General features: G+C 42.6%; 1 protein-coding gene and 1 non-coding gene across 5 annotated transcripts; both read left to right on the top strand.

The window, feature by feature from the left end:
* The first annotated feature begins 4,206 nt into the window (after nt 1–4,206).
* Nucleotides 4,207–226,372, top strand: FOXN3 (forkhead box N3). Of its 4 annotated transcripts, XM_064512203.1 has the most exons (8): nt 83,555–83,853; nt 86,562–87,118; nt 115,828–115,964; nt 148,754–148,818; nt 195,525–195,590; nt 207,585–207,693; nt 216,228–216,251; nt 218,908–226,372. In XM_064512203.1, exons 2-8 carry the CDS (start codon nt 86,576–86,578, stop codon nt 219,455–219,457), a joined length of 1,494 nt encoding a protein of 497 aa, XP_064368273.1. In that variant the 5' UTR covers nt 83,555–83,853; nt 86,562–86,575; the 3' UTR covers nt 219,458–226,372. The 4 variants fall into 4 exon arrangements, with proteins under 4 accessions (XP_064368274.1, XP_064368275.1, XP_064368276.1 ...); XM_064512204.1 differs by lacking the exons at nt 83,555–83,853; nt 216,228–216,251 and adding an exon at nt 4,207–4,285; XM_064512205.1 differs by lacking the exons at nt 83,555–83,853; nt 216,228–216,251 and adding an exon at nt 4,207–4,285 and having other exon boundaries at nt 195,525–195,587.
* A 40,556-nt stretch (nt 226,373–266,928) lies between these two features.
* On the top strand, nt 266,929–267,001 carry TRNAT-UGU (transfer RNA threonine (anticodon UGU)). The gene has a single exon. It is a non-coding gene; the product is annotated as a tRNA-Thr (tRNA).
* The last annotated feature ends 21,357 nt before the right edge of the window (nt 267,002–288,358 follow it).

Consider the following 288,358-nt stretch of genomic DNA (forward strand, 5'->3'; position numbering starts at 1 on the left):
ATGAGTGGGAGGAAGGAGGAAGAAATGAAAGAATAATGAAGCTTGCATCACTGGGAGCAAAAAACAGAAGAAGGGAAATGCACATATTTGCGGCTAAATTTTGCAGGAACTTAGGCTGAGGTTTGAAACTGCTGTGGTTAGCATAGCTATATGCACAGCGTAATTCAGATGACCTGATCAAAGGACAAAGAAATGCTACTACTGATTTCCTTAGGAATATTAGCTGGCTTAGAGTTAATGGGTACCTACAGGAAAACGCCTGCTTTATCACATCAGTATGAAGCGACCTGCAAAGAGTAATCAGCACCCGCAGAGGCTACGATGATTATGTGATTCAGGGATTCCCTGAACGGGGCCAGGGCTCTGCCCTTCACTGAGACCCAAGACCTTGCAGACATACAGCTGTATGCTTTAAAAGAAATTTATAGATGTTGTAACTGTATAGATGTTAGTGAAATGGTGCCTGGGGTCCCCAGCTCTAGCTGCAGTGATAGCTGAGCCCAAATGCTCGCCTTCTCTTGGAGTGGTTCCACCAAAGCTGAATCAGGTGTTTCTACTTCAAGAGTATTTCCAGTGGCCACCAGAGCGGTGGCTGCCTATCTGGGCTGAGAAATAAGCCTGAAAAAGGATGTCAGGGCTGGGCCTCTTTGAGGCCTGTCTGGTTTTGCCCATGCTCTGCCGGAATGGCACCGTTAGGCACCGTTAGGCATTTGATAAGCAGTGCTGATTTCGCATGCTGTAGTCTTGGGCGTATTGCAGAAAAATCGGTAATGAATTTTCAGTGGACCTCAAGGAAGGATCTGTGCCTCTCACACACGAATCCTGTGGGAAGCAAGTGCCTCTGTCTTCGTGTCACCAGAACCACCTATAAAAGGAGAGTTTTCAACTTTGCTCGGGAAACTCCAGGGTTTTATATTCACTTGGAAATAAACCGAGCCTGCGCATCCCTCGGAGAGGTGAGAGTCGGGGAATCAACAGGAGGTCACGGCCATCTGCGCAGAAGCTCAGTGCCCAGGGATATAGCTAGGACAACTGTGGGGGCTGGGAGAAACAAGTTTCATGCCAACAATTTTTACGTATGAAGGGACCAAGCTGCTCCTTGGAGCCAAGCTGGCTTTTCAAAATCCAGCCTTAGAGAGCAAGAAAAAATGGACAGAGGAACAATGTTTCCATTCCCCTCTACCAGTAAAGCTGTATTTGATATAAACATAGAAAAATATTCCTTTTTTTCAAACCTTTTCATCAAAAGTCAGACTTGCTGCTTTTCATAAATTTTTGACCTCTGAAGGCTGCAATATGCTGGTAGAGAATCTGGATTTCTTTGTGCCACTGTTGCACCAAAGCATGTTGGGTCTGGGGTTGGTAGCACCATACAGCAGAATAGTGGAGTTTCGGTAGGCAGGAAAAAAGGAAGGCAGGACCCAGTCCTCGTCCTGCCTGTTGTCCAGACTGTGTTGAGAAAAAGATGCACCCTTTGGGGAAAAAAATAGTCTCATCCTATCCCAAACCAGGCATTCTCACACTGTGGCAAAATAAAGCCACAGGAATAAAACCAGGCATTTTTCTATATTCATTACAGCAATCACACGTCCCTGGAGTTGTCACTCTATAGGGTTGGCTGAAGAAAGGTAAATTTACAATGAATAATTAAATGCCCGTTACAGGCTTGACACTTCCTTGGGTGTCTGGTAGTGCCGACACCTCCAGCATCCTCCGAGCTCTTGCCTGCCTTTGCACGCACAGCCGGGATCGCAGCGCAGCCCGACACTTGCTCTCGCCCGCTTTGCTGCAAGCTGCCAAACACGGTTTCTCACTAAAAAGCAATAAATTCTTCTTGGGAACAAAGGCTGAATTCTGGATTTCTCTTGAATTCAGGTGTGGGCAGCATGAGGACCTTTTCGAAGCTGACATTTTTCTAGCTGTCTTGGACAGGCAACTGTTCCCAAAACAGCTACTGCAGGTAACGGCAAGCCTGAGGTTTGGGCCTTGCTGCACTAGGAGACACGTGGGTATGGCGAGGGGACCACAGAAATAAGCACAGCAGGGCAACAGCCACTTTTACTGAAAGGAGCAGGTAGCGAGCCAGGGCTGGGATTTACTTGGGCAGACGCCTGACAGAGAGATGGGCGAAGGAACCGGGGAATGCAGAGGCGCAGAGCCAGGGGCTGGGGCAGCGCAGGGATGGGAGGGACGAGGGGCTGGGGCAGGGCAAAGCCGCAGGTGCTGGCGGCAGCGGTCGGGCAGGCGAGCGGCGTGGAGACGAGGCACGAGGGGAATCGGGAAGGACGGGCAAGTGGACGAACGGGTCCAGGGCACGGGGTCAAGAGGGAAGGTACAGCGGAGAGGCGAAGAGGCTGGACGGAAATTACAGCTGTGGAAAATATTGCTTTATACAATTTCAGTAGCGTGCAAAATCTAATTTTTTGCTCCTTTGAAGAGTGTTTTTACACATTAACAGGCAGGTCCTAGATAAGCAGGGCCTAAGCAAAGGCGTTTGGGGGTTATTTGCAGGACAGAGCTACCGCTGGAGCTGAGCGGGCGTCGTTCTGCACTACCGGCTGACACATGTACGACTGCGAGCTTGTTTGCTGCCCTCTGCGACCGGGGACCTTCCCTGCGTCCACAAACTCACGACCATGGGCCTACGGGAGCTTCACGCAGGCCCTGCTCCATCTTTTCCCCTTAGGTTTCAGGGAATTACTAAGCACCATCTGAAGCCGTACACCCAACGCACATCGCTCACCATCACCTCCTGCTGGTAACGAGCTCTGGCTTCTGATTATGGAAAATCCTGTGTTTTTGGGATGGAAAATCGTAACGGCTTAAGCAGAGCCAGGCTTCGAGAGCGCGAGCGTGCCGCGGTGGGGGAGCGTGGGGCGGGCACGAGGACGGCTCCCGGGCCTGCCGCTGACTCGCTGTGCGGCTGCCGGCGGCGCACTTACCCGCTGCGCGTCCCATGCCCTCTTTCTGCGGCAACCAGCCTTGCCGTTCTTTTGTAGTCCAGGGATGAAAAATGCCACAAAGGGGCTGCTTTCCGTAAATACCACTCGAATGGCTTGCGCGGCTTTGCAGCGCAGGGCGGTTGGGAGAGCGGTCGTGGAGAATGACGCCTCTCTGCTTCGCCGCAGCTCATTTCTTCCCCGGCCCCACTTCGTTTCCCTGCTCTCTGCGTGTCCCGTCCCCTGCTCTCTGCGTGTCCCGTCCCACGTGCCTCCTGGCCTGCACGTCCCACCGGTGAGCCGGGCCGGTGCCAGAGGGAGGTGAGGGGAGGAAGCAGGGATGGAGGGGAAGGGGTGGCTGGGGCACCGCAGCGATGGGGCGAGAAGGCCGGGATCCGGGGACTGAGCTTCACTGATGCAGAGGACGCTCCTCGTGGCAACGTGATGGTCAAGGAGGGCACCAAGGGCACGTAGAGAAGGCAGGCTTCAGGAGCTAGCGTGCGCTGGCTGAGACAGCAGTGCAAAAGGAACTGGGAATTAAGAAAAAAAAGAGGTGGGAAATTAAAACACCAAAGGCCATTTTGTGTAAGAAGCTCAGGGAGCTCGGAGCGGGCCCCTTCCCGAGATCCGGACTGGCACCGCTGGAGCTCGCTCTGCACCGGCCAGGGGAGACCGCAGCGTCCGCACGAGACCCGCTGAGCCCCACGGGGGTCTGTGAGGCACGCTGTATCTCTTTCACCCATTTGCCAACCATCAAAACTCAAGCGCAAGGTGTTGTAACCCTCCTCGGTGGTGGGAAGGGCGCCCGTCCGCTCGGAGGCCCGGCTGCTCCCACGGCTCTCCAGCCCGGCGGCCTCGGGGGCAGAGCTGCCGCTCCTGCTGGGGCACCCTTATTGCTGCTACCTTCCTCCCGGTCCCAGAAACATTCCTATTTCCCAAAACATAGCTGCTGCCACGGAAGACCTCCCGCTGCCCCCCGATCCTCCGAGCACCACCCTGACTGCTCCTTTGTCTGCTCTCCCGGGAAGGGACGGTGCCCTCAGCCCGCTCCGGGAGCCCCGTGCGCGGCGCGGTGCGCGGCTGGCGCAAAGCCTGCGGGGCTGGGCGGCGGCGGGGCCGGGCCGGGGGCAGCGACAGCCCCCGCCGCAGCCGCCCGCGCCCGCTCGGCCCCTTCTCGCTCGGCCCCGCAGCCCGGCGACACCGCGGCGCCCCGGCAGCGCGGGCGGGCGGCGCTAGGGCCCGGCGGGGCGGCGCGGGCTGCGGCGGCGGCGGGCGCGGGCTGCACCGCCCCCGCGGGGGCGGCGGCGGCGCCGGAGGCAGCGGGAGCAAACGGCGGCGGCGAGAAGGTAACGGCGGCGCGTCCGGCCGGAGGCTGCGGCGGCGCCTTTCGCGGTGTCATCGCGGGCGGCCGCGGCGCGCGTGTGCGAGGGACAGAGAGTGTGTGCGTGTGCATGAGTGTGAGAGTGTGCGTGTGCATGTGAGTGTGCGTGTGCGTGTGCGTGAGTGCGCATGTGAGAGTGTGCATGAGTGTGAGAGTGTGCGTGTGCATGAGTGTGCGTGTGCGTGAGTGCGCATGTGAGAGTGTGCATGAGTGTGAGAGTGTGCGTGTGCGTGTGCGTGAGTGCGTGTGAATGTGTGCGTGAACGTGCAAGAGTGTGCGTGCATGCGCGTGTGTTTGTGTGTGTGCGTGCATGTGCGTGCGCGTCTGTGAGTGTGTGTGCCTGTGCGTGTGTTCGTGTGTGCGTGTGCCTGTGCGTGTGTTCGTGTGTGCGTGTGCCTGTGCGTGCCGGTGTGTGTGTGTGCTCGTGCGTGTGTGCGTGCGGGGCACGGCCGTCCCGGGTGCCCGCCTGCCCCCGGCGGGCGCGGGCAGGGCAGAGCGGGGCAGGCCGGACCCGCGGGGCGCGGGGCCGGTGCCCGCCCGTCCTGCGCCGCGTCGGGGGCAGCCGCGCCGCTCCGTGCCGTGCCGGGGGTCCGGGCGCCGGTGGTGCGCGCAGAGGGAGTCCGGGACGGGCGGCAGAAGCGTCCGAGGGCCTCGCGGTGCTGCTCGGTCCTCGCTGGGTCTGGCAGCGGGTTGCGCCGCCCTCCGCGGGTCGCCGCCGCCGCTGGATTTCAGACGGTGCCCGCAGCTGCGGAGCCGCGCTGGCTCGGCTGCCGCCTCTCGCTTTCTGCCTTTCCGAGTTGGGGAGGAAAGCGGCCGTCTGCGGGGCGAGCAGCCTGGCCGCAGGCGGCCGCAACTGCCCCCGCTTTTTTCCCGCGGCGCAGAAGGGCGGCTTTATTTATTTATTTTTTTTTTTGGGGGGGGGGTGTTTCCCCCCGGCGGCCGCGGGGCGCTGCTCGGGGCGCGGCGCGGGCGGATCCCCGCGGAGCGCAGCGCGGGGGCTCGGCCGGGGCTCGGTGGCCCCGCGGCGCCTCTGGCTGCGGCGAGTCGCTGGTTCGCGGCCCGGGAAGGAGCCGCGTCCGCCCCGCAGGGCCGCGCACGGCCCCCCCCCCCCGCTTAAAGAGCATCGCCCGCTGCCTTGGGGCTGGTCTGTGAGAGCTGCCGAGGGAGGTATTTTCCGGTTTTCCCTTAGTTCCCTTGCGCCTGCTTTTCTTTAGTGTTGACTTTCAACTTATTTGGACTCGAGTTGATCTCTCCAAAACACACGTATGTATCGCTGCACCCTGGAAAAGAATTCTTCCTCATTAATCTGCTGGTTAGGCTGTGGTCAGTTATTATTTATACAGCCAAAATATGTCTGTAAAAACCTGTTTGTACAGCTACGGCACGGTTGCTCCTATAAGCCGGTTTACCGAAACTTTAATTGCAGCCGCCGGCGTTTGACGGCAGCGCCGGCGCTGGGGCCGGGTGAGGCCGTGCCTTCCCCGGGGGCTCCCGGGGGTCCCTCGGGGGCGGCACGAGCGAGCCCGCACTGGGGTGGGTTTGCGCGGTGCCGAGGGACCCGCGCAGCTGCCGCGGGCGGCCGGAGCCCCGTGCGCGGCGGCGCGCCCCGTCCAGCAGCCGGTAAACAGCGTGCAGCGGGGTCGGGCTGCGGCTGAAAGCACAGGGCCTCCGCCGCCCGCCGAGGCGTTACGTGTCGGTAAAGTAGCTCTTGTAAAACAGGGACTGTCCCAGGAGCTGTAAAATCTATAAACACTTTTCTGATTGGTTTAAAAATTTAGACACAGGAAGCGGATGGTATCTAATAACAGACAAGTGGAGACATTGTTGTCATGGAAACTGAGAAGACTTCCCCCCCCTTCCCATTTATTTAAAAAAAAAAAAAAAGAAAGTCTGCATATCATCAGAAATGCCTGCAGAACATGCTGGCTTCTGTTGCCTTTCCCACAGCATCTGTTGAAACCCGAGAATATGCCTGTCAAATCAAGGTCATTTTACAATAAAAACTGCACCGCCTCCCTCATTTCACGTGTGTATTTTGTTTCATACTTTCCACTGAGCGAAGAGTTAACACGGAGCGAGCAACCTGCTTGCCTGGCGGGGACCGGGTGCCCCCGCTTTGCTGGGAGCCCGGCCTCGGCGAGGCCTGCAGCAAGAGGCCGGGGCTGCTGCCGCCGCGGGGATTCAGGCCCATACGGGGAGGAAAGGCTGCAAATGGAAAAAGGGGGGGGGGGGGGGAGTCTTGGGGTGACTGTTATATTAATCAGGTGACCAGGCCAAATTTCCTTTAGTGTAAATCCAGGGACTTGAGATAAAGCTGGGATTCATTTTGCCTCCTTTCGTTACTCCTCATTAGAAAAATATATTAAAATGTAATTATTTGAACATTAAGGCCATTTCACAGCTCTGCTTCACCTGCAAAAACACAGGAGACAAGTGTCTACTGGGAAATCCCATGTGTTTGTTTTTATTGAAATTGCTGTTTGGTTATAGAATGCTATCTGAGGACAGAAACAGATATGAGAATAAAATATACTTCATTACTGATGAATGTAGCATGAGAAGATTGAAATTTTACTTTGCTGGGCTATTGAAAGTTTACTGTGTGTGAAGGGGGAGAGCTGTTTTGCTTTTAGAGCAGAAGAGAAGTATTTCACAGCAAAATCACAAGAAAGGTTTTAATGTTTGTGCTTGTTTTCTTGGGTAGCAGCTGTTGATTTCAGATGTGTTTGATGGAGAGATGTCTCTGAGTATTCACTGCATTTTCCCCGAAACATTTCATTTTGGTGCTCCCTTTAATCTTCATTTTGCAGTAACCAAACTGAGTAGAGTACTTGAGTGCTTCACCCACTGTATAAATCATCAGTTGGAAACCTTATTAATGACGAGTTTGACCTTTGTTCTCTCTTTGCTTGCATATTTTGCTCCTTGCATTGCTATTTTTTAAGCGGACCGGTGGGTGGTGGTCTTCGAGCTGGAGAGCTCGCTGCTGCGGGGTGCTGAGGCGGAGGAGCTCAGCACCTCGGAGCAGACCCTCTCCTCCGGCACGCTGGACTCTCGGCATCTAACCCCCCCAGGCCTGCTTTGGAAATCTGGTTGTGGGCAGAACAGTTGGAAAGAATCTTAAAATCAGCGGGCCGGAGGAGCCTCGGAGCGCGGGGCGCTACCCGGGCCGCGCGGCCCCGTGGCTGCTGCCCGCGTTGGGCTCCGTGGGACGGTGGGGCTGAGCCCGCTGGCTTCCAGCAGCGACGCTTCCTGTGGCCGGGAGCACCCTTATCTGCAGGAAGGTTCGGGGCAGGAAGTGTGTCGGTTACTTGTTTTTACAAAGTGAAGGAAATGAACTGGATTTAGGTGCTTTCTGGATTTACCCTTCGTGGTCCTCGGTGTCCGGATTGCTGTATTCATCTCCAGTTGTTCTAGTTTGCAAAAAGCTTTATTACGTCAGTCATTCCCAAGTGAAATGCAATATGCCTCAAGAAGTAAAATGCGTGTGTTGTCCAGCCGTTTTTTTGCCGTTAAAAAAAAAAAACCTTCTCTGGGCCACATTTTCAAAACTCTGCAATTTGCAGTTTATACCTTCTGAGCCTAATTAATGGTTTAAATATTCAGAGTGGATACTGAAATAGTTTTTTTTCCCTTAGAAAGATCAAAAATGCACCAGTTATTTTACTAATAGGAACACTCCTTACACTTCTAAACTGTCTTTCATCATGGATCATAAATCAGTTTACAGAAATTCATTTTTTAATATCCACAAAATTTGTACGAGCACAGGAAACTGAAACATAACATTTGACACGGAGTGCCCGAAGTTACAAGGCAAATTAGGAGCAAAGTTGGGAGTCAAATTAATTGCTCCTTAACTGCCAATTGCTAATGAATTAAAGCCTTGAAAATGCATTTCCCTTTCATCAGTGTTTTAACACTGATGTACCAGTACAGTACATATGTATTTGGGGGATGGGGATGGAGGGGTGAAAAAATAGACAGTGGGTCCAGAAAACACAAGTCATTTGCTGGTCTTCATCCAAGCCTGGCGTTATGGGATGCCAGGTTAGAGGCCAGTGAGCTTAGACACGGCTTTGGAGGAAGGTCCAGTCTAGCAGCTAGGGCTGTGGTCAGGCACAGCATTTGGTTTAAGTCATTATTTTCTAATAAGCAGACATATTCAGGGAAATATACATTATTTCTCAAATGTCAGCTCACAAAGGAGTATTTACGGCATTAAGCTGAACTTTTGTAGAGGGTTTCGGGGCGGGGGGGAGGAAGATGGAACAGTTACATAAACTTGTAAGAAATGATCTGGCATGCCAAGCAACTTCAAGTAGTGATTTTTGGCATGGAAAATGTCTTGGTATTAGGAGTCATTCCTGGCAGAGGAGATGGCCAAAGCTGAGGGCTACCGAGAAGCTAAACTCTGAGCAGAAGGGGACTGTCCTGGGCTGGACTGGAATTTACCAGTTCATGACTTCAGACATAATACAGCGCAGCACAGCTTTGGCCACAGTTTTGAAATATTTCTGATGAAACCACATTTGGCTTGTTACCTTCTTTCACGGCTGAGCCAAACCAAAGCAAAGCTGTAATAAGAATAATAATAATAAAAAAAAAAGGAATCCAACAAAATAGCATTCAATCTAAATGTAAAAATTATGAGCACATTTTTTTCAGAAGTGATCAGCTGATTCTGGGAAACCAGCATGAGGCTCTGGAAGGAAAGACAGTTTTCAGAAAGTGATGAGGCTTTGAAAATCATACTCCATTTAAGGTGTCTGAAGTTCAGATGTCAAAAATCAGGGCAACTCAAATCCTCCTTATCTTCATTGCAGCGCTTCAGAAGCCTCCATCAGCTTTGTGGCTTTTACTTTATCTTAATTAAAGTTATCTTTCTAGCCTGAGGTTTACATCTAGGTTTGTTTTATAGTTGGTGGCAAAATGAGGCTGTCCCTGTAGCCTGGTTATCCACCTCTCAGATGCGGATCGGGCAGTGGGACAGCCCTGCTCTGGAGGTGGCCCTGGCCATGAGGGGTGTGAGGAATGGAGGACTCTCTCCCAGGCTGGACGCACAACTTGAATGTGATTACAGTTGTGTTGGCTCATGTCTCGCACGTGCCCAGCCACTGACCGCCGCTCGCTTAGTGGGCTTTCCCTTCATGCTCCCGGCTCTCCCTCCCCTGCCGTGACCAGGACACTGCTGCGTGCGGGGACAGCCTGGACACGGCTTGCTGCCATCTCCTCTCTACCCTTCTTTCGGAGCACAAGGCCCACTTCTGCGAGAGGTTGGTGCCACAGAGCTGTGAGCAATCCCCTTGGCTGCGGTGGGGCTGTTCGCACCTCTGGTGCTGTGTAAATAAGAAACAATAACAGCTTTTTTGGGTTTTTTTCCAAGTTATCTCACGAAGCGTGTGATGTGCGTGGCCCTGGGATTCCCATGGCAGGAACAGGCACGCAGCATGGCTGGGGACAGCCACCTCATCCTCCGCCTTTGGACGTGGGTGGCACCAGGAAGGGCTACAGGGATGGAAAGTACATCCATAGCACTTTGGGTCTGCTGGTGAAAAGTGGTACATACAAGCTGCGTCTGTATATTACTTACTAATGTGGTACTTTGGTTTCTCTCAGGAAGGAACCCAAGTAATGAAGCTTGTCAGCTCTCAGCATCTCACAACAGCAATGTCCTTCTGTCCGACCTTGACGAATGCAGCCTTGCACCATTTGGTGTGCTGTGGAGAAGATCACTGCCCTAGCGTCTTCCCTGCTCCTCTCGTGTCTAGCAGCCCTCCAAAGCTTGCTGTCATTTCCTGTCAAATTGTATACAGCCACTACGGATTAGACCCAGTCTCCAAACTTTCCTTTGAGATTTTCACACAATCAGAATGTCTTTTATTCTGTCCTTCATCCTTCAGAGGAGTTCCTAGAAGATATGGGGAAAAAAATAATGTGTTACATATGCTCTTGCAAAACCCTGCCTAAAACTCACTGCCATTTCTGTAGTGTCTGCAAAAGCGGGACAGACTAAGTCTGCTGGAGACACAACTCCTGCCTGTTATGCTGAACGGTGGCTTGTCGCTCTTCCCTTTCGCTTCTCTGTCGCTGGTCTAATACTGTAACCTCTGCTAGGGACCGTCTCTCCATGCGTTGCAGGGCCTTCAGACAGCAGGGCTGTGGCCTGTGATTTGGGTTCCTGGGTGCCACCGAATGGAAAGATCCATCTAGCTGCTTGATACCGTTGTTTTTTCCAGCATTAGCAGGAATTAGTTGATAGAGTGAACTTTCCAGGCCTGGATGTTTTTACTCTGTACTGAAAATAGGACCTGTGTTATCCAAGGCCGGTGATGGTTTTGGCCCAGGCCCGTTTGCCCACCACCGCGGTGTGAACGCGGTGTGTCGGGGCCGAGCGCTGGTGTCCCGTGTTGGAGCCTGGTTGCACGGTGCTCCCCTGCCGCGTGCGTGCTGGTACGGCTCACCGCAGCCTCTGGGCACACTTATTTTCCTTGCAAGGAGAATATAGCAGACTTCCTAACGCGGGGGCTTTGCGTACGGGGCAGTCCAAGCTGGATTCGGGAAAGCGCCTCGCCGAGTGGCAGCGCTGTGGGAAACTGCTTCCGATACCGCCCGGGGTGGGTGGTTGCTCTTTGCAGCTCCGTTCCCGGGCGGACATGGGCCTGCCCCGCCACAGCCGCTGCCCCCGCCTGCCGCGCGGGGCTCGCCGCGCTCCCCCCGGCACTGTCACGCCCCGGTGCCGACCTGCGCGTCGGTTTTGCTCGCCGGCTTCGCGGAGAGGCCGACCTTTCCTCGGCTTCCGACCCAGCAGACTTCGCGGGCTGCCCCGGCCTCGCAGAGCCTCGCTCCGCGCTCCTCCCCGCAGTCCCATCTCCTCGCTGGGAATTTGGCCGCTGGCCGGGCTCGCCGTGGGAAGGCAGAGGTGCTACAGAGGTTGTGAGAGGTTATCAAAGACGGGAGCTAGCCGAGATTCTGACCCAGGGCTGGATTAAATCTCATTTTACCCCAAAGTCCGAGTTGTTTTGATCTGGGTTTCACAGTAGATCGTTTGTAGAAGCTACCCAATTAATATGTTAATTTTAACACTGAATTTTGTAAGGCTTTTCTGTTGGAGGTGGAGAAGGGATCCACATGTTTTGATCCTATTTTTATCATTATCGTGACTGGGTTTTTCTCACTCTGTGCTTTGCAGAGAGGAACAAAATTTTAATAATTCACTAATATACTTTCACTTCATTAACATTTAATCATTCTGGCATTGTGCATATGGCAAACTCTTCCCTGCATTCATTCAGGACCTGATCTTGCCCCTATACTCTCACATCTGTCCAGATATGGAAAGCCCTGAATGCTGGCAATATTCTGCTTTTTCGAAATAGCTTTTCTCTTTATCTAGTAGATATTACATTAAACAAAAGATGCAGGTTTTTTTTACAAAACGGAAACATATATACAAAGATAGCCATATTGGTTAGGCTGGAGCCATGAAGTGTCAAGCCTCTGGTCATTACAAACCTTAATGGTGTGGTCTAGGGACATGAAGACACAGGGCATTACTGTGATACCATTTGCATTATTTTACACTGCTGAGGCCTGTTTGGCTTAAGCAGAGGTTCGTACTGCTGTTAAAATGCTCATAAAACTTTCAAGCACCTTCAGGAGGGCAGCATCATACTTGATATTAATTAGGATTGTGCAAATAGCTCTTTACACTTCACATAATCTGGAAAATGAAGTACATATTTTGGTGCATGCCCGTATTGTGTTAAACAGGTTCTTTCTAGTTGTGTCCCAATCTGAAGTCAGGTGTTGAACTTCCATGGTGATTATCCTTCCTTTTTTTTGGTGTAAGGTAAATCTCTGAATTAGTGCATGATTTATTATTGCTAATTAAATGCTGTTAGTGCACCAAGTTGTGGCAGGTATATTCAGAACACACAAGAAGCCAAACCGCTGGAAAATGGGCAGTGGCTAGGTACAAGAGGCTGCAGAGTTGAATGGAAACTTCTGAGTTGTGGGCAATGGAGAACTAAAGGTCAAGGAAGAATTTCGAGAGGTTGTATGTATACTGAAAAGAGTGTGGCTGTTGGAAGACCAGAGAATAGGAGATCACAGTAATAAATACAGAAGATGTTGAGGGATCTGGCTGAGAGTTTTTGCTTGTCAGATAGAATATATTTGCTTTTAGAAGCATCAGAGCAGAACCTCATCTTTTATAAATTTGTATAATCCTATTGCAGTTAGTGGAGTTACACTGATTTACAGCAGCTGAAGGTCTGTCCAGAGGTATCATAAAAACAGTAAAGATGAGAAGGGTGGAGGAAACGAAAGAGGTTATAGGCTGGAGCAGCAGGGAGGGTGGCAGTTTGTTCAGAAGGGGTAGAGATTGGGAAAGTGAAGAGGTTTGGTAGGAAAGATCAGACGGTTCACTGCAGCTATATCGAGTTGGATTTGATGACAAAATGGCAGGCAAAGAGATGTCAGCAAGGCAGGCTGAGAGATGGGTTGGGTTTGGCTGGAGAGGGAGAGTCAGGGATAGAAAAGTACGTTTCTTGTTGGCACGTTAACTGTTGGTGTGTGAGGGAAGATGATCATCCATGGGATGAGGAGAGGAAAAAGAGACAGTCAAGGCCGCAGCTGGAACTGGGGGGGGAGGACATGGAGATACAGAGGAAGAGCTAGACCAGGACAAGGAGGGCTAGAAGATAGTGTCTTACAAAGCCACGGCAGGGGAAAATATCAAACTTACCTAATATTATTTAAAGTTTATAAGAGAAAGGGAATGACATTGACTTGTTTAGAGGCATCAGCCATGAATAATCTCTACTACAATTAGTAAATTTCGAAAAGCTGAGCTATAAATAAACTGCAGCTTAACTGTTCTGTATAATTTTTTTTCTGTCTTCTGTTGTTGTAAAGTAGTCTAATGTAATAGCGCAGCAGACTTCAATGTCCTGGGGATGGTTACAGCAGCATCACTAATTTATGCTGTGTGATGCTGCTGTGACTGTTCCTGTGCAGAGCGCTCTGCATGTCATTTTTCCATGGAAGTGAAGTGGTGGCTTCAGAGTGCTCTTGAGGTCTAGATGTGCCTTGGGACTCCCCTGTATTATCAAGATTAGATTGATTTATTTGTAGTATTTTTGTAACTGAAAATGCTTTCACTGTGTCTCTATTTTGTCCGTCTTCAATTTGCTTTCAAATCTGAACTTTCTTTTGTTTAATTCATTACTCTGGAAATTAGTTCATTCTTTGCAGAAAGCTTTCTGGCTATCTGCACAGGGCCAATACATCTTTTATGTAATTTCAGCATGTGAGTTCAAAACTCGAAGATGGCTTTTTTGGGCCTAATTCTGATCGCACTTTCCCAAATTAAATTCCTTTGGCCTCGGTGGCCTTAGCCCTGATTTACAGTGGTGAAATTCAGTTCCACCTTGTGCCCGTTGCACTTGGGATCCTGGGGGAGGCATTACGGTAACATATTGTGGTGCAGTTTGCCCGTTTCTCTCTGCTGAGTACGAGAACCTGCCAGATGCCTTAGGAGTGACGCTGGTGCTGATGGGGGCACCTGTTTGTCTGCCTTTTTAGCTGTCAGCTGTGTGACTGGAAATGGCCAGCGCTGGGTTAGAAGAATTTGAACTCAGATTATTGCTGAGGAAACTCAAACAGGTGCAGGGAAGTCAGAGGGTTTTTATTAAATGTGCCAATGTTATATGTGACTTAATGGGATACAGAGCCTTTTGGCTGTGACTTTCCAGCCAACCTGGCTTGCTGTTGGGTGCAGCTCATTATTGTCAGATAGTCATTTGAAGGCTTACTCCAAAATTAGTGTAGTGGATCTCAGTCCACTTTCCATCATCCGCCTTGCTACTGACTGGTGCTAAGCAGGAGCCTTGTTTGCATGCTAAGCAGAGGGTCTGCTTAGGAAGCATGGAGACAAATCCTGCCTCTCCGCGTCAGCACTGGGGAGCACTAGTTCTGGAAAGGAATTGGTGTCACAGCGGATGAGCAGTCTAACAGGCTCCCAGGGCAGCGCTGTGAAGAGCAGAGCTTCAGCTCAGATCTTTGTATACAAGAAGAGAAGATAGAAATGCAGTGTCTGCCTATGGTGGTAGGGAGATCAATCCTGGATTGTATAGGCTATTTATAAAAGGATGATGAAATTTTGGAAAGGATGAGGAAAAAATCATGACCGCTATTAAAGGGCTGGAGAAAATGCCTGGTAGTGAGAGTCTCAGAGAGCTTAATTTCTGTAACTCCGCAGAAAGAAGAAGGGGAGATGACTTGGTTACAGCATACTGGTATCTTCACAGGGACAGGGTACTTCCACTAATGGGAATCTTTCAGGGAAAGGCATAATGAGAGCACATGGCTGGAAACTGAAGCTGAGCAGATGACTTCAAATAGGAAATCAGGCACAGTTTAACAGCGGGAGTGGTTTGCTGGAATAAACTACGACGTCAGATGGGGAATTTGCCATACCCAAGTTGTTATGCCCTGTGCAGGATGAACAGGGTGATATTTGACCACTTGTAAACTCTAGGGGGGCAGAGTAGATGACTCATTCCTTTTTGGTTTGTGAACCTTTGACTTGAGCAGGGTCAAGGATTTTAGTGAGGAAGGTCTGGGAAAGACTACGCAGCTTGAGTTTTCTTTGTGACTGAACAGGAGTTCTGACCGTATTTTATCATGAAGTAACTTTCTTTGAGGAGGAAGAAAAAGCAGACTGAAAAAAATGAGTAATAAGTAGCAACTAAATGTGTGTCAGAGTGGTTGTCCTTGTTCACACATAGACCTTTTTAATGGAGCAACTGCAACCCATTTACAGTATTGAGCCACTGTACAAAGACCTGAAATAGCCTGACTAGAAATGTTACTGACTTAATGGTACCAAGATAAGAAAAATAAATAAATAAACGGCATCAGAAGTGAAAAGTAAAGTGCATTTTAAAAATCCTTTCAGTTTTCATAATCCAGGGTGCCATTACTGATGCGTGGTGACATTCCTGTTTTCAGTTCATGCCTCTGGTGGTCTTCCTGTTCAGTACCTCAGAAATAGCCTAGATTAGAAAGCCAATGTTTTTTAGAAACAGAAAATACTTGGCTTTCCTAGTGGAATGGTAGCAGTTGCTTGCTTGCTTGTTTCTGTCAAAATCATGTTTTGTTGTCATCACATTTTCTGACTCTAAAAATTTTCTAAATCCAGCAGACTGAGGTTGCCTACTAAAACGGGAAGGATAACCCTGGTGGCTGGTTGGGTGCTTTCCTGGCTTGTGCCACTGTCAGTTGTAGCAGCGACTGTAAAGCCGTATCTGAGGTACCCTGTTCTCCTGGTGCTGCTCTTCCTGCACAGATCACCAGGACTTTGGGAACTGCTCCATGGGTCTCTGCAGCAGTAACACGTCTTCCACGGGAGCTCCTCTCCCTCTGGGCACTTAGGAGCATTGAAGGACTGTCAGGGCTTGAGCGATTTAGCTGTGTCCTCGCTGCAAAGTGGATAGGTTAGTAGCTTGAATGAAGGCAGAACCACATTCAGTCTATGCACTATATGACTTTGGTGAAAGTATTATATGTATGGATGGAAGGTGAATTAGAGGCAGAGCTAAGCATGGGCTTGATTTAACTCAGCAATGAAGGCACTCTACTGACCGCTTCTTTCTCGAGGCTCCTGAACGCTGCCAGCGTTGTGGAATGAATTGTTCCTTGCAGGAGAGACAGAGAGCCCGCTTTGTACAACAGACCCTTCAAACCTCTTAAGCCACGTAGGGCAAGCACAACTGGCAGCTACAGTGCTAAATTGTGACACTTATCTCTTCTTGGGCTCTCTCAGTGTTTTGAATCTTTTAATTAGGCAGAGAAAATCCTTTATATATAGGCAGTCAGAAGATAACACTTGCTGGAGTATCTGGAGACTTCTAACAAAACAGATTTTGAGAGAAAAGCTGAGTATTTTGAAGCTAAAATAGTTTAAAGATCACTCCTGGGGAAAGCAAAGTGAGATCTGGATGGCTCTGAGGCACGCTAATGGGATGTAAAGCCTTTCACTTATAGGTCACTCATGTGGATTAGTTCCAGAAAGTAGTAGTTACCATCTGTCAATAGTTGTCAACAAACAGTTGCAGAGCTGCAAGGCTCACGTCTGCTTGTGGTCCTGTGCAGCCCTGTTACTGCACCAGGATGTTAAGGGTCTGCGAGAGCTAGGTAAGTGGACTTGCTCTCGTTCCTAATGGGCTGATAACGAGACCACTCAAAAATCACCAACATTAATTAAAGACTGTAACTGTAGGATCAGACTTCTTAGCAGTTTTGTGTCCACAAGTTGGAGAGAGTTGTTCAAAAGTGTTAAAGAGATGTTATGAATGAGAAAAGGGCCAGACACAATTTTATAAGCCCCTTCCTCAAGGGGATAATTCCATGGTGCTCCTAGGAAAGGCTTTCTTACTGGTGTTATCTTTCATCAAGGGGCTGTAGGTATAGCCATTACTATAGTGATGATAATAATAATATCAGTCTTGCCCAGTTGCTTTTTTTCCATTAGCCTGTAATAATCCAAGCCAGTGAACTCTGCCTGCTCACTGTGCTGTTTGCGCTTGGTTTATTCAAACCAGACTTCCTTCTTCTTTCTCTTTTGTGTAATTCACTTCCCACCCAAATGAGGATGCCTGTTCATGGTGTGACATGGGCAGTTTAGGAATCGTTTTGAAATATGGAACAGTTTTTTTTCCTCCCGGTAATTTTCATTCTGAATTTGAGTCTGGTCTTGCTAGGTTAGTAGTTACTACTAATTGTATGGGGGTGAGACCTGGGACCACAGAACAGCCAGGATCCCAAGCACCCCCGCATATAGGCATAGGCATGATGTGGAAAAAAAAGATTTTCTTTCTGACCCTAAAAACCTAGAGCTTAAATACAGCATTTGGAGCAAAAATCACTCCTGTATGTAAGTCTCTACGCCAAGATGATTATTAGTCGTGCTTCCGTATTTCACACTCTTTATATATAATGTTCCTGTAGCCTGCTAATAACATGTGAACACTGGGGAAATTCAGAGGGTCCACACAAAACTGTTGGCATTACTCGAGCAGCTGCTTCTGGACTGCTTATGTTCAGCAGATTTCTTCCTGTCAAAAATACTTTCAGCACCTGAATGAATGGTTAGGAAACCACATGCGTGTTGATTTATATAGACAGCTACTGCCTTCCCACCTTATGCTCAAACACAACAACAACAGCAACAAAGGCAGTAGGATTCAGCCCATGTGCTGTCAGGAAGGGCTTGTTTTATTTTATTTTTAAACATTATTTTGATGGAGACTCTTAGGTGCTAGAGCTGGTGAATTAAGCTGTTGTTTCCAAACTCACGGGACAGGATTTTCAGCAAGGGCTGCCAAAGGGTAGCCTGCTACCTCTGGAAATGGCTTGACTTGTAGAAGTGTTAAAGCAAGCAGTGTGGCACTCTGAGAAATCTAGCCAGCCATTTCTTCTGGTGCCAGCGCGGGCACATAGGTGGGACATGAAATGTTGGCAAAATGTGAAGCTTGTCCCTTGTCATGCCAAAATCTTCTGACTCTGCTTGTCTTAACTGGTTTCACTGAAAATTTTGCCTGAGCGAATAGCTTAGTATTGGTTCATGGTAGATGGTTCGTGTTTAAGTAAGTCCACCTTCATGTATTCATGTGAAACTCCCACGGGATGCAGTGACAGTTACATCCGATTTTATGAATCTCTTGCTGTCACTGATACAGTAGTAGTGATAATAATTATTATTCTTTTGTATTATAGGGGCAGGTAAATGGCATTAATATTTTGCTCCTCCCCATACGTTCCTGCTCTCTCAAGTGCCTTCTTCGTTGATATGCAGGGTGATTTGAGTGAGTAGTTCCCACTGTGCCGGTGGGAATGATGCACGTAAGGCTGTTTGGAGCCAGCCAGTGAAAAGAGCTCTTTGTATAAACATATACGCTGCAACATAGATTTATTTTGCTGTAACTGTGAAATCTATATCTTGTTGTGAACAGCCTTCAATCCATTACTTGTCTGGGCAAAATTCAACAATTCAGCCAACCACTCAAACTAGGAATGGAGAACAAAATTCAGACCTCTGTACTCAGGTACTGGCCTTTATTGACTTGTAGACCCTTAAGCCCATAGACTGATCTTGCGGTGTGTGACTACTGGAGGTCATGGAGCAGGGTTGTCTACGCCTTTCTGTGGTGATTAACATTTGTGGTGATTAACTCCTGCGTCTAATAACTGTGAACTCAGGTAGCAGCGTTTCCCCTAGTTAGCATATTAATCAGGTCTCTCTCTTGGCCACCTTGCTTTACAGAATTTGCAAGAACCTAGTTGTCTTTAAATTTAAATTTAATTGGCAAAAGTTATTAAGGAGGAGACAGACAGACAGATGTGGACAGCAGAATGGTTGATGCCTGTTTTAACAGATAATAAAGCTAACCCTCTGCCTCTAAAATGCCTAAATAGCAGCCTGAAGAACTGCTTTGTCTGTGAGCTGTAGAAGAAGGAAACATGGTTAGATTACAGAAGTGCATGTAATGAGTTTATTACAATGCATTAATTACCCCGCAAAGAGTTATCCTTCATTATTAAAGCAACTTTCTTCAAGATAAAATAATGAAACATACATTTTCATTTATCTTTGTCAGTCAGAAGCCTCAAATGAGATTCCTATGCCACTTTTATCTTGTGGTATAAAGTGATGTAACTCCACTGAAGTCAGAGTTGGACAGCTGGGGAGAAGACAGCTTCCTTTTTTACTAGAAAGCTTTAATGCAACATTGTTTTATTTCTGCACATTAAAGTTAATAACACAGCAAGCGAATTTTGAAGTTAAGTATTTCTAGGATCTCTGTATGTTAAATAACTGAGAACAAACTTTATAGTCACTCTATAGGAGCTCATGATATATCATTTTGAGCTACCTTCTATCTATTATGTTTTATCGGCCTGCAAAATCCATTTCTAATTCTGGCCATATCTACTTTGCGATCACTTGCCAGAAATCTATTCCCAGGTTTCTCCTTATTTTAGTGAAATATCTCTGCTTCAGCACCTTTCCCAAGGTGGCTGATCTAATCATGGCACTATCAGTTATCACTTCTCATTTCCTTTGCTAGCTCTGTCGAATGCAATGCACAGCCTAACAAAATGACATTCAAATACTCCCAGTGACCAAAGCTATTTCCCTCTCTTTTACTCTGGAAAACTGGAATTATATGTGGCTTCTTAAACATATGCCCTTCACTCCACGTTACAGCCAGGAACGTGACTTGTAAAGAAGTATGTAAAGTGCACTATGAGAAAAGTTAATATTAAGCAGATAAAATAATTATTTGCTTATCTGCCACACTTAGGTTCTATTTATATTGACCATCTGGTTATTAAACCCCACATCCACCATCTCTTTTGCATGTACAGGGAAGCAATGCTTCTTTATAGCCAACTGGCAAGATAGTACTACGCCGCCAACAGAGAAATAAAATTTGCCACCTCGCTGTTCCTAACCCCCATTCTTCTGTGTCTGCCCGTGTTTTTCTTTTAAATGAAAAGAGTATCACTGTGTGCAGAGTGTACAACCAGGGTACTTGTATTTCTCAAGGAAGGAGTCATCTGCATAGCGGATCCTCTGCTAAAGTGCTTTCTATGGACACAGGTCCAGCATGCAACAGCAAAAGATGCAACAGCATCTTTTTTCTTCTACTTGTGTTTCTTTGGGTGACACACCTCTTAGTGCTATCTTAGATTGCTATCGCAGACTAATACTTGTTTTAATAAGCATGTGGCTGATGGTGCTCCCTGCACTCTAGAAGATAAAGTTATCCACTTGCAGCCTCGCAGCCCATCCCGCGCTGCGTAACTCAAGCTGTCGGGAGCGCTGGGCCGTGTTGGTCCCCTTCAGCCGTCAGCCGAGGTCTGCCGGTGCCACGTCAGAGCAATTGCTTTTTGGGAGGGCTGAACAGGGCCTTTCCCCTCCACCCTAAATCTTCCTTTTCCTAAGAAACCCGGGAGCAGACTACCGCTAGGCTTGTGGACATGAACCCTTCATGCCCGCAGCCTGGCTCTAGCACACGGGAAATGGGGCATTCACCCGGTGCTGTGAGTTTACCGTGAGCAACAGACCAGCACGTGGACTTCTTCTAAAAGCCTGGCTTCGAATTTTTTTTCCCCGCTGTGTGAATAAAATAAACCTGTCTTGCAGTCTGCAGCAGATCAACACACACATTTTCCCCATGGGCTGTTACAGGTTGCAAAATGAGTTTATTTGATTCAGATGGGGGGTGGGGAGGGAATTATCAAACCAGGTTTTAAACTGATAAAAAGAACCAATCTAATTTGTTGCTGATGGCCCAGGGTAGAGCAAAACCCAGGTGCTCCCCATTTTGCTCTTTTGGCCCATATTGCAGTGAGCTGTGTCACAGCCTGGCCAGCTGCTGGGGAAAGGTGTTTGTAGTCCCTCCTGGCTCTGCCTCTGACACTGTCCTGCTGGCAGAGGTGGCTGCAGAGGTGTAAACTTGGGAGCATCTGCCCTAGCAGGGGATTGCAGCATGAGGCATTATGCGTCCTAAAATGGTAACTTCCAGTACAGCTAAATAATGAGGATGCTGTTGAATAGCTTAAGAAACTGTTCATTGCTGCAGTTTTTTCTAGCTATTTCTTCACTGTAGGAAGGTAAAGAAATCTGTGATAAAATAATAATTAAATGCTGACAGTACTAAATTTCCACCCAGCGTGAGTTGGCAGCAGTTGCAAACCAAAACATTAGGTCATTTAAAAAAAAAAAGACCTGATTAAATGCCTCTGTATGCTTTTCTGATTAGCTGTTCTTAAAAAGAGCACGTGGCAGTAATAGATGGGTGTGCTTGACAGCAGCGGTTGCCTTTTTGGGGAAAGGTAAAATACTCAAGTTTTAATGTGTATATATGTATGTTTGAAAGAATTTCTTGCTGATCTTAGCTATGGGGATCTATATATTACTAATCATCCAATTTTAAAAGCCCCCAAGACATCTCCTGTCCAGGAAATATGTGAAATGCCCTGAATATTATGTTTCTGGAAAGAACAGTTAACAATGACTAATGCGCTCAGGGTTTTGTTTTGGTCTCCCTTTCCTTTTTTCTGGCTAGACGGAGCTGCTCTCGCACTGGAGAGTTGCACGGCTGCGTTTGGGGGGCGTGGGGCAGCTTGGAGCAGTTTTGGGAGCAGGGACTGCGGTTGCTGTGTACCTGCTCGGAGGTCAGTTGTTCGTGGGGGGGCAGCGGGTGTTTCGCTGGCAGCGTCTCCCTTTTGGACAGTGTGCTCTGTCTTGGCTGTACTTTATTTAAGCCTTGTTGACTGAGGAGGCTACAAAGCAAAAACGGTTGGATTTTGTCGGTTACCTGATCGCTCTCACAGCTGCCCTTTCACCATCTATGTCTCCCTTTGATCCGCGGTATCATACTTTTGCTCCAGTTTGCTCCGTAGCAATGTTTTAGGGGGCTGATACCTACAGCACACATCTGTCCAAGGCTCCTTCCACGTCTGGAGCGGTTTGGGGTGAGAAAGGCCGAGGGATTCATAGGGGGATCAGGATCACGTGGCTGCCAATGTACTTAGCACTTTTATTAAATCTTCTAAGGACAACGGGGATATTTATCTTTCCCCTAGGAGCTGGACAAGTTACATACATTTTTCTCTTCACTATGCATTCCAAAAAGCAATTTCTCAGAAAGAGTGGTTCCAGTTTAATCTCTAGATTATCTGGATTTTTTTTTTCCTCCAGGATAAAGCAGCTAAATAATCAGCTAACCCTAAATCAGGCAGAGCTGAGGACTATGTATGAGCATATGTGTAGGAATCCAGATTTGAAGAGTACTGCTTAAGGCTGCAGCGTTTCAGCCTCATAGCTTCAGCTGGAGACTGTTAGTTATTTGGAGGTGAGTGCACATGCTCCTGTGAGACTGGCCGCTGAGCAGTAATCAGATCCCTGGCCCCCCAGAAACATCCCTGATTTGGAAAGCTGAGAGAAGGCTTTGTTTCTGCAATTGTTAAACTGTGAACTCTTTCAGTTTAAATGCGGCAACCGAGAGCAAGAGAAAATGCTGGCCCACATTTACTTCTCTATGGTACTGAGGTGTGCCCAGCACAGAGCAGATGGAGGATTAGTTAGGAGGTTGGCAGCAGCCGCCCGCTCTCCGGATGCCACCGTCCAGGTCCTGGCGTAAGTCAGAGTTACCTATGGGCTGCTCTCACATATATTTGCTGGTTTGAGCCCCCTGAAGCTCCTGCTCAGTCTCAGTCCTGCAGAGCGGCATGTGCAACCTACCCCAGCCGGGATGTCCCGTGGGGCAGGGCAGGCGGTGGAGCTCTGCCGGAGCTGCAGGTGCGTCTGTGCGTGGCCCATCCAAATGGGCATCCGGGGCCAGAAGTGGCCACTGCTGAAACCTTAGGGATGTAAAGTGACTCTGAGAGCCTGTCCTCTTATATCCAGGCTCATTGGATCCTTGTAGTATCTGCACTGGATTAAAACAAACTATTTCTCTACTGACGTTAGTGTACTTGAACCTGTATAGTACAAAGTAACGAAGCAGTTACAGGCCATTAATCTCCAAATGCACTTGTCCAGTATTATATTAGTTAGTCCAGGGCCAAACAGTGGTGTTGCTGTCAGTGTAGACCATGGTGAGACACTTCAGCTCCTCGTTAGTGCTCAGTTAGTATCTAGTTAGTGCTGTTTACAGCTGCATAGACAGATGCTCTCGAATTTCACCAGACATCTCACCAAAGGTGGGAGCAGTATTGGTTCATCCACTAAATGCACTTCCAGAAGCACACCCTGTGCGCTGTGGGCTGGTTCGGTGAAAGCTGGCCACTACTCACATAGCCTTTAACGGAGCCTGCCTGCTGCGCAAAGGTCTTCTACTTAGTGCATCAAATAACCAGGGATACCTTGGAGGCTGCTCTCAACTAGAAGGGCTGCTTTTTTATGCTGTCAGCTGTTATGGCACAGTTGGGATAAGGTAGGCTGTGTGACTTTGGTACGTGTTTGTATGCTGATTTTATTGCCTCATTTTTTTAGAAGAGGAATGCTGCAGGCATCCCATGGCAGAAATTCCACTTACCCTTGGGCACTGCCCAAGAGTTACTCATTAGAATAATAATTGATAATAAATAGTGGTGCTTAGCACCCAGGCTTACAGAGTGCTTGGATATGTCAGACTATAACTATCGTGCAGAGAGGGACCTCCTTCTGTAGCTTAAATTGCTATAAAAGGCTTCAATAGCCTTTCTTTGGCAAACTGCTCCTACCCATAGGCAGGAGTTCAAGAGAGTTCTGCAAGTTCAGTTCCACAGTACATATATTGATCTGTTCTTGCTCCTGAGGTGAAAGCTATTTGTATTTTAATACATTAAGTTCTGCTTCCACCATTCTGTATGGAAGTCTTGTTTTGAAAGTGTAAGAAAAACAGGAATGAAGAATGTTGAGATGTTTTAACACAGCAAAAAGCATTTTCTTCCTACACAGTGCCATTTCAGAAAGAGAACAGCTTCTCCTCCAGTTCTGTTTTGGTCTAGCTCTCTCCCTTCTGAGATTTAAGCATATGCTTATATCAGCTCCTCAGCTGGTGTATATCCGTAGACATAGTATATCCACGGACATAATGAGCTTTGCTCATTTACACCTGATGAATTTTGTTGCTGTTGTTGTTTTCATGAGCAAAACATTGACATAATTACCTGTAGGATAGGAAGAAGGTTAGGAAAACGTTTGTTTTCCTGACCTCTATAAGATTTCTTACTGATGATGAAGCGATTGCCTGTATTCGGCAGAAGCAGAACTGAAGCTCCAAGTGGCTGAATTTCAGCTAGCAGTCTGTGGCACATCTGGAGCAAAATCCAGATGTTCTGTGTGTCTGTGGAGTGTTATCTCTGCAAGATTCACCCTTCCTTGTGAAAACTGCCGCAAGCTGGAGGCATGTACATGCTGGTGAGGCAGGCGGCATGCTCTGGGTTGGGCTTCAGTGGTTCTTCAGATCCAGGGTAAGGGATGAGATTTCCAGAAGTGTGTAGGTCATGCAGGAGCATAAGTCTTTGAAAATCTGTGTATGTCCAGGCAAGATGCTGAGATCAGTCACAAACTGTCATTCTCCTCAGCAGAAGCAGAAGTGAGCATGTTTGTTAACTGTTGGGGTTGCTTGGAAACCTAAACCTGCTGTCATCCTAAAACTGTTCAGGAACGAGTGTCCTGGTGTCACTCTTTGCAGTGCTGTGCCTGTCAGTGGGAGGCTTTGCTTTCAGATTTGCCCTGGTGAAGTACTTTATTTGTTTGTGTAATTTTGCCCTAGCTGAAATAGCATTTGAGGAGATAGAGTAGCAACTGCTGCTTCAAGTCAGGCCGTCTGCAGAAAAGATGTTAATTATCGGAGACTGGGATAAAATCCTGAAAGGGTCTCAATGACTTTTGAGGTATTGAGATTATCTGCAGTAGGTTGTCCTAATCGTCTGCACGAGGTGTTCTGAAGGACACCCTGGCAGGCCACAGGAATGCAGTTCTCTAATTTTTGTTCTCTCAGTTGCTCCTGGTTTTGTTTTTTGTTTTTCCCCAGATCGAGACATTATTTTGTTCTCATTCTATGTCCCACGCATGCATTCTTCTGCTAATGAAGGAAGGGAGATGGTCACACTCAGATTTCAGTCTTTAAAAAACAAGAACATCTTGATTTTGTTACATTTTTGGACAGGCTACAAGGGATAAAGTAGAACTTGTCTGATGATAAATCGATATTATCATACTGAGAGTTTACTGACTGTGAAGTGATTTGGAAATAAGCTGATTTTTCCTAAGAAAATTAAAGACATGATGTGGCATTTGGGATTTTTTTTTCCCCCGAGTTCTTTAGTTCTATGTATGCTACAGAAGAGCCAATTTTTGAACCTATGTTAAATGGAAAATAAGGAGTGTCATAATCGTGTAGTCTGGGTATAAGACTGCAAGCTAGTTCAGCTGTTACTGCTAAAGTCTTTTAGAGTCATGTAGGTAACTTGTCAAGAATACCATGCAGTTTCTATTTGATGTGGTTTGATTTAATTATGAAATTAACACTCATTTCCATCTACCCTACTATGATTTCCTTGTGTATTACTTAAAGGAACATCCATTACTGTCTTTTGCAGGTTGATATGATACAACTAATCAGCTTGGTGCTCAAGACTTGTCTTCATGTTACAATCATTCCCATTGTTAGGGTAAGGTAATCACCAAAGATTTGGGTAATCCCAAAGATTCCCGTCCTCAGGGAGTGTAATTCTCTGGACTGCAATGAAACAGGGTGATTTCACCTAGCTGGGTCCATTGGTGTATGTTGACTTAGGGTACAATATTGGGGACTGTGTAACCTGCAGTGGTGGTGAAGAGAGTAAGAGCTGCAGGTACAGTGTCAAATCTGGATAATAAATTATCTGCTGCTGTCTTTCTGATTACAGATTTGTTGTAAGCCATAGCTAGAAGTTTCACCTTCCCCAGAGACACAGCTTCTTTTTATTTTCTAGGCAAGCTGAGCAGAAATTGTTGGAGCCTGTTCCTATTTGTGGCTCGCATGTAGCATCGCCCTGTAGACAGACATCCTCTTCTCTTCCAAAATATGGAAGACTTCCAGTTAATTGTCTGGAAATAGGGGGTGATTTTTTCCTATGGACTTTTGTTACTCTCTTGTGTACAATGACTCATTCTTTTGCATTAACTGCTCATACTTAAGCATTTGCAAGAAGGGGATTGATGCTGTGAGCTCTTAAAGAACAAGAGTAGACAAGGTGGATCTGGCTTTGATTGCCACTGTGGTCTAGGATGCTGTGCTCTTTTCACCGCAATGCGGACAAAAGCAGAGACTAATCTTGAAGACCATGCTTATTCCTGAAGTAAGTAATAATCTGATGCTCACCTGAGTTTAGCCATTTACTTGGAGGAAAAAAGTTTCCTTAGAAAAGAGAACGCTATTCAAAAATCTGTTTGGGGCATTTTAATTGCAGTATGTGATGGGTGCTTTGAAGTTTCATTACCTATTATATACTTGATTCAAATTTTGCCTTTTGCAATAGCTCAAGGTTTTTTTTTTATTTGCCTCAGAATATTAACATTTCTGTTTCAAGCTTTGAAAGAGCAAACTTTCTGAGCATGATTATGACCATTAGGTTAATGCATAATCTCCACACAGAGGTTCTCCTAGATTTCCATGCACTTGTTTAGAGGCTGTTCAAAGGTGCTTAGCTTTAATTGCCATTATGTGAGCACAGAAATAAGGACCCAAGAGTCTTATCAATTATTCTGTTCACAAATTCATTTTTAGATCGTCTCAGAGCCATTCTAAGTTGAATTTACATTGAGGTTACTGGGAAATGTAAAGGTTTTCCTCTAAATGGGAAGAAGATGCTATTGTCTCCATATTTAAATGCTCTATGATTATACATTTTTTTGGTCTTAATATGGCTGCTGGGGATTTATTTATCTTTTGTGGCACTATTTTTGCAAGCATTTTTACCTGCCTTGCATGTGCAGCTTTCTAGCTGCCCACATAGAAATAAAAATACATGTCTGTTTAGAAGTGGCATGAATGACTGAACTTCTGTGGCTTTCAATGAGCTTTAAGATCTTACATGCTTGAGTTGGAATGGAAAAAGGACCTTGGCTTTTAATAGCTTTTGAAAATTTTACTTGAATAGCTAGAACTGAGGCAACAGAAGTGGGGTAAGAAATTCTGATTTTATCATGTGGAACCATAACTGGAAACTGACTAGACCTGCATGTTCCACCATCCTAGAGAAGCCTTTGTATAGTCCAAATTGCCATTTCAGCATCTTATCTAAAGATCTATGAAGTCCATCAGGAAATCTAGAATGAGTCATTGTACAGTAAGAAGCTGCAGGAATGGGTTTCTAGCATGCAGCAAAGGATTGGTATATGGGGAAGAGTTGTGCAGCATATCCTGGACAATACCAGAAGGTCATAATAAGACTAAGAGAAATAGAAGTTCAACCCTTTTGCACATTAAAATAGAACCATTTAAAAATGTATTTTATATTCAGTTTTTCAGTGTAAAGTCAAGAATTGGCCTCTTGAGGTCATATAGAAATACCCTGTACTTCAGGCTACGTGTTACCCAAGTTATGAATGGCTTTCTGACACTGAAGATACTAAAACCGGTATCAATAAAAATAGAATGCAATGGGCTAAAATTTGTTGCAGTAGGAAAAATTCAAACAATCTCTTACCTCGCTTGTCACACCTCTGTGCCTCAGCTGTGCATGGGTAGTCCAGAAGTCGGGCTCCCCGCGTTTGTGGTCTGTTAGTGAACAGGAGCAAATAGTGCTCTTATCTGTATATTGCAATGAATAATGTGTGATAGCTGGTACCAAAGCACTATTTTGAGTCCTGCCATGACCATCGTCGTGTGAGGAGCACCAGAAGCACCCAGGGGCTTGGCTGGATGGCCCATGGCTGCTGCTGCATCCACCCCCCGCCCCGGCAGGATGCTCCTCCACCTGGGACCGCTCACACTGCACCTGGTGCTAGTCTTGGAGAAATAAAAAATACAGCCACACTGCTGTTATCCCCATCAGCCTCCTGTGCCTGTCTTGCAAATTTGAGTTTCTCGTTGTTGAAAATTAGTAGGTTCTGCAGAGCGCCTTGCTCGTACCTGTCCAAGGTCTCGTTTTGTCGCTATATCCTCGATGTGCGGCTCACCCTGCTAGCACAGGCTGTTGCCTTATCGTTCTCCATTTCCCGTCCAGCTCCGGTCATTTTCCATTTTGCCATTTTCATCAGGGTCTTTTTCAAACTTTCTTAAAGCTAACTAAAACATTTTCCCTGAAATACTTTTGGTTCAGTTGAAACTCTCCCCTTTTCTGACAAAATGGAGTGTGTGTGTGTGTGTGTGTGTGCACGTGCACGTGCACGTGCAAATGATGAGGGAAGGATGGTCAGTTTTTCAGTAAAACTTTTCAGTTAGGATGAAAAATTTGGTTTGCAAAAAAAGCCTGAAGTTATGGGTTTTAGGTCACAAGCCCCATAAAAATTCCCAGGGAATTATGAAAAATGATCAACATCAGATTTACAAAATTCTCCAGGAAAAGCAAGCGAAATTTTTAACAAATCCATATTCATTTGTTCCACATCCCATAAATGTTATCTCCTACCAGTACAAATGCTGTCATTACACTGATGTCATTAACCACCTGCTTAGCATGTAAAACTCCTCGGGGCAGGGATCATGTCTTTGTTTTGTACTGTATGAGACAGAGTCTGTAGCTGACACTTAAGAAACAATTAATGATAATGCAACTCAATAGGGTATTCAGATACCAAGCTAATAAGAGTGATATAAATGCCTAGCTAGATTGGATTAGTGAGAACTACTGTGTCCCAGTAGTGCATCTCCAGCAGGTGAAGGGAAATAGTCTTAAACATCATCTGATAAGAAGCACTGAAAACCGAAATAGTGTTTCTGAAGGATGCAAAGGAGTCAAGGATACAGGCGAGTCACAGTTAGGGTGTATATTTGTGTTTTCCTCTCTTTATTATTATTATTATTATTATTGTTATTATTATTATGAGATTTTGCTAACTAAATATTTTTCTCTACAGTAGAATAAGGGATCATTTCAGAGCATTAATCCCATTAGTGCCTGCTTTTTCCTTTGCATGCTCTTCTGCACGCATTATAAGTCTACGCTTTGTCGTATTTTCTTTTGTATCTTAATGATCCCTGTGTGTCGGGGGGAGAGAGAGAGAGAGAAGCACAGTAGATTTTCATCTTATGTTAATCCATCAAAATCAAGTTAGTTGCAAGTGATGGAGGATCTAAGCGTGTGCTCGGAAACGTCAGCTCGGAGCCGAAAGCTTGCCAGTTGCCCAGCAACCTTCCCGCAGGAAGATAGATGCCCTGCCATAGGCTCCGTTTTTAGCTGAGGCACAATATCTTCGCGTTGCCGCTCCTCGGCGCACAAAGGGGACAGACGCGTGAGCGCAGCTCACGGGGGCTGTTAAGTTTCTCAATAGTTGGCTCTTGTGGCAGGGCTAGACAAAATGTGTTTTATTCTGCCCTCGTTAAAACTGTTAATTTAGTTGACTTCATCGTGTCAATTTGCTAACAATGAGGGGGAGCTCATTGGTATTGCTTGCATCGCTCCTACCCCTCCCTCCGGCAAGGCACGGCTCTTAAAGGCACATTGTCTGCCTCGTTTCTCTCTCCTTTTCAATAGGTCCGTATCTGTAATAACAAATAAAACCACGGCTTATAAAATCTCAGCATATGCAGTACTTGGCATTGACCTCTCACTCTTTGGTAGTTTCCTTAGTTCCTGGCTTGCTCTCAGCCGGGGCAGTGCTAGTTCTGACCTCCTGTTCTGCTTTAGTGCACTTTCTTTTTTTTCTTTTTGGTTTTCCTGGGTTAGGACCCCCAGCTGCACATGCAGTGGGGCAGACACTGTAGGGATGCGTTTTGAAAACCCTGTGGAGAAATAAAAGAGATGGTTTTGTTGGACAATGTTGTGTAATACCTAAGTTTTGGAGCAAGATAGGACCTGACAGTGTCTCTTTAATTTTATGGAATATGTAATTATTATATGATGCATTTATTCACTACTTGCATTTCTTCAGAAGATGTGCCAATCTTGTGCTCCAGGGTGAATTTAAAATTCTTGCACATTTACAGTGACTTGAGCTAAATAGTTCTGAAAAGCTCACACAAAATCCTACCTGTGTAATCACAAATACCTTTCGTGCTCTGACTCTGACACCTTTATTTATGTCGACAAGCTCTTTACTTAGGATTTCATTCAGGAAAGCAGTTACAAATGTACTTAACTTTAAATCTTTTAATAGTCCCATTGAAGCTAATGACCCTCTTGACAGGTTTAAACTTGACCATGTGCCTTGCAGGATCTGAGGCTGTGAGAACAAGGTCACTGAAGCCAGCAGGATCTCGGAGCCCAGGGACGGCAGTAGGGGCTACGTAGGCTCCGGTGCAGTTAGATCAGGCTGTCTCACCAGTATGCATTAGGCTATGAGCACGTGAATGGGATATCCAGGAAAGCGCCAGCTGTCTCAAGGAAAAAAAGAGTTGCAGCCGCATGATGCAGTCCCTTGACCTGAGATGAATCTGCCTGGACCCAAGAAATATTATTCCAGGTTCACCTGTGTTCCTCCCACCGTCACCCCACCAAGGGCAGCGGTTTGTGTGCTTACAGCTGGCCTGAGGCTTTTCCGTGGTCGCTGGCCTGAGGCCGCCCCATCCGTGTGCTCGTGGCCGTGGGGGAGCAGAATCAGCCCCTTGGAGATGACATTTGGACTGCGGGAGAAGACGTGCAGCTGCAGGGAGCCGCGTGTGCAGCAGTTCAGTATGACTCTTGCTTACTCTGTGCTTATATATGTGGCAATTATGTGCCATTTTGAATGCACTTTCTGTTGGCAAGCTATTTATCAACTGACTATTGAACTTGTTATTTCCTAAAGCATATGGCATGTTGCTCCTGAGTGAAAAGCTGCTGTTCTGTCTCCTTATCGTTCCGTCTTATGCAGATTCTTTTCTGTTTGTTTGTTAAAATCCTTCAGCTCTAGCTTGATAACTTCCACCAACTGGATAGTGGAGCTTTGTTCAATGACAATGCTATTCTTTTTGTCTGTGTTATTTCTAAAATGGCTGTACACAGTGAGGCAGAAAGAAGTACCTGGAAGCAAAACATCAGATGCCTGAAGTTCAAAAGAAGAAATGTTTTCAGAGCACTTGTGTACTTTGTTGGGAAACGGATAAGGACTATGGTGAACAAACAGTGGTTCCCAGATGGTAGACTGCAATGAGAGCAGACGCTACATATTCAGGTTTTACCTGAATGAGCGATGAGTCGTTGCTCAGAAGCATTTTTTACAGTAGAAGGTGAGATCAGAGGACAAGAAGCCCTGCTCCTGTTCCAGTCCATAGCAAACCTCTTTCCTACTCCACTTTAGGACAGATTGGTGCCTGGTCCTCTCTTCAGCTGACTCCGGTGGGCATGGGTCCCTCTCCTTTTGACAGAGATAGTTGTTTACTATTCGTTGGTTCCTGTTTTCTTGGGTGCGTTCAGGATGTTTCTGGGAGTTCTCTTGGGCAATGTCTGGATTTTTTTTTCTCCGTCTGAGCAGCACCAGGAAACAAGGCTCTTTTCCCTTGTTTGGGATCTGCAGGTATCAGAGCAATGCCGTTAATGAAAGTTCTTGTTTCGGTGAAAGGTGACAAGAGATTTTTCTGCTCGCTCTTACCACTGCTGGCAATAACGAGTATGTCATTAATTCCTGAGCAGCCTGGTTCTGACCTGTGCTCCTACCATACTCAGTGCTGTGTCAGCACAAACCAAAAAAGACCATTTCCCACCTTGGTGGGTTTACAGCATAAGAAAATACCCTGTAATACATGCAGGTTGATTTTTAGATTGCAGCCTTTGCTACAGAATGAGGAAGCATTTAAGTCCTTGCTTTTGTGAGATTCATCTGGCAACTGCCCTCAGAGTGGTGTGGGTGTCCGTGGCCGAGCTAGGGCCCTTCGTAGTCAGAGGAGTGATGAGCATGCCTAGGGCACGATTCCTCCTCATCCAAGGGGTGCTTCTCCACCGGGCCGTGTGATCTCCTCCCTCAACACAGCGCGCTCTCTTTTGCAGCCCTGACAGCTAGTGCAGCTGTACACAGAGATCAATACTTTAGGCATCTAAGGTTATGTGAGACAGATTGCAGATGTATTGCCAAAACAGGCCCACAGCGTAGTTTTTTACCTGGGATATGTCCAGAGCTTGTTGTTGGGTGCTCCCGCTTTCCCTTAGGATCAGGAGGAATTGAGGTCACCCAGTACCATCGAGGAGTGGTAGTGCCAGAGAAGCACGGTGGAAGGGCAGAGAAGCCAGGTAGCAGATCACAAAGAGCTACTAAAGCAGCAACAAGAATATCTTCCCTTATTTGAGACCATTTAATCTTTTTGAATGAGTAATATAATATTTATAATATTATAGTAGCTGTAATAACTTGCTTAAAAATTAAAAATAGTTAATCGGTGAAGTGGAATAAGCATGTTCAGTGCTTCTCACTGAAATGCTGCTGTACCTTCTGCTACAAGGGTTTTATTTAAATATATAATTTTCTTCCATTTTAACAATATCGAGTGGAGCAATCATACTGGCTCCATGTTCCCTTTTGGATGCACTTCAGGCTGGTGCTGTTTAGAAAGTCTGCTATGTGTCCTGGCTATCTGGAGTACCACTGCCTACGGTCAGACCCAATGGGATGTGAGAGCAAATTATCCCTAGGCAGAGCAGGATGTTTTCAGTGGAATGCATTGATCTGGCTGCCCTGGGCCCCTTTTGGGGATGTAGTACTGTATCTTTTGTGGTAGGTGAATTTTGTGTTTTATTAGATAAGATTCCATCTTTTATGGATTGTCGCCTTTATATATTGATTTGCACCATGTGATGCTCTGAAAACATTTTTTTTGCATAAATAACTATATAAGTTAGGGGAAAAAAGCCTGATTCTCTTCTAGGTCTTCTCTTCTACTTCTCTTCTGGCTCTGGGCTCCCCGCAGCACAGGGACAGTCTTGACACATGCAGTACTCAGTTCTGTTCTGTCATGGTATCCATATTGCCCCTATACCTAAGCATTCCCCAGTAAGCAGTGTGACTAGCCTTTGCCCCAATCCTGAGTGAGAAACATGTGCAATAGAGCATCTTGTGTGGCTAGGTTTGTTTTCCACTTTTCCCCATTTTCTTTTTCAAATGTAAGTACATGTGTTTTATCTTAGGAGACACAAGATCAAAAACATGCACACTGCATTTTGCATGTAAAATCTAAGGCTTATGATGGTTCTTAATTCCTTGGAAATTTGCCCTCTACTCAGCCTGGCTCCCAGGAAAGTGCTGTTTCTTGCACTGTTTTTCCCCTGTGGTAGAAAGCCCTGTTGTGCTTGAGGACCTAAACTGTTCATCACAATGCTCATTCTGGCACTGTAGGAGGTTGTCTAGCTATCTTGGACCCATGCTGTGGGGGACTTGGTGGATGGGAACAAGACACTGGATTTGATTTGATATGGATGGGTGGTATAAAGCATATAGGACAAGTATGTCCTGTGTTGCTGAAGAGACGCACAGAGGCATTTTGCGCAAGTAGCAAGAGTCTGCACAGTACTGAAGGTTTTGTGCCTGGGTAGACTGCATGGCTTTTGCTAGAGGTGGTAAAAATATGAGTAACTGCAGCAAGGTCATTGTCTTCTGGAATTGGGTGGGTGTTCCTACCCAAAGTTGATAGAAAGTGTTATTCCACTCAAAACCGTTGCTATGGGATAGTTTAGTATCAGTGTGAAATGTAAGCCTGACTGCAGGCTGAGTTTATTGATTGGGATGGGGTGGGGAACAGAGGAGGGTGTACCTTAAAATAAAGGGACTTGCACAGTGTGTGCAGGCTCCTCAGAGTCTTTCCTTGACCACCAAACTGATGTTCGCCTTGCTCAGATCTTGGCCAGTTGTCAGTGGACTGATCCCATCCTGTGTTTGTTGCGTGTTTTCATGTGGTGAGGGCCATGGGTTGCATTGACGGTGTCGATAGTTCAATCGGTGTGGTCTGGACACTGTGGCTATCTGTGGACATTAAGAAGAAGAAAGACCGAGATCTTTGCAGTAGTAGGATAGAGGCGCATAGCCATCAGCGTCTCTCCACTGTGAGTGGGGTAGAAGGAGCAGCTGCTGTGACTTACTTGTATCCAAGATAGATAAAATGAAGCCATTTACAGCATATATATGTGTGTGTACAGACCTATACATACATATATACATTTATAAAGCATTTGGTCTTTCAAGGTGCTAATTTTTCAAAGATGGGGGGAAGTTGGAGAACATTACTTGGAAAAATTTCGACAGAAGTATGAATGAAATGGATAATTTTGTAAGAATGGTATATGGCTCAAAAACCATAATTCCACATTCAGGGAAGAGGACCTCTTTAAATAAAAATATATGGCGAAGTGAAGGTAGTGGTTAAGCATTTTTTAATGACTGGGCAGACAACTTGTAGTCAAAATCCTAAAAGGAGTTGATGCAGAACATCTTTGGCCTGCTTCTATTAACTTCTTATACTTCTTGGAAATTCACAATGAGCAATAACATTTTGCCTATATTGAACATAAGCAACAGCAAGATTCAGGGTAAATGCAGGCAGGTTAGCCTGACGTCAATCCTGGGCAAAAGAATAGAAGAACTGATAGAGGATTTGGAGAATTAAAGGTAAGGAATATAATTAATGCCAGTCAACATTCTTTTTTGGAGAATATGTCTTGTCAAACAAACCTGATTTATCTGATGAGATTACAAGTTTGGGGGATAAGATAACTGTGTAGATATAATAAACTTCTGTAAGGCGTTTGATTTTATTCCACATGACATTATGATTAAAATATTAGTACTATATCCTTTCACTGAAGCACATGTTAAATGTATTAAGAACTGGGTAACTGACAGATCTCAAAAAGTAGATGTCAATAGGGAATCATCACTGGATGGGAACATTTTTAATGTAGCTCTGCAGAGATCAGTCAGAGCCCCCGTGCTATTCATCACTTTTGGCAATGATCTGAAAGTAAATATAAAGTTATTTCTGATGAAACTTTGGGTGGCACAAAGATTAATGAAGTGAGAACAAGGGCAGTAGGATATAGTGCTCTCGGTCACTTGGTTAATCGTCCCTATTCAAATGAAACTGCAAAATTCTTTTCAACCCAATTAAAAAAGAAAGGTTTATACATCTGGAGAGGAGGAATGCAGTTCACAATTGTCACCGTAGCCTGCAAGAGAGAAGGTTTATGAGTTTCCCTTCTGTTCTACTGACCTCTTTGCAGAAATGTGGCAGCAATAAGAGGCTGCTTGTATGCAAAATCCCACTGCTTCTGCCTGACACCAGTGATGGTCAGTGGCTCTCAGATGAGATCAGCAGCGTTGCTGATTGAAGAGTCTCCCAAAGAAGGAGGCTAATGAAAAGCAGTTCTTCATTCAGAGTGCTGTGAGGGCCTAAGAAAAGTTTGGGGCTGGGACAGGTTGGATTCCCATGTTTGGCTGTAAATCTTTGAGATCTTGAGTATGTTTTCTCACTGATTTTTGTCTGTTGGAGGCTTCTGAAGATGCCTCTCTGTCTGTATCACAGAAACATAGGGACCAGACTTTGCTGCAGAGTTCAGCCTGAATGTGGGGCAGGATCAGTCCTGGTGTCACTGGCTTGTAATTCTGGGTTAGCGCCTCCAAACTTGAGCTAGACTACAGCAGCAAAGGGCATATAGCAGCGAAATGATCGCACAGTGGTACCTCACTACCCAATCCTACATTAAGGCTCTGTTTACGTTAGTGGCTTAGTGTGTAACACTAGTTCTTTTTAAGTGCTAAACCTCCTTGCATGTATGCGTAATTGCACACCTCTTGGTGCACGTATATGCTCTCTACAGCATACCAAGGCTTTTCTGCCTAGGGAGACCCAGTGAGAAGTTGTATGCCCAGGTGCCATGTAGTGCATGCCATTGGAAAGGGGGGCACAAGGTACCGTGTAGTGAAGTGGGCTGTACCAGTGCTAAGGTTCTTCAGCAGTGTCTAGAGATAAATGCACAAGAATAAGATTCTGGAAACATCTACAGGTTTGTTATGACAAGAGATTTTTGAAAAGACCAGTAACATATCAGCTCTTTCCACTACTGCTTTTAGCTTTGACTGAGATACATCTCCTTGTGCATCTAGTGCCAGGACCCTTTATTTTCAAAACTTGAACATCTCATAGCATCACGGAATTACAGAGTCATAATATAGGCTAGAAGGGACTTCTGGAGCTTGTTGGGTCCTACCCCTGCTCCAAGCAGGGCCAACAAGAGCAGTTTGCTCCAGGATGGAGATTCCACAGCCTTTTCAGTCTGCTCAAATATTTAACTACTCTTGTTGTAACTTTTTTCCACGGTCTAGGTGGAATTTCCTATGTTGCAACTTGTGCCTATTACCTCTTGCCCGATTCCTGTGCACTTCCAAGAGGAATCTGGCTCCATCTTTCCTACGCCCTTCCATTAGGTAGTTGTAGACAGCAATAAGGTCTCATCAGAGACTTTTCTTCCGCAGGCTAAACAAGCTGAGCTCCCTCAGGCTCTCTGCGTTTGTCCCGTCCTCCACACCCCGACCATCTTGGTGGTCTTCCACCAGACCTGCTCCAGTATGTCCACGTCTTTCTTGTGCTGGGAAATGCAAGCCTGGACATAGCGCTCGGAGGCTGTTGCTCAGGCACTGAGCAGAGGGGAACAGTCATTTCTCTCAACCTGCTGTTATACACTAACTATTAAGAAGGCAGAAATAAAGTAAAATCTGGCTTCATCACCATAAAGCTTAAGATTTCCTAAGAGGCTCTCAGCACATGGCTGTTTTAAAGCAGGTAAAGGCAAAGGGGGCCTCAGTCAGACGAGAACAAGGTGAGCCTTGGGCAGATGAACTAGCAGTGAGGTGCCGCCTGGGGAGGCCCACTGCAGAGCCAGCCAGTCGCTCATCCAGGTCTCTGGGGTCTCAAGCAGGACCTTGCCCAGGCTGTACAGTGAAGGCGCAAATACCAGTGATGATACCAACAGGAACTTCAGGTCCTCACACCAAAGCGTATGAGGCCACGATCCTTCCTTCCCTGCACTGCACCACTGCCTGATATTTGATGCACCCTCACAGTTTCTCCGTCTCCATTTGAAGGACCAGGGACTGTTCATAAAGGGACTGAATTTCAGTGTAACTTTCCAGCTGCACATTTCCTTAAGCTAAAAGAAAACAGTGTATCTTACTAAATAAATGATTAGACATCAATGATTTTCTGCCTTCTAGAGCAGAATTATTTGGAAGCATGAAGGGAAATTGCTACAACAATATAAAACCACTGCCCTTTGCACTTGCATTTTTCCCACAGAGTAATCCTTCACTCATTGTTTACTTAATGAGAAGAGAAAGAGGTTAATTTATAAAACCAAATAAAAAACAGACAGAAGACTTTATTTGTGGAACAACAAGCTGAATTAAATGAGTACCCTATCCATTAATGCTGTTAATTGTGCCATGTTTGACTGAGGGAAATGCAAAGGTCTGTTTGTATCTTACCCATGCTGGTGGAACTCCCCTACATTTAGAATCCAAGCCAGCAACCTGTGGCAAGAGTTTCTTAAAACCTTTTTCTTGCCTGGTGAACCGATTTCAGCTCCCAGTCTGTGGCAGACTCAGCCTCTCATGGGTTTCTTTAATGTAGTAAATGGGCATAGAAATACCTGGGAGAGCTGATCTTGCTGATGGATGTTGCCTGAATCATTTGGAAATTCTCATGAGCATCCATGGAGAACTGCTAGAAGGAAGAGAATGAAGGACTCCTTAATTCATTTTCTTTGCTCTAGAAAACTCTGTCACATCCACTTTATAATTTAGGTGTTTATAGGCTATTTCTGTTGACTAAAGGATGTTGCAGAGGCTGGAATGAAATCAAGGTGAGGGATAAGTTTTGCATTTCACCTGACTCTCCTGTGGTAGCCACCCAGCTTTACTAGTCAGCTAAGTCTGAAATCTCCACCATCCTGATCAGGCTGAGAAAGTTAATGGGAAGCTGTGCTATGATCTAGATGAGGGATGATTATATCTGCATTAATGATGGTTCCCTGATGCTGAGGCCGACTGCAGGCTAAAGCTTTTGTATCCTCTCTTCCTTGAGTTAAATCTGCACAGGAGCAAGGTGGCAGAATGGACCTTGGCAAGTGCACATATTCTGCAGCTGAGGTCTATTTTGAGCATGCTCGTTTTAGGAAACTGATTTTTGCAGAAGTACAGAAGTTAGAGTGCCTTTAGATTTGTTCTGGGCTACATGAAGTGGAAATGTTAATAAACTGTCTTCATCAAGTGGTATTACTCTGGTATAAGTATACCCAAGGGGTGACTTTTCCCAGCTTTCCATGCAGTAAAATGCCACCTGTCTCTTGCTTCCAAAAGCCTGGGTGGGATGAGGCTGACCAGGAAATACATCTGCAATGATTGGAAAGGGCGATCAGTTCATGAAGACATCTATGAATAGTTCATAAAGACCTCTAGGAATAACATTTGACTCTCTTTGGGAAGCCGAGGATTGCTGTGAAGGGTAGATGAGGAAAAACACGTTTGGGGGAAAAAACAGTGAAAGTTGTCTTCTTGGAATCCTCTCTGATAGTTTAGAAGATTTTGGGTTGGAAAAGGCAATTTCTTCTGGGCTATGACTGAGACTAAAGAATGTACATAAAGATTTGTCTAGTGACCAAAATTTATCAGCTGCTCCCTAATTATTGAGACCTCATGATCTGTCTTTACCGAATGCAGCATGAAGGCTTGTACATTCAGATGTAATCGCAGCCACCAACCTTGGAAAAGAGATTGGGAGATTTTGTTTCCCACTAACGTCTCATCACCTTTGTCAGGCAGTCCTAAGCCTTGATTTTCAGATTATGGTAGTGAGGGCGAAATTCTAAATTAGTAAATATTTAAGCCAAACCCATACTTTAGAGTATGTGCAGATTTTGATGCAAAAGGAAAACCTGGAACAGTAATACTAGAGACTGTTTTTTCCATCCCTGTTTCAGGAGTATTCATCACTCCTGGATTTAATGTGTAATTTGTTTTCTTTCTGATATGATAAAACTCAATTTCTTAACTTTAAACATTTTTTTTCTGTATATATGTTTTTTATACATATATATGAAAAAGTATGCAGTTGTTGCACTGACATAGCTTACTGATGCACAAAATTATATACAGTCTTTGGAAAGTGGATTTTTTTTAAAGTGGGCTTTTCTATATTAAGCATTCAGCAAACATTGTAATTATTGTTGTGCGTATCCTTTAAATGCTCAGTGGAAAAAGTTGCAAACATTTTTGTTAGAACATATATTTGTCTGTAACCTGCTCAATATATCATTTATTTGCCAACTGGCTTCCTTTCAAAAATGTACTGTCAAGTAGATTTTTTTATCGTTGTGATATATTTTTTATGTTGTTGTCATACCTTAAGGGAGATCCTATAATGAAAAAAAAACCCCTTCCTTATTATCTTCTGAAAATATTTGGGAAACATAAGACTGTGCTTTTTCTATCCTAAGTATATTGGCAAAATTTTTCTTGGCTTCAGTTTGGGCATGAAAATGATTTTTTTCTCCCAAATCAAAGTAACAGTTTTGCTTGCCAATGATTACATCAACACGGTATTGTTCATTTTGCCTAGGACATACATAAACTGTAATATCTTCATGTCTGAAATTGTGCCTTTGAAATGATTTTGGATCCTCAGGATGGATTGTTAGATGGGTGGAGTTTGAGGCAAAACCAATTCATGCAAGGATAAGAATAAGCACCCGGTCGAACAGACATCTAGAAGCGTGCTGTTTACTTGCTGGCTTCCTTCTGTTTTGCCACGATGCGACCTGTGACTGTGCTTCGTCGTCTGATGATGCTGCAGACCGCTTCCACTTTGGTTGAGGTTTTGAACCTTTAAGGACACGTGTCATTGTAGATGTCCATATTTAAACACAGGACTGTGATTTGGGAGGAAAGAATGACTTGTGTACGTAAACATCCTTTAAAACGAAGTTGAGGGTTGTGTTGGTAAAGCTGAACTCGTCTCCTGGTCAGAGCCAGCCTTAGCTCTGATGTGCTGCCCTGCTGCCTGTGCCGCCGTTCGTGCTGGGGGGTACTGGGGGCTGGCGGAGGGGCTCTTCTGGGGAAACCCAGACCAAACTTAGGGTTTGTCAGAAATTTTCCCTGGTTCTCCAGCTCTGGAAATCAGCTGCTTTGGCCACTTGCCCTGGTGAACACTTAGTTTTGGCTTTTAGCTTTTCAGGTTCCTTTCTGAGAGGAGGAGCTGTGTATTTTTTACTGGAAGCCAAGTTTCCCCACTGTGTTGTCCCTCCTGCAGCAGCTCTCCAGGGCAAGGGGCTGTTCAGAGCCACAGGTGGTTAGACTGGGCGTTTTTCCCCTTTTTCTGGTTTTCTGCTTTCGCTTAAAAGGTGTAGCTGGCATCTTTTGGAAGACGTATTCTCCATTTTAAAGGGACACCGTTGTGTATGCATCATTTTATGCTTTGTGGTTCTTCAGTGCCTTCCCAGAGCACCCTCTGCAAGGGGGTGAGGGACCCACAGCAGGGAGGACAGGGCCTTCCAGCTTCTCACCCTCTTCCTGAAACAGTGTGGTGGTCTCGAGAGGGAGGCCATGGTGTTTTACAGATGCATTTAAAAATGCTTCATTTTTATCGGATATTCCCCTTAAACCGGGGAGAAAATGCAGTAGGTCAAGATAGCTAAGACTGTCTTTCTGTTGTTATGCTGGTGGGGCCTATGGGCAGGATGTCCTCGGACCCCGTGGGGACGGGCTGCGTCATGCTTTCACAGCAAGCAGCACCAGTGAGGAGGGCGTTCAGCTGCAGGTGGCAGAGAAATTCAAGGTACACAGCTCATACATAGCCAACGGGAGGAGTTTGGCAAGGACAGAGCAGTGGCTTCCTCTGTGCCCAAGGGTACAGCCATATGCCGGGGTGATTCAGGTTATTGCAGCAGGGTCGGCAAACGTGGATTTTGACCCTCCGTGGCTGCTGGGCTGGCAGGAGCACTGGCTGCTCCTCCTTGGGGACGGGGAGAGCTGCCGCCGCGGGAGTACCGGGAAGGGCAGGGAGACCAGGAGCGCAGTCCTTCCTCCGGCTGCTCCACCCCGAGCCCCCAGTGACGGCAGCAGCCGGTCGGCTCCTCGCGGCAGGCGGCGGGCGCCGTGTGCCACGCAGCTCGCTGGGGCTGAGCGCGGCGGTCAGGCCAGGCAGCCTCCTGCAGACCGGCCCCTGCAACGCGCTTGCGGGCACGGAGCGAGCGCCGGCTCCGAGGGAAGGGCGCTCCGTCCTGGGCGAGAGCCGGGGGGATCACTGCGGTCCCCATGTTGCACGTGCTTCCCTGAGTGGCTTGGCTGCTCTTGCCCTCCTTGGGGTTTTCAGCTCTGATGGGATCATGGCACGAGGTGGAATAGCTGCAGGCAAATCACTGTTATGACAGATATATTACTGCAATAAAATTATAAATTTATTGCAGTCAAGGATCTAGGCATGTGCCCATAACTTTTACTCACTCTGTGTATTGTCCCAGTTAGGTGGTATATAAACTAAAATGAGCCATAGAAGAAATGGATTATATTGCATTTACTACACCCTCCTGCTTAAAGCTTTCCATCCTGTCTCTCTCCTGCTTCCGCTGGCATTGCGAGAGGTTACTGTAACACCAAAAAACAATGGTGGCTTTTGTGTGGATTTTGACAGTAGCAAAAGCTGTCAGACATTATAGCACCTAGTCTGAAAGACATTATTTATCAGCCCCATGGCAAACCTCAGGCTCACGTTGCTCCACAGCCACATGTGTTCTAGCCCCACGTTACTGCTGCAAAAGGGAAGGTGTGTGAGCAGTGGGAAGCCCTTCTCTGGTTTTGCCGTCCGGGAGGGGAGGAGGTTTTTGGGAGGGTGGAGATGTCAGAGGCAGAAATTCATGCGCAGTTTCTAACTCCAGTCTTTTGTATGTCAGCCCTTTTCTCTCTACACACCCCTGTCTACTGAGATTAATGCTTTATTAACCTCTGCAGAGTCACCATGGAATTTATTTATTTGAACATTTTAAAAGTTTCTTCTTAACTTTGGGGTGATTGACATGGGCAGCGAGAACGTCCAGACACCTCTAGTTGAGGGAGTGTCCCGAGCTCTTGGAAAAGGAGGAATATGTGGGAGATGCTGGTTTGTCCTGTGTTTTTCTTGACTTCCTTTCCAAGCCACAGCTCCCAGAGCTTATTTATTCGCAATAGCACATGGGTAAGAGACAGGACTGAGGCCGCTGTGATATAACTCAAAGCAGAGATTGTGTCACCTGTTGCGTGTTTGAATGCAGTGTGCATGCGCTTGGCCTCGTGGTCATCACCTTGGCGTGAGGACTGTGTCTCCCGTCCCCAGTGAGGTACTGAGGCCCTGTGGCACCCTCTGAGACGTGGTCCTCACAGCCCACAGGTCCGGCAGGGGAGGAACAGTGTGTCGCACTGCGAACCAGGGGAGAGGTACAGTTTTTGAGAAAAGCTGTGTCTGGGACCCCAGCAGAGTTGGGCCTCGAATGTTGTGATATAGTTCTGTCTCTGCCCATGACCTGGGGCCTCCTGATGGATCGAACTCCCAGCCTTGCTGCTCCTCTTTGCAGCCCTTCCCCTCCTGCTTCTTTCTCTCTAGAGCTTAAACACACACTATCCTGGAGCTATGATCTTCTGATTTACATTTTTATTTTTTTTTCCTTCAGAGGTAACCAGGGCCTGAGACTCTCACATAGCGGTACTGCTTTGACAGAAGAAAAATTAGGAGTATAACAAAAATAATAACAGTTCCTGCATTTCTCTTTATCCACTTTACTCTGTAATCTGGAGTGTTTTTTGGGTTGGGCTCCTGGTTGTGTGGATCCTGCCTGCATCCTTCTGCAGCATGTCACTGCCACACTAAAACATGGGATGCTCTTTCCAGGGTTTGTGGCTTTGACTATGATCAGTGAAACCTCTTCCCTTCTACTGCCCATGCATTCTGCTTGCCTTCTTCTCTTTACCATCCATGAATCTTTTTGAAAAAGTTGTCCTCAACATCTTCAGGCCTCTGGCTTTGTCTGTGTTGCTGCCAAAAGAGTGGCCACAGCTTGTGGGGCTGCTTTAAGCCACCTTGCTCTGGTGGCAATAACAAGGTAAGCCTGGCTCACCGCACGCACCACAGTGCCTGAGAAGGTGGGTGGAGGCTGTTATGGTTAGTCTGTTCTACTGCAGCTTCATAATATCCTAAATAACATGTTTAAGACAACCCATCTGATGAGCTCCAGTCATATCTCTGAGTCAGCATCACTATGCATTTTGTTCTACTACTAGTAATCACGTTTTCAAAACCTCCAAGCGCTCTTAGCTGATTATACCAAAGTGCTTCACCCTAAATATGTGATGGCAATGTTCCCACAAGCCACCACAGTCTTTTGCCTCATGAGGTCTTGACTCAGCCGGGCCAGCCCGTGGCGGATTCCATATTTATCTAGAGACTGGCGCGTTCATTAGCCAGCAGTTTTCACAGTAACGACTTCGTAATAACTTCACAATATCAACCAGGGTTCATGCAGACAGATTCCTCGGCTTATCCCACCAGTTCATCTGCTCTGGCACCCTGTGCATATCTGTTCAGGCTGCCAGGGGTCTGACTTCATACCATCAATTCGCATACCTGGAGATTGTGCTTTCTTTCCAATTTGTCCGCATGGAATATGTCCTTTTTATTTTGCATTCTAGAGCTGTTAATTACTCTCAACAAGTCCCTTTCACACTTTGAAAATGCTGTGGCAATTTCAATTTGAATCGCCTTCTCTGAGGCTTCTGTTTAGATGAGTGCACCTGCTCTAGAGTCCCAGTGGTAATTGGGCTGTAGTAGTTAGGATCCTTTAAATGCACTTAAGGTACCACGAGCTTTAAGAATTGATAATGACACAATCTGGCATCTCGGTACCAGTTTTGTGCTGTCTCAGAGCTGAGCATTTTAATTGCATTGTTTTGCCATTCATGAAGATTACAAATATTAGCACATTGTAGAACTTGGACATTTTATTAAATGCTTCCCTCTGATCACATTACCTTTTTTGCAGGTCTGGGTCCTGCACTGTTTGCTAAGTTCCTACTCTGCCAAACCCCTGTTGAGTTCAGTGGGAGTTTTGCCAGAACAAGGCCCTAAAAAGGAAGTGTGGCTCATTTGAGCGGCTGTGCTCATTTGTGTACCAACCCAGGCTCATGTTTAAAAGATATTAAACAAAAATACTAAAGAACCTTGTCTTGTCCTTGCCCAGGGCAAACCTTTAATCTGAAACTGGTCCACCAAGTTAAAGATGGCATTTCCTCTGGTTCATATGTTATGTGGTGTTTCATATTTTTGATATGATGAATAGATCATGGCCAGTTTAAGCTTAAAAAGTTCTCCGTGGCACTAGTTCCCCTCTAGGGATAGAGAGAGAAAAAAAGGAGAAAACTCCTAGGCATCTCTTGTAATACAGTAGTGAGAGGTATACAGCCTGTAGCCTACTGCTGCACTCAGAATGTAAAATTTCCAAAACTACGAGTTGTAAGTGTGATAATGAACTGAAGTAAATACGGTTCAATTTGGTATGAATCATTCTTTGGGGGTTTAGTTGGACTCAGATGAACTGGCGTTGTTGCTGCATGAGAATAAAGTTGTTGCAGAATTAGAAAGACGCTGTTGCTCTGTAAATCAGAGCTACAGCATCCGAGTGGCTCCAGGGAAACCCCGGGGTGATGGAGGGTTCCCAAGGACGGATCCTGGGAGGCGAAGGAGTCAAGAACTCCCACAAGGCCCCCGAGTCCAGGAATTCACCTGCACATACTGGACTCCATCGCCACTATTTGAATCACTATAAAATGAACTCTGTGAGACTAAAATTATCACAGTGAGATGGAAGGCCTGATTTTCCTTCACCCTAAACTCTCTCCAGGTTTTTCAGGCAGTGTAAAAGGGGCATGAGATAATGGTAATGGGAACAGGTATATTGGGACATTATAGCAAATGGAAACAAGCATTTTATGCTCTTCCTTCTAACAGGAATTTGTGATCCCGAAACAGAACCACCAATGGCTCAGGCAACTCACTGTGTCCAGTCGAGGACAGTACTTTCCTGAAGAAAGTGAGGACTTTCTGGCTTCATGTGAGATGAAGAGTTAGAGTGATATTCTAACTTGGTGTTTTTAATAGCATAGCACTGAGTGCTGTACAAAGAACTTCAAAATACAGACTGTACTATAATGGAAAGAAGAGAAATTGCATATCACCCTTTTTAAAGCTAAGATCGTGATTATGGAATGAGGTTCTTATCCTGATGCAAGCAGATTTATGTAAGTGATTCTTATTGATGCCAGTGGGAATTACTCAGAGAGATACAAGTGCATCACAATAAGAAATGTGTCTTGGCAGTTCACTATTAATATTTGAAGATAGTACAAGCAGAGTTTCCTTTGCGATGAGTCAAGAAGGCAAAAACCAGTTCGGAAAGAAGAATTGGTGTTATTTTGGTCTTCTCATCGGTTATAGGAAGGTGAACCATTCGTACTTACAGGCCCTCAAAAATAAGTAGTTTTCGTACATGTAGGGTATCTTAACTGTTCCCATGATCATATCTGCAGATGCTTAACTACTGTCTGCTGGTTATTGATAGGCAACAGCCTCTGTTTTTAGGTGCTGCTGATAATCTCTGCTGACCCGTTCAGTCCCAGGGCTTTGTTCCTGTCATTCACCAAGGGACAGGAAAGGTTGGTCCCATTCTGCTAGCAGTTACATCCACTAATAAAATGGGACAGGGAGACTGCAGGCAGAAAGAAGAGGCATAAGCAAAATCAGAATTTGTGATTTTAGTCTAGTGAAATATCTCAAAGAGCTTGCTTCTTTTGAAGTGGCCATTGAAGTGGGTAGAAAGCACCGTGTATGTATGTGAGATATAAAAGCAGGCAGACATTGACCTCTACTTGATGTTTCCGAGTTAGTCGTTACTCCTGTGTTCACTTTGTATCAGTAACAAACTTTCAAGTTGGTTTCTTCAGATTTTGGCTTTTCCGTGCTGTTTTTTTTGTTTGTTTTTTGGGTTTTTTTTGGCTAAAGTTTGTGCAAAGTGGGAATCTTAAAATCTGCATTCTAGCAGTATGCATTATTTAGCTATAGGTCCTGTCCTGTATGGTCCCAAATATTGCCATGCAGCCTTCCATTCACCCTCCTCCTCTGGGCAGCAGGGTTCACACAGTGTGTCTCGTCTCTGGTCTCAGCAAGTTACTGCATCACTTGCCCCATTCTTGTAATGCCTGTGACTAATTGCTGCCATGCTGCTTTAACTAACTAACTTTATTATTATTAAGACTTTATTATTCTTAAGACTATTACCTAAATAATTTCTTAGGAAAACCCATTTCACTTAAATGAGAGGAAGTAGAATTTACCTCTCCTAACAGCTTTGGAGCGAAGAGGACATGGTGATGTGGTGTCCCAGCAATCCCAGTGGCTTAGAAGAAGGTTCACCAAAACAGATGAATCTCACCTCCCATGCAGCAGATGATAAATGCCAGAGCTAACTTTGATAGACGGATAATCCCTGGTGACAGCCCATCCCAAAATCAAAAGTTCCCCACTGAGAAAGTCTTTGCCTGTAGCTGGGCAAGTTAAATTTTATTAGTTTTCATGTTTCTAGCCAATACGCTGGTAGAGTAGAAGTCAGTCCCATAGATAGCAGGGTGCAAACCTGTGATCTCTGTAATCCAACAGAAATAAAAGAACACTTAAATAAATGGCCTCTTTGATGGCTAGTATTCTGAGCAGATAAGGATTTCATCCTGCAATGTCTGTAGGCAGATACCAGAGTTCATAATTCACTGTTTAAGGATTGATCCTTTGTTTCACTTTTTTTTGCATTCCGACTTGGTGAAGTATTTTAACTGCATAAAAATTATATGGGAAAACGAAGAACTTAGTCACTTAATGGTTACACAGATTCAGGTCAGCAAATAATTAGGTGTTGAAAACCATGGGCCTAGGAATGTCCAGTTGCTTGCTTAATAAAAACATTTTATTGGGCAATAAAAAAAAAAGAAATTCTTGAATGTTCACTGCTTTTCTGTTGTGAAAGTACAACCAGATGAACATGGGAATCAAGTAAAGGTACACATACGTCTTCCCTACCCTGCTACCTGGCAACAGTTGCACTATATTTCACAAAAACGTAAAAGGCTTCTTACCACTGCCATCATCTCTGCTGCTTAACAACTGTTAGTACCAAAGTACCTACTGGGCTCAGCTAAGTACACCAGGCTCCTAAGGCCAGAGCAGCTTTTATACTACTCTGCTAGTTAAACTGGCTGAAATCAGATCTAATTATGGAATTGGTATGGCTGCAGGACTTGCTGAGGCTCGGTTCCCTCCAGAACGCAGACGCAGATCGGTTGGGCTGGCAGCAATAGCTGGGGGACACAGCTGATGAGCGCCAGAGAGAGAACCCAGGCAGAGGAGCTGGGTTGTTTAAAAGGGAAAAAGATATTTTTATTCCAACAGCTAAAACCCTTTTGTATTTTGGTTTCTGTTAACAGCTATTTATCCAAAACATTTGGGAGAAAAGCTGTCTCTTTATTAAATATTTAACAACCTTGCCTTCAGCTGTGGGCTGAGAAAGCTCCCAATCCACATGTGAGTCACCAAGAACTCCTCCAACAAAAATAGGGGAAGTCAAGACTTGAGATTGCTACAGGAAGGAAAAATGTTTGCTGATTTGGAAAAAGCCCAGAATGTTTCACATCTCGTGTATATCATAAAATGAGCACAACAGTCGTTCTGTCACATATGTACTCCTAGAGTCCCAGGTTCTAGGTGGAGAAGACCTCAATATGCAAGGTGGCATGACATCCCATGCAATGCAGACAAGTAACGCACCCAGTAACTGGTCTTTTAAAAGGTGCTTGGATTTGTATCCTGATGTGACAGAGATCACAAGATGTAGGTTCACTGCTTCCTTTGGTTGTTTGTTCCACTGGTAAATTATTGTTAGTTTTAATCGTAATAAATCATTGTTAGTGTCAATTGTAATCAGCTTTAAGTTATCACTTCCAGCCATCAGTTTATATGCATTTCTCTGCAAAGCAATGAAATCTATGTTTTGAAGGTACCCTGCTGTCACAAGAGGACAGCCTGGGACTAGACCTCAGAAAGCAGGATCGTGAACATGTACTTTCTGAAATCAGTGTCAATTCCTAGAGTGGCTACAATAGTGTGAGGTAAGACACTTGTGGACAAGCATGGCTGTTTTCATCTGTCTGAATGTCGAATTAATTCTCTGGTTAATTTGCCTTCCACCAAACTTGGTTTTTGGTTACTGTGATTCTCTGGTTAATATGATGAAAGTCTAAGCACTGATCAGTTCTGTTAGTTCCAGTACATTTTCTGTCCTTCTTGATCTACTCCTTTAAACAAATAGTAATTATTGGTCCTTCTGTTGCTGACAATTCAGTATTGCCATTTGATTAATAAAGGAGGCCAAGACCCTGAGTGTGATTAAAAAAAAAAAAAGATTGTGTGATAACAGATCATTTGATAACAGTGATTTATGATAAAACAGATCATGCAATAACAAAAAAGGGTGAGAGGTAAAGTCTAAGCTAATGACATTCCTATTGGTGAGCACTGTTATGTACTGCGCATACAGTACATATGCATGGTGGTTGTAATCAGATCAGCTATTCCCTTTGGCCAGATTATTCTTTCAAAATCCAAATTAATTTATCTGCTGCAAAGATAGATGGCAATCTCCTCCCCACAACCATTTACAAAGACATCTCCAGCAGTGGTTTTATGCCTCTTACCACTGTGGACTGCTTCAAAAATTTTGGTGGCAATGCGGATTGCTTTTACAGTACATGTAAACCTACTGACAATGGGTTTACTTTCCCTCATTACCCTTTACAGATACCTAAAAAGTAGTTCACAGAATGTAACAGTAGTTTCATTGGTTGAAAACCGTTAGTCTGTGATACAGGTAGTTTTTGTGCACTCTGAAATCGCTTGTATAGGATAGACAAGGATATAAAACCCATTTTTATGATATATGCTCTGAGTACTCTTTAACAACTTCTTGTAGTTCATGGGCCTGATTGTGGTTTCAAAGTAGTTTTTATATACTGGTTTGTGATGAGCTTATTCCTGATTTAAGACTATGAAAGTAAGATACACTTTTTTTAGCTGTTGAGATTAGAAATATAAACCTTACAGTCTCCACCATATGCTGTTTATTTGAAGGTACAGAGGTAACTCTAGTAATGTCTGTCGATAACAGGTCACTGATTAGGAACACTAATTGACCAACACATTCTGGGGCAAATCACTTGGCTCCTTTGCTCCTTTGCTCCTTTGACCTACACCCTCTTCAGCAGATGGGACCTTGATGACTACCTCATTGCTTGATGCTCAATAGCTAAAGTTAATGGATGTGACTCCACAGTTTGCCTGTACTGTGCTCCCTTTTCTGGGCAGAGTGAATGAGATGATTGCTTAAAGTCAGTGAGGTTTTGAACATGAAAGTATTAAAGACAGAGAGCAGTCAGATACCACATTGATGGCATCCTACAAATACGCAGAGATAAGACGGGTAGAAGACAGTTTGTACCAGCATGATGGAGAACATAAGTCCCTTTAAAAAACTGTTTACCTGGCTGTGCCACGTTGTTTACATGGATAGACACATGTGTGAGGACTTCTCATTGGGAAGAGCTGGTATGGGCATTCGCCTCTGAGCTGACTGGTAAAGCTGCCAACCTCACTCCCTGTCTGTTGGTCAAATTGCCTAGTACAGCAATTGTCAGCTTCTTTGATGAAAGGCTGGTTCATGTATCAGGTTGCGGAGCATTACGGGTAAGGGATTGGATTTGCAGTGTAATCTTCCAGTAACATTCCTCCTGATCCAGAGACCGTGCCTTATAGAAGGGCTCTTTTCTCCCTGACACTGTGGTGTCCTGGTAAGAGATGACTGTCTTCCACCTCCATTTGGTGATAGTTAGGCTGCTTCTGACCCGATGTTCATGAAGGTCGCAGCTGCACTGGGCAAAATTAGTTCTGTGCAGGACAGTTAAGTAAATTGGATTTTCTCAGTTGTAGCTGATTCGATTTCATCTGGGCTCTTCTTGCAAGGACATTTAAAGTCCATTCCCCTCTACCCCCCACCGCCATTCTATGGGAGAAGACTAAAAGAGAGATCTTCCTGCCTGGGCTCTGATTCTGCTTTGTGCCCTATCCCCACATCTTTCCAAGGGAAAGTTTCCCATCAGAGGCTGGGGCAGGCTCGGAAGTTGCTCTGCAGCCCCAGACTGTGTTTCGTTCCACCACAAAGGTTGGAGGGCTGGCAAGGATGGTCCTCGGCAACTCTTCCCACTCGCCAATTGACTGTGGCTTTGCACTGTTTGCTTTGGATCCAAGACCTTGTGGGGAGCCATCTGCTGATTCCTGGTAATGTTGCTGGAGATGCATCTTTTCAGTCCAGCTTTTTCTTGTTGTGGCTGACTGTCACTGCAGATTTTAGAGGCCTGATGGAGCCAGTTCATTTGGGTCAAAAGGCAGGCAAAGCCCATGACTTCTAATCAGGCAAAACTTCTGCTGAAGGCAGTGAAAGCTTCCCATGAGTAACAGATTTGGTCTAGTAAGTCCAGCAACTAGAAAATGTGTTAGATATCCATCTGTCCTGGCAAAACATGACATATTATTCTGATTGAGAAGCACGTTCATTGTGAGCATGATAATAGTTAAGAGGGAGAGTGACTTCCATCCAGACACATTTTACTTAAATGACTTCACCAGCAGCATGTAATTACAGTTGAGGTCTGTCTGCTGGTGTGTTATTCTGCATGCAGAAAGCAATCACTGATGGAAAAAGTCTCTCTTTTTCAGGCATCTTCCTTGTTGAGCTCCCTTTTGTTCTCCCTTTAGTGGTGGAACCTGTAGTGTGCAGCAGTCGCTACCTGGTGCCTTTGGGAAGTGATACTGGAGTTGGTGGCAAACAATAAAAGGAGGGAGGGCCATGTGATACCAGTTAGGGCCTCTGTGGTTCCAGTTCAGCTCTGCAGCACAAATTGGGAAAGTTCACAGGGAGATTTGTCAGAGGGCCTGGGCCAGGGAGTGCAGCGTGTAAAGGTGATACTTCCTTCTTCACAAAGTCACCTTCAGCCTGTATCAAAAATCCATGCCATTTGGGGCTATATGGAAAAAGGGATATGACTATAATTAAAGTGATAGAGAGCTACTGTAGAGTATGTTCCCTCCTCCCCAAAACTGTGACTGATGCAGAGTTAAAAGTAGATGGGACTTAATTGCTCCCAGAGCTCCCCATCTCTCCTCTAGATTGCACAGCTGAGCACGCACACCACTGGCACACCGCCGGCTCCCGCGGAGCTGTGCTTGCTTGGGGAGTCCGAAAGATGGCAGAGAGCAGGTATGCTCCCTGCACTGGCATGCCTCATCACTGGGCTCCCCATTTCTGCAGTCCTCCAGCCTTTCACGTCATTTGCCAAACTGAGGTTGTGCAATTTTTCCTTATGAACTTGCTGAAGTTTGTTTGGACCAAAGTTCAGTTTGCACACATGATCTCCTTGTAATCTGTGGAGATTTCTGTCTGTAGCAAGGCAAAATGGTAACAGGGATTTCCCAGACTTCTCAAACGTCTCTGCCTAAGTCTGAGTCTCTTTGCAATCAGAAACAGCTTGAAAATCTGTAGCTCCATCCAAGGGTCTCAGCACACTTTGCAAAATGACTGTTACTTTCTACTAGGGTGGAGGGCGACACTGGTGCAGTTCCGGTCAGTGCTGTTTTATGGACACCTAGGCAAGCAAGGGGAGGACACCTGAGAGCCTCCGAGCAGCTGGAGCCGGGTAGGACCGTTGCGGCGGTCGCTGTAGCACCTCCTGGGAAGAGCGGAAGGACCCTTGTGCATCTGTCTGGCACGAGGCCAGTCTTCAGCCTGCTGGGGACAGCACTGTCCTCTTACTGGTTGCACCTGGATGTGAGGGGAGCGCAGGAGCTGGCACTTCGGATACCACCTGGAGAGGCCGTTGTGGGGTCCGGCGCTCTCTGGAGCAGCCGATGAGCCCTGCAGGGGCCGCCGGGCTGTTTGCGGGAGACGTGCCCCGCGTCTCCTCCGCCACCCTCACAGAGCTGAGGGGGGCCGGGGTGGTGGCCTGCCATTTTGGGGGGTATCTGACAGGTTTCGCTAGAGCAGCGGTCTCGCCATGCTTTAACGAGGGGTAGGTTCAGGTGTTGCTGTATGCGTTCAGGGCGTCATTTGATAACCTGGGGAGGGGGGAAGAAATAAAAGCGGGAGACGAGGATGGGCAGAGGAGCACCGGGCCCCGGCCGGCTGGTGTGGCAGGGACCTGCGGCCCCCAGCGTGCCCGTCCCCACGGCGCGAAGGCGGAGGAAGGCGGTCGCTTGGATTTCGTTGATTCGGTCAAGGCGATCGAATGCAGGAGAATTTGCCTGAATGGGGAGGGAGGAAGCACCCTTCCAGGCACGTCTTCACAGCACGCTGGGCCACCCGGAGCGTTGGGCTTCCTAGCATAGAGACTGCACAGAGCTGTCCTAGCACAAGAGCTTGTCGCCTGGTGAATCTTCACGTACTTCAGACCGTACAGCAACTAATGCTTTAATGTCTTAACATGGAAACAGTTGCAAAAGAGAAGTATCAGGTCAACAGATCATAAATGCCGTCAAACCACAGTTTTGCATTCCCTTTTCTTTTCTAAAAGTTTTTGAAAATATCTTTTTTCTGTACCGCACCAAAAACGTGCAATGACCCTGGTTTGTCTTGGACGCTTTCTATTACTTTTTATTGGCACCTGTCTTTATGCTATGACAGTATGTCGTGTACTTGAATATAGATATAATTATTCCTTCAGGGTTTGGGTTTTTTAGATGAAGTGTATTTGGGAAAGATGTTAGTGACTGAAGAAAAGTTAATGTATAGCATGTAAATATATAGTTATTGGAAACATTGGTGTCTTTTGCATCTGAATTATAGAATATGGCTCAGGTGTGCACATTTTAGCTTTTCCGGTTGGACAATATTCTGTTAGGGATATGAAGTACTGACAGTTCTTTTCTATGTACTCTTTTAATGTCAAAAATGTGTCACATGTGGTATTAATTGGTGGAAAATTGTGCCTCTAATTTACCAATCTGATTGTCTAGGAAAATGGAAAAGAGTGTAATGTAATGAATGAATGCCTATTAATCTTTTAAATTTGTCTGTTTACCACCAGCTACTATCCACTGAAATGGATTGTTAAGTGCTGCATCCTAAATAGCCTTTCTGAAATCCATGTGCTGTTATTTGGGGAGAGGAATTATCATCCGCGAGGGCTGCAGCCGATCTATTATGGACTTGCTAATGAGGAGGTCTGGGCGCATTAGAGACATCCTGGGAGAGTGGCCACACCACCGCCAGGAGAAGTCCTGGGGCCCGGCGGCCGTGGGGCCGGGCTCGTGCGGTGCTGTTACCTCCCGGGGACGCGGCGGCGCAGCCTCCCCGCTCGCGGGTGCATGCGGGTCCTGTCCTCCGCTGTCTTCCCGCGGGGAGAGGTGGAAGCCCCAGGCCCCCATCTCACGGCCGTCCCCCCGCTGGGGCTGTGTGCGCAGTGACTGCTCCGCGGGGGTTTCCTTGGCCAGGGCATAGGCTGCCACTTTGCTGATTGCAGAGGTGAACACGTGTGCTTGTCCTCTGTAACCATCTTAATTCTGATTAATTAAAATTCCCTATTTCCAGTGACATGGGTGAGCGGTTGGTTGTTGTCATTGCTGTAAGTAGAGTCAGGCACTAGACCTGTAGGAAGAGATTTGTGTCTTCTGCCTCGTGTCCCTGTTCCCTAGAAACCTTGGGCACCTTCAAGCAATCCCAGGGACTCCCTGGCCATCCGGAGAAGGCTGCATCTTAATGGTGTTTCTTCCAACATTTTGCTTTCACCATGTGTAAGCTTAAAATGCATGTTTTCTTGCCACAGATTTGGAAGTAAAATAGACCAGCATCTGCTTAAACACATAAATTTTTCAGACTTGCAGGAAGAGGAACATAGGTAAAAGAATAGGTTGTTCTTTCTAATTTTGCAAATGAAAAATTTTATGTCGCAGGTAACTTGTGGATCAAATTCAAACTGCCATTGCACTTTAGCAACACACTGTCGCTTCTCGATTCTATGAATCTCGTTTTTACTAAGAAGTGTAGCTAGTGTGTTTTCAGCCAAAACATAGGTGGAGCAAAGGAAGGGAGCTGAAATATTGTTATTTGGCTTTAGTACATGTATGGTGACAAGCCCAGTAGCTTTGCTATCAAAAGACTCCACTATATTTGTGAAAATAAGTTTTGCAAGGATCAACTACAAGGTGCTTATTTTAGTAGCAAAAAGCCCCTGAAATATGCCAACTCTTGAATAAGCTGATTCTGAAAACTGACATATTCAGTATGATTATTCTAGTATAAACCATCTGTCAGTAGTGTATCCAAATATTTATGTATTTTTATTATTGTAACTGTTATGAGGATACTGAAGTTCATAAATCATTTCATAGGCAGCAATCATTTTATTACTCTTTCATGTTTTAATATAACACTTTGCATGTACGCGTTCAGGCTATACAGAGGGAGCAGCGTCACAGAGTGGTTATGCAACTGCCGTGCTTCATAAAAAAAGTCTGTGGCAAAGAGCTGTCTAGAGCCCCCGTCCCTTCAGTGGGTTGTGCTAGCGCCCGTGTGTTTAATCTCATTGAGTTTCAGACCATGTTGCACTTTTGTTCAGCTCCGTCCTGCCTTGTGAAGTGACTATACTTGTACTGGCAAATGGAATAATATGACTAATTATGTTTAATACAGATAATGTTGTCTTATAATCAAAATGAAGAGTGGATTTCAAACAGATCCTTAAAGGGCACCAGGCATAAAATCGACACTGTGTTTATTACCAGTAGCATCACTGAAGTGGTAACAGCTGTTCAGCTCCCTCAAGTACTGCCCCTTTGCAGGGAAACGACGAGTTTTCCAGAAGGAGGACTAAGCTCATCGGAAGTGCATTATTGCTGATAATAGTAATTAGTTCAGATGATCAGTAGAGCTCAAAATGTTTTATAAAACATTATTATCCTGATTTTACAAATCTGAAAACCGGGGCACAGAGAGGTGAAACAACGGAGCGGACACTCTGAGGAGTCACTGCCAGACCCGGGGATGACGTGGGGCCGGGCTCTGCCCCCTCCTTGGACCATGCTGCTCTCTCCAGCTGACTCCGAAAGTACATTGATGTCCCCTCCATGCCTCGGCCTTCATTTGCACAAATGTTGGCAAAGACACTTCAATAGATGGTGAGATGCACTGATGTGAAAGCCGATTTTGGAGTTACATTTCTGAAAAGCCATTTTTAAGTTTAAAAAAACCCCAAAAGCGCAAGCCATAAAGGTTTACAGGGCTCCTCTGTGAGAGACTCTTATTTTGCTGTGTACATTTGTTTTCTCTTGCTTATTAAAGGGATAAAGTGCAGTCTAGGTTTCAGAGAGGGATGGCTGATTAATCTGTCTGCCAGGTACATATGGAAATAAATTAGCAAATGGTGCATCTGGGATTAAACTACTGCAGAGATGATAAATTATTGCCATCTTCCATGGCTGTATTACTGAAGCTTCAGTAGGTTCCCAGTATTTAGTTACTTACTATTCACATGGTATCACCGTGGTTATGGAATGGAAAGTCTCTACATTTGAAGCAATTTTCTATGATATGCTAGCTTGAGAGCAGATCTGGCCAGACCTATAAGTATATACGGTATACTTATATTAAGTGTAAGTGAGGAGATTGACTTGCACATTCAGTCTTCCCGCTCTAAATGAAATCCTGCTGGTTTCCGAGGGGCCGGGCTGTGTGTTTCCGCGGGCAGCCAGGCACACAGAGAGAGGACACGTGAGTGCTGGCCGACGCGTTGCGCATCTCCAGGCCGGATCGGTCATGGGGATATCATGCCATGAGTGTCGCAGACTTCTCTGGGAACCCCTTGCAGGGGTCTCGTCCCTCCTCCGGGCAGAGTGCACCTGTTGTGCCCTCATTCCCTGCATGGGTGCTTGCTCAGGGCTGGAAGTCCGCAGGGATGGAGGTGCAGGGGTCCAGCTGTGTGCGCTGGCTGCGGTGGTGTGTCCCACAAGCACAGCTGTGCTGCTTTCCAGACCAGCCTGGTTCCACCAGCACACTCTGACAGTTTCGTTATGACCTGGAACCCATGATATTAAACCTCCCTGGAGCCAGGTGAAGCCAGCGGGCACAGACTGTGTGATGCCTTTCCCATTCCCAGATTGGGAGAAGGTGAGAGCACTATGCGGGGACTGTTCTGCAAGAGGTTTTCCTTTATCTGCCCGGCCCACCCCATTATCCTAAATAATGGTGAATTGTCTGTGCTAGCGTGAAGTCGTCAGAGCTTGGAGGTGAACTCCTCTGGACTGAGGCTGTCCTCATGGCTAGACCCAGGTGTGGGTCTGGATTGCACAACTCCAGCTTTTCTCCGTGGTCAAAACAGATGAAACACCATTGGGGGCAGCTGGGTTTACACTGAACCTTGATCAGGACATCTCAGCTTTAATGCTTGTGTCACTGCTTCTACTGCCTTTTACATGCCACTTTAAACTGATCTCCGACTGATCAGTTGACAGCTGAGGGACACCAGAGATGGCCAGAATGGGAAACACATGAGGAGTAAGTGTGAAATCACACACGTGGTGCTCCTGGGGGTCTAGAGGAAAAAGCATAGTGTAAGCATTGTCATCAAATTTTCTGCATTATAATATTTAGCAAGATTCTGGCTGTGTCCACAGTGCTCATTAGGAATTAGCTCTCTGTTGGTCATCTAGACTGTAATGTCTTCCCTGTCCACATACTTGGGTTTCATTTCAGGAGAAACCTGGACATATGTGGAGACAGTACATATCCATGTCTCACCTGCTATGCAGTCAGAATATGACGAGAGGCTTTCTCAGAGACTAGGACTGTAGGTCCCATCACAGGTTGAATGTGCCGCATGAGTTTTACTTAGTGCCTCTCTCTTAATTGGGGCTGCCATATTTCATGTTCTTTTTCTAGTGTCATCTTGCAGGGTGAACATGTTTCCTGTGGTTAAAATACAGATTTAAGACTGATCTAAGATTTTATTTCATTATGTTGCTAGTCATGAGCTTTACAAGTGGGTTGAAGTTATCTTTTTATAAAGATGTAATATACAGCAATTTTAATCTTACGAGGTGAAATCTTATGTCTTACAACCTGTTTAAAGTACATGACAGTTTTTGTGAGATACTTGGTGTTTATAAGGAAAAAATTGGTAGCTGTGCTTGCTAGGCCAAGAGATGTTTCTTACCTAGACAAATATGATTTATGGTAGCAATGCAGCTTAACAAAAGTTCTTGTTCCGATTTCTTTATTTTCTGCGGTCTTTACTTGGGCTCTAAACACTTGCTCTGGGTTCACATTTTCCTAGGATGGGAGTTGAGGGAATAAAGCAACTCTACAACTGGTCACAAAGAAATGGAGGAGAGGGCAAGTGGGAGCAGTGATAAAAACAGTTAAATTTGAGTGGCGAATGCCTGGGGTGGGAAGAAGAATCGAGTTTTACCTGACATGCCTTCTGTTTAAAAGCTTGTCTCTTAATTTGAGAGCACGCTGGAGGAGTAGCTCAGCTCTCCTCGGGCAGGTTGGCAGCACGCAGCAGATGCGGCACGGGGGGTCGGAGCCTGTGGAGCCCAGCGAGCCACAGGAGCTGAGGGGCCGGCAAAGCTTCAGCCAGGCTGGCTGTCCCACCATGAGCCAGGCTGGCCACCCCACACACACGTGGGCCAAGTCCACCATATTTTCAGGCTTGGGAAGGTGCAGGAGTTTGGCTGGAGTGATAGTTACTGGGTGACTGCAACCTCTGGTTTTATTCTTGATGTTGGTCACTGTGGTGCACGAGTCAAGCATGATTAGGATGTATGCATTGATAACTGAATAATATAAACAATAATGCATTTCATCATGAGATACATTGGTGGGTGCAGATCTGTAAATCTGAACTAGTGAGGACTAGCTCTGTTCAATTAATCTAAACACAGAAATATTTACTAGAAATAGATACATCTTCCAATGACTGTTTGCAAATTTTGGTTAACAACAACAGTTTGCTTATAATATAATAATGTCAAGCAGCGAGTGGGACTTACTGTCGTTCTTGGCCTTTCGCAGTGAGCGCTTAGAACATAATGCCGAGTGAGTCAAAGGAAACGCCAACTGATGGATGAACAGATTGCGGCATAGTCATCTATTCTATTGCGCGCTTCAAGGGAAACCCCTACAAATTAGACATGTGGTTTCTAAATGTACAGAGAAAACTAAAGAAATTACATTATGAATGAAAAATTAGATGGAAATGTCTAATCCTGTCTCATAAACAGTTCAGGAATAACTCTCTCTAAAATATTCTCCTTTGAGCATGCATTTAATTTGTGCTCTGGGAGCAAAATAAAGTTGCAAAGATAAAACATTCTAATAATGATTTATGTAAATTTATTTGAACAAAGTAATGCTGTAGTTGCCTATAGCAAATTGTTTGGAATATGAAATGGTACTTATGAGCTGCTTCTCTCTATATGAATACAATATGTGATATGAGATGCTACATAAAGAAAACATAATTGTACATTCAAAATGGAGTCTGATGCCATGTTTAGTAAGCAGGGAAGTCGGCTGAACAGATTGCTGAGTGTCCGATAAAATAATCTCCAGCTTGATTCTTTACAGACTATTTATAGCATGTGCTTAGTTTAAAATTTAGATATGTGCCACAGATGACCATAACAGTCATATCAGGGCCATATATGATAATACTAACTGTTTGCCTTACGTCTCACATACACAAAAATTTCAAGTTGTTTTGAAAGCAGAAAATCAGGCCCTGTATCCTCAAATATGGATGATAAGAGGAAACCAATTGTAGTCCCCAGCTGCTATTGGCATATGGGACCAAATTTGTCCCGTCTGTTGAAGGTTATGGAGTTATGCCAGGGATGACTTTGATCCCGTATGTCTAGTAAAGGGGGACCAATATGTCAATAGAAGACATCCTGCTACTTCTGGTGTTCTACTGGTAAAACAACATCCTATGCTTGCTCTAAATTGGCTGATGCCAATCAACATCATTCAAAGCGGCTTGAATTTCCCAGGGCCCAAGTCACAAATGTGATCAAGGGGGACATTTCAAAAATGTTCTGTTCCTTGCTGCATTCATGTTAAAGCAGTGAACAACAAACTGGCTTTTTCATCAATGAGGGTTTAAGGCTAAGGGTTATTCCTGTAAGTGAGCATGCATCAGCCCTCAGCATAGAGGACTAAGGGCAGTTTGAAGCATTTTAACAAAACGTTGCTAGACAGAGAGCTGTTTCTGCATCCAGAGAGCGCAAAGCAAGTTTCACTGAAAAGCTTTTTCAAATCAGGAATGAGAATGACATGTAGAAATAATAGGGTTATTTGCTTGGGCATACTAAGGTGCCTCTAGATACCTGGTGACAGGTTGAGCTGCAGAGTTTGCATACAGCTGCAGCCATTTATGAGTTGAAGAAACATTTGAATCTTTTGCGTTGAATAGGGCTGATTTCCTACTCCCCAGCAGGTACTTTCTTGGGGCAATAAGGCAATCTTAAGGTAAATTCAGGTGAGCACAGCATGAAGATATGCACATCTGGCTATTGTATGAGAACTGACAAATCTGCGTGTGCAAAGTTGTGCTTATTGCAATCTTGGAGGGATTAAAATAAAGGGGTGCGCTTGTGCGCTGACTAGATTTCAGACACCATTTTTGCAGAGTTGAGTTCCTCCTCGTTTATTTTGGACTGATACTAACTGCCTAGCGTGGGAAAGCTACAGTTGCTGCTCAGGATTTTATTGGTGAAGACAGAATGGTTTGTTCAGGACCACACTGGCGTGTTAAAGACAATAATGAAAAGAAACTAACTCTCTTTGATCTCATGCTTAGAAGCTGTTTTTTGTGGGCCCTTCATGAGTATCTGCATTATGTTAGGAAAAATATATAAATGCAGGCAGGATGAATCTAAAAGTGAGAATCTCTGACCAAGCTGACGTTTTTCCAGTGACGTTGCGTTAGACTGTGTGAAAGGTACATCTTGGTAAACGCTGTTCCTTAATGTAGCTGACAAGGTTTTATGTAAAATGATCCTGGGAGATGATCGTAGAATTTAAAATTTAACCGCAGACATTTATAATCAAATTACTTTGCACCCATTCATACATAGTGCCTTATGAATAGATTTTCAAAGTGCTATGGACAGAGCCATCCTGCAGTCTCTCTTCATAGAGCATCTAGGTGCTGTTAGCTCGGAGTGAGGAGGTGTAAAGGTACAGCAGACTAACTACACAAGCAACAACTGGAAAATCATCTATTTTGCTCTATTTATTCCTTTGTGGCCACTCTCTTTTTGCCTGAGGCTTTCTCGTCTGCACAGTCTGCATTACTCATGGACTGCCAGGCCAGATCCCTGCAGACATCTGAGAAAGTATGACAGGTTCACTTTTGAATGCTGATCAATGTTGCTGTGCCCTCCAAATCAGTTAGAATTAGCTGTACAAATAGTAGCCCCTGGAAATTGGGCTGAAGCCATATGTAACTCTCAGTTTGCTCCCTGGTATCTTTGGGAAGTCGTTCCCTTACCACAACAGATCAAACGCAGGAAGATCACTAAGCCATCTACTGGGATTGCACATCTTCCACCAGAAATGTACAGGACTAATTTATTTTAACAGCTTAGCTATTTAATGTGCTAGTGTACAGATATTATGTATAATAAACTAAACTGGAACATTTCTGTCACTTGATGGTACTACAACTGCAAGGAGAGCTTCAGAAGAAGCTCTTCATCTGTCAGTGGCGATTGTAGCTCAGACATCTTTAGCAGAGATAAAAGCTTTGTTGGCTTAACAGGATCGAATTTTCCTCAAAGAAATAACTGAAACAATAGTAGAATAACCCAAACTTGTACTGAGCATTAGTGCAGATGAGCTGTTTTGAAATCGATCCTTTTGGAAAGAAAATAATGTGCAGATTGGTCAAGGTAATGGTGGTATTGGATGATAAAGGAGAAGCAGGGGTGGAGAAAGCTTGTGAGGGATATAGTGTCACCTAAAAGCTTTACAGAAGTGCTTTTATTACTCTGAATCAGCTTGGCTTTGCACTGACACTTAGCTGTTTGCAAAAGAATTATACCTGCTTTTGAGATAAATACATTTGACAGTGAACTCTTAACCCCTCTTTCACAGGCTTGTTGTTCTGGGTAGTGGCAGGGAAGATCTAGATGCCTTCAATTTTTCTGAATACAGTATTAGGCAAAATGGGGTGCTAAACTACGGTACATAATTTTCTAGTGAGCAGAATGCTTCAGGAAAATTACAGTCATTATTGAATGTAATGAAACCTGACAAATTAGAGTTTCATAGGCCCTCCTTGAGATTAGTGTGATCCATTAAACATGCTCTCTGACTGCTAAATGGCATTGTCCCATTTCACCATAAGAACTTCAGAAATCCTGAGGTAACTCTGACTAACAGCTGATTGAAAGCACCCAATCAAGAGCTCCTTAAAGTAAGAGGAGAAATTATCCTGATTAACATTATTTCCAAGAAGATACTCTCTGAGTAGGCTGCAAATTGTGTTAGAAGCATTTGGGTATTGCAGGGAAGGCCAGATTTGACACTGAAGTGGCCACAGAGTAATGTACAGACTGGAGTGATCAAGAGAAGAACATTTTTGTTGATTGTGGTGGGAAAATTGAATTACTCTGAGCTGCATAGTTGTTCAGAATATGTAAGTTAAAGTGAATGATACTCAGTTTAAAAGGAGAGCAAGCAAATATGAAGAACTGGAAAAGCTCCTTCCTAGATATAATCCTTTTTGCCTCATGATGTACGTCTTCAGAATATTTTTGCAGGGAGTAGGGTAACACAGTGGTCATGAATATCTCATCCATTATGGTAAGACGTTCCAGTGATGCAAACTAAATCAATATAATAGTATCCCTTAAAATGATTGCTTTTTCCTTGACTGATTGTGCATTAAAAGCAACCTTTAAATGATGGCCATTAGCACCTGGGACCTGGTCACTGGTGCTGACTGAGCTGACATCAGATAAATTGCAAAGGATCTGTGTAATAGTTAGAATTGGTATAATCCTTCTGAATTTTATAATGGAGCTTTCAAACAAAAAGTCAATGAGAACATATGTAAATCTGCAGCACGTGGTAGAGGGGACTGTACCCTCTATGCCATGGAAGAGATGGGACATGGATATACTACTGTTTCTGATCCTTCATAACACTAAGACCAGCTTAAACTTGTGTGCTTTTGGCAGCAGAGGCATAAGCAAAAGAGCGAGCACTGTAGCTGTAGGTGAGCATAGCTGCATTCCAGCAACAGATGAGCCTCTCAATCAGGAAGCAGTCTAAGAAGCCCTGTTCCACATCTAAAAACAATAAAAAGCTTACGTACACAGGAGTGATGCAACTGTAATTTCACATTGCTGTGTTGTGTCTTTTGGTCTCCCCGTTGCCTGTCCCAGTCCGAGGAGCTGCACCCTGCTAGGCAGGACCTGCAACACCACCTTTCGGATGCTGCCAGTGCGATGATGCATGCTGGTGCTGAAAATCTGACCACTGAAATGAAATGCAATAACTAAAATCTAGAATAATGGCTAGCATTAGTAGGTATTTGTGTAGTTCTGAGGTGGAGATTTAAATGAAATTTCAAACTTCAAATTAAGAGAGCCACATGACTAAAGTTTAATGCTGGAAGCTGTCTGTTCTGGTAATGTCATCTCATTTCATGACAGCCTCAATGACTGAAAGTGATCCAGAAGATTAATTTGTGATTTTTTCCAAGATCACTTATTAAAAATGGCTGAGTTAGTGGTGCTTTGGATGGTGTTTCAGCTAGAATAATGCACATTGGTTTAACAGGAGAATGCCTGGATGGCATATAAAGAAGAGTTGAAGCAAGAAGCATTGAAAATGTTGGAAAAGGAAACCAGCGCTTGATGTATAAATAAGTTTCCTATAGTCTTACCTCTCTGCCTAGAAGAAGCGTGGCTGATGTGGTACAGTGCTGAACATGATGTCGGAGAGATTTGGAACACAGTCCCCCCAAAGTTGTTTATTTCCCCCTAATCTAACTATTTATCTGCTCCAGGTTAAGTGTTTATGGTGTCCATTCCTGTAACATGAGCTGTTTTTGACATTGTTGTTCAGAGATGTCAGCTCATGTCTCCTGTCAAGAGCAGATCTTTGAGTAAGATCTCTGTTTACTATAATGTAGCTTATACATAAAAACATTTACGGTAGCTGCTTACATCTATCCTCTTTCCAAAGATAAAGCACTTCAGGGCACACTGCATGTCTGCTACCTTCTCGTGTCCCTGACATTCATTATAAATTGAGAAGCCAAGATTTTTTCAAAAGCTATTTAGATGTTTTCTGCTGTAACTTTCCCTAATAGATATATTCCTATTGATTGCAATGAAACACACAGAGTAGAACAGAAAAGATCAATTGAAAAGTAAAGTTAAGACAGCAAGTACACTTCTTTTCCACTTACCTTAATGGAAACAGTTACGGCTGGATCTATCCCAGGTGTAATGCTGCTGAAGTCAATGGAGTTGTACCAGTGATGAATTTGGCTCCCAGTGTTTTGTTTTGACCTTTTCAGAAGGTTGCTCTGCAGGAGCGAAACTATTAAACACAGTCAGTGATATCTTGAGTCGAAATACAGAAAAGGCAAAACTGGAGTGAACATCACCACCTTCGTTAAGGAAGAGGCCTGACTTTTACAGAGGGCAAAAGAATTGATTCCGGATAAGTACTAAACTTAGTTGCAGGTTTCCCTAGTGAATAGCCATCCCAGGTTGGCGTGACACTCGGACATCACTGCATTCGTGCACAGCCGCCTGGCAGGGTTTGCATAGCCTTTCTGTATGTCTGTGTGTCAGGACAGTTTTGAGTTGGACATCAGTTCCTACAGATTTGCTGTTCATTTGTTTATCAAAAATCCATGTAAACTGACTTAACATGCTAACAGTTCAAATGTCCAGAAGTTGCCAGGTAGTCCTCAGTGTGAGGAGCTTTATTAGCAGGTATTTTGGGATGTTGGTAGACAACACAGATTCTTTACACACTGCAGCTGCCTCAGGTAGGCAACAAATAGAGATATGACATCGGAGTATTTTCAGCTTCAGACCATTATATTTTACACCCTTGGATGCACTAATCCAGACTAAGAGATTGCATCCTATTTTATGAACATTGACAGGCAGCAGTACAACTGAGAACTGGCCCTTGGTCTTGGCACTAGCACAGTCCTCCTTCTGCTGAAGTCGCCTCTCATTCTCCACTGAAGTTTCCAATGATCTCTGAAGGCAATGCCAATAAACAACATGTACAGAGGGAAAAGGCTTTGATAACAGAGAGAGAGACAAACAGCCAAAAAAAGCCGTTTCCTTCTAAAATAGCTGGATTTGGAAGGAAGGCAGATAGGTTTATTGGTGTTGCAGCAACAGGTATAATCTTCCATCCTCCTATGCTAGTGCTTCCTTGCCAGGTTTCAGCTGCAGAAAGGCTGTCAGTATTTTTAGATCTACGTAGCCAAGTGACTAGAAGCAGCAGTTTTGTAGCTGTAGGTTAATGGAAAGAAACCGTTTATTAACGGTTATTGCAAGGAGGTGAGATAGAGCAGTTGGCTTATTGAAGGGAAAACTAGGAAGAAATGTTAAGATTATTAGCTTAATGGTATGACTCATCTCTTTTATCATGTGAACTAATCTGTGTTCTCTTCTAATGAGTCTTTTTGCTTGAGACTAAGAGCTGAGCTAAATTCAGCGAGGGTCTCCCCTTGCCTGAGTTGTGCCCCGTGAAATCCCATGGCTTCAGGGGAGCCGGGTGGCAGCAGCAGACCCCAGCACTGCTGCGGGGCTGAGTAGAGACACACAGGACTGTCACACTGCTGCAGCACAGATCAAGGTGGGACGGGCTCCCCTGGGGGGAAATAGCTTCTGCCCCTCTTCCCATATTTTCTTCCCTTGTGCTTTTCCCATGCCCAGATCTCCTCATCCCTCTCCTTTTATGGGCCCCTTTCCTTCTTCTGTCTTCCCTAAGAAGGCTCCTCCCCAGCAGCACATAAGAAGCTGTCGGCACTGACTGGACTTGTGCCAGCTGTCAGTCTGCTCATGCTGGATACTGCTTTCCTCCACCCTAGCTGAGCTGTGGGCTTTTTGGGGGGCAATGACTCTGATCCCACATTGGTTTGTGCCTGACTCAAAGGGTCCAAGGCCTCAGTTCCTCTTCAGTACTTGTATAGTAGATCCATGATTTGGAACCACTCCTGATTTTCTGGGTGTAAGAGGGAGGACAAGTAGGTCTGGAGATTCCTAGAGTTACTCATCCCTACTTACCACTCTGTATATGTAGGTGAAGTGATATGATGTCAGCAGTGACAACTCAGGATAAGATATAAGACTACTCACATTAGTGGAAAGTTTGGGCTGTTTTGTTTATAATCTTGCTGTTTTCCTTGCTAAATTTTTTTGAAGTCAAATGCAATGACGAATTGCTAATTTGCCCTAATCCATACACCTCATAATTCATTTACTAAGTGAGGTTTGAGTCCTCTTCTCAGCAGAGATTTAAGAGCAGAAAGCCATAGAGCAGTCTCACACAGCAAACATTTTATTACTTTTGTAGACTATACTGCACTATGTTTACCAGTTTCTTCTGAAGTGTTATCATAAATAATTAAAGCTAAACTGTGCTTGTTAAGTAAATGAGCAATGCACATGTTCGGATGCATTATCTATGGTTTAATTGCACTCATTTGTTTAGGCCCTTATCCTGTAAGGAGTGAAGAGTCTTCTGTCTCAGCTGAGGACTGTGGAAGTTGCATGATTTTAGTTGAAGATCTAGGTCCTTATTCATCTGCCCAAGTCAGGCATTTGCAATTGCTTCTCCAGATAGAAATTATAAAACCCTGTTTTTAACATAGTGGTAAATGTCATCCTGTGTGGTCAGATGAATATCCTGGAAGAAGGTGCTGTCCTTTCACCAGATGCTTTAAAAATGTGGAGAAACTCTTGGCACTTGATGGAATGAGGTCTTCACAAAACAATTTTTTTGCACCCAGGCTACCTATTTGGTACATGCAGGATAAGCAGATGAAGTTCAATGTCTCTCGCTTTCACAGACATGTAGGTTCTTGCTTAGGTCATAGCGGTTCCCACGGCCCTCATGTGCCCCACTAGCCCTACCTGTGCTGAGCTCGGGGTTCCCCACTTTGTTTCCTGTACTGTTTCCCACAGTGTGCAGAAGCATATGGGTCTCTTGGTATTCTTCTTTCTCCTACAATCTTTTAATATGCTTTTAGTCGTTTTGCACTTATATAACATCTACATGTCAAGACACATACTGCGTATGACCTAATCAGATCTAAGTAAATTACTGATGCACGGCTGTTAGGCACACAGGGCCTCTTGGTTCATCAAGGCCTGACTCTTATTATCACTGATCACCAGGCTGTAGCATCCCTTTCATAAACTGATCCAACTTCATCTTAAAACTGGTTTTAAAACTAATTGCTGCACTGAGTATTACTGCCATCCTGATTAGTGATTTAAAACTTCTGGACTCAGTAAGTCCATCTTCATTAGGACGATCTGTTTTTATAATAATTGTCTCTAAAGAGGGCCTTGGGTATTATTAAGAGATGGCATTCATTATCAGCAAAAATGCCATGAAGAAGTTTCCTAGACATATGTTGATGTCCTAGACGATGTTAAATTTTTTCCACAAGGAAACAGAGTTTTATTTAAAAGGCATAATTATCTTAATAATTATTTCAAAAGCCAAATTGGATTTTAAGCCTTAGAATGGTCTGTGATTTCTAGGTGGCTGACACCTGCAGCGCTTAGCAGCTGGGAAAGGATAAGGTGGTCGTTTGAAAGAAAGAATAAAAGGGGGAGGAGGAAGAGAAGTAGTAGTGTCATTGGCAAGGAGAGGCTGTGGTAGGCTCTGATGTCTAGGAAGGTGATGGAATTGGAGAGAAGTCAGGCAGCAGGAAACTGTCTTTGGAGCAGTAGTGGTGAATGCTGGGAGAATATGGCAGAGAAAAAAACAGAGGGTTTTTTATTTTTTTTAACCTGGGAGGGGTACAAGAGTGGCTGGTAGCTAGAAGACTTGCTGGAGGGTCGTCCGGTGGCTTAGCGCCTGGTGAGCGGGCTTGTGGCGGGCAGGTGGGAAGGCTGGCTGGGGCTGCACGAGGGACGTGTTGGGGTGGTGTGCTGTGCTGGCCGTGGGGGGGGATGCGCCAGGTCGAGTGGCAGTGCCCTGCGGCTGCTGCACCCTTTTGTCACCGTTGAGGACGCAGTTCTAAAGAAAGAGGGAATAAATTGATTTACGTTTTGGGTTTTTTTTTTTCCCTGGGGCTCAACTTTGTCTTCTTGTTGTTTAGTTTGGTTATTGTGGGTTCTGAGGCTTTCTAAATCAGTGTGTGTTTCTTAAAGAGTGTGCCTGTGGAATAGTGCAGAATGTCATGTCCAGGACTGCTGAAAATAATGCCTGAGTAACAGGGAGTGGGAAAGTGAATTTTCTGCTAGGAGATCACTTTCTGAATAATTGTTTGTATCTGCCTCTAGAAGAACAGAAATGTTTATTTTTTATGGAAGCTGAGAGATGGTCATGAGGAAAAGGAAGCCATTATTAATTAATGATCAATTATTATTTTAATATTTATGTGGCACTGTAAGTGTGGCTGGTGCCCCACAGGAAAGGAGGATCATCTTCTGCTTGAGGAGTCTACAGCTGAAATCTAACTGTGGCAAGGACCGCTCATGGCAGATGATGCATTTTCATCATTCTCTGCTCTGCTTCAGCTTTTCAGCTGAATCCCACTTTAATTCCCCATCCCACAACTCTTCTTCTGCCCACTACCAGAGGGGAGCCTGCCTGGAGTAGGAATGGTGAGATCAGAGTCTAAAAGAGCCCAATCAATGCGGTAAACAGGCAGGATCAGAGGTCTGGTCTCAGAGCTATATCTTGCAATCCTTCCCCAGAATTGCAGTAACGTAAACAAAACCATTCCAAGAATAAAGAGCATGGGATTTGGTGCCAATTTGGAAAGACCTGTACTTCGGGGGCCCTCCTGCTGGCATCCCAAGTAAGGTCATTCTTGCAAAGCCTTTAAACTGACGCCCTTGGCAGCGAGACCTGGCCTGCGTGGGGCTGGTTGTTAGCAATCCTGTGAGGCTTTTCTGGAGGATGTTTGCCCTGGCCTTACTTCTTGCTGAAATCCCCTTCCTATTTGTACGCTCTGATGCAATTGTTTCTGGATTTGCTGTCTCTGTACATGATACTCTGAAACTACCCTCAGCTCACTGCAGTCACCAGGGTAATGAGCTCTCACAGATAAATTCTGACAAAAAACATGTATTTAGTAATTAGTTGATATATCACAAGGTTTGTACTGTTAAGTAGTTAGTTCTGCAAAGTGTCAAACTAAACTCTTTGATTTAAAAATACATATATATGGCAGCCCACTTGAAATAGAGTGCATTTGAAAGGACAGCTGAAAAGGCGTAATACCAAGAGAAACCAACATTTATGTAATGTACCTCTCCTTGTCAGTGGAGCACAGTGCAGTGGCTAGAACAGCGCACGGGAGTCAAACAGTCTACGCTCTATTTCTGGCTCCAGCATATCTGCACTGAAGTCAAATTAATTGGAGCTAAATACAGAAATCTCTCCTTATATAGGATTTTTGATCCACTTTCAGAACTCTCTAATAGGGATATGCTGCTCTGTTATTCTAGAGGATGATCTAAAAAACGTGGAGGGAAGTTATTGTATTTTGTATTCATTTACACAAGATTTTTCCGAAGGCATCAGATATGAATTCTGTGCTGGGAGAGATGAATCCATGGAAATCTGCAGCTATTTCCAGATGCTCATCTTGATCAGAAATCTGTTGGCTCCACTGAAATTTTACATACGTATTTTTCCCTGTCAGGTCTATTTAAATAGGAGAAATCTGTATAATATCCTTATAGAAGTTTCTGGGCAGAGAATGCCTCTTCTACAGGGCAGAAGCCCTGGAGTGTGGCGCTGTGTGAAGGCGTCCCAGGGAACTCCAAACAAGCTGTCTGGAAGTAGTGCGGCCATGTGGTATGTGAGTTTGAGTAAATCTTTGTGCAAGCCTGGTTAAATTGCTTATAGGACCTGTCATCGTTTGGCTGTCCCTACTCCGTGTGGTGTAGTAGATACATCCTTAGAGATTAGCACACTTGAAAGGAAATTGTGATTCCTCTTTGTTTCAGCTAGCTTCCAAATATTGATGACTTTTGTATGAGAGACCCAAGTGTGGAGGCTTGTTAATACTTACAAAGAAGAGACAATATAAGCATGAAAGAAATGGACTTTGCAAAGAAATTATTTGGCAGTTGTTTAATCCTCTGGACTGGCTGGGTCCTCCCTTGGGCTGAGCCTGCTGCCCCAGACAGCACAGAGCTGTGCGTATCCCTTTTGGTGACGAATACGTTCCAGGAGTGGGACCTAAACCGATCCTTACCATGCACAGTCCTGAAATAATTCACAGAAGAAACTGTAACAGAATGTGTTACCATCTTGTCACTGTACGTTAGAAATTAAAGCTAAAATTGTCAGGGCAGAGGGAGACAATTTGGGGAGAGCGCGGTTAAGCCCGGTACCGCACTGTTCCTGCACTCCATAGCCGGATGCCTGGATGGGGAAAGGGAAACTTCCAGGGGTTACGCTGGGATATTGCTTGTGGGAAGCAACACGGCTTCTTTCCTCTTTCCACAGCTTTTTTTCTTTCAAGCCACAGCCAGAGCCGCTCCTGCTTCACGCCAGAGAGCCGTGGCAGGATGCACCCCCCATCTGGGGTGAAGTCCCATTCCCGTGGAAGCTGGTGCCCTGTTCCCCGGGGTAGCTGCTGCCCCGGCCACCCTCCCCCGGGATCACGCTCGTTCCGGTGCAGAGCTTCGCGCTGGGTGGTCGCTAACCGTTAGCGGGGGGGCAGCGGTTTCCAAGCCCATGGTTTGGCAGCTGCAGAGCCCCTGAGTAGGTTGTTGGAGCGGCGGCCTCTCGCATGGCGCAGGAACCCCTCTTCATGGTGAGGTTCCTGTTTCTCAGCGTGGGTAGATAGAAAGCTGCCCTCTCCACCATTCCCTGCGACTAGTGCAATATCCTGAAGTTTTAGTGGTTTTCATTACTTTGTAGGCGAAACAGTGCACAGAGAGCGCTCTGCGAGCCTGTCTGCAGTGACCCTTTGCTTTGCAGCACAGCCACCCACCTGCTAAAGTTGGACTCTCGGCCCACAGATGAGGGTATTAGATGAACTGCAGCAAGGGGCTCGTGGGCTGCCCTCTCCCTGCGCGACCAGGGAAAGATGGGCTTCGAAGGCTAAAGCCGTGTCCTGGTGAAATGGGGGCAGGGGCAAACTTCCATCAAGAGCTTTTCAAGAAGAGCATCTTGCTAGTAACTGCCTTCCCTTTTCACGCGTGCGCTGTGTCTGTCGGGCTTTAAGAAGACACTTCTGGAAGTACCTGAAGGCCTTAGCAGTACTAACTTCACTGAAAGTCAATTAAAAGTCAGTGAGACTTGGGCTCTTAAATCTTTACAGCCCTTTTCTTATAAGTTAGCATCAGTGCCTGAAGAATCTAATCTACTGGCTGTGCCTCCGTGCACCATCCATCTAAGGATCGCTAATCAAGAGAGATTGTAAATATCTATAAATCTGTAATACCTTATGAATTCTCTATATTGACTTGAGTTTTGGGATGTTTACTGTATGAGTGTATTGATTTAGGTTAATAGGAAAAATAACCAAGTCAGTAATAACAGCTCCAGGTAAGTCGCTTTGCCACAAACACCTTTAGGGCTGAGGACAGACAGCGCTAGGGCAGGAGGCTCCTGGGCAGGAAAGGTCAGCAAATCGGCGTGAGCGGTTTGCATGGAGAAACCCTCTCTGCTTGTGGCTGGGGGGGTCGGGTGGGAGAGCTGCTGAGGGAAACCGGGGTCGCCTGGAGCTGCTGAATGAGTCCGGCACGGCCGCGTTGCAGCTGGGCGACACGCGATACACGTGTCTGTTCTTTTTATCTAGCTGTTAAATAACACGTTGGTTTAAGGGGGCTGTTTTTATCGGTGTCACAGGCCTCTGACAGACCGGAGCCCGGCAGCGTCCTCCCAGGCTGTTAGATAAGCAGGGTTCACGCGGAGGATGCGGCGTCGCGGGGTGGCCTCTGGCAGCGCGAGCGGCTGCGGCGGGGCACTCCGGGAGGCTGCAAGCATGAGCCCTGGCACCTGAGGAAGGTGCAGTCAGAGCAGCAGAGGTATGACTGACTGCAGACCGAGGAAAAACTCCATAGGTTATCCCATCCGGCAGCTGAAATGGATCTGTACCATATTTGTCCGAAGCCCCTCTGGAGACTATGGGGAAAAATATTAGTGATCCGTAGCAAAAAGCCAGACTGACTGACATGGATGTAACTTCAGGCTTAGCCACAAGACTGAGAGCTGCAGAATTTGTAATCGGAGCACATTTTTTTCTAGTCAAACTCCTTGGGATATTAGCTCACGTTGTTCTAACTCAATCCCTTGTCCTTGTGGCTCATAAAGCAAAAGAGCTTTTTTGCCTTGTTAATTTGCTGAAGTGCAGTGTATTGCTTTCGTGTTTTAAATAAAGCTCCTGCTCTATTTTTGAATAGCATAATGAGTGAAAAATGACTTTATCCATCCTGGTGGCAGAACAGCAATTTGTTGCGCTGCCAAGTGGAGGACCTGGATGAGAAAAAAAATTTGGGTTCCCAGGCTCTGCGCCAGAAGAGCTGAGACATATTTTTGAGGTGATGTACTTGGGCTCTAGAGGGAGATTGTTGACTGAACTGAGCTGCTTTTGAAAGCGTCCTGCCAGCTGATCCACAAAATGCCACCGATCTGTGCCTCCAAACGGGCAGCTCTTCCACACCGCGCTGCACTGCCCGGGGCCCTCCAAAGCCGCTGTAAGCGCAGGCAAGGAATTCACGATACTTTAGGCAAAACTTAAGGAGACATTCCTGCATCGATGTTCACCCTTATTTATCAACTATTATTATGATATTCAGGCAAATACAAGGAGGTTGTGTGTGGTGATGAGTAGGGGGTTGCTGGAGAGGAGGTTTCCCTTTTCACAGGGGTCAGGGCTTTGGTGTGGGGCAGCCCCTTGCAGCTCCATTCTCTCCATGCATGGTATCGGCTGGAGCGGGCTGCTTCCCTATTTTATTGGGCCATATTAAGTGCTTGGAAAAGCTTCAGGCACTTAGAGTGAGACTATACAGCAAAGTGTGAAAATGAGGAGAAGCATGTTCCTAGGACTGTTAACACTGTTTTCTCTCATTTGGGTAGACACAATATTGGCGACTACGATTCTATGAGTAGCTCATTGACAGGTATGTTTGTTTATGTATTTTATTATTTATGTATAACTTCAGTTACTTCAGAGAATGAAATGTGGAATCAAGTGTATTAGGAGTGTTGTCTGAACAGTAAAAAGGGAATTATAAAATCAAAAGAAGTCTATGTGAATATGAGACTGTTCTAGATATTCACGCAAAAATTATTTACTATTTTAATAATGTAAGATGTAGAAGGCTTCAAGTAAAGTTACCGGGGAGCAGTTTTAGTGCTCTTTCTGCACAGTCCATCATTAAAATGTGGAATTCCTTGCTACAGGCTCTCGTGGATGCTGAAGCTTGCCTGAAGCTTTTTTTAGACAAATTAATAGAAGAAAAAGTATCGTTGGGCTTAAAGCATAACACAGGATCTGATTGCATCTTTAGCTGTAAAAGTTCTTAAGCAGCAGTTCTCTGGAAGTAAGGGAATATGCTGCAGCGTGTCACTGTGCACTTGCCCTGCTCTTCCTCAGGACATGGCTAGAGGAGCTTTGGTCCAGCCAGCTACTGCAGTTCTTACCTAACTCCATTTAGTCTTTTATTAGTATACTGTAACAGTGACATAAAGGGAGAAATAAAGGTAGAGGGTTGGATGCTGTTTCTGTTAGCGCTGGCATAAATCCAAGGATGCAATCAAATAGCGCGCAGGAGAGCCACAATGCGCTGGGGTACGGGAGCAGCTCAGCCGACCTCCCTGAGGAGTCTGCAGGCACCGGTATTGCACTTCCCACTCAATAAGGCAAACGCAGGCATAAATATGAGGATCTTATTCCATCTGTCTGACTTACGAAGGGAGAAACGCTACTCAGGTGGAACCTGTTAACTTCAGTAATGACCCGCTTTAGCTATTTGACAACTAAAATCCCAATCTTGAAGAGACTCAAGCTCATACTTGCTATGAAATGTGCACACATATACGGACTTCCCGGCCCACATCCCTGCATGCACATGCTTCCTCACTCACGGCGGTCAGCCCCGTGATGTCCACCAGAGCGTCGCTATGGCCAGTTCTGCAAGCCCGGTGGGGGGGTTGTAGACTCCAAGCCAGACTTTGGTACAAGTACATTAGCAAATTCCAATGAATGTATAGTCCTTCGCCAAACACAATGATGTGCATCAAAGTGGCCAAATTTGCCCCTGTTGTCTCTTGGACTTGGATAATAATTTTGCATTTTGACACAGGGACGGTTGTTCTTTCTTTGCTTTTCCAGCACCTCGCACCACAGGATCATGGTCTGTAGCTAGATGTGATGTGCCAGAAGCACTTCCCCATAGCAGATCATGTGCCAGAGACTCCTCCCCAGGCTGGATTTGCAAGGGAGTCTTCATCCGGGGAGTGTCCTTAGACCCAACCACTGTCCCACACTTCTCTCCTTAGTGCAGCATGTCCCCAGCTCCATAAATCTGCTGGGTGTGTTTGAGAGTCCAGCATCAGCTGTGGTTATGTACTGGGAGTGTGTTTGCTCCCAGTGCTGAGGCAGAAGACTAAGTTACTGAGGACAGTGCGAATTCCAGCCCATTTATTTTCCTTTCTGCACTGTTGCAGGAGTTGCTACAATAAATAGCAATAAGTGAAAGTAAGAATAATATAAGTATTCGCTGACCTTAACTGGCCAATGCTTAGGGACTTCCCCAGTCTGCAGAGTTGTGCTCTCCCGCTGCCTGTACTTACCAAAGTGTACAAATGTTAATCTGCTTTTGGATTGGGACCTGCACGTGGTAGTGGATGAGGCGAGAGGACAGCATCATACACAGAGAGGTGGGCGTCATGCAATTCCCAGGGTCCACGGCTTTTCCTCTGAGTGGAATACATGACTTGTTTGCTCTGTGAACATCTTAAATTGTTGATGAGTGACATGGACCAGTCAAGGGATTCATTTTCAGTCGTAGCTAAGCACTGGCTTTGTTACATGAAGCTAAGAGGTTGTACTGTCAGTTTGTTTGCTTTTCCTCCCCCAGACTTGGTATTCTTCTGATTTTGCAGCCAACTGTGGGTTGTTGTTATTTGGACCAGACCATGTCTTGGAGCAAGACTGACATCACGGCTGGGCGTCGTTAGGGAAATGACGAGCAGGGCGTGGGGCGGTGGGTGCAGGAGGCGCCTCCGCTCCCCGCCAGGGATGGGGGAGCTGAACTGCGCTTGCCAGACAGGTTGGTGGGGTCCGGCATGTGACACTGTTTCCAAGCAGCCCGTTGCCAACACCCTTCAGCTATGAGCAGCTCAGGAATCTCGTCAGGTGGACAGCTTTTGATAAGTTGAGACTTGCATGCTATGCGGTGTAGATTGCTCTGTTGCTGTCCCGGTGCTTGCTGGGGGGGGGGAGGTGGGGTTTTTTTTCATCTTTTCATCATTTTACGAAGCAGTACTAACAGGGCAACAGGGATTCGATGTGTCTGCCTGGTAAATTCGGAATCCTGGATGTAAACAAATGAAGACTAATCATACCGTTGTCGGTAGGTGGTAAAGTCCTTTCCTTTAAGCAGGACAAACAAAAGTTCGTATACTGCTTAGCTATAACATTTCGAGTTTGGAAGAGAAAGAATGCTTAGTTAAAACTGCAATTATTATTTCCTCTGGGGTAGAGAAAAAGCCAGAAAGAATTTATGAAATTTCTGTGCTAACTCCTTTTTTCCCCCCTCATATTTAGATATCAATATTATGTTCGTTTATGTCTCCCGTACTTTACAGACTACCTCGTCTTATATCTTAAATTAGTTGGTATAGTGATTGCACTTTAACTATGTAATTCCTAGCTTTCACTTTTATCTAGTTGTTTTTGACCTTTGGAATTGGGTTGTGTAACTGCAGGTGTGAGTAATTTTTTTTCCACTAAAGATGAGACATGTGTCATACAAGACAGTAAATGTCTTTAATGCCACTTTGTAATTGCTAGTTCAGTGTGTCACAAGTTACTAAACTGTAACTTCTAAATTTTGTGAGCGATTTACCTGGCAAAGCAGAGTACTATTTGAAGAGAGCCAGTGCCTATTCCAGACACTTCAGCAGCAAACAGCACTGCTTACGCTGGGAATGCTGAACTGTATAGCCTGTCTCTTTATTTCATGCTAAACAGGATAACAAAAGTATTCATAGAAAAGGGATATTTCTAAACATAGCAAAAACTTTTTCATTCCAGCACCTAGAATATAAAAATATTTTTAACATCCTCTGTTTTCATTTTGGCACAAATCATAAATGTTCATAGAAATATCAATAAACAGACTCTGGAGATGGGTTACTCCTCATTAAAAATGCATGTGCAGTTGTGTTCTTATTTCTTTAGACCTGGGCTTCATTTTGAGGTCAGACTTTAACTTCTGAAGAATATAATTTAAAGCTATTTATAGCACTTCGTGATTACCTGTAACTACTAATGACAAAAAACGGGCAACAGAGAAATAAATATGTAACAGCTGCAGCTGCTTTGACTATATTAAGGGTAGTAAAAAAATAGATCTGAGCATCAGAGGGAGTTTGACGATGGGGCAGAACCAAGTAAAGTGTCTGTCTGATTGTGGGGAGTTTTACAGGCAGAGTGTGGACGACGCAGGAGGCTCCAGATCCCTGTATTTAAAGTTTACTTTGCTGTTTGTCTTGAGTGGGGTCAGTGTTGTAGTGAATAATTTATAGGCAGCATGAATGAGCTCATTAGTCACCTTTTCAGAGCTTAAATGAGTTTTGTGGTTGTCATTACATGGGCCTTCTGTTCAACGGCACAGCAAAATGACAGTTTGGCAGTTGGCTGGCTTGTAGCAGGACAGCCCGTCTCCTTTCACGCCTGGATTTGCTTTTGTGCTCTATTGAAACTCCCATTCTATTGCCCAGTGCTGGTCCAGTAACTTCCAGGAGTTTCTCCAGTGATAGCTTTTTTATTATTTTTATTTTTGGTTATATGTGAGGTTTGGTTTCATACTGTGATGTTTTCACGTTGTATTTCTTTTATTGCATTATGGAAAATGCTGAAAATGAATAAATAAAGCCATATGCATGCATGAAAACAATAAACATTACTTTTTTCCTCTAACATGCTTCAAAATTTTGTCATATCCATAGCAATTTTTGTCTCTGATCATTCAGATGCTTATGGGAGTGCTGGACAGTAATGGGACTAACTGGACCTTAGAAGTAAACATGACCATAAATGTTTACAGGACATGGGGTTTAAAGGAGAGAAAAAATAAAAAACCAACATTTTTTTGTACTACTTTGGCTCTCAAGGCCCAGTTTATCTTTGTGGCTGTGAGAAACCTGTTGGATGAGAAAGTTGGCAAAAATCAATGAGGTGTCAGATGCCCTGTATCTACCAGATCACTTCAGCTGTTAGCTGAGGTTACTTGTTGCCAAAAAGACTGGAGTAGTGCCAAGAGACCCAGCGTAAATGAATGCTCCAGTAGGTAAGTCAGCCTGTAATCAGAAGGATTTTCTGTTGCAGTGGAGAGGCCAGAAGCTACTCACATGGAAACCCACCTAACAGAGCATTATTTCAACAGCCAGGGGCTAATTCTCTTGCCATAGCCGGCAACAGCAGTTTCTGCTGGGATGTGGGTAAATTCAGCTGTTTTTTCTGTGCCAGCTCCCCCACTTCCTTCCCAAATCTTGCTTATCTGCTGTGCCTGGCAGCTGCTCTCCTGTTCAGCCTTGCAGCCCGCTTGCCCTGTAGCTGTGCAGAGGAGCACAGGCTGTCGCAGGGACTTTCTGCAGATGCTACTGTCTTTTCTGCCTTCTCCTGTCGCTCCTTCCTCTGCAGCTTTGCATTGGTTTCCATTCCACTCACTGGTGCATTTGGTAGGCTGGTACATAGTACTAAAAACACATCAAAGATAAAAGCCTGCTTAATCTTTTTCTGACACTCACAACTTGCTTGTTTACCAACCCGGCAGCCTCACAGCATCTCTCTCGGACACAGCTGTAAGTGGGCCTTGCTTGTGCTTCGCCGCTGCATCACGTCGTAGAGGCTCTCCTCACCGTGTCCGCGTTGGGACATGCTGGGAAAATCTGGACCTGCGTCTCGCAGGGTTTCCTCTGGGAACAGTGTTCGGGAAACGCACAGGAAGAGTAATGCTGGGTGACAAGCAGAGGAGAGCACCCGGGAATATCCTGTTGTACAAAGAGCTGGCAATCAAGCTGGGAATCAATACAGTCACGGCTAGGAAAGCCACATGGTGCAAGCAAATGGTCAGAGGAGAATAATCACCTACCGGCTTACAGCACTAGTGATGGCAAGTCATGTTTAGTGTCAGTGTCTGAGATCCTCTCCTTTACCAGATCTGAACACAAACCTCGCTACCTCTGAGGTCCTGTTGGGAGTTAATTTTGCATGTATAGATACACAGAGAAAGGACAAAATCATGAAGCCCTTGGTGAAAGGACCAGTTTGTATTCAGGAAAACTGAGGCGGGATTTGAGCTGTTGTCCAGAAAGAGTTTTGCCTTCGTTTTAGAGACTCTATTTGGCAAAACCACTTAGGAACTTTATAACAGAACTTAGTGTCCTCATTACGGTGTTCCCCAAAGCTTGTGATCTTTATTTCTGTGCAGTGGTGGCTGTTGCTTTTCATCCACCCTCCTTAGAAGAATAAAAATTCCGTTGATTTCTGGTTCTGCTGATTACACGGCATATTTCACTTCAGCTGCCAAATGGTGAATATGAACGTTAAGATAACTCCAGGCCAACTTTTGCTGCCTTACACCTGTACAACAGACAGCAGAGTCCAGGCACCGAACTCCAGAAAATAGAAGTCTTTCTGATAGTGGTTTCTACAATCATTTGCAGTCATTTACCAGCTATGTTAGGTTAAGTGTGATTTTTAGACCAATATAGCCAAGCTAGCAGAAAACTCCAGTATGTTTATTCCAGCAACATTTTGCTTCCTGCTGGCTGGGCTGCTAAAATAAGCCCCACTGGCAGAAGCTTCCCTTTACCAGTATAAGCTAAGTTTCTGCTTGGGATGCTAGTATGTTGGTATAGTTACAATGGTAAAGCATCTCTCATACAGATCTGGTTTAATAAATGTATGTAGGACAAACTAGCATGCATGATATTCTCCTCCCACCACACTCATGTACAGAAACAGGCTTGCTGGTAGTTTGTCAGCTGTATATAATTTTAGTGCTAAGTTACACTCATTTTCTTAGAAGCTGCAAGCAGGTGTTACTACAATAACATCGTAAATGTGCATGCATTATTTTATAAAGGAACTGTTTCATGAAAACTCTGGATTTTATTATAAGAAATTCATTATATTTTAGTCTGTGAAACAGAAATGCTGTAGATATTTTTTGTTTCCTCTCACCTCTGGCAAAGCTTCATATTGCTCTTCTCTGTGATTCAGTTCTATTTCTGTTGCGTTTCCCCAGTTGGGGCAAATGAGAACTTGAGGGATAACTAAATGAAAGGTTGGGAAAATATTCTCTACCTTCAATTCCATGTGTTTCAGGTGAATAAACCAAAGACAGGCCTCCTATGAGTAAGTTGGAGTAAGCTTGGTCTTCGTTGCATGTACAGCTTTTATTTGTAGCTAGTGCTTGAAGGTGGGAAAAAAAAAGGGAAGGATGTGCTTGTGAAAGACACGGGGCGCAAAGGCAGGGTGCACCTGCAGCTGGAGCAGCTGTGAGCAGGGCTGCTGCTCTCGCAGGAGCAAGGCACCACTCATGGGCCGGTTCGTGGTGTTACCTCTGCAAGAAGCAGAGACTCCAGCTGAATTCCTGTGGGAATTCACATGCAGCTGTTTTTCTGCCCCAAAATTGGGTATGGTGCAAACAACAAAAACAGGTTGGCCTGTTGTGGTTAAAAATAAAGAAGTGGTGATATTGCAGGCTCTGTATGAGGCCATTTATAGATATTATATCGGTGAGAGTTTTGACTATCTGCTTCTGGGATGAGAAGAGTCAGTTGTAGATGGGGGAGATTGAGAGGTTCACATGTATTTAAATGACTTGTGGTGAAGAAAAAGAGGAAATGCCAAGCATTAGTCGTGGCCTGAAGGAAGAGACAAAGTCTGCAGAGTAGTAACTGGAGAGGAATGCTGGTAACAGGAATTGTGAAAGAGGAAACAAGAGCAAACGCATAGTGTATTCATTTTTAAATTTTATTTATTTATTTTTAATAGTGCTCCAAGGTGTTCAAGGTGCTTCCACTCCATACAAGACTAGATCCATTGCCCCGGAGAAAACAGAAATTGAGAGATGGCAAGACTGTTAGGGGAAGCCAGTCGTTCCGCATGCAGGGAGAGTGGAAACAAAGTGGGATGGGCAGTGTACAGTGTTATGAGCCTGGGGTGTCTCCTGCTGTGAGACATTGATCAGACAGATCACAAGGAGTTCAGGCAGCAGCCCTGTCCACCTCTGTCTGTGGAAGGTACCTTGCACAACAGGACATTTTTCAGAATTGGAAGCTTTTTGGGTACAGCTGCATGTCAAATTCTGTATCATAATGAGCAAGCTTAGTTAGCAAGCTTCCAGCAGACCTTGGGGAGGAGAGTTGTCTCTCATGTGGAAAGGATAAACATTGACAAGGATGGCAGTCAATGCGGACACTATATCTAGAGATCAGGTTAGGAATGGGGATAAGATGAGGATAAGCAGTGTGAGTCTGTTGAATGGTGAAAATGGAGGGGTCAAAGGGCAGAAAGTAGAAATATTTAGCAAGGTCATGTGACATGTCCATAATCCTAGGAAAGGAAGATGTTGTCAGCAGAGATGAAGGTGGAGGGGGTAGATGAGCTTTGGAGAGATGGTAGAGAGCCTGTGACCCTTGCCGTGCTCATTTTGTAACAGGGGCATGTAGGAGGCTATCAGAGATTCCAATCTAGAGGAGGATAAGAGATAAAGGAATATAGAGAGATGGCTGGAAATCCTCATTAAATAAGATACTGAAACATCTGCAGTTGGTATTCTGAAATCTGAGTGGAAAGATTAGACTGTTGTATATTAGCCCACAAGGCTAAAGTGCAGCTCTGCACTGTTGGTACTTCTAATCGGTCTTCAGTACTATGTATACCTTGGTCTCAAGGTACAAACAGTTTTCATCTGTCAGTGCTGCAAATCTCTTGCCAAGTGAGTTGGTATTAGTCCTGTCTTCGAAATGGGGAAGTCAACACCCTGGTGAATTTGATGGCTTGCCTAAGATTATAGTGAGCTACTGATGGCCGTACATTGGATGTTCGGATGCTGCTTTAATCTCTAAACCAGCACGTAATGATTTTTCAGTGGTACTGTGTGAGACTCTTTTCTTTCTTAAATTAGTTAAGTATTCCAGTAAAGACTCAGAAGCAGCTAGGGGACACTGTCTTCCCAAGAGGTAAGATGCTAGAGTTCCCCTCACCGGTGGTGTTTTGCTGCTGTGCAAGTCAGCGGCTCCAGTTTACCGCTGAGCTCAGAAGTCAGCGGGAGCCAGCGTGGCGCTGCCTTGCGCTGCTGCCTCTCGCAGGATGCCCCAGCTCTCAGCCCTGTGCCAGCTGCCCGACATGGCACGCAGGATCTCTCCACCTGCTCACCAAGGCAGCTGTGTCACCAGCTGTTGACCCCTGCACTCGATCATACTGGCTTTTCTGTGCGCACTTCAGATGTCTCAGACTGGTCCTTCATTATAGTCCTTACGGCTTGCTCTGGGGAAGGATTTTGACCTGGCACAGAAAAGGTACAAAATTCTGATCTTCTTCTCACCAGTGCCAACGGGGAATTTTGCCACTAATTTTGAACAGAACTGAGCTGTGTATCTGAATAGGATACATACATAATGAGATATTGTTCAAGATGTAATATCCTTTGTATACTGCTGCTGCAGCTCATGAGGCTTCTCCTTTCTCGCTTCAGAAATACTCGTTAGCGGAATTCTTCTTGGAATACTAAGGTACTTGACTTTTACAAGTGATGATAAATGTGATAAACCTCCTTGCTTGCTGATAAAGAGACATGTGGCTTCACTAAGAAAAAAAACATCTGAAGCATTTGAAGTAAATTCAGGTGGGTGGAGTTAGGACTTGGTAATTTAGTTTGGGTTTAAAACAAAATGGCTATGAGATAAGAACTGTGTAAACTAATGGTCTGCTGACTATTTTAGTGCTAGTACGGTTGCAGGGCATGTTACCAGTGGGTGACAATGGTCTTCCCCCCTCTGATAGGTGTTCTTTTCATTCTTAAATCCAGCTGCTGGCAAGTCTGTTTGAAAGTATGCAAGAATGTGAAATAGCAGTTCACTGGGTAGGGGAGGGAAAGCTATCGGCAGAAGAAGGCCTTAGTGAGTTATGACAGGAATTTGTAGTTTGAGAGAATAAATGAAACACTTTTCATCCCTCTGCTTTGGGAACTAAATAGTTGCCACTCTCCTGTCTAAAAATGTTATAGAAATTAAGAGGTACCCAATGCCTTAGAAAATGACTAACTGCAGATAGGGAAATAGAACTGAAAACAGTGGTTATCCTTGTTAAGCAGGATAATGTTGATTCTGTGGGCCAGCACAGAATTCCTGCAAAGTCTTCAGCCTGCTATCTTAATTTTTACAAATAAAATCACTAAAATGCTTGTTGGCTTAGGGCTAATTTCTGCATCCAGGGTTGCCCTGGAAAGGATCTACTAATATACCTGTATTTCTAACCAGCGTTACATTGTTTAAACATTTCTACAGCAGACTGAAAGGAAAATTAATTTTAAAGTGTGCTAAATCTGCAAGCCTTGTTTACCCAGAGTGGAAAATCCTTGATTTTCTGTGGCTCAGCTATGAAACAATTTATTGCACTTGCATTAAAGGTGGACAGCTGTATCTTAATTAAGTGCTGTGAAACACTGAACTATTTGAAATCAAGTGTGTCGCATACAGGAGCCTGTACCTTTAACTGCTGTCTAGACTGGGCAACTTCATTTTTGTTTTTAAATCAAGTTAGTTCACTCCAATCAATTTAACTGAACTGATGGCAAGGGTTTTTTAATCAAGTTAATACTAATTATGTCAAGATACATTAACGGGGGAGAAAATGCACCATTTTTCCTAATCTAAACCAGGCCTTATTTTAAAGAAAATTTCTTAGTCTAAAAGGAAGGAACTGTTTTCCTCTGGAGCTGCCGCGGCTCTCTGCAACTGAGCTCTTCACCGCACCGTGTGACGACAGACCCGCAGCAGAGGGCTGCGGTACACCAGGTTGGCAGAAGGGACACCCTGTCTCCAGACTCCCCTCCGTTGTCCCGCGTGTGTCCCCTTGGTTATGCTGCACACCTATCTGTGGGACCTGGGTCCTGCGTAAGTTAGCAACATCTGCGGATGGACGTGCTTCAAAGTGTGGAGGGTGTTTCTGTTACCCTCTGCCGGTGGAGCCTGCGCTGCTCTGAATTTTGTGCCGTTTGTGGGCTTGCAGGTTTTATGCCGTTGTGCAGGAGCCGATGGCCTGCTGGAGGCACCCAGGGGTACGGGGCAGGCCCGGCCTGCGGCGGGGGAAGATGCCTCCCCTTGGCCCTGGGGACAGGCAGGGCTCGGATACACCGATCTTTGGGCATCTCTTGTCCCCTCGTGCCTGCAGTGATGCCCGTGTGGGGTTGCAGTGGCCGTGTGGGGTTGTGAGGGCCCTGTGGGGTTGCGATGGCCCTGTGGGGATTTTCGCAGCTTCGGCCCGGACCGGTTGGGCAGGGCCTCCTTTGAGCACGGGGAAGCGCTGTGGGCAACGCTCTGCAGGCGCCGCCGCCGCCGGCCCGGGGAGCAGCTCCCTCGGGCGAGGAGGGTCCGGCCGGCGCTGAGCCCCGGGCCTGGGCCCCGGCCCGCGGCGGCTTCCCGGCCCGCGCCCGCTCCCGCCCGCGGCGGCGCACTTCCCCCGCCGCTCCCGCGCTCCCGCAGCCGCGCTGGGCGCCGCGGCGGACGGCGGCCCGGCCCGCGCAGGCTGTGCTCGGCGGCGGCCCCGAGGCGGGGGCCGGGCCCGGGGCGCCCCGCGGCCTGTGGCGAGGGGCCGCGCCGGCAGCGCCGCTGCCCTCCCCCCCGCCCGGCGGCGGCGGCGGCGGCGGCGGCGGCCGCCCTCCCTTCCGCGGCTTCTGCCGTCTCGGCTGGCCCAGCCCACGTTTTCCCTCTCTCCCCTCCTCCCTGGTCATGTGTCGCCTTTTTTGTTTGCAGTGGAAACAATTTCTCGCTCTTCGGCTCGCGCCGCGGCGAACCGCTGCCCGTCGGGAGCGCGGGGCGGGCGGGGGCGGGCGGCGGCCGGGCCCATGCTGGCGGCGGAGCCGCCTGCGCCGGGAGCCCTGCGGCGCCCTGCCGGCTCGGGCTGAGCCGCGGCGCGCCATGCCCGGCCCCGTCGGAGGAAAGTTTGCGCGATAGCCATGGAGGGGCCGCGCTGAGGCCGCCCCCCGCCAGGTGAGGTGCTGCCGTTGGCGGGGATTGCGCAAGGCGCCGCCGGGGGGTGCGCCGCGCCGCCACGCAACTTGCCGCGAGTTGCTGCGCGGCCGCGGCGCCCCGGACCCGCTCCGCTCCGCTCCGGCGGCCGGCGGGGCCCGGCCCGCAGCGCCGCGGGGCCGAGCCGTTGGGGCGTACCGCGCGGCGCTCGCGGGGCACGGACTTTAGGGCACGCGTGTGTGCGGAGAGGTGGGGACCGGCGCGCCGCGGTGCCCGGGCGGGGCGGGCGGCGCGGCGGGGGTGCCGGCGCGGTGCCCCCGGAGCGGCGCGGCGCGGCGGGGCCCGCGGCAGGTTCGTGACACCCGGCCGGCATTGGAGGTATGCGCGCTGCCAGCGACGCGCGGCCGCGCCGGAGCAGTGTCTCCGTCTCCTAGCAACGCCATTGATTGGCTGCGGCGGCGGCCAATGGGCGCCCTCCTCCCCCCCCCCCGGTGACAAGTACGGTGGGAGCGCTGCGCCGAGCCCGCCGCCGCGCGGGGGTGGGGGGGCGGTCCGGTCCGGTCCGGTCCGGCAGGGGTCCCGCCGCCGCGTCCCCGCCGCCGGGTGCGGGAGGGCGGCCGGGCGCGTGGTGGCGGCGCGCGCGGGAGCCGCCGCTCCCCCCCCGGCGCTCCGGCTCCGCGGCGGCGGCGGCCCCCGGCGCGGGCAGGCGGGTGTGAAGGCGCTCGGCGGCTATTTACATATCTGGTGGAGCAACCTTAATTGGCAGCAGATTAAAAACGTTCGCTTAACTGCGGCTCTCATGTGATCCAGCGTTTCTTTGTCTAAGAATGGCGAATAACTATATATGCCAAATTCCTCTTTATCCCCCCGCCCCGGTCAAATAATGGAAAACTCCTGGGCCGCGGCTGCGGAAAAGTTGCTGGGGCGCCGGGCCGGGCCTGGAGCCCCGGGGCGGGCGGTGCTGGCACCGGTGGGGACTTCTGCCTAAAGAGCAAATAAATAAATAAATAAAAGCGTGGTACGGTACGGCCCTTCGGGAGGATACTGGCAAATAAGCAAATTAAACAGAAAGAGAGCAGCAGGTTGTCATAGCAACAGTGCAATTAAATTACTTTACTGTCAGCCATCATGTAATTCCCCTGCTCGGGAGCTCGCGGGACAGAACTTCCCTTGGGAGCCGGGCTGGCTCCGCGGGACGGGTGAGCCCTGCCCGCGCCCCGCAGCGCGGTGCCGGCCGCCGCTTCCCACCCGCACCCGCCCGGCCTGCCGGGGCTTGTGTCTGTCTGGTGTCTTTTCCCCTTCCAGGTTCTTGTCCGTCGAAAACCGCAAGCGGTGGCTGATCTTGTTGGGTGATTGTGTGTAGCAACGTGCTTGGAAGTTCTGCGCGCTTCTGTTTTAATAACGGCTGCTTTTGTTTAAAGTATTTATAGAAAGAGCTGAAGTGGCTTTTCTTTTTTATTTACCCCCTTTGTAGCATCTAAAATATGGTCTGTCTTTTCTCTTTCCCAGAGTGGCTGCCTTCTCTTCTATTTTTTTTTTTTTTTATAGATATGTGTCTTATTCTGCTGCTACCTATAATTTTTTGCTTTCATTACCAGGATTAAGTGTGTGACTATATGACTTTCAAATGCACCTTCACCAGCCCCCTGGATACAGGGAATCTTTTTGCTCTTGTTCAACACTTCTACAGGCGGCTTCATAGTTTTGAAATTCATTATTAACTCTTACCAGTTTTTATTTCACTGCTTTTCACCTCTCCAGACCTCAATTCTTTCAGACTTTTCTTTTATGACGGGAAAACTAAGGGAATACCTTTCCTCCTTCTGAAGTGGGGTTGTTTGACTCCTATCTGCTTCTGTTGATTTGCAGACAACTTCTGAAGGACTGAGTCCTTCTGACTGCTATTGATCACACCTACCCCTTGGGGCCTGCTAGCCCGGTATCCTCGGCAGCTCACCAGGCTTCTCCTAGGTCACTGCTAAGTATCATAACATTCGTTCCGGACTCTATTTTTCACCATGTTCGAAACACATTTCAGCTTATGTTAAAATCTTCTCTGTTTACATACATTTTTAAAGTGCTCTATTCCTCTGGCGCTTGCTTCCCTCTGTCTTGGCCCTGGTCCCAAAACTACTGTGTGTTGCTTTCCCTCTTCCCTCCTCCCACCCTTTCTGTTTTTGAAGTTCTGCTGTAACTTTTGAGTTTTGTTGCAACTGTGACTATAGTTAGATTTGGTGCTTGTCTGCCTGCGCCTTTAGCCAGAGTGACTTTAATCACAGTGCTGGTGTATTGTCCTCTAAAGTGAAACAGCTGAACTTAATCTGAATCAATTTGCCTTAAGCTCCTTTATTTTCTTTTTTTTTTTAAGTTTATATGCTTATTAAAGTGGTATGATTGGCGTATTCAATGATTTGATACACATATTCATCATTAAAGGAATGTGTCTTTAGGATTTCCTGTATGGGGCTTCGAGTACGTGTGGAATTGAGGCATATCAGGATTATAGTATTATTCCATTGACTGAAATTTCTTTCCTTTTCCTGGCTTTAGATTATTTTACTCAACATTTGTGGATGAGCGTTTTTGCAAGTCTGTCATTTTTAATATAAATCACAAAAGGCTGAGTTACTGGTTGGGGAAAAGCTGTAAAAATGTTACGCTGTAGGTTTTTGTGAGCTAACTTTTTTTTCCTCTTTCTTTTTCCTCTTACTTCGGATTTGCGATCCTAGGAGTCTCTGTCTAAATGGGTCCAGTCATGCCTCCCAGTAAGAAGCCAGAGGGCTCAGGAATTAGCGTTCCCAGCGGACTGAGCCAGCGTTACCAAGATAGTGATTTATCAAAGGCACTTCACGATGATGAGGACCTAGATTTCTCTTTGCCTGCCATCAGATTAGATAAAGGGGCCATGGAAGATGAAGAACTAACTAATTTGAACTGGTTACACGAAAGCAAGAACTTGCTGAAAAGCTTTGGGGACTCGGTCTTAAGAAGCGTTAGCCCAGTTCAGGACATTGGTGATGACACGCCACCGTCTCCTGCTCACTCTGACATGCCCTACGATGCCAAGCAGAACCCCAACTGCAAACCTCCTTATTCCTTTAGCTGCCTCATATTTATGGCCATCGAGGACTCGCCAACCAAAAGACTGCCTGTAAAGGATATATACAACTGGATCTTGGAACACTTTCCGTATTTTGCAAATGCACCCACTGGATGGAAAAATTCTGTGAGACATAATCTATCCTTGAATAAGTGTTTTAAGAAAGTGGACAAAGACAGAAGTCAGGTAAGTTTGGAACTGTGGAAATGTATCTGGCTCTGATAAATTCACCTGCTAATTCTAGAATGTGTTCACGATGGTAAAATGCAGAATATGCAGTGTGCTGTCCCTGGTAATGTAGTTCATTATATTCAGAGAGCCAACATTTCTTTAGCATGGCTCATTCTGATTTTATTAAATTCATTGTCTAGACATCTGTAAGAAAGTACTTTGTGTGTGTGTTTTTTCTTTCCCCCCCAGCTGGTGTCTTCATGCATAGTGGTTAAATATTGTTTTTAGTTATCATGCTGTGGTAATGGTTTCCAGCTATACTAGATGAATGTAATCATGTTATAAATAGGCTGCTTGCTGTTCTTGGCTTATACAAATGTATAGTGAAAGGGTATGCCTTATGTAAGAGTCCATCTCTCTTTCCCTGGTCTGTGTTGTAATCTGATTTCTTTTCTTTTCTGTTTTTTTTTTATTTTTATTTTTTTAACAAATAGAAGTAGTTTTGAATTCTGATGTTGAAGCTTCATTCTGTGTATTCAAAAATACCTTGTTTCAGGCAGGTTTTAGAGAAACTCTCCAAACAGAGGAGAGAAACCTTTGATCAAAGGTGAAAGTTACCATCCACTGGAAACTCTGTTGTTCCCTCTCTGGGCTTAGGCAGCTTCTGCAAATAGTGTGGTGGCAGGAGTCTGGGGAACAGATTTTTGCTTTCAGGTCTCTGTTATTGTTGCCTGGTTTCGTTGCTGGATCTTCAGCTGCAGCTGCAGGAAGAGGCTGTGTGTGAGGGAATGGGGAAATGAACCCAGCAGTGGAGGCAGCGCTTTGCATAACCTTCTCTTGCATAAATCTGTCTGGGAGCAGTTATCAGTTTCCAAGGGGGACAGTCTTCAGAAGCAGGGGTCTGGATGAATCTGTGGCAAAGTATGAGCAAACTGAGAAAAATATCAACCTGCAGATTAATTTCACAGTCCTTCTCGCAGGTTAGTGAAATAAATAGCAGGTAAAATCACATCACTGACTGCATTTCTCTAAAATTGGCTGAAGATCAGAAAGCGAATGCTTTCTTCTGACTGAAACAATAGATGAACTCGACTTTTGAATTTCAGTGAATTAAATGTGATTGTCTTGTAACTGGTTACCCTGAAACTAGACTTCTGCTGGTGGTGCTGTTCTCCCTGTTTTGGGTGTGATTTAACTTTAAATGCTGTGGAATAGAAGCTAAAGTAAATCTGGAGGAAGAATCCTATGTTACCCTAAACTAACAGCTTTTCTTTTCAGATTACTTTTATATCTCTGGAGAGCTACTTTTTTAAACGATCGACTTGGATTTTTTTTTTTTTTTTTTGAAGTGTCATTCCTTAAAATCCACCATCCAGATTTTGGAGATCACACACTGTGTGTTGGTATTTTTTATAAATTAGCTTCTATGAATGATTGTGTATGAGATTATAAAACCAGTTCCTGAACTGGATCTTGTTTTGTGTAAATCGGAGTCTTAAATTCTTGTTTGGAGCTGAGACAATAATAAGTGCGACACCAGGCTTCTATGATCCGATCCCAGACCATAAGAAACCTTAACAATACATTTAAAAAAACCAAAATATTGTAACTGGCAAGGCATGTGTTTAACGTTGCCATTTGTGTTTTGTTCTATCCCTCTTCCTCTGTTTACAAGTTGACTATTTAGATTACAATTTCCTTCCTATGAGGAACTTGTCTTCATGTATTCCTGTCGTATCCAGCAGTCTTTGGAGATCATGTGAGCAATACCATGAAGCACTTGTCCACAGGGAAGTGAAGAAACACGATGTATGACTGGTCACCTACATCTAGAGTCCATGATTAGAGCCGTGGTTGCGTAGCTAATGAGGTGTGGTGGAAGTCCTTGCCTGTATAAATAACAAGGCGAGGTTTTTCTCTTTCCTGGAAAAGCCCGGGCTGTGAGACACAATTTCTTCCATCCACCTGTGTTCCTCAGCTCCTAATAGCTACCCAGTAACGCTTCTGGTAACTGGTATTAAGGTAATGGCGATGAGAATCGCAAACTTGCGTACAGCCAGCTCTCTTAAATACTCTGCTGGTTTTTTTCCTCTTGTGTCCTAGGCCAGGAGAGGTGGCGGATGGGGAGCTGAGCGCAGAGCTGGCGCTCAGTTAGGATTGTTGAATCAGGTGCCTGACAGCTAATTGCAGACTTGGAAAGCAGCAAACTTTACCTAGTAGCTTTAAAAATACAGAGTGGCTCACCCCTCTGCCCCTTCAGAGTTGATTTGAGTATCTCACAGTGAGCACCTAAATTGTTCAGAAGTAAACCAGAGATGCCGTCTGGATTTATATGTTCACAGCGGGGATCTGAGGGAGGGGAAGGGAAGCACTATCCTATATAACACATTATTCCGTGACAAATCTTCCAGTCTGTAGCCAGACTCAGCAAATTGCTGGTTTGGAACCGCTTTGATGCAGAAAAGGCATTTAGCAAATAAGCAAGTCCTAAAATGTTAACAAGATAGGCTCTGAAACATGTACAGTATGGGGGGAAGGAGTTAATCGGTGTTGGGAATTGCAGGCATTTGCTAGTTGATGTGTGTTGACACATTGTGAAAAGCTAGAAGCTTTTCCTCTCATAGTTGTGCTTTCCAGGGTTTGTTTGTATAGTCTTTTAGCAATCGTTTTTCTAAAAAAAGTTCTGCTGAACACTTAATTCTTTTTTGAATTCCCTCAGCATAGTGGCTCTCAGTCTTGGCTTCCACTAGTTTATATTCATGGGGCTAAATATGTAGTTAATAGTATGCAGCTTTTTATGTATGCGTATGAGTGCTTGCATTTCCTGTTGTGAGATCCTTGTAGCAGAAAAGACCTACAAACTGCATCACATCAGGTTTCAGCTTGCCTCTTCTGATGTTTTTAGGTCTGATGTGTGGAATGCTGGGAAAAGACATTTTTCTCCCAGGATTTGTTTATATATTGCTGCTATTCCTGAATGATAGACTTCAACTGCAGCACCATCGGGCGTACCTGGCAGCCCTACAAAGTGTCTATTCATGTAACTTTGCTGTGCGGCTGATCTCTTGGAGCGAGATAGAGAGAAGGGCTGAGGAAGGGAAAACGCTGAGCCCTCGACAGAACAAACTTATTTGCATTTAGCTCAGCAGTTTAATAATAGTTGGCCAGAGTATAAAGTATCACATGATGGGAAGTATAAGAGGAGTTCCCTGGCTTTGTTTATACTGCTGGACCTGTGAATTCAGTCATTCAGATTAATCCTATTGTGAACATAAAGATTTAAATGTCCTCCAGTGTATGTCCCATTTAGTACAACGCGTTAGCCCATGACTTTTCTGACTTCCCTACCATCTGGTCCTTGGCTATAGAGAGGAATTTTTCTTGTATATGTGTCTCCATAGCAACGAGTTTGCAGTTGATATGGAAAGTAAGCAGTTGCCCTAGCAACGGAGTTACTGATGTGGCAGCTTCTCTGCTTGCAGGGAAAGGGCTAAGCTAGTTCAGACGCATTATGTAGGTTTGCTGTAATTATAGCTGCGCCCACTAGCTGCTGTAGCTAAGGGTCTGCTGAAAAAATTTGTTTTAAGCCCTATTTTTTTCCACTTGAAGATTCATATTATTTGCATAGGGATTCCTGTTTTGAACAAAGGCTGGTAAGACTGTATTTTCAGGGCATGTGGTATGCGTATGCCTTTAATGAATGCAAACTTTCTCAGTCATTATTATCAAATAAGTGGATGAGGGGAATGAATGCTTGACGTTGTTGGCTTCTTTTTATACTTTCTAGTCTCTGTTAAAGGCACAGAGTCATAAAAGCCAGGACTCTTGTCCCGTGCACCTTTCTGCTATTCTGACGTCCTTTCCCTGGTCCGTGCTTTTTAGACATCCACCCTATCAAGGGGGTTCCTCATTGTGTCTGTTGTGTTGTCTGAGAAAGGGAGACGCACACACGCTCCTGACTGTGTGCACCCTGAAGACATTCAAGACTCTTAAAGGTTTGTTTGGCACTTGTGCTGAGGGACATCTTAATAAAAATGTAATGAGGGTAAGGGATATGTTTATGGCAATGGGAGAATAAAATTCTCCTCACTTGATGTAGAAGTTATTCTTAGAAGTACGTGGTCCATAACTGGGTCATGGAGATCCAGCCAGGCTCCTCCTCTGTCTGGAGCAGGCTCGGAGATCTGAGGACTCCTTAGCAGTCCTAGGGCTCTGAGAGAGCCCGCTTCAAAGTTGTCCTTGTCTCGTGTGCTGCCTTCCCGGAGCCTTTCTCACCGGCCCCTGTGCAAGAGCCGATCGTGGGGGAATCCCTGCAGGAAGGACCCCGGCGCAAGGCACGGGCATTTTGCAATTCTGTCCTGTGCACGTCTTTCTCTAGTGTGATAATGTCTGGGCTTTTGGCAAGTAAAACCCTGTGGAAAGATAAGAGCTGGCTAGAGCGAGAGGAAAAGGAGCCTGATTGTTCTGTATTAGAATCTCTTAAGCCAATCTGCATATACACAAAGGCGATGGACTGATGACAGCGCTCGCTCTCTTTCATGTCATTTGAGAAGATCTCCTGTGAAAGCTATTTGGCACTCTGGGGATAGAAATGATCTCTCCCAGTTTTAATATTGTTATCACCCAGACTGACCCAAATAACACAAGCAGGAAAATTTCACTGCATTTATAACATCTGGTGGAGCTAAAATGTTTAAAACAAAACAAAACCCCACCGAGACTTAGGTTAAAGACTTCAAATGATGTTGACTGCATTAATAAAATAATGTCCTAAATAAGCCGATCCAACTGTTAATTTCCCAAATTGTTAAAAGGAAATGCTGTGTTTTTGAGCTGGAATTTGTCTAGTCTAAATTGAAATCCATTTTGTTATAACCTAGTTTGTCATATTAAAAAGCTCTCTAGCTATCAGAAATTTTCTCCCCAAATTGTTTTTTAGAGAAATGCAGGTCATCTCATCGTGGAGAAATAAAAAAGTGACTTGATCATTAAAGTCTCTGGAACCTTACTGTAATATGGGTTTTTCCAGATATTAAACAGTTTATGGAGAGCTTTTCTTGAACCCTATTCAGTTTTGTTTTCAAAGTGCAAAACCAAGAAATTATACAGAATATTTAAATAATAGATTTCCTACAGCAGTGTGTGAAAGGAATATGCTTCCATTTCCCTGGCTTCCAGCTGATTCGCTTTACATTATACTGGTTCACTCCAGTAGAGACTGCCTGAATTAACTAGTTTAGAGCTGCACAGAGCACCATCAGTTCTTTGCCGAATAACTTTGAAGAGCTGGCAATATCTGGAGGGTCCTCTGAACTTTATATCGGGGTGTTTATGTTATCTTGCTCTTAGTTAACGTAGCCAGTAGACAGACAGCTCTCTGGGTAACTGAGATGGGTTTTGTTGTACATTGACAGGCGATTGACCTACCACATCATACTGGTTACTTTGGTTAAATAAACTGGAGTAACTGGCTACGTGTGTGCTCCTAACCCACAGCAAATATGATATAAAAATGTGTTAAGCAGCACTGAAAGAGGCTAGACAGGAAAGCAGGAACAAGGTGCCCTTCACCTGTTGGACTTGAGCTCTGGTTGGTTTGATGAGCCCATTTTTTAGCAGTAGTCATACCTCCCTTGCTCCCAGCTGTTTGTTCCAGCACTCTTCTGACACAATTTTTGTGGTTCTGCGGCAAGCCAGGGATCTGGTCAGAGATCTGAGCCAGCTGGACTTCTTTGTTTTCTTTTTTAATTCTTGAGTTGCTTTTCAGCTTAATTCCCTGATTTAGGTCACAACACAGCGCAACAGACAGTTGTGCTGACGTGACTGAGGGAGCAGTGATGATGGGAAGGCTGGGAAATACCTTAGGCTGGTATTACCAAAGAGGGCAAGACCATCCTCATAGAAGAAAGGCCAGACAGAGGCTGGCAACTGAAATGAGAATAGGTGCAAAAGTACCTGATGGATGGATCCTACCACCAGGTAAAGGCTAGGACCACATGAGAAAAAAAGGTTAATTATAATTGGAGGCTTTTTCCTACTGGGGACATCTACTTTCAGTTCCCTGCTTAGCTCATGGTCATTATGGTCAGATGAGGTGCCAGCACGGGCCTTGTGCTGAGCTGCATGTAGTCCAATATGAAGTGATGCCCATACTATTCAGTCAGGTCAGTGAGCTGATCTAGCTACAGCTAAGAGTAGAAGGGAAGGGAAGCGACGTGGGCATGCTCTGAACGTCGAGAATGCAAGCTTCATTTAAAGCACTGGGGCTGGCTGTATGCTTAGTCACACACATGCCAGTGCGATATGCATGAAATGGTCTTAAGAAAATTGTGCAGGGCTGTGTGCGTGCAGGAGCATGTGTTTTCTTAACTTCATAAGGTTTGTTTCTTTATTTTGCCCATAGGTCTTAATACTAGCAGTAGAGATGGCTCTGTGTGGAGCTGTGCTGTGCAACCTCTAAAAAGCTATTACAGTAGGAGCCTGTTAAGGACGGGTGTCCGTAAAATCAATTGTCAAACTTTTCTGTGAAGCTGCCTTCGTTTTCTCATTCACCACCTATGTTTCTTCTTAATTCCCCAAGAGCTAACAAACTGCTGTTGTTACTGCCAACAAATGAAGCAGAAATCTTGGGGCAGCGCTCTGGTTTGAGCACTGCAGGCCTCACGGGTGCTGACGTTGAAGTATGTACACTGGGACACTTTCGTGTCCATTAACAAAGGCTTAACAGTGGGGCGTTGCAATGCAGCTCCTACGGCGCGGCGGAGGAAGTGCGAGAGTACATTACAGATTAACTGGGCTGGCTACCTTGCTGAGCAGTCTCTGTTTTGTCTCACACTTCAGTTCTGCAGCGAAACATCAAAGAATCCATTTTAATTACAAAATATGTGTCCCTTGGACTTCCTTGTTCTTTTGCCTAAAAGGGAAGTGAAGTATGTTATATTGGCTGAAACAGAACAGCAAGTTGTGGTGTTAGGCTTCATTTCCCTGGTGAAGATCTCTTGAAAACAAGCTTAAAAGATGTGATCATGATTGAACAGTTCTGTCGAAAATATTCTTCAGACAGCCCGAGGAAGCCTGTAACTTGCTGAGGAATTTCCCTTTCTTTGCCCTCCTAGACGGGTCGTATGTTCCAGCCACTAGCCCAAGTAGCTTAAATGTTAGAAGATTTCTACGACATCTCTGTGTTTCTAGTAAAGTTACTCAGACACCTGGCCTGCTGGGGTCTAAAAAGTCTTATTAATAAGGTCCAGTCTTCAGGGTGCCCATACTTCTCAATTATTTTAAACTGTCTTATTAGTGTATTTTCACGGTAAAACTGCTTAAAACAAATGAATAGTCCAGGACACCGCATGTTGAAAACAGAACCCCGTGTGACTCCGTATTTAATTTAGTTGTTGGTATTTGTGTGTTGAACAACAGCGGCTTAGTGCTTAGAAGTAATTGACTTCTGTCATGTCAAGGCTGGGCAGAACATTGCTAGATAAGTTGGTCATGCAAGCCCTGTGTGTAGCTGTAACAAAGCAATATGTGTTGATGCATTCAGTCCTGGTGTAAGTGAACACAGATTTGCTTAAAAAAAAAAAAAAAGGGAAAAAAAGACGACATAGCTGCTTCTGGTTAAATTTTGCTCAGTAAGCACTTAGGGAAGGACTATGCTGCATGCTTGTGTGTATTTTCTCAGCTAATTAAGATTTCCCCCAGTAAGTATTTGCTCTTATTGTTTGATTCATAGTAAGGTACTTTAACCAAGTATAAGCCTCCTGTCTTATATATAAAAGAAGATACTGAAGAAAGTTTGCTTTAATGAGGCACCAGTGAATCTGGACAATTTTGTGGTACTTCTTGTTTAAGTCAGTTTGTTATAAAGGAGAAATTTTTTAAGAATTAGGAGATTTTTTGCTTTTTCAGTAATGGCAATTGGCTTGTTGTGATTCAGTACTTCAGTTTTAGCCCTCAAGTTAAAAAAAAAAAAAAAAAATTTGCTTGTTAATGGCTCTCATTGGTAATAATTCCTGGTAAGTCTGAGCCTCTCTCCCAACCCTTCCCCATCTCCTCTTGTGTCTCAGAACTGGCCAAAACAGATACCTGGTCTATTCTGGAGATTTGAAATTATTACAGGTAGGCTGGAGGAGAGAGGATCTGCCAAAATTGGTTGTCTGTCAATGCTTAATTGACAAGCAAGAGAGAAACACAGGCAGTCCTTTCAGATGTACTTAAGAGCTCCTGTCCTTGAGGCTTGCAGTCTAACATCTTTAAAGGTAAAATAGATCCTGGATGTCTGTTTGAATGCCTTTACTGCTTTTCCACCTTAGTTTTTTCGACTTAGCTCCTTCTGTATGTTTTCTCTGCTTTGGAAGAATTCAGTCACAGTAGTTGTGTTCTATGTTTTCTTTAATTGTAGAGGCAAAGGTCACTATTTTAAAAGAGGAGAAATATTCTTGATATTGGATAGTGAATCTAAAATCCATTGCTGGGACATTATTAATTCTGTAGTGTCTAGCTGGCCTCTGACTAATCGGACATATAGATGAGGGAAAGGAACACCTTAGTTGTGCTGTTCTTAGTGAGAATTTCCTGAGGCATTTTCATTTTGAGCAAAATTAGTGTGCAGAGCTGAAGTTCACTGCGATTCTCTCCATTAAATAAGGCGAGTGCAGAAATAGCAAGTCCCATAACCCCACGATGAGATCTTGTTCCGTGATTCCTCTTCTCCCGCCTTTGGAGTCTTACTGATTGAGTGACTGGAATTGCTGGGACACCTAGGAGTTTGGATACTGTACTTAACCATGCTCATCACTGCAGTGTCTGATCATTTAGCAAAGATTATTACTATAAAGGCAATAAAAATGTAGGGTTTTTTTTCCCCTTAGAATAAGCACATTTATAACAGGATTATTTGGGCAGTGGCAAGATTTATGTACTCACTGGCAACTCAACTTGCTTCCACTGAGTTCTGAATTTCTTGAAGATATAAGTGGTCTCATATTCATCCAGGATTGAGGCCATGTAAGAATCAATAGTGAGGAAAAAGTGAACTGACCTGCTACTTTGGCCTAAAAATGTTTTTTCCCGTCTGCATTTTTGATAGGTGTCTGTTGGCCCTTTTTAGCCTGAAATGTTACTTGTTTGTTTCCTTCTTTTCTCCCACCAGTTTGAACTCCTGACTTCAGTGGAGTTGAGTTGCTTTTGATTTACTCTTGAGTAAACACTAGCAGAATAGGGACTGAGGGCTGTGAAAAGTAGGAGTTGTAGCCATAAATGATGCCCCTGCATCTTAGTCACTGATCCATAATAGTCATTTTGGAGATGGTACATTATAATATTTTAGTTATGTTCTTCAAATTCCATTTCTGGCTGTTATGGAAACTTCATCCTGGGAACTGCTGTAGGAATTCGTTAGAGGATTCGTTCCAAGGATCTCAGATATGAGTGGGTTTTTCCTTGCTACAGTAGAAAAGAAACCAAGCTGCTGTCCTAAGCCACTGGCTTAAGATACCAAAACACTATCTGCAGCATCCTGAATTGCTGTACGTCATTGCAACAGTGAAAAGTAACTGCTTACCATTAGCTGAGTACTGACTGGATTTCGAAACACCGGTATAACTTGCTGAAAGAAGATAGTTGGTAAGCAGAGGAATGAATGGGCATCGATATGGGGAAGCCTCAGGAGCGTGAAAAAGTGACTGTCGCAGTCCATGGAGCAGAAACCTGTTTACGAGATTTTGCATTGGAGAGTCTTGTTGAATGCTAACAGCAGAATTCGCACTCATTCAAGCCATCAGCAGAAAATTAGGCTCTGCTCCAGAGCAGTATTTATGAGATCCCATGGCTGCCTACTGTGGGAGGGTACTCATTCAGATGAGGCAATCATTGCAAATGATTTTCTGATTTTACAGTAAATAAAATGCCTACAGTGCAACTTGCGGGAGCTGCGGGGGTTAATACAAGGCTAGGGTTAGATACATAATCTCAAACTTTCATATATGTATTTTTCTCTCTTCTCCTCATCCTTTTATTTGAAGGGAGGAGAGATGGAATACCCTTCTCCTTACATTACTTGTGAGCTAGTAAAAACAAGGAAATAGTTAATGAAATTCTCTGCCGTTAGATTTGGGGAAAGGGGGAAAACATCACTCTTATGGGTAAGATACAGAATGTAATAAATGTAGAAGTTTTGCAGTTTGATCTGTTTTCTTTAAATTATGGGGTAGAACTAAATGTTTCTTGCATGGTTAATCATTAGGAATAAAATCCTTGCCATACAGAAAAACTGTATTTGCAAAGATTCTCCCCAGTACCTTTGTCTCACATTGACTGTCTTGGCTCAGCTATCTCCAGCCCTAGATTAATACAGAAAAACTGCATTTCTAGAGATCCTTACTAGTTTTATGACCACTTAAAAGACTTCTGGAGAGAAATGTTTGACAGCTTTAAGAACTGCATGCTGCTGGCTTAGATGGAGCTAGAATTACACCTTGCCTCTGAGACAAAATCATTCAGATCTCCTGGGTCAAGATGTGTTTAGTTCTGCAGGACTCCCCTTCAGAGAGAAAATTTATAAATAAAATCTGAGTGAAAATAATGATATGATTCTTGCATCATCCCACCCTGCCTGAAGTACTTTAGGATTAAGAAGTTGTAGATGAATAGCATAAACAATTTGTCAGCTTGCCTGCATAGCTAAGGTATGAAGAATGGTGTGCCCCAGGAAATGGAGATTTTCAGCACTTAATTGGGAAAAATTGGAAGCTAGGAAGTCAGTATGTGGCTGAGATGGTTGGGAACCAGAGAGATACTAGCTTTCAGTGTTGCATGTTTTGTTTTGAAGTAAGCAAATGGTTTGTCTGAAAGGCTTTTCCTGTTTCGGCAATTAACACGACACATTTATCCTTATATAATTATCTCATTGCAGTAGTTTGTTTGGGTTTTCTCTCTCTTCCCCCTTCTCTAAAAATGAGTGTTTCTTACCCGAATCTCGGTGCTAAATATACAAATGCTTGCTGTTGTCAAAGAGGATAGATTTGTTTTTACAATTTTTATCAAGTCCTAGTGCTTTTTAGACTTTTGGCTGCACAGCAGAGAAACAGGAAAGAAGCTGTCATAAAGAGACAAATTGCACTGAAGACTTAGTACAGTGCTTGCTCCCAGCTATTGAGACAAATGGAATTTTATTCTTCAGACTGCACCTCCTTTTCTGCTTAAATTTGTTTATTTATTCATCTATCTGTCTTCATTTATATTTTAACTCCTTACACAGCCATATTGCTTTTTTAGATCATCAAAACCCTTCTACATACAATGGGAGTAAGTAGTAGTTTGGATTTGGATTGTCACACAGGTTTCTGTCCACTTGCATCTCTGTGCTAAGAAAGCAATATGCTGTCCTAGTGGTATGTCTGTGCAAAATTTCCTTAGGACACAAGTGTCCTGTTGCCATAAGTGGTTACCAATTAATCTAAACAGGTCACTCTAAATTAAGATACTAACCTGAACTGTCTCCCTTGTTCTTTCAAAACAAACCAGCACTTAAATTTTAGTAAAACACTTCCACTTTGATTTTTGTTTTCTCAGATTTTGCTAAAATAATTGCAAGACTTCTCTGCCTTTTAGGCAGTGACGCTTTTGTTTTTGGGGAAGTGGGAAAGTTAGGCCTCTTGGCCTAACGAGTCAGCTTTGTGTTGTATGCTGTTGGCTTTTAGAGCTGAGTACTCTTGAATTTGGAAAAGCAGAAATACAATTATGACCCTTTCCATTAAGAGACAATCTTTTCTCTCATTCTTCTTGTTTGAGAAGAAATATAAAATTTTTGTTTAGAAAACTTTGATTTTTAGCTTATATTAATAAAATTGTAGGACAAATCTTGCTTTCTTATCCTGTTTTTTGCTTCCAGTAATATACTTGCCTTATTTTGGTTTCACAGTAAACATGCTTATGATCTAACCACTTTTGCTAACTAACATCTGCTCCTGCACCACCACTGTATTCTCTCTCACCTTCCAGTGTCTAGTATGCCAAAAATGCATTTGGCTGGTCTTAAGCTGACTGGATGTGAGTCCATGTCTTATTTATTGATAGAATTATCCATTTGTGTGCCATATCTACTTTGATTTTTTTTTTCCCCTCCCAATTTATAAAATAGAATTCACAATCTTGTTTTTGGATTTGCACTCTGAATCTTTAATTTAGAAATGCATTAGAAAGGGCAAGAATTTGCTTCATCAATAACACTTTGTTTTTTCCTGTTTTGACTATATGTCAATTCCTGTTGTTTGGCATCTGTTTAAACAATAGGATGATTCCAGAGTTTGTTTAAATGGCTTTTCAATTTAAGCCATGTTCGACTTCAGTTCTGTCAATGGGTTGTACTTCCTTCTTGCCCTGTATACAGACAGATATTTTTGTTGCCAAGAGGAGGGAGTTCTGTGATTACCCAGATGAGGGATAGGGGTGTGTGGGGGGGTGGTTTTTGAATGAAAGAAAAGTGCTGTTAGTGGCCATGTGTGTGCATTTTAAAATACAGATGCATATGATAGGGATAGTATGTGGGGCTATTTTTATAGTTGTTTGGGCCTTAAAAGTTATGAAATTGGCTTAAAGATCATGATGTCTTTTATAATAATTGGGGTGGGGGGCTTACGTCAGAGCCTGTAAGATGCCCTTCCAGGCTTTTTGCAGAAAGCGAGGAAACTGGAAGCGTTAGCATTTTTTTTCATGACTTTTGCACTATCTCTTGACTTTCTACTATAAATACCTAAAGTCCCAGTATGGTAAAATGTCATGAATTGGCAGTAATAAAGCCAGATTCTGGAGGTTACAATAAAGCTGTAGTCTGTCAAGTTACTTCTTTTTGTTGTCAGTATGTTTACTACCTCCCTGTAGAGTCTTTTGTGAGAAAAATACAGCAGTTACAGAAATCCCCCTGTACACAATGCAGATTTCAACATTTATGGTGGCTGATACAGTCATAAAGACAAGAACCTTTTGGACAGTTGCAGAGACTACTGTTTTGGACCTGGCGCATCTGGTTTCCTCTTTTTCTTGACTGTGAAGCCAGTGATAGCAGATTTTTACACCACCAGCATGCTCAAGTTACTGCTTTTTAAGCAAAGTTTAGTGTGTTATGCAGGTCCAAAGTGTAAGATCACTGTTCCCAGAGTTTTTAATCTTAAGTTGCATGGATGGAATTAAGGATTAAGTGTCCCTCATCTTCCTTTTTCCTTAGTCTTTGGATAGGCCTTCAGCAACTTAGACCTCTTTTCCTAGCTATGCATTTTCTGTGTAGGGAATTTTGTATATTATTTTTGGTTACTTTTCACCTTTAGGTTATTTCCTATTACTATTCCTGCTACTTTTATTTCTTTCCTCTTAGTTCTCCCTTTTGCAACATCTAGTAATGGCACTACGAATATACATCTGTCTGAAGAAGGAATGGGCAGGGTGAGGTCCTTTAAATTACTCATTGCACTGTTCTGAAAGTGCATTTGCATTTGGCAAAAGAAAAAAGTTGCAACCTTCTTTTTCTGAACCATGATTTTCATTTGTAAAACTTGCTATTTTTGGTGTGCCAAACATGAAGGCTTCCTGTGTGAAACTGATAGAGAGAAAGATCACAGAAGATCTGGAACAGTGACTCAGGTCACAGCAGGCCTGTTTGCATGACACCTGCGTCATCAAAATAGCCTCACTTGGGCATCCTCAAATGAGATTTTCCTGTCCTTCAGAGGGTAGATCTGTTCAAAGGCATATTTGATGTTGAATAATTTTGAGGAAAACAATTTTCTGTCTTTCTGAGAATAACATAAATCTTCTCTACCTTGCAACTTCAAAACTGTTCACAGCATCAAGATTTGATGGGGGATGAATTGTAAATTTTTATTACTGGAGTTTGCTCAGAAATTATTTTTCACTGTTTCCTTCCACTTCAGGCATGTTGAGTCAGATAAATTCATATGCTGATGTTTAATCACTGAACACTAATCACCCTTGTGCAATATTGATCAGCAGCTTTCTTGTATACTGTAATTAGAGTGAGCAATAGCTCATAGTAAACACAGACGTGTGGGAGGGGTGAAGAAGGCGAGTTAGCCTTACATAGAAGTTGATGTGACTCTTCTAACTTGCGGAATTGTCTAGGCTCCATCTTCTAGCATCTAGCATCATCTTCCCTTTTCCATTCCCTGCCCCAAGCTTCTTGTTTTCATAGTTAAGCCAACTGGTAATCCTTGATTTTTGTAGCCAGTTTTCCTTTCAACAGCTGCACCAGTCCCTCTTCTCTGGGCTGCAGGGGATTCTCAGGTTGTCCTTAATGTCTTTTTCTAAAGAGTAGGCATTTCTCCTCCTTGTCTCTGGGCAGTTAAAGCACATGCAGGGTGCCAGTGCCACCCTCTTTCATGGGTAGCTGTCTGTGCACAGTACACTTGAAAACGAGTGCTTGTGAGACAAGTTAAAAAGAGACTGGGGAAAACCCAAGCAGGCAGGGCTGTGGTGTGTGGGTTGAAAGCTTTTCTCCCCCCCCTTCCTCCCACTCTTTCCTTACAGGGTAAAAGACCCAGTCTGTGCATGAACTTGCTGTCCTGAATAACCTCTTTGCTACACGTAGTGACTGGCATTCACATCCTGTTTTCTACCAATGGAGACCAAAGAGCGCTCTGAGCAGTGACTGAGTGCTATTTTGGTTGGTTTTTGTTTCAGTTAGTTTATAGGCTGGCTCTCTGCTGCTGCCGTTGTCACATGTCTTTCAATTCTCTTTTGTGAATTTGAGGAAACTTGCTTTTCCTTTACTTTTTTGTATGAAATAGCAAAATCACTGTGGGATTTGGATAGCGTCTAGAAAAATGAAGTGGACTTTTAGATAGAGGAAGAATATGTATAGAGTCAGGAAATAACATGAATAAACCCGTGAATCTTATTCTTGCTAAGCCATAGGCTTTGAAGGGTAACTTTCTAGCTACCTTGGAAAAATCTTGATCTGAATGTTCATCTTTTTGCTCTAAATCCACACTCACTGGTGAGTCTATCAGAATTGTCTAATGTAATCACTTTGTCATGTTTAGTAAACTATCTGCACATTTCTCAAATGTTTGCTGGTGGAGGTCCTCAAGGAAGCTGAAATGCAGTGTTAACTATCCCTTCTAAAACATGCTTGATTCAGTGGCTCACCCTGCAGAAGTTCTCCATGCCAAGCTTCTGTTGCATCTGCAATTGCAGCCCATGTAACTGTGATTGTGGAATACAGGCACCTAAAAACCCAAGGCAAACAAGCAACATGTGGGTGATAATTGTCAAATCTACTTTTCAGATGCTATATAGAGCAAAAATTGGGGAGATTCTTTGTAGTTTTATTTAATCTTACTGTGAATAAAACATTGAAGACTAAGCAACTTCATTTCTTGTTTTTATGAACCTATGCTTCTATAGCGGACCTAAAAATAAAAAAATCAAAGGAAATGTAAGTACCTCTGAATTAATTACTCTCACAATGAGAAGTTCCTGTATTGTTCCTCTTAACTTATTCCACCTTAAGAATGACTTCAATGAGACCTTGCAACACAGCCTTCTTTCCTCCTGCCACCACCTCTTTGTGCTGAGAAATAAGATTTCTCACCTGCTTCCCCGTCACCGACCTTTGCATACTTCGTTACGACTACTTTGTTACGATGGTTATGCTTTTGGGCTGGAGCCCAAACTCCTGGGCTGTTGGCACCGTGCGAGGTCAGTGCCAGTACATCCACGGGGAGGGTGAAGGGGAAGAAAGTTGGACCCGCACTAAGAGGGCAGCAGGGACTCAAGCTTGGTGGCTGTGGTGGGGATGGGTAGACATGCTGTGCCGAAGCTACCTATGTGGTGTCTCCTGGTTGCGCCTGTAGTAACACCGAGTGAATGCCGTGTTGGTCTGAACAACCCTGGGTGTCTCCTACCATGGGTAAAGCTGGAGGAGCCTTTCTGCTGCTCTGTACAGCGTGGGCTGCCGTAGCCCAAGCCGTAGCTGAGCTGCAGGAGGAGATGTGGACCTGCAGAGCTGGCCCAGAGAAGGCTGCTGTGATGGCCGCGCGGCCACCGTACATACAGTTAGCGGTGGTTTCAAGAGTCCCATGCCTGAGGCTTGGGCAGGTGCTACGTTGTCAACCGAGTGGAGGGGGTGAAAGAGGAGTTTAGTCCAGTCCACTGTGATTGTGGCTAGAAGGGAGCCTCAGAAGTTAAAGACAGGATTTAGGAGGGTGTTTTTGGCAGACAGCAACATGGTAGTCGGTGGAGGCAGGCAGGCATCTTAGCAATCCACTTCTCGGTGTCTGTCTGAATATGTAATTCCCTTGCAATTCTGAGGTCAGATCCTACCTACGCTGGAAGGCTTTGGTGTAATCAAGGTGTGTATGACTGGCATTTTCTGCCTCTCCTGGGAAGGCTTTTATGGCTTGTTCTCCAGAAAAGGCAGGACAAGGTTTGTGCAGAAGAAGGTGCCAGTGCTCTTCCTCTGCAGCCAATCCTGACATGGATTTGATGCTCCATATCTGTTAATTTGTAGGTCTCTAGCCGGTGTAGCTCTTGGGTGGGATTCCTTGCTTGTTTTCTATTAAAATAAACGTACCAAATCCCAGCAGGTTCGTGAAGCCCTGTCCTAGAGACACTGCAATTTTAGTCACCCCAGCATGGTGCAAGCTTGGGATCATGAGTGCTACTTTTCAGACTCGCAGTGATCTGGTGGGAGAGCAGCCCTGGGCTCAGAGGTGCGGTTGAGGAGTGTCTGTGCAGAGGGGTCCCTTCTTGCCGCTGGTGTTCGTGCTGGCCCTGCGAAGGTGCTGAGTGTCTAAGAGGGAGTATTCTTGCTATAGGCAGGGGCTGTTGTTACCTCCCCCCGCTTCGCGCAGGGTGCTGCTGAGAGTGACTTGTTTGCTTTTCGGGGTAAGCAGGTTCTCCCAGCATACCTGAAGGCATTGCTCTTGGTTTCTATTAATGTACTGCCTCCAGTTAGTGATACTAAATAATACACTGCTCTCTTAAGTCCTAACTAAATTGCAGAGTTGTAGGCCTACCTTTATTTGCCCCCATTACACAGTGCTTGCTCAGATCCCTTGTTAACTAACTTATGAGGTTCTCCAGAACCTCGTAATTGTGCCTGGCGTTTGGGAGGAATGAGGATTTGGGTAGGGTGTTTTCAAAGGTACTAAGTAGAAGTGAAGTTCCTGACTTTTAAAAGTCTGTGAGGTTTGGGTTTTGATATTTGTGCTGTTTGATGCTCCTGAAGTGAGGCCCTGCCCTGATGAATTTGTGATCATATATGTATTATGCAAGAGAGATTAAGGCTCAAAATACAGTTGAGAAGTTGCTTCATGTTGTAAGGTGCTTTCAGCATTGGGGGGATTGTTTTGTTTTGCTTTCCAGGGTTCCTTTTTTCTAGCTATGAGAAAGCGGAGAGGGAGTAAAAATCGGCATTTTTGAACTTGCTGTAGAAATGGGCCAAAAGCTTAGAGCCATATGCATGCTTAAATAGCAGAAATAATTTGTATTTGATACAGTGTGAGCAGTAACGCTGAGGTCTCTGTTGCAGGAGAAACAGATCTTGCTTCAGTGTGTGCCTGTTGCAGGTGACTAAGATCTGTTGCTGCTGCTGCGCAGGGCTCAGGAAGAAACACAGCTGTGTTTCTTTAAAGAACACAGGGACGCTTAAAAACACCACATCTAGGCAGCCTCACAAAAGCTTTATCAAAATGCCTGTTTTTTTCCCCCAATTCATTGTGTGAAACAATATTAAATACCAACCAAGGGAAAACCCTACATGAAATAAACAGTTTTAGGGGGAAATGGTGCAAATCCATTAGCTTTTGTCAGGTCTTCCTTATTTCTGTTTTTATTTGTCACTGCTAATGAATTTAGTTCAACTTACTCCTTCCCACTTGACTCTGCTAGCTGTTAACCCCTTCCCCTTGCAATTCACTCACTGGCTTATTTCATCATTAATATACTAGCAGACAAAAAATGACCCGCAAACCTTTAGCACAGATGCAAGTGTTGAATAATTTTTTGAATGTCTGTTGGGTGAAGGGTTGTGTTTAGAAATTGTTGCTGGGATTTTATATACTGTGTAACTATATATTTGTAAGAAAAAGCAATTTATATTTTTGTCAGCTGTATAATCTGGAGCCAGTGATAACATTAAGAGTATCAGATGACCAGTGGGTATTTAAATGAGTGCTCCTTTGACATGAAATGAGCACATCCCACTAAACTGGCTATTGGTGTGGAGGGATATTAATTTTGCCTCTGCCATTGATTTCATAGGTGACCTTGAGCACTTAACTTCTTTCTTCCTTTTTCTTTTGTTTCTGTGTTCCCTCAATTTTCTTTTCAATACAGTAGGGCTAATTACACTTTCCACGTCTATACAGAAATGTTATAGACTGAAATAGTATTATTAATGCTAGTCGCTACCTAATCTTCCTCAAGACTGTTGGGTGTCAGCCCTTCATGCTGACAGGCTTCTCGTCTAGGCTCTCCTGACTTCCCTGCCCAATCTTGCTGCATCTGTTTGATCTTACACTTTGTTCCTCCCCAACAGTGTCAGTCTGTCTTTTTCAGTGCCTGTACTTTGCCTAGCCTAGAAGAGCTTTGGGAAATGTCTGGGGTTGCTAGGCACTAGCATAAAACAACATACTAGTACGTTATATATGAGTGAGGCATTGTTTAAGGGTGGTTAATGGCATTTCCTTTAGTTGATTGCAAGATTTCCGTATGGCAGCCTAATAGGTTTGTTAGGGTAGTTTGCATATGGACTCAACAAGGAGATGCTTACTGGCTAAATATGACTTTCAGAGTTAGGTGACATAATGCAGCAACTACTAAGTTTTATTTTCAGGATGGTGGGAAGCTCATGTGATGTACCCAATGTGCTGCAGACTGCGAACGATTGCTTTTTGCGTGCTTACCTGCACTAAGGTGCACGTAGATGCTTGTGTACTGGAGGAGGAGCAGTGCACTAGCTGTGCACGTGATATCACGTAACAGTGGGTCAATCCTGATTAAAGCAATGCTACAGAATCATTCCAGGACTGAGTTTTGATGTGATCCTTGTGGGATCAGGAGCCTGGACCTGCTAGAGATGCCTTGGGTGGGTAGTCCTTGGCAGTAACTCAGATTTGCTGAGTGTGTGGGTTACAAACTAAAAGACCTTTCTGACTTTTGTATACTCATGAGTGGGAGTCCAGAGTTGCCTTGCTTGTCTGTGGTGTTTGAGCTCCTGATTTAAATTGGTAGGCGTTTTACTTATGTGAAGGAGGCCAAGGTTGATGGCTTGCTTGTGAATGAAACATCCAGTAACAGAGGTATCAGTGTTTTCAAATTAAGCTCCTTCTATTTATCGATGTGTTGTTGAGCTGAAAATCTGCTTAAGAGCCCGTGAATGCCTTCATTTGTGTAAAACCCAAGCTGCTGGTGCAGTCCCGCCTGTGCTCTCTGCAGCCATTGCGCTGAGGTGTTATCTGCAGTTTCTTGGCCCCGCTTGGGGGACAGTGGAGGCCATGGGATCTCTGCCCATGGGGCTATTTCTGAGCCTTTCTGGGCTCGGCCGGAGGTCACCCTCCACTTGTGAAGGCACCACTGAAGGGAGTGGGCAGATCAATGCTTTTCTTGGGCCCTTCTCACAAGTGGGCACTTCACTCTGACAGCGTATACAAGTCCGAATGTGTGGAGATCAAAGAACTCCTAGTATTTCTTCTGCTGGGGAGACTTTGAACTCCCTTAACATTGGAAGAACGCTGGTTTTCTACGCTACTGTGCGTTTTTGTATTGCTTTCGGTGTTGCAGGATTTTATACTGCAACCTTACCTGTGAAATACGTATTTTTTGTTTACCTGGGGAATTACACAGTGTTTCCTTTTCTCCAGTTGTTAATTCATAGCTCTACTCTGGCCCTTTTTTGTTCCTGTACCCTGGTTTATTTGCATGCTTGGCTTCCTGGGGTTTTTTTTTGGGGGGGGGGGGGGATGGGAGGTCGTCTTGTTCTATTTTAAGGCTAAGTAGTGCTTTTTTGCTGTAATCATACTTCTCATTCAGATGAAGTTGCGGACAGACACTTCCCCACCCACCTTTCCAGTCTGAAAGGTGGTGCCCATTCTGCAAATGGAAGGACACCAGAGGCACCGAGATATTTAATGTCCCTGCACCACTTGGGGTAGAATCAGGCCAACTCCTAAAGGCAGGCCAGGGCTTAAACACTTGATTGCTCTATTGATGTTTGCAATAGTCCGTTGAACAAATGAGCTACAATATCAAGAGATGAGCATGAAAGCAGAGACTTGGACTTCTGTGACTTGTTTTGAACTAATGGATGTTTTTACTTGGAGCAAAATAAGATTTAAAAAGCCCCAAGCTTTTGTTTTCTTGAGCATAGCTGATTTCCTGATGCAGTTGGTTTACTTGAGGTTGAAGCAAGCCTCCCCTAACACCAGACCTTTACTTTCACATATTAAATGAGCATGTAATTATGGTGATGGAATTGTGTTTTAACTATTCAGAGCTCTTTTTCAGCTTTATGCTTGAGCTGAGCTGTGGTGGCTAGTTTACTGAGAAAAAGTTCAAAACATGGGGGAGGAATGAATGTGAGGTTTTTTGTTTTGTTGCAAGCAAATACTGCTTTAGTTTTCCCTCCATGACAAACTGCCACAACATTGACAAACTTTCCACTGAAGGGCAGAGGAAGTTTCTAGCTCTTTCGAGTTTATTGGTTTGGGGGATCCTCTGTGAGGGTTTATATTATACTTTATGCTTTATGCGAGGGTTTATATGCTTACCAGGCAGTTGTTACTGTCATTAAAGTTGCTGTTAAGGTCTATAGTGCAGTTCTCTAAAAGTCGCCTTACAGAATTTCATTACTCTGCACTAGAAATGTTTTAAGAGAATGAAAAAAATCTTCTCTTAGACTGCATGAATAGGTATTTATAATTTTTATGTCAAGATTACACTGGATCTAAGGAATGTATTTTATAATAATAGCAATCATTGGCAATGGCTTTGTTTTTCTTTCTTTAAGAATTCCTTAGCAGTTGTATTTTTTTTAACTAGCTGACCTCAGATGATTCAAATGCTCTGTTTGTCTTCTACGAATTACTTCATTTGTTTAAAAAATAAGCAACTAGAGCACCCTCCAACCTCATCTGTAAGGTACATAGCCATTAAAGAGCATAAAGCTTTACTGTTATTCAGAGAACCATTGTAGATGAGCAGAGCAAGCAACATTGTCCTGATAACTGTAAATAATGATGAGTGAAGATAACCAACAAAGTTTAAAATATTGCAGACTATCAAACCAACTACAGCATCTTAAACCTAAATCTTCCTGAGCATTTGCCAACTAAGTCATTTATGAATTTAAAATGTTTTTATAATATATTTCCACAGTTTTGGCATTAGTATGCTGCTGCTGCTGCTGTCTAATGTAAATGAAGGAACTACAGTTCTAAGTTGGTCCCATTTTAGCAGTGATGCCCTTCACTTATGGGAGGTGATACTAATATGAGGGAGGGGTAGCTGAAATAAAAAAGTAAGGCACGCTTTTCTTGGCATCACTGTCTCCGAGTGAATAGAACAGAGCTGGCCTTTGAGTAGTGTTCATCACTGCACAAGTTCCCTTTGTATATTGAAAAGCCTCTCTGCCCTTGGCAATCCTTGGGTGTTGCAGCGCTGATTCAACAAGACATAAATGTTCACAGTAGCCTTTAATTCTCTAGTCTTGTTGAATTTTATAATTGTGAGCTGCTTATTTCCCATAGTGCAACTGCGCTTGCAAACTGTGACTTCTCTGCAACTGCATTTGCAAACTGTTAGTGGTATATTTGGTGAAGGATGTATAATCCACATTGTATTGCAGAATGTTTTTAAGTCACTTGGCAGGCTTCTCTGTTTAGCGCAAATGAGTAAGTTATTTAAGGAAGTCATTCTTCCTTAAGGTACATTTGGGGGTGATTATTGTGTTACTCTTTGTGCATTTCAAAGCTGAAGGCAGGGTGTCATGAGGTGCCATTCAAAAAGTATCTTTCTTCCCTTCTTCCTACCTCTCCATCTCCTCCCCCAAATCCTGCACTTTTCTTATGAAATAATTTTTTCATAAGATGAGAAGAGGGCAGTTTGTGTTTAGGAGGAATTCTTGATACTAGTTTGTGGTCTCTGGGAACTAACTGGAAAACTGTTTTAGTCAACATTTCCAAAATTGCTCTGTGTTTTGGATGACCACAGTATCGGTGGTGAGTGAAATAGCATGCTCCTTTCAGAGACTCCAGGTTACAAAACTTTCCACCACACCTGTTCTCTTGGGAGTTTGTACTGTTGCTTGCTGCCCGACAGCTCTCCGTGCACTCTCAGCACCATCCATATGGCCAGAAATTTGCATATTTGAAGTCAGTAGTAGCTCCAGAGGCTTAGCATCTATGAGGAGCAGGCTGATTACTTGGACTCCTAAACATCAGATTTGGTGCTTTAAGTGCAGGCATCAAAGTTCAGAAACATTGTTCTCTCTCGTACCTTATGCACAATGGAAATCTCTTTATCTGTAGTTGGAAAAAGCAATTTGATTTTTTCAGATTCTGGTCCTGGCTGTCATCATTCAAGTGGTTGTTATAAATTCTGTGGTGAGATCTTGCTTATTTCTATCACCCAATCTTTTTGTTTGTTTCTTTTAATTTGCATTTCAAAACCTGGTTCATTAAAGCTCAGTCCTAGAGAAACACCTCTGTCTCTGCGTAGCACGCCTGGACACCTATGGAAGCTGTACAGCCTTCCTGTGGATAAACTCGTTGGCAAATTTATGTGAAGATTTGCTTTGAGATTGGTGTTGCAAGGTAACTGCGCACAACAGGCTCATGATAAATATTTCTTTAGAGTAAGAACTTTTAATACCCAGTAATCTCTCTACTATGACTTGCAAAGAGCTCATTTGCCATAACAATGGCAGGTTTCATCTATGCTGAGAGCAAACCATTAGATCAGTAAAGGTGAATACTGACACCAAAAGCTTCCTCCTCACTGCTAGAAAGCCTCCTTTAGTGTTGTTCACAGGTCCTGTGTTAATGACTACAATAACTTAAACTGACCTGATGGGGGTCTGACATGTCACAGTGGCATGATTTCAATATTTAATAATTTCACACTGCAGCTGCTAGTTTGAAATGTCCTTTAACTAGTAATAGAAAGTTTCTGCTTTTTCTGCTTGCTTTTATAATTCCTAAAGTATATCAGTAATCAGTGTGGAATAGTTCTCAAAAGTGGCATAAATCTAAAACACTTTGGCTTGTGTAACTGCCATGTTCCTATTTCATACTGTTGAGAGTTTTTCTTCAGGAGAGTCTAACCCTGGATGTTCATCCCTTTCTTTTTTGGTAGTAGAGAAGAGGACAGTTTCCCTCAGTAGGGAGTTGTTGGCTTGTTGGGTTTTTGTTTTAAGTAGGCCAGTACTTAATCAGAGAGTTGAATTTCCTTCAGGTGGCTGTGCAGATCTGCAGGGTCACTCACTCACTTGCTTAGCCCATCTGATTTCTGCTCCTCTCCTCCCGGCCTGCCCATCTTGGGCCCTGCTCTCTGCTTTGATGCCCAACATCGGCATCACAGTATCTCTGCTCTCACCTACTCGGCCGGTCTGGGTTTTCCCTCAGGGCTCTGTTTCCACCCTCTTTGCCCAACTAATCCCAGCTCTCCCTTTCACGCCAACTCTGTCAGGCCTGTTTTCCCATTCCTCTTTCTAGTTGTGTTGCGTCCAGCCAAAATCCCAGTTTCCTTTCTCAGCCTGCTGTTCCAAGAAGTGCAAGGAAGCGTCACAACTGCTCACGCTGCACAGAGGGAGAGCTGCCGTTCCTTGCGCCATCCCCTCCTGGCTCTATGCGTCCACCTCTTTACAGCAGCTCTGGATGCTCCCTGGGCCCTTAATGCGAGCCTGCTTAATGAGTTAAAATGATAGAAAATTGTTCCAGAGAAATAGTTGCCTTCCAGAAGAATGACTGAAATTGGCTTGTGGAAGGAGAGTCGGAGGCACGCGAGAGCAGGGTGGGGAGGACACAGTGCAGCTCGGCCCAGGGAGGCGGCCGCAAGCTGGTGCCCCCTTAGCTGCGCAGACCATCCTTCCACCTCTGCCTGTGTGCTGGTCTGCTCCCTGTTTAGGGGCAGGTCTGTGCCCCCAGGTCTCCACCATGTAGGTGCCCTCTCGGCTCAGCCGCAGCGCTAATGAAGGAGGAAGCGTGTGTGAAGGGAGAAGAGGTGCAGAGCAGCCGCTTAGGAGGAGCTCCGCTTTCACCGTTAGACAGCCCCAGGTGGAGGAAAGGTGCACTTTGGCTGAGGGCGTTAGGAGCAGCCAGAGGCTCAGCCGTGCTTCAGGACAGCGGGGCTCTGCTACACCCCCACCCCTGAGGGGGCTGTGCAGTCACAGCCAGAGACTGCGCTGTCGCTGAAAGAGTTTTAGAGGTGTCTGTGCAGCTGATCTGCTGAAAAACAGCCCCAAAGGTAGTAGTCCCTATCTGGACGGGCTCCGTGCTCTGATGCCCAAAGTGACTGTGTGAAGTGGTGCTGGTCCCCACGATGTGGGGGAGCTGCAGTTGCTCCTCCTGGGCTGCGGTACAGTCTTGCGCTGATTCCAAGCGCCTCCGTAACCAGAGCTTCAGCAGGGATGAGTTAAAATCGCTGAAGTCTCTCTGAGCCCGTTTGTTTTGCTGTCCTTTATCTGCTCTTTCCAAAGCCTAATTTTGGGCAGATTGCTTGTGTGGTGGTGGTAAAAGGAGCAACCCTGGAAAAAAGCTGCATTCCTTACAAATTTCAAGTCTGTGCTAAAATAACAAGGGAATTAAATTCTTCAAATAACCATTTGCCAGAATTTTTATATAGACAGGGTATGTATTTTTCCCAGCCGTTGCTCTTGGAAAGAGCTCAGCACACATTCTCTTTTTTTTTTTAACTGAGTGTTGGGCAGACAGTAGGTAAAAACGTAAGGCCAACAGTTAGTTGTAAGCTATATGGAAACAAAATCTTTATGATTGGAAGCATTGGACAGGTCTAGTAACAGGTAATACTCTTAGACCTAACTATAACAATTAAAAGAGCTAGCACAAAGCATTTTACTTGGACGTTTCAAACTTACCCTCAATTCTATTAAAAGATGGCCAAAAATTTGAGTTTGGATTCTAACAGGTTGTGTAAAGTAGGTTTTAAACTGAACTTCTACATGCAGCCCATTTGGAGGAAAAATAAGTTAGACACTGAATGTGTCTTATACCTTTTCATGATAATGCAGTGGTTTAAATTTCTGGGAGAAAATTAGGTAAGTCTATTTGAGATATCAGAAAGAATAAATGAATTAAAGATTACAGGTTTAGTACACAAGATCTAGATACAGTCTGCACATGTATTAAATAACAGAAAAAGGTATAATAATTTCTTAATGATAGTAGCAAACATAATCAAGAGGGGATTTTTAAAGAAAAAGTTTTAAATCATAAACTTCTACAGAGAGACTTCTAGATGTCATTTTTCGCTCCCCATTAATGCATTTGAAGTAGATTATCTGCAATTATAGTTTAATCTTGGATGAGGTGAAGGGGAAACTCGTACTAATGCTCTTTCTAATAACCTTAAACACTCGTATAAAGGCGGTAACCTGTGGACAGCAGGAGCGAACGAGCTCGCTGCGTCCTGCCCTGAGAGGAAGCATTGTTCAGGAGTCTGAAAACATTCCAGCGCCGAGATTATCGGGGAGTTGTTATCCACTCCTCAGTCACTCGTTGCCTAGGAGACAAATGTAATCCAAGGATTTTTTTTTTCCTCCCTTTCTGTTTTTTGATTGGAGACACTATTGACTTTTGGCTTGGAGGAGGTAGTGGAGCAGCACGCCAAGTGTCATAAGATAGAAATTAATCACTAACTGATTGCTCTGAGTTCCAGTGATTTCCTTTCTTATGGTTACATGTATATGGAAAGACTAATGATACATTTAAAAAGGCAGTTATGAAGCTCTTTGCACGTATGACTGTCAGGAAGGATTCTTAACCAGGTGACAGTTTGGTTTTCTTTTTATTTCTGCTCTGTTATGTGAATGAAGAAGAACAAAAATAAGTAACTTTTTTTTTTTTTAAAGGAACTTTTCATGGTTGGAGAGCTTTGGGTTAAATCATATTTGTTTTTGCTGCTAAATTACAAGTCGGCTCAATTGCAGTGAAAATATAGCAAATCTGCCTTCTCAGTGTTTCCTTTAATAAGGAGTATAATTTTCCTCAATACTTTGTGAGAGAGTTTCTGTTTTTCAGTGAGATTGTTTTTGGCTTTCACCAGAACATCAGCAAGCCAAACAAATTTAGCTTAACAATAATATAAGGTTTTGAAGTTAGTCTTCAGTAGTGACATCATTTTGTAAGCCTCTCAACTTCTGCTAACCTCCATGGGTTTGGGGGGGTCTAATGTCTTCCAGGTAGATGAAAATTCTGTCTTGGATGCAAATGAAAAAAACTAAAGTTTGAAAACATGTCGTGTTCAAGCAAATACAAATAAGCTAGATGGTATTTAAATGTAGCATTTTTTAAAGCTTATCCTATGCTGTAAAGAATCCAGCAAAGCTTTTCTTCTAGAAATGTTCTCCGTTTTGCACATTGCTTTCTTAGAAGGAACTTCTGTGTTCTTCTTGCCCTGTCTGGTGGATGGGGCATGCAATTGGAATTTGAGAAGCTTCGTTCTATTTTTGACTCTGTCCTTTGCCTAAAAAGTCACTGCTACTGGGCTTATCATGTCAACTCTCCGGCTTATTGTCCCATCTGTAAAGGAGGGGATAAACATAATAATCTCTTTTTTGCAGACTGGTTTGAGATATATAGCACGCAGCTTCCATCACTGATACCAGGAATGGATGTTTCAGTCATCTGCTGTAGTGCTTTACATATACCAAAGACCAAGAGTCTTAGCTTCCAGCTTGTCTGGCTGCCCCAACAGTTAAGCTTGAGTCAGGTCTCTATTACTTACTCTTTCTCTAGTCCCTTGAATCATGGACTTTTTGGACATGCAAGGGCCCAGCTTCAACTCAAGAGCTACAGGATGTCTCCCTGAGGCTGTTGTGTGGCCTCCTGGTTACAGTGCCCTTGGGAAATGAGGGGAGAAATGGGGTTGAACCCTGCCAAACGGAAAAGGCTTGAACTCATTTTCCTGCTTCCTCTAGACTAATATGTGGAAGATGGTTCCTTTTTCATCCCCTCCGGCAGATGTGTTTTGAATGAATGCAGTCGTGGCTCCTGTGGGTTGTGCCAGCCCCTCTCCTTTTCTTTCAAGCAAAGCCTCACGCTGTGCTGTGAACTTGCTAGATGCTCCCACCAGCAAATCCAATGACATTGGGAAGACTTTTTTTGTTTTTTTTTTTTTTTAAAGAATCTGATGTGGGTTTGAAGTCTGTAAGCTCGGAGGGAGGTTTGTAAGCACCTTGCATGTTACACCATGTACCGTGAAGCCGCCTATAGGACAAAGCAGCCCTTAGGAGTTGATGAGGTTCCCCAAAGATGACAAGTTTTCGAAAGGAAACAAGTATTGTGTTTTCTTCTTCCTTGTGGCTTTTGCAAATGATCTCCCACTTCCAGCGTGATTTTTGTGTTTGTTTTTCAAAACATAAAACAGGGGGGCTTATTCCCCTAATACAAAGCTGAGGTCTGGAAAGGGACTGAAAAGTGGCTAGAGGTTGTAGTTCAGTCTTCTCCCTCCCCCCCGCCTATTCCAGAAAATGTCAACATTTACCAAAAATCTTATCATAATGCTTTGAAAGCCTGCCAGTGGAGTTCAGTCAATAAGTAGGACTGGTGTTTGTTTTTACATATCCCTGAACAGACCAAGGCTGTTCCTGAGCTATCATTTTGTATGCTTTCATAATGGAGCCAAGGGAAAGTTGTTTTTCTGTTTGTTTGAGAACTCGCAGAAAACAATTCAAAATATCTGCACCCTGACCTCTGAGGGGACTGAGACAGGAGCGGAAACTGCACTGCTGAGAGCTGCAGGAGAAACGCGGAATTGTAGTGTAGGCTTCCCAGTACCGATTGACTGCTTGAGTTGCTCGGTGTGTCCAGAAGGGATAGTTACGATAACTGTTGGTTTAACCAGTCACAATTTCACAACACCCTTAAATGGTTTAAATGCAGATTTTACTGGGTTTTTTTCTTTTGTTTTGGGTTTTTTGGTTACTTTTTCCCCTTAGGGGAGAAAAGATGATTAATTTCCTTTTGTAGTATAATGGCACTGATGTCATGTGGCCAAAGGATTAAGTCCTTTTATTTTTAAAACAGTTGCTAGGGTGTTTAAACCCCTCCTTTTTAGCCCTGTTTCTTGTTAGTTTAACAGCAAAAGGGAAAAAAAGAAAATCCCTTTCAAAAAGAATCTACTTTTCTTCAAAGTTTCCGTTTAAGAGTAACTGCAGCTTCTTATTTTTCCAGTATGCGATGATGGGGAAATTGCCAGATATTATTAAATCAAATTAACTAGTAATGAGAGAGGAAAAAGAGGCAATCAAACATTCACTCTTATTTTTTTTTCCTGAAAGCATGTTTTAAATCATACAATTGCAATACGTTGTTACTGGAGCAATAATCTCTGGCAAACAAACTATGTTCACTTCTGTCACACAGACAAGAAACCCAAACCCACTGCTTTTCCTGACAAATACTGCTAAATAAATAAGGCTATGCCATTAGATCAAATATTTGATTTTTTTTTTAATTCTTTTTTCTTTGCAGAGTATTGGAAAGGGGTCCTTGTGGTGTATAGACCCAGAATATAGACAAAATCTTATTCAGGCTTTGAAAAAGACACCCTATCACCCATATTCGCATGTGTTCAATACACCTCCCACATCTCCTCAGGCATATCAAAGGTAAGAACTAGATGCATTTTACAACTCTAAATGTTTTCATCCAGTATTGCATATGAATCTTGGGTAAGACATTAAATGTAATAAAATTATGCAGTATGAAAAATGTGCTAGTGAACAAAACACGGGAGTGTTAATGGTCAGTCTTTTTGCTTACTTAGCCTGCAGGGCACCTTACCTTCCTGATCTCTTCTGCTGCGGCAATGGGTCTTCTCCTCGCTCCCCCGGCCTGAGTTTGCAGTCTTTCTCGCAAATACGTTGCAGAATCTTTCTGCAAAGAGTACCTGCAATTAAAATGCATACAAGCAGGCGGAGAGCTTTAAAATGTCTGCTTATCCTGTTCTTAGTGGATGGAAACCCAGTACCCTCACGAGGAGAGTACCAGTTAATTTTTTTTCTTCCAAGCTTGTTATTTGGCCCGTGTTGCCAGTGCAACTGTCAGATCTCCATGTAAATCCTGCATCTAGGCGACTGAAAACACGTTTTGTTGTAGTTACGTGCCCTGTAGAGGAGCACGTGCACTTGAGCTTATCCCAAAGGTGTGTAGTGGAGAACAAACAAGTTTGCTTTTTTGCTTCAGTGAAATAGGTGTGGGGTTTGGTTTCGTTTTATTTTTCATTTGTTTTTAATCTGGCCACTGCTTACAGCTAACGTTAGTGGAAAGAGTGCTGCAAAGACAGATAATCTAGAGATTGGGACCCGCTGAGCAGAGGAGCAAGTATCAGGTCTTTACACAACTGCTTTCTTCTTGCTGCTAATGTGGAATTTATTTTCTTCACTTTTTCCAAATATACTAGCACATCATGGCTCGATCAGAAATGCCTTTCATCTCTAAAGCTTAGCTTTGTACTGCACCCCATACAACCAAGGAGGTGTCTTTGCCCCCCTGTAGCAGGATGCCAGCTACCAGCACTGGGACTAATAAGTGACTTTGACGGCTCTGGTTTTCCCCCAGGCGATTTCTGTGTTTGCCTGGAGATACGTCCGCGTGGGACGTGGCGAGGCCCTGAGCGAGCACGCTGGTGCCGCCAGCCGCCCGGCCGGCCGGGGCCGGGGCCGGGAGCGGGAGCAGCTGGGCTGGCAGGAGGCTGTTGGCCTGCCCTTGCCAGGCGATTAGCGTGATGGTAACCATAGCAACGCGGGCGTCGCCGTGGCAACACATAGCTGAGACAGGTGCAGTTGCATCACAAGGCTGTTTGTTGCCTGGCAAAAGGACAGGCCATTAGGACGCAGCTATACGCCGTTGCCGTGGCAACGGCTAATCCTGCATAGCAACTGCGGTTGGGTTGAAACTTTTTTAAAAATCGGGATATTGTACCTGCTTTTGTCTCTTGCGTAGATCAAGAGGACTGGGGGAGGGGGTCTGGTTTTTTTTTTCCTGTTTTGCTCAAATGAGCTGCTGTCACCCAGCATCAGGAGATGAAATGAGCATGGGATTTCCTCAAGCAATGGAGTGATAGTGGTACACCTGCGGCACAGGACTCAGCGCAGGCTATGGTAACTTCTGTTTAATGTAGAGCTCTGCAAAATATTTTCTGTGGTACCACCTTTATAAGGGATTTTTTTCACGTTTATTTTTCCCCTGCTCCCAGCAATCCCTCCTCTACTGTGCTTTGCAGAAGGACAGATAAGTAATTTGGATAATTGCATTACAATTGTAATTCAAATGTTTGAGCGAGATTTATTTCCAGAGCCTTACTTTATCATCTACATTGCATTTCTGTTACTTACGAATATGCTAATTATGCCCGTGCGGATTTATTCAGAGACTTTCATTTCAAGTAAAAACGTAACGCACATCTAACACAGCACTGGGAGGCTTTTGATACCTCCTAATCCCTGTGAAAGACAAATTCCAGCAGCCCCACGCAGCCCGAAGCAGAGCCGTCTCCAAGCCTTCGTGCCCGAAGCCAGTGCTCTCTTAACGGGGCAGGTTTGCCATGACCCCTTGGCGAACAGCTGGCGAGTGTCGACTGCGGGAGCTCGCAAAGAGCTGTTCTGCCTTGGGTTAGGCCCTGCTCGGTGGCGTAATAGCCCATGTTGTGTGCCTGCTGTGCGGGGTGGGCCGGCGGAGGCGAGCTGGCCGCGCAACGCGAGGCCCCGGCCCGGCACTGCTGCGAGCCTCGGCTGGGCTGCGGGCCACGCTGCCCCTGCGTTGCGGAAGCTGCACGTGTGTTTCCACGCCACGGAGAGGAAGGGTGTGCTCGCGCTCACCAGGCAGCGGGGATTGCCCGAGTGCGCTTTAAAAGACCGCCCACTTTCGCTGCTCTCCCCATGTTCCTAGGCAAATGGCAAAAGTGTCTGCTGCCTGAGGCACTGAAATACCCGGGGGGGGTGTCCGAAAATGGAAAGGGAGGCTTCCCCTCTGTCTGGGAAGCGAGGAAGCAGCAGGGTGGCTGCTGGGCCACTGGTGCCAAGCGCTTCCACAGCAGCTCCAAGTCCTTATTACAAGCGCGTCCTAACACGGCGGCTTGCAAGCCTGGAGGGCTGCGTGGCTCAGGGGCAGAGACCCAAAGGAGGTGGGTTTTCTGGGAAAGAGCAGTGGTCGCACCGCTGTGTTTAGCTGGATATCTTTCAGCAGTTCCACTGTCAAATAAAACTTAATCTTCTTGTGGTTTTCTAAAATATTTATTTAGTTGTCTGCTAATGACTGGTGTGAAACATCAACAGAAGGCTGATCTAGGCCATCAGTGGCTGTTGAATTAATTTAATCATATGTTAGCAGTCAAATAGCAAAAGCATTTTTACAGTTTATTTCTAATATATTCATAAGAAGTTGAACATTCCCTGCGTATTTAGAAAAGCAGTAATCCCATGTGTGCGCGATTGCTTTCTCATGTGTACAAGGACTTTTGTAATGGGCAGAAAATGTAAATGCACATCTTAATCATTGCATTTTCAGAGCAATATATTGTCATCGGGAGCAATTCTGAAGGAATTTTTTTTGATTGTGGGATAATGTATTTAGAAAAAAACTTGGATGGCCAAATTCTGGCACTGTCCCTAAGTCTTACGTAACTGAAGCCTACGACGCAGAGAAACTGTATCACCTGATATTAATGAAATATATCTGGAACAACATAATTCACCAATATTACAATGCCTGGAGGAACTGGATTAATCAAGGGCATTACAAAGTTTATAAGGATGGGTTGGTGCAATTCCACAGGGACAAACTGACTTATTGCTTGTCTTTATCAGACGTTTTGAAAGAATACGGATACACAAATGAATCACGTGTTCTGTTTAGAATCTGCGTAAGCAGCTTAGAGAGGAGTTGAGCATGGAGTGGAGGAATGTTTTATAAAAATAACCCGAGCAAGATGACTGCTGAATGTACAAATTCTCCTTTTCCGAAGAGAACTAGTTACGTGAGATAATTCAGCTTTACAACGTTAATAGAATGTCCTGCATAAGTACAAAAGGCAGGCCTTTTATGAAGGAGTTTTATGAAGTGAACCCACGTATTTCAATGGCTGACTCAGTATTATATTAGTATCGTTTGAGATTAGACACATGACTCAAACTGGGAAGTGAGGATTAAATTGGGCTCCATGTATAGGAGACCATGATTTTGGCAGTAACACCAGCAGTGTTTCTGTACGTGAGAAGGAACCTCAGACTAGAGTTGTCTGAATTGCTACTGCTTTTTTGAGGGTGAAGAAGATTATCAGTAAGCCTTAAGAAGAATATAATAACACAAAGAGTTTAATTTTAAATGGATTGCATGTGTATTCTTTAAAAAAAAAAAACCTTCCTGACAAACAAAAAATAGGACTTTTCATGTAGTTCTTTAAGATATGTTTCAAGGGTGAGCTCTAATACAGTGTGCTAAAATAAAAACGCTCTTCTGTGTGAGGAAAACTGTGTGCTTTAGTCTAAGGGTTATAGTGTGTTTCTTTTTAAATATTTACAGTTCTGTTGGCAACAGCAACCTTGAAATATATTTATAGACACAAACTTGGTTAAGTAACTGTGTAAGTCCGTGCCCTGATATTTCATCTGTATGTTTCACCTTCAGTTTTCTGACTCTGTACTGAACTATAGGTGTGATCTTATCTTCTGCCAGTGCTTTGAGGAGATCTTGAAATGGATTTTTCTCTTCTCTGAATGTGTTATGTCAGGCTAGTTCCCAATTATTTTCAGAGTTTTCAGAGTAAGAACAATACTATCAAGAAATGTAATCTAAAATACCAATACTGTTAGCTTCATTAAATGAATAAGAAGTTACTGAAGATTTCCATGATCTTTTAGGAGTGTTGGCTAGATCACGTTATAGACTCTATCACTTCTAGTGTACTTTTCCATTACCTTTCATTTTTTTCCAGTGTTTTGCTAGTTTAGTTTGTAAAACCAGTGTTAAATGTTGACACATCTGTCCGAAGCTGCCATGTAACTGATGAAATTGCAAATGTGCCTGAGATGTAAAGTGAAGAGTGGTTTCTTTTTTGCATTGCCCCAGTCTGGCTGTTAATAAAGGCTTCATCTGGTTATTCTTTCTTGTCTGCTTGTGTCTTTGGGTGACTTCGCTACGTTCTGCTTTAGGAAGAATTGAGACCTTAGTTAGCATGAACTAGGCTTGCGCTTAGCTTTAGAAATGGAGATACTGCATGCATGCTAAAGCACTAACTCTGAAAAAAATCCACCTCTCCTGGTCTGCATCACTGCCTTTCAGCAGGCCTGCCTGCCCTGTGGAGAGGGCATGAGCCTTGCAGGGCTGGAACCAGCAGTGAAATGTGCAGCAGAAACTCACCGCAGCGCCATGTCAGTTGTGTGAGCACCTTTCATCTCTCAAGTCTTGTCTGGTTTATGTGGTGTCCACTAGTTGTTATCGGAGCTAGCAGTGCAGACTCTGACCTGTGAAGTTGGGGGAGCCCAGCTGGGCCGTCGGACTCGAGGCTGACTCTGCAATGTTGGCAGCTAGAAAAGACCAGCTGCAACGAGAAGTCACTAGAGTCATCTCCACAGCAAGTGCAGTTTGTATATATCACTTTTTAGAGCAGTATTTCATTTCAGCCTGTGCTGCTCCTCGATACAATTTTTCTTTTCTCTTTCTTCATCCAAGTATATGATACAGGAGGAGGTTAATAGAGCCCAGAGGATTTGGAGGTATGTTAGTGACTGAATGTTTTACGAAACTTCACTAGTCAGGAATTTGAAAAATCTGGAGTGGCTTCTATTTTACAGAATTTAGTCTTTTATCAGTGTTTCCTCCTGCTACTGTTTGCTTCCCTAAAAACGTTATGTGCTCCTTGAATGTTAATCACTTCTCCCGTGTCTTGTCTTTCAATATGTTTCTGATAAAAATGTTTTTTGCTTACTCTAGGCCCTGAAAGTATTTCCCTTTTGCGAGTGACCTGTTCCAAGTGTAGATGTTTTATAAGCACAAACAAGCCCATTGCAAAGTGGCACTTCCCGTGTGTTTAGCAAACTGTCTGAAGTGCGCTTGAGGAAAATAACTCCCCTGAGAGGGTGCAGTCCGAGAGGAGCGCCTCATGCGATGCCCCTTGCGGAGACGGCTGGCTTCTGCAGTGGCACGTGTTTATGAGATGTTGGGATTTCTTCAGGTTATTGTAAGATTAATACTGTACGTTACAGGTTTTCTGGTCAGGTAGTTAGTTTCTGATCAGTACGCTCACATGCCCATCTGTTTTGTGACTTACCAAGCAACTGACTGCAGCGTGTGAAGTTGGCGGCTATGGGAGCATGCTTCATGTTCAGCTTTCCTTGCAACGCTGGGTGCAAAATGCTGGTAGCTGCTCACTGCTAATTATTCAGACAAATAGTGTGGAGGAGGGGACTTTGTGGTTATGAACCCATGTTTAACTTTTGAAGTATATTAATAGAGATGCAGTAGAATTTCCTGAAACCTGGATTTCAACAAAAAACATTAACAATCAGGATTCATTATCACTTCAGTCCCTGCAGTAAATGGCTGGAGTGGAGGCCTGGGAACATCTCTGTGGCATTTTCATTTTGAATTTGAAATTAAATAAATTGTGTTTTCCTATTTTGAGATGGTAAATATACAATCTTATTACTCTTAGTCCTATCTATCTGCTGCCATTGCAGCAGTATAAATCCACATTTCAGATCCTGAGGTGAGGCTGAAAGGTGGCCTTGCCCAGCAAGCTTACTGTGCAACACAGTATGCATGCTTAGTGCTCGCGGTGCTGGAGGCTCCATGTCTCTTTGGGAGCACTGCTATATAATAAAAGTCATAGCTGAGCAATAACTAACATGCACCATTGATGCAGAGTTTGCATACAACCTCCTCAGCATGAGAAACTTATGAAGCTGTTGCACAAATGCAAAACGATATCTGTCCTTTCCTGGTTTTATTTGTTCAACCCTTTTAGCGAGTTGCATGTTTGGCATTTGTTGAATACTCACCACCTGACAGGTCGCTTTAAATGGTGCTCTGTTACAGCATGTGCCCATACTTGTGTCTCATTTAGGCAGCTGAAGGTGCCTGTGGTTTTGGTCTAGTTGTCCTTCCCAGAAGTATACCTTTCTACCTCAGGTTTAAGCCTGACCTACAGTGCAAACAGCAGGTCTGAAAACATGCTGATACGGTCAGGGGAGACTTCAGTCATTAACTCTATGCACAGTGTAGTTTGTCACTTTGCCATGAAAGTATTTTTGCTCCCCTGAGGACTACTATTCTTGTTGTAGGTCTTCTGCTTAGAAAAGCTACTGTTATCAAAACAACTCTCCTTCAGTTTTTTGCAGGTTTTGGTTTTCCTGCTCTTTCCCTAAAACTGTCACAAGCTTCAGCCTTTCACAATTGTTTACTGAAACTAAACCTGCATCAGAGTGAGTATATTGTAGGTTCCACCTTTTGGACAACATATAAGTGCTTTTTATCTGTATATTTTATACATTGAAATCAGAAATGCTATTTTATGGCCGTTTTTCGAAGTTTGTGGAATAAATATTTCCTAGTCATTAAATATTCTAATTTAAAATACTGAAAGGCACTTTGGAGCTTCTCATTGCAGGAAAGGGCTTGGAAAATAAATTGGTTGCCCTTTGCAGTCTGGAAACAAAGATTTAGTTCTGCGCTATTGTTTTTGCTTTTGGTAGGAAGGGGAGCTGACCATAGAGCAGTCTAATATATCTGTGCACGTTACAGCCCCTTTGTCAAGATTAACCTAGATATTTTACTTCCTGGATAGAGTCAGAATGAGTTTTCTTTCTTGGTGTAGTGGTAAGGTGGAGTCTTTGCAGGGGATTTTGTTTAGCTGTCTTTGTAGTTTAGAAATCAAGAGATCGCAAGGAACAGTTCTTCCAAGTTGTGGCCTCTGACACAATAGTTTATCTTGATTTGAAGATCATCCGTATTTAGAGATTATACTGCCTTATTTCTCCTGTCTGGCAGGTTAAAGAGCATTGGTTATGCTCGATGCCAGATAGGAATAGGGAAAAAACCAAAACAAACAACAGAAAAACCCCTTTACTTGAGTGAATGTCTGTAATGCTATCAGTGCATAAATATTTGAGGATTTGCCAATCCAGGACTTGTTTTCTAATGTATACTTATCAGCTCCCTAGCCAGTAGACTCCTGTGCTGTGGGAAGTATCCCACTGCCTGTAATTTTGTAATATAAAGAAGACTGGCTCTTGCCTTTTGAAAGGGATTTTCTTGTACCATCCAATATGGGGAGCAAGTGGGAAGATAAATTAGGAAAGATGGCAGCAGATACTGGGCAGAAGAAGAAGGATAGAAAAATCCGTGTCTGTCCTCTTTCACACAACAGAGTTTTTATGGGTTCTTTTTGTGGCACCTTTGTGTTTTTCAGGAACAGCTGGTGGAAATACAAGTAAACCTCTAATCACATGTTTATTTCTCCCAAAGTTAGATAAATGTTTCTGAGTCTTCTCAGCTGAGATATTTTCAATTCTTTCTCATCATGCCTCCAAAATAGTACAAATGTCTTGTTTCCTATTTACTAAACACGTACATATCTGGTTCTTTAGATCTTTGTTTTAGCTGCACTTCTAAAGACCTTTGGTAACGAACTGTATTGCAGCATCCTTAGCCTGTTGTGCTGCTTTAGATGCCTGGCCAAATACCAACTTGTTCCATTAAGCTGTTAGCATTCTCAGGCCCATTTGTTGAACATTTTTCCCCTTTACCTAGCTTTCTAGGCTGTTTTTCTCCTCTGTGCCTGCTGTAGCTAATCATAGCCCTATTCCAAAGATAGCTTGGAAATGGTACCACAGATCTTCCTGGTTCAGTTCCTAGAACAAAGAAATTTTAGCTGTGCTTTTGGGGACTTTTGGTTGGCTGGTTGTAAATCTTTCTCCAGCCCTGGGTATTTCCCTTTGAAAACTGCAGTTAGGGCCTGCCTTGCAGTGTGCTTAGGCCATGCGGGGTAGCAAAGAGGCGCAGAGCCAAGCGCACGTGGCTCATTTGGTTGCTTGGTAGTGTTCAGTTCATCTCTTGCCCTTCATCCCCTTTGCAGCCATTGCATCACCATTACAACTGCAGCAGTTGTGTGGATGGGAAGCTCGTGTAGTGCAATTCAGCAACAGTTCACTAAAATTTTAGTAGTTGAAAATGAGGCCTCAGGAATGAGCGACTGTGTGATGAGCAGTGGTTGACATGAGCATCATGTTTGTTAATTGTATGCTATTGCAGCAGTGGAAATTATTTGACTTCCCCATATGAAAACATCGTAGAGCCATGAAGCTTGGGGAACTGCAATTAGTATCACAGTGTGTCATATCTTATTGCTGTTGGATTCAGAAGAGGTTTTTATATCCAGAAATCAAGTTAAAGTTTTTAATTAATTTATTCATTTATTTAGATTTTCTTCTCTTCTCTCTCCTTTAATTACTGGACTTTGGTTCCTCTACAAATGAAATAAGAGAGATTTACAGGGGAAGGTCACTTTATTTGCAGTTCTGTCGTGAGACTGACATTCTTAGAATGGTTGCTAATGTAATATTAAAAGTAACAGACTACTTATGAGTAAGAAAGAAATTACGATCTTTTTGAGATCTTTTAAACAATAAGAAAGGGGTGGCTTTTTGTAATGGTTGCCCTTGTGATTTTAAAGAATTCTGCAGTTTAACTCTTCATTATTTATTTAATATTTGTATTAAACTAAAAGTAAGGTGCATTGACTATTTCTAGATAGTATGAGCTCTGTCCTAAACAAAAACTGTTTGGACTTTTGATTCTTTTGCCTAATTTTTGAATGTATGTTGGGGAATAGTGAGTATTGCTTAAAGTCTAAGGGAGCTGTTACAGTTTATGTAAAACTCCAAATATTTGCACATCCTTCTTTCTGAGAATATCTGTTCTGTGCACTAGTTCAAAGGCCTCGGCTAAGGGAAGTGGCCAAGTGGACTTGCTTGTCAGCCCCTCAGCGCGTTGGGCTGGTCCAGCTCCAGGAATGGAGTGGAAGTCCTGGCTGTAAGTGATGCAGTCTTTCCCAAGTCAGAAGAGAAGTTGACAACTGTCCTGTAAAAAAGCTGGCTGTCCACAGAAGATTTTCCTGGGAGATCAGATTGGCTGGTGAAAATCAAGACTTTTTTCTACGCAAACGTAGGGGTGTCTCGTTTCACTGCAGCTCACAGTGAGACTGTGGAAAATCCCAGCAAGGTGGGGTCTTGTGTAATCAAGGGCACCCATCTGACCTTGGGTGACCCATCAGAGGTAAAAAACAGAACTAGAGGGTGGACCTTAAGCCTGGGCTGTCGGCCAGCTGGCTACAGGCTGGGAGATCTTGAGCTTCAGCGAAAGGTAGCATGAACTTCAGACCTAGCAGCCCAGCTGGTCTGTGTCCTTTGCCCTGAGCAAAATCCTTATCTCCCAGTCATAGAGGGCACCTGTGTGCTAAACAAGGCTTGTCACAATAATGTTTTGAATTTTATGCATATTTTTAAAAGAAATGTGCAGCCTGCCATTCATACCTGTGATAGGTGTTCACATAATACTTGCCAATAGTATCTAAGCCAATAGTTCTCAAAGTCTCGTTCAGTCTTTCTTCAAATGATTTGTTAAGAAATGCAGTCATCCTAAACATTTACGATCTTTTCAGTATAATGTTGCTGTGCCTTAGGACCTAAGTCTTTAAGTAAAAGGCAGAGTTTCTCTAGAAAACCCTCTCTTTATTAAATATTTAATCACAGATAAAAAGCTCAAAACAAGTTTCAACCTGCTAGTCTTTTTGAATCTATATTAGCCGACAGACTTGACTCGGGATGCATACAGTATGCCAGTATATAGGTATGTGTACATGTAGTATGCTGCATGCCAGTATATAATATCCATGTATACAGTTAGGTATACATTCAGGCAAAGAGGCTTTATTTGTTTAAGAAAGTTAGTTTTGGAGATCATTTTTTGGTTGCTAATATTTGAATGCTTGAATCATGTGAGTTTTCTCATTATCATTGCTAGTTATGAATTGATTTTTCAATGTCAAAACCTCAGCTAAGGGCTGGAGTTGACACACACAGATTGTGACTGGAGGCTGTGTTTTTTGTGACTCTTTAGTGCATCACCATGATATCTGGATTTCTGTTGTATCCAGTTTTTAGTATGTGTTTGAATACGTCCTCTGATTGTATGCCCCTATTGTGTAAAGGTGATCTTCCTCTTATTTTGATGGGAATGTTTTTTGTACAAATAAAACTATTTTGCTAGAGTTGCTTCACTTCACAGGAACTTCTTTGATTCAGAGGAATAAAAACTGAAAGAACTTAAGTCATCTGACAATGTCTCATTTTGAAGTTTTGGAACAAAATGCATAGATTTTTTTCATATTGAAACTTTTATACAGTTGTGTTTTGAATTTTAACTTTCAAAAAATCAAGCTGTTTGTTTCATCAGAACAAAGTCATCTTATCTAAAAAATGTTTTTAGGGCAGAGAAATTTCCATCCTCAAGAACCCATATGGCAGAAAATAGAGGCTGCCTTCCCCAGGCATTCACTGTATAGCTCCAAAGTAAAAGGCGTGAGGTGAGAGTTGTGGCCTTTTGCAGCTTTAACGTGTATTATGTTACAATGGCCTGATAAAATGTCCTTTCCCTTTGCAAAATAAGAAGTGCTCAGGACTTACACTTTCTCCTCTTTTTCAGTAAAGCTATGATAAAACTTTGAACATTTTGACTCTCTCTACTGTATTTCTTCACAGATATTTTTAGCTTCATTTTGAGAATCCTGTAGTTGCTTAAAGAAAATCTGTCAGACAATTTTTGTACATCTAAACATAAATGAGAATGGCAAGGCTATGTTTTGGATGTATTTTTTAAATAACTGATGTTGGGTTTCTCTACAGTTCCAGGTGGCCCAGAGGACGTTGTGTGTGTACTTGGGTGCACATGCGCTTTTTGGTGTGGCTTGTTCTGTGTCTGAACGGTCAAAGTTTTTGTAAGATGTAGAATTTGCCACTTTTTTTCCTATTGGTTAAAAAAAAGAGCAGTGGTGGGATTGTGCGGCAGGTAAATTAGACAGTGGAATTTGCTACCATAGGAAAATGCTGAGGCTGTCAATTAAGTAATAGTCCCCAAAAGGCAGAGCTTTGGATAGCGACCATGTCCAAAGCTAACACAGATGCATTCTGGAAGAGGATACTAAACCTTATGGGATTTTTAGGTTTAAATCAACCTCTTCAATACTTCAAGTCAGCATGCGCTGTAGTGCTGAGCATAGATTTACCTTGCTACACCATTCTCACACCTTTCGGTGAAACTTTTTTCTCTGACGCATGTTCATGAAAATCCTGGGCCCAATAGGCTGCTGGTCTCATTCAGTTTGGTAGTTTTTATGTTATTTTATGTTATATTTCTGTTGATAAGATTCCATGTTTTGAATCTGAGACTTTTTTTTTCCCCCATATGACCATACGTTGTTTTAGTGATAAATGTGCAAACCTCTGGGGGTTTTGGTGCGTAGATAAGTATATATATACAGTATCCTTTTTATGTCTAAAGGTATCATGGCTACCTAAAAAGCTGTTCTGTTTTATGCTTAGAGAGAAACCAAATGTACTGTTTTAGTGAAAATGACTATATATGTTGCAAAAAAGTAAATACTCCAACAATAATAGATAAATCCCTTGAGAAAATTATAGTCATAGGTTTGTATAAGGAGTTCAACTAGCAAACACATTAGAGAAGTCAATTTTGTTCACAGATAACTTGTGAGTACCAGAACAAGAGAATTGTTAAAGTGTAGCCTTGCTCTGCTTCCATCCATAAAGTTTGTTAGATCATCAAGCAATGCATATATTTATTTATGGAAGGATATGATTTAAACCTCAGTGTTTCAAGATTTTTTTTTTTTTTCTTTTTGTAAAAGGAGAGTCAAGAGATTGGCTGGCTCAGATAGAAGTGTGGAAGAGTGTTTTATAAAAATCTTTCTTTTCATTCTGACTCATTTTTGCTTTGCTGGCAATATCTTCTTGTTAATTGCCAAAATTTGCTCTTCAGGCTTGTGTGTACTCTTCAGTTATGTATTGTAATTTTTCATTGCTCTGCTCTCAAAACGTCCGAGATAGCATAGCCAATGCGTCTTGCTAATTCAAATGTAAATGTATGTCTGTCTTGGCTTGCTGCAGCATGCATGCACTTTTTAAATTCTCTTTTCATTAGCTTGCATGACAGATTTTTGGTTTTGGAATCTGTATTACATGGACTTTATTTGTAAAAGTGCTGTAACTGTAATTTTTTACTTTGCCCTTTTCAGAGGTAATAGTTGGTGTCCAACTTCCTACGGCTGGCATTTGTTTTTTGCATTTGTTTGTGGCCCCTTACACTTGGCTGCTCTCTTTGGTTGTTCTCCGTATGGTAGTTTCTTTACTTCATTGATGGGTTCTCTACATTGTCTGCTTGGGCAATGTAAATTTAGCAGAACTCTACACCTCTCACTACTTCTTCCCGAACCATTTTTATCAGGAGTCTATTCTATGTCCTTCCAGAAGGAATCCTGCTCAAACAGTAGTTAAAAGCTTGATGTAAAATTCACTCAGATTCATTTGGAAAACTAAGATGTTCAAAACAGACTCTTTTGTGACCCTTCAAAGTCCAGAAATGTATATAGTTCTGGGTTTTGGCCTGTGTGAGTGTTTGTGTGGTGGTTTTGGTTTTTTTTTTCATGTCAGAATATGTGGAGTTAGCAAAAATGAATTGCATCATACTGCAGGTACTGAAGGTTGAATTATTAAAAATATGGTGATGCTTGAAAATGTCCACTTGGGAATTGAGAATTGATAACTGAAGTTAGTTTAAGATGCAGGTCCCAGTAAAAGATGAATAGGAAAAGTAAATGTAGCAAATACCATTTTGTTTGGGTTTCATTCAATTTTAGGTTTAATCTGGATTAGCAGATCGAGAAAAAAATGTAAACAAAAAGGAATCAGGTTACTTTTAATAATGTAACTTCCCTGAAAAGATATTTTCCCTACCAGCTGTCTCATCAATGGCAAAATTCATAGCAGCACACCAAGTATTTAAGACCTCTCTTAATTGCAACTCTTTTTCTGTATGAAAAATTGTTCTTTTGGTTAGTTGCTTTGCAGATGAAAGATGAAGATGGCCATTTTTCTCATGAGATTAAAAAAATAAATAAAGCAAGTAATTAAAATGAAATAATTTTCTAAGCTTAAGGGAATTAATAACAAACAAAGCTTCTGGAGTAGCCAGCTTTTATTTTGCTACTTGCAAGTATAACATTATGTAAAAGGAAGACTTTATAGAATCACATTAATTCCATGGTATTTAAAAAGCTACAATCAACTATATTGCTAAAGTAACGTAGATCTTTTGGTTATTAAGTATGTTCTGCTGCTTTTGGCTTCAGATATGGAAATAGAATTTCTCAGACTTGGGGAAAAAGAAAATGGAAATTTGTGTTTAGAAATGCTAGATCTGGTCACTTCCATCTCTCTACGGATATTACCATCTAAACTCTGCTTTGAAGAGAAGCAGAGGGTAAATGGTATTGATGAGTTGTGTAATTTGTAATGATACAGGGCAAGAGCTTTAGGAGCTCAGTTTGCGATGAGCAGTACTGCGAAAAAAAGTTCATTTGTGTTTATTTTTATGTCCATTTGCCATCCTCTGTCCTATTTGATGGCTAATCTTGTTGGGTGCAGGAGATGCCCCTGAAAACACAGTGGCACTCTATAGGTGGAGCTCACAGACACTGTGGTTAAAAACCCTACTAACATTTGCCATCTGATCATTTAAAAGCCCCCCAAATCAGCAGGGAAAACTTTTGTCAAGCTGTTTGGATTTGCTACTTAGTACTGCTTACTTTGCCCTTTGGCTAATTTAAGGCAACAAAAGCGTACTTAGGCTTTAACTATACCACGTGACAAGTGGCACGCAGCGATGTCCAGGCTAGTCTTCAACTAACTACCTGAGGATCCTGGGAGCAGTATCTTCTGATTGCTCAGCAGAGGCTTTCTCTTCTTCTTTTGAGATCTTCTTTTTTCCCTTTGCAAAGCCATTTTAAGATGCTCTTGCTGCCCTTGTACAATAGCAAACTCTCCTCTCGGTTGTGCTGATGCAACCACTTGTGTCACTACACTGTAAATTGGGTCACTGGTGATTTGTTTATATTTTGAAGGGATTGGGACTTGTCAGGGAGGGGTGAGGGCTTTCTTAAATCATGCCTACCAGAGAAAATATGTCATTGAACTCTAAGCTCAGTGAGGCTAGTTAGATGGCACGGTGCTGTGCTAGTAGAATTATGCTACCTCTGAGTCCCAGAGTAGTGTTTCTGCACAGAAGAGCATGGCGGCATCATCATGCTTAGTGCTGATTTGGGTGTATTCTGACAGGCGTGCTGCAGACCTGCCTTAAAGGGTCTTGTGTTTCTTTGACTTACAAGCCTGTGTTACCAAGTCACTTAATGCTTTGGAAAAGTTTTCCAGTGCCAAGTGAAGCAAAGGTTGGAGAAAGATGCTTTACGCCAACTTCAAGATTCCTGTCTTCACACGCATTGTGAGACTGTAATTTGTGTGACACAGTTTAGCAATCTGCTGCATCTTTCAGCCTATATTCAACTGAAGTAGTAATCAAGTGACCTGGCATGGCACAGGAGTTTAGACCACACTAAACTAGGCAAAAGCTATCCTGGGCACTCTGACTTGTGGAGAGGGGACTAACAACAGCGGACTGAGCCTCACTTGCTGTTTTTTGATTTCTAGTATTCAAACTACAAGACAAGAAGAGGGAGGTTATTTTGATGATACAAACAAGTTAACAGTATCCCTCTGTGAATACAGGAGCTCTGTTTTCACAGGGATGTATCTCTCGCTCTGTTGTATTTCTGTTCTGAAAAGATTTTTGACACTTAGATGGAAAATTTGCCATTTTAATAGCATGGGAGAAGGAAACAAGTACACAGACTCTGGCCTACCTTTCCTTCATCACTGGCCAGGAGCAAATAATATACTTGTTAGACTGAATTAATCTCTTAAAGGAAATGGTCTGAAATCCATCTGGTAGACTGTTGAAAAGTAGACTCAATAAAATCCTAGAAAATTGACTGCAGGAAGGAGTTTTCTGTTGGCAGAAAGCTGAATTGGATGACCTGAGGAGAGTCTTCTATCTTCAACTTCTGACACAAAGGCAAACAGAAGTAAGTGACGGATCCTGAGCACGAGGTTTGCAAACTGCATTTTCAAGAAATGGAGAATTTAAATGCACTTTTTCCAGCTGATGTTTTGTAACCAGTTTTCATCTGCAAAGTTTCACAGCATGGATAGCTTTAGTCTAATGGGGTCTTAACATTCAGCGGACAGTAACATGCACAAAACCAAACTTACTTATTACCCATCTTAATTCAGAAGCCACCTAAAGACCAACTGCTCTGATGCTGTGGTGCAAACAAAGAAAAGTCAGCAGTAATTTCCTCTTCATGTTCAAACCCGCTACTGTTTTATGTGACTGGAAATAAAGCACAAGCACTTACTGTGTGGTTGTTGTTGTACCCACACCATTTCTAGAGGATACTTGCAGTAACAGTTGTGCTTTTTTCCATCATGATAATCAAATGCTGCCGTGTGTGGAGAAGGGTGCCAGAGTACATGCCTTTCTACAGGAAAGCCTTTGGTGTTGCCTCTTCACGCTAGTGGAGTCCCTCAGTCTAGTGAGGTCTTGTGCCTCCGCGCTGGCACGCAGGAGTCTGTGTCTGACAGCCAGTCTCTTGCTGGTGCTCCGTACAAAGAATTAGTTGATCTTTTAGGGGAAGGAGGTGAGTTATAGCTCTTTCTTTTTTCTTTTGTCTTTTTTTTTAAGACTGACGTTTTCTTCATAGCATACCTGTTTGCAGATGCCTGAAGGAGTTGCGCTGGTGAATGAGGGTATGGACACCGTCTAGCAATTGCCTTTCAACTCCAGAGCGCTCCCTGTGGGTGCAAGGGAGGCTGTGTATCCGCATCAGGTTGAGTTTCTTGTCCTTCAACTTCAAGATGGTAGAAGACACTGCACAGTATCTCAGTGTCAAAAATGTATGTGGATTCTTGATGATGCAGTCCTAGTAGCTTGAAAAACTCGAAGCCTGTGGATTATTTTGGCTGAATCAGAGCTCACGGTTGGCTTTAGGTTGACTGGAAGTGAAACCTCCATTGGAAACCACTTTTATAATTATTTTCCTTTAAGGCACTCACTAGATTGAAGTTTCCAATTACAGAAAAGCTAATTTTGTGTCGAAGTCTGGCTGGGAAATGGTCAACGCTGATAATACCTCAGTAGCAGAAGTCATTGTTCCTTTTCTGGCAGTACCTGCAAATACAGTCACTAGCTGAAAAGTAGCAGTCTTTCTTAAATCTCTTCTTTTGCCTTTTATTCTTCAGGGAATTGTATTCTAGAATTAGTCTTAAACAGAGGCTGTCTTTTCACCATACTGATTAAATCCTGTCATGTCAATACATTCCTCTGAACTTTTATTCCACTACCAAAGGTGTGCTGGGCACTTAGTTTCTTCCCTCCCCTCACCGGTCACAGCTGAGCATCAGGGCTGCTCGGGTTGCCCGCGTTGCCCTCCTGCGAGGGTTCGCGAGCGCCCCGGCGCCGGCGCAGCAGCGCCTTTCACGTGGCCGAGCCCAGTGTGTGCTGGGCATGCAGATTGCCAGCCAAAGTTTTGGAGCTCCTCGAACAACAGTTAAGTGATTCTTTGGCTCTGCGAAATCTTGCTGCTCATGCTGTGCAATTTAAAGACAAAACGCTTCCTGCTAATTATTAACAGTTACTGTGTAAGAACAGCTTCGTTATGGGGGCGCTGCCCTCTGGCACGCTGTCCTTTCCAGCACCTGAACAATGTGCGAGCGGGGGGAAAGGAACGGCAAGGGAAGCTGGAGTGCTGGCACCAATTAGTCCTGAGATTACTAAAAGAGGATTGCGATTTCAAGGCCAAAAAGAGTGCGGAGTGGGTAAAAGGATTTGCAATGAGATTATAGGACCTAAAAGCGCCTTTCTTTTGTTAGGGAAATAATTCAATAGTTTTGCTCAAGCCAGTGAGACAATCCAGTTTAGTGGCTGAAGTAGGAGATCTGTGTCCTGTTGCTTTTTAAGATTCTTTAACTAAGTTGATCCCCAGTTGCATTTGTTAGTGCTTCCTGCAAAATCAAAGTGTTTTCAACAAACAAACAAAAACACGGAGGAAAGCTATTGGCTCATCAAAAGGCCTGTTGTTTTTTCAGGAAGCTTATTTGTATTCTTTAAAAGGAGAGCCAAGGAAAGAAGGCAGATTGAGCTCCCGTTTTTTCTGTGGGGAAACTTTTTTCCTGGTGGTTACTATGAGACCAGCTCTAGAGTCGCCCTTTCACCACCCATGGCATAGAGGAGTTCCAGTGCATTTTTTGTTTGTTTGTTGGCTTGCTCAGAGATGCAAATCAGTTAGTTCCTACTTCTTTTAAAAGCACTGTCTCCTGTCAGGGCAACAGTGGTGTATGTAGTTCTCTTCCTCCAGGAAGAAAAGAGGGGTAATAAGCCTTGTTGCCCTGTTGAAAGAGAGTATGATATGCACTGATGTAATGTTAAGCATAAGTTTCTAGGACTGAGGACAGGAGCTTGCTTGGAGACAGAAGAAGAAGAGGGCTTTTCCCCCTCCCTCTCCCTCAAGAAAAGGAATTATAAAATGAGTTAAATACGTGGATGCTGTGGCTTTAATACAAAATGTCTTGGTTTAGTATATTAATGACCACAAGATTGCGTGAAAGGGTGACTCTCTTTCTGCCCTCCCCAAGAGGGAAGACCATTCCCTTGGGATGGCTTAGGCTCAAGAGGTGTGAAGGGATCACAAATGATCTAATACCAGTGTTTTTTGTTTCTTTTCTTTTTTAATGGAACATCTCGGTGTGAAATATCCATTTAGGCAGACTTGAAAGCACTGCTTTCTGTTGGCTATGCCCACAAATCTAGGAGGGCTTCTCAACATGAAGGAGGTAGTGAGTTCTGCACTGTGCTTGATTTCGCTTGTTGCTGTGTTTCACACAAGGCCTTGGTAAACCTGCTTTCATAGGCAAATGCTTAGAGCTGTCCTTCACTATGGCACTGACAGTTTCACAGGCACCATCTTGCCACTCAGGCTAGTATAGCTTGAGTAATGGGCAGGATTGGATTGTATGTTGGGAAATCTCTTTTAATAGAGGAAACCATTTTTCTCTAATCAAAGACAGTAAAATAGGACATTTCGCTTATTGGCTTTGGAGCTGAGCAGTTCTCTTTAAGCTTGTTTATAGACCAGTGTTTTAATTCCAGTCCAAAGCAGCTGATAAATACTTAAATTTCTGGCCCTTTTGTTTGTTGTTGTTGTTGTTGTTGTTGTTCCAGTGAATCTGACCTGCTGCTTTCTAGCCTTCACAGCCTATTCTAGAGTCTCTCTGAGAAAAGGGAGAAAGAGAGACTGAGATCAGCTCACTGGTGGGTCTTCCACGCACGGTGAGAACATGGATTGATGAAGAAATTTAAGGTCTTGTGCCGTCCATGGGACTTGTCTAATGAGCTTAATAAGGTTTTATTTGTAAGGTTGTCCCATGCTGAGATGCTAAAAGCACTGTACAACAGCAGTAAACTTTCTTAAATAAAATTAAGATAATAAATACAAAAGAAATTCAGTAGAGGAGATAATGTGGAGGAGAGTTTAGGCAGGAGTTGGCAATGACAGAATGGCAATTTCTTGTCTGAGGAGAAGAGCAAAGTGTTTTGAAAAGGGTAAAGAATGCACTAAGATGAGAACAATTTCTGCTAACACAATCCAAGTTCTGCTTCGCATTAAGTCATGTTTTTTTGTAATCTGAAGTTCAGGCAAGGTAATTTCTAAAAAGGAGGTGGTGGTTGAGTATGTGCCAATTGAATTGAGAGTCACAGATGGTACTTTCTGCACCTAGCATAGGTAGCCATCTGAATGGTTCAAGATTGCAAATGGCTCTACTTGCTGCTTTCTAATTCTGTATATGTTTGCTTTCAGTCCTTTCTGTGTTGGCTGGAAAATTTGGTGATGTACTACTTATATTCAACACTGCAGAAAAAAGAGGCTTGTCTATCAGTGAGGCCACCAACATAAGAATTACCTGGAATGGTGTGACAACATAGTTTGTTTCCATTTTTTCCCCCATGATTTGTCAGAAATTATATTAACACAGGAAGAAAATATTTCTGCTTAATTGGTTGTAGTAAATGGATGCACCATAAATTAATTGCCTCTTTAATGTTTAAAAGGTTATGTCCCATTCATTTTATGACTGATTAGTATCATTTCACTAGAATGAGTAAGCTCGAGGTCATCTGATGTTTGAAAAGCATAGTTTGTTACTTTCTGTGATTTGCTGCTTTATAGGGCACGAATGAAGTGTGGAGATGTCAGGGTGTCAATGTCTCTTTCTAAACACCAGTGAACCATAATTAATTGTTTCCTGTAATCTAACTCATTGATTTTTCTATATTTGAGGTGATCCAAGGAACAGCTTTACTCCAGGGATTAATTACAGAGAGAGAGAGAGAGAGAGAGAGAGAGAGCGCGCGCGCGCGCGCATGTGTGAGAGAGCGCGCGAGAGCGCATGTGCACTTATGAACATATTTTTGCTTGTTGATACTAATGAGTTTTTGCAACCACATGGAAGGCACTGAATGAATTGCAAGAGGAATTACACAGTATCTGCCAGATAACCATGCTCATCCTTAACAACTCCTTTTGGTGCCCACAAAAATTGCCATTTTCATTAGAGAAATACGCAGTCTTTGGAGTTGCCCAGAAGCAGATGGACCTTTCAGAACTTTTTGGTTCCTCTAGGAGAAAGCTTGTGGTTTCTTTTACTGGCTGTTAAGCCAGAGCTGTTTGGTGAGGGGGACGGGATTGTGAAATTGTCATCTTTGTTTTTTTCTCTAATCTTCTTGAGTGTTTTCAAGAAAGAGTAAATCTGAGCCAGCATTGTCATCTTCTGAGATATCACTTTCCCATACAAAATTCCTAAGAAAAATCAGCGGGATTGGATGAAGTGAAGTGTGTTCTGGAGAAATTCCCAGTGGCTCAGGTTGTCTCTAGATTTTTGTGTTTTCATACAAGGTCATTACCAAATCACTGTTTAAACATACGATGTGGAAGCAGTGAGCCATAGATATTTGCTTTGAATGTAATTTTTTTTAATTCATGTTTGTTAATGTTTTTTTCAACCTTCCTGACATGAAGCTGCTGCAGACAAAATAGCGATGTAGAAATCGGTATCTTACGGAAAAAGCAATTGCTTGCCTGTCTTCACCTTTCCTTGTACAGTCTTTATTTCTACACTCTGCTTTATCTCTGCAGATCCCAATGTGAAGAATGGATTTTTTAAGCGATTTCTTAGAGAATCATAATCTGCTTTTGCAAAAACAGCTGAGGAGAAGCAGCAAACAGGAGAATTTAGACTAGGTAGCCGATTCCACAAGAGAAGCTTAGATTTGTTGAAATAACAGTGTTGTAAAAGTTTCTGGAAGGAAATGTAGTCTCCATTCTGGTAAAGGTGTAATTTGATCAGTCATGTGAAAAATCGCTGGCTTCTAGATAGAATCTTTACTTCTTGCTATAAATTACGTGAAGATCAGCTTTTCTTTTTCTTAATGAGTTCCTTCATTCATGCAGGTAAGATTGTAACTTGAGAATGTTATTAGAACACTATTAAATAAAATGATAGTATTCTCAACAGGCTAAACAGTTGTTCTGAGAGTTAAGGATTAGGGATAAAGATGCACACTGAATTTTATTTCCCATTACAGGTGGGTGGTTTATATTTCAGCTAAGATGAAAGTGGCTAAAGATAATTTAAAAATGAGGAAAAATGAAGTCCCCAGAGTATTTGTTTAGTTAGACGTGCAGAACATGTGAAATTTTCCCATGTTAAGTAGAAGATACCAGTAGTTGGGTGCTGTGGCTATTGCTACTATAAAAATAGCAAATGGAGATCTGAGAACTACAGATTACATATACTTCCTTATCAAAGTTCATTGAGGGTTCTTTATTTTGGCAGAGGATGTAAGGAGGAGAAAAAATATGCAGTGTTAATACACGGGAAGTCTTATCTGCTCTTCCCCTTAATTTTGAGGTTTGGTTGAGAGGAAGAAAATTCCCATCTTCTCCTGTTTGAATTGGAACGATAGGATCGGATTTAGTCAAACTTGTGGCCATTAGTTTTAAATTTACTGTACAGTGGAGACATAATACAGTTGTGTTTCTGATTTTCTCTGCATCCAACCTGAGGCATTTGGCATCTGTTTATGAGAAATGCTGAACTCTTGCAAATGCAACTAATGTCATTCGATGTCACGGTGATCAGAAGCCTTAATACCGTGGCAGCATGGGTTGTAAGAACAGGCCTGGAGGTGGGAGGTGGGGCGTCTGGTGGCTGATCCAGGCTCTGCCATCGATTTACTGTCTTTGGAGAGTACCCTGTTACCTCTTTGTGTATGCTTTTTCCCTTCTGTAAGTGGAAATGGTAGCTCTATGATTGAGAGGATTGATTAGCTATTGTCTCTACCGTATTTCTGAATGCAAAAAATAGTATATTCTCTTTGCTGTTTCGTTACATCTGTAGCTACACATGTAGTACACATGATGGTAGTACATCTGTACTACCTACATCTGTAGACCCAAACTGCGAGGTGGAGCAGCCCAGCATTAGGTGCTGTAGCTCCATGTTGTGTGTTCTGGTCTGTCCCTCCCCCATCTGTAAAATAAAGCTCTGGATGCTTCAGACTGAGAAATCACAGGAATATGAATGAATGAAAACTGTCAAATTTTGATACAAATTTTTTCTTCTTTTCTAAAACTGTATCTCTAAGGAAAGCTTTATACATTAAGCTTGTGTGTTGGTGTTGGGACATATAAACCCTCATATCCTTCATCCTTTAGGCACGTTCCACTTTGTGCATTAAGATCCTCAGGCACTGACCTGTTGGTATAAGAGGAGCCTGTGACCATTGAATTTAGGACTGTTGTGGTAGATATGCATAAAGAGGTAGAATTAAGATTAGTCAGAAAATGAATTTAAGACTTTCCAAGTATGTGAGTACTTGACTTCTGTATTATTATTATTATCATCATCATCATCATCATCATTTTTTCTGCTTTTACATAACTTTCTGACATGTGCATGAGACACTGGTCTATGACCCAGTGACTTCAAATCTGTGCAGCAGAGAAGAGTGCCGTGCTGCGGAGCCTATGAGCACATTAAACTTCCCAGGGAAAAATACCCTCAGCATCTGGGAGAGGTTAAATGTTCCAGGGGAGAGGTTAAGCATTTGTTTTGTCCTCTACTTCTGTAATTCCAGAAGCCAGATTAGTTTTGAATCATCTGAACCACATGCATTCAAGATTAATGAGAAAGACCAAGTATGGAAAATTTCAGCTGGTAAGTGCCTTGGCTTTGCGCAAGTGGTAGAAGGGGAGCTCATATTGGCAGCAACCTGTAGGTCAAGCTTAGTTTTGAGTTTTGTTATTACTTTAAATTGGTGAAATGGGGAGTCACACCGTACCAGATTAACAAGGAGAATTTCAGTGCGTGACATGAAGCATTCTTGGGGGGACTCACAGACCTCCCCTTCTTTGCTCCCATCTATTTCTATTTCATTTGAGTTCAGGTCTCACAGATTGTATGTGCTTATACTTACAGCCTTGTGCACGGTCAAGGTACGTGGGTGTCTTTCAGACTTAACAAGCAGTGTATTCTCATTAATGGGTGATGAGCTGTTTCTGGAAGAGATTTGTATGTCATTTATCTCAAGTCCGACTAACTGACAGGCCATGGTTCAGTCATGGTTAAAAATGTAAGTGGGAGCCTGATGCAGAAAGTATTTGTGAAATTCAGACAGGTCTACCAGTAAAGCTGCTTGAGGTTCTGTAAAAATAATAAATGGAGAATCCAGGGGTAGAATAACAGAAGTAAATTGAGTCACCTTTGGCTCCTCTAAATTCTGCTCAGTTTCAGTTTGGGAGAAGTGCCTCTTTTAGTGGAACTTTATATTTTTATGCTTAAGTGATTGCTCTGCTGTTTCACTATGGTTCAGTTGCTCAGGTAATTAACATAAAGGTTCTCTGAAGCCTTGTCTGGATTTTAGAGTTAACTATCAGACAGAGTCTTTACATCAAGTTGAAGTGAAGGTATGCTAGACATAGCCAGTTGTTAGGACTACTTCATTTTCTTCTACCTGAGATGACAGACTTTTTTTTTCTTCCAGTGTAATTCTAATGAAGTTCTAATTTTTTAATAAAAATAAAACAAAAATGAACCTCTTTTCCTTCTTCACTTGCTGTGCAGAAAACAAACTATTTTCAGAAACTGGAGTGCTCCATTTCTAATTTTGTAGACCTTAAGAGAATCAAACTTTCCCATGCTGGCCAAGTCAGCGTTTGAGGCTGCTGCAGGCCTAAAGAGGCTGTGGCCCTCTGTGTTCTTGGAGGCCAGAGGCTCTCCAGGAGCGGGATCCTCTCTTCAGCTCGTGTTTCGGGGAGCTGGCCTGTGCGAGCTGGCACACACACACGTCCATGGCACACCAGCCAGTTTAGACAACTCCTAAGCTTCCCCAGCCTGACTACCACCGGTTTTTCATCCAGTGACAGATCGTCCAGCAACCATTAAATTGCAGTCGTGGAATAAGGAGAAAAGTAGCACTACAACACGCAAAGTAGCCTGCAATGCTTTTTCTTACTTCAAAATAAGGAAAGCAGGGGAAAATACCAACCCAGGCTGTCATAAAAGCGTACTGTATTGTTCCTGCTCTAACGACATGCACTTCAAAGGATTTCTCCTTTCTCTAATGTGTTGTTGCCTAACGATTGTTTATTCCTCCCAGAGATCTGTAGGCTAGGTTGGTAGGAATATATTCCGGTTTTTAACACAAAAGAAGAAAAATAAAACTGAGACAGGAAGGATGAAGTAACTTGCCTTAAGTCACAATGTGATTCAGTAGTAGAGGCAGAATTAGAATTTGAGGCTGATAGCCAGCAACTCCCTACTCCCTTTGGAAGCAAATCTTTTTTTAATTAAAATTAATGTGGGATGGTTGTCTCAGCATGAATTTCTAAATATATCAGGACTCTTTTCTATTTCAATATTCAGCCTAGAATTATAATGTACTCACAATAAATGTGTTAAAATATTTAAATACGGAATAGTGACAGATTCGCATTTTGTACTGTCTGTCATACCTCAAATAGCTGTCTCTCTTAAAACAACAACTCTATAGAAATTGAGGTATTTTATGTATTGAAATAACAATTCCTCTGTTGTCGTCCATAAAGATATATTCAGCTCTTGGCAAAGACCAGAATTCTTGCTGGAGGCCGCGCAGTCTCGCCCTGGAGAAGAGAAGGCTTCATGCATCACTTCAGCAGTGAGAGACTTCTGAGTATCACAGCAGAGTCATTGATGGCTTCCAAAAGACATGACCATGTTTTTCTTGAAATCAAAAATCACCCTTTTTATCTCTAATTCTGGAAAGGTGAAAATGTTAGGTTTTTTTATTACCATGATGTCTCCCACCCGCCCTCATTCATTTATTTATTTTCTTGATTATTTTAAGCAGACACAGTGGCAGGAGAATGGCTTCAGCTACTTGGAGAATGTGAAGATTTGACCAACTTTCCACTTTATCCTTTAAAAAGCAACATTAAATTTTATTTTCAGGTGTTTGTTTGCGAGTAGCTTGCCTTTGCAACTTTTTCTTTGTCTTTAATAAAAATTTAGATGTAATCCCTCTGGCAGCTGTGTCATATAGAAAACTCATTCACAGTGTGCAAGAGATCAAAATTTTATTATTCACTCAAAAATGTGTTAGGCATCCTAGAGAAACCAGGAGAGACTCCATCTAGGAGCTTAAAGTCTCGATCTCACATGTCACAGTAAGTGAGAGATACCGAGAAACAATAAGAGAGGGAATTGCAGAGAAAAGAGAAGCATTACCAGGATGTTAGATCAGTCTTCATAAATTAAAAATTAGTATTGTGAATTCATAAATCATTTTAAAAATAATGTTTTGTCAGTTATGCAAAATTAGAGAAGATGGAATAATGATTTTATGTATTTAAAATCTCCGAAGTAATCAGTTTTCATTAAAATCGGGAAATACCTTAATACATACCTTTCAGATATTTTTTTATGTATTGTCATTAGCCGAGTTAGTAGAGGGTTTTTTTTTTTTCCTTTGATTTGAGAGCAAGCTTGCTTGACTGTTGCTAGGTGATAGCTAATTGTGATATTAACGGCCAGCAAGCTGTTGGCAGAGATTGTAAATTTTTTTCCTTGTTAACAAAATGTATGCATTAGAGGTGCAGCAGTATATAAATGCTTCTGTATTGCTCAAAATTTATAATGTGGGTGATAAATTCATTAATGTAACCATGGTTATACTGCCAGATGTGTAGCATTAACTGCTCTTTGTACTGCAGTCTTGTTAGTCTAAGTCCAGTAATGGCACTCAAGCTGAATGTGGAAAACTGAACATGATATGGTAATGGCAGAATCTGTGTTCCCTGGTGTGGGAAATGAAGATCTAAAAAGCATCATTGAGGATGACTGGCATAAGGAAGTACTATTCATCTTCCAGCATCTAGAGGGATATTATATTCCCACAAAAATATACTTTTCTTCTCAGTTACTGCCCCATTCTAAATTTACTTCTAGAGGAATGGTAAAAATTACGCTCTTCCAACTTAGTTGGATATCCAGTAATACTTTATGGTAGTGGTCTGAGTCCAGCTTACATGGGAGCTGAATGTACTTGTCAAGAGCATCGTTCCTTGCTGCCATTAGCTACAGGGTTTGTTGGACTCCAGGTAGATAAAGGCATCTATTGCTGTGGTTATCTCAGCAACTTCAGCATAAGAACATTTGGTTTTTTGTTGCTTCTCAGAAACCTTCTGGAGTGGGTTTGTATACTTGAAAGATGGTCCATTGGTTGCCATTTGACAAAACGGTTTGCTCTTTGTAGGTTTGGTTTCATGTTGATGTTTTCCTTCAGTTCACTATTTGTTGGAGATGTAGGTGAAACTTACTGCAAAGGATTTTTTACTATGGGATGGGCTGGCAATGGTGCATTTACAGGCTGGTGCTGTGAAGTCTCTGTTCTCTTCACCTGGCAGCTGCAGCTTCTGCTCATTGGGATTTGCAATTATATTGCTTTCCTGGTAAATCCTATTTGATCACAATGGATTACGAGCTTTCCTTTCCACTTCGTGGGCATCAGTGGGAAGTCGCTGCACTCGGTCGCCAGAGGAATACTCGTATTTCCTCCTGCCGCGCCGTTCTGCAGAGTCCGTGTGTTGGCCTGGCTGCAGGGGTGCTTTGGTCAGTCGCGTGACTCGCATAGCCGTCACTGTCACTCGTGCCCATCATTTTTGCCACTGCCGCAGGCAATCACATGCTGGTAAGGTGAGCTGGGTCCTGGATACAGGATCCTCTGTCGCTGTTGCCTGTTTGTGGTCTAGCAGCTCTTTGCTGACTACATGCTTTGTGCCGGGTATATTGTGTACAACAGCTCGTTAGCTTACAGCTGACACTGTTAATCTTTATACCCCTTACCAAGTTGTCCTCCCCTTTCCTTGGGGCTTTCCTGGGAATGTCCAGGCTTGCGAGTGCTTTGGCACTAACCGTCTTCTCGCAACTAAGCCCACTGGGTCTTTGCTGCGGTCGGCCCCGAGGTATGGACCGCCTTCGCTCCCCCCACTGAGCCATCCTGGTCCTGGTTAACAACTCCCTGTTTCAAGGGCCTTGGAAGTGTGGGTTTGGGTTTTTTTTGTTTGATTGCTTGTTTGTTTTTCCCCCTTTCTGTGTCTTCCTGCTTACCATCGCCTTCTGGACCTATTTGGTAACAGAGTCATTAGCCTATATTTATTGCCTTTCTTCTCTGTTTTCATCATCCCTTAATTGTGGTGTGCAGTCCCACACAACTGCGTTTGTTTTGAATTTTTAGTTGTTTGGGTTTTTTTAATCAGGCCCTTCTGACAAAGAGGTCTGTGAGAGTTTTGGCATATTTGTGAAATACTGCAACTGTGAAAGAAAATTCATACCCTGGCGCTTTTTTTTTTTTTTTTTTTTTTTTTTTTTTTTTTTTTTTAAGTGTTTGACTTTAAGAACTACAGTCTCCTTGTTCTAATGTAAATTCCAGCAGACAAAGGATTTATATTTCCTTTTTCTAAGTCTCTTGAAGTCTACGCACCTTTTAAAGGTTTTACAAATGTGCGGCATACATTTTGGTAGAAATAATTAAGCCAGGGGCTCTCGCACGTTATTGCTTCTGTATGCCCTGGGAGCTGCTGGTTTGGCTGGCTGGCTGGCTGCCAGGAAACCACGCTGGTTGGCCAGCCAGCTTTTGGGTCAGCCTGGTTTCCAGCAAAAGTTGTGTCCAAATCAGCACATTCCCATGGAATGTTTTAGTTTTCAGCAAAGCAACATTTTCCTATGGAAAAGCCTTTCTTTCAGAAAAATCTCCACTACCTCTCAGTCAGGCAGTTTCCCATGCCTGGGGCCCTACAGCATGCTGAAGTTTCCTACAGGTTGTGTCATCAGAGGAAAAACAGCTAATTGCCGAGCTCGAGTGGAAATGAAGTCCCCTTTGTCATTAAAAATTGATAGAAAATCCCCAGAAATGTTGGACTTAATCAGAGTGGCTTCTGGTTGCAGGTATCTCACTTTACACGAAGAAAAGCTCACCAGTTAGTACTGTTAGTCTTTAGTTTTCTCGGCAGCCTGTTTTTGACCCGAATGTGAATTCGTGCTTTGCTCCTCCGTGGTGGGGCGCTGATGCCCCGGTAAGAATGACCGATCATCTCAGAGGGAGATTGATCCTGCACTTGGCACACCTGAGCTTGCGTCGCCCAATGGTCAGTGTGACCTGCTACTGTTTTACGCATTTCGAACAAATGCTTTAACAGTGTGGATATCCCTTTGGCCAAGGGTGTGTTTGAAATTAGTGTGTTTTCTGCAAATTAAACCGATGATCCTGAACAGGTGACTGTTGGTGTTTCCACCTGTTTTCTTACCCTTAAACTATTCTAACTCATGTTCTTTCAACATGTTTGTTTGAAACTCCAGCTCTTTATGATTCATCCAAGCCAAAAAAATACATGAAAGCTGTGTTTATTTCTTCTGCTGGGAGATTAAGTCAATCCAAACCTGTGTGTAACAAAAATATGTAACACCACAAGTGTCTTTACACTGATACAGGAGTTGTTCAAACTAGTTACTACCTTTCTTCTAGTAGCCATGTGGGGATTTGTTGGAAATTGACTTTAGTCAGTGTGCTCGGCTAATAAGTTGGGGGAAAAACACTGCCATTAATAATGCTAAATGTGTAAGTATTAGTCTTACTCACAGCATGTGTTTATCACAAATGAAAATTCAAAAAACAGATTTTATTTTTATTTTGCCTAAATACAGACTGTCCTGCTCACTTCTGCAGGAAAACCAGTCATTGCTCTCCAGTAACTTAAAGGCTAAAAAGAAGAAATGGTTCATTTGAAAAAATGCCTGTGATGGCCCAAATGGCTTTTTATTACAGATGGTCTTTAGAAGAATAAAATTTTTCAAATGGTTTCTTAATCTGGAACATGGAGGAGCAGTTTTTGAACACTTTAAAGTGAGAGATAGTTTAAATCTGTCATTTGTCAACTTGAAGTATGTTTTAATAATTAATACCATCTGAGATTTGATGTCCAAGAGTTTGGGAACAGAAAGGCAATGTATCCAACACTGATAAGGCTTAGCTAAACTTCAGCAAAGCCCTGCAAGCACAGAAGTTTGTCGTTCGAAAGGCCTCACCGGTGTCCGTGGCACATTATTTACATGCTTGAATTCTTTAGCTTCCTTCCCTGAGAAGGCACAGTTAATTTTCTCAGTTCATGAGGGTTTGTGCTGAATCAGATGTTTTTTTCATGAAAGCCTTGGGCCTTTTTTCAAGTTGGAAAGTAACAGATAAATCACTATTGCTTTGTTTCCCTAGTAGAGACATTTTGTCCATTCAAATATATGCAAGTTTTCCCTATCCATTCTTTAACGCCACTTCCACCCATGTACAGGAACATCAGAGTCTGGGAGTAAATTTTTTACTACAGCTTCCTTTCATAATTCCACTATTTTTTACTTGGGCTTTTGATACGTATAGACATATCATTCTATGAATTCTGATTTCTGCAGCACGTTGGTACGATATGAAGACCACATTATTGCTTTCTACTTGTAGCTTAACACGTGCTGTCCCAAAGACTACTCTAGATTCCGATGTGATATAAAAATGTGACTCTATTCTACACAAGTGTGAATGCCTTCAACAGCCCTTGACCTTCATGTGAGTTGAGGAGCTACACTTGAAGGACTGAAGCTCACTCGAAGAAATGCAAACAATTGAATACGTTAAGTTGTATGAAGCAAGTGTGCTTGTTTAGACAAGTGCATGCCCCAGTACACTCTAGCACTTATGAATGTAGGCCTACTTAACTTGTTTTTGGTCATTTTGGTCTCTTTCTCTGTCTCTCAACTCCCCTTTTTGTTCAGGAGTATAGAAGGCTTTTATTACTCATGTAATTGCCTTGAATCCTTTTACAGTCCATATTTTAACACTTTATTTAAAAGAGCCACACAATGAAGTTTTTATATGTTAGCACAAGAGTCTCTGCAGAATAATTGTAAAAGTAGTGTGTGTTTTTTATATGTGGCATTTTATCAGAACTTTGCTAATGCTGTAAATGTAATGGACAACATCTGTTTTCCATTTCAGTGCTTTCTGTCTAGTGATTGCCTACTCACGAGAGGAGAAGGGTAACTTTGAATAGAAATAATGTGCGTGGCTTGCTTCATATTTTGCCTCCAAAGATGAAGGTGATAAAGGCAGAGTTGTTTAATAATACTCCTACTGAAGGGTATTTGGTCTCTTGCTTTGAATTTGGGCATAGGGTAATCCTTTTTATGTTGATAATGTAGTTTTGTGGTACTAATTTCAAGAAAAGCTTAGTGTAGTAAAATGTATATGATTGTCTTTTAAGCTTTAGAGGACTTCTAGCAGTCAGTCTCTTCCATCTTCCTCAGCAATGCTATAACAAATCTTTGTGTTTTTAGTTATTTCCCCTAGGTATTGTGCTTTTAAAATACTTACTATGTCTGAGCCCTAGGATGTAATCAGTGAATTCTTACATATGGTGCCTTTCGCACTGAGGACTCCCCTTCTGAACAAGGAGAGCAGCAGACCTGGAGGCACCAGTGTGTGGATTTCCCCTGGAGATAATGAGCTGCGCAATAGTGGAAGGAGGGGCGTATCTGGCAAAAAGCGATTTACATTGTTATGAAAAGTGCAAGGTTGCCTTTTATGTCCAGGAAGTTTGGTTGCTTTTTAATTTTTCCCTGAATAGCCCCGCACAGTAAATAGCATAATGCTCTATATGTTTGCGTCTTGGAGAGCCGAACGGCGTCAAGGAGCTCCCTGTGGACCGTTCTTTCCTTGCATTCTGTTCTGCTGGATCTGCTGTCGTAGCTTGGGCATCTTGTGAAGTACCCCAGGCTGAAGCTGCTGTTAGTTATGTATATAGCATTCTCTGAGGAGTGATTGGGTAGAGTTGCTGTTTGTATAAAGAACACGTAATATTCGGAAGTTGGTTTTGTTGCTCTGATTAGGGCTTCTGATCTTGACATTCTCCATCAGTCTCTGAATGGGGCAGCATTAACAGACAGCTTTTGCTCCGAGCCCCTGCTTTGGACTATGTGGACTGCAACAAATCCTTCTGCCTGAGGGAAAGGCTGTGCAGAGGGTGCTGTAGGAAGAACAGCTCTTCTGCTTTAGTAGAGGTTGTTACAAGGGGTGTGTTGGTGTTGCATCTCCAGGTCTTCTTATGCTGCCGTTTACCTCACAGATATGCCATCAAAATACATCTGCAAAACTTATTTTCCTTGGTCACTGTTTTAATAAAATCACTCTTATATCCCTCCAGTGCCTCCTGTTTTTCCATCCCATCAGGCACAATTTCCCTTCACCTTCAAAACTGCACAGCCTCTCCCTGCATTGCATGTCCTCTCTCGCGTGCTCTCTAGAATTTGCCTTTGTCCGTAAAGCTGGATGGTTCATTGCCAAACAGCTACGTTTTCAAATGAGCACTTTTGCGTACTTCTGCTTTTGCTCCTTCTTTTCCAGATCTTACCTTGTTGTCTTCCTTGAGCTCCGTCTTTGAAATTCTTTGTTCTGGTAATTGCAAAATGGACAGGGACAAGGGAAGTCGCCTGTCAGTTGGTGGCTACAGGTCTGTCTGTCCTGCCAGGTCTTTAGGTTCTTCCATCTGTTTTCTGGCTTACTTGAACTGCTGTTCAGGTTGTTTGAGAGGATGCCATTTTTTCCTACTCCACATCGCATTGCCCCTCACGTGGTGGGGTTTCTCCTATGCAGTGCCTCCAAACTAAAAACATACTGTGTTTGTTGCCTTGTGGCTTTGTCTCCTCTACTGAACTTGCTGTCCCAAGCAACCAAAATCGTCACTAGGAAAGTAAGCTAAAACAATCAACGGAGGAAGCCAAGTTGAGAAGACCGTTCTGTTGTTTCCTCTTCTTCCTCCTCTTTCCCAGTGAATGGTGGGTTTGTTGCCCAGTTCCAGCCACATCTGGCAGAGGCGAGGTGTCCCAGAGAGGAGAACCCCAAGCACCAGGGTGAGCATGGGGCTGCATGGAGGCAGGAGCCGGCAAGGGCTGCAGCCACCACTGGCAGTTGCAAGCACCCAGCCCGCGCTCACGGACAAAACCGAGCTTTGTTAATTTGAGGACTCGCGGGGCGGCTCGTTTACCAGCGCGTTCTCTGATGCAGTGAGATGCATTTCTTAATGTATGGCGCTCCCGTGGACGTAGTAGTCCTGTGTAAACACAGCAATTGCGTAGTGTTTGGCTAAGGCTTTCTCATGTCGATGCTTCAGCTGGAATGGTGGGTTGTTATGACTGAGTAAAAGCTATAAAGCATTTTGTTTTTTAGCAGATGACTTTGAAAAAAGTCATCTATTTTGCTGTACTGTGAATTCAGTAAATATTTTTGACGTTGATTTGTTTCCTTTTTTTAATTTATTTCAACCTGCTTTTTTCTTCGTTCCTCTAAATTAGAGCGTGGGCGTGTGCTATGCTGAGGATTTTTTTCTCTTGTGAAGAGAATGTGAATCTCGAATCAAATTAACCTATTTTTCAAGTTAGATTTTAGGCCTTTGCTTGAAGGCAAACATGCCATGAAGTTACATTAGCTTTAAAAACAAAATGGATTTTGTACAAATAGTGACTTGTAATTATTGAATGTAAATGAGATTTTCTTTACACTTATTTCTTATTACCTTTAGCACATCAGGTCCACCCATTTGGCCAGGAAGCACCTTTTTCAAGAGAAATGGAGCCCTTCTACAAGGTAGGTGATGGATGCTACATCTTAAGAGTAACTGTTCTGCTTAACAAATACCTCTTGCAAATTGCACAGCTTTTAAAATATTCACTGGGGAAGAAATGACCAGTTATTTTTATTTTTGTTATTTTACCTGTTTCCTTTATTGTGTATCTGGTGCTATGAAAATGATGATTTATTGCATAGAGTGTAGTCTATGAAAACTGCTGCTTTTTTTCTTTCCTCAGGTTATTGTTTGCTTACTGTAAATTAAGGCAAAGGCATTTTTTTCCTTTGTGCGGAATAAAGAGTGCCCATAACAAAACGTTTGAGTAACAGTTATAGCTGTCTGGATGAGGCGGGATTGTTTTTTGAGAGAGACCCATTCTTTTAGTCCCTGATTGTGCTGATAGCAAAATGTCTGTACAGATAGGGTATCAGTGCTGTGGCGAGGAAAACAATGACAGAAGATTTGTCTCAAGAAACCTACCATGTTTAAGGGTGTTTATGTTCATAGGGGAATTTGAAATATCTTATTTCATTAGATGGACAATATAAACAAAAGCTATGCTTGTACAAATTTGATAGGTGAATGTTTGCAGTCTATTTTTATCAGACTTTTAGAAATTATTATTCATTGCTAAGTGTGTTTACATTCCTGCTATTGACTATGTAGAACTCTCGTTTTTCTTAACAGAATTGTCTTGGGAACACGCAGCGAAGGCTGTTTCCCCAAACTCCGTGCATTTGTATATGGTGCAAAAGTAACTTAGACCCTTTAGGATGACTTTACAGTTTTTGCAAGTCCATGAAGTTTTGTGCTCATTCTCACGGTGCCAAGAGTTTTATGGCCTGCTGTCTAGGAGAAAATATTGTACCATGTTCTTCAGAACATTTATCCAAATTACTTAGGACGAAGCCTCACTCGTAACTAGATTCACAAACATATAATTGCAGGAAATACTGCTCACCTTCCACATGCCAAAGTAATCCAGCATCTGTAGTTTGCCTGAGAATAATTTTTTAACTGATCTCTTGTACATATCTATGAATTTGCATCATTAAATTATCTAATACCCATGCTAAGATTTGTTCAAACATATTTGAAATGCATTAAAGGATTCAGATTATTTCTTAATACTAGGAGATGGTATAAATTGTAGAATTTTGAATCTTCTGAATTTGTTCTGGCTAGGATAGCTCTGCTGTCTTTGCAGTGTTTCCTACTGGAAAAGGAAAAAAATCCTTGTGAAAAGATCTGATTATTAGTTTTCTTTTGTTGAATGATTTTTGTTTCTAAATGTGTACTAGTGCATGAACAGTCTTTGTAATTTGACTTCATAAAATGTGAAATTTTGTGTCAAGTCTGTACAGTATAAGTGTTGGCCTACCTCTTATTATGATGCAGGATCTTTAGGAATTAAGAGCAACTATTTTGTAGACCTCCGTATCTCAGTAGTTGCTTAAAGCCTTCTCTTAAGAAAGAAAAAGACTCTTCTCTGCTCTCCATCTTCCCCCCCCCCCAAAAAAATCCCTAAAACTCAAAACATTTCCTCATATTAAAAAAAAAAAAAGAGAGAGAAAGAGAGAGGTGACTGTCTTTTCAGGCAACCAGCAAAGCCTAGCAGACCTTTAACTGAGCTGGCGTTCTGTGTTGCCGTTTCAAGTGGAGAAGGCAGCTGATCTGAATTCTCATATACATGATACGTGAAGTTGGAGGGAAGAGAGAGTGGAGTGAAGAAAAAGCTTTGTAAAGTCATCTTTTAACACTTCCTGGTTTTAATTTTAAAACAAGAAAATAACCCAAGCAGCCTCTGTTTTGTTTTTTCCCTTCAGTGAGCTCTTTCATGTGCAGGTCTCAAGGAAATAATAAATTTGTCTCTTTGCTGCTTCTGACTGCCTTTTCCACAAGACCTGTGTAAAGGAATTCAAGCGAGTGCTGGCAGATTTCAGATGAGGTCATGGAGAGGCTTGTCAGGTCCTACCTTACATGACCATCTTAAGTCCCTTTTGCTGGTCCTTATGTCCAGCTTAATGCATATGTGAGAATGAAAAGTTGACTCCAGTATCAGTTGCAAGTTATATTACTGCCTTTTGATTGTCAAAAGTTTAGTAAGAAAGGGATTTTAAATTGGTAAATGTTTTGCTACACGTGAAAAGAAGGTTCAATCTGTGTTATAGACAACAATATAGAATAATATTCATGTGCACTTGTCACACCTCATTTCTTGTAAGTTGTTAAAGGAAATGCTCTTTTTGGTTTTGAGAATGAAGATTAAAAAATCCACAATGTAAGTCATGCTTTTTCAGCCAAGATGGACTAACAAACTCTCCTGGTTTCCATTCATTTTATAGCTGAACTATTTGGCAAAGTAATTTTAACCATTGTAAAGTATTTAACATATCTCTGCAGAGAAAGAGTGACTGAGAAACTGGTTATCTGTAGATGTCAGAATAGTCAAGGAAGAGAACGGGAGGGTGTAATTCATTGTAGCTGTTCTGTGTCCTTAGTGTCTTTGAAATGACCATGATTAATTATCTGTTCTCTGCTGGCTGTCTTTACCTGTATTTTGTTCAAGAATATTTAACTCATCTCCCAAAATGTATGTGCTGTGTCCTTTTAGCCTGTGACTTTATTGGATGTAAGATGGCTACCTCCATGGGGTTTTTTGTCTTTTTTTCTTTGAGGATCATGGTACTGTGGTTTCTAACATTAACCCTCTGATCGGAACAAGCAAATGATAAATTAACTTTTCCTGTTGTGTAAGTCACCTGCTGTAGCTGCTTTTTAAAATGTTGTCCTCCTTTTAGATGAGAATTGTTCCTTATGTCCTTGGGCTCTTTTTTTTTCTCGTGAAATCCCATGTAGAACTTAAAACAATATAGACAGGATCTTTAGCCTTACCAGATTCTGACACCTTCTCTCAAAACTAATTTGCAAGTCCATGGAGGTTGTCTCATTCTAGTCTTCAGGATTCCCAGAGAACGTACACTGTTTTGCTCTTATTGCCTTAACTTTTCTACCTAGGTTTGTGTAACTGTACTGTACAGTAGTACATGCTAGTTTGGTATCAAATCACCACTTAATTTTTTTAATCTTCTGTGTTGGAGCTTTTGTTGCCATTGTTTTTTCTTTATTCAACTGTGTTAATGCTTCCATTTTTATTTAATACAATACGTGACAGAAGAAGTCTGTGTGGTAGAAAAGATTCAGAGGTATGCTAAACTCTTTAAGAACTTGTGCTAGCTAGAGGACATATTCATAGTAGTTTTGAGGCCTTGAAACTAATGCGTCGTGTTCAGGTAAGATCTGCTTTGTTTCTTTTGCTCTGGTTTTGGGTATTGAGCGTATGTTAAAGCCTTGCGGATGCAGTTGTTCAGGAATCAATGGCAACAATTTAAACTACTTCTTGAGTGTTTGTCTACTTTGCTTTCAATATATCAAACATTCTCTATAAATAAGTTAAAACTACAAATTAACTTTAGCAGTAGTCCTGTGTAAATTGCAGCTGCTAGCTGAGTACTGGCTGTGAAATGTACCTGGACTCTGTAGGGTTTCTTGTTCTGTTCCTTAAAGAGTTGTGACTGTCTATAGTAGCTAAAAATCTCTGAGTGAGAGAGAACTTTTATTTTGGAAAAATTAAATTGAATTTACCACTCTTCTTTGTCTTATTTGCCCTTACGCTCCAGTAAAACTAAATGCAACATACCATTTTGTCTTCTTGTATCAAATTTGTTCTGTCCTGAGTTGCAAGGAAGTGTACGGAGATGACTGTGGGTATAATTACAGCTGGCAGGAAAACAGAGTGCAGTATTGTGAAAACAGATTTGCGTATGCTGTTCCTGTTCCAGTGGGGATTGAAACAAAAGTGCAAGAACTCTAGACATTGCCCCCAAAGATGCAAGAGCCCTGTGATCAGGCAGTGTACTGGCATAAAGGAATGTCTCCCCTCTGATTTGAGACAAGTACACTGCTGCCAGTCTTATTGCAGTTCTGGGTTAAGCTTCGTGGGTCCGGGATTGAACTACTGAACAAAACCCAGCAGAAGCAGGACCCCTGCTATAGTATGGTAAGTATTTATCATTCAGGGAAGGAATGAGAAAATCGAGATGGCCTTCCTTATTTTGACTAGAAATTTCGCCTTGGATTACTTCTTCCAACAGTTCTTGATCAGCTGTAGCTGCAACCATATCTCTGCTATACATCTGCTTTCTCATACGAAAGAAAGTTCTCCACTTGCTTATCTGATGATCAATGCAGTTTCAATCTGCTGCTTCTAGATGTTAAATCAAAGATATGAACAGCTACTCTGGAGATCTTAAAAATGTTTTTTGCAGACCTGCCCTTGTATCTGAGTAGGATTGCAGCATTCAGTGAGCTGAAGTCAGACTCCCAGCTTTCCCATAAAGTCACAATTCCTTTTTAATTAGGAGAAAGAAGAAGATTGGCCAGAAAAAAACATTTCCATTTGCAGAACACAGGAGGGGGAGGAGTGAAGAATCATGCACTTCAATGCTGCTTGGCTAAGAAAGCTCTGAGAAAGGAGGGTTTGTCTTCCTGAGAGCTCACAAGTTGCTTTGTTCACTCCGTACCATCAGCTACAGGGAACACTCATCTTCATTCTCCAGAATAGAGCAAGAGATATGATGCTTATACTTGGATGGCTTGGCCTCTTCTCAGGGAAAACATTTTATAGGACATTTTCATCTCTGACTGATGCTTCCAACAACCCATGCTTGACGTGCCTTGGACCAGCTACTGCTGTTGTAGCCAGAGAGAGCAGGCACCACCTTTGAGGTATTCTTGCAGGAGAGTCAGAAGCCGCTGTCCTCAGAGGGTCAGATATCGCCGAAGCCAGTATGAGATGGTGACTCCAGAATTTGTTGCGCAGTGGAAGTAGAAACTCTGGCCTCAGTAAAAATATCAGCCTTTGATGCCCTCAGTCTAAGATGGTGGCTTTCAGGTTTTAATTTGCTGACATCTGATATCTGAGCATGAAATGAGGCTTTCAGGATATTGCCAAAAAATGCAGCTCCCTTTATTGTTGGATAAGAATGTGATTTATTTGAAACAGCAAGAAAATTGCATCCCTAATTCAGAAAGATTATTTTGTACAAAATCTGTACAGACCAGGCCTGAAGAGTCCTACATAAAAAGATGAGGAACCAGCTTATTTATGAGCACATGCACACATTTATACAGAGATCTTTTCCTTCTTTAATAACCGTGACACTCTTTGAAATGACCAAACAGTCCATTTAATTCATTGTCCATTGAGTAAGAAATGAGAGAGCAGACTTGGACTTTCACATTTCCAAGTATTAGCTATTAATAGAATCTCTTGCTGAAGTAAAAACAAGCCAGGGGGAGGAGGGAGAAAGAGTGTAACTGTTATTAGTTTCTCTTGTAAAGATTAAATTAGGATCATCTGCTCTTATAAATCAAGATGTCCAACCTGCTTTTTGTGTTAATTCTGACATTTAAAATAAAATTATAACAGAAGAAGGGACCAGCTTCTATGGACAACAAGTTCTGCCAATATTAGCTACTTAGTCTCTCCTCTGGTGAGGTTTCGTGTGGGGGGTTTTTCTCTTTACCTTGAAGATGGGAGTTGGCAGCAAATTTGCAAAGAAAAGGACATATGCATGCGTGCAGACCCTCTCCTTGTCCCTCACTGTGAAAAATTGGGATGCATTTGTCAGCAGTCACCATCAAATATCAGAGGCCACTGCAGGCCCAGTGGGCTTTTAACAGTGGAAATTCAGTTTATCTCCTCTTAACTGGATATTGTTTCTGCTGCAGAAACAGGCCAGATGCGGCTCCTGCCCCGGTGGGGGATATGTGCAGCCCCACCGTGCAATGCAAGGTATCCATACATGTGCCAGCTGGGGTGGGGAAAGGAGGAACAGGAGAGACCTGAAAGACAAGAGAGTTCAGTAAGCCTCATGTGAATTTAACTTTCAAAACTGCAAGTCTTACATTGCAAAAGAAAACCAGACTTGGAAAGAAAAGATCTGTTTTCTTCTACTACCAAGACATGCAAAGAAAAACCAATGTGGCAAGATAGCACGTGTATTACAAATGTTTTACTAGTATATAGTATTTAAATGTAGTGATAAACATGAGAGAGGTTCGTCGGAATAAAAAAGGGTTGGAAGACCATCCAGTGTTTAGGATTGGTAGACTTAGGTGCTCTGGTTTATAATACAGCTTTGGGCAAGACCTTTATGCCCAAATCTAACTAAGCATTAATGCTTTTCATGTTCCCCAAGAAACTAAGCTCTTTCTTGGTTTGTGGTAGTAGTTCTTCTGTTTTCTGCTCTATAAATAATGTTAATAGTGCTTCTCACTGCACAGAACTGTCAGTTTACAAAATACTTATTCTGTGTCATATTCTGATGCTACACTAATGGGAGAACCTTAAATAGGGGGGAATCTAACTGTGAAAAGGAACCATGTTGTCAGTTTGCTTTTGCAGGGGAGTGTATTTTAGTATCTTTTTTAACTTGAAGTTTGAATTAGAGTCCTTACATTCAGATGTGCATTTGGAGGTTGACTTTTTTACCTCTATAAAGCACTGTTTTGTGTGGAGATCGGGGCTTTTTTGAGTGCCCAGTTCAGTTCACCAGTGTTCTTTCTCTAGTGGAAGAACACCAAACTTTTTGACTCCACCATGTTTCTTCTAATTTTGCTTCTCCCAGTTGCCATTCCACCCTACTTGAAACTGTTGTAATGTTCGTGCTGTGTTTGCTAGTGAATTGGCTTTAGTCGACCTGCTGAATTAACAGCAATGCTGCTATCCCTCCTTGTTACAATAAAATGCTTTTCATTTGCATTGCATTATTATTTAAATCAGCATTTTTTTTCATGTGAAGCGTACCTGACAATCTCTTCAGGAGTTTCCTTTCAGGAAGATGATTCACGTGGAGCCTCCGTGGAGACTGAATATTTGAATAATTTATTTATTATTAGCATTCAGTGTGTTTGCAGTGGTATTATTGAAGAGGTAAAATTAAGTCGGAGGGGTTGTGCAGTGTGTCCCTAAGGGAGTAATTTGAACAGCAGAGCTCTCCTTTGTCTGGGAAAGTGGGTAAAACCCTACCAGACTGCCAGAGTCCTGAGGGTGCTGGTAAGGTTAGTGTTTGTGAAAGAATTTTAAAATGGCCTTAACAGCAAGTGGATTCCCTAAGAAATGTCAGCGAGACAGAGTCTTACAGTGCTTCTTACAGAAATGGTCACTTTGGCATGACATTTTTAGCTCTATGTTCTGTGCGTAGTGGATTCGTATCTAATACATTATGTGTTAGCTGGACAGTATGTATATAGTATATTTATTCCTGTTTTTGTAGTTGGATATGTAACACAGTGACAAAACCTGTAATTTATTAAGTACCTGAAGCATGGTCATGTTAACGTTGGTGGAACCGTTATTGATGAAATGTGACAGCTAGCCATTTATATGCCCAAGCACTAAAATGTCTGCACTACCTTTAGCTTCTAAAGTTGAAAACCAAGAAAATTGAACTGCAGCAGACAAATCCTGTTAATGTTAGATGGCATTGCATAGTATATGAAGTAAAGCTTAATTCCTACCTTATTTCATCCTTAAACTCAATGACTTACATTTTAGATCTACACAGATGTTTTTGCTGTCTTTGCAGATAACTTTGCATATTTTGTAACAGTCCCTCATAGTGGCTTAAAAGTTATCACTTATGAGTGATTCAAGATAAAGCTTACTGGCTTTGTTTAATTTCCTTGACGACTGAAGGGTGTGGGTGAGTGCCCTGAGGCAGGTCACACCGCAGCACTAACCTTAGGTAAAGGAGAGAATACATGTGTATGTGCCTGTGTATTTTACCTTCAATGTGAACTCTTGTTGGAACTGTGATAGTAGAAAAAAGCACTTTGAAACACACACTGAAGAGAGAAATAGTTTGCTGCTGCTGCTATAACTACCTGCAGTTCTGGCACGACTATCTCAAAAAATAGCGTAGCATAGGAAAGGATGGGGGAGCTACACAAAGCATGGAGGTGAGGAACAGACGGTCCTTGCTGAGCTAATCTACAGGTAGCATAGCACTGGGGGTACCCCTGAATGGCCTAAAATATATTCGTAGTTTCATGGTGAAGTTGGTCCTGCAGGTGGTCATTGCTTCGTTGACTCCAAGTCACAGACCACATCAGAACTCTGGAATCCGCTTCCAGCAAATCAGCAGTAGATGATCTCCTTCAGAAAAGTATTTTCTGTTCAGATATTTGAAGTGCTTCTGTGACTGGCTCTTTTGTAGGCATTGGCCCAAATGCTTTTCCTCAGAGGCGTATCCTGTTCTCCCCCACAAACACCTATATGGGATGTATATATTTGTGGCAACCTGACTGTTACCCTTTGGTTTCAGTTTGATGAAGAATATATACCTCAAGAGAAGCGGCAAGTTTCCATTCATTGGCTTCCTCCTCTACCAGGTTTGCCATTCTTCCGGGATTCCTCCGACATTTTCCTTTTCCCCCCAGGGGATGTTGTCTGCTCAAAGTATGGAGGTCATATGCCTGTATCCAGGATTTCTGGATATGTGGCAGCTTGGTGAGAGCATCTCCTAAGGGGTGGTCAGGTAGCTGGGAAATCCTGGACATGTTCACTGCAGATACAGAGATAAGGCTGCCAGCAGTATTTCTCACACTTTTCTATAGATGGAATTTGGGGGCAGAGAAAAAATCTGGACTGTTTTGGGCACTGCTGTCGTTCTGGTTTTCCTTTACAACCAAATGCATGATAGGCTAAACTCTAGGAGTGTTGCATACTCGATTCTGTAACTGCTGCAGTGGGTCAAAGCAAGTTTTTAATTACTGGAGATAGAGCTGAGGTGAAGTAGATGAATTTTGGTTTTGATTAGACTCTAAAATGAATCTTGGTTGTGATAGATTGCGTTTGGTGTGCTTTGGGCCACTTAAATAAGTATAGTAATCTTATTTTAATAATTAAAATCTTTCTTAGAGCTCAGCAAGGCAGTTTAAAAAGTGGCTGCTCCTCTGCAATGTGTATTGCTACCCAGACTTTACCTTGCTTTTGGGCCAGTCCACCTCTGGATAGGCTAGGGTGTAGAATAGAAATTTCCAGTGACCTGTGACGTGGACTTCGCATACTGCCATTTAGATAGTATTTAACAGCAGCAGTACCCTGAACAAGTCACTGTTAGAAACCAGCAGTAAAATTTATGCAATAACATAGAAAATAACACAGGATGTAAAGATTTCTTTTCCATAACTGGAAAATTATTATGATTATTGCCATCAAAATCTCTGGGCTGATGAACTGGAGCATATGTTCCATGCTGAGAATCTGTGACTGTTTGGCATTCCTAAAATGCGAAGGTGGCTGATATTAGAAGTAATCTCGGCTTTCATAATTGTAGATCTGTTTGAGAGTACAGCCGCTAGAGAGGCATAAATCTGCGCTTTACATGGATGGAGATAACTAAAAAAAGATTAATTTTGCAGTAGTGTCACTATGAGCAGTTTTGGTTTTGTGCAGATAGCTGTGAACAAGGGAATGCTGTTGTCAGGCTGAGCTGTGACTTGACTGCATGTCAGGTTTCTTGAGACAGAACTGTATTGAGAGAATTAAAACAGAAGCTCTCTGAGCTCTTAAGACACTGCTCTTGCTATGACCCAGCTTACGTCATGGGCCATTATGTATTTCGGGATCCCTGAGGAAACCAAAGCTTCATAACTAGTAAACGGAAGAAAATTATGGAAAAAACAGAAGTGGTGATCAAGTCCAAGAGATGTTCCTATCTTCTGCTTTTTGTATGTTGTCTGTGTTGACATTGTCTGTAGTTGACATGGGCCGTAACTGTTCATTTGTAACATACTAAGAACTTCTCCCCACTAGTCAGAGTAAAGCTGTATGCTGCTTGTTAAAGTTTGGCAAGTTTTTAGTTTCATAAAAGGTATTTCTTAAACATGAAGGAAAAAATGGCAAATTAATAGAAAAGGTATATTATTAAGAGAGATTATTTTTATTTCAACACCTGAGAAAGCTAAGAGGGGATTTTTAATAGGAAGGGTGGTCAGTGTAGACATTTCATTGATGTTTTATTTAAACTAAGTTGGAGAAAATTAGGTGGTTTCAGGTATTGGAATAAAACTTAACACTTGGCAGTTCTTCAGCTGCGCAGTGGTGAACATGCAGAGCTCTGGAATGGCAGAAGTCTTATTTACTTAAATAATCTATGAATACATCACTTCTATTCTGCTGCAATTTATAACAAAACTGAGTTGGGACTTTAACAGGGTAAGAGGCAGGATTTTTTTCTTTATCAGTGGAACTACAGTGTGTTCAAAAACCCATAAACCAAAGCTGGGACTCCTTTAGGGGTAAGTAGTTCTTTTCACAGAGTGATAGAAAACTCCAGTCCTGACTTACACATGTATGAATGCCCAATACAAATGGAGATACAAAGGGAACTTACTGCATATCTTTTGGTTTTTGTATTTCTACAATACATCCTTGCGCTGAAGCCTTTAAACATAGTTATTTTGTATGTATTGCATAAGTTAATTTTTTTCATAGTAATAAAACAGGGCATACTGCTTTATGAAACACATGTTGAGTTTCAGCTTTCAGTTTCTGACACTAGTATCTAAATAAGCTCAATAACGCTTTAGTCTCTAGCAGCATGACGTGTGATGTTGCAGCAGTACTCTGGTTTCTCCTGAGATGAAAAAATAAAATAGCAAAGGCCAGAGTGGCCACATGATCAACTGTGCATGTAGAAATATGTGTATATTAGTGTGTATTTAAAAGTATGCATTGTTACCAAATGTTTTGAGCACATACAAATAAATACGTATTTATGTAGAAAAATACTCCTTTTTGTGCAACAGACTTGTTGCATCTGTGCTGTTCTTGTAAACAGTGAAACCTGTGCACAGAGGAAAGAAATCACCTTGTAAATGTATTGTAACACTTTTCTGGGAAATATTTCTATTGCTGCTTGGAAATGTTTTTTGTATCATCCAAATGCTAGACTTGAGATATCAATACAGCAAAACTGTAAGTTTAACTGTTGTTTGGTTGCAAGTACTGTCCTTACCACCACCATGTTATTTCTTCTGTTTTCCCCAATTTTTTCCTCTATAAATATTTTCTTCTCATCAGTATTTGCTGAGTAGCATGGCTGGCTATGGAGGTCAGCGCTGATGCTTGTTCTTTATGCTTTTACAATACTAATCACTTAAAAGACAACTTGTGTAAGAAGCGAGTGTTCAGAGTCTGGTTTCAGGCAGAAAGACAAGAGAAGCAACTTGGTACAAAGTACAAAAATTGGTACTTAACTCTTAGTTTCCCATGCGATCTGCTGAACAGCTTAATGCTTGAAGACAAGGGGCAGAATTTGATGGGAGCAAAGTCTGTCGAGCAGACTGTACAGCAGGGTCGTGGCTCCATGGCTTTGCTGTTCAGTCGTGGTAGTGCTGGCTGAGCTCCGGTTACTTATATGGCACAGGATTAAGATTTACTAGAAGATTTCTAAAACGAAGCTTTTCTAAATGAATCCTTCTGAATCTCCGTTGCTAGGATCAGCAATTACTCTTTTACCCAGAGTTGCAAGTGCATACTTATCAGTGGCAGCATAATTTCTTCTGTGAATCTTTCACGATCTGCCAGCGCTCTTCAGGGATGCCCCCTCTGTCTCCATGTATATTTTTTCCATCAAGAGCAGCACACCTTGAACTCTTCCAGGTAGCCCTTAACTTGCTCTCGTGGGAGGACAGTGGGCATAAATTATAAAACAAACATTGTTGAGTTTTTGGCTAATATTTTACTTTCTCCATGATTAACTGCAACTTCTGGGATTCATACAAATCTTAAATATTTGTTTTGCAAGAGGAAGAAAATGAAATGTAAAGGTCCAATATGAAAATTGCTAGTACACGAGATTACTTAACAGCTGTTCAGCTATCACAGATTGAGTATGATAGTTTATGATGATGATAGTGAGCTTTCAGTCTAACTAAAGGCATCTCGCACCTTTTATTTGAGTTTATCTGAACAAATAGAAATGTTGTGACAGTACTTTGAGTGGAACAATAGTCTCTTCCATTCAAGATTAGTTTAAAATAATAATAAGGAAAAAATGTACCTTACAGCAGCTCTATTATGTGAAAAGAGATCCTAAAATATACGGTTCCTCTAGAGGTTTTATTCAGCTGGCAAACCTGTTTTATAAGTCGGAATTCTTTTCCGAATAATATCCTCGGGGAGTGTATTATATAAGCACGACAGGAGGAGGGACAGCTTTATGGACTGGAGACAGCACAAAAAGCAGCTGAGAACTGCTCCTGGGAGCACTTGGTGGCCTGCGGCTGGGGGCACACCAGGCGCTGCGGAGAAGGGCCAGCGATGTGCCGAGGAGCGAGAGGAGCCGGCAGGCTCGGTGGCTTCTGCTGCTGCTGTGACTTCCTTGACAACTCGGATTTGAAAATGAATAGTCGCGATTTCGTTTTCAAGGCTAACTTGCAGGAGCAGCCGCATCTGTAAATATTTAAATCCTCCACCACGCTTTTCACACATTTTCGACTACTTAATTTATATTACTTCACAAATAACTTGATGAAAAGTATGTGAATTGTGTGAATCGTCGTGTGGCAACTGTAATTAGCATCTCAAGTCTCCACTTGCACATTTGTGCTAGTTAAAATAACTACCGCTACTACTGTTTGGGACTGCTTGTCATCTTAATATGCAGCATCCAACTTCAGGCACTGCCTTATTACAAATATCTGTTTGGTGTTTTTTTTTCTTTTTTGACACCTCAGCTGTCTTGGGCTCTTCATTTACCTTATTTCCTCAGTATTTATTAATGAAAAAACAGGAAGTGAAATTTAGTTGGATTTATATATAAACCCAACAAAATGAAGCCTATAGAACTTTCTTTCCCTAAGTGTACACTGTTTGGTCATTTTAAAAGAAAAAACCCTGTGCGATAAGTAACTCCTGGTCACTATATTAGGTGCAAACTAATAACCTAGAATTTCTTATTGTCCCTTCTGCTTCAAAAGCAGAGATTGCCTTTGGCCACGAGTCGCTGCCACGGGCCGGGCTGCTGGGCGCTGCCGGCAGCCCCTGCTCAGGGAAGGCAGGGGTCCCCGGCTGGCGGGGGACGGACCCCGGCGAGGGCCCGAGGAGGTGGCGTTTTGAGAAGAAAGCAGTCTGTCTTTCTGAGCGCTTGGTGAATAGTGGCCGTTTGGAAAAGGAGCAATTCAAAGAACAACCTTCAGGCCCTTGAAAGGAGAAACCTGGTTATGAAGACTAATTGGGGTAAATTATGATTAATATTAAAAATGTCTTGCAAAATGACCCGTCGCATCTGACTCACCTGACTGACAGTTTGAATGAATGTGAATTTGGATATTTTTCAGCGTGGATTCTCTGAGTTGGAAAAGGACAGTTTTATACAGAGTATTAAGTTTCTTAAATGACTCATGCTTGAACTAATTCTAACGAAGCACTCAGGACAAATTTGGGGGAGAATTTGACATATATTGGTCTTCTTACAGCAACATAAAGATTCATCCCAGCGTTCAGGGCGCTGCTCTGTGGTGGTGGTTTCACAAGGCATATTTCCCTTGTACTTTCTGAACCACGGCAGATTGCTGTTCTGCCATCATATATTCTCCCTACAAAGCTGACTGTCAGTTACGTTAATTTGCTATTGGTAGTGCTTTGTCTACTGTAAGTAGAGTACACGTTAAAAAAAAAAAGCTTATGTCTTTCCATGCAATTTTAATTCAGCTCTCCTTTTATGTGTACAGTAGGATACAGTTCCTCATATTAGGGAATCACATAATAATTCTTTTCCATCAGTCATCCTTCTTATTCAGTGCTCTGTGGAAACTGTGCGCCACTGTGGGAACTGCGATTTGGTGGGCTACTGTAAATCTGGCGTTCCCTGGCTTTTAAGCACTTCACCTTTGGGGGGCAAATTTTTTGGTGGTTTTCTTTTTTTCATTTCTGCAACTTCTGCAACTTTCATTTAGCTTAGCTATTTCTATATGCAAGAAAATCTAGACTACCTCTTTTGCCATGCTTTTGGATGCTGCATATTATTCTACTTTAGATGGAATTAGTTTCTTTCTTTTATTATTTGACGTGCTTAAAAGAGAATAAAAAAAGAACTTTTGACACCCATTTTAAAAATTCTGAGTCCACTCTGAGACGAAGGTATCCATTTAACACAAAATGACTGTTTTGTTACTTAATTGTTTACTTAATTGTTTTTTCCCCTTGTCTCTACCCATTATGCGTGTTGGCGTCAGAATTCAGTATTTCTTTCGCTGAGATTGGGACTCTGGGTCAGTTTCTGTTATCAGTGAAAAGCTACTTGCACTGTCTAGGAATTCATAATCTGGTCACTGTAATAGAAATACAATGTGTTACCTAAGTTGTTCATGTAGGTGTGCATGGCACTTTGCTGAAAATCAAAATGACAAACCGTGGCCCTGAGATGCACAGAGTCTAAATGTTAACAAGTACAAATAGGCCCCTTAGATTTTGCCCCTGTTTCTATGTCTAGAGGAGGTTAAGTGGAGCAGCTTCTGCAGGGGAGGCCTGTACCCATCAGTTGTGGCAGAAGCCACACGATCCCTGTTCCCGCTGCAATTCCTGGCTTAGAAAAAGGCAGGTAGTAAAGGGGGATGCACAGACATTCGGCACTTGGCAGAATAAAAAAGTGTGTGTCTTAAACAAGGAACAGGGAAAGGAACTGGGAAAAAAAGACCGTTTGTATGAAATGGTTATAAATCCCATTGGTACTTCCGTAACCAGGCAGAGAATCATTTTATCTCCTAGGGTCTGCATGACTCTGTATTGCAGCCTGGCCCCTGGGTAAGGTTTGGGCTAGCTCTCACATAACAAACCCCAGCGGCAGCATTTCTTGTGACTTCCTGGACTTCTGCATGTGAACTCTCTGAAATTTCAGCCTGGATATCAAGGATGTCTTTGCAGTCTTTACTGTGAGCATGAAATGCACATAAACATGTATGCTCATTTTTCCATACCACTACTGGAGTAGCCACATAGGCAAGTGTGTGGTCTGTAATTTCCTGCAGTGTTTTCTCTATTTAAAGTACTTCAATCACAGAGCACTCAAATTAAGCAGTTCATGCACTTTGGAATTGAAGAGACTGCCTTGGAGAAACTCTTAAACTACAGCTGAATTAATACAAACCTGGGCCTGAGGATTGCTGGCAAATAAGAAAGGATGAGGGGCTGGTAGATCTGGCAGAGCCTCCAGATGCAAAGGTGGGATGGCTGGGGAGCATTATCTTATCTAAATGGTAATTTCTATTCTGTACGTTAATTAAAACACACAGAATAGAAATGAGCATTTAGGAAATCTTTTGGAGGATCTTTTCCTAAGGGGATGTTTTGGGAGTAAATTTCAAGTTGTCCATGCCTCCTGCCAGTGCAGCCTCTAAGAACCGCACAGAAGCCAACTGTCCAAATTATTTGCTCTCTTTAAGCAAGGTGTTTTTACATATTTAGAAAGGTGTTTGGGTTTTTTCTTTTTTCTTTTTTTTTTTTTTTTTTTTGAGGGTGGTGGTATTTTGTTCTTAATAATGCTCTTAATAATGTTCTTAAAAATATTTAGTATTTTGATTCTCTCATGGAAGGAGCAAAACCCCGTTTGTCAAATGGGTAAAGGTTAATGGTGTGAAATGGAGGAATCCACTTTGTGAATACAGAAAGGAGTCATCAGTTTCTAAAGAACATTTTCAGTAGGCAGCAGTTAAAAGCAGAATTATTACTTATTTCTTAATGAGTTGTCTTATGAAGACTGCTTAACTTATCCAGGAACCAATTTGGATTCATTAAAGCAGTTATAGGTGGATCTGAATTTATTGTAAAAGTAGAAGTAAGGCTCCTATTTTGTAATCAGCAAATGTTTACGTGGGAGGCATGTTTTTTGTAATCTTGTGAGTTTTTCTTTCTTTGCTGTCTTAACATCCCATGTTCTCTGTTGCAGTATGCTCTCACGCACTGGCAGAGGTGGCTAGTATTGCTATTGCTGTTTTATTTGCTACTTTGCTTTTTTTATGGCATGTAGGAGCAGACCAACAACCCAAAACTCATCAAATATTTCTCACTTGAAAAGCTATGTTTGCAATTCTTAGTTCCTAGGAATTGCAATGACCTCAGGTATAGCAAATGAATGTAATGAAAGCCAAGAGAGACATGGATTTTATTTTTTAAACTTTTCCAGAAGAATAAATATTTCCTATCATGAGAATAAGAAGCTACAATTGCCTGTGCGGAATTAAGAGGGATTTGGAAATGAAACCCTACCCTGGGTCCAAATATGAAATTGTGTGTGGTCTGCCTGGGCATTTCAGAAAATCCAGTCTCCTAATCTAATCCAAATAATTAGATTTTGGATTAAGGTGGGTTATAGTCATCAAAAACAAAACAGGTAAAGATAATTTTTTTGTCCAGTCTGGATCCTTTTTCATTATGCCTAGGTTATTTTTCCTCTTTATAAGCCTTTATATCTTTTCCTTCAATGATTAATCTACAGGCAGAGTGCAAAAGTTACTAAGGCTAGAGACAGACAAAAAGATGTATGCTGACCTTTCTAACTGGCTCTTGAAACCTAAAATATTTGTTGCTCTAAGGATTAATAATGGTTGTGGAATGATTTGTCAACCAAACTAGGTATTTCTTGCTTCTTCATGGATCGATGCTAACCTCAGGTAAGTAAATATCTGTTGATGCCTCCCTGTAAGGGATTTTTCTATATTATTATAAAAAGAAGTCTTACTTCCAAGTGATTCACAATAAACTTCAGTAACCAAGCATATTTCACTCTTGGTTCCCTCACTTTCTTTGCTAAGTGCGATCATGGTTGGCAATGAATGGTTCGCTGCTTTATCTGAAGTCTTTGGCACCGGGAATCAAGACTTAATCATTCTCTGCATTGATGGGTAACAGAGCATAACGGCTCTCTCAAAGCTGACAGGATGGTATTTTGTTCTTTGCTCATGTTGTCTGGAGTCAGTGGAAAGGGCTATAAAACCTGTGATTCTTTGCTCCACTATGGATTAGGGGTTTTCAAGCAGAACTTGGAGATTTTTGTTTGTCTGTTAGTTTTGAAGCTGAGATGTCTGGTAGTACCCTAGAAAGCATAATAATGTTGCCACTAAGAACTTTATTATTTTCGCTGTGTTCTGAACTAGCTAGGATTAACTCTTTGCATTGCACTGTATTACAGTTTTATTAACAGAGGAAAATAACTCCAGAATTTGACTGACAAATCTATAGTCTCTCCCCACAATATGGACATGGTAAATGTAATGAGGCAGATTGCCTTTGTTAGAGTGTTGGTCTGTTAAAAGTGACCCTGAGAAGAAGAAAATGCCAGAAAGTACCATACTTTTAAAAAGAAAAAACAAACAAACTAAAAAGACCTTTTCTGTGGCTTCGTTGCTATGATAAATACAGTGGGTTCCAGGGACCTTTGAAAGGGAGTCTTTAAAACTGATCTGACACACACAGGAGTGCAAACATTGAGCTAATCTTGAAGAGCAAGTAAAGTCACATTGTATCTGACTTTAAAGGGAATAGTAAACTCTATCCTGTTGGGCCTCAGTTGGATAAATGAATATTGATGTTTCAGAATCAAAGTAGCCTGGGTAAATTTAGTCTTACGTGTTATGTAACTGTTGAGGATTTTAGTAGCGTTATGACGTAAATTCCTGATACTTATTTAATAAACCGATCATTAATTACACTTTACTTCTGGGGTGAAACAGAATAGTAGCTTTACAGCTCTTTTTATTTTAATTGCAGCATCTGTTGCAAGCATAAGTTTCTCTTTCCTAATAGATTATTTTGCTCCATTGATGTTGTATGCATATTATCAGCAATGTTTCAGTATTGCTTGATTGTTTGCTTTGAGGGCGGTTGGTATGTACTCACTCCAGGAGACACCGACCAACTCACCAGTTTGCTCAGGACAAACAGCAGGAGCAAAGGGTTGATGCAGTCTAGCTGATTCAGATCATGGTGCCCTAGCCACGTTTTTCCTTTTTTTTTTTTCTTCTCTCTTCCACCACTTCCAATTAAATTGTGTTACTGTAGAGGAAGGACAATCATTTACCAGCATTATAGAAACTAATTTTGTAGGTCATTTATGATTATATTTGCTCACAAGCTCTGCTGTAGCTGGTGGAGGAATCCATCAGTAGGTATCAAGGTCTCCCATAAAAAGCTTCAGATAAGGTACCAACTGCTTAAAGTTTGAGATGCCTTATGAAGTGCACATATGGATCTGCCAGGTAGTGTGCCAGCCACTTCAACATTGAAGGCCTTGCTCTGAAGTGAGAAGTAGGCTTGCACTTTGAACAATATCTGAGCTTCTGAATTGTTTCCATTTATGCAGCGAGCACCAACAGTGAGGCGAGAAAGGAGAATGAGCTCTTCGTACTTACACTTTCCAAGAATGGATGTCTTGTCCTGGAAAGGAGATTGTGGAAATAGATGCTAGTGTTGTAGAGAAACAGGAGTTTGTAACTGAGCTGCTAGGTAAGAAAAAATAAAATAGCAATGACCCAAAGCACTACATGGGAGAGCAATTAAAAAGGAAAGAAAGGCAGTATTATCCTGTTGAGTTAAAACCAGAACATCTTAAAACTTAGTTCTTCCTGAGAGTCTTTATTTTCCAAGCATAACTAACCCCAGTGAAGAAATGAGCTTGCTGCTATCCAGTGACAGGAATAAAAACTTGTATTTCGTTGAGCAGTTAAACAAACTTAAGACAATGATGCTCCAGGTTTGATGATAGTTCCCACAGTCATTTTCTCCTGTGGCCATTAGCTGAATAAAAACAAACAGGTTCCTCTTACCTGAACTTACGGTAAAAGGGAATGTTTACAGTAAGCAGTCTTGGGTATGGGTATGAGTAGCCTTTGAGTAAACTTTTACCATTTCTCTTTAGGAGGAAAATCTGATATTTTCCCCCTAGCCCTTCAACATTGTTGACTTGATTAGTTTGAGGGGAAATCCTGACTCCACACACACAGATGAATTAGAAAAAAGAGTTTACACTGTGCATATATACTGGCACTGATGCAGAGAACAGTGTTCCTGTGTTGCCTAGTCTGAATATAGGTTTTAATTGTTTTCCTTCTTTTATAATGGAGCTTAAGGGAGCAGCATCTCAGCTGATACAGCAGAATAAAAGCTTTTGCGTACGCCGTTGATGAATGCCACTTCTAAAGCCCCTTCTTTGTTGCCCACATGTGGAGTCCCGGTACCAAACTGCATGTCTGGTACACAGAGTACGATGCTGATGGCCAGCAGTCTCATCTGGAGATGACAAAAGCACCAGCAATGATTTTCAGTTATGTCATATGAAGAACTAGTTGTTCGGCCACTAGAAGTCGGTTGAGTTAGAGTAGCTTTCACCAAAGGTTTTCAGACCATGCATGTTCTTAATGAATAAAATTGAAAGAAAACTTTCTCATAAAGGCTTAGGAGTTTGCTGTGGGAGTTAAGAAGAGTGCTGACAAGTCCCTTTCATGTAACCATAGTTTCAACAAGCAAGAAAGAGTTCTTTCCAAAATATTTGCATAAGTTGGGGTCTTTAATCTTAATTAATGCATGCATGTTGCAGAATGATTGGGGGGGGGTTGCCACCTTATTTTTAACTATATTTGTGCAAGTTTTTACGGTCATTACATGTTTTAGTCTGAACATCAAGTTATATTGAGAAAAAATGGTATAGGCTGAGTCTGGACTTTAAGCGTGAGCAATGTTTAAAAAGCAGTTAACACGGAGAGGTGTACTGAGTGATAAATGGGGCAGGAGACAAGCAATTGAAAGGGAAATGATCTTGCTATAACAGTTTCATGTTCAAGAGATGTAGTAAGGAAGCAACTCATGCATCACGTGAATTTCTGCTTGGTTTTTGTACAAGGCAATTTCTATGGCAGCATCACATTTGTACGCAAGACTTAGGCTGGGACTTTGACTTTCCCAGTGGCTTTACTTTGCCCATGGTATAAACTAGTGTTTAATTACGTAAACATTTCTTTACTGAATGTAACATAACCTTACTTACAAAAGGTTTAGTTTTTATTGTGGGTTTGGATGACATTAAATGAGATTTTTATCAGTCTAACTTTTCCACGTAATGACTCATGGACTGTTATGCAGTATACTTATAGATGGACCTTTTAAAACTTGGGCATGGATTTGACATATTCTAAAGTACACATTCTGAGAAGATTGCAATAGTGCTATCGTGTTATTTAAGGGGCCTTTTGACTACTAATCAACTTGAAATATTTTCTGTGTATACAATTCTCTCATCTGTGTTCGTGTGTCTAACTGCCAATCACATTAATGGGAGTAACACATGTACAGTAATTGGAAAATAGACCCCTGTGGCTTTTATTTAGTTGAATCTTTCAATCAAGCATTTCCTTTACTTCAGGTTTTGTCTGTCATTTCTGGAAGGAATAGAATTTGTGAAGTAAATTTAGGGATATAAAATGGGTGATGAGTCATTACTTCAGTTCAATTTCTGTATTTTAAAATGTTTATTTTGTCTGTAACCTAAAACTCTTCCCAAATGTTGGGCCAGTTTTAGTCCTGTTCACCTGTTCAGGGAAGAGAGTGACCTACCAAAGTCTGATTCAATTTGCCAAAAGAAATACAGAAAACTAGGCTTCAGTAGTGTTTTGAAAACTCTTTTCTTTAAAGACCTTCCAGATACTTAAGCTTCTAACTCTTGGAAGTGCAGCAGAAGTGATTTAATATGCAAAGCAACAACATTTTGAAATAGGAGTAAATTTTAAAACTTCCTCGCAATTAGTATATTTAAAGGCAGTACTTTTTATGTGGAAGATTCAGTGTGCTTTTGCCTGCTTGATGGCCTGTAGTGAGTTTTGTTCTACAAGAAGTGCAGAGCTGCAGCCGTACCTTCTCGGTACTAGGCTTGGGTGAATTTTGTGTTGGTGAGGGCTCATTAATATGGTTTACAGGCAAGTTCTCCTTGCAATGACATGCTGTGTGTCAGCAAATAAAAAAGTTTTTGCTGGCATAGTTGCATCTCTAACTAGAGAATTTCTTCAGAGGCATCACCAAATACAGCTTTCTATCAACACTGACGTATCAGTAAGTTCCTTGTGCAGACCTGGCTTAAATATTATCTAGCTCTGGTCTACACTGCCAAGTTTTACCGGCTTAGCCATGTCATCTTGTGAGGGGAAACCCACGCTTCCAGCTGACATTCTCACTGCAAGAAAACCTCCAGGCTGGATACAGCAGTGCAAATGGAGAAGAGCAGTTGTCAGCTTATTTTCATTCAGAAGAATTGTATAGCCGTGCTCAAAAAAAGCCCTCTTTTCATGTGCGTTGACCATATCTGTATTATAGCAAAGAAGCACTCGCCAAGTGCAGACACGTGTCTCGGTTGTGGCGTGCCCTGCTATGCTCTGCTAACCACTGGTTTCATACAAAGGCAGGGTGGAGGTCCATCCCAGGTGGGACTGCCCTGACCAGGGGCTGGTGCAGGTGATGGCAGAGCAGCACCGTTCGTCAGCAGCCTTTTGTGCGTCCCACAGGTGTGAGTTACCCCTGCCACAGCATCGACCTGCTGTTCTTTCATCTTGCCTCCTGATTCAGGATTGACGCGGTAGCATAGGTGAGCATGGTCTTTGGCCTGCAGAAATTAGGTCTGTTCTCTGTATTCTAAGAAATCTTCTTCACCCTCCCACCCCCCAACCTCTCATTCATTTCCGACCATAAGCTGACTATATCTGGGCAAGAAGTTGGAACTGGACAGTCTTTTTAGTGTAGTATTTATCCCTGTTAAAACTGGAACATAACATTTCTTACCATTGTTACTGCTGAAGAGCTTCGTGGTTGTGCAGATAAGACTGCCTTTTTAGGAAGAATTGCCACTATTGAAGTGTTTTAGAGCATGGTTGATAGCATCAATACTAAGCACTGCTCTGTAGCTAAAGATTAAATCAAATCTCTGTGATGGAAAGATTTTACTGGGAAGGACTGTTTATTTTGACACTGTGCTGCACACCTTACCCCTATTTGTGTGGTTTACTGACCGTGTGCTCTTTCCTAATAAAAACTATTCCACACCGCTGTTGCCATCGCTGAGAAGGGAGCGCAGGATTGAAACCACCCAGCTTTGTGGGCTGCAGGTTGCACTGGGCACTGAGGAGGGCAGAGCAGGGAGGCTGCCAGTGGGAAAGAGCAAAACTAACAGGAGGAATAAATCTAATTCTAAGCTTCAGATCAGCAGGTTACAAGGACTGCCTATTCCATTAGTTATGGTTATTTTTATTTAGGAATAATTGTATACATTTGTAACCAGTTGGTTATAATGTAGGCTACTTTTATCCCTTAAAATAGGAGATGTGGCAGTCCTTTGCAAGGTAACATTTTGCTGAAAGTAACCAAAACCAAGAAAATGGTCATGTTCCAGTAGTATTTAGAAATTTTGATTAATATTTGGAAATAGTAATTTGGAAGTTCTTTGCTGTATGTAGGACACATTAGTTCAAAACGTAGGCCTAAAAGGACAGCATTTCTGTTTTTTCCTTTTCAGGTCTTTGTTTCTTACCAATTGCTTATATCAAACAAGTTTAAAAATGCTTTGTTTTATATTGCCAATGTGGAGCGCAGATCAAGTCGGCATTGCAGCAGCCATAGTGTTTTAGATGTATGGAAGAACATCTCCCTGTAAATATCAGTCAGTACATCTTGAGTGTTTTATGGAATGTAACATAAAAAGCACATTCCTTGCCAAAACTTCCTTTGTGCTGGGTTTCCCTCTAATGTAATTTCCATCAGTTAAAGAATAAAGAGGGCATGTTTTGGGGACCGTTTTGCTTGGCAGTGCACAAAGGGAAAGAAGGTTTGGGGAGGGGGGCAGGAGTATTATTTCTCAGCTACTTCACACAAAGAAATACTGTACTGCTTTCAGAAATCTCTTAGTACAAATGCCTCCTGTCACAAGTGATCAGTGTTACGCCATTTCGACGCAGCTGTAGAGAATACTGTGATGTTTTATAAAATTATTGTCCCAGCCTCAGTGCAGGAGAGCTGGAACTGTGGGCAAAAGCCTTATTTCCCATACTTACGTTTGTACTAATTGTGGAGTGAGAATTGTTTTAATTAACAGTTCTTCTGAAATGCCATTGTTAAACAGTGTACGCTTAAAAAATGAGGCTAATCTAGGGCAGTGCTACTTGGTGAGAGGTTAACGGGGAGGGGGGCCCTCTGTGCTGTCCTACATGGAGGAATAAGAGAAATCCTCCATGACGTGCATTGCACTGATGTTGATGACACTCTTGTGATTTTATCAGCACATGTGTCAAAAACCTGCTAGTTTAAAATCCAGATGTTTGTTCTTTCCCTAGTTTAAACTTAAACCCAATAAGTTGAATGCTCCATCTTAAAAGGCATCCAAACAATGTGGAAAGGTTGGGTGTTTGGGGGACTTTTTATTTCCAGCATTGATATCCATACTGGTACGTGTCCTACCGGTGCATAATCCCACCATGAAATTTTGGGTTGTAAAACATCAAGTCCATGGCTGTGTCTGCTGCTGGCAAAAGTGTCCCCTGCCAGGTCTGCGTCCAGGAGACAAGGCTGACCTGGCAGAAAGAGCTGGAGTGGGTGGGCAAAGCCAAAGAGCTGCTAAACCCTGTCTCAAAGGGGCAGTACTGATGCCAAAGAGGGAATGGGCCTGGCTGCCAGAAGTGAAGCGAGTTCAGCAGCTCCCTGAAGACATTTGTGCTAGTGACTCTGAGCTGCACGCTTGGCATGCAGTGAAATGGTTCTGCTCTAACAGCCCAGTGCGGGGAAAAGGCAGAAGGTAAGGCGCTGAAGTTCCCCTGGTTGTCAGCATAAACACGTGCACAAGAATGTACTACATGCTTGTTAAACATATATCCCCGCTGCCCGCTTTCAAATGATGTGTGTCATTCTGAAAATGAGATAATAGTAAATAAAATGTTCAACCAACTTTGCACCTGTCCATGAACAAATGTCTGTTTTACGTTGTGTGCACAGTTGATTATCAGATGTTTCCTTCAGTGCTGCTACTTGATGTTCTTTGTGTGTTTGATCTCCTTTTGGGACTAGCATATGAATTTTCTCCCCTAATTACAATCTTGCACCGTTTGAACTAGTTTAGTGCTGATGAGAGTGGCCATTACTTCATTAATGTGTAAGAAGAAAATAAGAATCAGGTTCCATGACTTCTACTGGTCACAAGTACTTTGAAGGCAGGTGACTTTATACCCATGCTTAAAATTTGAATTTTTTTTATGCTCAAAATATCAGACTTGCTCATTAGTAGACCTACTGTGAGAACATCCTCTACATCTGGCTTTTCAATTTAAAACAGAAACTGAACATTTCGTCACATTTATTTGTGTTATATTGAATTCTATCAGGTTTCTTGGTGTCTTTATTTTTTTTCAAATTTCATAAAAATACTTTGTTTAAAATCTAGTTTTAAGAGCTAGTTTCTTGATTTTGGTTAAAGATTGCAGCCTATTCTATTTGTATTGTATCTATGCTGTATGGTCCAATGCAGCAGGCTTTCATGCCGGTGGAGGAGGGGGGTTGTGTTTGGTTTTGTGGTTGGAGATTTGAGAGCAGGCAGAGCTCTGTGTGTGCTTTCTCATATTTGTTGGGGTTTTTTCCGACAGTTTTAATTCATTACTTTTTAATAAGTGTGAGCCATTCAGCTTCCACTGCTAGTTTTATTTTTGCTTTCTTCAAGTGGGAGAAACACATCGATTCTTGTGATTCAATTGGATTTTGAAACAAAATCAGCATATTTCTTTGCCATTGTATTCTAGCAAAAATGCGTAGGCGTTACATGATGAAAATAGTTAATTTTGCCTCTGAGTGTCCATTTTATTCACCTCGAGGAAGGGAATCCTGATGTGCAAATGGCAGTCACTCTGTGTGAACTATTTGCTTGTTCTGGTCTTTGAGCCCCCTCCACACCCCCGCCCCTCCCCGCCGCTGTTTTGTGCATCACAGGCATTTGAGACGTGGTCAGTTTAACAGTTTCCTCCTATAGCTTTTGAGGTTTTCGGCTTTGTTTGGGTTCTTACTGTTGCATTTCCTGTCAAAAGAATTTTTGATCAGATTTTAATTTAGCTTGCTTTAAACATGGTTTCATGCTTTACTTTCACAATAAAGGAACGCTGGGTATTTAGTGCAAACACAAGTTGTTCCCTTATATATGCTCTTGGTGTGTAAATAGGCTCCTACTAACATTCGGAAAAAAGATTTTTTTTAATCAATATTTATATAAGGTGTGTGGCCTTCCCTCCTCCCATCCAATGTGGTGTTGAACACACAACTGCTGTAGTTCAGTATTACTTTTAGATAACTTTATAAGGTACGTCGTTTGAAGGACTAGTTTTTTCCCCGAACTGTTGCACAAAGGATGCTGCTGAGTGTGTAATGTGGGAGATGGTAACGGCGGCAAGCGTGTTCTCTGCTGGAAAGAGAGGGAGATGTATGACAGTCTGATGACATGTATATAATTAGTTTTGGGGAAGTGAAGGAGAGTTGTGATTTGTAGCGATCAGTTGTATTAAAATAGGTTTTTGTTCTTCTCTTAAACAGGTCTAGAAGGCCTTAATCTTATGAATTGCAATACTCCTTTTAATGCGTTTTTCCTCTGCTTGGACAAAGTAGGTTGCAGAAAAAGCATCTGAAAGCAGATGAGAACTGGAGTGAGTTACCTCATCGTGGCACCAGAAACGGTGATTCGCTCCTGCGTATGAAGTAGGCTGGTTTTTGAGCTCCCTGGTGCCTCGCTCAGGTGAGGCGTGCTGGGGACGGGGACGTGCTGGGGACGTGTTTTCTGCCCCCCGCTGCAGCTGGGGCACGCTCCGGCTTTGTGTGAGCTGCAAGCTCTGTGAGGCAGAGAGGGGTTTCTTCAAAATCGGTTGATGACTGCCTAAAATGGCAGGTAAACGTTGAAAAAATAAGGGCTTCCTCCTGACTGGCTGAATTATGGGAAATGAGGCCAATTGTGTATTTTAATTAAATAAAACATCATCACCGAAACAGCTCGGAGCACCTTGTGAAGCTAAGCGCGCACAGCACGAGCCAGGTTTGGTGATTAACGGGTCATTTCATGCTGCCTCCCCCAAAGGGTGAGGGTCGCTCTTCCTCTTTTGTTGTTTTGTTTTGTCTTTAAGGAAGGCGGCTTTTAAGTATGATACGGCATTTCCTGTTCTGCCGTGGTGATACGCGATATAGTGCTTTGTGGTATGTGAAATGTTACTGGTTGCCATGGCAATAGAAAGCCTGTCTGAACTAAGGAAGGAAATGCTACAGTCAAGATGTCTTTACTGGGAAATGGCTACAATTGTAGCAAAATATCGTGGTATTGGGTAGCAGAGCCGCCTTTGAACATCTGAACTGCACACGCAGTGACTGAAATTTAATGGCCATACCTGTTGCGATTGGGGATCGTGAGATAAGCCTGTTTATTTTTGGACTAAAAGGACATCTCGGCTTACTGAAATACATCTCTGCTCCTACATGGAAAAATACAGATTTTTAAGTAGCGTGTTCCTTCTGTGTAGCAAGGATATTTTCCCCTGTCTTGCTCCCGCACCGGAGCTCGAGGGCTACATTGGATGTTCTTGCGTAGATCAGTCACGTCTTGTATGTGGTCGTCTTTCTCTTGCTTGCTAAGTTATGTTTCAGTAAGTCATGAGTGAATATAAAGACGATTCTTATATAGGTCACTCTGAGTTTGTCGACTTTAACATCCTAGTCTGATCTCGTTTGCTGATCCTCTACGCCGCTGCCTTCAGCAGAGCTGCTTCTCGCGCGTGGGGCGGGAGGGGGGTTAACACAGATCGCTGAAACGCCCAAGGACCGCAGAGCGAGGGGCCCCAGCTGGCCCGCACGCTCGCACCTGCCACTGCCCTCAAAACGTGGCCTTTCCTTCAGAGGGTAGCGCTCGTCCTCAGAAATGCGCGTGGCCGTTTGTTGCAAGAGTACCTGATAGTTGCTTATGTCTACAGGCAAAAAATGCCCCGAGTTTCAGAGCTGTAATATTCCCCTGCTCTGCACACACACAGTTTCAGATGATAAACTTTGTAGACCGTGGCCTGTGTGTTTGTAACTTTTTTTTTCTTCCTCATCTAGCCTGCTGCGGGTGCTTGACACCATAAAAAAGGCAAGTAAGGAAGGGAGTTTTCAGTGGGGTGTATTTTTATTTTAAATCCTTGTCTCTGTGTGGATAAAATATAATTAAAGGAAGAATTGCTCTGCAAATGTTGCCAATTCTGAAAATACATTAAGTATGTATCATCAAAGTTTTTATTTCTGAAAGCTCTAATTTTGTAAAAAAAAAAAAATACTGAAAAGCAATTGAAACAGAAGCCTGGTTGCACTGTAAATAGTGCAAAAGTATTTTAGTAACTGTAGTACTAATAAGCAGAAAAATTTTTTCCTTTAATTTTTTTTTTTAATGGCATTAGTATTCCAAACAGCAAAATCCCTGGCTGGAGAATTGTAGAAATGATGATTGCTCATTAGCAAATAGAATACAGATGTTCTGTTCATTTTGCGTGAGTGCTTCACATAAACACCTTGGGGAGTGACTGGCACAAAGTACAAAACTCGATAGCATAACACTGTGCTAAACATCTTTGGGCTGGCAACAGAAGCAGAAGCATACCATGTAATTTTTGTGAAATTTCATGTAATTTTTAATCATTTGTAGTGTTTGTGTAATGCGAGAACCGTCACATGAGAAGCATGGTGTGTGTGTCTACAGCACCGTCAACCACTTCAGAAATCAGAGCAGAGCTAACTTTGTGGAGGTCTGTTCATGTCTTTTTGAGTGGCTTTTACCTTTAGTGTACAAAAGAGCAAAATTACATCCCCTTAAGTCTGCCAGTCTTGCACGGGCTGTACATTTTTGTATTTGCCCTACCGGTCACCCATAATTTCTTAGGCCTCTGAGGTAGCATCTTTTTGGTTCCATTTTCATACGTCTTCAAGTGGGAAGTTTGTTTTTCTTCCTCTCTCCTTCTTCATTCCCCCACCTGCCTCCTCTGAAACAATAATCCTGATTACTGTTTTTTTTTTTAATTTTTAAGTTTTACTTCCTTGCTGAGGAGATTCTACTCTGAGTGGAAGCAACTTTGTTTTTAATCATGTGTGTGCCGCAGTGGTTGTTGGGCACGTATTAAGTAAGGACTGGAGTAGGAAGGCAACTTTAGGGACTTTTTGGCAGTTGTGTGTTAGGAAGTACAGGGCTTTGCTTCCCAGCATCATGTTGCTGAATTAACAGTTTTCTGCTCATGCCTGTGGTGCATGCAGAGTAGCTGGAAGGTGAGATCTTCCACTGCTCTGCTGGCAGAGTTAAAGTGAATTAAGCTTCTTGGTGTCCGTTGCTCTTGTTCCTTCTCATTACAGAATTTTATAAGAGTTTCCTTCTAGCGAAGATGCAAAAGCTGTTTGCTTTTTAAAATTGGTGTAAAAAATGATGAATCTCATTCATGCAACTCTGTGGACTTTTAGAGAATGGGGATTCCTAGCTGTGATATTACTCTGGCCCCTTGCCATAATGTGTGTTGTACTTGTTTGGTTGCCAGGCCAGGCTGGGAAGAAACTGAATGAATTTTGAAGGTTTCAAAATGTGTTTATTTTATTGAAGAATATGTTGACTTCAATGGGTCTCTTTTCTTCTTAATTTTTTTAAGTCTGGTAAGAAGTCTTCAAATTACTGTCATAAAGTCATGGAACAGTGCAGTTGTGCTTCAAAACAGAACAAACGTATCTATTTCAAACTGCAGTCGAGCTACCGTTTGCAAGTCCTCACTGCCTGCTGAAGCTACTCTGCAAAATTATTATGCAGCATTACATCCTTGGCAAGCAGTTATTAAAACTGCTTTTTCTTTTTCTTTGGCTTTTTTAGATGTTTTAAAGTAGCTTTTTCTTTTCCACCTTACAGTAATCTTAAACATATTAAACAGCGTCAGCACTGGAGAATGGTCTCATACAAATCAGAAAATGGAATCAGGCACCCTGAGAGCTGGTTATAGCCTCAGGGCTTTCTGGTCACCTCACCAACACCGCCCTTTTCAGCAAATACTCAAAACTAAATGGAACTTATTAACATTATTTTGTCCTGCTGAGTTGAAAACAATCTGCCTAAATGCAGAAAAACATAGTAGGTATCAAAGTTAAACCACTTCTAGAGGCAGAATCAAATTAAAGTGAATTGAAACAAGTTGAATCAGCATGAACTGACTCTGTTTGTAGAGAGTGCTTTGCATTTCCAGATCTTTTCACAGCCATAATTGAGAGAAGAATATCAGCAACTTCACTTACAAAGCTGCTGTTTGCTTCCTCCTTTTGCCCTAAAGCAAACAAAATAGGCAGGCTCCCAATTTGGAATCTATTGAATGAACCCGAATCGCTTATTTGCTGTTTAGTTGTCCTGGCAGCAAGGCAAATAGATGTGAAAAGATTAGCCAAACAAAAAGGCAAAAACCTTGGCCCTCTTTGAGGATTTGGAAACACAGTTAGTGCTTCATGAATTGTTGAGGCTGCAGAATAAAGTCATTTAGTAAAAAGCGAGGTGAAAGTAAAATGCCTTATTTGTGAGGTCCTTAGGAATTGTGGATTTCTTGGAGTAAAGTTTCAGCTTTCTTGCAGTCTCTTCCTTTTTCTTCTTGTTTCTGTTTTGTTGCAACTTCAGTATATATGGAAAAGCACATATAATAAATAAAAGTGAAGAAAAGTACATTAAAGAAAAAAATTATACATTATTTTAGCATAATAACTGAGACACTGCCTTGGATGGTAGACCAGGTGTTTCTGAGAAGGAGATGTTAGTGAGGACATTAGGTTTCTTATTTAATCACATTTTAAAAACCTGAAAAATTTGACACTTCAGGAGAACTATGACAATTATTATCAAGCAAGATGCATGTAGTAAGAGACCGTCTTTGCCTCAAAAAGCTTGCAGTCTAACTACACAAGACAGGCAACCCATGCAAAGGAGAAAAATTAAAATTCACCCATTTAGAAGGGAGAATGAAGCACCATACCTGAAATCACAGTGTCTTTATGGAAATAGGAATTTAAATTTGAGGCCTTGTTGCTCCCAAGGGTTTGCTGGCATAATTTTTCTGGAGAAAGGTACAGCTGAAAAAAAGAATATTCCTATGTATCTTACTCTAGAGTCCAGCCTGAAATGTGGGCCCAGGGCTTAATATAGACAGAGAGTCCAGATGGACTGAGCTCCTGTCACTCCCTGAAAGTCTGATGTACTTTACTTTGAAATTGATAAATGGAGTCATAGAGAATTGTTGCTGTGATATGAATTACTCCCACTGTTATTAAATAATAAACATGACCACAATGACCTACGCACTGAGTAGACTGAATTCCTTCTGTGGCTTAATCTTGGTAATGGCTTCACATTTGAACTAAATAATGTCACGGGTGAGCTGAGAGCTGCTGAAGAAAGGGGCAGCAGAAGGAAGTTGGTAGATTGATACCATATCGTGTGTATCATAAAGCAAGGTAGTAAAAAGCCTCAGGAAATTATATTTCTTAAGTAATGCAATCAGAATTGCACTTAGACAGAGAAGATTGCTTTGTATTTACTAGCTGTGTTTACTGCTTTTTCTGATGTGCTTAAATAGGAAAAACAGGTATTCAGAAAACTTCAGGGAATGGAAAATGGAGTTCTAGACCTGAATCTGTACAGTTACTTTTGGGAATAACATAGCAAAATGAGTGAGCTTGATTTGCTGCACAGCAGATGCCAGGATTATATGATGTGGAAGGAATTTTTTACTTTTAAACCCTTTCAGCGTGATGAAATGCAGGGGAGAGGAAGGAGGGGTTGACATAAGTGCCCTCGTTTTTTTTAACCTCTTCTGTGCTTTGAATCCAGAGATACCAGTTGATTCATGGAAGCCTAACTCATATGCGTAGGTGGGCTCTACCAAAACAATAATTAAATGTAGTATATATTTCTGGAATAGAGCTCGAACACAGTAGAAAATACAATTATTTATTCTGTGGTTTAAAGCCATGCTGCTATAAACAGAAAATGCAACAAACAGAGAAGCGTTTGCATGAAAAGTGGTGAACAGTACAGTGTGTCTTTTTTTTTGTATTTATACAATATTTAAAACAAGTTTAGCAGACTATAAAGCTTTTGATTATTGTCAGCTTATAAGTGTGTTCTGCTACATTGTGCAGTGTCTGAAAAAAAAAGCACCAGCAGTTATTGACAAAAGTTAAAGGCTTTCCAGCCCAGCTCTTGGGAGGACCAGAGGGTATTTGGCATTGTGTTGTGGTCTTCCAGGCCACTCAGAGCCTAATTGGTACCGAGTGCATTTGTTTACAGGGGCATCATAGGGATCTTTTTCACTGAGATGAAAATAAACCTGTTTGAATGAATTTTCTCCTCTTTTGTGCTATGTTTAGTAAATGCCATTGACTATTGTTATATTTAATGAAAATGATTGGGTGGATTAGAGCTTTTGTCCAAATAAATTGGTGTCCCTTACAAGTGGTTATTCTTTCATCTAGAAGATCATTTGTATCAGTCATAATAATGTTTAAAAGTTATGCAGGTGAGATTCTGCCATGTTTTTATGGAGTTACCACATACGGTTGGAATCATCTCCCCCAAATTACTAGCAGCGTGCATAAACAATGGGCGATTTATGTTTGTTTCTGTTTACTGAAATTTGAGTTTGCTATCTCAAAACTATGTCTCTGTTCAATATGCACTTCGCTGTGCAAGTGAAAACTTGTGCAACAAAATTAGAAGGGATTTAGGGTCTGCGTTTGCGGGGAGGTGAGGGGAGGCTCTGGCAGCCGGGGAGGGCTGCCGTCCTCCTCCCTCTCCCCTGGGACTTGACAACAGGCAAATTATGGCCCCCCGCTGCCCCCCTTTCCAGTGGGTAACGTGAGGGCGATGCTTGTACGCAGCCCTGCTTCAGACGTGTACGGTAATGCAGGGCACTTAAATATTTTTAGTTGGACAGAGGAGAATTGTTTATCTTGACTAATTTTAAGGACAAAATCCTCCTTCCAGGTCGGAGAGGAAGCGGAGAGGAGGGGGTCGAGGGAGCTCCCCAAGAAACGAGTGAGCAAGGAGAGAGGTGAAATCCCAGGTGACAGGATCTTTGCCGCATTGCCCTTTTAGACAGTAATAAAGCTCCAAGCGGCTCAATATCCAAAGCCTGTTGAACCTGTTGGCACAGAGCGAGTCCTAGGTGCTCGCTGCACACTGTTTGTTGCCACCAACTTTATAGCAATTGCCTAGCGATGGTGTTTGTTTTCTTGGCGTTTGCTCTCCAATGCAAGGTGTCACTTGTCGGCGCCCGGCCCTGCGGAGGGGGAGTGCTGGGGCCGAGGTACGCCCGGGCTTTGGGCGGCGCGCCGCCTGCCAAGGGCCGCGGAGGAGGAGGAGGGTGGTGGCACTGCCGGGGCTGAACCTCGGAAAAGGGAAAGCTGCCGTCTTTCCCTGCTCCCACTGGCAGCCATGGGCAGCATTAAACCCTCTGCTTTTATAGGAACAAGCTGACCTACTTATTAAAGCATTATATTTCAGTGTTCAGCTATCACTGCTCAAAGGGAGCTGGCTACTGCTGCCACCTAAATTCAGGCTCTGTGACAGGCTGCCCGGGGATCTTGGGAAAAGGCATCTCATAGCTCTGCGCCTTCGATTCCCCCTTTCTGGAAACGTAGGCGACAGTTCAGACCTGTGTGCTGGGTGGGGGGATAAATCTGCCAAGTGGTGAGGCATTTTGGTACCATGGCAATGGGCACCACATAATTATCCACATGGAAAAAGGAAAAAAAGCCCGTTGGAAGGACTGATGTGTGACAAAGGGTAGCAGAAAACCAGAAAGAAAGGAAAATTGGAGGGGAATGAGGATTAAGGGTTATGAAAGGTTTTGACTCAAAACTTGTTTGTATTCTGTGGGGCAAAGAAAAGAAAGTCACTAATGATGATCGGTTTTGATACATTTAGGATATCTAGAAGGAAAAGTGTTTTGCCAGCTTGTGAAATTCTTGGGCGATCATAGTCAGATGCTCTTCTGTAGCTGGGTTCAGAAAGCACAGTAGTTCGGTTCACTAATAACAGAAGAAGTTAAGCAAATTTAGAGAAGACCAAATAATGTCCCTGCAGGCCGGTGAGGAGTTTCCTCTAGCTTCGGTCAGCTGGTGGCACTGTGGCCATGTGGGATTTGTGTCTCGTGGTTTAGGGAGAGGGTGACGTCAGCCAGCGAGGGACGTAAGCCTCTAGGCCTGTGGCTGTTTGGGACCCGTGCTTTGGTCTGTTCGGCAAATCCAGATTTCTGCAAGCAGATGACAAAAGTGGGGTGGTTGCAAAGATGGAAGAGCCACAAGGAACTGTCCTTTCCATGGCTGTCCGGCACGTCTGCCTTGGCTCAGGCCTCCTTTTAGCATTTCAGAGATGCTGGATGTCCACTTTGCAATGCCAGCAAGAAGTGTTTGCTACCATCTGTCTGTAGTCGTGGACTTGCACCTTCTCTGTTGGTCCAAGTGGGATGTAAACACTTACATGACTTTCTTGTACATCTGAAAATGGATTTGCTGCTCCGACAGACCCCTTCAGCTGGTTTTAAAGAGATTTTTCTGTTGTGATATATACAGGTTCTTGTGACTATATCTGTTTAGTTTTCCTATCTGGAAAGCCAGCATCGTTGTCCAAATATTCAAATATTTTTTCCAAGAGATTTGCAGTTTTACCCCCTTAAAAGCTGTAGCCTCCTTCAGTAATGATATTCCATTGTAGCCTTAGCTTTGAGGACCACGAAAGATGGAGTTTACAGGGTATAAGCTCAGCCAGTTACCACAGGTTTTGCTGCGAAATCCATTTTTCTGCCTTCTGTGCTCTTCTGTAACTTGCACATGTGTGTGCATTTCTCTTTTTTTCTTTGATGTGCACATATACATACTCTTAATCAAAGTACTTAATCTAAAAGTTTGGAAAGAAAAGAGAATTTCTGTATTTCGGTTCTTGAGAGGCACTCTGCTATTATAATGATAGGACTGTAGGATTACCCAGAGATATAAAATGACAGACAGCATAGTTAATGCTAATCAGCATCCTTTCCAGCAATCTCAAAGCAGTCCCAATAATAAAAGGCCTAAGCAAGCTGTGTTACAATACCGTGATTGAGGGCCAGGGCAGCTTTTATGTTGCTGACTGAGATCAGAGAAGTAAAAAGGCAAGTTTTCCTGGTACTAAAACTAACTTTATAAATAAACACTTATAACATTGCAAATACATCCTCACACTTGCGTTAAAATACCCAATAACGACATGAAAACCAACCTCAAATGTGTTTCTGGATATTTTGCCATAAAACTAAAATGAAGGTAGCTGCTTAGATCCATCCCCGATACAGGAGTATCTTGCTCAGTGTTTTCCCAAAGTTCAGAGTTTGGGGGGTTGCTTATTCCAGGCCTTCTCAGCCAGCATCAAGCCCAATGACATTGCTTTTTAATCTGACATAATTATCACTGGTTGGTCTCCTTTGAAACAAGTCAGTGATACAACACATCTCCAGTCATTTTAAGGCTTTATACAGCTTTCCATCACTGTATTATTGTTGTTTCTCACATAAAATCTGACACTTGGTTTCCTAGACTAAGGATTCAGATAACTATTAGATCTTTAATTTTTACTGGAATTTCACTTACAATTTTGGATAAAATAAAAATATTTTCATTACTCTTATACTAATGGGAGAATATTAGTGGCTTTCATAATTAAGGGTCTACAAAAACTATACTGTGTCATTAGCATATTTGTTGAACCAGATGAAATGTTGTACCAGCTTTAGGATTTCTTTTTTTTTTTTTTTTTTTTTTTAATTGGGGCATCAGATATGTTTGTGGGGAGGGGAGAGGAAAGAATCCCTCAACAGTTTTCAGCTCTATTCCTTACTGTGTACAAGAAAGATGTTTACTTATAAATGATGGAATTAAAATGGAGAATAGATAGAAGCTTTTTTTTTTTTTTTTTGAGGTCCACCACCTTTATACTTTGAGGTTTTTTTATCCCCTGCCAGAGACAGAAAGAAGAGAAGCAAGAGCATTAAGAGTGGGGAGGGATATGTCTTATGAGACACTCAGGTACTTAGAAACTTTTCATCTTCTAGCCATGAAAGGGTCAGGAGATCGGTGGAGAGGGCCATTTTCAGTGGTCATTAGTGAGCCCATTTGATGCTCCCCTGAGAGAGAGTAGGTGATCATTACGGGTTAGTGTTCAGAGGGGCAGAGTTTGGGGGGGCAAGGTTAATGTGTTCTCTTCATTTTATTTTCTTTTAATCAATATTATTAGCAACCATTATCAAGATCTGTTTCATCAGACAATCACGGCTTTGCTGTCATGAACACAGATCAGGTGCAGAGATCATAGTAGTAAATTAAATTTGTACTGGCAGGAATAATTTGAACTGTTTACCTGCATATGCATAAAGTGCCACTCTTTTAAAGACTAAACAGATATTTGTGTGTGCTGTAACTCACAAGGATTACAGAAATTTGTGGTTAAAACCGATAAACTAGGCCTCACTAGAGATTGTTGGAATTTCAGAGTGCAAAAAGAAACATGGAGCATTTTTCAATTTGGTTGTAAAAATAAAATTGAAAAGATGAGTTAATAATAGTTACTGAAAGCAAGCCCTCCCTTTATTCGTAGCAGCTTCCATTGCCCAGCTCTCTTTGCTGGAGCAGTCGGTATTCCTCCCCAACACGGTTAAACTCGGGGATAAGTCTAAGTCTGCCTTTGCAAGTTGAGCTGCGTTGTAGAATGCAAAAGGAGGAAACAAGATCTTGTACCCTTTAAAGGGTTGTTTCCTCTCCAGCCTTATAGTTTTCTCATGAGAATGTCACAAAACATACTTGCGGTTCTTGTTAATGGGAGCACTAATATTTTACACAACTGTCCTGAGTTATTCTAATCTAGGGTTCAGTACTGCAGGACGCTGGTGCTGTGATCCTCTTCCGTGGGGACCGCTCATTCTCTGACTTGTGTACACATGTAAGTGCTTTCTTGGATTACAGCCACAGCTCTCAGTGCTATCCCAATAAAGCTTCATTGCAGGTGTTTTAAACGTCCAGCAGCTTCTTACAAGCACAGCCTGTGTATGTGGTCCTCTCTTCACCAAGTAAAGAGAAAGGGACAAGAGCTTCTTAGTTTGCCCACTCTCTTTTGTGAAGTAAATATGCTTGACACCTTTCAGTGGAGGATCCAAAAGAGGTTAGGAAGGAGTTTTTGTGTTCTTCCCATTCGTTATTATCCGATGACTGCTCCCATCAGCTAACTGCCATTCAGAAAGTCCAAGGACTTTTTGAGCAGGGTCATTCATAGCAAATGAGGTGGGTTGCAGAAGTGGGATCCTGTGTCTCCCCTTATTTGTTCTTACTTTAAAAGGTAACAGGTAAATAATATGAAAAGGGTTGTTCCAGACGTTTTGGATAGAAGTATCTGCTTTATAGCACTTTGGCATATTAGAAACATCCTAGGGACTTCTAAATGATACTTAGCTGTAAGATCTTGCCTTTAGTGACTCAAGTGAGTTATTCTGTCGTCACATTTTGGTTAACGGCATTTCAGATTTCCTCTGTTTTTAGGTAAAAAATTCCAAGGAAGCCAATATTTAGCATACGTGTTTGATAGTATACAGCACAGACAGTACTAAATCTTTACATTAGCAAGATGTTTACTAGAAGATCTAAGTTGCACATGCAGCTGAATTCAAGAAAAATGTACGTGAAAGTATGTCTGCATACCTGTCTTCTACAAAACCTCCTTCTTCTGAGTATTGGATTAAAAAGCCAAAAAAATTAATAACTAGGCTATGGTGTTTAAATAGCATAAACAAACTGTTTCAGTTATTTTAAAGAAATCCTGTTACTATGTATGGTATTTAAGATAAATTAAAGCCCTAAACTAAGGCTGACTAGCTTCACTCACTAAAGTCTGTTCAGTGTTCAGCCAGCTTATGTTCAGCATGTTGCTTTCAGCAGGAGCTTTCACTAAAAAAAAAAAAAAAAAAAAGGCTAATATGGTCTCAGAATTGCTGAAATTAGAAATTAAGTCTGATAATTCATTGGTTTTCTAATAACAGTCTATAATAGGAATATAAAGGTCTTCAAAAGCTACCTTTGTTTTCATTTTGGGGCTTTTTCCTGATCATAATTCTTCAAAAATTAAGTTACTGCTGGCAGTGTCTTACCGTTGACCTGCATTTCTCTCCTCACCCCCAGTGGGTAGCTCTCCAGCAAAATAAGGTCAAAAGCCACTAAGCACTAGATTCCCCCTCTTCTATTATTTTCTTTATAATATCAATATTGAAGAATTTCATTGAAAAGATCATTGCAGGAAGAGTGAAAACAGTTTTGTCACGTGACGGTTGCTAGACTGCCTTCCCTTCTCCATTGATTGCCTTTGGAGAGGTAGGGATGCAGCTTGTTCGAGCCGTGCCGAACATCGCTCCCCGTGGAGAGCGCTCAGCTGTTATCCGAAGACCTGGGCGAGTGTTTGGTTTCTGTGCATAAAGGCTGGGGCTGGGGCTGGGGCTGGCTTGCCGCAGTGCGGAGTAAGGGTCATCAGGTGTCCTGGGGGGAAGATGGGCTTTCATCTGCCTCGGATTGTTTGGGTAAATTTGTGTCTAGTCCTGTTGGTCTTCAAGGGGGATGCACTTGCAAAGGATTCACAAGGCAGAAAGAGATGACCAAGCGGGCTTTTCCAATGTGCTTAATAATAATTTTTCAAAACTAATAATTTAATTTGTTTATTGATTCATTCACAGTAGTGACAGTTGGTCTTAAGCTTAGGAACAGGTGAAGTAAATGACACTGGCTTTGGTTTGTTTGTTTGTTTGTTTTTATATGTATGATATACCTGTCTGTCTTGGATGTAGTTCTACAAACCGAAAATGATCAGTTCTGCAAGATGTGACTTTACTGAAGAAGTGGCACAAACTCTAACCCCTGTTCATCCTCTCTCCTTCCTGGGAATAAACACCTAATCTGGATCTGAAGGACAAGCCTGGGCTGGCTGGCATGGCTGCATTACGTGGAAGTGAGCCCAGGCGGGCTGCATGCCCACCTGTGAGTGTACCTGCTAGTTGGGTGTGCTTATGTTGTTGTTTTATAACGTGTTTCTGGTGTCAATTCTAGCAATCTTGCCCACATCCGCACCTTGCAACCCAGGATTGCACAGTGGGAACTGTTGGGCTTGCAGCCAGTCTTGCCAGTCTTCCCCTTTTGTCCTAATTACTTTGTTCTGGCTTCCATTAGAAGACTTTTCCAGCATGTCATTGCTCTGATGGCTAGAAACGTTCTGATTACCAGTCTGTCTTCGGTTATGGTTGCTTCGCTAATGTCATCTTTGAGCTTAACTGTTCTTCCTTGCTTCTTCCCCCTGCAGCCCTTGATCACCTTGTTGCATTGGCCAAATCTTCTCTTCTGCTTTTATTTTGCTTAAGTCAGCAAGCCATGCTTTCTGTTCGTCTCATACAGTAGGTTTCCAGGTCAGTCCAGTTGTTCAGTTTGGGGTTTATTTTGAATGAATCTTTTCTCCTTTGCTTGGGATACAAATTGGAGAGAGCTCTTTGCACATTGGCTTAAAGAAAATGCAGACCACAGTGAGGTCTAGAGTTTCTCAGTCCAGTGTGTTTCCCTGTGTTTCCCATGGAACCATTTAGTTCTTCAAAATATGCTGTTTTGAAATCACAGATCTTAAACAAAATTAGGCTTGCTTCCCACTTAATCTAAACTGAATCTGTTTGTGGTCATTTATTCCAAAGTTGTCCTCATTAGTTAAGAAAAAGAGCAGAAAATAATCAATTCCTGTTGGTTGAGCAACTTGGACTAAGAAACTTGTCAGCTGTCACATCCAGGAATAACTGGCTTTGCCATTGTTAATAGCATTTGTTCTCCAGTCTGCACTGTAAAGTTAGTCTCACATGTTGACATAATTCCCAAATCTTTAATGATGTAAACTCTGACTGTATCCAAATCTGGTGCCAGAAATCAGGAGCAGACTCAGCGTTGCTCTCTTAGGCTTCTTCAGCCACCTTTCCATAGCATGATTTTAATCCAAACATTTTCCGTGCTATCTTTTCTTTATTTCGGAGGTCTGTCATTTCATTATCCGCGTGATAGTATCCTACCATATAAAACCTGCATTTCTCTTCCCTCAGAAGCGCTGACCTTCTGACACCTATGTCAGTCATAAGTGCTATTCCACCCTGGTTTTGAATTTTCCTGTAATAACACTAGTACCTTGAGTTCCTCTTTCATTATGTCAGTCTGCCTGCTTTATTAGCACACAGCTGTTTTAGCTGTGGGTTTTGGGCTTACCTTTTTTTGCTGTTTTTGACTGCATTTGGCTCCCTAGTTAGAATATACACAGCCCTTTTACTGAGGGTGTCACCTGCCTGACTACATTAGTAGTATGTTCTCCTTCAAATCACTGAAATACCTTCTTGCATCGTGGTTTTTGTGTTTACCTGACACTTTGCCCTTTGCTTGCTGGATCCTGAAGCCAGCGTAGAATTTGTCGGCCTCTCCCAGCCGTCTCCTGCCGTGTTAGCGCTGTCGGCTGTGCCGTTGCCGTTCCACTAGTGGGGATGTTTGGGCTCCTGAAGAGTGTACCCAAAAGCCGCCTTCGCCTGCCGAGCTGGTCACTGAGCCGGGGGGACTGCAAGAGTTTCCTGAGGGTCCCTCAGGGGCTCTCCAGGACGTGGAGGCTCTTGTCCAGCCCGGCACGTCCTGCGCTTGCTGGGCTGAGAGGAGGCGTGCTCTGTTCCCAGGGGCTGCGACCTGGTCAAGATGGGCACGAGGGTGTTTCGAAATACATGAGAGGGAAAACGAGTGCTTGCAGAAAACACTTGTGTAGGACAATAAGGTATGGTTTATGTGGACCTAAATGGCCCAAGTTTTGTAGAGGGCTTCTTCCTGCTGCCATCGGACCTCTCTCTTTGCTGGAAGAGGAAGCTGTTGTTAGCAGCAGGGACAGTATGGAAGCTTGGGATTAAGCAATGATGACCTTGATGTCCCAGTTATATCTAACACACGCCTGCATACTGGGGACAAAGTGGTGTGTTTGTGTGTATCCTTTGGTTAAAAAAAAATAAATAAAAAAGTGTGCAACCTGTGCAAGGCTGCAAGGTGTTAAAGCCTCATACTCCCGTATTCCACTGTAGAGGCTGCGGCTGCAGCAGTCAGTTAAGAAGACAGTTCAAATTCCTGATCACGAATTAGGTAAGTAAATGATGGCACAGCAAATTGTTTCTGTTCTCTTCGGTGCTAGGCTCGCTGGCCGGTGCTCTCTCCATCTGATGTTTAGTGGTCAGTACCACAAGCTGCATGGGCTGGAAGTCAAGTAAGAGTTTATTGTTGCTTTTGTGATGGGTAAATTTTATTTTCACATCCTTCAGCATTTAAAAAAGATGCTTGCAGTAATGCATACTAACAGGAAAAGTTCTTTTAAAAATTAAAAAAAAAATAAAAATAAAGCAAGCTCCCCCACCTGTTTTTAAGCAGAGAATATATTATACTGTGCCATTTTTATGTGTAAAATATTTATCTTCTATCTCCTTAGTCTTCTCTCTCCCTTTAGAGATTTTTATCTTGCACTGGTAAAATATATATCAGTGTTGCTACTCTTCTTAACAGTTAACTGATATTAATCTTTACTGCTGAGATCAGAAGTTACGATGGTATGTTTTGTTTTCAGACAGCTTTCCAGATAATAGATGAACCTTTTTGATAAAATTGGGCATGTGCAAGATCTTCCGTAACTCTTCCTCCTACCCTTCTTTTTTACTAATGTTAATATTTTGAACAAGAATACTTGTTGTAACTGTTTGTTTATACAGTTTTTTAGCTGATAAAATGATAGTGTTACAAAACAGGAATTGTATGTGTAGTTTCGTGATGATACAAATTTAACAAAGAGGAGGAGCAGGAAAGCAGTTTCTGTTATAAATGCTCTGTATTGTTTGAAATTAGACTTTATCTGTTTGTTCACAGTAATTTGTGTGGTAGTTTACTTGGCAGTGCTGCAAATTAACTGAAAAACCAGGAAAAAGTAATGGTTCATTTAGACCCGTACCTTTCTTCTTCTGTGTCTCATACTAGATCCTTTCAAAGGAGTGGGAGAACCACTGTGACTGCCAGACCAGTTCTGTATTACTAGTGAAATAACTTCTTCCTGGCCTCTATAGTAAGCTTTCCAAATTCTTATTCTTGGTCTTTCATGCACTGTTGTTGAGGTATGAATATAATTTCTTATTTTTTCCCGAGATCCTGATTCTGACTCCCTTATTGGTTTACAGTACAGTTCCACAACTATTCTATTGATTTTAAGTAAGCCCTGCTCAGCCTTGTTTAAGTGTTTCAGAACTGGACTCAATGGCATCCTATACCACGGAGCTTTGCAGAGTTACAATACTTACTTCAGGTATTTCTTTCTACCTAGCTTCCTCATTGCAGTTTTATTTTACCAGATTATGTTCTTATTCTGTCATTAGGCAAAATAGATTAAAAACAGAAAAAAAGGAATGAAAACCCTTCACTATATTAATTATTTTCTGTGTCTTTGACCTAACTTGACTCATACCAAGGTTCACCATCATGGTGTGGGAAGAGAAAAGGCACATCCATTAACAGACAAGTTAAATAGAGATGAGCTCCTGTTTGCGCTGTTGGAGTTTAATAAGCCTGAAGGTAAAAGGTGAAAGATGGAGTTTAGCTTTTGCAACATTGTCCTGCTATTGAAAATTGAAAATATCAAAAAGAAGAGTCAAACCACAACAAATATGTAGGAGGGGGGTGTGCGAGGAATTGAGGCAGGGAAGAGAGAGACTGATCTTGTAGAAAAAGAATAAAGTGGACCTTTATGTTTTGAATATAGTGGCAATAAATATTATGCATCCCTCCTAGAGAAGAGGAATTTGAATGGAAAAAAGCAGTGGAGGATGCTGATGCAAAAACAGACGGGGGTGAAAGGTAGAATACTGAATGGTAAAGTGATTTTTGTTTTACAAAAACAGTTCTATTTTAGATGTAGTAACTTCAATTAAAAAAAGATCTTATAAATTCCTTTGTGATGAGATAACATGCCAATGATTGTGGTTTACAGATGGTGCAGTTTATTTACTAACTGTATTTTTTACGTCAGTTGGCAATAACATTTTAGTAGTACCTAAATATGCATCTTAAGTGCCTCTCTCTAGGCATCTGGGCTTGAAAATTCAGGCCGTGGTTGCTTTGAACTGTTTCAACTGCTGTTTTCTTTAAAACCGTATAGTATAACTGTAAAAATAATAAACTCTAGTAAAATCAAGAGGGACTATGTTACTCTAATTTTTATTATGTTTTAGTCAGTAGGGGATGGGTTTGAAGCATTCAATGATATCAAATCAAAGTTTGGAATTAAAATATTAAAATAATGAACCAATATTTTTAATTATTATAAAACACTGTCTCTGTGTATGAAATGAACTAAAATCAGAGCTCACAAACATCATAAATGGACAGATGTCACATCAGACTTTCTCAGGGACCCTATTTGGTTTTAATTTTTTTGTCAATTCTAGAATAAAGTCTACTACCTGAGGGTTAACCTATGTGTTGCTTAATGTTTGTATATAATCTCATGGCAGAATATTTCATGCTTATTACTTCCCCACTTAACATGTCTGCACAGAACACATTCTAATCTATACAGGTAATATGCAGAGTGAAATTTGACCCCAAACGTCTTGAAAAAATGCACTAGAACATAATTCCATAAAAGCATTAAATTTTAGGTTAGTTCTTCCAAAATGGAGCTAGTTACTGCTTACGGGTTTGGTGTTCACTTTTGAACACCTTGCTGAAATAGGGTTTTGAATCTAAAATACAGCGGTATTGTATCTAAAATACAACAAAGTTGCCGTGAGGTTTGTGACTTACAGTTTTTCTGGTGTTTTCTTCATCAGAGCAAGTCTTGTCTTTGAATGCTATGCTAGAGAAAATAATAGTAGACCTTCACTGCAAGTGGATGTGCTACAGCTGTACTAGTGTTGCTGCTGCATGTTGACTTTGAACCCCTTCGGGATGTATGTCTTCATGCTCTTTTTTGAGTTCATGTAGTTGCATCTGGTCTCTTCCAGGTCCTTTCTGATACCCCGTAAAGGGCACTTGGTGGATGGGGGACCAAGCACTTCACCTTCATATTGTAGAGTGAAGCACTGACTATGTAGGCAGCAATTGCCTGTTAAGGAGAGATGTGGCTGCTGGCACTTTTTTGGTCACTATCTTCTAACATTGTCCATTTAAGACTGTGACTTACTCTTTCTTCTTCGTGCAACATCTGCAATACGTCCCTTCATCTTCTTTGTTCCTTACTGTCCTTTTCGATTGGGAAAGTTAGACCTCTTCTACTTCTTGCTAGTAAAACATGGAAGTACAGATTGTGTATGCAGTTATCTCTCCACTACTTTTTTGAAGCAACAAAAAGAAACCAAAATGCATTCATTTAAATATTTATTTAATTTTCTAAATCCCCAAACTTTGAATATAGGCATTTTTAGCGTGGTGTCCTAGGAAAAGATGTTTCTGCAATCATTTTCCACTGTCTAACCACCTTCTGTTAATAACTTTGGAAGCCTTTGGGTAGATTGCAAATGCTTCAGGTAGGATAGAGATCTCAGTTATGAAGTTCACAAGTTTCACAAATACAGACAAGCAGATAGAAGAGTGTCCTACTACTATGCTGGTAAGGCATCAGCTTGAGGTCAGCCGTTACGACTGGAAATGAGACGATCTGCGTGGAAGAGATTTTACGAAGACCCCAGCTGTGGGGAAGGGGCCAGGAGAACATTGGCACTTGGAGGTGCCGCAGGTCTAGCCAGCAAGCACCCATCCGTGAAGGGGCACCCTTCATTCGTCCGTCTTCAGTGCTGCTCCTCATGGCTGCGCTTCTTGATGTTCTTCTAGGAAAAACACCTCCAAAGGGTGAGCAAGAGTGAACAGGATAAACCTGCACTTCGGTTTGCCCTCTGACATTACTACTGCAGCTCTTTGTACGGTCTCTGACCGCTGAGTGCCATGATCAGCCTCCACCCTTGCCTTCGGCCTCAGCAGCCACACAGGTGTCTTCCTTGAGCAAGGGCTCATTCCCTAGCGTAGCTGGGGCCTTCCCTTGTTCAGCCAGTCCCTCCTTTTCTTCTCTCTGCAGAAACACCCGAGTGTGTTGTGCTGTATCCTGCTGATACCCGCCGGGTGCCTGTCCCCAAGCCCTCTTTCCTCTGCGGAGGCACTGTGGGATAACTGTCTGTTTTCTTTGAGACTGTACTGATATAGCAGACACTGTAGCAGGTGTGGATGTACTTGAATCATGGTTGTGCTTTGGAAAATAGCTGCTTTGAATGCAGTCGTGTGTTGTAAGCAGCTCATCCTAGTGTCATGAAGTCGTTACAAAAACACGGTTGTACCATTAGTGATCCAAAGACTAAGAATACACCTTTCAAGATAAACTGGTTGCACCTATATTATCCCAAAACACAGAGTTTGGACAAGCAAAAGCCAAAGTTAGTAGGAAGTGTATATTTTCTGGTTGTGTCTCTTTATTCTTTCAATAGCAAGATTAACATTATGCTACAATGTCACCCAATGGTGGGACTTTAATGAAAGTAAAACAAGAAAATAAAATTTTAGGAACAACCTACAAACAAATGCTGAAGTTGGCTGTATGAATTATGATACAGTAAATTCGACTTCTGATTTTTTTTTTAATTTTATGGTACGAAGGAGCTGGGGGAATTCTGGTATGGCTCGGCTTTCTTTTCTTGGGCTGCTTTGTTTTTTGTTTAGCTTTTTAATGTAAATACGTTATAATGTAGATACATGTTTTCAGTTTGGCTGAAGGGAAATGTTTGCTTTGTGGTGTCTGGATCCAGTCCTGCAAAATTCACGCATTCAGAAGTTCAGCTGTTTGGAAATGGCACTTTCAGCATAAACGCTTTCAGCAGCAATTCTGCTTTTGATAGATCTTCAGAGTTAAGAGTGAACCTAAGCTGGTAAAGCCCCTCTCCCGAGAAGCGTTCCTAGTGACCTCTGTAGAAGAATATGCTCACTGCCTAGGAGACGGGCAGGCATCTGCTTTTCAGGATATGGGCACCTTTTATTCTAAGGTAGTCTCCTGCTGCTCTGACTTTACTTTTACATCTGTTCTGCTGTTATTTACTATTCTGGCAATTAAATAATTGGGTAGTCACATTAGAGATGTGTTTACAGCTATTTACAGAAAGATAGTAGAGACTTAAACTAAAAAAAGACCCATCTTTAAGGGTCAAGTCAGTTTATATTTTGCTTAGGCAGATATTAAAATCCTCTTCTCTCTACATTGCTTATGTTGTTAATAACTTGTAGGGCTTCATACCACATCACATTACTCTCTTGGAAATAGTTTTGAATATCTAAAAGTACAAAATACAATCTTTTTTTTAACAGCGAAAAATAATTTTCTTACATAATAGCCAAAATAAAGTGTTGTGAAGCTATTAGCAGTAAATTGAATTTTTTGGTATGTAATTTAGCATAAATACTGACAAGCTGAAAAAAATAAAATAAAAACAACCATCCTGTGCTCATTAGTCATTCAGTTTAGCAGCGCCGAGGCAGCAGTCGGCAAGGGCGTGCGTCTTTATGTCTGCTTCAATTGCACACTTCATTTATTTGGCCACGGCCTGGCGGCGCGCTCCGCGCTCGTCGCGGCCTCTGCGGGCGCTTAGGGAGTCGCGCCCCGGGGCAGCTGGCCGCCCGGCTGGGGCAGATGTTCTTTTCAGCTCATTCACTGGCCATTGCTGGGTTGTTTACTGTTGTCATAGCTACCCCCATTTCCATAGCATAGCAGCCGTGCTGCTGTGTGTGAAGCAAGTGAATATAGTTATAAAAGGATCATATTTTGTTCTGTCTCTATAACTTACCATCTGTCAACTGACTGTTCGTGATGGATTCCAAAAACCAATTTAAGAACAACAGCAGCCAGCTGATGATTTTTGCTTGTATTAAAGCGACAATGGCTGAGGATGCAAATAAATTGGTGCTTCAGCGCAGTGCAAGCTTTGTTTCTTTCCCCAAACTGTAGCAGTTTTGCTTCCAACACATTCTGAAACATCCCTGAAATCCTCACTGACGAAGGAAAATGACCAAGTGTCAGCTTTTGTATTCAATCAGGTGTAGCTGCTCTCCGTGCTTTCCCACCCTGCTATTAGCCCATCCCGGTGTGTTGACTCGAAATTGTGATGTTGCATCTGCTTTCACAGATCATTTGTAATGAAATCTAAATATTCTTCAGCAAAATTAAATAGCAAATTTGTGAAGCTAACAGAGAAGGTACCATGCACACACAAGTACAGTTTGGTGACATGTTCATCCGTGCGCTCTACTTAGCAGTAGAATTGGGATCGTGTGCAAATTTGGGGGAAAATCCAAAATGTGATTGAAGAGCATTCTGAATAATGAGCTCTTTATATGAGCTCTACACTGCAGAGATTCGGTGGAATCTATAGTTTAGCAAGGGGGGGCAAAAAGATTAGCCCAGTTGTAAATAATGTATTTATTGGTTGATTTTTCCAGATCCTGACATTGATGCTGCCACTGCCATGATGCTTTTGAATACTCCCCCTGAGATACAAGCAGGTTGTGAGTAGATATTTCTATAGCATATAGCAACATAGACATGTAAAGTTAATATTCTCTTTTCTAAATATACAGTGTACCAGATAAAAAGGATTTAATAAAGAAATACAACTTCCCTTGTAGAGCCTTATACTTACTTGACCCTTACATGAAGTATAATTTTGTGGTTCATGTTACATTCATTGTTACATGAATGATAGTAATCCATAATCTCTAATGTTAAAGAGAGGTTATTGTTATTCATGACATACATATAATTGAGTAACATACTATTATCCGTACTGATAGAAAGACCTGGGGCAACAGCCAGGAGAAAGGCAGAGAGAGGAAGAGAGCAAGAGAGCGAAGGGTACATGGCATATGCTTTTGTTTTCATTTTGTTTTGATTTGACTCCCATCATGTGAGTTACCACAGCCATCTGGATACTTTCCATTCACTTGGGCACTGTTTCAGCTCCTTCCTTGCACACATCCTGCCCATTTCGCTGTTCTGCTCCATCCAGTTCCAGGCACTAGGCAGGCTCCGGGCAGTAAGGAAAGGTCTGTTTTCCTGCCAATAGGATCCCTCTTGTTCTGTGACTAGACCTGCAGTTTTGATGCTGTATATTAACAGAGCACTTAAGAGGCATTTGCCCCCACTGTACTGGGCTGTGCAAACAGTGAAAGGATCATCCTGCCCCAAAGAGCTTACAGTGAAGGCATTAGAGGAATCCATAAAGGGATACAGCCGCACAAAAGCAGGGAGTGCAAGAAAACAAACACATCACCAGTCAGCAAGCATGGTAGTAATGCCAAGTGACAGGCAGCCCTAAAAAAATAAAGGCAGAAGTTAAAATAGAAGCCATTACGAAGCCTGTCCTAGCATCTCTTCTATTGTTCTAGCTCATGCAACCAAATCCGAAATCTAGGCGAAGCCTTGATTCGCTCTTTGATGCTCTGCCTGGGAAGGAGAGTCGATTACAATCAGAGCATTTCCCATGCAGCTGGGGAGAGCTATTTTCTGCCTGCTTGGTGACCCCACTGGAGAGTGTCTGTGGAGAACCTCCGATGGCGGAGAGCACGATGCACCAAGAAGCTGTCTATTCCCGAGAGTGAGCAGTCTGTACCCTCCTCTCACCTAATCAGCTGTCAGGAATTGTGTGCAGTAAAAGAGGGAAGAATTCCAACTGTGTGTAGAGAGGAAAAAAGAAAGATTTTACTGGGGCGAGAAAGTGGGGCTGGTAGGAAGAAAAAAATGAGAGATTTCTAGAGGAGCACAAATTCAAAAAAGTTAAGATTGGTGGGGCAAAGAAAAGCAAAGAAGCTGGGGTAGAATGAAAGAGAAAGAGTGCAGGGGTAAAAGACAGACAGGACATGTGAGTGGGAAGAAGAAACAGAGAAGTATATTTACAGAAAAGAATGGAGAAAACACAGAATGATCCAAACTCCTGAGGAAACTGGAGAGCAGGAGAAGGATGCAGCTATGGAAGGGAAGAGATGCATAGTAAGCTGCATATACTAAACCCATGCTACAGATTTTTGTCACATGTGCATATTTCCAGCGTTGCAGCTGTTTGCATGGAAGTGGTTTGAGGACTTGGGCACTTTGATTTCATAGAGATCAGAGCTGTGGAAGGGCAAATGGCTTATTGCAGTTTTATTTTACAGAGGTCATTCTGAGGAGTGAAATTCTAACTTTTTAAGTGTGGCATGTCCCTCCTCCCATGTCACCTTCCCAGTGGGCTATTTTGTTAGGATGTCAAAAATTAGAGGGAGATAAAACAGAAAGATTGCTCCCTCATTCACATTGCTCCCTCCTTGATGTCAGCAAGTAATGAGACCTTCCTCTGTACCTTTAAAATGAAACCTGGTGTCGGCTCAGAAGTCCATGAATCCTTCCAAGTATTCGACAGAATTGGCTGGAAAGGGGAAGAGAGAGCAGAAATGTTAATCTCATCCTCATTGGTCCTCTAAATATCAAAGGAGAAATATTTTTATCTGTGTGCGATAGATTTTTGAGGAAGTAAAACAGCCCATCCTGTGTATTATAATAGGCTCTAGCTTTTCTACCATGTTAGGAAACTCTTAGACAACTTAGAGGAAATTAATTACTACTGCACATTAAGAAACAACTGCATGAAAAATAACTTTTAAAATTCATTGTCAAATAAAAGGCAAATGGGCTATAAAAATTTCATAGCAATTCTGAGCGTCGTATAGAAGCTCACAATTCATTGTCTGCTCCGTTACTGACTACGGTTGTCTGTAAATCAAGTTGTAAATTATCGGCGAAGTAAACATGCTGATACTGTTTGATCTCTTGAAGATTGGGGTTTCTGTCCATAGTGTCAGATGGTGGTGTGGTGTCAAGCATGTGTTAAAGCCGACAGAGCTCCAAAGTGCCCCTTCTTTTGGAAACAAAACTTGCCTGCGAGTGATTTGAAGACGTGGGGGCGTTACATGCAGTTGGACCACAAGTGCTGATAACTGCCTGAAAAGGCCCTTTTGGTATCTGAATCCACTTGACTGTGAGTGTGCCGGTTACCTTGACAACAAAGATGGTCAGATGAAGACAGAACCTGAGACTAATTTCACAATAAAACAATATGACAAGTCAGAAAGTTTAAAACCCTGGTCTATTAAGGCTTTTGCCTTTCCTAAGAAACGTTTAAACATCATTGTGAAACACGGATGTTGCCAAAGCAGATTATGACAGAGTCTGAATTCATGCGTGCATGGATCGTTACAGATGTTGGCTTTTTACTTTCAAGGCATCTTCTCGGATTAAAAGCTGCCTTTTCAACAGGATGAAAATCCGTGCTCGTCTGGGCACTGTGGATACTAAAAGCATCTTTATCCTAAAGTTAGCTACAGCCATCATTCAAAGTCTTGTTAAAATTTACTCTTTTAATTTAGTCTGCCAGAAAGGAATCCCATCTTAGTGGCGTTAGAAAATCCAGAGAGTAAACTATTGCTTTTTCCTAACAGATTGATTAACTTTACATTTTTAAATGACCATTTAGAATTCCATGTTCGTGTGTCAAATGCTGCTGAATGCCGCACGTGAATTTTAAAATCAGCTTTTGCTTTTATATGAAATTACGAAATGGTGTCTGAGCCTGCACAAATTCTGCTTACCACTTACCGCCAGTCACACCATGCTTTAATTTTCATGCAAAAAAAAGGAAAATAAAGTAGTAAAACACCATTATTTGGATTAACATGTGTTTGGGGAGGATTTACTTGGTAGACTCATGAAATTGATTGTTCACGTTGGCCCTAAAAGGTTGGAAATAATGCTATTATAGTGGGATTGTTGACATCAGAAATCAATTTCTGAAATATTAACACTTTGCAGTAATGTCACAGGCTAAATATTTTTAGATTGTAATTAAAGGCAGAAGTTCAAAGCAGCCAGTTCTGTGTGGGACTCTGTTGAAATGTACAGTCCACTTGGCACCAAGAATGGAGCCTGGAAGATAATTGTGATATGCTGAGAAAGGACATTTAGAAACATAGTTTTAAGATTTTATTTATTTCACTTTGTGTACGTTATTGCATTTCATTGAGTTTTGTATGGTTTAATTATGTAAAAAAAACCTGTTTTCTGTAGCAGCAACTACCACAAGGTATGAATACTTTGGAAATTAATAGTAGCCAGTACATGAATATTCATTCCAAAATATGTGTTTTGCATTGAGAATTGTATTTTGACCTGTAGGGGCTTGGATATTGGCTGGGCCATCTTGAGCAAGTTTTGTCACATTTCTGGATCTGTTTTTTCTGATGGGAATACAATTCACAGGATGGAAAAGAAAAAGGAGATGGTGAACAAATGGTTAAGCTCAATTTGGGACTCATGACCACAACTAAATGAAGCCTGTGGGTTACTCTGTATAAAAACGTTAAGGTTTTCGGTACTTTGCTTCTTACCAAAGTATCTCCTGAATGTGGTTGCTACCAGCTATCAGTTGTAATGCACCAGTGGTTTTAATTTTTGATCAGGCCTTGTACAGATGCTGAGAGTTTGTCATCTTTGCCTAGCACTCTTCTCACGGGCTCCCGTAACAGAGCGACATTCCTGACTCTCGGATTGTGTTGTCTTGGGCATGTCATTAAATCTTGCCGAACCATTATTTTGCCATGAATAAAATGAAGATTGTACTTGGTGTTTTTGCCATATATTTGAACCTTCAGAGATTTAAGGCAGGGTATGCATACTAAGTAGCGCTACCTTTTTAACTGGTGAGATCATTCGGTACTTGAAACAATTTGCTCTAGGGAAGGAGCAGTGAGAAGGGAGTGCGTGTAGTTTATAGCTGGTGCTATTGCTAGTGAAACGACGCTGTGGTCAAAGTATTATACTGGAAATCCTGATTTAATTCAAGAAGCTCCTGAGTCAGCAGTCTTATACTTAGCTTTGAATTCATGCGTAGTCCTTTGCCCGTTGCTATATAATTTTGAAATTGCACACCAATATAAGTAGATTGTTCAAGTGGAAGTTTAATACTGCAAAGAGCTACAAACAGTGTTTGCAGAAGGGGTTTGGGTAGAAACCAGGAAACTCTAGGAGGAGCCCCTCAGCTCTGGAAACTTATCTTCCTTTTTCATTACCGCTTACCCAAATTAGCTGGAGTCTGGTGACCTCCGGGATACTTTGCAACAGTAGTTTTATGTGGGAGACTGAAATGCTGTGGTAAAGATGTTTGGGGAGATCTGAGAATGCAGTGTTGGGTACTTCTTAAAAAATGACTTTTCAAGGGTGAGATTTTTCATTTTCTGTTCTGGAAATCATTATTAATCCTTGTCTCAAGGCATGTATAACCCAAAATAGATACATGTGATATGTTTTAAATTTGGTAGGAAAAGAAGAAAATCCTGAGAGAGATCTACTGTTACTATACCTTTATCCTTCTAAAATTGTACCCCAGTGCAATTTACTTTTTAAGCTAATGGAAGTGGATTGTATAAATGGAAGGCATATTTACAAGAATGAGGATATAAAATTGCCATAAAAACGGACAGAAATCCCGCAAGTAAGGTCAAAAAGAAAATGCTGCTATCTCACTACATTTTTATTGTGTGTGAAACTTGATAACTGCACTGTTCTGTATGTACCACTTGTAAACAAATTACTTATTAGAGCTGATTAGAAAGCTTCCAGCCTAATTCTTTATAGCAGAAAATAAGAGTTCGTTGATAGTGAAATATTTCGTAAAACTACTTATGATAATAATTTTATATCAAAATGAAATTTGGAAAAAAGATGCTGTTGTAGGGTTGAAATTTGTCAGTTTTTTTTTAAGGAATGGCATCCTCAACTTTCTATTCATGATGGTTTTTTATTGCAGTTTTCAGTCTTATGTCATTAAAATGAAAAACTGAGGTTGGAAAGAAAATTTACTGTCCTGATATACTTCTACTTTTCACCACCTATTCCTGGCATTTTGATTTAGCAGGATGACGATTTTTTTTGCTTGTTTTATGACATTTTTTTTTGCTTGTTTTGGAGGTGTCTTTAGGTTTTTGTTTTGTTTATTTTCATTCAGTGTTGGAACCCAAGAAATTTCATGTCTGATTTCTCCAAAATAAGCAATACTCTTGTTGCACATTTCCAGCATCTCAAAAACGAAGAATTGTTATCTGTGGTTTTTTTGCTTAATATGAAAAATAACTCTGAAGATTGAGGGGTTTTTTTATTAAATCTGCTTACACAAGGTAGGAGTGTGAGAGGACTTACAGGGCTATCTGGATGCACTTAACTCCTCCTCATCCTCCCCTCCCCCCAATTTTTTTGTTTAAGGCAAATAGCTTTGAAGATGCAACCTTGGTTTGCAGCTTTTCAGGACTACAGCCCAGGGAATTTAAGAAGTTGAAAAATTAGCCTTGAGGAGTAAAATAGAAGAAATTAGGCAGATGAGATCAAATTTATTCCTGAGGCAAGAGAATTGAAGTGAACAAAGTTACACTTTTGGCAGATAACATTTGCTTTTGGCAACTTCTGATGTCCCATCACTTACACATCATCAGCAATTTCCTATTTTCAGTTCTTGCAGCGCGAGATAAAGTACTCTGCTAAACACTGTCATGGAAGAGAAAATGGCAGAGGTAGGCTAAAGCTGACAGACATTAGCAGAAACCTGGTATCTCTTGTCTATAATGATTTCCTCGTGGTGCAAGAGATGGGTCTGGGAAAAGAGCCGTGACTTAAATGCATTTGTCACATGACGACAGAAGAGGCAGAGAACCAGTCTGTTCCTACAGGATACCTTCATACTCTACTGTTTCACTTCTTGAAAGTTTGTTTTCGATAAATACTATTCAGTTTTCCTCACTAGTCAAAATGTTGGCTGCCTTGAGCTAGGCAGTTTAATAAAGTGCATGCTTATTTCCCAGATGACACAAAGGACACGTGCACATTTGCTACCCCTTTCTTTTTAATTCCTTGATTTACAGTAAGTCACACTCAGTGCTGATATTTCATATAACTTCCACATGCCAACATTTAACCAAGAAGTTAGTTTACGTAGTAGGTTGTTGGGGTGTCAGTATGTCTGATGACCCTGTCCATGAGTATTTCCTCCTCCTTTTCCACTTCTATTTTAGTTGCTCTTGCCAAATTGGTATTTTATGTTGGACAATGAAGTCTTCAGAGAAGAACCCTGTCTAACGTGTTTTTTTATTGTTGCGAAGCACTTAGGTGAATGAGGTTGTTAACTCAGCTAGATGGGGGAAATTTGCTTCACCTCCACACACACTTGGGAATAAGCAGTTATGGACATAATCTGTCAAAGAACATGATGAAAGAAAACCCTTAGTTTGAGGTATTCTACTCACCTAAGGTGCACGTGACAATATGCTGTGTTAAAACAGTCCAGCACCAGCTGTGGAATGATCATGTGGCCTCGTAGTTATTTTCTGTCTCCAGCTACTGGGTATGGGCTGCTAGACGGCATCAGGGTTTTTTGTGAGCTTCTAACAGAGCTTCTTGACATTGCCTGAACATAGTGTTTTGATGGATTCAGATTATAGTGTGTTCTGCCATACAGTATTTACTTTATTGTCTACTAAACTGTAATGTAAAAGTTTGCTACAGAGTACAGAAGGCAGAGAGGTTATTTTCCCCCTTGGAGAATTTCAGAGATGTAGTTTTGATTTTTGATGTTAGATGCGTTGCTTCTCTCTGTAGTTAATCATTAGAGACTTGAAATTCCATCGACTCCTATGCAGGTTGTGGAATTCCACTAGAGTAGTGTAAGATCCAAAAATAATTTCCCCTTTAATGCAGCAGATTAGGGGCAGATTCGCTGTCTGTATACAATTTAACTCTATTTACTCCAATGGAAATATCTCTTGGGTTTAAGCTGTCTGAGAGAGGAGTCAGGTCTAATACCTGTGTCCAGACACAGCAGTGATGGAAGCTGAAAGGTGAATAATGATTTGGTTGTTTCAGATTTTCAGAGTTTTGCTGAGAACATATTTTGTGAAAAAGGAAACTTTTATCGGAAAGATGTACAGTTTGTTTGCATTATTTTCCTGAGTAGAGTTTCTGAGACATAAAAGTCTTGTCACTCGCACAGAAGAGGTGTAAATTACATTTTGCACTTCTGTCTAAGAACGGAAAACCATGTAACCTGCCTGTGCTGTTGGTTAAAGAAGCATCAGAAAAGCGGAGTCTGGACTGTAGGGTGTTAGTCCAGATTGGCATTGATTGATGATATGACTTAGAGTAAATTATCTTACCTCCACACCTTGAATCTTCTATCAAAAATATAAGTACCTAACCTCAAGGTGGGATTTTGAAACTTAATTAAAGCTTGTAAGGCATAAATATATTTTTGGAATAGAAGTCCCACATATTTTCCAGTAAATAATCTACAGCCTTTCAAAGGACCAACACTTGAAAATAATTCCTTGGATAATCTGTGCCCATCTTCATATAATCTGCACAAATTGAGAAATCAGAGGCAGGGAAAGTATCTGGGTACCAGGGGCAAGAGGATTACTTGGAGGCTCAGAGAGTCAGGGGTATTTCTGGTGTATTACTTGGCTACATGTGTAGCTCACACAGCAGCTGAGTTGCAGACATTTTTTTTAATCATTAGTAGATAACCTGTTGGTCTTGTGTGAGAAATGCAACTTTTTTTTTTAACATATTTTGAAACTGTTTATTAGCTGCAGCCTGCTTCCTAATTTTCCATTTTGCAGCCAAATATCATTTCAGTAAATCTATGTCATAGATGAGTCCCTCCTGTTGGCCGGTGCGTTGCATCAAACAGAGGGAAGCTCTAATCACCCAGCTTGCAGATCCTGCCCAAGCTTCCTCTGCACGAAGCCCTGAACAGGGTGGCATCTGTAAGAGGGCATCTCTTTACTGCCTGCTGCTCTGTGTGCTGGACTGTTCTGTGTACCACAGCCTGAGCCTTAATAAACTAGAGACAGTACAGGTCTCCTGAGCCTTGCAGTTTTCCTTTTTAAAGTATAAGCAGTTCATATATATAAAAAGATTAAAATGAATTAGTTACTGTCATTTTGGGATTGGTGGGTATTGATGCCACTTGAAATGCTGTTTTATCAATGGAGACGTGTGAACAATGGAGATCAGTCTTACAGTGGCATATTGGTTATGTGGATGATCTGGAAGTTAGTAACTTCTACCACTGAATTATTTTGATCCTCCTTTTCATTTTATGTTTAGAATGCTACAGAAACCAATTTACCAACAAGTTGTGTTTTTTCCTTGTGGTTCCAGATGATTACTGAAAGGGTACACTGCATCTTGTAGTGTCCTTCCTCAGTTGCTCCTTGCATGCAACCTTTCTGCTCATCTGTCCACATAAGTCAACTAGTGACATAGCATTGTTGTTGCATCGTAATTCTGAGAGTTTAAGAAACGAAAGGAAAAGTTACTAGCAATAACTCTGCTTTTGCAAGCTGAAATAATAATTGAATTCTGAGTGGTGATTTCAATATACAAAGCTATGGTATACTTCAGGGAAAAGTCATGGTCTCTCTGCTCAAAGGGCTATGATCTTCTTGAGCACTAATAGTACTATTGAAGTCTTTGAGTGGGGGCAAGCTAAACAGACCAAAGCATAACTGATGTGAATGTCATGGGTGGGAACAAGTACCAGTGGATTAATGTGGCTTTTGGGGGGATGTTTCCAGAGAAAAAATTCTACTTTTTTTTTTTTTTTAAACATCTTGTTATTCCTGTATGGAAGATGTGGAGTGTGTGTGTTGAGATGGGAATGGTTTTAAACGTGGAATTTTTGAAGAGGATGTTGCTGAAAAGCACAAAGTGACTTAGAAGGACGCCAGGTGTAAAAGGTCATGGAAGATGGAGGTATGAGGTAGGGTGGAGTGGGGCTGTGGATATATAGGAAGTCCAGGCTATAAGACTTTGCAGAGTATTTTGTATGTGTAGGAGTGGAGGAAAATGAAACTCGGAGGAAGAAAAGGAGGAGAGACATGAGCCAACATTTTTGGAGGAGAGATGGGGAAGAGTGGGATTTCTAAAAGAAGCAAAGGAAAGGCTAGGAGAGAAGACAGGGTGAGATTAGCATCAGCTGACTTTGCCAACAGACCAGGACAATTAGGTAAATGTAGAAAGGAGACTTGGAACTGAGCAGCCTTCAGCTCCATTTTGCAGTAGACTTGTCAGTGTGTTTGCCTTGAAGTTGTGCAAGTCCTTTAGGCAACCCCTATAGCTAACTGACACGAGACTGTGTCTATGTGTATGTAAATGCTTTATTTCAATATAAAACACTATGGTTTGTTTCAGAGAAGAGACGAAGTCCCGAGATATCTCTTGGTCGAAACTCCTGGTTTGTTTCTTTGTAGGGGACTTGGTTAAATATAGAGAAACTGTACTGTGTTGTGCAGTATAAAATCTATTCCTCTTCTAAATATTTTGCAAAAGCCATGCCCATTGGAAAGGATTTGTCCTTGTATTGATCTTTTGATATTTAGCAGTTTTATCTGATGCTTTGAATTTGCCTGTTATCTGTGCATTTTATGTTAGGTATATGCTTGAGCAAATTACTTTTCTTTTATGATACTGGAATTTTGAACTTCTTAAGGTCATGCGGTTGAAAGAAATACTATAAAAAGTTCAGATTTTTATTGGCATTTTTAGTAAGAGAATATTCTCTTACAGTGTCTACAAACCCAAACACTGAAGCATTGAAAGCCTGCTAATCAGTGTCCCCTAGATGAGACAGACTTCATTGATTTCTCATAATCTAGTGCTGGAGGAAAAAGTGCACAAAGAAGCAAAGTATAAATAGCAAAAAGTAATTTTTAAATTACTTTGGTCATTGAAAGCTGGCCCTAGTTGTTACAAAGTAGGTTCTGTGATTTTAGCTATTTGAAGCTGCGCTTAAGCACCTAAATATAAATGACCTGTTCTTCAGAGGTGCTCGAAAGCAAGGGTGGGCGGAAGGCAGTGGCAGGATTTGATGAGAGGGGTGTTGTCCTCTCACCAGCTGGAGAAAGATTATTTTCCCAGAACTAACCTTTGTGGTCTGCAGTAACGCAACGTGAGCATGCGGAAAGCAGTTAGGAAGGGGAGCGTGAACGTGGCTTGGTATCGATAGGAAGCTGAAATGTACCTCAGCAGCTTGGAAATAATGTGCTTACAAGCCTGCTTTTCTCCGCCTCAGAATATGCTAGTGTTTTCATGCGTGAGCGTTTAAAGTTCTAGCCTCCCTGTAACTTGGTTAAATGCAACATTTAAAAATAAAATTCCATGGGTGTATATATATTGATATAGATTGTGTCTATCTTATGTGTTTATGTAGTATCATTATATTAAAAATAACCCACCCAGTAATGCTAGTCGTTGTCTTTTTGGATGTTCCTCATGAGGAGAAGTTATGATAAAAATGAGGAATCACAATAAAGGTAAAAGAAGAAGTGAGCAGATGGGCTAGCTGTGGCCATTGACACAAAAGGTCAGGCTGAGGTGGTTGGGGGTCCCGGATCAGCTTGGGGGCACTGGCCGACTGTGCACACGGCATGATGGCATTGCGCCCAAGTCCCCGTTCTGCGCCCGGGGGAAGGCCTGGGTAAGGACTGCGGCCCAACGCGTAGACGCCTCCTGCGGCCGTCCCTTGGCAGCACGTCCCCTGCTGTTCTTTTGGCCGGGGTGGCTGCTGAGGACTAGGCAGCAGCAGAAATGTGCCTGGCTGGAAATGAAGTACCTGGTTGTAGGTTCAGATCTTGCTGGCCAGAGCTGCAATTTTGATATCCAGCCAAATCAGAAGTCTCCAATGAAACTTCTCGTCTCTAGCGGCCTGTATCCGTGTAGTTCTGTGTTGCTGGCATCGGCACAAAACACTGAGCGGGGAGGACGCAAGGCTGTGAGCAGGGCATGTGATGGAGGCACATCAGTGCTGTCAGGTTGGGTGACAGAGCTCATCAGGAAAAAAGAGCTAATTGGGGATCTGGAGCCAATGCCTTTTTATCCTCTTCTCTTTCCCCTCCTGGTAAGTCCACATTTGTTGTGAATATTTTATTTTGTAGGAGACAGAGGCCACAAGATTGTTGCTCAGAAAGTGAGCTAGGCTGATAAAATGTTATGACCTGTGTTCTTCCAGTGAAGTGCTTGAATTCTGTGTCTCCGTAAAGGGTCATTGTTTCTTACTGTAGATTAAGTAGTTACATCCATACTTACAGCAGTATTTGACTCTAAGTACATGCATTCCTGGCAGAACTGCAAATACAAAGGTAAAGCGACTCAGTTGTACAGGGAATGATCTGCAGCAGCTAGGTCAGACAGTGGCTTCCACAAACCATGTTAACATTGGCTGCTCTTAAATTTTTTGCCATATGCAGGCATAGCACGGTATTCAAAAAAGTGCCTGTAAGTAGTTGACATTGAGATGTAAAAGGTAAGCAGTGCACTACATGGGCCTCTCTGATGTTTTCTAAAATCACTGAAAAGCTTAACTTCCATGTTTTGCTCACACATTTTTCTAACTTCTTTAAAAGGAAAAATTTTCTTTTGTTTTTTAGTTCCTCCAGGAGTGATACAGAATGGAGCTCGAGTTCTGAGTAGAGGAATATTCCCTGGAGCCAGGCCGTTGCCAATCAACCCTATAGGAAGCATGGCTGTTGCAGTAAGGTAAGAGCGGCTTCATAGCAGGATCTTTATGAACAAACGAGTATATTGCAGAGAATGTACAAGTGTATCGAAGCCCTGGTCAACAGAAACCTTTACTGCTTGTTGCTGCTTCTGAGATTTTAAATGAAAGAAACTCTGCCATCTAAAACTCCTGGATTTTCATTCTTTGCAGGATAGTCATGTCATATCTGTCTGTTGCTCTCTGGTTTGTTAAAAGCATGGTTTTATTTTCACTAACAAGTCGCAGGTAGGTTATGGTGAGACCTGCCTGGGGTGACCTCTTTTTCTAAGTGCAGACGTATCCCTCCCCTCCCGCCCCCTCCTGTTTTTTGTAAAGACAGCTTCCTGAATCTTTTCCTGGGATTAAATACCAGTGAGAAGAATATCAATAATGCTGTTTAAAGTAAATTCTGAAAGATATCTGAACATACAGCTGTCATTATTAACTTAGGTCTTTGTGAGGTAGTTTCTTTCATTACAGGTTCTATTTCAAGGTTATACTGAAACATTCAAGGATAAAACATTTAAGATAGTCAACTTTTTCAGAAAGCAGGGCAGTAAGAGACATCTAGTGATGGTAACAAGAACTGTGATTCAATAGTTTGCTTTACTTAAAGCAATGATGGTTTGTTGTTGGAAGAGTGATTTGCCTCAAGTGTAGCTCCATTTTCAGTCAGTCGCAACAGAGATTAGTTTAGTCAAGTGTGCTGCCAGTGCCCTTCTCTTTCAAAACTCTCTGTATCTGTAAATGCCATTTCAGCTGGGCAGTTAGGTGTTTTGGGTGGGGTTTCTTAATCAACACTGACTCTGCTTTGCTGGGCTGTTCCAGTTCCACTCTCTGATCTGAGTAAAGGGCTGCAAGACAGGGATAAAATACCTTGATGACTGCTTATTCCATTATTACTTGCTTGGGATTTTTCCCCATTTACTCTTTATATTTTTATTCCTTTTCAGAATCAGTGTCTAGTCCTCTGGATGCAGTTTTTCCATCCAGTAAATGGAGAGAGAGAGAGAAAGAGAAAACCTGTGACCTTTTTATACCCTTGATGCTTTAAAATGCACAGAGGGGAAGACAATAATTGGAATAAAATCCATGATTTTTGATAGGCAACTGTTTCAACTGTATTTCCATTTGCTGTGCTGAAGGAATGCAACCCTGAGGGTCATCCTCCAGAAGTCTACAGAGTTCCTCTCCATCTCGCTTTTCTATGGTCTGGCCTTGCTAGCAGTGGCAGGTCAACCATCTTCAATAGTTTTGCCGCTGGCATTTAGCCAGAGTTTATATTCTGCTCCAGTGGGGATTGCAGAGCTGTGGGACTACTGGATCACTAATTATATATATTTTTATGAGGTGCTCAAGGTAAAGGGAAGACATTGTGGTCTGAATGTTATCTCATGAGCTTATCTGAATTCCCGACTCAAGGCTTTTTCTTAATCAGAGGAGATGACCTGTTTCATAACCAGGGTTAACTTAGGGAGGAGAGAGAACTGTTTTCCCTTCCTGGCCATTCAAAAACATCCTTCTGTGTCGACACCCCAAAATTGCTATACCATAAAGGCTGTATACAGTTAACTTCTTTGCATTTTTAGAGGACCTGTTTTCTTGTTTTTTCCAGCAGGTAGAACAGGATCTTTTCCAGCTATCAGCTAATGTAGATTTGAGAAATTAGGGATTTTACCTCTCCCTCTGTAGTTATGTTCTTTTTGCCCTGTCTCAGAGAAAAGCACTTATAAGTAGTTCAATGCAGACATATTTCTAATTCTTTTTGTTCCCTTCTCCAGCCTTAGGCAGTATTAGAAATAGAGCACTACGGATGTATTCCTACTCCGCATGACGTCTGCTCATGTTTAAGGGCTCCTGCAATATCCCCCCTTCTAATTCTTGAAAAGGGGGGAAAAAAGACAAAGGCTGCGGAAGATTTTGGGAAGTTAGAGGTTCATCCATCATCAGAGAACTCGCTGCAGTAGGGCTCGTTCAGCAGGCAGTTTTGTCTTGTGCCTCTTAGGGATATTAAGATTTAGAATTCCTTCAGGAAGGAGGTCAGTCTGTATGCAAGGTACCTCTTAGAATATCATTTGGCCCTCTTAAAACCAGATATGTCTGTCATCTGTCACTGTAAAAATGACACTCTGTTTCTTGGTGATTATTCCTCTCCTAGAATACACAGGACTAAATGGGGTCTATCTCGTTGAGTTTTCATGGCACTTCATAAGAATCCATAAACCTCTCTGCTTATTGTGCCTAACAAGGGGAATTTATCTGTGCTGCACCCATGCTGCCCTCCTTTGTGGCAGTTAATAGTAGGAGCACTGTTGGACTGGGGCTGTGTTTCCTACATAGAAACTCCAGCCATGGCAGGCAGGGAATGCTCTTAGACCTGTTGAGGTGAACGAAGGTCCATTTCCCCTTCCAGCTTTCACCAGGATGGAGCTCTGCTGGGCAGCCACAGGAGGTGGCACAGTCTTCTGCTCCAGCTCCCTGCAGAAATTATGTCCCTCTGCCTATATATTCAGGAAAAGCCTGACAATTTTTTTTTCCCCCAAGTTTTTATGTATATGTAAATTTTCTTGAGAAAAATTATTCAGGTGTGCTTGAGTGAAAAGCCTAAAACAATGAGTTTTTCATCTTTCAGTTAGAGGACTTCTGACATTTTCTTGGTAACGGATCCTTGTATAATAAACTAAACCTCTCTTACCTGTTTTCCTTAGTTACCATACGTAGAAGTTATGGGTTCTTCCCGTAGGGTGTTGGTGTTCTGTTGGTACTTCCTTCCTATCAGGGCTGTTTATTTTATTTTGTGTTTATTTGCTCATTATCTTAGCAGTGTTTGGTTCTGCTTTCCCCCCAACTGAGGAAATTCCATTTGCCTGTGATAGCCCGCTCTCAGCAAAGTCACGATTTGCATTGTAAACAAAAGTTGTGTGTGTTCTCGAGTCGAAGTCCGTGCATTTGAAGCCTCTTGCTTTAGGATAGCCTGAATTATTCACAGGTGTAGCATTTGTTTCTATCTTTTTCACCTAATCTATTCAATGCTGTGGTAACTATTTAAGATCCTAAACTTAGGTATATATAAAAGTACCTAGCCTCTTCACTGGTTGTCAGTCAAACCACTGGAGTTACTCTCAGAAAGCAGGGCAGACCAGAGACCACTACTCTCCTGTTGCCTTCGTACCAGATCTGCTGTAAAACATAGAAAAACCTGAATATATTTTTGGACACTTTTTTGCACAGTTTCTGTATCTATGTGCTATCTGTTCATATCTTTGTTTGTTACAGATGCAGTCTGGCAGCCTTACTCAATGCAATGCTACGTTCTGTGCTGTCGTTTGAGTTCCTGACAGTTTGGGGCTGTATAAACCTATGACTTCTCTCTCTCTCTCCTTTTTATTTTTTAATGCCCTAGTGCATATTCAGATACTGTTGCTACTGAGTCTTTGCAGGCATGACAATTTCTGTATTTCTCTGTCCTAATAGACTCTGTTTTGTTATTTCACCTCTGCAGTTTTAACATGTTAGTTCTGTTACGCTCTTTTTTGTTTACATTTAGGGTTGCAGTTTGAAGTCATGTGCTCAAGGAAGCAGCTAAGTGAAACATGTAACTGTACACTTAGCAGAAAGATTTCATTTCAAGAAGACTGCATGCAAATAACTTGCTGTATATTATCCAGTTGTGTAGACTGCCATTAGTGTCCAAGTATAGCGACAGAAGGTTTGGTCTTGGGTTAAATTTGCAGTTTTAATTAGGTAGAATGTTTTGATTAATTTGCTATTCGTAAAGGAGGCCAAAATCATAACATAGGACTAAGATGTTGAAATCAGTGATTTCTGATCTATTAGCTCCCGTCAACTGGAAAGTTTACTGTGCTATTCTTTTTCAACAGTGTGATTGAATGTCTTAGTGCATCTTCTTGTTCCTGCAAAAGGTATCAATGTGTTGCTGTTCCCATGTAATTACACGTAATTACTTCATCTTTTATGTATAAAATAAGGTATGATGGAACTAAGTAGTTTGAATAAAAAAGACTACTGAAAAGTATTAAAAAACACATCAAGTCCACCACTTTCCATGAATAAAGAATAGCAGTTGAGGAGAGCATCATTATGTTGTAGTGCATTTGGCTTAAATAGCACAAATAGGCCTTTCATTCCAAACTAATATAGAAATGGAAGAAGCATCCCACACTATTTTTACTTTGAAAATCATCCTCTGGTGTTAAATCTCCACAGCAAAGCATAATTGGATGTGTTTTGACAGTAGTTTTTTATTTACTTTATTCTCACCACTTTTAGCTTGTTTACCATCCATATTTTCCATGTTGTGGCTGACAAGTCTAAGACCCACCAGAAGACAGCAGGGGAAAATAACGCTTCAAAGCTGCACAGCATGTAGCATGTCTCTAACATGAGATCCATCATATATATTTTTGGCAGACCATATCCCCATACAGTTCCCTGAGTGAATCTAAAAACAAATGCAGTGATAGTCTGTGTTTATAGAAAAGAAAATGCTGATTTATAAAGGTATTAAATGAAAGCGAGCAAAGCCAGTAGTAGCTTACGTGTTGTGGTAAGGAGTTGGTTGTGCTTTTAAGATGAGCTCTTGCTCTTACTATGTACATCCGTTAGAAAATATCTTTTAAATGTTTGTGTAGGAGGACTTCTGTATCCACTTTCGTAGAGGTGTAGTCCTGACAAAAATGGCAGATGCACATGCCAATTTGCATCTTGGCAAGGTGCAAGAAACTCTGTCGTATGTAACCAAGTTCCAAATCAGTAAGGTTTTACCAGTTACACCAGCCCTTTGAAAGAGCACAGGCTTGGAAGCTAATATGCTGTTAGAGCTGTTTGAGCTATGAATTCAGCGCGTTCAGGACACAGCCTCTCACCACGACGCTTGTAATTTTCTTTAGATATCCTTAGTGCGTGAGTGGTGTGTGTCTGTGTCTCTGTCCTTTTGCAGTGCAGCAGACCTGCTGAGCCTAAGCCTCCGCTGCCTGAAGTGGGCATATGCGCTGGCGGGAGGTTGGTGGAGCTGTAGCAATTTTACAGCACAGAGAATCTCACCCGTTGTGTGGCAGAGACCTGGAAATTCTGTCCCGGCTAGTCTGCAAAAGGTGTTTTACAAAATATCCGTAGTAATGTTTATGTAGTAGGCTTTTTTCCCTCTGCCCCAGATGTTCACTGTGCTACAGAGGCCGTTGGCCAGAGTTCAGCTGGGCTCCCCGCGAGTCTAGGCTTTATGAGGTTCTAGCTTTGGTGCTTCTGTGTGCTCCGCAGGCAGTGCATCCCCATTTTTTTTGGTCAGATTAAGGTGCCTTCAAATGTAGACTTGGATTCTGCGTTCTTCATTTCTACTCTGTTGGCTCTGTGTTCTGTCAAAATTCTGCCCTTCCCACTGAAGTAGATCACTGCAAAAAGCTGGTGCTTTTAGCTCTTGTTAATTTTTGACCTTAGGAACTTAACAGCATGTGGATAACCTGTTGCTGGTCCTGGCCCACAAACCTTAATGGTTTGTTCTCATGGGAAGGGCTAGTGAAAACCCATTTCATGGGCGATAAAAGTAAAAAGGTGGGGAGCAGACTTCACAGCTACCTTGCTGAGAAATCTTAAAGAGCAAATAAAACCTTTAGGATTTGGGATGAACAACTCTGAACTGGAAAGCTAAGCAGAGCCAGTTGCAAGAAAGAAGCTCAGGCTACATTTGTTATTCTCTTTGCTTATAGCTGCAGTCAAAAATTTCAGGATGGAGGACAGTTTGACCCTATTACTTAATTGTCTTATATTTCACCAGACGGAATCCAAGGTATTGTTTCAGGATGGTTGCAAACATGGGCAAAACTTTTTTTATATGCTGCTTATGCCCAGGTAACAGGTAGCTTCTCAGGGAATGTCAGAATTGTCTGTAAGTTGCAAACACAAACTTCCCAGGGGATTTCCCTCGATTAAAAAAAAAGTTCCATTCCAGTTTCAAAGAGAAGATATTCCCTCTTCCCTAGGGAAAGCAAGTGCATCTGAACAGGCAGAGCTACTCCTTTTCCTTTATTTTGGAAAAACAACAAGAAGGCAACATTGACAATCCTTAGACTAGATTTTGAAATATCAGAGTTCTTTTCAGCTGTTAGTGCTGCACTTCTTCTGCAGCTCCTGGTCATTGGGGTGCAGCAAGAATGAGTTTCATGCCTAACTTTATTTAAAGAGACAAGACTGTTATTTATGATTATTTTAACTTTAAATGTACGGGGCATTTACTAGATTATACCTCAGGCCTAGCTTGCATTATCGTGAATTTATTTCTTGTGCTACCTGTATTTTCATTTTTTTTCCCTTGAATCAGCTATTCAAGCAATGATTAGATAAACCAAACATAAGTAACATGTGCAGGGCAGATGCCAAAGCATAAGCAAAATTACATTCTCACATTATGTATGATTTTTTTTTTTTTTTTTTTTTTTTTTGCTTAGTAAAGGAACTGGTACATCCCTTTATAAATTCTTAATTATATATTCTTGATGTCGTTGTTTATTACTAGTATGATCAGCTTAACAAATGCCAAATATCATTGTTGCATTGCATTCCCCTTTCCTCCTGTGCTAAGTAGGATTAATTATTCTTGGGAGATGAAGGAACTCTTTGGGAACTAAAGGACAAAAATACTGGAGAACTTGATTTTTTTTCCTCAAAATGAAGAGGGCTGCATTTGTCTTAACTCCAAATTTTCTGTTGTTACTGACAAAGTGCTCTTTTGTTAGCAGTTCATGACTCCTATTTACTGTGGTCCTTTGCATACAATTATGCCGTAAAGTATCTTTGTAAAGGCTTCTACCAGCAGTGTAACTGGCTTGTTGACTTTTTACTCAATAATACCTGATAGCATCTCATCATGCAGCAAGTGAGCACCACTTATTTTTCATTTGCTTGCTCATCATCCTGTCTGCTGGTATATGGTGGTATACAGACCAAGCACCTGTAGCTAAAACTTCTGAGTTTTCTGAATCTGTCTTTGAAATTACATTACCTGTATGCTAAAAAAGTGTTACTGTTTTAGCAAACCTAAAACCTGTCAGAATCCAGAAACCCAACCTAAGCCATGCTGCTTTCTTTGTATCTTTTAACTGGGGTGTTTCCAATCACGTTTCAAAGCTGTCACCTGCCGGTATACTGTATATGTCATCCAGAAGAATCAGAGATAGTTAAGGTGATGTTTAAACTCTGCATAAGTTTGCTTTGTTCATCAAAGGAATATCCTGTCTCTGGTGTGAAATACAGTAAGTAATTTCCAGGAAAACTTGCCATTTTGTCAGCGGAATGTGATTGCTTATTGCTTTTGAAAGCCGGTAGAGAAATAAAAGGAAGTGCCATGTATCTGCCCTTGGTAGAAGGACTGAGATTTAGTTTTGTCTCATCCTGAGGAAGGGCCCTTTAAAAGGCAAAGTCCACTAACACTGTGCGAAGGAAATTATTTCATTTCTGACTTGAGATCGAGCTCCTGTGGGCTCCATCTGGCTCCTGATGAAATTAGTAACAGAGCTCTTATCAATTAACAATGGGGTGGAATCAGGCCTTCAAAGGCCAAACTTGTCTCCGCAGTGCTTGAGGCTTGTGTAATTGTGCTACAGCCAAATTGAAATAATTTTAAAAGAGTCTGTGCGTGGTAGTTTTAGTTGTATAACTGTGGTTCAGATCCCTCAAGCAACTAAAGCAGTCCATGATAGGAGGATGAAAAGTTCTCGAGACTCTCCTGTGGCCTTTACTGACAGGGGGAGCCAGCGCTTTAAAACATTTGAAAATATATGAGCTTCTGGAAGTTCTCGAAGTAAAGTTTTGAACTGCAAATGGAAAAGAAATTAGGAATTACTTTACCTAAATTTTGCCTCACTGTTTTACTAAGCACAGAATTCCTAAATACCTTTTGTCATTTAAAAAATCCAAATACCAGAGCAGGCATTTGTTTTAAAAATCTGTTATGATTGCTTCAGTGATAAAGTTAGAATTACAGCCTCTAGTATACCTTCTCCACATATGTGTTCTTCATTTTTCTTAAACTGAGCAGAAAGTATTCCAGGCACACAGCATGTTGTTGGGCCTGAACTACTGGCTGAATCACTCATACCAGAACTGTGAGCAAAAACACATTCAGTTGGCCAAAACCTATCTGCTGAAGCCTAGGGGAGTTCTGTCCACCATTGATCTAGCTTGAACTAAGCAGATCACAGGTTTCATTTCCTTGTGACTGTATGAATGTATAACAGCAATATAAAGCTTTAAAATGTCTCAGAAGCTTGTGTGCAGTAGGAATGGTTTAGGTATTAGTTTATTCAACTCTTATTAATTAATATCAATTATAAGGAATTCTTCATATTTTATGTTTGAGCTATTGCCTATCAAGGTAAAAATTAGAATAATTTGCATAACTTTTGATCTTGTGAACATCCTAAAACACTCCGCCTGTGTAACTCATTTTCATTTCTGTGAATATCCTTTGCTAATTCTGTCCTTGACCTGCTTTCTCTTCCTTTTTTATTTCCCCAAGCAGAACTGGTTGGAAATCTTTCAAAATGTAAGTGAAAAACATACAGTGTTTTCTGAGATAGAAATGCTATCCATTTCCTGACCAGTTCCACCACAGATGCCTTTCTTTCAAAGTTTTCCTCTTTCCTCCCAATTGTTTAAGTGGTTTCTTTTTGCACCTCTCTGTGGACTTTCCTGGTTCTTTGTTCTCATCCCTATTTGCAGTCACTCCCTGTGGGAATCTAACCCCATAGTAGTATACCTTCCCTCAGGACATTACCTCCATAATCCCTGGCCCTTTTCATTCTAATTTTTGTGCTTTTCAGAAGGAGTGGGATCTGGAGTAAACCCCTTGGGCAGAGGTTTTGAATCTGAATCATCGTCTAGTTATGTAAAAGCAAACACTAGAGGCCCAAGAGAGGGGCATATCAGCCAGGTCTTTTTGGCACATGGTTGCTCTGCTCCCTGGAACTGTTGCCCTTCTTTTATTGATAGTGTCTCAGAGCAAGCTAAAAAATTGGAGTAGATTTAGTAATATAAAAACAGGCACCTTGATTTAAATCCAGTTTGTTAGACACCTTGCTAGTCACTAAGAGTCCCTTTTGAGTTCCCACCTATTATTCTGTCCTGTGTTTGTTTCCTTGGAGCAAAAATGTATTGCTGGTTTTATATAGAAGATTAGTAGCATAAGATTTTATTGAGCCACATTGCCCTGACTATTAGTTGCCTAGTAAAATCAAGTAACTTTAATTTTATGCTAATTTATGATAATTTTGAACATCTTTAAATGTAAATTTAGCCTAAAAGTGAAGAATCTGTCACTTAAAATGCATCACATGCTTCCTTGTAATGAATGATTTTAAAGAGTTGGTTATAAATTCACCTTACAACTAGTTTAGTATGGATGATTTCTTCTTTTAAGCATTTGGCATCCTCTAATGACAACCCCTGCAGTGGCAAACCATCACAGAGTAAATGCAGCTGGCTTGCTGCACAATCATGAATGACATTGCATCTAGTTATTAATAATTGAAGGAGCTTTGTGTGTTCCTTCTGGGTTCTGTATATAATTTATGGATCATAAACCTACTCTAAAATCTCAGAAAATAATTTTATTGAGAAAAGAGGTTGGTAAGAGGCTTTCTTTGCTAATAACTGGGCCTTTTATTATATACATTTCTCTTAAAATACTATAAATAAAACATTTAGAAGGATTGAATAATATGCTATCTTTTGGCATTGTCTTATCACTGGTTCTCAAAGCCCTGTTTCTTATTTTAGTGAGCTCTACAGACAGGAGCATTTGGATAGATAGGACCTGTGGGATTATATACCACTCTTATATTTTTCACCTTTCAGCCTTACCTTTCAGCAATGGATAATACTCTGCTGTTTCTTCTGTAAAGAAGCCAGACCTGAGGTCCATTCCCAGAAACCTAAAGCACTTTCTCATTATTTAAGTAGAAGGAACAGTAATACTCTGGGCTTGCCACTGTGCCATTCCTCTTAAGAAATATCTATGTTCAGTGTGTGCTTTTAGGAAAAGGTTCTAATCCAACACTGTTGCAAATGTATGAAAATACTGTAGTGAGAGCGAGAAGGTGGCAAGACTAGATTTTAAAGTGGTTTATCAAGTGATAGTTTAAACAGTCTTGCATTTCTTTTACTGATAGAGGTTCAAGGCCAGGGAACTGGGAGGGTGGCCGGTGATGATCTGACCATGAGTCCTGAGCATTCTTCCCTCCTTTTTTCTTAATAGGAATTAAACAATGCACAGGTACAGCCCAACCTTTAAAAGGCTTGCAGGCATTTTATTCTGTATGGTAAAGTCAGTGGCAATGTTCCCAATATTTTCCAATGCAGAAGGGGACGCTATTAGGTTTTAAATATTATACCATGCTGCAGTAGTTCCACAGTGCTGAGTGCCATAGAACCAAAGGGGAAAATGACAGCTTCTAGAGCAAAAACAGATTTTTGTTTTTACTGTTTGTTTTTAAGCACATTTTGATATATTGTTGGCAGCTAGTGTCTTAAGATTATATTATTTTTAAGATTATCCAGAAACTGATAATAATCAGAAATGTGACTGAACTACCTGAGTGCTATACATAGTTGCTCACTATGCCAGAAAGAGTCCTGATGGAAGCTGTGCTAGTTCCAGGTGAAATATTTCCTACCCTTGGAACAGTGGAGTTGCAAAAGGGTCTTTGAGGAAACAAAAATGGTACCCCAGAAAGATAGTGTCTCTTCCCTGCATTTTTGGTAGTATCATTTTATGTGAAAAAGGGAAGAGGATACGTATCCAGGTCATTCGAATTTATTTAGCATCTAGTAAATACAGTAAGTGAGAGGTTTTGGGGGGGTTTTTGGTTTTTGTTTTTTGGGGTTTTTTTTTTTTAACTTTTATGAAGTGTAAACTTTTAGTTGAAATGTAAATCAGGACTGTTCAGACATCTTTTATTTGTGACCATCGTGCTTGCTCCTGCCTCTTGTACTGTTGTGTTTCTTTTGGTTTATGTGTAGAGTCCAGTCCATGCGCAGTATGAGTCAGAAGAAAGTCAGGCTTTGAAACTGGCCTGGATAGGAGTTATTTTGATAGTCATAGTTTTAAACTATCTGTCAGTTAGCTTTGCTGTATTACCTTTTGTGCTGAAGCCGGATTACGTCCCTGTGGTTTGTAAGACTGTGTCAATTTGGTTTTACAGGAATGGAATAACAAACTGCCGGATGCGGACAGAAAGCGAACAGTCGTGTGGCTCTCCAGTTGTTAGTGGCGACCCGAAGGAGGATCACAACTACAGCAGTGCCAAATCTTCCAACCACAGGAGCACATCTCCTGCTAGTGACTCCATTTCCTCTTCCTCTGCTGATGACCAGTATGAATTTGCAACTAAAGGTAGCCAAGACAGCAGTGAAGGAAGTGAAGTTAGCTTCCAGAGCCATGAGAGCCATAGTGAAACAGAAGAGGAAGACAAAAAGCAAAATCGGAAGGAGACCAAGGATTCTTTAGCTGACAGTGGGTATGCATCCCAGCACAAGAAAAGGCAACATTTAATGAAGGTGAAAAAAGTACCAAGTGACACACTGCCTCTTAAAAAGAGGCGTACAGAAAAGCCCCCTGAGAGTGACGATGAGGAGATGAAAGAAGCAGCAGGATCTCTCCTGCATTTAGCGGGAATTCGGTCCTGTTTGAACAACATCACCAATCGGACGGCAAAGGGGCAGAAAGAGCAAAAGGAAACCACAAAAAATTAGAACAAATCAATGATTTGTTTGAACTTACAAAGTTTTGTTTCAGCACGTCAGGTGAATTCTAATGATTTGTGGCAATATCAGCAATTTTTTCTTTTTGTTTTTCTTTTCTATTTGTTTTTCTTTCTTTCTTTTTTTTTTTTTTTGGACCCTTGAGATTTTTATTTTTAAAGGAGATTAAAGCCATAGAACTCATACTGACACTCAGCTAATTTACAAAAGCTTTTCATTACCTGAAGACAAAACGTTAACAAAAAAAAAAAGCCAAAATCACCATTGCTTTCTCCGGCTTGTCAAAAATGCATGGTTGAATACGCAGTGACATCAACATTAATGTGATGGGAGTAAAATTGGGCACTCGGAAATCCCTCTTATGCTAGAAGAGATGTGCATAATTTAGTAATCATTCAGGCCTGGCCCTTAAGATTTTTTTTATTGGCCTTAGATTGGGTTATAAGTGAATGTGAATAAAGAGATTTGGGGGAAAGAGGAGGCACGTACTTCTCAACACCAACCCAAGAACCATCTAGTGGCACTTGGATACACTGTGCCGTAGAAGTCTCTGGACAGCCACTTGTGGCAACTGCGCATACAGCAATGCACTTTTAGTGCTTCGTGTACTATGTGTGGCTCATAATGTGAAGACTGATAACTTTAAGTTTTGGGAAATTTGAACTGTGTATGCAATGGGTTTCAGTGACATAATGAGAAGAAATGGGGGAGGGGGGCACCGTTAGTAGTACCATTAATCACTGAATTCTGTCTTCTATGTTAAATTAAAAGAATGTTCAAAAAGCCATAAGCCTGAAGATTGGCACTGCGTGCAAAAAATAATAGTAATATGGAAAAACAAGCTATGTCTTCTAAACTGCCTGAGTGAAAAGCAATCAAGTCTAAGAAATTACAGTAAATATTAAGGAAGGAAATAAATCAGAATCTTTTTCTGTGGATCAAAAATACTTGATCTAACTGGAAAAAATGCTACAAAACCTGCCATTAGTATTATGCTGTATTTAAAAAAAGAAAAAGAAACATATTGGTGGACAGTAAAATTAAGAAGTAAACAAAAAAGCTCCTACACTGCCCTCAGAAATGAGTGTGCAGTTAATGTCAGTCAGGATTCATCTGTGCAAAAATGACAACAGATTCCCAGATTCAACCAGCGTAGCCAGCAGAATAAATTTGATCCACATTGCATGGATTTCCTTTTTGGGAGGGGGGGAATACAAAAAACAGACAATTTTTTTTTTTAATTCAAAGATGACAAAGTTCTTGTAAGGTAAATAATGTATTTAGCATGAAGCATGAATTATTTTCATATAAATATAGAAAATAGAGAAAAAGGCTATGCCTCTAATTTTTAAGCCCTTAGGCTTAGAGTTTGTTTTTTGGGGTTTTTTTTGTTTTGTTTTGTTTTTGTTTTGGTTCTTTTTTGTTGTTGTTGAGGTTTTTTTGAAGCAGGTGTTCAAGGTTTAACCTTCTTCAGGGACAAACACTGACTGTTGGGGAACTTACTCTGCAATATTAAAAAATAAAATCTTCATGCTCTGGTAGGGCTTGGATGGTTGAATTATACTGCCTTGTCTGCACATTCAGCCCCCCTCTCCCTACTTCTGTTTAAAAAAAGTGTGTCCTTTCTTCGTCTGTACATGTGTAACATGACGCAATAATCTGAGGGCAAATTTAGTAGTGAGTGTGTATGACAGAATCAAGAGAAAAATGGGAGGTTAATGGAGGAAAACTCTCTGATTTGATTCAGGAATAAGTAGATGAGAAAATAGCTTTGCTAATTTGCCATGAGAAAATGAAGTTCATGAAGAGCTTTACTGAGGTGACCAGAGATATACCAGTGTTACAGAGAGTGTGGTTCAGATATAGTGCTACTCTCCTGGTAATGATGACTATCAGATTGGAGGACCCTACTGCAGAGGGAAGCTGTGAAATAAATAATGCAGTCTCTCTCACCTGGATTCATGAATTTGGCATGAAAAATTCTACACTTAGAATATCCTAGAGGAAAGATGAAAATCATAGGGGCTGAAAACCCCTACCACTTAGCAGAATAAAATGATCTGTTTCTTTGAAAGAATATCCCTAACGTAACTGTTTCAGTCAGCAGTTTCGCTAAGATGGAACTAGTTTATGAAGAGTGAGTTAGAGAAGGGTTTGACTTCCCACTCAGTGGAGTGAAATAAAAATTGCATCTGGAGATGTGTTTTGTACGTTCGGTTAGGAAGCGGAAGGACTGAAAGATAGGTCAGTCTGGGCCTGCCAGTGCTCCTGTGCTCCACAGACATTTTGTTGTATGGAAAACGGGACCACACTGGCGGCAACAAACCAAAATCGGGCCTCTCCTCCCGTCTCACCCAGCATGTCCTGGGATCCAAGTCAGGAGGTGTCTGACAGCTGCCGGAGCCCAGCACAACTGCTAGCTATGCAGATATGGCAGGAGAGTGCCAAGGATGGTGCAAGGCACAACTTTGCTCTCCTCTCAGCTCGCTGGTCCTGGGGCCAGTCTGTGCAGGCTTTATTCCCTGCCTAAGTTACAGTGCAAGTACATAGATGTTAAATTTTGTTGGCTGCCAGCAGCCCTGAAGATAAAGCTGGGGAGAACAGAAAGGAGCAGTCCTTTGGCCAGGTAGCACACAGGTGCATGAGCCATATCTTTTCCTCTGGAGAAAGCCCTCGTATGACTGCACAGGGGTAATTGGCTTGTTGCCAGATCCACTGACTCTGCAGCCGGAGCCCGCAGGCAAAGTGCCGCTCAGCCCGGCACAGGCAAGCTTGGGCCTTCGTGTTCTTATGGGCTTCAGGGAGAGTCATTCCAAACATAAAATACCACAGCATCAGATCGCCACCAACTTCTGTCATTCATGCGTAAGTTGTTCAACCTGGAAAGTGTTCTAATATTTGTCAAAAAGCAACATTTAAAAGTCAAATTTAGTGACAGGAAATATACTCGTAATGAGGCTCAGCCCTCTCTTTCCTCCAGAGAAAAGGATGTGGTTGTGTGCTAGTGGCCAGATTCTGTCCACAGTCACAGCACTAATTCCAGAGCAGCTTTGTGGATTGCAGTATGTCAGTGCAAAGGCGGTCAATATCTACTGCATAACAAGTACCATTCATTAATGTGGACTCTTGGTGGCTGAGTGTATAATTACCACTAGTATTATTCACCTTAGAAAACAGTTCATTTCGCATAAATATCTAATTAGGCATCTTGTTTAAAAAAGATATCTATATATATATATACACACACATATATAAAAATCTAAGACTTCAACACCTCCTTTATTTACTTCCTAAAAAACTTAAAATGTTGGCAAGCATTTTTTTTATGTATAATTTCTTGTTCCTAGCCTGGTCTACTACGGAGGTATTATTCAGCAGGGGCTTTTAAAGATATGTTCGGGAACCAGCAGTTTGGCTGAGTGCTAATGCCATCTATAGATGATTTCTGGAGTTTAAAAACAGCTTCTCCTTACTGAGCCTTACGCTAACTATTAATGATAAGTACATGATTTCAGATCTGGATTTGTGTAAAATATTTATGAGTCACCATTTAAAATATTTTTGTGCCTGCCTGACAATGGCAGCTTTGTCGGAATTGGTCATACTCCATCCAAAAAGTTCTCATTTTTCATAAGAACTGAGACTGATATGTTTTCCAAAAATTACAATGTCAGCCTTTCAATCCAATTGTATTTACTTTCCCTGAATAATGCCAAATCTGAGTGGTAATGGGACTGTATTACGAACTCTTTCACTCCTCAGACATCAAGTGGTTTGTGTTTTCTTGTTTGCTTTCCTTACTAAGCCATTTTGGGGTGAGAAGTCCTAGAATCTCTTAACTTCCAGTTTTCCTCACTCTATTAGTATTGCCAAATCAATGTTTCTCCAAAACAGATAAAGTGAGGGGAACCCCAGCAGGTCAGCAAACATTTAATGGCAAGTTTCATATAGCTGTGAATTCTACAGATCACTCATATTTCGCCAGGAGCTCCTTTAAAATATTCCTTTTGCGGGAAGAAGCTCTTGTAGGCCAGAGCTCATGCCACAGATAGGTCTGTTGAAGCCTGTAGGGAGAAGGCATCTAGTGGTCACGCTTGCATTCTGCAAGCAAGTGGGTGTTCCACTGAAAAATCATTTTGATGCAGACTTTGCCTGCATTTAAAAATGCCAAGCACAGGTCTTGAACAGCTTTACTATGTCATCACATGGCTGTTCTCGGTATCAGTTTGATTCTGATCTTCTCCTGGCAAAACCAGCGGTAAAACTATCCATACTACCAGAGTTTTACAGATGAAAAGCCTGGTGATAAGACATGCCATTTAGGACTATAGAACTATCCTGTGACTGTATTCTCTCTTCACACTAGCAATTCAGTTGGTGTCCATAGAGTGACTCCTGTCTTACCTTAAGGGGAGAAAGGAAGGCCAAAGTAGGGTTATTGGCTCCCAGCGTACCACTGAATTACCATCTACATCTGGAAAAGATGTAAAGAAACTCTCTGGGCTGCATTCTTCACTGGAGTAAGGTAGAGTTAAATCAGCATACCTCAGCAGAGAATGAAATCGTAAACTGTACATCAAATGGCACTATGGATAAAATCACCAAAACAGAACTTTGTCCCATTTTCTCAGTAGCCACAGTTGATTTTCACTGAGGTGTTGGCTCCTAAATCACTGAGGCCCTAATTTTTCTTAAAAGTATTTCTGTGTCTAAAGATGTAGATAAGTGCATTCTGAGATTTTCTAGAATCTTAGGGTGTCTAATCTCCTTTGCAGTCAGTGGAGCTATAGACACCCAAGTGCTCTTGAAAATCTTTACTGATTTTTTATTATTATTACTACCACCATTTTCCCTTTAATCTGGCTAAAACATTACCCTCACATGCTCCAGGATCAGAAAAAAACTACAGAGAGAATGCGTTTGCAATTTCAGATTAAATGCAATTTACTTCACTTCATGGAGAATGCAAACCAAGTTTCTTCAGGTGTGTCCTAACTGCCTGAAGAGCTCATTGGCATATTTTATAAGAAGTATTTTTAAACATTTTCTTGACTTTGCCACCAAAAGAGCATTTGAACCATACATTCTCTTGATTGTAACAGAATATCAGTGTTGACTGTATGACCAGTTAAGTTTTAGTAGTGTTCTTCACAGCCCTCCAGTAATATATCAAACACTGTTATGCACATAATGCAGCACTGTGATCTAATTTAAATAATACTTTTTTATTATTTATACTACTCTATGTAATATACATCAACACTTTGCTATATAACCTAAGTGATAACCCTCTTCTTAGTTATCTGCCAAACTTTGAATTTCTGTTTGGTTTATATTGCAGTTAGCACAGTTACCAAGTTGTAATGATGTCTCTTTTCCTTTGGAATGGAATGTGTAAGTCAAACTATACATTTTGTGTGTTTCTGTTTTAAGCTGGAGTTTTTAAGGATTTACACACAACATTCGGTGTTCTGTATAAATCTGCATACATTTGTGAATTCATCTGTTAATCCCCTTTTATTTAGAAAGTATTAACTGATGGTGGTTTATTAGGGTTTTTTATTTTTACATTTTTATTTTTAGTACTGGTTATTCTTGAATTAAGCAGAGACTTGTCAGCTGGGTTGCTTTATCATTGATCATGTACATGACCTTATAATTCTTCCACAGTTCAGCAAACAAGTACTAGCTTCACTGACCAAAAAAAAGTCTCAACCTAATGTGTCTATGGTGCTGTATTTTGCTGGTGTACATTTAAAACCAGAAATGATTTAAAGGTCACTCTTGAGTTGTTCTAATACGTAGCCTTTCCTGGTTTTGGGAGTTGGGGTTTTGGTTTTGTCTTAGCATTGAAACAAGGAATATTTATCTAAAGCTATATAATGATTTTTTCTACTGTATCACATTTTCTTTTGCAAAGAGGATGAAATCAACCTGATCTAACATCCTTTCAAAATCAGTGGAAGGGTTTTTTGTTTCTTTTTTATTTTTCAGTTAATTCTATTGGGCTTTGGATCGGGTCGGCAGTTATGAGAGCTCATCATTTGAGGGTTTAAGTGATAAACTGTGCTAGCCCTCTGTGCTAGGAAGAATTTTACTGGACGCTTAAATTCCATGTTGAATTCTAAGATGGTTGATAATCTAGAAATCGGAGTAATTTCTTTCTTTTTTTTACTGTGGCCTAAAATCCCAAGACTTTTCTTTTTTTTTGTTCAAATAACATTGAACTTTAGTACATTTTTAAGTTAATAGAGCATTGTACATTTCTTGAGTATGTGTGTGGGACAACAATTGAAAGTCATACCTGTATTTGATAACCAGTTCCATGCCTGCATCATTCACACTCACTACTTAAAACTGCCATGGTGTAAAATGTTGGGGGAAATGATTTGTGTGTGTATGAAAAGCATTATGAACTTGTACATTTTTTTTATACTCTGATCTGTAATTTCTGAAATATTTTGTTTTACAGAAAAAAAGTGATAAAGCAATCAAAAGACCAAGAGATTTAATATCAATGCTTAAGGGTCACATGACCTTAACTGGCCAATAAGTTAATTTAGTACAGTGATAAGCCAATTTTTTTTCTGTACTTGGCGTCTGAAACTGCCAACTTCATCAATATTAAAATAAGAACTGTGATGGGGAATGAACAGTGATGTTAAGTTGTATTTGTGTTTACCTAAACGAGCAGTCCGAAGGCAAGTGCAATCAGCTGATCTTTAGGAAATATGAAAATGTTGATTTAGAGGCATACTTGCATTTTACATTTTCTTGATGTGTAATCATATTGCCAAAGACAAACTATTTCATCAATTATTATTGTAAATAACACTTTCCCAAAACCTACCATAAAGTTTCTGTGATGTATTGTCTTCCAGTTGCAATAAAAATTACTGAGTTGCATCAATTGAACAATTGTAATTTTGTGAATATTGGTTTCAAAATATGCCCAGATATTAAGGAGGAGCAACAGTAATATTTTTACAAATTAATTACTTCATTATTAAATAGTTCTAGCCCTAGTGGGATGTCACCTGTATCTTCACTGCAGTAGATACCAACTAATGTTAATTTGCTGCCTTATGTGAATGATTCAAAAGAATACTAAATTGCTGTTAGGGCCTGATCTTCTTTTGTCATCAGTTTTGCAGCCTGGAAACCAAGCTGACTTCACTGGGAATTGTTATCTTTTACATTAGCAACAATCAGAAGAGATTCACTAAGCAGACATGTAACAGTATAGACATAACATTCTGAAAAACATTTCCATCTAATCTTTGTATCAGCCCTCTTCAGGCTTTATTCTACTTTCTGCAGCACTATGGCTCTGAATTCTTTTGCCGAGTTGCTCCTTTACCTTGCGGTATGAAGGGACTGTTTGTGCGAGAGAATGCTGTAAAGTTGAGAACTTCAAAACTGGTTGTCTAAACTGAATCAATCCTTAACCATCTAATAGGTCTCCTGACCATCAAATACTCACAGCCACCCTGGTCACCTTGAGCTGTCACAATATCAGTACTCCTCTTTTTTCACAGGTACTAAAACCTAGCCTATTAGACGTCTTTGCGTATAGATCTAGCAATCTAATGCAAGACCAGAGTTAAAAAAAAAAAAAAAAAAAGTGCAAAAGTCATGTTGTTAGAGAGTAAATAAGAAAGGGTATAAAGAAAGTTGTAGTCAGTTTCCCTACAGCTTCCTCCAGTTAAAACTGATCTGAGTAGTAAAATCTTATAAATAAAATTATTCCCCAAGCACTGTGTTTTGGAAGTGTTCTATGAACAGCCCTATATATTTATAGATTAAGCTTGTAAAAGGATTGAGATGAAAAAGCTTCCCCATTCTTCAGTCAGGCTGAAATCTTCTCCACAACTAGTTTGAGACACTGCTGGAAGAGGGAGGGCAGTTTTGTGGTTGTTTAATGAGACTATATGGCTGCTTAAGCTAGAACTGGCCTGAAGCTGTAACAGTGTCCCCCCTCGCTTTTTCTCCACTATCCTGAGCTGTTGGCGTTGGATACCACTGCAGTGAGCATCTGAAGGAGAAGATAGACAGACAGGTACTGGGGCAAGTGGGGTGGAAGAAACAAATTTCCTAGATACATGCAAAGAGCATCAAAATGCCCAGACCCAATATCTGACCAGGCCATTGATACTTTAACCTATTGCCTGAAAATGTTTCAATTTGTAACCTATTATCAGCCATCAGTACTGCTGCAATAGACTAGAGATGAGAAAAAAATCGGGGACAAGGAGACGAGATGAAAGGAGACCAGTGAGAAGGAAAAAACACTTAATTGTCCTCTAGACCATCTTCCTCTAATGGATCCCCCCCTCCCATCCACTCTAAGTTAAGCAACTATCATGCAGCACGGTCTGTGGATGGATTAGTAGTGACATGCATATAGGAGAAGGGACGCTTCGGTTCCTGCAGGGAACCAGGAGCCTGTTACAGTCCCTGCAAAATCTCCGAATATTTTGGGAGCTACTATATGAGAAATACCTGGCACATTTGGCACTGCTACTGAAAATGTTTTAGCCTTTATCTGAAGGCAACAAGCAACCTAGAAAATGGTCTTGGGCTTGTTTTGCAGTCAGGGGATATTTTATAGGAAAGCCATAAAGAGCTGAGGTCAGGCACAGTATTTCAGACGAGCTGAACCCCAGTTGCATCACAGGCTTTCTGTGCAACCTTGAAAATGTCATTTAATCCTTAAGCACCTGTCAGGGCCAAAGCAGTCCCACATCGAGGACTTTGGCTTTATTGCCAATGAGCACAAACTTCTGCTTGCTGATTTGGGTATTGAGAAAAAAAGGACCCAAACAATCAAGCACTTGCCTAAATGCTTATCCTACCTCCTCTCCAGCCTCAACTTCCCTTATTTTCAAATTGCTCTGGCCAGGCGATGGGTAGCATGGGAGGCCGAGGTGATTAGCTTAACAGGCTGCTGCGGCTGCTCTTCAATGCCAGCTGGTTATAGCGCCGCTTTGGCTTTCTGCTGCCCTGGTTCGTCAGGGGTGTCCCCGCTCCAGTGTGGGTCCCCCCAAGGCCGCAGTCCCTCAGGGTGTCCCTGCCCTGGTGTGGGGCACCCACGGCTGACGTTACCCCACGGCGTCCCTGCCCCAGTGTGGGTCCCCCACGGCCGCAGTCCCTCGGGGCATGCGTGCCCCCTTCGGTGCAGGCTGCCCCCTGAGGGCGTCCCCGCGCCTGCTGGGTTCGTTCTCTGAGGTGCCGGCGCAGGGAGCCCCGTGCTGCCCACCACTGCCACCCCAGCCGGCTGCCACCGGCTCCTGGCCTGCTCCCAGGGGCCGTGCGGCACCCCGTGGCCTCCACCAGTCCCCTCAGCCACGGCAGTCCCTGTCCCCGCCCGGCGGGGCCGGCCTGGGCCCTCCTTCAGCGCGGGGCGGCACGGGGCTCCCCGGCTGGCTCCGAGGAGGGGCCGGGCCGGGGCGGCCAGCTTCAGGCACCGGCCCACCGAGGGGCTTCTCGCGCCACCGCCGCAGCCGAGGAGGGCGCGTTTCGGCAGCCGGAGTCCCTCGAGGCCTTGCTGGGGCACCGACAGCGCTGGTGTGGCCCCAATGCTGCTCGGGAGGCCCCGAGAAAACCGGGAGGGCGACGGCTGCTGCCGCGGCACCCTTGAAACGGGGCCTTCTCGGTGCTCCGCGGCGCGAAGGCAGGGCGCGAGCACCGGCGGCCACTCAGGCGCGCGGGCGCCCGCCCGGGGCTGCCGCCTCTCGGCCCGCCGCGGCCGGGCTCCTGCGGCGCCGAGCGGGTGCTGCCGCGCCGGCCGTCACTGACTTCCTTGAGCCTGGGCGGCCATGGAGGGCCGGGGGCGCCCCCAGCAGCCTCCCCACTGAAACTCCCAGAGTGGGAGGAAGGGGTGGCTTTCTCCTCCTGCCTTTTCGGGAAATGGCTAGTGCTTCCCGTGCTCCCGCAGGGTGGGGGAGGTGGGGTTACTGCGTGCTCCCCACCTGGCCGTATAGAAACAGCCCTTGCCTGGTCAGGGCACCGGAGGGGCCCAGGCTCAGCCGGCTCGTTTGGAGGTGGAGGTCGCAAATGAGCGTCTTGCGTAAAATGGATTTGCACAAAATAAGTGTATATGGCCTCCATGTTAAGTGCCATCACTCACGCAACGATGTGCGTTGGTAGTGGCTTTCCCAGAAGCAGGCAGCGTCTGCCCCTTCGCTTGCTGCGCGTGGTGGCTGGAGAGAAGCACAGACCGTGAATGATGCCTCAGACAGCTTGGCCCTGCGCACGTGAGGGCCTTCGTTATGCTGGGAAATCAAACGACGACACTTTCCGATGCATCTACTTTTTAAAGGAGTATTTTGAATGAATAAATCTTCAGGTTTAACATAACGTGGTGCTTTGGCTGGACATGTTCAAGCCACGTGAGATAATTAAAGCATTTTAAAACTTCATCTGAAAGCACAGATGATTAATAATGGTAAGAAACTCTGTGGAAAAAAATTCCAAGGTGAACATTTGTCAGAATTAATACCAAACATATACTGTGCTTTTAGTCTTGGGCTGTTTGACATTGTTCCGATACCTATAAATCTGCAGGCTTTGCTTATATTTCTGTTTGTGTTAGGATTGGTTGCCTCTTTATATTTGATCAGCAGTGCTACTAGTCAATGTGGTGTAAGAAATCAAATAATGATTGTATATATAGCAGCCAAGGATTACAGTGCAGGAGGCTGTAAACACAGAATTGTTAATTCTCCCCTTACAATCACAAGCAATGCTCTCTCCAAGTTTTTAATGACAATATCTAGAAGTGCTTCCTAAGTAACTGTCATTGAAAACAATGGCACCTTTTTTTTTGCTAAATTGACCCTGAAATGTAGTATTATCCTACTGCTGAGACACAACTTCTTGTTATCTGTATATTTTCAATCAGTTAGACAATACAGAGCTATTGCAGACGCTTTCCTTCTCCTGCTTTCTTAATGAATATTAGTATGTCAACAAACCAGAGGAAAACACTTTCGATGGATGTTGGCTACCAGCTAGCGAGGACCTGGGCGTTGGGGACACGCTATTACTAAGCTGCGTGTTGTGGGATGACACAGCATTTGCTCCGGAGGTGACATTTTCATGTGTACACACCCATTCTTAAATATAAATCATTTATTGGCAAAATATTGGCTAGAAAAAAAATAGAATTTGTTGGAATGACAACTAAGACGTTGATGAGTGCGTTGCCTTTAATTAGGAAAGGCAAACGGAGAGCGCCACTTAAATAATACAGGCTCCACTCATTCCTTTGCAGCTTTGTTTTTGCATCTCTAAAACATGGATCAGGCTGTGATGCAGGGACCTGATTTTAATCATCATCTTACATAATCTCTGCAATCATAGTAAAGAGCAGTGCTGTTCAGTGATTTTAAAAATAGCTTTATTCTGCCATCAGCATACTAATTAATACACTTGCCTATTCCAGTGTAGTTCATTCACTGTCTTAGTTATAGAAGACACGCTACCTGGGGTGTAATCAAACACAACTAGATTTGAGTAATACAGTATTGTAAGGAGGAGATAATTCAGGCAGGGAGAGAGACCTGCTTTCTGCTCCTGGTGGACGTTGCCTTTCATCTCCTCCTGGCGCAGCAGCGGGGAGGAGCTGTGCCCGCAGTGAGCCCTAGCTGGGGAGCCATCACACAAAGTGTGGACTTTGGGAATATTGCCTGGATGCCTGCAGACAGCTAGCCAGCCCCGGGCATTCGCTCAGCCATTTTGAGTGGCTGAGCTTTGCAAGCAAGGTGGGGGAAGGGAGTGGAAAGTAAAGCTCTCGCTACCTGCCGAGGAGGAAAAGCGGATGGCAAGAGAGGTTGCTGGTGTTTTGGGGGATGTCCAGGAGCTATTGGGGAAGGGCTGGGAAAAAGCCCTGTCAGAAACTGGGGCTCAGGATCCAATGTAGGAGGCCAACATGGCTTTGTCTCTGCTAGTCATTACGGTTTTGAGGGGCATCTCCCTAATGGCAAGAAAGGTGGCATGAACCACACTTCAGGATGCCTCACTGTGCCAAGGTACCCTGAGCAGGTCGCCTGCCCGGTGGTGCTTACAGACCCTTCCCTGTGCTGGGGCCCCGTCGTGGTTGCTCCTCATTGAGCTCGGGTTTTCTGAGGGAGAAGGTGACTCTAGACAGAGCCAGGGCACCTGTGGCAAGGTGGGTAACCCCATTTGATTGCACCACATCTCGAAGCATTTTGCCTGCTCTGCCTGGCAATCCACAGTGTTGTGGCTTGCTGTTCCCCGCCATCACTGTTCCAGCACTGCAGCTGCCTCCGGTGAGCCTTGCGTGACGTCTCCGTAACAAAGTGCCACGCTCTGAACAGTCACATCCAATTATAGTGACAGGGCATTCATTTCATGCCGATATTTAGCATAGTCCCCAAATGACAATAAACAGCACCAATTTTAGTATTAACTTTCTATAGGCAGAAAGCACAGCCATGGTGACATTGCCCAACTTCAGACATCTCACGTAAGTGCTTAATTAGGAGGCAGGGCTCCCTGGGGGCTAAGAGCCCCAGAGGGGTGACCTAGGTGCTCCCAAGCACTCTAGTGCTTCTGTGGCTACACAGGGAGCCCAGGTTCCTAATTCAGGTACCAAAGCTAAATGATACTAAAATAATGCTGGGAGGGTTTTCCTGAACCTCAGTTAGCCTAAACTTCATTATGTCCAGTGGACGGGAGGCTGATGAATGCTGATGCGAGTGAGAATAAAATCACAGCTCTGGATTTATTCCACTTGTTAAATGACTTGGAAGAGAATTATCAACTGATTCCTGGGTGCCATGTCAGGATACATCTCTTCTTCTAAAAAGTAATGTTTCAGTCCTCCTTTCTTCTTTCTCACTGTCCTGTTTTTTTTTTCATATCAGGCAGTTGAACTTCTGTTTAGGTGATGGCAGGCTGAGTGCCTCAAATAGAAAATCTGGGTACTAAGTACCTTTTGCCTTTTTTTTCTTATCTGTGTTTCTACAATACCGGGCGTTTACAAAGTGAGCCCTCCGACTTAACCCAGTGTCTGACCTCTTAGAAATGTCTAACCTTACTCAGGCATTGTGTTTGCTTTAGTAAGCTGGAGTGTAAATAAATGTGAAAGGACAGGGGATGGCTAAAATTTGGTGAACAAGAAGCCTAATTGCCTGGGCATTTAGTGTTCCCACACAGACGGTAGCTGTTTGCTCACCCTGCTGCTTTACCACTCCCTTCAAATGAGGTTGCAGTAAAATTAATAGTCTGTGACAATGTATCTAACTGGAAGCAAATCACTCATCTCCATCATGCCAGTAATTTCATTATCAACAATGGTGTTTACAGCAACTGGAAAGATCATATGGGGGGGGACCCCTGGTCTGTACAACAAGTAGCTGCTCAAGAAATAAGGACGTGGCATGGCCTCACTTCCTCGCTGAGTAGCTGGGCTTTAAAGTCTACATTGAGTGGCTATTTTCAGGGTTAAGTAGCAGCAAAGAAAAAATGGATTAATTATTTCCAAGAGTTGAAGGAGATTTTTTTCTTAAAGCAATTCATCTTGAAACAGCCAAGTAATAACTTGTACCTAGCTGTATTTGTAAGGTAAAGTTATAATCATTTCTGGTTCAAGGTTCAGGGGCAGAAGAAAATATTACTTCCTCACAGGCAGGGAAAGCTTGTATTCCTTAAAGTGCCTTGAGTTGTTTATTCATGCAGACTATAAATGCCACTAAAATACACAAGAGCTAGCCATGAGGATAACTGCTTGATGTGTATAAAAATAAAAAGAAAAACATACTTCATTTTAAAAAGAAGACATGTACTATAAAATGTAGATTCTGAGACAAAGTGAGAACCTAAAAAGGGGCTGCCAAAGGAAGAGGTAGGTTGCCAAAAGGGTTATCCCCTCCAGCGTTTCCCACTGGGGCCGTGGCAAGAGTTCATCGGATAAGACTCAGCCCACTCCTATTACTAAGGTTAGGCTTAGAGTTAAGTGGGAGAAAAAGCCTGGAGCTCCAATACAAGTGAGGTGCAAAGGAGCTACCAAAGGAAGGGGTCGATTGCCAAGACAGTTCTTTCCTAAGAAACTTTTCGTGGGGGCCCTGCCTGGGGGTTTTGGGTGAAGGCTCAGCCAACGCCTAGGATTAGGATTAGGAGAGAGACAGAGCCTATAGCTGCAGTGCGAGTGGGGCTGCAAAGGGGCTGCCTAAATAAAGGATAGGCTGCCAAAAGAGTTTTTCCCAAGAGTTTTTCCATGGGTGCCAGGGCTGGGGGTCATGGGCTACAGCTCAGCCCACACCTAGGGTTCGGGTTAGGAGAGACAAAGCCTGGAGGTGCAGCTTGGAGTGGGGCTGCAAAGGGGCTGCCAAAGGAAGGGGTAATCAGCTAGAAGAGTTCTCACTTGAGGAATGTTTTATTCGGGTCATGTTTTTTGTTTGGATCTGTTTACCAGTAAGTATTATCAAACTGGCATGGGATTTCTGCTGGCTTTCATCTGCTCAGGTTTGTGCTGATGCATGACCTCATGGAAATGGCCCCAGACCAATCTCCATGTTGTTCAAGACAGCTCACTGTCTGTCTATCTTTGGATTTGAATTTTCAAACTGCACATTCTTTGTCTTGATCTCTGGCTATTGCCAAGGTAAATACTGGTAGATTTGTTGTTTGTAAGTACACAGCACGTCCTGGTTGGGTTTTGGTCACATCTGGGACAGAATCTTGCAATTTCTCCTATACTGTGGCTCATTCTTACCCAGAGTCTGAATGTGGCTGTTACCCATCCAGTGAGGCATGTGGGAATGTGGTGCAGCGTGCAAACTATTTTCCACTGTTAACTAATGAGAATAGGTGAGAAGCTCTTCAGTCTGCCAGAGCTAACCCCACTCAAGCTGTGGGGAGAATAGGACTGGTTGGTGGGACACATGGGTGTGTGTGCATGAAGTAATACAGGAGCTGGTGCCAAAAGAACTGCCTGTGGAAACAATTCAGCCCATCAAACTTTGCTGTGCCCTGAGAAGCAGAACTGAGTTACTTTGTGAGTAGTACAGCAGAAAGACACTTTCAGGATCTGATTTGACACCTCTGCATGGCATTTCTGTGTAGAGGTCCCAAGAGACTTGCTAAAGGCTAGGTTCCAGCTTGCCAAGAGCTAGGCTGAGTGTCTGCAAGGCACTGCTATGTAGTTATATTTTGTACAGTCTGTTTCCTCACAGACCTTCCATATTAGAAGCTAAAGGAGTAAGATGAGTTATATATAGGGGATGGCAGCATGGCCAGGCATCTCTTCAAGGGAAGAAGCAGAACTTCCACATACAGTCTCTCCAGGAGTCTCTTCCCTGTAGGGCAAGTAAAGCAAAGAGGAAAAGAAAGCTACAAACCCAAATGGAAGGTAACTAATTTATACTACTAAGGAAGCTATAGCCAGATCTTTCAGAGTCTGATTCCTCAGAAGGACTGAGTGATTACAGCATTTGTTGTCTTACACTGGCAATAAGGATGCTTGGCATCTGTGAGACACTTGAGGTACCTTTGCACTGCACTCTCCATGAGGATCTTTTGTGCTGTGCCAGTGGATCAGCAGGTCAGACAGCAGCTGTGCTAGTCATGGGAGTCCTGTGTAAAATGGAAAGCTGAATTGCTTTAGGCATAGATCCTTAACACAGCAAAGCAAGGTTGCACTAGCTCACATTGTCTTCTGAGCAAATGTCCTCTCTTCTCTAAGAGAACCTAGCCTGTGCCAGGTTTTCAGTGCAGGGGTGAATGCTCAAGAGTAAAACATTTTTCAGACATAAAATTATCCTAGAATTATCCTTTCACTTTCTTTGTGAACTTTTCCTGCAGGTGAATTCTTTACTATCATGATACCAGCTCCAAACTGAGGTTCTTGATGAAATGTAAGAGGTGTCTTGCATAGCCAGAATTAGTGTCAGGGCCCTGAGTGCACTAATAGGCCTTAATGGCCATGACCAGCTTCACCTGGAGTCTCCACCCACTACCCCTGCCCTTGGACCCAGGAGCTCCATTTGAGCTCAGTCCTAGGCTGTCTGTCTTGGGGTATGTTGTAAGAGTACTGGTCTCCTGTTCAGGCACAGCTATACCTCTATCTGGCCATATACCCTTGTTGATATGGTCTCTGACTTCTTGGCTTGACTTCAGACCTGCCTGGTGATCACTGGGCTGTGTCTGACCCTCATTACCACCACTGGACCTGATCTTGGACCTGCCTCATCACTGTGAACTTGGCTGATGATCTAAGCTCTTGGCTGAACCTGGCTACCATCTCTAGGTGGACTCTGCTCAGGTACTGTGGAACTGGGTGCTGGCTGGTGAGGCCCCTGTTCTGCTGGCTGAGTTGTTGCTCTTGGTGAGCAGCTGGCCCAAGCAGCTCCCTGCCATTAAGTGGAGAGTCAGGCCTTGTGGTCTTCCCTAAAGAGCTACAGGCCTCTAAGAAGTGCAGATGGGACATGCTGTGCCATGAAGTTAGCATGCTATTTGCTCATTTAATCTGTTCAGTAGACTGGAAAATATAACTAATTCATTTAAACTGCTATTGCAAAAAAAAAAAAATTATTTAAATGTCTGATCAAGTCCAATTAGAAATCTAAATGTCTTATGTTTTCTGTCAGGATACAAAAGACAGCCTTGTCTCTAATCATCAGTGCTTGTGGTGAAGCCATCTTTTTGCATTCCCTGCAGCTCTGAAGAGCTACCTCATGTCTTCTCTCTAACTAGAGCTTGTTGCTGGAGGCCACTGCAGTCTGCTCTGTGGAGAGCTGCTGCACAGGTGGGAGTGGAAAGCTCAGCTGTCTCCTACATGGACCTAAGACCTCCAACTCTCTTTGCCAAACTGTTCCTCATGTGCTGCCAAGTCTTATTATGGTAGATACACTACTCTAGCTTTTGGTGATAAAATTCCATGTCTATACCATCATCTCTTGGAGTTTTATGAAAAGCCCAGTGAAATTCATTTGTTAAAATTGTAGTGTTATATCTAGACAATATTTTAAACCTACTGGTGTCAGAAAACTCCATAAATAGCAGTTATTACTTGTAGCCACTTTCTTGATTGCTTTTTTTTTTTTTTTTTTTTTTGGTCAGTATTGGCCCATTGGTATGACACTATTAATCTTGTCCAAGATTCTGTTATCTAGGTAATTAAATCATCAGTTCTGGTTCTACTGAAGTTGATGGCAGAATTTAAATTAGCTGAAGAGCAGGACTATGCCTTTGATAGTGAATGTAGGTAGGTAAATGTGTTTACAGTGGTTCAGCTCCTAGAATTTTAGACTAACAGAAGGTTCAGTTACTACTTCTCTCAGCTTGTAATATTCTTTCTACTATTGCCCTGCTTCCTTCTCCTTTACCCAGACTGTTTTTCACAACTGCTACACGTAAGCTTTGTAGGCACTCCAAAAAAAAAAAAGATGGTCCTGCCGCTTTTTTCCTAACATCTTTTTCTCCTCCCTTCCCCCCCCTCCCCCCCATGCACATTATCTCATTCTGTTCTAACCAACTGTCTTCTAGGTGGGGTACTGCAGATGCAATTAAAAATGCTTCTGTATCAACACTGCTCCTAAGCAAAATATATTGATTGGTGAAGCTTTGGACCTACTTTAATCAAGTAATCTAAACAGGGCTTAAGCTTCAAAAGCCTGGTGATGCTCATAGCTTCAAAGCTTTTACGTACACTGAATTAATTTATCCTGGATGTTCTAATGCTCCCAGCAACCCTATGGATTATACTGTTAGAGGTTGCAGTCAGGGCTCTGATAATATTCCCTAAGCTTAGACTGTATTGATTATAATGTAAAGGCAGAAAGGCGAGTGGGAAACACAAGGAGAAAACAAAAGGCTGTGATTGTGAATCTGTTCATCCCTGTAGCAGGCTACTAGGAAGGAATATTGGAAGGTGTAAATCAGTTTTTTCTTGACTTAAGATTTATTGTTATATGGACTGAGTGTCAAATGCTAATTTCAAGACTCTTTTGCAGAATACTCCAGGTGTATTATGTCGTAAACGTAATTCTTTGGCAAAAGAAAGGTTGGCTTGGATTTCATATGCAGTAGCTAGCACAGCATTGTTTAGCATCAGTCCAATTTACAGTATTGTTGCCACTTCCCAGACAGGAACTCAGTCCAAGGGGAAATTAGAAGCTGTGGTGTCTAGCCACTTGATGCCAAGTTATATGTACTAGTCACAAAACTGACACATGCTCAAGAAATAGATCTGTGAAGAATATTCTCATTACAAACCGACCTCTTCATATTTTTAAGAACTGGTAAGACTAGGATACAGAGTTGATGGACCTGTGGAAAAATCTAGTTCCCAGGAAATGTCTAACCTGGCATGCACTGTATTCTGGAAGTTGCCATCAAATCTGCTATGATTTGACCCTCTTTAGTGAGAAGAGAAACACAACAGTGTTCGTTTAAGCAAACGTAACTGCATGCACTTCAGTGCTGGCTCAGAGTCCTTGGGGTGGCAGATGTGTGAGCTGGTGGCATCTGGTCTCAAGGCAGCTCTACTGAAAATGCTCTGGGCTGCAGGTTTGTTCCTGCTCATCTCAGAATTTCTGGATAATCTGTATGGATTGCTCTGTCCCAGTACAGTACTCACAGATGAAGTCCAAGGAGGGATTAGGCAGTAGGACAGAGTTACTGTTGACCAGTGGAGGGTAGCAAAGTGCTAACTAGCAGGCAAAGGAGGTTAAATAGCTTCCTGTGTGACAGGATGCTGCAAGAGAGCCTACAAGCAGCTAAGGTGGTACTTGGCAGTGGAGAGGAAGCTGCAGGTATTTTGTTGCCTATGCTTATATTCTCCCAGTGCAGATTTTGTCTGAGTGCTTTTCACACTGGACAGTATAAAGAAGTGAGAAATACTCTTGAGAGAACAATTCAACAGTTCTGCACTCATGGGGAATAGTGGTTTTACTGACTTCCCTTTAAAAGACTCACAAAATGTCTTGACTGTTCTTGCTCTGGGAGTGTCTTCCAGAGATTATAATGAAAATAACATCAGTGAATGAATTAAAGGATGACTGAAAGCAAAGATCACTTTCATGGTGTTGTTTGGAGGCCAGATAAAGGCCCATACTATTTTCAATACAGAACAACTCCTGCTTTATGAAACTCAAAGCCTACAAAGCGATTTCACACAGAGAGCTCTGATTACGATAGCAATAATTTCTTTTAACAGCCTTTCAAACACTTATTAATAGAAAAAATTATCAGTTCAAGCTATCTTCCCACTGCATGGTAAATATCAATGTTCACAGTGTGAACTTTAAAATCTCATCTGATTACTTAATGTCCACAGTTATTAGTGTGCTGTCAATTCGAATTTCTATTGTCCTCCATTGATCTCGGTCTCTATATACTGTGCAGTGCTGAAAATGTAACTTACCTATCCTGAATGGCTGGGGATGATTTTCTGTCATGCTGTTAAGTGGCAGTTAGTAAAACAGGAAACTTTAGCACAATTTCCTATGACGGACATTCCCCCCCACCACCCCATCAACTTCCACCTCCCTGCTCATCCCTCAGGGCTGCATCAGTAGGACAGCATGTCTGAGGACACAGACCCTGGCTTCAACAAGGGAACAAGAAGGTGATAGCAAGGACTGGGTCACTTATCTTCTCTTATTTCACAAACCTTTGGTCATGTGCAAATGGCAGCTTTTTTACTTTCATCATGACAGAGATTCCTGGTATTTCCCATAACTAGTGAGAAAAGACATAAAAACAAGCCAAAAGATGTCAATAGTGCTGCACATGGTGTTTGGAAAGCATTAGTGCTTCTGAACTATTGCTTTCTTCTAATCCACTAGTGTCAGGAGTCATGCTTTTCCAAGGTACAAGGTAAAGCAGCCTCTGGCCTTTTTGGTATTCCTTCTCCCAGTCCTAGTTAAGCTTCAACACTTCTCAAAGGCTAATTGACGATACTGGTAGCAAATCTAAGCTTGCCCCTTTTTACACCTAGGTTCCAGTATGCGTTGAATATTCCATGGCCATTGATTTCTGAAGCAAGGTTAAAGGTAACTACAGCAGCTAAAAACATGAATAAAGGGATGGCAGCAGCCCCAGCCTCCCTTATGCTTCTCCCACACTGTACTCCAAGATCTCTTAAAAGAGACCAAGACATTTGGATAATTGCAACCCTAGTGGATGAGAGGGACTGACTGAAAGCTAGCTTTGAAAATCTGCCCTTCAGGTTTGCAGGTGCTGGGGAAGACCAAGGAGACTCAGGCTAGCTGATCAGTTTTGCTGAAGGTCATGTAACGCAACCGCAGTCCTGAATAAATATGATCTCCTTGCACACATTTCTGTCTTTGTGGCAGAGTATGGTTTTTTGTTTGTTTTACACAGAGAGTGGACATCTGGACTTCTAATTTCTCTCTTCTTGTTCCTCCCTGCAAAAATAATCCTTTCTGTGCTGCCCGCAGGAGAAAATGAGTCTGCTAGTACCTCCTGTGCACTGACTGCCAGGCCATTTTGCATAAGCATCCCTTTCTGTACTCCATCTCGGGACAGCGTGTCCTGTTGGAGCCTGTTGTTGTCTTTAATCTCTGAATGTAAACATGCAGATTACATTCCCCTCTGTCACCAGTGTCCAGCGGATAACAGACGTGCTGTCATATCTGTGCTGCTTTCCTTGTGCCGTGCTGATTGCTCTCCTACAGAGCATATGGCACTGGACCATTTGCCATCAATGATATAAAGGCCAGCTTAAGCCTCCCCCTTTGCCCCCCTCCCTTTTCTGAGGCTTTGATACATCAGGCTGCTTCAATCAGCCCTCTGTAGGAAGCTTTAGCATCATCCTTGTACTCATTCAAGAGCAGGAAAACATTGCAGTGGGCAGGCTGGATTCTCTGTGCCTGTGTTTGCATTTGGGAGTCTTCCCTCTGTCCTTAGAGTTCTGTCTTTTGCTTTCATGGCAGCTCCACCAGCACTGCTGGAGGTTGGAGGAGAGGTTTGGACTGAAATCCAGCTGTCAACAAAATACTATGTCACCTGATTGCTCCAGAGAGGTCAATGATGAGGCAATCAAAACACCAGAAGTGCTTGTTTTGGACCTTTGCCCACCTCCTACCCCCAACCTTTTCTTCTTCTAGTGGTGGAGTTGCTTTTAGGTCAGGAAAAGGACTTGCATAGTTTGGGATTATTGAATGGCTGGAGTCTATGTGGTGTCTTAACTGCTAGGGGTAAGAGTGGGAGGAGGTATGTATCCACAAGGATATGGATGAGGGAATATAAACTGAAATCTGGTGTGTTGCTGCAGCTTTCAGTTTCCTGTAGATCCCATGGTTTGGCTGCAAACTAAGAAAGATGGTGTTATTGGCAGTATCCCAATATGGGGAGAGTCAGGGAAGCATGTTAAAAGCAGAGGGATCTTATGAGGATGTATGACCATGTCAGGTGTGTGTGTGACTCCTCACTGATGGAGAGTTGCAGGAAACGTGCTTTTTTACATGCAGGTTGCCCCTTCCCACCCATAGCTGGAGGCTTCCAAACCTCATTATTATCGGCTACACCATGGCTGAAGAGGCTCAAATCTCGCACAGAAGCCGAAACCATTGGTGCAGTTTTCTGTCCCAGGTGACTAGGAGCTGCCTACCCAGTCTGTCAGAGCCTCTCTTACCCGGCTTTCATTGTGGTATGCAAGAAGGAGTTGAGAGCAGTAGCAGAGAGAAGATCATCCTTGCTTTGAAGGGAGAATGGGCTTTTACTGAGATGTTGCAAAGCTTTCAGAATGCCTCCATGTGCATTTTGTGTTCATGTGGAGCTTTCAAGAAAAGGGTGGCAAAAGGGGGATAACACCATGGTTTATTCAGTCATTAATAATTATGGGGAAGGGTGGAAGAAATTGGCTGTTTCCTTTGCTTAGTGTTTTCTTATTTGACCTTTCTTTATGCTAGGAAATAAAGAGCAGTGAGACTGTATCTCTTGCCTTACTGAGGGCTCTGAACACACCCCATAGGCAAGGTCCCTTTGGGATTTTAGGGGGACTCAGATTTGGGGATTTGAGCCTCTTTTCCAGCTCAAGCATTAATCATGAGAAAGCATAAAGAGGAAGCAGGAACATGACTGCTTGGACCTGACCGCTACCGTGGACAGCAAAAGGAACTTTTAACACAAAATCATAATTGCCATTTGCATTTGGGATCCAGCCGGGTTAAGTGAGGTGGGACAGTAAATGAATTGCTTTTGTAGTCTTACATACAGGCACTATGCCTCAGTCACTGGGAGATGCCTACAGTAAGCGATCCAAATTGCACCAAGAGGTCCGGTTCCTCAAATGTGAGGAAGTGCCCAAATCCCTTTGTGGCCCTGGCCCTGCCTTGTACGAGCCTGGAAAATCTGTGGGCTTTCTGCACAGGTGGAATGCAACAGGCCATTGCTTACACCAGTGCAAGTCTCTAAAACGCATGTACTTGCCCTGCTTTAAATACACTCACCAAATTAGGGAAGGAAGAAACAAAGGAAAATTTAAAGCCAGCTAAATGCATTTATTATACAGTTTTCTGCAGTATCTACTTTGGTTACACCACAGAAAATTTCCTAATATAAGCAAATCCTGAATGACAGAGCAGGCTGCATCCCAGACCATGTACTAAATTGCTGTTCACTTTCTTTTTAATAGTTTCTTTCTCTTATTTTTTTTTCTCTCTCTCTCTTGTTTCTTTTTTCCTTTCTTCGTGCAGAGAAGGGAAATGATTGCTAATGAATCGCAAGCATGGGGTATGGGAAGATCAGTTAATATGGCCCAAGTATTCAGCAATACAAATACATTAAAGTGATCAAGCAATGAATGAAAATTGACCCAAAGAGCAAGTTCCACTGAGAAAACATGTGAGAATGTAAATTAATGTGACTTGATGAAACTTGAAATGTCATAACACAGCAGGGCACACAACACATCAGAGGAAATGTGAAAATTATACTTTTTCCTGAAATCATAGTTTTCAAAAATAAGTGGCTTTTAAATTCTTCTAAAAATATAATAAAGGAATTAGTGTCAAGAAAAAGGTTATTGTTGTTTGTCAGACTGCAGGCTCAGTCCATGGTGGCTTTTTGCAAACATTCTGCATTATTCTTCTGACTATGAAGAGGGAAAAGAAAAATCCTAAAGTCTTTCTACTTGTCTGGATCCCTCTTCTTTTTAACTTTTGCACAAAGGGAAATTTTTTAATTTGTTAGAGAGTAACTGGCATGCTAGTCTATAGCTTTTTTTTTCCTCTCAGCCATCTGCTTTCATATGATATTTCTAACACTTATAAACAAACAAGCAAACAAAACAAGAAAAAAAATCATTAGAAATTAGTCTATTTTCTGATAAAATTTGTTGAAAAGGGATGGATAGAAGCATCATGAGGCAGAATTAAATAGTAATGCTGGCAAGTTTTCAACCTCCCCAAAATGTGCTAAACCTGTTCTCCTCCATCCCGCATGCCCATGTTGGTTTGGCGATGATGAGAGTAGTTCCATGTTTTGGGAAAGTTTTTCCTCTATTTTTGTCATGTGAGATGACAGCCTTTTCCCCAGGCCTTAGTGCTGGAACATGGTGCATTTGCAGCTTTTGAAGGCCTCCACACCACGTTTGCTTCACCAGTATCTTCAGCTGGATACAGCTTGTTACTCTCTTCTCCTGTCTCTTCTTTCTGTCTTCACCTTCATTCGTTGAACGTGAGTATTTTCCCCTTCTTTTATCTCAATTTTACCTTTACTATTACAACCTGTGGCACCTCTTTGTCTCATTTACCTCTTGGAAGTTGTAAAGCCTTTCAGATGCCCCCCCCCCCACCTTTTTCCGCTCGTATCTGATTGCTGCTCCTCAGAGTAACTGGTTGTTGGCAGAGTCCAGGCCTTGCCTTTGACATCTGATGGTACTTGAGCCACTCATAAGCGATGTTAGCTGGAGTATTAGTAACATGGGAGATATGAGAGTTAGGTGCTAGTAGATGTAGGCTAAGCATATTGGTTTGCTGGGGAAGCAGATGCTATTCACATTTGACCTGGAAACAAAGCTGAATTAACGCAGATACGAGAAGGGTCAGACATGTCCTGGAGTGCTACAGCCAGGCAGCGAGGGAGGTAGTGGCCAGTGCAGACCTCAAGACGGCCATCTGCAAAGTCCCTAATCTGCTGATTCTGCTGTACAGGAAGGGCATCAACCAATTGCAGAAACCCTCAACAGACATCATTACCAAAAAAACCCCTTCAATTTTTTTATTGGGGGTGGGGGAAGTGGGGCAAAAAACAAACATGCAGAATGCACAGGAGTTACAGGAGACTGAACTTATTACAGGAAATAATACGCAGCAAATATTGCAAAGCCACCACAAACACACTCAATACAATGATATATGTGGAGAAACTTTATATCATTACAAATTATTCATTAGTATTCCAAGAATCTGTCTCCTTACTGCTGGCAAACTTTTATTCTCTGTGTAAGCTAGGGATGGAAATCATATTTCTCTCTCTCTCAATAGTGTTTTTACCAACAATCTGACCTAATGGCATAATCTCTCTAGCACCGCGATGTTCCATGTTTCAGTATACTACCCTCCAGGAGGGAAGGTGTAATACAGGGCTGAGACATGGATAGCAGGGAGATGACTCCTTCCCTATTCAACAACACACAGCCACCAGGTAGTACAAGAGTAGATCCACTTCTCATTCTGCAGCAAGCGAATTTCCTGAGGAAGACTGTTTAGAGATCTGCAGACTGAAAGGTGAAATTGCCACACACCACAAAATCGTTATTTTGGTCTTCTGACTTCAGTGACCACACATGGAAAAGGGAGCCTCCCCTTCTTTCTCTAGCGCAAAATGCTGCACTGAAAGACTACGTACTGCGTTCTGCCTGGAGAGAAGTATCGTCTATACAGAGTATATCATAACAACTGCTCTATGCAAACCACAGCCTCTCTTAACTGTTCCAGCTTGGGTACTTTTCTCAGTTTATTTCTCAAGCTTTTATTTCCTCAATCTTTCTTACCCTCCATCTCTCAATTGAGTCAATATGAACACAGGAAGAATGCGCCAAAGCTGAGGTACTGGTAGGGAAATGAAAAGAATTTTATGCTACAGAAGAGGGTATCTATTAAGAAGGACAGTCTAAGTTACTAGAAAATATTTGTGCACAAGGTATTTCTGATGAAATACAGGCCCATTTCTTTTCATGTAGAACTGTGTGAAGATAGGGTGGTACTGTCCAAAGAAAAAGCTGGCAGCTTGTGTATAATGAGGCCTGTTTATACATGAAAGAAATAGAAAGAAAAACTAGGGAAAAAAATCGTATAAAAGCAAGAAACAAAAACAGAATGGAAAGAAGAAATACAGCAGGTCAGGAAGGTTATTAGATGGCTAATTTAAATAGCACAGTACATAATGTAGCCTTCCTACTCTTGTATAATACATAATATTGATTTCCTGAAATGTTATGATAATGATAAGAAACAGTTTCTTTTTTTTTTTTCTTTTTTTTTCTTTTTTTTTTTGGTTAGCCAACTTGTGAAGCTGGCTGTAAAAGAGTAGTAGAAAAAACAGGTGATGAATATTTTACCACCTGCAACACTCAGAAAATTTGTGAATATAACTTGTGTGGTTTTGCATTGGTGCAAATAAGCAGAGCATGAAGCTGTTGGTCCATTTTCATCAGTCATGTAGAGAGCAGTACAAACAGTAGGTGAGAACAGGTTCCCTATCTTCCATTTCTTAGCCCAGGTAATTGGTTTTTTCATGTTTGATCTTATGTCCTGAAACATGAGGTTACTGTAAAGCAACTGATTAACAATAAAACTGTTTTTGCCAGACTGAACAAAAAATGCAACCTGTCAGAAAAATATGGCACTTCAAGTAAAGCAAAAGATATTACAGATTTCAAACTTTTTTTTTTATGTGACTAGGTAAATGATAAATGGGAAATTATTGAATAGCTATTTTCCTGAACATTTTCTTGGGGTGGCTTATTTGTAGTTTCTCCAGTTGGGTTGCAGCGTAAATTAAAGTTATTTTTCTTGGTAAGGTTTGTTACATATTTATAATATATCTGCAATTCACATGGAAAGCAGAGTCTGAGGAATGAGACACTGAATAGCCTTATGCCTTCTATTAAATATTAGCTAAAACCTATAGAAGAGCCTCCCACTCATACTAGAAATAAGTCTGGAGTATCAATGAAAAATATGATTGCTTAGTGTTGTCTGGTTGGGTTCCAATTATGGATGGTGTATTTATTTTAAATTTATAGGATGCACACTAGAGATCTCCAGGAACAAAAAGGAGAAGAAATTGGCTGAGTACTGAATGGAAAAACTAATGGTTTGTGTTCCTATTTCATGTACTGGAGACTACCGATGAGGGATTAAAAAATTAAGGCCATGGCCATTTACACTGCGCAGCGCAGATTGCATTGAGTGTCGATTGCTATCACCCAGTAGTCTGCTCTATCAGTGCTTTAAGTATATCTTCTACAACACAGAAGGATAGTACAATGTATGGGTGTAAGGTAGTGCTTATTACATTAAACCTCAATGCCAGCTCTACCCCTACTCAAATTAAACTCTTACATTTGCTGCAGTGCTCGTGTGCCCTCCTTCCCCTGCATGAGAGAGGACTTAACACAGAGGCAGACAGCTCAGTCCTATACTAAGTATTTATGAGAGATGATATCCCGTGGCTGGAACTGGAGAGCTACAGCAAAGGGCACACATTTATTTATCCAGGAGCAGCTGAAGCACCAAGTGCTTTCTAGCTGCAGCTGTGAGGCCGCTACCTGATGGGGATTGGACATGTCACGAGATGCACAGGCATCCTGGCACGAGATCCGTATGCATCCTGGCCAGGAGAGCTGCACAGAGGCACCAGAACAAGCAGGCTCATGTGGGAGCGTGGCTGCTCATGGCCTCAGGTGTCCAGGAAGTTCAGTGTCTGCAGGAAGCCTCCAGGCAGAGGAGGGATGCGGCGCAGGGGACCACAGTGAAGAGGAATGAGTAGCCACAAAGGGGCTGTGAAAGCCCATTTCTGTTGACTCCTGTGACAGAAGCAGCTTCCCAACATGAGGAAGAACCTCATAGTTATTTGTATTCAGATTGTCACGGTTGCTTTTTTCCAACCAGTACTTTGCTGTAGCAGGCTAATAGGTGGACATTTTTTCCCTATGCATGCAGAAACTGCGGTGGGGAGGAAAGGAAACTGTCTTTGAAAAGAGATGGCTGTTGAAGAAGAAGGTTTCTAATTTCCTAAGGCTCAGTAGCAGAATATGAAGCAAAAGCACAAAAGTAAAGCCCCATCCGCTTACTTGGTAGAGATAAGCTAAAGAAGCCAGTTTGATTTTTCAGTTCTCAAAATCTATGATCTCTTTAAGATCCCTTTTATTTATTTATCTGTTTTAGTGTGGAGGAAGACGGTTAAACATTCCTGTTTGACCAATCTTTGACTTGATACATTGCTGTATTACATTTTACATCCTCCATTGCATGTGTTCAGACAGGACTTGGGAAATATCGTGGGTGTTTCCCTAAGAAGGAATCCATGGCCTGCGGAAAACCTCTTCTGTCGCAGAAAGCCGAAGGACTTCACATAATGTTTAGTCTTGGGTTGTACTAAACAAATGTTACAAATGACCTTTCTTTGCTGGTAGAGTTTTGCTGCTGGAAGTTATTTCTAAAACAGTTTTATGTCTTGTCAGTTGGTCTGAATTTACAATGGAGCCCAGTTTGTCTGCTTGCAATTGAACTGTAAGAGTGTTTTGCCTGCCCACTTTATTTCTTTTCTGACAAGATGAGATATGTGTGTGGGTAGGGAGTTAGTGCTATTAGGAAATTTCCAAAAGGATGAATTCTAGCTAGTTTCTCATAGCTGTTCCCTTTCATTGAGCCTTATTTGTACTTCACCACTACTTTTACTCCATTTTTGGATGGGAGGGTTTGTTTACTGATTAGGACCATTGATGCTGGAGTAAGAGACATGAACATCCTGCAGTGTAAGCCAATTTAAAAAAAGAAAAGCTAGTTTCTTTAGCTGCAGCTGTGAACCACAAGTGGAAACTGAGCATCAGGGCAAGCTACACCTCAGAAGAACTGAAGGAGATGAGCCACTGGGGAAAACCTGAGTCAGAAATACAAATGCTAGGTTATATCATGCCAGACTGTAGAATTTTGATAGTGACCCCCATACTACCAGGATCACTGGCAAGAACCAGCTCTTATGAAAACTTCCCAGCAGGTTAAATAAAACCCAAGTACAACTAACAGTACATCATTAAAGTTCTAGGATTGATTTCAAATCAGTTTTAGAAACCAAATGAATTGGAAAAGGAGAGAAAATATTTTACAGTTGCTTAATAGAAAATGGAACATTATAATAGATTTGTTGTTGTTGAACAATCATGTGTTGTTTAGAACATTTATTATTGATATACTGTTATGAAAGCTATTCATATAAAGAAATATTTTTTGCCAAGACAGCAATACAGTTACATGATTTATGTAATCATGTTGGAAATTACTAACTTAAACTACACAAAACTCTAGCAAGTGAGAAGCTGACCCATTAAGTCTTTGAGAGTATTGCCATTGGTTTCATTAGAATCAAGATTGCACTCTCATTTTTTAGTGTCTGACATATTCTGGTAAAATTGTTAATTATCATATATGATTGCCCTGTGCTAAACTAACTAATAATTTTCTAGCTCATAGGCAACTGTCACAGTAGTACAAAGGATTGATTATTTTTAGCAAAACAGATCCAGAACATTTTTTTGACATTTTGGTTATCGTAGTAGCCTTTAAAGAGCTCAGTGATGATTCAGTTGGAATGAAGCTGCAGTTCTCAGGTAACATGTATTTTGTGGTGCATGATGCTTGCTTTTATTAGCATGTTTGGTTCCTACCTTCATAGTGGGTCTGTGAGCCATTTGTATGAATCACTGAGTCCTATACTATGGTACTGGAGCATCTCTGTTTAAAACAATGTGCAAACCTCATTCCCTAAAACCAACAGAATTAAAAGAGGAGGTATCAATTTAAAAACAATTAGAACAATGTAAGTAATTAGGAGAACTGGTACAACTGAACATGAATCATAGGAATAAATGCAGGGCGAAGGTCAGGCTGGCTTTTCCTCATGAGCGGTGGGCTGGTGTCCACCAGGCAAGGCTGTCAAGTGCTGGCTCATTGCATCAGAAAACATCATGGTCCCACTGCAATCTGTACAAAATAGGGTGGATTTAAACCTCTTATTTCTCATTCTCCAGCTGTATCTTGTTCCTTGCCGCTGCCTCATTTCCTTGTATTATGCCGCCCTTACCACGCTTCATGCCCTAGCTGCTGCTATCAGCAGCTGCGACAGCAGCAGCTCCCGGCGTTTGCCAGGCCATGTCCCTCTCTGGAGCAGATTTCTTAGTGCTAAGTGTTATACATACTACTTCCTCATCCAAACCACCTCTCTCATCTCCTCCTGCTCCCAGTCTTCCTTCTTTCAACTTACATATTCTTCTTCTATATCATTTTCCCCCATTCCTGTCTGCAAGCTTTTGTTGAGTTCCAGCTTATCACTGAGAAACACTTTGGTCCTCCATCAGTAGTCAGAGGTGGGTTTCAGGTTCCTAATGGCAGCTATCGAGTGCTATTGTAGTCAGATGAGCTGAGAGATGCTACCTGGCCTCCCTTTGCTGCTCCAAAAGGATGTAGGTCACCTGCAAAACCTGTGTCATATTGGTTGTCATCTTCTGAATGTCTCAGATTCCTAAAGGGTTTTAAAGTGGCACTGGATTTCTATGTTTAAGCACCTAAATAGCTCCCTAGCTCTTGCCCCATTTTCCCCAGATCCCTTGTTATCATTTGTTTCCCCCAAGACCTCATAATTTTACTATATCCAGTATTGTTCACAAACGTATAATGGACAAGGTCTCAGGTTGATAGAAACTCTCGTTGTTCAATGAAGTCATGGAAGCTGGAAGCTTCTGGAGCCAAGGTACCTATGTGAATTAGACCAGCTGATGACATGACATGCTGTGGTAATGTCTGCATCTTCTTCTGCCTGTAGATTTCTTGTGGATGCCTTAAGAACAAGATCTTTGGAATAAGGATGGTTTTCCCAATACGGAGCAGTACTTCAAGGTGTGCATAAAAGCAAATGTGAAGTATATCCCCTAAAGGCCTGCCTAATTACGCACAGTAATTTTCAGATCACCTATTTGTCTCTGTCACTTGCTTGGCCATTCAGTAATACTCTGTTTGGAGTTATATTATCCATCCCAAAATCGATGACGGTGTTCACATTGCCTTGAATGGGAGCAGTCCTGGATTTCAGCTGGATGTATAAATTATATGTACCAAGAACCTTTTGATAGTTTTCCAAATTCTTCCATTCATTCCAGAGCTGGCTATGCTGTACTTTGTCAAGAGGCAAGTGCCAAATCACATCAGATTTGGTCAGGCTTTTCAAAGAAATTGTTGACTTGGAGATCAAGTATTATATTTGTACATTAATTAGTCAATATGGGTGTTATGCAGCTATATATTTTCATATGTCTTGTATAAATTGTCCTTTCCTAGTAACTGTGTATATTACTGGAATATGTTGTACTCAAACACATGATCATATGTTGTGTATTACATCCTGTACTTATCTCCATAGAAGTATTTATCAGCCGGATATTTAAAGGCAGGCAAGAGCAAATAAGAGGCACGCTACTGCTGTACTATAGAAGTCTGTATGCTACATACGCCACAGGAAGATTGCGTTAGGGTATTTCCAGATTCTTTCCAATTGCATATGGGAAGTATCCCCCCCTACGTACTTTCTCTCTCTTGTAAAAGCTGGCTTCTTTCTTTAGCCTTTACTTACAGCATCATAAAAATCGCCCTGGCCACCTCCCCCAACCAAGCCTATCTGTGGCTAAAAATGTCACAGAAACAAAATGTGCTGCTCATCCTTTTGGGGAAAGGAGACATCTTTGATTAGTGGGAATCTCTCTCTTGTCTCTAGCTTGTAAGGTCTTTGAAGAATGGCCTGTCATTTGTTATATGTGTACAGCATTTAGCACAGGGGGCCTGGCCTACCGGAGGCCCAGAGGTGGTATTGCAATACAAATGTTAGCTGTGCAGGTTTGTGGTAAAATGATAAACTGCACAGCCATGTGGTATCATTTATCACACAGCCTTCACTTCAACATACAAAGTGAGGAATATAATAATTTATAAAGATGTATATTACTTTCTCTTCTTTCCTTTTTCTCTTCTTTAAGGGGGTATTTTAAAGGAAGCCATGGTCAATTGTGACCAAGAGGGTTAGAGAGCACTGTTAGAAAATAGGGCTGCACAAAGAGTATTTTTTAAAAATACTAAAATACTTATAAAAGATTTGCTAGAGGATAAAAGCTTTGCTAGAGGAGACTGAAAAATACCTGATGATAATCTCCTGCCCTTGGTCTATGAAGAGTAAGATGATGCTAACAAAGTAATGTTCAAAACTTGAATATTTGTCTGTGGTGTTTGAGGTTTTTTAATTAGCAGCTTTCCAAGCACACTACAATTTACATCTACATTTGGCATTTAGTCATCGTTGATAATAAACTGCATTTAGTAATCTTACCTATTCCTCATGCATCTGCTTGGCAGACCGACGGGCATTGTGCATCTGCCCGTAGCCAAAGAGCTCCTCTTGCCCTATCATCAACCCTATCATCAAAGCCAAGGTATTAGAAACCACTGCCCCAAAACCAAAAGTCAGGGGTGTAGTGACAGCAGTGTCCAGAAGAGCAGTAAGGGGCCCAGATGGCCCAGGAATGCAAAAGGAAGGTCTGGGAACAAAACCGGAGTTGGAGCAGGAGAAGATAGATCATGAAAGAGGCTGAAGGGTGGATCGGGACCTGCAAAAGGATGGGGAAAGCATGGCTGAGGCTGCGGATGAGGAGCAGGGGTAAAGGAGGCAGACTCCCACAGACCAGAACCTGCGAAGGGCTTCAGCTCTCGCTACCTCTGTCTCCCTCTGGGAAAGTGTCTCCGCTCCCACCCTGTGATCTCCCCCGTCGCTGGGATGGTGTGCGGCTGGGAGCTTCCAGCTGCTCCTCACGCCCACCACTTATTAGATTTCTAAATGTAATATGCTTTGTGTTACCTAGCGGTAATTCGTTAAATGGTTATAAAGAATTTTATCGCTATGAAGGACAACTTTAGCTGTACAGTTGAAAGGCTTGTTCCAAATACAAATATTCCACATGAAAGAATTTCTCTCGTTTCAAACCATTTGCATTTTCCTTACATTTTATTGATCTGATCCAACACTTCTCAGATCAAAGGCACATTGCTAAACAAGCAGTCAAGGTGGCAATATGCAAAGTGGGCAGCTGTTAAGAGATCAGCTTAAATAATTGCCCAAGGATTTATTTGGTAGCACAATTAATGGTTATGGAAATATGTGACGTGATACCAAAGAGCAGCACGCAATGATTGATGGGGAAGTTGTGTAAGGCCAAGCTCAGACCCCAGAATATGGGAAGCAGTAATATAACTTGTGATGATGGTACATGTGGTGTTTATTTATTAGGAAATTTTAAGTTTCATACTTGCCTTCTTATAGGAAATCAAACTGCAAAGTATATTGTGCGTAATATTTCTCTTGTAATGAGGTTAAGGAAAAAACTCTTGTTAATAGTGCTTTGTAATAGCAGGACTGATTCAAAGAGACCCTCATCTTTCTTTAAAACTTCTTAAAAATCCACACAAAATTTGCTGGAAGTTCACACCGTTGTTGTAATTAACACCCAAGAGAACTGAGTAACATGTTAAAGGAGAAAAAGGACTGTTTGTGAAGTTGACAGTAGTTTGCACAGATAATTTTTCCCTTTTTTTCTTTCTTCCAGCAGACAGCAGTAGCGTAATGCAGGAGGTGGAAAGGTAGAGTAGAGAGCTGGAGGCTCGTGTTACCCTGTGGCAAAAATATTGCGAACTCTTGTATTTCCTTCTCTATTGAGAGTGGTATGGGATTCCTCTTCATTCTGCTCTGGTGGGTGACTCAGATCCTCCCCCTCCTTCTGAATCTTTTGTTTAAGAACTCACAAAGTAGAATCTTACATTTAAAAAATAAATAAAATCAACCCCCTGAAATATTAGCAGACAAATTTAATATTAGAGGCAAAACTAGGCAGCGAAAAGCTCGATGTGAAATCCCAGTCCGGAGAAAATGGAGTGCCAAATTGTTACTGACGTTGCTTGGGAAGGGTTCCATGCTGGTCATTTTTTTAAATTCTATTTCCAATATTGGATATATTTGAATATAAATAGGATCCTATATGGGATTTTAGAGAGACAGTTCCTGCAGCTTGGTGTGCCAGAGACTTGACGGCAGTAAGTGAAGGGACATCATCTGCAAAGATTTTAGTTGGGTTTCAGTAAGTGACAGATATTAGGCCGAGAGCTACGGATCCTGCCATTAGGCTGTTGTGGTATGGCAACAATTGTAATAGCTTTGGAAAACGGAGTGATGTGGGTAGAGCTATTTAAATGAAAATGTCGTTGCTCGTGCTAGGCAAAGCAGACAGAGCTCTGAAAAGAAATGTCTATATTTGAAACCTTGGAACTGTTGTTAATCTCTTTATGGCTGTGAGACAACAAGTGGAGATGGTGTAGGCTTTGAGAGAAATTCTCAGATACCAGAAAATCTGGTATTTTAAAGCCGTAATCTAGCTTGCAAGCCTCAAGTGTTAATATTAATGAGATTACAGTTTTGGTGGAGAGTTTTCAGAACAGAAGGAAAGAGGTGGGTTTGCAGCCTATCAGCCTGTTGGACTGGTTCATTTGTAGTGTTGGACGATTTTCTTGGCACTATCGGAGCACAGGATTGTATGACAAGTGAAAACCACAATATTTAACTATGCTCATGCTCAAACACCCTAAAATATTGTCTCTTTCTTTCTTCCATCACAAATACCATCTCTCCCATTACTCATTACCACTGGGAAGCCCTCACCCTATTTCATAGCACACAGTGGTTTCCCCGTGAGAGAAAACTGGAATCTCTATTGCAGCTCCTTCACACCAGCTCTCTGTGGCCCTTCTGAGAGCTCTTTTCAGGCAATTGCAAATAAGGGTTTGCTATAGGGCTCATTTGCCATTTCAGTCATAGCACTTCTAAACTGTGGCCTGCAAATACTACATGGCAAAGATGGTGCCTGCCCAGGAGCCTCCATATGCTGCAGTCATGCTGTTAGAAAAAATAAACTAGAATTTATAACCTCACACACACCCAAAATAACCAGTTGTGTGTTTTTGTTTTATCTGTTTTCTCTTTTCTGAGCACAGATTTGTTGTTATAGGGTTTCTCATGAATATCAGACTGCTGGCACTGGCTTTTGTCTCTAATTATATTTATAACCAGGAACAAATCTGGGCTAGCCTCACCTGGCTTCTGTAATGCACCATGACGAATTCTGTGGCACATCGAAATTTCTGCTGTGGCATCTTTACATCTTTAAAAAAAAAAAAAAGAAAAAGAAAAGAAAGAAAAAAAAAGTGTGTTATTGATTTAAATGTGATCAGGACAATATTGTTTATCTATTTTGATATTGGTTTTATTTTAAAATATGTTGTTGACTGTTCTTCTGATCATTTGATTTCTCATTATTTTTTCCCACTGCAGTTTGACTGTGCAAACCTGCACTGTAGAGGTTTGGAAAGTATGTTAATACTACTAAAAACTGTGTATGGGTCAGCTGGGATCTTATGCATCCGGGGTAGAGTGGAAATGCTTATGATGTTTGTGTCTCAAGAAGTCGTTTGCAGCTCCTGACTGGTAGGGACTCTGTCCTTTCTTGCCCCCTGCCAAGACCATGTCTCATGTCTGGCCAGCCCACTAGAGCTCCAGGTTCACAGGATCCTCTACACGTACAGCCGACACACAGCCGTGCTCCCAGGCTCCTTTCGGCAGCCAGGAACCGACCGAGGAAACAGCTCCGCTGCTGCCTGCCCCCTGGGCTGCTCCCTCACCTGCCCGACGGCTCGGTGAGTGGGCAGCCAAAGTGATTTTTTTAGACTGCACATCTTCCTGCCTGGGAATATTTGGTTATCCCATAAGGAAACCTTTACACCTTTCATGAGGAATTTTGTAGCTCCACTCCATTTTATATTTCTACTTGAGAATTTAATTTTTTTTATTTAGTTATCTGAAAGTAGTTATTTAGCTGCAGGACAGCAATTCAGGTAAGAAAAACTGAATGATGAAACTTTTCATCTGTGACTCCAGCTTTAAGCTCAGGTTAAACTAGTCTTGCTGTTTCTCATTTTTGCAATCAAATTATTAGTAAAAATATTAACTGGGGTAATTCGAAATAGTATAAATGACTGATTAATACTGTAGGCATGAGATCCCAGCAACTTAAGCTAAAAATGAATATGATATAGTTTTCCCATGAGATACACTGGAAAGGCATATGAATTAGTAATGAAACAGGGAGCATTTGGAAGGCAGTGAAGTTGGTAGGGAAGGTCTGATTCTGCTTTCACAAAACATGAAGGTAGGTACCTAATGAAGGTACCTAATTTCTGCTGGTGTCTATGACCAGAGGTGCTTTAGTGCTGACAAGCTTCAGAAGCTGGGTATGTAAGGTTGCACACAGTAGGTTGCCCTCAGGTTTCACAAATAGGGATCCTTTGCATTTCTGGCCTGATCAAACCTGGTAAATTATCTGAGAACCTACTATACAGATCCAACAGCAGCTGCTGCTGTTTTCTTTAAAATCTAGCTGGAGAAGGAATAAGCAGTGGCACATTCTTTCTGCAGTAGCTTAGCAAGTTCTCTGTTAGGAAAGCCCCAGAAGTGCAGGTAAATACCTCAGCTCGAGCTGTTCCACACTTTCCACTGCCCCAGGAAGTCCTGACTACTGAGCTACAGTCTTGTGAGGCAGAAGCACTCTTCAGATTTTCTGTTGAAATTACTCCTCTGTACATAAAATAATTCTCAGTTTGTTACACCATGTTTGGAAGTCAACAAATTGGCCTAAAATGTGAGATTTTTTGCTTGCCTGTCCAGCCCTTATTTAAGCTCTGTTCATCTTGTAAAGCGTCCACCCCAAAGTAGCCTATAGCCATGCTATTGGGGTGGCAGGCAGGGGCTGTGAGTATAAATCTTAGCTAGAAAGAGCTAATTAAGACCTCTGCAGAGCCAGAAGTTAAAACACCCCACTGCGCTAAGCAGTCCCTATCGTAGTGGCTGTGCATCCTGCCTGCTAGCTGTTGCGAATGCTGCTGGGAAATGCTGAATTCTGCCCCAGCTGCTGTGTGGTTTCTGTTTCAGAAGATGCACACTTGAAAGATGGAAGTTGCAACAATGAATGACAAGCATCGAAGTCTCCTCCTGGATCTTGGCTTTGGTGGCTTAATCATTAGTGTGTTTCCCCAGACCAGACCTGAGGTGCTTCATGAGAGGTGCCTGTGCGGGAAAGGATGGAGGAGGTGGCACTGAAGTGCAGTATTGCTGTCGTGTTTGCTTTTTGAATAGGCTGTTGTCATTAGTGCTGTCACATGCCTGGAAATTCATTTAAAGACGACATTTGAAGGAGAACCTCTTTCAGCACACTCAAACACACACAAGCAAAGTTTTTTGATGATGCTTTCAGATAAACAGCTATAGCAAAGACTCAGTTTCATTTTATCTCCATAGATAGCTCCAGGAAAACAATCACTGCTTCTGCCTGCAGCCCAAACAACTCACTTTGCTGCCAAGTGCCATCTCAAAAAGAGGAACAGTATAAACTAATTTCATACCTATTCAGTTCAATAATAGACATTGTTCTAACTATACCTCTAGTGATAAGAGACAGAACAGCTTATTTTCTATTGCTAAGCAACTGTTAAAACAGTGTGCAGAATTCAGCCAGCTCTAATGGGCTGATAGGAATCAGCATCTGAAGTTCTTGTTTGCATTCTGAAGTCAACAATAATTGTAGTTCTCTATTAACATTCATTTAAGATGGTTTATGGCTGCAACAGATTCAATCAGGACTCTGTCTTAATGGTGTTCTGAATGGTCTGCTCTCCCTTATAAAGAAATATTTAGCCATAATACATTACACAGCTTTAATCCACTTATTTTGATACAATGATGAAGTGGCATAAAAGGTAACATGGGAAAAATAAGGTAATATGAAAAACTCTTTAGAAGTGAAAGCTGATGGTATGCATAGTACCAAGTTGCAGGCAGAGAGTTTGAGGTATTTAGGTAGGGTGCCATAAATTACAAGATATTATTTTTGTCTGAGATGCAAAGACATCTGCAAAACCCTCTACATTTGGAAAACTGGAGGCCAGAGAAGACTGCTGAAAGCATAACTGCATTAACCCATGGGTATTTTCCAGCCATAATTTATAAGTTCCTTTTAGTCATTTGCATGCATCCTTCAGGAGGAGGGACTTTCTGGTCTGGATCATGCCTTGCAGGGATAAGGAATGGGCAAATAAATGCAAAATAGCAAGTGTTGCAGAAGGGCATCCTGCATTCATAAACAATTCCTTGTAGCTGTGGAGTGATTCCCGTAGCCTAGAAGGAGACCACATTACAGTGAGAGGATGATATCTCTTCAGATGCTCCTGTCAGTAGGGACAGTCACATAAGCAGAGGAACTGAAGACTTACTGCTGCTGGACTTGGGATTCTGTGCTTGTACCCAGTGCTGCTTTTGCAGGTGTGTAAACACATGATTAATGCCTATGCACGTATGCAATCCCATCACATTCAGTAGAACCACTACCGTTTGCTGTTAAGTGAATGCTTAAATGCTCTGTCGGCACCAGCTGAGAAAATCAACACCTTGTCAGATGGAGCGCATGCAGGTGAAACGGCGTTGCCTTACTTAACCCACTATGCTTCACATCCTGACTTGGAGGAACCAAATCTTAATGCAACAGCAGAAGAGTAAATGTTCTGAAGTAAAGACTTCAGCCAGCTGCCTGAGCCAGTAGGCTAGCTCATCACACAGTGATTTCAAAATGCAGGGGTAAAAAGTTGAGCTCTTCCTCCATGCAGCTCACAGCAGTGTCTGAGTCACCCCAGAACATGGGAATGCTGCAGGCAGGGCAGGCGCCATCCGACTTGCCCTGTTGCAGCCCCCCCACCTACATAATTGTCTTCCCTGCTCAGTATATAAACCCAGAAAACATCTTAAAGCTGTTACTGAAAGCAATGTGCTTATTTATTTGTTCATATGAGCCAAACATGACTTAAAAAATTAGATAGTTTCTGCACAACCTTTACAGGACCAGCACTTTCCTTGTTGGTACTGGTAAGACTGCCTGCTTGTGGAATCATTAAAAGGATGTTTGCACCCCCTAGTGTATAAGAATTCACAAGAAATCAGGGTCTTAACAACAGCCTTATCTGAATGAAGATGTTTAATATCAAACCACAATAAAAGCTCATTGTTACAATGTTAACATCTTCAACAGAAGGGATTGTAGACACCAAGTTCATGCTGGCTGTAGTCCCTCATGTCCCTGTATTCAAGAATTGTAGAACCTGAAAACTAGTTCTGCTGAGCTGGATTTTTATCACACTGGAACAACGTATCAGGAATTTACAGGAAGAAATGGTATTGTACTGAAAACAGATGATTCAAATCCAGACCTCCCTGAAACTCAGGGATGTTCAGTATAGGTTCACCCCGTTAATTAGGTAAAGTTTGTAACTGTGTTTCACTGAAGTCAAGGGATCTCTGGATGGAAGACTTTGCTCCAGTTAACAGGAAAAGAAAAGGCATGTGCTTTACTGTCCTCCAAGAACCACTGCCCAGAGTGCCAAAGATATCTAACTTTTGATGGTGGCCCACATCCCATTATTCAGAGTTAGGTCCTAAAATACCTTTGAAAAGCTTCCTAACAGCTGTAGATTACTTCCTTATTCTTCAAATGTGACTTGACTTATGCCAAGTTCTGCCCATGATGTTAAATAAGGAAGAACTGTTCACTGGTTCAACCAGTTAGGCTTGCTTTGCTGGAACCCAAAAGAGCAGTTCAGGTCCCTGGGTTCAGTGTAAGCCTCTGGAACCTCAATAAAATCCAGGTGTTACCTCTTGACTGTGAATGCAGGAAGGGAACAGCTTATAGGCTCATTTGCAAGTGGATCTTGCACTGATTTTTGAGAGTTGAAATGTGTGACTCAAATTCTGGTAGTAGTTCTGATCATTCTGACCCCTTCCAATGTTTTTAGATGTACTCTGTACCTGAACCCTTTCAAGGAGAATGGCAGTGAAAGCAAAGTCACGCCCACAAGTGGTGTACATACAAGGATAGCCTTTGTAGAGGATTATCAGAAATCCCACTGCTCTTTAATTCATAACGCACACATAAAAGAAGCTCAATATGGGGAGTCTAGACGCACCCAATAGAAACTTCCACTATTCTCTTGCGTTGGTTTCTTCACTGCAGTTGAGTATTTTGGAGTCAAGTTCAGATCTAAAATGGCTCAGTATCTGGCTGGGGTGTTTATGGTTTGTTGTCTCAACCCCTGGAATCTATTAGCTCCATTTGCCTTCTCTGACTTTGGTAGCTCCTACAGATACACCATGTTGTGCCTTGCTCCCTAAGCAGGTTAATGTCTTTCCATCTCCTTACGAAGCCTTCCTGTGAGTCCCTTTAAAACTTCTCCTTTGCCATCTTATTTGTCTTTTTCTGCTTAATACTTCTCTTTTCCTTCCTTTATCAATATGTTGCAAAAAGGCCTGTTCAAACTGGCTTCCCACCTCATGCAACCTCTTCAAGCATGTTTTTCTAGACAAAATGCAGCTTGCTATTCTGGGACCTATTCTAGATCTATGAAATGAGTACAGCATCAGAAAGAGCAACTGTCATGATATCTGACATAATACCACCACATTGCCAACAATTATACGTACATAACTGCACAGTCAGCAATAGCTACTTTTGTGGCAACGTTCATAGCAAGAACATCCTTCTACTCGCTGCTAGGGCTGCGGTGATATACCTTGGAGGGGCAGCACGAGGAAAACTTCTCTGCTGCTCTCTGGAGACATCACTGACTCTGCAGGTTGCCTGCTTTGCTGTTATAGGTCAGGTCTTAGAAGCCCCTGGATATCTCTGAATGCACTGTGCATGTAGAGTTCATGGTAATGTTGGAGAAAACGAGATCCCAGCAGAGAAAGTGGTAAAGTGTGCGGGTACAAGGAAGCACAGGGAATTGAGTGCTTGCCGTGAGGTTGCAGAAGGAAGTGTCTGCTGTGGGCTTGGATCTATAGATGGATAGAGGCTTTTATCTTCCTTTTTGTTTTGACAGAAGAATTTTCTGTGCTAGCTGAAATGGTTTTGAACTCTACGCATGTACCAAAGAGGCCTCAAGCTTTTGAAAAGGTTAAAAAAAAAAAATTTCAAAACCTGAATCTGTCATATAAGGCAAAATGACTCATCAAATACTTTTCAATTTTCAGTTCATTTTTTAGTTGAAACTTCCACCTCCCTCCATTGGTGTCTGGGATGTAGCATGGTCTGGTATGTGCTTTTTGGCTGTTGGCAATGGCTGTCATGGACAGACTCAGATCTGACCAAATTACATATATATGTTTTCATGATTTTCCCTGTCCACGCCTCCATTGAAAACAGGATTTAACTGTTTCCCCTGAGGTGTCTGCAGCCCAATCACTGCAGCATGGGCAAGTGCCTGAAAGCCAGAAAAATGATACTGGCAAGGGAAAAAGTGGTCTGTTTTCATTATCCAAGCAGAATTAAATGAAAAAAAGCAAACAAACTGCATAAATGATGCAAATTAAATTAGATTTTCTTTACTTTCATAATCTAAGTTTCTAATAATAAATGTATTCTAAAATATGACTTTCAGCCAATAGTATTTACCGTATTAAAAACCGTCTGATTTTATTTACTGTATAATGCTTAATAGCCCCTTCAAGCCTCTTTATTCTGTATTTTTAAATGAATTTTTTGGGCTTTTTTTCAAAACAAGAGAAGTGGCTTTTTGACACAATAGCCTCTAATAACTCACATGGAGGATACTGGCAGAAGCTGCGATGACTTTTTGTCCGGTGTTCTTTTCTTCCAGAAGAATGGAGTCATCATGATATTACTGCAGTGTTCTTTTTGTCATTTATGTAATAGAATCAGAGTAAATAATACTATATAATACATGAAAAGCACAAGCATATTGCTGGTAAGTGTCTCAAAAGACTTACATTTCAAGGCTTAATAGTACTACTATGATATAAGCCACATGAACCACTGCAAACTGTTATGAGAATACATTAAAAATATTATAGCAATCAGAAAATTATACTGATATGTCCAGGTACCAATTTAAAAGCAAGCACCCACCCATATTTGGAAAATTGAATTGATATACTTTAGAAGCTGCTATTTGCAAGCTACTTTTTGAAATTAAAAAGCCAGCTCTTTCTATATCAGTTAACTTCTTTTCTGAGCCTTTTTTTTCACTTTCATAACTACATATCCAAGACTGTGATTTTTATTAGACAAAATTTCAGTTGGAAAACTACTGAAGTTTCTAAACTCTTTGTTGTAATTAAAACAGTGCTGGAGCCTTATTTCTACTTTGTAAGGACAGGTGGAAAAATGCTATATATATTTCCTTCTTCAGATTTCACACTAGTGTTAACACCAGTCCTCTAATTCTCCCAGTGGTGCATGAATATAGGACTGCTGTTCCTGGTCATAGGGCACAGAAATATTGACCTTCCTGTTGTGGTTCAGATGCAGCTGAACGTGGTGATGATGAAGTCCTCACTCTCACAGATTGTTTGAAGTGAATGGGAGGGATTTTAATTTACAGGAGATATTGCCATTGGCATTAAGCAGGCAGGAGTAGGAAACTGCTTTGAGTCTCGACAAATGGCCAAAGTGAGCTCTTGCATTTTTTCTCCCAACCAGAGTTGTGATATTTTAGCAGGAGAATATGGAGAAAGGTGCTGTTGGTACAGCACCTGTCTGATGGACAAAGAGCTTTTGTTTTCAGGGCTCCTAAACTAGAATAGCCCCAGGACTCAAAATCAGCCATCAAAAAGCAATGTGGATAGGAAACAAGAACAATTTTTATCATGCTATAAAAAGAAATCTGGTGTAAGCAGGAGATATGTTAGAAATGTAGCTGGGGAAGCTTTCTCCTAGAAAAAAGCTGCCAGTCAGACTTGTCATTTTTCACAGGGGAATGTCAATATAAAATGTAGGTAGAGAAGATGCTGTTCTCAAAGGGATACAGCAGGAATCAACTGGAGGAGAGGATGATGTGCTAATTCCCTACACTCAGTAGTGAAAATACATCAAGAATCAGAGGTGAATCAAAAGGCTACTTAAAAACTCCTTAAAAACGCCAATGAATGTTATGTAGAAGTTCCTCTTAAACCTGTTCTTCGCAGCTGTTGCCATTCTGCTTATGGCCATATGATATGGCTTGCAATGAAATATATTGGGTATGCTGAAGTCCCATATAAACTGAAATAGGACTTTGCTTTTGGGGATCTCAAAGAGATTGCTGTACATTTCTGGACTTCAAATTATGCCCAACCATGTTGCCATAAGAAAGGTATAGTGAGTTACTTCTGCTCCTTAAAATACTGTACTTTGCAAATTTAAAATTATAGATGAGACAGGTCCCTGCATTTATATTACAGTCAGGATTGCCTGAAATTAATTCAAGGTTTTGTTTTGTTTCTTCCTTGAAGGAAAGCTAGCTGTACTCTGTTGTAATAGACTGGGTTGGTGAGGTACTGTATTTCACTTAATAACTCATTCTTTCCCCTTTTGAATGTCTAATGTGATATTTTATATGAATTTGATGGTATTTGTTCACTGGCAGATTCTTTTTTCCTGCTTTAAGTAAGCTGAAGGATTTTAGCTTTTGCAAAGACATTAATATTCGGTCAGATTTCCCAGCAGCCCCACACGGCTATTATTCCAAGAGGCATCACCTTAAAGTCTTGGAGAGAAAGCATTACGGCTAATGCAGTTTGGCAAGCCAGTGTAATATTCACTGCATTACCTTGACGTGGTTTAATGGCATGAGCAGCATGCACTCTGTGTTAGAGAAAATTACCTGTTGACCCTCGCTGTAGCTTGATGCCTGTTCTTAACTGGATAGCTATGAAATGGTGTGGAAAATCTTATATGAACTCTGCTCCCCTCCTGCTCTGTCCCATAGGGAACTCATTTCCTATCAGCTTGCCCATAAAAAAAGCCTGGCTTTGGCATTTTCATTTGATACAATATTATTTCATACATACAACATAGTTGCCCAGTGAGCCTTCCTCCTGGCCTACCCTCCTAATGAAAAGATAAACCAATAATGAAAGTTAATACAGAAAGAAATAAAGAGGGAAATGCAAAAGGATGGTTTTATCATCCCGATGGAAAACAAAGATACTGTAGCACTCCCTTTGCAAGAGGCAGTCTGAGTCCACTCAGGGGAAATTCTTTCTTACCTCAGGAAAAGACTGGCACAGTAAACACACAGGTGATCTTTATAGCTGTGTAATGTGAGAGAACTAAATTTTATCCCTCTGGATGAATAAATAGATTAATTGCAAGTGACAGGTGGAAAATGAATTTCATGTTCTCAAAAGAAACTGGATGATACCAAAATCCTCTGCTAACTCGCAGAACAGGCATGTCCTCTTCCAAGCGCCTCACCCCCGACCAAGGGACCAAATCTGTGAGCAGTGCTGTCAGTGTGCAGGGCCACAAACCAATTTAATCCCTGGCTTGTCTCCTTAGACTGCCAGGAGGACTCCCAGTCAGTGCCAGCGCGCTGCTGGCTCCCGAAGCGCACGCAGCTTCAGAGACATGACCACCAAACCTGCTGCACTAAGAGCTGCTGCCTGCTTACTTCAGTGGGATTTAGGAGGCCGAGGGGGGAGGTCTGTGGAGCCTCACGTGCTCAGCGTGTGACTCATTCCTTTGCACTTTGTCTCCTGTTCTCTGCCAGGTGACCCAGCGTCCAGGCATTCGCATCGCATCGTGGCTCCAGCAGCAGCCTTCTGCTTTGGCACTTGTTGGCTGACCACATCCAGCGCCGGAGGTCCTGCCGTGGGAGGGGGGCAGCTGTGGTGCAGGTCACACAGGAACATGCTGTCAGGCACTGCTCCCCCTGCCAAGAGCCTCGCGCTGTGGGTCCTACCCCCCGCCACGACCTACCTGGTGAGGTCGGGAACAGGACATGGTCCAAGGCAGCTAAGTCCGTCACGTGGCTGGATGTCACTAGTCTTGGACCCAAGCTTGGAGCTTGAAAGGCGCGAGCTGAGGCCGCAGACGCAGCGATGGCTAGCATGAGGCTCATGTACGGGGATGCTACTTTTGCAGTATGTTGCACTCATTAAGCAGCAGTGTCAGTGCCTGAACTAGACAGAAAACAGTGAAGAGTCAGGTCTTCAGTCTCTCCCTTTGATGTCTTAGGTAGCATGAAAGGCAGCCTGTGCCACTGTTCTGGTACAGAGACATTAAAAATATAAAAATAAGAGAGAGAAATCATCTGCTGTAGAGAAGATCCCTGCAATTTGGCTGGGATCCTGATCCACAAAGCTACTTTTCTGGTTTCTCCCATTAGCTCAACTGTAATATGTGCAGTACCAGATTACTTGTCAGGCCAGAATATTAACATTCACAGCATTAATGTTTTGGGGCCCTTAAAATGAAGAGCGCTAATAGAAAAATCTCTTCAATCCTTTCACATGAAATCCCACCATTTTGAACTGACAAAAATAAACGCAATGAACCTTCAGTGATATTGCACCGTACAAAAAGGTTATTAAAAATGCATTTGAAGGACTAGCTTTGTCAATATTAATGCACTGAAGAAACTGAGGGTTTCCCAGCTCAGGCAGTGATGTACAGCCTTAGTGAGGCAGTGATTACTGCAATAATAGATTTTGGTAGCTTAAGTTAGACATGCATTTTCAGGCTTCATATGCAAAAGAATTGCCCTATCTTATAAAAAGATGGGATACTCAGTAATATTGAGGTGAAATATTAAGAATATATGTTTTAAAGGAATACTGGCAACTAGCTATTTGATCAGCTCTGAAAATGTGTTTGAAAGATGTGTAGGGAAGTAAAATACAGGAGTGGTGAGGACTAAGAGGGCAGCTGCAGGTTATTAATAGGAATTCAAATGATTTATTTTTTTTATTTGCTGATTTTTATTTCAATTGTATATAGTCAGAGCATTTTTTAGAGATTATCTGTACATTCCCTAAAGTGATGTGAACATAGCAACAAAGTGCGAATGCATGAAAACTTTAAAGCATAATTAGCTCCACTTTGAGAAATCTCTAATCTTGAATTCAGACATCTCTGACCTTGCTACTCATTTTTGGACTAAATAACTGCTATTTCAAGATTTAATATTCATACTATGGGGTTTGGATGCATTTCTGACCAAAGGAAAACCAGTCAACCTTGTTTTATTCCTGTAAATGAGCCTATCATAAGAAGACAGCATGGATGGAAAAAGTTATGTTTTAAATCTCTACTTTCAATCATTAAGATGCCAAAAAGAGCAGTAAGAATTGATTTTTAATTATCATTGCGTTTTCTCTTGACAATACTCCCTTTGAAGAATGCAGAAAAAATTTCACTCCTCTAACTGATATGTGCTGCCACTTTCAGTTTTGTTCTCTCCAAGTATCATAGCTGACACGTTTTTTGGGGTGTTTGAGAGAAGGTTGACTATCTTTCACTCCAGCAGTCAGTCACTGTTGAAGTGAAAACCTAAAGGCCAGCCACCTCAGCCGGGCTGCCAGCTTTTACACAGGTTTTGTACAGTCATATCTTTGTGATTCTCCACTCTTCTATGCCCTAAAGAAAGCACCAGTTGCGTTCTGCGTTGCTTATTTCAGCGTGCAATTGTCTGCTTTTCCCAGGTCAACTTAAGTGGTGGAAGTGCCCGTTAGTTCTTGCAGACTGTCTTTCTTAAGGGCGGAAGGGTTTTAAATACTAAATCTGGGACAATTACTCAGGTTCCAAGGCTGCCTTTGTCCTTTAGCTGGAACCAGGAGCAGCTCTTGTCCTGGCATTAGCGGGGTCTATCCCCATTAGGACTTTATAAACCTCGCTGAATTTTGTTGTTGTTGTTCTGTCTTGATAGCAATGTGCAGCAGCAGCAAAACACAACAGATTTTATTTATTTTTTAATAATACTTAAATATGTTACAGAGTTTTCAGGCATTGGTGCACCTAGACGGTAGATTCTGCTGACTCTCCTTGATCTCACGGAGATGGGCATGTGGCAACTCAGGCTGAGCGTGGAAAGGGACACGCAGGAGAAAGCTGCAAAATGCTCTAAAAGGTTATGGCCATCTTTTGTGTTTTCCAGTGTGTAAACAACTAATCATGTCAATATTATCCTCGTAATGAATAATCCATACTGTTTGTGTTTTCTATAATATTGCTCTCTTAAACCTCCAATGCATTATACATGCGCGTGCATGTGCGCTGCACACACACACACGTCTGCTACAACTTTTCCTGCTGAGATCCCCCCCAGCTAAAGAAGCGTTAAAGCTGGCCAGATTCGTTTTTAGCATCAGCAAGGCTGCACGGCCTGGCTGATTACCACGTCTCATGCAGAGAAGAGGCCTGTCCCCAGCAAGAGAAAGAAACCACACGCACAACACAGCAAATAAGGTCTGGTTAACAGATCTGTAATTTTAACAGGAATTTCTTTTTAATAATCACTAGAAATGGTTTAGAGGTTCATGTTATTTCCGAAGTTGATATCGAATTAAGAGGAAACTCTTAACGGATTTATACACTTTACTGAATTTCCTCACAGCAATCTGAATTCATACCCCTGTCGTGGACATAATTCAGTGACGAAAACGGACCTGCCCCCATTGCGCTGCCGCCCGTGTGGCTATGCGGTTCAGCTGCCCCGAGCAGCTCTGTCCTCCGCGGGCCGGCAGCAGTTGTTCAGAGTTTAATTTCACGTTTTACTGGTGTCACTTGTTCCAAACAAACTAACGTCGGGGCTGATGTGAGCAACCCCGCTGACCGGCTGCCTCTCCGCGGAGAAATCGCATATTTAAATGTCCAGTGCCCTGGAGAGGTGGCGGCCGGGCAAGGCCGGGCCGAGCCGAGCCGGGCCTGGGCCCCGCCGAGGCGGTGGCAGGCCGCGCCGGCGTGGCGGCAGCGGCCCCTGGCGGCGCGGGCGGGCGGGCGGCGGGGCCGGGGCCGGGGGCTGGCGGGGGCTGCGCTCCGCCGCCGCGGCGGGCGGGGAGCCGCCGGGTTTCGGCCGGGCTCGGAGTGGCGCTGGCTGCCCTCGGCCCCGCACCCGGCGGCGCCGGCGGGCTGCGGGCTCTTCCTCCCGGCGGCGGCGGCCGCGCAGCCCAGCCCCTTCCCGCTGCAGCCCGAGCGGGGCGGCGGGGCGGCCGCGGCGCTGCTGGCGGCGGGGCGGGCTCGGGCGGGCACGGCGGCTTAGGGAGACCTCGCAGGAGCTTGTAGTGGCGGCTCCATAGCTCAGTGGTTAGAGCACTGGTCTTGTAAACCAGGGGTCGCGAGTTCGATCCTCGCTGGGGCCTCAGCGTTCTTTTAATCGCTTGTCTCTTAGTGGCCCGCTCGGTGCATGGCAATGGGCGTAATTTTGGGCTCGCGGTAGGTTCAAGCTGTTCTGGCCGTAGGCGCAGAGCTTGCGTGCAGGCGGCGTGGCTTCTGCTATTAAGGGACTCATTTGGGAAACAGTTTTGATGAAATCCGAGGATTAAGGATAGTGCTGCTCGCCTAATTAACTTGTGGCTTCATTCTGCACAGGCAGGGCGTGGGGGGGGCCAACACCCTCTTTGGAAAGCAGCGTGGGGATGACCAAATGGGTGTGTGTGCAGCTCACATCACAATTCCTTTGATGGGTGCTCTGGCAAAATGCTGTTAAGGGGTTTAAAAGGAACAAATTGTCCCTGACTGGCAAGTAAACTGGACAGGATTATCTGACTCTTCACAGCTTGTCAGGCAAGCAGAGCGGCTGTTTTTATTTCTGTGCCAGAGGCTGGACAGAGGAAGTGTAATAATTCTTTGACCTGCTTTTTTTCTTTTTTTTTTTTTTTTTTTTTTTGCTTTTGGGTTATAGAAAGAGCGAAAAAGCTCAGCACAAATTCTCTTGAGCACCACACTTTAAAAATATGCATTATTTTTTTTAAGAGAAAAACTGTGAGCAAGGCATTCAGTGTCTGGCATTGCAAACATCACATCAGTCGTTACCAACATCAAGCAGGAAATTTAATATATATGTTTTGGCAAGGGGAAAGGCCAACACCTGCAGTGCGCGTGTTGCAAGCGTCTCAAACCGCGGTATAGTTGTTGAAAACGCGCGTGACTGGTGGAGGCCGCAGCAGGCGCCATGTCGAGGGGAGATGTGGGGCACTGCAGCCAGCTCTGAACCGCTCCGGCTGGTACGTGGCACGACAGCCTCCCTCCAGGGTCCTTCCTCTGCTGAGAGCAGATCGAGGCTGTGGCGACGCACAGGGTTGTAGGAGTTGCCATTGCTGTGATGAAAGGACCAGACGATGGACAGGGGGCATCCTTGGGGCAGGATTCATCCTATACTATGAGGCCCAACAAGTCCTAAGAGCACTTGAACTTGCTGCATTTTGGGGTTGTTGCGCAGTTTGCTTGGAGTGACCTGTTTGCAGTGTTGGTTCCCCATCTTGTCCGGGAAAATAGCACTTTGTCCTAACCGCAGTGTTACCGGTTGACTAACATAAACCAGGTCCTCCTTGGTTCAGTAGTCATCCCAAAGTCTTTGAAGGAGATCCTTGGAGGTGGGGACAAAAGCTGTCCCGTGAGAGGCTCTGCTTTCTCCAGGGACTGGCCAGAGAAATGGCCTTGGCACAACATGGCTACAGTCTCTCTGCGGAAGGGGAGTGGGGCTCTGCCGTGCCTGATCGGAGCCTTAGCAGATCTCTGGTGTGCCGCTTGCACAGACCGTCTTACCAAGCAGTCATGCTCGTGCTCATAAAAGGCTGTGTAATTTGTTTAGTCTAAGCGTAACTGAAAACATAACTGAATATGCAGAAACTGCCCCTGCCACATGGGCTCCAGCATGATCAATGTCTGACTCCCAGCGACAGGGCTATGGTGTTTTAATCGTGGAAGGCAGGATCCTACATGTGATGCTTGCCTGCTATGTTCGGCACGTCCAATCGATTTTATAGCAGTAGGGTATGTCTGTTCCTGTTTGCTGTAGCTATATATGTAAACTACCATGGAGGCTTTTTTAAAACACTGACAGGTTGATACATGTGCCTTTATAGCAGTTTGGAAGTGTGAGTGGGAGCTAAGCCACCTAATGTTAGCATTTAAATTATGCTTCCATTTTAGGCATCTACTAAACGAATCCTGTTTTTTTTCCTGTACATAACATGTTGTTATATAATCAGTGAAGAGAGGTAGATGCTCTTGAAAGCCTCCAGAGGGAGAGCCTGCTCATCAGACTTCGGTGTCTAAGCTTATGTGGAGCAGTTCTGGACGTATTCAAAGACATCTACGCTCACCGGTAGCTATACGGGGAACTCAGGTACTTTGGGGACACTGTCACAGAGCACCTCAAAAATGGGCCCCAAATGGGCTGAATCTCCTGTAACAGCCGGAAAGCAGGGGAAGCAAGGGTGGGTGCAGGGACAAGGGGCTGCCCATGTTGCTTCGCTTTGGAGAACTGTTATCCAAGATCGTTTCATCCGCAAGCACCATAGCGGTGGGGCTACAACGGGCACGGCCGTCGCCAGCAGACACGGTGATGACAAACGTGGCCGCTGTAGTGCGGGGACCCCGTGCGAAGCCTTCCCCCGCTGCTTCTGCCTGGGAGGCCTTGGCCCTCCATGTAGCTACGGATACTGCATGGGCAGTGAAAGAAGTTTATTTATTACCTTCATCACCTGCTTCCTAAAATTTTGAGTTTTCTACTGGTGTGATTAAATTTTCATTTCTCAGAGCTGTATCTTTATGATTAAAAAGGGCATATTTTTTTTAAAAAAGAGCAGTCTTTTGCAGTTGTTCCGCATGGCAGAGCGAGGCACTCGTTGCTCCCACTGACCCCACGGAGATCTGCAGGGGCTCAGGGGGCAGTGGCTGAGCCCGCCGTGGCCCCACGCCGTGCCCCTCTGTCTGTCTGTCCGTCCGTTAGCACTGCACAGTGGTGGAAGAGCAATTAGCACCGCTTCCAGCTGCCCCGACACATACGGGTGCGGGAGCGGACAGTTGGGGATGCACCAGGCCTTCCCCGAGCTCTTCCTCACCGCCATCTCCATCCCCCATGAGATACCCATATACCATTCCCTGATCCCAACCTAGGACTGACCAAAACACCTCTTCTGTCCTCTACAAGTGACGCAGTCAAAGGTCTCTGCTCTCCATTGACTGTTAAAGCTATATCCGTAACAGCTTTTTTTACTGCCACCGAGAAACGTGTCAAAGCTTTGCTCTGGAAAGCTGAGGTGACCTTCACGAGGTCCGGTGACACGGCCGTTGGTGCCGTGATTAGAAAATGTCTCTACATTTCGTTTCTCTGACCTGTGCTGAGGGCCCTGACGATGCTAACGGTCGACGTTTTCGTTTCGGACTGCTAGCAGAGCCCCTGAGCATTACCGCAGTGTCTGCAGGGACAGATGTCTGCCATGACTGCCAGGCAGCCTGAGTTCATCTTGGAGATTTGTCTCCTTGTTATGCTTTTTCCAGGAAATATATACCCATCCTGCTCGGTTCAACAGTAGGAGGCCTTACACAAGAAGAATCTGTTTTCTTCACGGGTATACTGATTTTTCTTTCCAGATATGTAACAAGAATTGACATATCTAAGCCTATTTTATTGCAGTGTGATATAATTTCTGACACTGGGAATCAAAGTGAATGACTGTGAAACTGATTTAGCCATCAGAGGCATCAGAGAGAGAAAAATGAAATAGATACTCTTTCAATATTGCACATGCTTTACTGTTGTACAGATGCTGCCAAATCATCGTGCACTTGTGAAAAACAAGCCAAACAACCTCCCTCCCACCAAACTCCACACACATTTAAAATCTAAGATTAATAGAGAATGTTTCCATTGCTTTAATCAGAAAAGAACCGGAGAAGTCCTGACTTGTGTTTCAGGGCTCATTCCTAAATATTCAAAGCTCAATGACTGCAGATTTGTGCCCATGAGGTAAGGCCAAAAAGTGAAATTAGTGGCATTGTTTTCTTCAGCTGCCATGAATGCAGCAATGAAGGTCTTCAATGAATAATGAACATGTGTACTCTTAATAAACTCAGGTGTTAATAATAACAGCTACAAAAAAAATGTGTTTGTTTTCTAAAGATACTATTTTTAGTCAGACAGTGCCCTTTTAATTCTATTCTTCTGGTTGCTAAAGCAATAAGAAATTCCCTGTGCATGACAAAGCTATCATCCTCCTAGTCAGTCCTCCAGGCTGTTCCATATCTTGGTGCCTGCTCACTTATTTTTATAAGTTTAACAGACCTGCTGAATTCTGGAGAGTTCTTCTCGTAGGGCATCATTAAGAAATTTTCAAGAGTTACTTGAAGCTGGGTAGAAAGGAACATGATATAGAAGTTGAACCCCAAAATCACCTGCCATAATACTGATCCAGTCTGGTATATACAGACCTCCAGACCTAGTTGTCTCCTTGTTCCTCTTCCTCTTCCTCAGTCATAAAATCTCTCCCTGTTTAAAAAAAAAAAGTAATTAAAATACCATTGGTCAAGGCCAGACACATCCTCAGACAAAGTGGGAGCTCAGTGCATTAGGACTTTGAATGATGACATGAGACAATCTTCACGGGGGAGTAACAATAGATAAATCTGCACTTACAGGTATTCTTGGCAAAATATATTTCTGAGCCAGTTAGCCATGTTCAAGTAGTGAACCCATTTGGCTTCTCATGTGGATGTTATTTACTGTGATGTTAGCATATGAATTCGGATGCTTTAAAAAAACAGGAGCCTTTTTGGTAATGGGAAAGTACAGAGGAATTTAAGCTATCAGTGTTTGTCAGGAGAATGTCTAAGTATTGTGTTTTAAAGACAAATGTTATTTTCTATATTTTTAGGGAAGTTTTCCTAACAATTGAAGAGTAGAAGAAAAACAGACAGAAATGTCTTCTTGCAGCTCCCCAAGATATTTAACCAACTGTGCAGTATGTGATCCTAACCTCGTGTATATTTTATTATCTGTATCTGTCTACAGGTGTTGATGGTGTTCTCTAGTAGAGAAGTGTTGCCAAAGGTAAACCGTGGGGTTTTTTTCTGTATAGTTTATTATAACCTAATGTTGGGAACATCTGGTCCTGACAGTACAGGATCTAGGTCACAATATAGTGAAAAGCATAGAGCAGTAGAGGAGAAGGCCTTCTAAAAATCTTGTGTACGTGTGGTTTATTATGACTTGAGAATGAATGAAAAAGCGAGAGAGCTTGAGTTTAGAAAGGACAAAGCACTGTTCACTGTCTTGCCTACTTCTCTAGGACTGATCTATAGACTTGCCCAGTTCCCCACCCCTTCCAGTCGATATTGCCAAGCCTGCCCACTTCTCCTGTGAAAGAAGGGAAAGCTGTGTGGAAATCAGGGAGTAAAAGCCGGTACACAGCTAATGACCAGAGGTCAGCCGGTGCACAGTCATTCGATGAAGGGGCGAGTTGGCCAGGGCAGACCCATAGGAGCCCCAGAAGCACGAGCTCCCAGGCAGTTCCCCAGGCTCCTTGCTGTGCTCTGGTCAAACCTGCAGGCAAAATAAGCAGTCCTATGAAAAAGACATGGTTCAGGGAACTGCAAAGCTTATCTTGATATGAGCATAAATTAATCAGGAGATGGTAAATGGAGAAATTTTGCTATAAAATAAGGCTATCGACTGTGTATCAATCTCTGTTCAAGTCAGAGGGGCTGCTTGCTGACACTGAAGTAAACAGAAAGCTAACCAATGCTGTGTGTATCTGACTGCCCATCTGCATATCTCTGATTTTCTCTCAGAGAGACCTTGTGCATAGACTTCTCAGATGTAAAGCACATTCGTTCCTTCTGAGGATAATTAAAGGAGTTCTTCCTTTTGGTCACGAAGTTACAGGCTATTTTTGGACAAGAATGCTGTTAGTTGCCATCCCCGTGCTGTATGCATGAGACTAGCTAATAACCATGGTGCCGGTACGTGCAAACAGTCTCGAATCGCGATACATTCCTCCTGAAAAACGGTTGGGAATATGTCTGCTCATTGCCTTCAAAGCCTTGGTGTTGTTGATCACATTGCCACTGCAAAAACTTTAATCCATACCAAAAGCCATTCATAATGGTAAAATAATAAAGAGCGAAACCACAAAGATGAGTATTTCTCACTTCATGTAGCAGCTGTACAGAGACAGCTGTCACTACTAATGGGCTAGTATTTTCTTAGACTCATAAAACAGTATTAAAGAGCGATACCATTGTGATATGCAATAAAAAGACTGTAACTTAAACAGGACCTTGTCCTTCTGTAGAGGCTTCAGCAAGATGAGCATTTCTATGCTTAATTTGCATTGGAAGCAATGTGTGGGTTTTTTAAATAATTAGAGGAAGCTTGAATTTAAGACCCTGGAGTATAATACATGAGAGACCTTTCCTGGGAATTAGAAATTGCTTATAGCTGTTTATAACTTTTTGTGCATTGGGTAATATGAGTATCACATTTTGTTTGGACTTATCATTTTAGAATTACCTGCTGCAAGAATTTGGTATTTGCATGTTTAATCTGCAGCAAAGTACTTACATCATAGTTACTACTTCTAACTTGTTTTATTCTAGAAGGTAGATGAGAAAAGTCCCCAGCAACTAACTAAATTAAGCATATCTACAGTATTTCCAGAAGTGGGCTTTGGTGGAGACTAGTGATTAGTTAGAGGAAAAACAGTTGAATTTCAATATGGATATTTTTTAAATCCTGAGTTTGCAAAGAAACAATAGGATGTGCATCCAGCTGTTACCCTGAGTGTGACTGGTAATACAGTTTGTTCACTGCTTTTCAATCATTACTTAATTAAATTTGTAAATGTTATATAATGAATTGGAAAGAGGTCTGACTTTTGGTGCGGAGGAAGCTCTGCCTTTGCTAACGTACCCTTCCAGTTAGTAGGCTACTAAGGAGAGGTGTGAGAAAACTCTCTACTTCTCTGACATTTTGAACAGAAGGTTTTTTTCTATGATTTTTATATTTTTCCTTGTATTTAATGAGTTTCCTGAGCTCTGCAGATCTATTCTTCCAAGAGGCTGATAGAAATGCTGGTGCATCTGAGCCTCTTTCAGTGAATAATAGCAGCCATTATTCAACGTAAAACTTTCAAAATGACTGTCTTGGCACAGCTACAGCGGATGTCCAGGGAAATCAAATACCTGCATGCCATGAGAGCACCAGCCTCACCTTGCAAAGAAGGGCCATGGGAGTCCACTAGAGTTTTTGAACTAGCCAGGCTGGTTTTATTTAAAAAAATGTTAATTCAGATGTCATAATTAACAACTTAATGACTATAGTTCTGCAGACTGTTTATACCCTTTACCACCGCAGCAGTGAAAACAGAATTGAAATGCACAGTCAGGACTGCTCTCAAATCACCTTGTTGCCCCTGCAAACATTTCGGCAAGGGTGCTGGCTTTCTTGGCGCATAGTTACTGCCAGCTCTGCCTTCTGGGAGCAGAAATGTCTGTCTGCTTTTTCTTCCAAAAGTAGGACCACGTCTCAAAGGCTCTGTGGCAGTGTATGTGCTGCCGTCAACGATGTGATTCCCTAAAGTGGGGAAATACCAGGCTGAGCTTTAACTTGTATAGCTATGTACCAATAGCTGGAAAAATGCAGCAGCCTGGAGTTGAGGAGCTAGACACCTGAGTCAGTGCCAGCATGACTGGCTGGCTTTTACAGCCCAAGCGGAGCCTGTGGCGCTTCGCTCTTAGGGGACCTTAAGGCTGCTTTTTGGAAGCTTGAATTCATGGACTCCAGTGAGCAGCGCGCGAGTCTGAGCTGGTCTTTCTGGGCTTGCGTTTCCCCACGTGCTGAGCCAATTTGCTTGTTCCAGGTTTGAGCCAGAGAGTTACCCAAAGCGTCAGCCCTGTGGCTGATGAAGGAGTTCGGGTCTGACGGAGAGCCGGGGTCCTGAGCTTGCCCGGCAAGAGAGATGTAACTTGCTGCAGTGAGCTAGCTGTGATATGCTACACCACCACTGCTGCTTGTTTAACTTAAAAATGTCAGTCAGCCAATTAGTTCAGTGAAGCTTTTCAAAACATTGCCTGTGAGGTTATTATAATTAAAGCGCTAACACAAATCGCCTACATTCCCAGTGCTGAGTCGCGGAGAAGAAATCGCAGCACTGGGCTGAGTCTGAGTCTGATAGAAAATGTGCAGATAAAACCTTCTCATTAGAATTAGATTTTTTTTTCGTATCTGGTCTTCATGGTGATTTTTCATCTCTCTGCCCCATTCTGCGTATCTTGCTTGGCACGACAGCGTGCCGGCTGAATTCTCCTCCAGCCAGCTGACAGCAAAGCAGACTGCTGAAGCCTTGCAGGTGCCCATGGTAAGCTGGGGCTGTTACTGCGTATAGCCCCCTATAGCGCAGCCCGGCTGGGCGCCAGCTGCGCTGGGGCAGTGGGAGGAAGCCGCTGTGCAGCTGCGGAGAGGAGCCCATGACGGCGTCCAAGCGCGGTGGCATCAACGGCGAGGAATCAGTTCTTGCTCCTCCCTTTGGAGCTGCAAAATGCCAGGGGCCGGCTGCCCTCACAGTTGATAAACACATCTGAGGAAATGTCAGACCGGTTCAGGCGAGTCCAATACTCCTAAACCACCGCTGACAGGAGCCCGTATATCATCCAGCCCTCAGAGATGCTGCTGTAGCGGCTCGAGCCTCTGATCCAGTGTGTCTTTCATCCATTCCTCCATCCTCCCCTGGGCTTTCCACCCATCTTTGCTCTCTTGGGTCCGTGCTGCTTCGACCCTTCATTTGCATTCATCTCTTATGGTTCTAATCTGCTTTTTAAAAGCCGGTCTCTGATTTATATCTCTTTGTTCCTTTATGCCATCCCAGAAGCTATTAGAGGTGCTGTTTTCAACACATTGTCACAGACAAGTTCAATCTTTTTTTAAAAAAATGACTCCTTAAAAATAAATAGATTTTCCTCTGATGATTTTTCAGTTTCCTTTTTTGGAAGACATTTACATCCTACTATTCTAGCACTTGTAGTGTCATTTAATATTCAGCTTGGCTTTTCTGCTTCCACAGGCGTTCAGTTTCCTTTCGGCTAAGGAAAAAAATCTAGGTGAAGATGTAATGCAACTGGACAATTAGCCACTAAAAATAGTTTACTAAAGGTCTGGGCAATACAGAGACCTCTATAAACGTCAGATTTGCAGACGATGTGTCTGAGCAGTTTGCTTAATCCTTCATGCTCTGCTAAATGATTTACCACGGCTGCTCCTTAATAAACCTTCCTGAACCCACTATATTCTCCTGTTATCAACAGTCATCAAACTTGTAAATATAGTTGTCCACCACGGCTTACAGAGTTTAAGTTGAAAATAAAATTCTGAAGCAAGATTATGCTGACATCTATCTTGTTTTGTCTTATCATATTTGTGACCTATTTGCTTAAGTCAAAAGGATAAAATGATACCAGCATCTGTTATTCAGTGGTAATTGAAATAAAATCATGTAATGGAGTAGGTAAAATTAAAGTCCAATGGGTGTTCATTAGAAACGGAGTTACCAGAATTTGAGACCTGCTCCATTCAGCTGTGCCTCCTGCTTCAGTGCATTTCCTGCAAATGAAAGCGACATCGGTTCAGTTTACTTAGTGCTCTGTGGCAGAGCCAAGTTCTAGCATCCTTAGCCAGGATTTTACTCTTACCTAAGTCAAAACTCCCAGTGACTTCAGCCTGAGAAAATGTTGACTAGATACTGAGTAAGGATTTCAGCATTTGACTCTCCGTGATTACAACATCATCAGCCCATGTGTAAAAATTGTGTGGATAGAAGGAACTATATTAGCATTAAATATTGGTGAAATGCAAGAGTAGGTTGGGAGCTCTACCATAAGTTCTGCTTACAAGTCATGCTTGACTTTTAAGGGTAAGGTACAAGTTACCACTTGTTAGCCTGGACCATCAGAATGGAAAGATTGCTAAATTCTGCTGTTAATGGGGTGTTCATCTTTTGATCATCATATACCCTGAATTTCTGAGATGTGTTTCTTGTAGGTAAAGCAAGAGTATGGTATGATTTTTAATTAGTGTATTCATTACCTCCCCATGTACAACAGTTCCTGTCTTGCTTGCTATTGACTCTCAACTTTCTGTATTTTTTATCTGAGTATCCAAAAACAAACTGACCCCCAAATCCTTTCTTTGCCTCCCTATTCTGCTCCTACAAGGTGAAATTCAGGTCAATTTTTTGTATGTCTTAACAGGGTGTTTTCTCATGCTAGTCAGTAGTTTCCATTTCTATCCTGAAAGAAGCATGCGAAGGTTTTTGATGGATGTGTTGGAGTTAACACCAAACAGTTTTGTGATGGCAAAGAGTGATGGTGAGAAAACAAGGAAAAGGAACCCTTACAGAGGCTGGGAGCTGTTTACCCAAACAAGGCTTTGCGGTTTTCTGAGGCTTCCAAAACACAGTAACAATGTAACATGACAACTAATGCTAAGGATGATCAAAGCTGTTATCTTGAGAAGACTTAGCTATTGAAAATTAGTGAAGGATATAATTATACTGATTGTTAGCTGCATTCCAAATTATTATCTGTAACAATAAAATTATTAACCGTTAAGCTTTAAAAAGCCAGTCAACTAATAAGTTCAGGGGAGCTATTCAAAACACTGTCCTTGAAGTTATTATAATTAAAGTCCTAATACACGCAGTTTACATTTCAACCTTAAATTGCAGTGTAGCTTGCGCTGCACAAATTGGCCAAAAGCCAGGACCATGCACTCTTGTAAAAAGTAGACCACAGCCCAGACGTTGATGAGAGAATTCGTTCGAAGTGTAGGCAGTCACAGCAGGCAGCCGAGGCTGGGTGGACCAAGAGCAGCGAGGGCTATGGAGGAATGGCTGGTGACTCTTGAATCCAGAGGTCAGGCACGCTTTCACACTGGCACATTTCTGAGCTGCCAGTCATCCCTAATGAAACCTCAAGACTTGTGCTGAAGGACCCCCCCGCCCCCTTGCCTGCTCCCCACCCTTGCCAAGCAGTTACGCTGCAGGAGGAATTTAGGAAGCCAAAGATGTCCTAAGGCTTGCTGTTTGACTTGGGGCAATGACCTGTCGTTACACCCTTATCTTAATTGGGTTGTTAATTACAGGCAGTCTGCCTTTGTGCAGTTTGTCTTTGGATCAAATATTGCCCCTTTTTTTCCACGTCCCCTGTAGACAAGCTCTTAGGTGACTCTTGCTAATAACCTCATTTCTATGACACTGCGAAGGCCGCAAGACCCACAGGCAAAAACTATAGATCAGTTTCTTGTACTTAAAACACAGATAAGGTAAGTTATAATTTAAAATCCTCCTGAGGGAGAGATTAGTCTTGCATGGTCTGGTAGCTGTCCCTGACCTTGCTGATAGAAAGAATATGACCCAAAGGAAAGCTGATAGAGAAAGGAGCATTTTAGTCCCAAAATATTTCTTATTAAAGATGTGTATTCACTTCACGGATAAGAATAGAAACTATTACTTGATGTTCTGTATTCAAAGATAGGAAAAGGAACAGTCTAAACTCTTATTATTAGTAAAGGTTTATTATTATATATTAATAAAAAAGCCTAGAAAAGAAAAGTTTAGGAAAAGCATATAAAAATATAGTAGACTACATCCAGATGTAATATACAGCTTAAGCAAATGTGAACCAGTCCAATGTGATCCAATTAACTATGGCAGCCTGTCAGCTAGTTACTACAGGTGACTAGATGTGTGCTTGGAGCCTGCCTCAGTTGCTCAGTTAATGTCTCTCAGCTGATGAAGACCAGTAACTTAGGAAGGTCTGCATGCATACTCTTTGTAAATAATTGTACAGGTGCATACTCCAAAATCCCCTCGTTCTTCCCACATTATCCATTTTACTTATCAAAATTTATGCCTTGTAGTCATTGACCTGAAAGTATCAATTCACTCACTGTGAATTAATATAAATATATTGTACAATCTGTGAATCAATGAATATTTTGATAAAATTGTAGATGCTTTAAGATATAAACAGTAAACACCAGTTGGATAGATTTGTATGGGCATGTGCCTTTCCCACCTGGGACTGAGTGTTACAAGAAATTCATCGTGGGGCTGGTACAATCAAACAGAATTTGTCTGCTTCACCTTATGGGCCTGAAGCTGGTATTTCTCTCCTTCCTGCCTATCTACATGCGGAGCCAGGTGCTTTCTGAGATCTCCTCAGGGAGTGGCATTTTTTCCACCTGGCAAAGTGATAGGATCCTTGGGGGAAGGCGCACTGGGGAAGAGAAACTCAAGCACAGCGAGGTGTCATGTGCTGTAATGCAAAACTTCCCATCATTTCCTAGCAAAAAAAAAAAAAAAAAGCTTATGGATAGAGATACCCCTGACAAGCACATTGGCAATCACTGACAAGCAACGTGTCAGGCTTGCTGGGTCTCGGTCATGATGGCTCCTTGCCTCTGCCCTGAACCAGCCTCACAGCTTAGCCACTGCTCTCCCGCAGGGATGCTTTAGTGCTGCCAGACTGACCGCCTGCCCTAGCACCGTCACTTTGTGATGGGCGACGCGACGGTAAGTGAAGGTATGGGCTGGCACGCTTCCTCCGCACCGAGCAGCTCTCTCTGGTGGCTCAAAATCTCCCATTTTAACTCCAGGTACGCGGGAACAGATGCTCCACGCCGGGAAGGAGTGCAGTGCTTTAAAAGCTGGCTCAACGCCAGACTGGAGTGGGAACGTCACTGACTGCTCTCCGAGCATGCCTTTTCCGCAGCTGACAGGCCTATTTTATGCTGCTATACTGTAGGCCATATTCCCTGAGTTTGCGACTGAAGAGTGTCACCTGAGACCGCAACGACTTCACTGAACTGAACTGCCAGTGCCTCTACTACACTCCCCGCTCCGGAAAGCCAAGTTACTCTCTTGGAAAGAAATTAGCTTGGTTTAACAGACTCTATATTGATAAATACAACCTGGCCGTTTCTTGTCATCTTTATGTCTCTAGATGCTCGTACACAGATTGTTTCGTGTTTTGTTATGGTATCTTTGCAGCTATTAAGCTTAAGCTGGCTAGTGTATAGTTTTCCAGCTTCTCCATTCTCTGTGGAAGAGTACTAGATTTGTTTACTCAGTCTGCTGTGTATTCTTAAAGTAGTTCAGATTGCTTCAGTTATTTCAGTTATTTCTTTGAAGCTGAATTTCATCAGGCTTTGCTATCAAGCACATGTCTCTCATCTAAATATTTGCCAGTCTGTTCTCTCCTAGTCCTACCTCATGTTCCAGCATCACTTAAATGTGTTACCAGTCTGGTCATAGCTAATGCTTTTATGAAGGCTCAAGTAAGGAACACTTTGTCCTTTTATGTTTTATCTACCATTTTTCACCATTCTTGTTTAAGACCAATGAAATACTCTTCACCCATTATCCTGAATGTATTTATAAAACCTTTTCTCATTGCCTTTTATGTCCCTTGCTGGTTGCAGCTCATTTTATGCCTTACGCTTTCTGACGTTATCTGTAAATCTCTTTAAGTTATGTTCAGCAAGTGTCCGTGTTTCCATTTTTAAACAATTCATTTTTGATTTTCAGGTCATTAGCAAGCTCTTGATGTTCTTGATATTGATCATTTATACTTCTTATCTTTCCTCTGCGGAGCGATAACCTGCTACTCTTTTAAAACAGAACATTGCAATATTCTATTCCAAAAATGTCAAAAGGATGTTTCAACACTGTCTGAACTTTTTTCCAGTTTTCTTCTATAAAAAAGAGATTGCAGCAAATCATTCCAATCTCAGAAGAAGGTTGATTGTGACAGATTGTGTATAAGACTAAAATATGATTTCATCCAACTTTTTTCAGCCAGCTGCTATTTTAATAATAGTGTTTCAAAAATGGACACCAGCCGGAGGAACAGGAGAGAAGAAAGAGGAACTAAACCAGTCTGAATACATCTAACATAGCAAGAACATCAGAGAGTGCTCCATTACAGCAATGCTTTTAAAGACTTACTGGCAGTACAATTCTGGCAAAGAAAGTCGTTCTTGCCTTCTGCAGCATAAAAGTGCACATGGAAGATCCATATCAAGGAATAAGCTTGCTGCCCTGAGGCCATTTTCATGGGGAATGCAGATCATTAGGACTCTTGTACCAGATGGCAGGACTGTAAAACTTTTTCTATATGCCCTAGTTATCCTTGATAATCTGCCAGGCCTATCTTATAGGAGAACTATGTACTCTTTTCCCGGACAACTCAGTTTCTTTGTTTCTAGTTAAGTGGTGAATTTTCTTGGGTAAAGAAAGCCCAACTCAGAATAAATCAGTCAGTGAGAACTATCAGAACAGTGAAAAATGATTTATAGGAAACAGTAGAAAGTAGGCCCACTAGATGCATATCTGATCTTTAGATATTAATTGTCTTTGGAAATCTGTGCTCTTGCTGTTCTTTATTCTTTAAGTTGTATAGACCATAACTATAACTTGTTATACTCTATTGTAGGTCCCTTTTCTGGAGGTTTGCACTTTGAAGTTTGCACCACAGTCATGAAGCGGTCATATGCTTTTACATGTTCAGGATCTGAACCGTGATCAACTCTGTGTCTTAATCTGGCATTGCAAAGCACTCGCGCCGGGTATGGGGAGCCCCACACTCCCACCGCCCTCAGCCCCAAGAACAGCGCTGGCTCCCCAGCCAGGGCAAGCACATCTGCCTGCAGACCACCTCCATGCCATAGGTATGCTGATTAATACTTGTATCTTTGAAGGACTTGGATAAGTTTCATTACATTTTGTACATCTTGGTAAAAGCTCTTTCAAACGCTAACAATTTTGCTAATAGATACAGTGCATGAGACATATAGATCTAAGGACAGCCCATGGGCCAAAGACTGCAAAGTCACCTCTAATTTTTTTATCTTATTTGAGAGAACCTTTGAATTGTAATAGAAGTCTTTCAGCAATTAGATTTTCCTACTTCTCTGACCACCTCTACAAATTTGTTTCAATCTATTTCTCTGAGGTTTTTCTTCACTCTGCCACTTCCAATTCTCTGTGATTGCTACAGCAGATAAGAATCATTAGCAAATTAGTAGTCTTTGCCAGGTTGTCTTCGTTCTCCTGCTAGGGCAAAGTTATGCAATTGTCAGTAGTCCTTCAGTCATCTCCCATCTCCCAGCAGACTCTGAGGTAGGATGTTCGGCTGTCCTAAATGAACGATGTAGTACAGCCGCATGCAGCCCCCTTGGGAGAGTGGGCCGTGAGGCTGGTGCTGGGGAGAGGTGTGTGCCCCAGGCTCGTGCTGCTGACACAATTTCGGTTCTGCAGGTGCCGGAAGGAAATGGGAAACTCATGTGTGCTTGTGCTGTGCAGCTTGGCGGGACGGGATGGTGTCAAGGGCATTGGGCAGGGCACTCTGAGAAGCCGTGGCTGCTGGGAGCAGACTGCCATGAGCAGGCTGTTGGATTGGTTTTCTTTACAGGCTGCATACAGCGCACGAGCCAAAGGCTGAGCTCTTCTGATGTCATCAGAAGTTTAGAGTGACAGATGTAATTAAGGTTATAGCCATATGGAGAGTTCATAAATGCAGGCTGAATATACTGGTTTATACAGACAGCCCAAACTACCATCAGTCAGGAGAGCACTGTATGACTGATACAAAGCAAAGGATAGTGTTTCTTGGAGAGTCAGCTGTTTGATACAAAATAAATACTTCCAAATGGCACAGCGCACCTCACTCTATATGTTGTTAACATTAGCTAAAATGAACTTTTTATAGCAAGTGAAAATATTGATATGACTGAGATTTGAGCAGTAAGTGTTAATGGTGTCCAGCTCAGCTGATTCTCGTGCATTTATGTGTTGCGGATGGTATCTCTGAAAACACAATGAATAGTAGTAAGGAAGAGGTCTTCTCAACTAGCCTGTTGTGGTGTTTGGTACATAGCAAACTTCTTGCAATTACAAGAAGGCATTCCAGGACTCAAGTTATGATAGATATTGTCACTTCCAAGGGCACTTTTTTAAGTCAGATGGTCTGCTTTGCCTCGTGCTTTGCAAATACACTTGAGGCAGGCTGACATTCGACACAACACATGGTCTGGTGTGTCTTAGCTCCGAATTTCAAACCAGCTGTGACTTAGCTCACAGCTGAAAGCAGCTGAGAATATCAGACTATCTTTTAGTTCAGGCCAGATGGGACTCAGCTGAGTTTCTTAGAACAGCTGGCATCTCAATTGGAATAATTCTTGCAGCTAATCAGAAAAAGCTTGAAAGATCGAGTTAAAAAATAAATCTGAAGCCTCTTGTATTTCTCTGACTGGAGTATTTGCTTTTCTGAGCTACCTCAGATTGTGGGTTTTTTTTACTCACATTGTACCCAACCCTACTATGTATTAAAATATTTACCTAGTGCAGAAGATGTAAAAGTTACTGATGCTCCTCTAAGGGAGCATCCTAAGACAAGTATCAAGGCTGTATGCTGAAAGAGTCTCTCTGCCAGGGTTGTACATTGTGGAAGCAAAGCTCAGTTCAGAGTTAAGCATAAGAGAAATGTGGGCATCAGGAGTAAGGTACTGAAGGAAAGAAAAAGGATGTTTATATGAACACTGAAAATAGTAAATTAACAGAGGTATTCACTGTGCCTGAATTTTGTCCGACCTGAATATCTAGAGTGTATATGGAGCTGGTCAGAGTCACCTGGTTCTGTGAGTAATGCTTAGTCTTGATTTAATATAAAATCTCACTACCTTTGATTAATTTTTTTTTGTAGATTGTTGACTTTGCTTGTAGTTATGCTCACTCATTTTCTGAGAAAGTTTAGCTATGGCTGCTAATACTTTGTTTAGTGAAATGCTTGTCAAATTAGTAGTGTAGCTCTGTCAAAAATTGCTTTGCGCTGACACGGAAATGCTCTTTCCAAGCTGCGCACGCTATCCTAGTATAGCGGGTGGACACTTTCAGCTAATTGTGATATTGCTCTGATGTGCCTGGACTGTGACTAGCAAGAGGAAGGCAACTAAAGGTTTTGGCCATGTTTAGATGAAATACAATGGACAGAATGTGCCACATAATAACATTTCTAGCAACAGCATATCTATTCAAGTATTAGTCTCCACTGGCCTTTTAAAATTAGCTGTAGAAAATACGAACAATATGGGTCCTGTCCCTTCCTCATGGGAGCCCGGTGTGATATACATAGGTCTGCACAGTTCTTCACAGCTAGAGCTCCTCAAAATAAAGTTCCCATTCTGTAGTCTGGTATGTGATGAAGCCACGACCAGTTCCATAAGTTCCATTCTAGGTCTGTTGAACTAAACATCTAAATGGATGCTTAATTTTGTGAGTGAAATGGACTGCTTTCCTGCTCAGAAACTTCAAAATCTGATTGCGCTTAAAAAAGTGTATTTAATGAGTTTGAAATCTGCTGCCATTTGACTTGCTACTAGACTCCTTATTCTCTTGTGCTAAGAGAAGGGAACAGGAAACTGTGATTGACCTCCAAAATATCCTTCATGATTTATTTACCCACCCTCTCTCCTCTTAGTCATCTCATTACTAAATTTCCCAGGCATAGGGGGAAAAAAAAAAGCTTCAAATGGATTTTGTTACATGAAAAGAACTGGACCTCTTCCTAGCGTTATCTGATTTCATTGTTTTTCCCGCAGTTTTGAACTTTTAGAGCTATTTTTTTTGTTTGTTTTGTAGCTCTTATTGACTGATTAACCTTGCTTATGTTGAAAGGCAGCGTGAGATTTTTCACCACAGAGCATGTCTTCAAGTTTTTTGGTTCTTTTTTTATGTATAGCAGAAGCTGATAAGAAGTAGTTGTAGTTGAAAGAATGAAAAATGAGTAGTAAAGAATAAAAATTTGTTTCTTAGACTCTCTGTGCAGCAGAAGCTGAAATAATTTTTACAGGGCATTTAAAGAAACATGAAATAGAAATGTGGAAAATATTTTGTGCCTGAGTTCTTTATGACACAAAAGCAAAGACAAGGAAGAAAACTTGTTTATATGATAGAAAATCAGATTTTGCCTGCCATGTTTTTCCTGGAGGACTCTATCAATGCTTGGAAACTATTGTGAATTTTTTTTTTTTAAATCAAAAATATCACGGAAAGAAAGCTCGGCAAGTAGAAGAAAGAGGAGGAGTTGCTTGCCATATTTTAATATACTTTGCTTTTTGCTTTGGCTGTGGTTACATCATGTCCTCTCAAACACATAAGCAGGTGGTTGGGGGAAAAGGTCTAACACTTGTTTTCATTATTAAAGGTCCAACCTTGCTCCCTGTGCAGGAAGCGCTGAAAAATCTCCGCCAGTGGGGACAGATAATATTTGACATTTTGATATGTCCACAGTGGTAATAATATCTAAAATGTTATTTTTATTCGGAGTGGAAAAATACTCCACAACATTCTGTTTTTCATGCTTTACTTATATATTTGAAAAAGAGATCAAATTTTTTTTCTCTTTGGAAATCAGTATAAAGAGTCTACACTGTCCATATCAAAATTACAGCCATTTGCCTGCCATTTTCTACCCTCCCTGAACCCCCATTAAATGGACTGAAGGTATGCTTGCTGGGCCTGGATTCTTGTTAGATATCTCTAGGTAAATAAGGTCAGATCTGTTTAGCATTTGATTGAGATTTACTTGAAGAAAATGTAGGACACTGCTAAAAGTGTATTACTATTGCAGTCTTTCTTCTCTAATCAGAGTAGTGCCAGTTCCCCAAAATGCTGATAAAAGCTGTGTTAGGTCAGTAATGGCAGGCTTCAGGTGGGAAGTAAGACTCTACGGCTCCTTCCCGAAGGACAGAGCCATCAGCATGACACCTGGGCCCATTCCTAATTTGTGTACTTCTGCCCTGCTTTTCTCTAGTCCCCTGCTATCTCAGTGGGTCGCAGTAGCTTTTCCCCACGGTGCAGTGGCTTGCGAAGTAGTGCTGTGAGCTACCGAATGGACTGTTCCCTTCTGTCTGTGGGAGCAGCACATCAGTCAGTGAAAGGGCTTCTGAAGCTATGAAGTGCTCTGGTATCGTCTGGGAGTGTAAGGCTCTGAAGCAGTATCAATATTTTGCAGTTTAGGGGAGTCAGATGTCTTTGATGTAACTGCATTTATTTACAAAAGATAGCTAGTAGTAAAGTCTAGTAGTATACTTTCTCCGATTTCTCCCCCCGCCCTTAATTCCAAGTCGTCTTATGCTTTTCCCAGGGTCATATCTCGTCAGCTCATGCCCCTGCTGCCTCTCCAATTCCCTTGTTGTAGTTCCTCTTGAATCCCCTAACTTCTCCAGCCTCTGCTAAGGTGCTGCACAGGAGCTGGTCTCCTGCAGAGCTGTAATTATGGAATAGAATTGTTTAGGTGACGATGTGCCTGCTTTTCACTTTCAGACAATCATTTTGCCTTACATTTATCTCAAATGATGGATGACTTTTATATTCTCCATTTTTCTTGGTTTGATATAGAGTTTGTATCATACCCTGAGGGGGAAAGGTGCTGTAAAATCAGCCAGTCGCACTGTGGCACAGCTGATATTTTCCATCTTGTCAGAAAATGCTGTGCAGTGCTCCTCGACTGCGGGACAGAGACTTAAATTGTTCCCCACTTTTGCAAGCTGTTGCAAACCCCAACTTCTGAACTGCAACTGCTCTCAATGTAGAAAATCTTACTAATGTTAATAAAGGTTAAAGTATGTGAGCCTAAGAAACAGCACTAAGCCTTATAAGGGAGCTTATGTATCTATAAAGTACGCAAAAGTAGCCTAAAACATTTTCTGAAGACATATCCATAACCTAACGTCTTATCTGTACTAATATTCCTCAGGAGCTGAAGCTGTTTTCCTGTGGACTTTGTGCAGAGCGTTAGGGAAGCTTAGTCTGTGCAAGCAGCTAGGCTGTGCCAAACTACTGGCCATCAAAAAGATTTAAGTTGCTTTAAATAGACTTGTAGGAATCTGGAAAACTTTAATCGCTAGCTTGCAGCAAAGCTTTTGCAGTGTCTGGATTTATCTGTATTGTCTGCCCATCCTCTAGAGCAAGAGATAACGGCTGATAAAATTTCCTCCTACCTCACTAACTTCCTGTAATTGCTGCACAAAGGTTTCTGCAAATGCCCCCGGACTTAAAGCCCGGTGCCAAGGCTGCCTGTGCTCAGCGGAGGACCTGTTTCCTAGAGCAAATAGGAAGTGAAGAGTCAGGATTAGATACGTATTTTATGAATAAGCAGTACGTGGAGACAATTATTGTGCTGGAAGAGTAGGTGGATCATTAAATTTTAAAGTCAAGGAATTTGAAATTACCCACTGGCTACAGCACGGTATGTTTGTCCTGGCTTTGGACATGGGTAATGGCAAGGTGCAAATCCCCTTGCTATCTGGAAAGAAGCAATGTATGTGACAGATAGTACCTACATGTTTAGTATCCAGTCCTTAAATCTTGCTTCAGATATTTCAGTGGCCCTTTTGACTTCCATGCTCAGCTGGCTTCATCGTTGCCATGATCTGAACCCGAACTGCCTGTTTGCCTGATACACCAGTGGCCTGGACAACCCTCTGAATTCCCCAAATTCTGGCCTCTGGCAGCTGAAGCCCTCAGCTAAACACAAACTGCCCCGTTTTCTGCTTCCCAACACTGATGGTTGGATTTAGCAGCAGAGAGAGGTGGATGTGCAGCTCCCTGCCCAGCCCCACGGGTGACTGCCCGTCCCGGCCCCATGGCGGTGTCTGACGCAGGGGCTGCCCTGGCCGTCCCCGGCACCCTGCTCCCTCAGGGCGGTGGGATGAGCCCTGGTGGCCAGGCCTGGCCCTGCCACCAGCCCACGTTGTGCCCTGACACCTTCTTTCCATCCAATCTCCAACTCACCCAACTGGGGCATATTTCTTAATAAAATGTGAAATGCAACCTTTTTTTTTTTTTTAACCAGAAAGGTCAGTGTAAAGCTCCTTTGGGAATAATCTTGCACATTTCATGTGCACAGAGATCTCCCTGTGAGCAGGCAAAGCAGTTTTTCCTTCAGGGTTGGACCCGGTCTTGGCTGCGTATCTGCATAAACTGTGTCAATGGCTCATACTGAAATTCACTCTCAGCTCATCTGCGTGCTGACACCCTGCAGCCCAGCTGGTTCCTCCACATACTTTTTACTTCAGTGCTCTTTAATTTATGCTCAGTTTTCCCTTAATTTATGCCATCCACATAAGTTTGAGCTTTTAATGACCAAGGGGCAGCCTGAAGTGAGACACTGTTACTGTTGCTACTGCCAGCAAGCAAACAACTGGAGTTATCGCCTATCCTGATCTTTGGCTGGTCATTTGGGAGGCCACCCATGCCTGCTAGGTAGCTGTCAAGTTGACAGCTGAGAGATGATTTTACTGCACAGAACATTTCTAATGAGTCTTTCTTGCTTCTCTGAAGTCACAAGGCGAGGGTCTGTGCATGCAGGACCTCGCATGGCCCAGCTGTCCTACTAGACTGGTCCCAGTCTGTTGCGGAGGAAATTCACATCCAGAAAACCTGACTCTCAGTCTTGAACACCCTGAAATCCTCTGGGCATTTGGGACAGAAGGGACTGCAACAATCACATTTCAGTTTGGATTCTTTATTTTGATGGTATTCAGCTCTAAGTGTAAAAATCACTAGTCAGAAGACATCTTCTACTCAAATAGTCATATTCCCATAATCACAAGGATGTGCAGGAAAAAGAGTCACCTGAATTTTCCTTGCTAATTTTCC

Source organism: Dromaius novaehollandiae, chromosome 5 (assembly GCF_036370855.1).
Source record: "Dromaius novaehollandiae isolate bDroNov1 chromosome 5, bDroNov1.hap1, whole genome shotgun sequence".
NCBI lineage: Eukaryota > Metazoa > Chordata > Aves > Casuariiformes > Dromaiidae > Dromaius > Dromaius novaehollandiae.

Bases quoted from the DNA above. Each gene is read 5' to 3' on its own strand.
- FOXN3 (XM_064512203.1), top strand. From the start codon at position 86,576: ATGGGTCCAGTCATGCCTCCCAGTAAGAAGCCAGAGGGCTCAGGAATT. The intron at 148,819-195,524 runs GTAGGTGATGGA...TGATTTTTCCAG, and splicing joins AAATGGAGCCCTTCTACAAG to ATCCTGACATTGATGCTGCC. The intron at 216,252-218,907 runs GTAAGTGAAAAA...TTGGTTTTACAG, and splicing joins GGTTGGAAATCTTTCAAAAT to GAATGGAATAACAAACTGCC.